This window comes from Chlamydotis macqueenii, chromosome 18 (genome assembly GCF_036417535.1).
Source record: "Chlamydotis macqueenii isolate bChlMac1 chromosome 18, bChlMac1.mat, whole genome shotgun sequence".
Taxonomy (NCBI): domain Eukaryota; kingdom Metazoa; phylum Chordata; class Aves; order Otidiformes; family Otididae; genus Chlamydotis; species Chlamydotis macqueenii.
The window spans coordinates 207,892-430,859 of NC_141573.1; the positions used below are offsets into that span (position 1 = coordinate 207,892).

At 43.8% G+C, this 222,968-nt stretch overlaps 11 protein-coding genes across 23 annotated transcripts; 7 read left to right on the forward strand and 4 right to left on the reverse strand.

The window, feature by feature from the left end:
• The first annotated feature begins 1,831 nt into the window (after window positions 1-1,831).
• On the forward strand, window positions 1,832-34,951 carry CCDC57 (coiled-coil domain containing 57). Its single transcript, XM_086762450.1, has 10 exons — window positions 1,832-1,855; window positions 2,452-2,874; window positions 4,958-5,066; window positions 12,778-12,964; window positions 15,753-15,844; window positions 19,671-19,899; window positions 20,561-20,697; window positions 26,800-26,922; window positions 27,290-27,488; window positions 34,255-34,951. Exons 2-10 carry the CDS (start codon window positions 2,483-2,485, stop codon window positions 34,479-34,481), a joined length of 1,695 nt encoding a protein of 564 aa, XP_086618576.1. The 5' UTR covers window positions 1,832-1,855; window positions 2,452-2,482; the 3' UTR covers window positions 34,482-34,951.
• A 3,416-nt stretch (window positions 34,952-38,367) lies between these two features.
• Window positions 38,368-86,254, forward strand: FASN (fatty acid synthase). Its single transcript, XM_086762086.1, has 43 exons — window positions 38,368-38,489; window positions 45,060-45,200; window positions 45,978-46,130; window positions 47,172-47,345; window positions 48,218-48,418; window positions 48,866-48,988; window positions 49,669-49,784; window positions 50,027-50,161; window positions 52,930-53,389; window positions 53,744-53,931; window positions 54,718-54,907; window positions 56,350-56,444; window positions 56,866-57,000; window positions 57,301-57,504; window positions 59,133-59,248; window positions 59,700-59,875; window positions 60,229-60,420; window positions 60,708-60,788; window positions 60,883-61,068; window positions 61,384-61,563; window positions 61,778-61,981; window positions 64,363-64,673; window positions 64,818-65,207; window positions 68,337-68,501; window positions 68,701-68,819; window positions 68,926-69,080; window positions 69,431-69,634; window positions 70,622-70,772; window positions 71,279-71,457; window positions 72,040-72,159; window positions 72,309-72,431; window positions 74,493-74,716; window positions 75,010-75,211; window positions 76,291-76,442; window positions 76,960-77,051; window positions 77,199-77,350; window positions 77,636-77,878; window positions 79,380-79,568; window positions 80,106-80,333; window positions 80,792-81,012; window positions 81,600-81,698; window positions 81,832-82,083; window positions 83,203-86,254. The coding sequence occupies exons 2-43, from the start codon at window positions 45,074-45,076 to the stop codon at window positions 83,338-83,340; spliced, it is 7,545 nt and encodes a 2,514-aa protein (XP_086618212.1). The 5' UTR covers window positions 38,368-38,489; window positions 45,060-45,073; the 3' UTR covers window positions 83,341-86,254.
• Window positions 86,255-88,060: 1,806 nt separating this feature from the next.
• On the forward strand, window positions 88,061-101,452 carry DUS1L (dihydrouridine synthase 1 like). Of its 4 annotated transcripts, XR_015260578.1 has the most exons (14): window positions 88,061-88,425; window positions 90,744-90,852; window positions 91,790-91,840; window positions 93,511-93,623; window positions 94,396-94,478; window positions 94,648-94,751; window positions 95,717-95,861; window positions 96,478-96,574; window positions 96,921-97,009; window positions 97,801-97,967; window positions 98,495-98,532; window positions 98,648-98,842; window positions 100,281-100,356; window positions 100,687-100,746. XR_015260578.1 is itself a non-coding variant. In XM_086762615.1 (13 exons), the coding sequence occupies exons 1-13, from the start codon at window positions 88,189-88,191 to the stop codon at window positions 100,836-100,838; spliced, it is 1,461 nt and encodes a 486-aa protein (XP_086618741.1). In that variant the 5' UTR covers window positions 88,061-88,188; the 3' UTR covers window positions 100,839-101,452. The 4 variants fall into 4 exon arrangements, 2 of the variants coding, with proteins under 2 accessions (XP_086618741.1, XP_086618742.1); XR_015260579.1 differs by lacking the exon at window positions 100,687-100,746 and having other exon boundaries at window positions 98,697-98,842; XM_086762615.1 differs by lacking the exon at window positions 98,648-98,842 and having other exon boundaries at window positions 100,687-101,452.
• A 4,175-nt stretch (window positions 101,453-105,627) lies between these two features.
• On the reverse strand, window positions 105,628-121,155 carry GPS1 (G protein pathway suppressor 1). Of its 4 annotated transcripts, none has more exons than XM_086762519.1 (14): window positions 121,093-121,155; window positions 118,428-118,520; window positions 116,307-116,488; window positions 114,948-115,112; window positions 114,631-114,766; window positions 114,389-114,466; window positions 113,924-113,984; window positions 113,439-113,524; window positions 112,866-112,960; window positions 111,666-111,771; window positions 111,235-111,315; window positions 110,969-111,106; window positions 110,603-110,737; window positions 105,628-109,838 (listed from the first exon to the last, which is right to left on the reverse strand). In XM_086762519.1, exons 1-14 carry the CDS (start codon window positions 121,123-121,125, stop codon window positions 109,764-109,766), a joined length of 1,464 nt encoding a protein of 487 aa, XP_086618645.1. In that variant the 5' UTR covers window positions 121,126-121,155; the 3' UTR covers window positions 105,628-109,763. The 4 variants fall into 4 exon arrangements, with proteins under 4 accessions (XP_086618645.1, XP_086618644.1, XP_010121403.1 ...); XM_086762518.1 differs by lacking the exon at window positions 121,093-121,155 and adding an exon at window positions 120,607-120,770; XM_010123101.2 differs by lacking the exon at window positions 121,093-121,155 and adding an exon at window positions 120,364-120,575.
• Window positions 121,156-121,258: 103 nt separating this feature from the next.
• Window positions 121,259-129,792, forward strand: RFNG (RFNG O-fucosylpeptide 3-beta-N-acetylglucosaminyltransferase). Of its 3 annotated transcripts, none has more exons than XR_015260567.1 (9): window positions 121,259-121,999; window positions 122,848-122,896; window positions 123,408-123,510; window positions 123,900-124,053; window positions 125,081-125,169; window positions 125,260-125,425; window positions 126,809-126,894; window positions 127,149-127,372; window positions 128,045-129,792. XR_015260567.1 is itself a non-coding variant. In XM_010124404.2 (8 exons), exons 1-8 carry the CDS (start codon window positions 121,580-121,582, stop codon window positions 127,213-127,215), a joined length of 1,134 nt encoding a protein of 377 aa, XP_010122706.2. In that variant the 5' UTR covers window positions 121,259-121,579; the 3' UTR covers window positions 127,216-129,792. The 3 variants fall into 3 exon arrangements, 1 of the variants encoding a protein (XP_010122706.2); XR_015260568.1 differs by having other exon boundaries at window positions 127,149-127,328; XM_010124404.2 differs by having other exon boundaries at window positions 127,149-129,792.
• Window positions 129,793-130,804: 1,012 nt separating this feature from the next.
• DCXR (dicarbonyl and L-xylulose reductase) lies at window positions 130,805-134,284 on the forward strand. Its single transcript, XM_086762618.1, has 8 exons — window positions 130,805-130,918; window positions 131,000-131,097; window positions 131,208-131,362; window positions 132,601-132,643; window positions 132,962-133,061; window positions 133,223-133,287; window positions 133,382-133,499; window positions 133,989-134,284. Exons 1-8 carry the CDS (start codon window positions 130,861-130,863, stop codon window positions 134,090-134,092), a joined length of 741 nt encoding a protein of 246 aa, XP_086618744.1. The 5' UTR covers window positions 130,805-130,860; the 3' UTR covers window positions 134,093-134,284.
• On the reverse strand, window positions 134,280-140,435 carry RAC3 (Rac family small GTPase 3). Of its 2 annotated transcripts, none has more exons than XM_086762619.1 (6): window positions 140,305-140,435; window positions 137,107-137,178; window positions 136,869-136,986; window positions 136,184-136,246; window positions 135,534-135,693; window positions 134,280-135,416 (listed from the first exon to the last, which is right to left on the reverse strand). In XM_086762619.1, the coding sequence occupies exons 1-6, from the start codon at window positions 140,337-140,339 to the stop codon at window positions 135,286-135,288; spliced, it is 579 nt and encodes a 192-aa protein (XP_086618745.1). In that variant the 5' UTR covers window positions 140,340-140,435; the 3' UTR covers window positions 134,280-135,285. The 2 variants fall into 2 exon arrangements, with proteins under 2 accessions (XP_086618745.1, XP_086618746.1); XM_086762620.1 differs by having other exon boundaries at window positions 140,326-140,354.
• Window positions 140,436-141,236: 801 nt separating this feature from the next.
• LRRC45 (leucine rich repeat containing 45) lies at window positions 141,237-153,448 on the reverse strand. 3 transcript variants are annotated; one of them, XR_015260577.1, is made up of 18 exons: window positions 153,117-153,448; window positions 152,304-152,365; window positions 151,384-151,454; window positions 150,898-151,076; window positions 150,039-150,167; window positions 149,365-149,513; window positions 148,742-148,800; window positions 148,544-148,621; window positions 147,453-147,588; window positions 147,077-147,154; window positions 146,793-146,904; window positions 146,548-146,618; window positions 144,997-145,089; window positions 144,423-144,515; window positions 143,308-143,481; window positions 143,078-143,225; window positions 142,417-142,669; window positions 141,237-142,326 (listed from the first exon to the last, which is right to left on the reverse strand). XR_015260577.1 is itself a non-coding variant. In XM_086762611.1 (17 exons), the coding sequence occupies exons 1-17, from the start codon at window positions 153,346-153,348 to the stop codon at window positions 142,473-142,475; spliced, it is 2,061 nt and encodes a 686-aa protein (XP_086618737.1). In that variant the 5' UTR covers window positions 153,349-153,448; the 3' UTR covers window positions 141,237-142,472. The 3 variants fall into 3 exon arrangements, 2 of the variants coding, with proteins under 2 accessions (XP_086618737.1, XP_086618738.1); XM_086762611.1 differs by having other exon boundaries at window positions 141,237-142,669; XM_086762612.1 differs by having other exon boundaries at window positions 141,237-142,669; window positions 149,365-149,477; window positions 153,117-153,447.
• On the forward strand, window positions 153,396-155,061 carry CENPX (centromere protein X). The gene is made up of 5 exons (XM_086762621.1): window positions 153,396-153,495; window positions 153,581-153,632; window positions 153,710-153,763; window positions 154,128-154,216; window positions 154,353-155,061. The coding sequence occupies exons 1-5, from the start codon at window positions 153,466-153,468 to the stop codon at window positions 154,365-154,367; spliced, it is 240 nt and encodes a 79-aa protein (XP_086618747.1). The 5' UTR covers window positions 153,396-153,465; the 3' UTR covers window positions 154,368-155,061.
• A 2,339-nt stretch (window positions 155,062-157,400) lies between these two features.
• On the reverse strand, window positions 157,401-205,893 carry ASPSCR1 (ASPSCR1 tether for SLC2A4, UBX domain containing). Its single transcript, XM_086762622.1, has 16 exons — window positions 205,789-205,893; window positions 205,655-205,710; window positions 204,706-204,817; window positions 200,018-200,118; window positions 193,186-193,243; window positions 192,300-192,373; window positions 191,072-191,510; window positions 184,159-184,298; window positions 181,610-181,691; window positions 180,684-180,750; window positions 179,631-179,693; window positions 179,271-179,323; window positions 161,336-161,387; window positions 160,542-160,611; window positions 160,028-160,215; window positions 157,401-158,545 (listed from the first exon to the last, which is right to left on the reverse strand). Exons 1-16 carry the CDS (start codon window positions 205,891-205,893, stop codon window positions 158,532-158,534), a joined length of 1,674 nt encoding a protein of 557 aa, XP_086618748.1. The 3' UTR covers window positions 157,401-158,531.
• A 6,555-nt stretch (window positions 205,894-212,448) lies between these two features.
• NOTUM (notum, palmitoleoyl-protein carboxylesterase) lies at window positions 212,449-220,868 on the forward strand. 2 transcript variants are annotated; one of them, XM_086762614.1, is made up of 11 exons: window positions 212,449-212,963; window positions 213,309-213,361; window positions 213,599-213,694; window positions 214,763-214,823; window positions 215,696-215,754; window positions 217,186-217,288; window positions 218,079-218,270; window positions 218,604-218,704; window positions 218,802-218,949; window positions 219,566-219,613; window positions 219,723-220,868. In XM_086762614.1, the coding sequence occupies exons 1-11, from the start codon at window positions 212,449-212,451 to the stop codon at window positions 220,027-220,029; spliced, it is 1,683 nt and encodes a 560-aa protein (XP_086618740.1). In that variant the 3' UTR covers window positions 220,030-220,868. The 2 variants fall into 2 exon arrangements, with proteins under 2 accessions (XP_086618740.1, XP_086618739.1); XM_086762613.1 differs by having other exon boundaries at window positions 213,309-213,694.
• The last annotated feature ends 2,100 nt before the right edge of the window (window positions 220,869-222,968 follow it).

A 222,968-nucleotide genomic window follows, 5' to 3' on the forward strand; every position in this document is an offset into this window, starting at 1 on the left:
CATTCAGTTGTGTGTGATTTACAGCCAAGCCATCATTTCCCTTTGGTAAAGAGGCTGATATGAGTCCCATTAGGCGCTTATGTGGGTGAACAGGAGTAACTATTAATCACATCTTTCTGGATATGCTTGAAATAAGTGCTCAGACTGTAATAGCTACCTTTGCTTTTCTGGTTCTATGGACAAGCTGTACTTGTCGTAAGATGTCTCTTACTATATGTATGCTGTTTCCTAAGTAATCTTTTAATGTCGTTATATATAGGTTTACTAGTCTTCTTTTGACTGTAAGACATTCAGGCAATTGGTGCAATTTATATTTAAAATTACGCTGTTATCTCCATCTTGGTCCTTATTGAAACTAACTTGCAATTAATAAACACTGCTGCTGTCAACGGCAAAATGCTCCCTTCTCTATTAAATAGCATTTGTAAGAAATACATGTCTTTGTGATGAAAAGCGATATTTTAAAATTACAGGAAGACTCATTCATTCATATTTTTATATTAAATGAATGATTCCTATGTTATATGTAGCCAAAACTCACCTAAGGCACCATTTCCAATTTACTAGTGCTGTTAAATTGAGATGTATGGAGATAGGGAGGAAGGTTGTTTTTATGAGAAACTGTGTGGTGCCTTTTAATTTTAAGATAAGTATAGAGAGAGATTATAGAAGAAGTATAATTTTTCTTAACCACATCTTTCCAAGAAAAATTGTTACTTCAGTTTGATGATTTCAAGGAAGTAATAGGCTGGAGCTGTGGTCGTGGTTTTGATTCCTTACACAAAGGTCTTGTCTAATAATATATTGCTAATTTTAGCTAATGAAGCATACGTCAGGTTTTTAAAAGGCACTTACAAAAGTATTTTGATACCTTAATGGGTATAGACTGAGCATAGTTTTATTTCAGTGCCTTGAATCCAGAAAACATCTCATAGGCATTTTTTATCTTTAATGTATTTATGATAGGGGTAGAGGGGGGAAGGAAGTCAGATTTAGTTAATCTTTTTAACTATGGTAGCCATCAGATGCGTTTGGAGCAACAGTATCTGAAAGGAAGATGTAGAAAGAACAAATCTTTTTTAGTGTTGCATGTTGTAGGCAGGGAGGCAGTACTGTGAATATCCGTGACAGTGACTTTTACAAAAAACATCTATTTCTGCTTACCCAAATGAAGAAGATACTACTTATACTATTTTCTACATGGTAGCACAACTTGAAGATTACCAACATGAAGCTGAATATGAAGAGAAAAAACAATTTTATTTTAATTGCCTTAGGGATAAATGTGAAATCTAGGCCAGCAGAATTGAAAGACCGCCAGATCATTGTGTCCTCTAGCAGTGTTTGTTACTCAGTGTACCTGGGAAGAGCAAGCTTGTATTTCTTTATATTTGTTGCATGCAATGGTGAGTGACTCATTTTTTGATCGCAGAGAATTAGAGTTGTCTAGCTTGTTTGTGAAGAAAAATATTATTCAAATTGTGGCATCCTTTAGCATGGAGATATTGCATCATGTTTGCTGATCTGGCAGTCGCTCTTTCATTTTAAGAGATTAAAGAGCCACTATTTGAAAGGCATGCTTGTCTGATTTGTTCTCTGCATCCCTGTGCTTACCAGATGGGATTATCTGTAACCACTGACACAGAATGATACTGTACAGTGACTGTATTGACTCCAGACATTTGGGAAAAAAATCTCTGGAGAGATCTGAGCAGAAATTACCTTTTTAAAAATTTTTATTTTTTTTTTAAGCAACCATGGTGCTTAGAAATAATGTTTTTCTTCTACAGAGTTTGTAATTAGATATGAGGAAAATATGGAGAATAAACAATAGGAAGAGATGGAAGTGGAGCAGGTAAAGGGTTTTGCCAGTAAAAGCACGAACTCTGTTGTTTATTTTCTTTCTAGTTTTAAAGATACAGTTATTATGTTACTGAAATACAGCTATTTCCTCATACTAGTTGGCCTTTCTGAAAAGTAACTTCAGGGTGGATTTAACTGTGAACAGAACAGTAGCTTTGTAGTCCCATGAGTAATTGTGGGAGGAAAAGACAAAAGTGACACAACAGTTAATATTGTTGATATAAGAGAAGGCTGGACTGTGTCTTGACTTGCCATAAATGTCTTCAAGAAAAGAGAAATGTGTGTGCAGTTTACAGTGACTAAATCTTTTTATATCTCTTATTTTCAATCTGTATAAAGAAAGGAGAAAATTATGTTTTCCCAACATAAAATTTAGTGGCATTTCATAACTAATTCGGAAAGTCTTATCTCTGGACAATGCAGGACTCAAAAGTAAATTCTGTTTCTAGAAGTGGCCAGTGCCTGATGGTCCAGGAAACGTTACAATTTAAATTTAAAATTTGCTGTTACTTGTCAGCTATGCAGTAGATTGGAAGTGACGAGATACTTGATTTGTATTAGTTATCAGTCTTAACTGTCTTCTGTCAGCTACTGTTTCAGATTTATAGCACTGTTACAAATGGAGAAAGAACTGAACTATCTCCTCCAGTGGAAAGAAAAAGAAGGAAAAGATCTACATGCTTGCCAGTTCCAATGTCAAAAGAAAATGCTGCAAGATGTCAAAAAGCAACTACAAGATATGCATGAAAAATTTAACAAATTGAAAGAAGATTTTGTCTATAACCTAAGAATTTTAGAAGAGAGAGATAAAGAGTTGGAACACTATGATGTCACAGTCACTCATCTGAAAACATCTGAAAATGCTGAACAGGCAGAGATGAGTCATCTTAGAGTACAACTGGGTAAAGCAGAGCAAATGCTTTTCAAGGAAAGAAGAAAAAGACACAAACTTCATTATCATTATCGACAACACATCAAGGAACATAAATTGGAGCTGGAAAGGTTTTGCAGGTGAGATGTGACTTTCTTCGAATAGTATGCAGAAAAAAGATAAATTTAGCTGCTCTAAGACATATATTTGGATTGGGATAAAGCAGTAACATCACTTATACTGTAGAGAGCACTTTGATCATGGAGATACGATTACCTGTTCCGACAGAGAAACACCTAGAATGTGAACAGAGTCAAGGCTAGCAGAAGTGACCTGGGCTATCTTTACACCTCCTATATCTTGGTTTCCACAGTGACTTGTCTGATTTCTGGCAGCATGTTAGAGAAAGGATAGCATTAAGTGAAAGTGAGGATGCTCTTAAATGTACAGCGTGTCCCTACATAATTTACATAGGTGTATGTTGAGGAGACAGTATGACTGGGTGAGGATGGTATGATTGTAAGGGAAATGTAGCGTGGGGAACAGAAAAGGAAATACTTTTTCCTTGGGCGCTGAAACACCTCCGGGAAATGAGATGAATCTGAAAGTATTATGATATGTTTCTCATCTGTTATATCAATATATTTTTGTCTTCTGTGTACACGAGGAGCCAAGTGATAATGGTATCAACCATTGTCAATAATATTATCTAAGTTTACTAGACATTAGTTGCTATATTGTGCTGTGGATTCAACACAAACGATTCAGCTTTTCAACTATATTAAGCCATTGCAAGCTAATCGTATAATAGGAGTTGGGTTTGTGCACTCTTAAATACATTTTATCCTACCTTCTCTGATAGGCCTGTGTGAAAGAAAGAAGTCTGTTGAGGCATATCCAGTCACAGGGCCAAGATTTATGACTGATACAACTAATTAAAAGATGAAGATAGCTAAAGCAATGCACTTGTTTAGTTTGGCCATTTTCACTAATTTTTATTATTCTCTATAGACTTCTAAACCTTGGGGGCTGGAGAGATAAATGCTTATTTCTCAATATCTGTCTCCACATTGTTCTCGTTTAATATAAATACTGTTTTCAGATACAAGAGTATTTTTGGGATTATTCTCTGTTTAAAATCATAACTTATGTGAAGTATTGTGAGTCGGACTGCATTTATAATGTGGAAATGGCTGGACAACTCTTAAATAACTTTTTTTTTTTTTAGTTGTTGAAAGTGGTCCGGACATGGATCTGTAATTCCTCAAAGGTCACAATTGATTGATGTTACAGTGCTTTTAGAGCACACGCACATTAATTTAAAGCCAGTTCAGGAGTTTTATATGGAGCATATCCTTTGGGAATGGAAGGAGAATTTTGAGTCTTTTATACCCAGCATTGCCTCTTTGCCAGGGTGAGCTGGATACTGATCACTGAACAGTACTGCAATTATTCTTCTGACCTGCCTTGTGCTGGAGAGCTGTGGAATGAACAAGGGAGGTATAAAAGTGTGCGTCTAGACTACACTGAGATGACACTTCGGTTAGACTTTATTTGTATGCGTAAGTGTTGGCTATAGAATTCAGATAAATTCAGGTAAAACGAATTGCAGAACCACACAATACCAATCCACAGGCCTGTTGAGTCTTGCAGGGATTAATCCAATGCTTGAAAAGGTTCAGTGTATCATTAGAGAACTTACTGGTCACAGTAGCAGTATCAGCTTTTTGAATTTGTTTAAAATGCTGGCCTTACTGGTATTCTTCCACTGTATGTCAGAGAAACTTTTTTTGTTGATAGCAAATAAAAATACTGGGAGGAGGAGAGGAAAATATATGGAGCTGTTTCTATTTTTAAATGTATATAAAAGCTCAGATTTCTACTGGGCAGCTCTTGTTCTGCAATTTCTTTTTATATAACTGAAATTCTTGAGTGGAAGAGGAACTCATACTTACGTGGAAGTCTTGCACTACTTTTCATCAGGTCCTTGATATTTCATATGCAACTAACTTTTGAGGTACAGTTTTGAGAAATGGCATATACTGTTATGATTGGTTTCAACTGACTTATGAGAAAAAGTTTTATGGTGGCTGTTTCTTTAGGAAATTACACCATCTTCTATCTATAGTTATGTGCTATTGTTAAAAAAATTTTGCATAGTATGCCTCATTAGGTCACCAGAGATGCTCTTTAATGTAGATTTGTTTTATTTTTTGTTTACAGCTCTAGGAACAGTCACCTAGATCATCAGCATGAGGAGTATGTGAACCTGAAACATCACATGGAGAGAAAAATCCAAGAACTGGAAGAAGAGCTTGCTTGTGAAAATCAGGTATAAGGGTATAGAGAAACAATGATGTGTTGCTGCGATGCCATCTAGCAATCCTTTCTTCTTTTTTTTTTTTTTTTTTTTTTAAATGAGAATGTTCTGGTTTAACATTGCTGTAGCTGTATAAGCTTTTTTTTTTTCCTTAAACTGATGAGATTTGCAATGACAGTTTAGAAAATTATGCATTACTTCTGTAGTAGTTGTTGCTTTGCTTGCCTGGCAGCGGCCCCTTGTAAGGAACTGTTAAGAATATGTTTAGTAATCTGAGATTGTGTAAGATGACTTTATGTAGACAGCACACTGCTAAATTTGTTAACCTTGAAACTGTGGGAAAGGTCAGCATCTAGAAAGCAGAGGCAGCCTTAGGCAAGATGGGTTCATGTACATTGTTTGTCATACTACTAATTACAAGATTTTTTTTTTCCCCCCTTCTGCTTCTTATATTGCTATCCTTTAATCGTAAAAGGATGATCTCTCTAACAGTGAAATCTGACCTTCAACTGTGATACCTTAAAAGGGCATTATACCATCTCTACATATAGTACAACCTTTAAAGAACAACAGAACTTTCCTTCTTTGTTTTTGTATAAAGATGGACCCAGGTCCTGCACCTGGGTCGTGACAATCCCAGGCACAAATACAGGCTGGGCGGAGAATGGATCAAGAGCAGTCCTGAGGAGAGGGACTTGGGAGTGCTGGTGGATGAGAAGCTCAACATGAGCCGGCAATGTGCTCGTGGCCCAGAAAGCCAACCGCATCCTGGGCTGCATCCAGAGGAGCATGGCCAGCAGGTCGAGGGAGGTGATTCTCCCCCTCTACTCTGCCCTGGTGAGACCCCACCTGCAGCACTGTGTCCAGTTCTGGAGCCCCCAACACAAGAAGGACATGGACCAGTTGGAGAAGGTCCAGAGGAGGGCCACGAAGATGATAAAAGGGCTGGAGCACCTCTCTTATGAGGACAGGCTGAGAGAGTTGGGGCTGTTCAGCCTGGAGAAGAGGAGGCTCCAGGGAGACTTCATAACAGTCTTCCAGTACCTTAAGGGGGCCTACGAGAAAGATGGGGAGAGGCTGTTCAGTAGAGCCTGTTGCAATAGGACGAGGGGTAATGGTTTTAAAATAGAGGGGGGTAGATTTAGATTGGATATTAGGAAAAAATTTTTTACGATGAGAGTTATAGAACACTGGAACAGGTTGCCCAGAGAGGTGGTGGGTGCCCCATCCCTGGAAACATTCAAGGCCAGGCTGGATGAGGCTCTGAGCAACCTGATCTAGTCGAGGATGTCCCTGTTCCTTGCAAGGGGGTTGGACTAGATGACCTTTGAAGGTCCCTTCCAACTCTAACCGTTCTGTGGTTCTATGGTTAAAATTACTTTTAATTATTTACACATAAATGCATTTAATAATTAGAATGGTTGAACTTTGGCCTGTCAACCAAACCAATATATAATATAGACGGAAGTGGTGAAAAGATTATTAAGCAATTACATCTTGCACCCAACACCTGCCAGTCCAAATATCACTGCCCTTAGTATAGTAGTCCTGCTAAAATAACCCATCTTCATCCAGGAGTCTTTTACCCATTGGGTTTATGAACCTATCCAAGGGAGTATGAGCACTTCTCACTTGAACAATACTTGATAACTGGCTTGATTTACAAGTTGTCTTTTGTGTGTTGTGTGGTTAAACTGTAATGATATAGCTGATTAACTGCTGTTCTGCAAGCATAAGGGCATGTTGTCTAATACACACTATTTCTCTTTCTTTTTCTCCTCAGTGTGATATCTCCATTGTTTATGATTTACAACTAAAGAAGCACATTTTACATGCTTGCCATTGGATCTCTTTGCAGTCATTCCCCTTAACTTAACACATAATATTGCATCAATTAGCCAAAGTCCCTTGTGACCTCATTCTTTTGTTTTCAAATTTTAATTGTGATTTATCAATTTAACTCCTGGAAGTAGTATCTCATAACCATTTTTTAAAACAGGCACCTGAATAGCCACTCACTGCAATACTTTGATTTCTGGAAAATTTGTGGGTCCTTTATAAAGTGTTTTTGATACACTTCTGAAACACAGATGTTGTGAAGAACGTATTTTACACTTCTTCAGTGGTGTCTTCATTGGTGTCTTTAATTTCCGTATGTTGGACTCTGAATAACTTGCAATATCTCTTTGGAAGAATTTTACACCAGAATGACCATTCTGTAGTACATGAGATTGAAATGTAGAGTCCTCGAACAACTCACTTTTGTTTTTCCAAGTATGACAAACATTATGACTGTTTTGATTATTTTCCTTTAAATTAAAATTCAGCAGCCATATGGTGGGGGGCGGGGGGAAGTCTTTTCTATAGGTTCCTGTCTCTGAGCAGTGCTCCTGTCACATTACCTCCAGTGTGGAAAACATAGTAGTATTTTTCTGACAACTTTTCAGTAAGGCTATAGTTTCTTAGCTTTTTAGCAGTTCTGCAAATATTCACTTTAAAAGTCTCTGGACTGCAGCCAAAACTTTCCCTTGGAATAGTAGTGAATTGTTTTGCTTAAACAAAAAGCTTAGACTAGTGATTACAAGTCTCTATGGTGTGCCTTTAAAGTATTTTTTGTCTGTGGTTTGTTAGTGAGCACTTTTTGTGCTTTAATACTGTTTCTATTGTTGTTCTGCAGAAATAGAGGGGAATGGTTAAATGTTTATCACCATTTATCACACTCCAGTACCTCAAGGGGGCCTACAGGAAAGACGAGGAGAGACTTCAGTAGGGCCTCTTGTGACAGGACTAGGGGTAATGGTTTCAAAATAGAGGGGGGTAGATTTAGATTAGATATTAGGGATAAATTTTTTATGCTGAGGGTTGTAGAACACTGGCCCAGGTTGCCCAGAGAGGTGGTGGGTGCCCCATCCCTGGAAACGTTCAAGGCTGGGTTGGATGAGGCTCTGAGCAACCTGATCTAGTCGAGGATGTCCCTGCTTCTTGCAGGGGGGTTGGACTAGATGACCTTTGAAGGTCCTTTCCAACCCAAAATATTCTATGATTCTATTAATTCCATATATATATATGTGTGTGTATGTATAAGAAGATGGATGTCCTAACTGTTTGCAGGAGATTGTACATAATAATCATAAGAATCAATAATCAAAATATTATTAATCTGTTTATAATATAAATTTAACTTTGTGAAAGTTGGTCTGCTTTTCCCAACACTATCAATTGGTTTAATGTGAGGGTTTTTTCTCCCTCTACCTATACATCTTGGTTTGTTGAATTGTTAACCTACCAGTTAAACCACTGCTGAAGCATGTGAACACAAGCACCAGAAAACCATCCAAGTAATCATAGAATTCTGGAATGGTTTGAGTTGGAAGGGACCTTAAAGATCATCCCGTTCCAACCTGCCTGCCACAGGCAGGGACATCTTTCACTAGACCAGATTACTCAGAGCCCCGTCCAACCTGGCCTTGAACACTTCCGTGGATGGGGCATCTACCACTTCTCTGGGCAACCTGTTCCAGTGCCTCACCACCCTCAGTGTAAAGAGTTTCTTCCTTATATCTAACCTAAATCTATTCTCTTCCAGTTTAAAACCATGACCCCTTATCCTGTCACTACATACCCTTGTAAAAAGTTCTTCCCTGGTTTTTTTCTATGCCCACTTTAGGTACTGGCGGGCCACAATAGGAGAGGTGCTTCAGCCCTCTGATCATCTGTGTGGCCCTCCTCAGGATTCTCCAACAGGTCCATGTCCTTCTAATGTTGAGGGCTCCAGAGCTGGATGCAGTACTGCAGATGAGGTCTCACGAGAGTGGAGTAGAGGGACAGAGTCATCTCCCTTGACCTGCTGGCCACGCTTCTTTTGATACGACCCAGGATGCGGTTGGCTTTCTGGGCTAGAAGTGCATGTTGCTGGCTCATGTTGAGTTTCTCATCCACCAGCGCACCCAAGTCCTTCTCCTCAGGGCTGCTCTCAATCCATTCTCTGCCCAGCCTGTTCATGTGCTTGAGATTGTCCTGCCCCATGTGCAGGACATGGCACTTGGCCTAGTTGAACTTCATGAGGTTTGCATGATATACAGAAAACAGACTACAGGTTGCATGAAGTGAAAACTCTTCTTTCTGCTTTGACCATTGAGCGAGAACAGAAAATACAAGCAACGTTTAATCACAGTAGTTTACATGAAGAGGAGAAGCAGGTTAGATAATACAATGTCTTGACTTAAATTAATTCATTCTGAGATGACAACTTTATAGGGCTTCTTTCCACTGGTCTTCTTGTAAGCACTTCCTCTATTTCATATGTTTAATTCAAAATATAGACATATCTAGCCTGGAATACACATAGATTAGATGTCAACAGGCTTCACTGTAGCTCTGATCCATTATTCACTGGCAAAAGGAGCAAGCTGGATGTAGACAGTTGCTCTAGAACAGGACAATGTACTGTACCATCATGAAGCATCAGAATGGGAAGAATTGATTTCTGGAACATTCCTGAGGCTCTGTTAGTTGCAATTCAGGGTAGATTTTAAAGTTGTAAAGTTAAAATTTTAAGGCAATGGTCCAAAATATTAATTTGCCAGCTGTTTAGAATAATGTCTTTTATTTTAGTATAACAAACTAGTTTTCCCTTCATCGCTCCTTATTAAAATACGTGCATTTTAAAAAAGCCATTCAAAATTGCAAACATAATGCTGGTTTGAAGGCATGCTGAAGGATAATTTATTACGGGTAGAAAATTGTCTTTTGTAAAAGAATGAGAGCGAAGAGTGCGCGGCAGTGCACCCTGCTGGGCAGCTACAGGTTCTCAGCAGTGAGCCGTTAAGGATGTGTTACCAGAGCTCGCTGATAAGAAAAAGCAGTGTTAAGCAACCCTAGCAGTTTCTGAATGCAGAAAGTGTTATCAGAAAATACTTTCTGAAAACAGTTTTTATAATAAATTAGACAAAAGTAGACTGCTAGCAAAAACTTGCTATGGAGCAAGTTGTTTTCCCAGTTTCATTTAAAATTGGACTGATTAGCAAATTGATCATTCAAATACCACAAGAATCAGAGTTGAGGAGGGATTCTTCTTTCGCTGTTCACATTCACTGTTGTCTTCCACTGTTAACTGACTGTTATTGTTGTTGGAAAGACTTTGTTTTCATTGTCATGCTTTTCTTTCTGTTGTTAATATACTGTCTCTGTTTTGCAGTTTTTAGCCTGTAGGATAAGCAGTACCCATTTCAGCAAAACTATTTTTGCTTCTGATTTTTGTGGAGTGCCATTGTTTAAAAAACAAATAAGCCAAAACCCTATTATTTTGAATTAGAACCTTTTCTCTTAATTTTTCTGTACAAAATGAATTTTAAACAAGGGGAGGGGGGGATTATTAAAAGTTTAAAACTGATAACATTTTCATTAAAATGTCCATTTAAAAGAAGGAATGTTAGCTAGCCTCTGGTTCAGATGACTAAGGCAAAAAAGATTAAAGTTTAAATACTCCCTAGTAAAGTATCTTAGCATACAGGTCCTTTCTTCAAATTGGTCTTCAAAGTAGTCGTTCTTGGCCTTTAATTAAGCAGCAGAGATGCGAAACACACCAGCCTGGAAAATCTTGCTTGTAACTGGTTTTGAGTATGACTTAGGTCATGTCTGCCTAATGGGAGCATGCTAATAATACCATATAAGTACACACATAAGAAAAGATTACTTACAGTAATTCTAGATTATTATGTGATCTTCTGTCTAGATTCTTTTCCACTGACAAAAATCTGGAACAGTTCTATTTCTGGTTCAAACTGTGATGGTTTATGTGTATGTTGCAGGTTGAGATGAAGTTCTGGGCCCCAAAATTCAGAACACACCTGGGTGATGTATTGGTACCTGCTGGTGCCTTTCCCTTCACGCCTTTTCAGTCTCCCTTACCCTGTCCTCACCCGAGCACCTTTGTAGAGATTGTAAAAGCAGAGTAGACATGTGTTTTATGTGCAAGGCCTCATGGATTGCCTTTCCCTCTCAAAAGGTGGAACTGCTGCTTTGCAACAATTTAAGGTTAGGGCTGAATACAAAGAAACACTTATTGTGCTCAGAAACTTAAATTAGCAGCATGGGATACAAATATTCTAAACTAATTAGATGGTCTTTTCAAAAACATCTGGTCTGGTTGATCTGCAAATTAGGATTCATTTAGTGGCTGTAGGAGTGTATATTCCACAGTTGCAGGACTTTCTAATACTCCTGTACCGAATAGTATCTGCATTTCTTAAATGGCTGATGACAAATGTTTCCATCAGCTAGAGAGGATTTTACAGGGGTGGAATCTAAAATCTGCATTCTTTGTTTGGATGAAACCACAGTTATAATACACTGACATTGATCTAATGTAACTTCTTTAAAAATATTTGCAGTTACACTTTGAGTGAAGAAACAGCAGAAGTAAATAATGTCAGGATCCTAGTATCCTGATTCTTATATCTCATTGGTCCTGCTAGAATTTTTCACTGAAGATTGTATTGGAATTTTAAGTGACCAAGAAATGTGTTTTGAAATCAATGTCTGTGGGTTTGGGTTTTTTGGTCACATCTGTTTTTTCCTTTCTCTTCCATCCCCCAAAGTTGCACATTTGGAAGTTGAGGAGACGCATGAGAGGAAGCATTTCTGTATTTGTCCGTTTTCCTATATTTTTCCTGTTGTCAAGAATTTGATTCTAGAGCTAGCAGTCTTTGGTGTAACAGAATAAAGCAGTTCTTAAAGTTTGTGATCTAGAACATTTCACGTACTTGTCCTGATTAGGCCATCACTTTATTCACACTAGCTTTCCAAACTAAATCCATAAGGGAATCTTTAAAGGCTGTATGCAGCCCATAAAGAAAACACTGAGCAATTCCCCTTCAAAAATTTAAGAAACAGAATGATTCTGGGATATATTACTCTATAAGCAAGCTGCTCATATTTTACTAATATAAATTAGGTTTTTTTACAGTAGTCAAAAGCAGCTTTAGCAACCTGGAATTTGTCAGCCTCTTCTGTTCCAGAAGTCTGTAACAATGGCATTTGCTCATCAGTTCATACTTCCACCAAGTATAATTCCAAAAGTCAGGCTTCAAGACCTTTGTGAAGGCAGACCTTTAATGATTTTCTGGCGGATGTTCTTGTTATGTTGTTCGCTGTTAGCTTATCTGTAACTAATGTGCAAAAGGAAGATATTGCTACTTATTTTAGAATTGAAGTGCTTAGATGTTTTCTAGATGTTGTCCACTGTTCAGGTTGTCTAGATGTAATCCATACATTCCTTCCCCTTTTCCAGTTTAGCAAACAGTGCCCAGCCTCTTCCTGTTCTTGTGATAATTTGTGAACAAATTATCTCCAATGGCACTTTAAAGACTTTGTCAAGTCAGAAAGGGGACTGCTATTGAGCCAGTAAGTTCCTTAAGGAAATGAGTTGCCCATGCATGGAAGAGATAGAGGTAGCACACTTCAAAGAACAACAGTGATCCACCTCTGTGGCCATCCGCGTCCCCATCTGTGCCTCCTCCCCCATCTCAGGTTCTCATCGTAGCACTTTTTTTCCCTGGCAAATCCCCAGAATAACCAGATCTCTTTCTTTTCTTCCTATGGTTCTTTTCTCCCAAGTCTGTTAGTGGATTGAAAGTACTAGGATCTCTGTGTGATGCTGTGGAGAGAATGTGTGTTGCTCATTAATGAAGGGTTGTTATTATGTTGTACTTTTATTTTACAGATATTTCAGTACAGTGATAAATATTCCCTGAGCAAAGATATTCCTACCTTGGAAATAAAAAAGCTGCAGGAGCAGAATGCCAACCTTCACGCTGCTATTGCACAAATGAGGAAAGAAATGGAGAGTCTTGATGAGCACATGGTGTCCTCTCTTCCTCGGATGGAAAACAGACAGCTTGCAGAGCAAGGTGACAACTCTTGCCACGGAACTCTAAATTCAGTTAAGGAAGTGTAGCTGTCATGCTTACAACCCATGGTTATGTAAAGATCGTGACCGTGGGGTTCTCAGGATGCCACAATACACAAGTACACAGAGGTCTGAGATTCTGAGAATTTATTTCAAATTACTACAAAACTATTAGTAGTAAAAACAAATACACAAACACACACATTATAAGTCCCTACAAATTTACCACTAGGAAAGCAAATGTATATTTATATTGCAAGAATAAAGCAAGTCTCTGTATATTACAAGTTATTACAGGATTTTAGCTAGTGAAGCGAGTATGTAGAATCACAGAATGGTTTGGGTTGGAAGGGACCTTTAAAGATCACCTAGTCCGCACCCCCTGCCATGGGCAGGGACATCTTGCACTAGATCAGAGCGCTTAAAGCTCTGTCTGACTTGACCTTGAACACTTCCAATGATGAGGCATGCACAACTTTCCTGGGCAACCCGTTGCAGTGTCTCACCACCCTCATCGTAAAAATTTTCTTCATAGGAGAGTTACTCTAGCTCTCTGATCATTTTCATGGAGCCACGCTTTAACAGATTCACGTCTTTCTTGCAAACCTTTACCTGTGCACCTGCCCATAAATATATTATGTGAGGTGTTACTGTTACCATTATTACAGTTACCAAACTGGGAGGCTAATCAACAAAGGAAAACCAAGTCTCAGTTCAAAGGTGATCCACATCATCAAGTCCAGAGTCAGCGAGGGGTCCCCAGTGGTGGTCCATACTGTCTGGGAGATGGCATGCAGGGAAGCTCTTGCAGAGAGGCTCATTTCGGGTAGGTTTTTATACCTTTTCGATGTAGATATGTAAGTGGGCATAGGGCATCAGTTCCAGGTATAGTTGTTGCCGATTCCTGTTTTCCTGGAAGGTCAGTTTGTTATCGCAGTTTCTTTGTCCTGCACCCATAAAGCTATCTTTGTCTTGCGTACTAAGGCTGAGTGCTATGGAGATACCCTTCTTTGTTAGTATGTTTACCTGGTGGCTCCCTCAGGAAGCTAAACATTTTTAAACATCTCAATATTAAAAATATATAATACTTTCAAATGTATCCCTTTACCAGATATTGTCATACATTAGTTGGGTTATTTTTAGCATGTCTTAGAAACATTTCAGTATATCATGTCTTACACTTTCATTTTTACTTTTTTTACATTATCCTTCATGGGAAAGTCAAAGCTGATAACATTTAAAAAAAAAAACCCAAAAACCTGCAGAAGGTATGTCCCTTACAAGTAGATACATTTTGTAGTAAATTTCTGAAAATTTGTTAAGTTTGGTTTTGATTGGCTCTCATACAGGCCTCTTTCAAAACAAAACAGGATTTTTTTCTTCATAAGCATTCTTGGGACTTTTGTATTCTTGAGAGAAGAGGAAAGGAAATCAACTGTAACTTGGTAATGGACTAAAGAGCTCTGATTTAGTTTTGGTTTTGTTTTTTTAAAGTAGACAAGGTATAACTTTTTCAAGGACATATTTTACTTCTTCTTTACAGGTATAAGTAGCCCTGTGTTTAGCACTTTTTGCCAGTTATATAAGCTCAGATAGCTGCTTTATACATCTCTGTGCCTCATCTATACAAACGTTTAATTTCTAGTTCCTTCAAACTATTCCAGGACCACCGTGCATTGTTTTCTGTATTTCAGAAAAAAAAAAAAAAAGATGGGTTTGATGAAAGGTATTTTCTTGTACCAGCTATTGTGCTGTCATTATGCTTCTCTGTTTTAATGTTGCGGTAAAACTGGATCTGTGTGTTACCAGTTTGCAGAGTTAGTTTTAAACTATCATTTACGCAGTAGCATGAAATAACAAGCTAATTAAGTGTGCAGGCATTTTTAATAAATATAAGCATATTCTAGCTTTGTTAATAATGAGACATTAATAACCAATTAAAGCAGAAACTCTGTTAATTTTAAATAAAAAAATAAATTCAAGCATAGGTTTTTTTGTCACAGGCAGCTAAATTTAGTCCGCTCTCTTTTGAAGATGTTGTAGTCCAATATGTAAAAGATTTACCGCTGTTAGAGTTTAGCAGTGTCCAGAGAAGCAGTAATCTTTGTCAGCTGATAAATGTAAGTTTTCAGAAATGTGTTATCCATTTTCTCTATGGCTGAAATACTTTATTCAACTAAAATAATCTTTCTTATGTCCCTTTTTAAAATGTATGGAGATTATATTCAATCACTAAAAGAGGTGATAATTTTAAATCTGAAATTTTTAAGGCAATGGGAGAGTAACTTGGAGGGATGCTTCTGGTTTCCAGAAAATCACCTATTCTTTCCCCTGACTTGTCCGTATGCATCAATATGTTCAGACTCATATTTTTACTGGAACTAAAAGAAGATTTTTTTTTTTTGAATTAACATCCATTTATTGGTTATTTTTTTTCAACTGTGATTGAAAGAAGCTACTGTGTCTTAATTACTCTTGTATACTCAGTATTGCCACTTTTCTCAAGAATTATTAAGTAGTGCAGTACTGGAAGAAATAAAAACTTCTCTATGCTCCTTACACATGAATTGACCTTTCTAATGTGTCATCTCTAGTCACTTTGTAGCTGACTGCTGTTTGTTGTATTGTTAGACCGTACTATTTTTTGTATTTCTTCAGCTCTGTTTACAATATATCTACTGGAGTGGTATACATGTATATTAATGAGACAGAGTTCTAAAGCAGCTGTTGTTATGAAAGCCTAAACTCTGTATCAATACATATACATTCATATTATACTCCTCTTTTAGATTCGTTGTGCACAAACAAAATTTTGACTGGAACCACTAAAGTCGGCTCAGCTACCTTGGATTGTATAGTAAACCCAGACGCAGAAGAAAAGGTATGAAGAAGTTTAAAATGCCTAAAATATCTGTATGCATATGTGTGTATAACTAAATACATAGCATATTATTCTTATTTGAGTAAATATTAAAAACTGAAGCAATATACATTATGTGGTCAGTTAGTAATGAGCGTAAGTTAGATGAGAGCCAGCAAAGATTGTTTTCAGCCAAACTTACGCTCATTCTTTCTAGGGAGTAAATTTTGACTAGTCATTCTCTGGTACAAGTCACTCCTAATCTTTCAAACCCTTCTTGATATTTTTTTTTTCCACTTGCAAATTCTTAAATTATTGTGTATCCCCTCTTCAAGTTTTCCATTGTAAATCCATATTTTAGCCTTTTTTTAAAATACCAAAAATCTTTCAATATGTTTTGTAATGAGGTGAATAGAGATGAAAAGGTAGATACTGTGTCGCTACTGGACTCTGATGAGAAGGTCGTGTGAGGCCTTGGTTGGAGACAGATGTGCAAATGGGATGGCATGCTTGGTTAGGGGAGTGGGTGGCTTTTCCTGGGAGAACCTCATAACTGCTGTCTCTTGGGGCTTGCCAGCCCCCGGGCCCCACCGACAGGCCATCTGACTGCGCTAGGCTTCCGTGCGTGCCCCGTAAGCCACTGGGAAATTACTCAGTATGACCAGGAGAAATAACTGAGCACCAATGTCAGTTTGGAGCTCTCGCCACCCAAGGAAAAAATTACTGGCTCTAGGAGCATCTTTACTCAGTTCTAGGATTTACAAATGTCATTCCCATTGTGTTATTTTGAAGATTAGGAACAATATCTACATTAAAGTGTGACAGAGGCATCTCTCAGAAAAATAAGGAATGGAATTACAATTAAATTAATTCCAATTAAAAGAGTTGAAAACTGGGACAACTATCTAATACTACATAAGGAGTAAGTCGTTATATGTTCTCCCCTTCCTGCCTCCTGGAGATTTCATGGTGTAGTAAACAGAGTTTAAAGTAAGAGAGATTAAAATCCAATTAAAAAATAAGAATTTCCTAATTTAAAAGTAATCTGTAAAATATACAAATATCTGTTTCATACTTTAATCTTACTGTTATGGCTCACCAGAAACCATCTAAGTTAAAAAAATTTAAGTAATAGCTAAGTAAAAAATAAGGATGAGAGGTGCTGATTACATTAAAAGCTAAGAGCTTTAAGAACTGAAACAATATAAATGTTTAAATAAAACATTTATAAGCTGTGGGAACCTTGTGTGAAAACACGCACAACACACCAGACACAGATCATGTTTAATCTTAGTTGTATCTTTTTACTGAATATAGAAGAAGATTTGTTTGTTCCTGCCATCAGATTATATTTAGGAAATCATTGTGTGCCAGTACAGACAATACAGATTTATTTTTTCCTCTTTGGCTACTTCCAGAAATAGGTGAAAACTGAATTTTTTACCAACTATTATTTTCTGTTGCAGAAAATGTTTCACAAGCTACTGTCCCAGATACGTTCTCATTTTCTTTGCATTTCTTTAAGTGGGGATAGAGCCTTTAAAGAAGAGAGTGGCTTTACCTTGGAAGACAGTAAGATAGGAGCTGAACATTCTCTGTGCCAGAGATTAATCCTTTGTTTCATGATACTGAAGTATGATTGAATGCTCAGGGCTGGATATGAGAACATTTTTCAGGCAGCGATGTGCATCCTCAGTGTAAACTGCTGGATTACTTGTGCTTTATATTTATAGGCATGTGAACAAAATGCTGGAATTGTAGTTAATGCTGTCTTCACTGATGTTGAGCTATCATTTCCTGTCTATTTCTGCTGTCTGCTTTATTTCTTCTTCCTTAGTTCATAACAAGCCTTCTTAGGCAGAGACTGGCAGCTGGAAACAGTCCTGAGAATATTTTACAAACCATGGGCAAAACTTCATTAGAGTTCCTTACTGGATTTTAGAAGTGCTTATCTTTTAACATTCTTCTACACTGTCTCTGTACTTCTTACATTTATTAATTGCATACTAAGGATGTACTTAAGGCCATGATGAATTACAGGCAAAAATATTTCTACCTCAGGGATTTTAGAATCTGTTGAGCCATAACGCTGTTGAGCAATATCTATCGAGGTACAGATGTGAAGTTAATACAGAGAGCCATAGTGGTAGTTTTCTTTTTCCATGTGATGTAACAGAGGTTCTGGGACCATCATCTCAAAATGATAGACTCCAGAGCTAAAACGTAGCTAAAGAAAAAGAGGAAAGTTTATTGTGGAAGCTAGTAAAATAGGCACGTAGATTTTTGCAAGTATGTACATTTTTCTTCTTTTGTCTTTGTATCAGCTCTGATAAAAGTTTTTCCTCCCACTTTTATTTAGTACCCATGTTTTCTCTCTTTTGTATTGTGGAGTTTTACTCTGGACATGGACCTAAAAGTAAAAAGATTTCTGAGTTCTACTCCTAACTCTACAGTTTACAATCTTGTCACCAGAAAAAAAAAAAATCTTCTGTATAATACTGTTGAATGTTCTTATGAAAAGTTCAGAAAAAAAATTGAAGTTTAAGTAAATGGTATTCCTTCCCCAGCCATGTGATGTGCTTTTGCCTCTTGGTACAGTGAAGGTGGTACGCAGAGTGATACCCAGTGGTACTATAATTTGTTATTGCCTTGACCTCTCTTTATGTTAAGCGTCAGTCTGCTAATTTCACTGTTCATATGATTAAGGTAGAATGTAATAATTTGTGGCTGCTGGTATTAATTGCTTTGATGCAAATTGCTATATGTACGCCAAAGTGGTGTTCCTTTTCTCTTTCACTTTGGTGTCTTCATATTTTTAGATTCTAGTCCTGCACTAATTTCTCCACCTTTCACCCGCATAGTGTTTGTGGACCTGTATGCTTTCCATGTATGTTCTCAAGGGCCTCCTCTTTTATGGTAAAACTATCCAAAGAAATAAGAGAATGGAAGTTGCATGACACACTAAGGCAAGGGTGGTTGTTTTTTTTTTTTTTTTGTCAGTGTGGATAACACTTTTCAATGTGTACTCCTTGAATCTCAGTGTTCAGGATGAGTTAGTTGAAAACTGATTGGGATTGCACAGCTATAGTGTCATACACTTGTAACTAGTTTATGTATAGAAAAGTAAACATATAGATGAGCAAGAGTTTTGTAAAATTATTTTAATGTATGTGACCTATTTAGATACTTGTGGCAATGTGTAGTATTTAAAAGGTCTATGGGGAGATGATTTGTTCAGTGAATGATGAGTATTTAAACTACTTCTCTGTAGTAAGGGGGCTGAAAGAGGGTAGTATATAGCTCTTGAAAAACAAGGATATGATCTTTTGGGTAAATACTTTACAATATTGTATATGTGCAAGTGGACTCAACTAGATTTGCAGAGACAAAACTGATTGTACAATCTTTACTTCTCACTCTGCAGCCTTTCTCTTTAAAACAATGTTTTAAGTCATATCTACCTCATATGTGTTTATGCATGTGATGATTACACAAAGAAGGGTTTGTGGTAGCTTGCTATCTGCTGTAAAGTAGGTGTTTTTCCACGTTTTATCTTTAAATTAACTGCTCTCTAGTTTACAGTTCTATGGTATTTATCCTACGTGTATCATTTTACACTTACAGTTAACAGGATTTGTGGAAACGTCTCAGGCTGTTATAGTCTTTTGTGGCTTAATTTGCCCTATATTGCTAACAAAATCTTGAAAGTGGACCCTCAAAAATTGGCTGTAGGCTTCAACTTTGCAATTTTTCTTCAACTAGTGTCTAATGCATGTTTGTACAAATCACTGAACCCTCAGATCATACTTTCAAAATATCCATTATAAGCATTATCTGTTGTTTTCAGGGGCCAAAACCCAAAGTTCTTGAAGAAAAGATGGTTGATCTTGGACAACAGTTATCTGCCATGGGTCCTGGTGTTGATCTTCGATGTGGTGTCAGGTGCACTCTACAAGGAATGCAAAATAAACTGGAGGAAGCAGCAAGAAAAATCTCAATTCTGAGCCAAGAGAAGCAGCAGCTGATTGAAATGGGAAACAGACTCAGGGCAGAACTCAGAATGGCATTAAAGGAAGGTAAATTTATTCTACAGAAGAATGCTAGCTTATATATTTATAATAAGCCCTAGGAATGAGATCATCTTTTGAGCTGGAGAGAGCTAGGCTTTAATATGAAAACAAAATGCTGGACCTGACTGATTCTTGATCTGCATCATTTGTGTGACAGTGTGGTGCTAATTGTTGCAAGTAGGATTATTCTGTGATAGGAGGTGCTAACATAGAACAATGAGAGGCTGTAGGCAGTAACTTGTTGATGAACACCTTAGATTAAGGACTCCCTGGTGCTTAGATGTCAGTGAGGGAACTGGGAGTTGAACTAAGACTTTAAGAAGAGGTACTTTAAAGAGGTACTTTACCTCTTGGAATAAAAACTAATGCTTTATGAAAGTGGAAGAGAAAGAAGAATAAGCTTACTGTAGAGTAAACTTGAATCAATATATCATGTAAGAAGATTTCAATGTGGACATTTAAGTTCCATGCAACAATTGCTCTGGCAATGAAGCAAAGGAAAAAAAACAGAAGGCCCGTTTCTGCATAGCGTTGAATCCATCTGCAAATGAGGAGGTTTGTGTTCTGTGGTTCATTTATATCTTCTGTAAACTCTTGCTGGGAATGTAATATCGATGACAAAGTAACAACAGAGAATGCCTTCCTCAGTATTTTCTCTCCTTTATAGGACTTCGGCATCCTGTTAGCTCTAAGCACTGCACAGTTTGTATTGCATCTGGTAGTCTTTTTCCAAGAGAGCTTGTCAAAAGAACACAGTGTCAGCTATCAGCTTTAAAGCATCTACAGCACAGACTTACAATACAGGTAATATGTTCTCTGAAATCTAGTGATAATGAGTGGTTAAGCCAGTTCTAATTCCATTAATATAACTTTCCTTAAAATTCTGTATTTAAATGTCTTTTACTGACTTTAGCTCATATCTTCCTTTAGTACCTTGGAAGATTTCATAGAATCATAGAATATCCTGACCTGGAAGGGACCCATGAGGATCTTTGAATCCTGACTCCACACAGGGCAACCTAGAAGTTAAACCATGTATCTAAGAGCGTTGTCCAAATGCTTCTTGAACACTGACAGGCTTGGGGCCATGACCACTCACTGGGGAGCTTGTTCCAGTGTTTGACCACCCTCTCAAGTTCTTCCTGATATCCAGTTTGAACTTCCCTTGGTGCAGCTTTAAGCCATTCCCTTGCATCCTATCACTGGACACCAGAAAGAAGAGATAGTACCTCCCTCTCTGCTACCCCTCGAGAGGAAATTGTAGACAGCAATGAGGTCATCCCTCAGTTTCCTCTTTTATAAGCTGAACAAGCCAAGCATCCTCAGTTGCTCCTCCTAAGTCTTGCCCTCTAGTCCTTTCACCATCTTTGTTGCCCTCCTTTGGGCACATTCTAATATTTCTATATCCTTCTTATATTGTGGAACACAAAACTGCACACAGTACTCAAGGTGAGGCCACAGCGATGCTGATTATAATGACAGTCACTCCCTTTGACTGGTTAGCCATACTATACCTAATGCACCTCAGGATACGGTTGACCCTTTTGGACACCCGGTCACATTGTTGACTCGTATTGAGCTTACCATCAACTAGAACCCCCCAATCCCTTTCTGTAGGGCTGCACTCCAGCCTCTTGTCCCCCAGTCTGTACAGATATCCAGGATTGCACTGTCCCAGGTGCAGGATCCAACATTTGCTTTTGTTAAATTTCATACCGTTGGTGATTGCTAAGCACTCCGATCTATCAAGATCTCTCTGTAAAGTCTCTCTACCCTCAAGGGGACCAACGAGACTTCCTAATTTCGTATCTGTGGCAAACTTACTTAGCATGCACTCAACTCCTGTGCCTAGGTCATTGCTAAAAAAATTGAAGAGAACTGACCCTAAAATTGAGCCCTGGGGAACGCCACTAGTGACTGGCCGCCAGCCAGATGTTACCTCATTTACTTAAAGGATTATATTTGGAACTTCAAAATGAAAACACTTGTGTTAACGTAGCATAAATGCAATCCTGAATTACAAGTAAGAGTTTCATAAAGCTTAATTTTAAATAAGCAAAGTAGGCCATTTAAAGGATTTGCTGTATGTTCTAAGATAAACTTGAAACTGATTAATTGGTGAGCTTATGTCCAAATATCCACAGTGGCGGGATTCTAAAGCACTCTTGTCCAAATTACTGTAATAGCACATTTTCCATATATGAAAGCAAGATACATAATTAACCTATTTCTTATCTTTTGTAATTAAAATACAAATTTTAATAGTTTAAATTGCAGCTTTCATCAGAGAGAGAAATGCATAAATCCTGGCTCCGCTAGTAGGTAGTGGCAGACCTCCCAGTGACTTTGATAGTCAGGATTTCACTATGTACTTTACTTAATTGATCAGCGGATCTGTTCCTGTGAGGATTGAGTCAGAGCAGCTGATTGTCGTTGTAGTTTTGAGGGCAGTAAACAATGTTCTTTCAGAAAGGGTGAGGTTGTTGCTCTGAGGTATAAAACTCCAGTAGAATTATTAACCAAGTTCAGTTGGGGAAATACTTCCTCTGGGAACCTGTCTGGGCAACTTGTTCCAGTGTTTGATCACCCAGTAAAGAAGGTTGAGGTTTGCATTTGTTTTTTTTTTTTTCTCCCATTATGCTTAAGCGGAATGTCCTGTACTTCACTTTCTGCCCATTGTCTCTCATTCTTCCAGTGTATACCTCTGAAAAGAGTCTGGCTTAGTCATCTTTACCTCCTCACATCATCTCCATGAGGTGCTTATACATATTGAAAAGATCACTCCTGATGTATCTCTTCTGGAGACTAAACAAGGCCAGCTTCCCCAACCTCTCCTCATATGTCAGATGCTCCACTTTGTTGATCATCTTTGTGGCTGTTTGTTGGATGTACTCCAGTATGTCCATGTCTGTCCTGTACTGGGAGCCCAAAAGTGGACGCAGTACTCTAAATGTGGTTGCACTAGTGCTTGGTAGGAAATTATCACCTCTCTTTACCTGCTGGCAGTGCTTTTCCTGATGCAGCCCAGGATGCTCTTGGCCAAAGGCCTCAAGAACTCATTACTGCCTTATGTTCAACTTGTAGTGCACTAAGTTTCCTGCTTCTTTTCTGCTGAGCTGCTTTTCAAGCAGTAAGCCTCCAGCCAATTAGATTGAAACTGCAATCTCTGCCTTTGGGGAAAAATCAACTGAATTAAAGCTGATCTCCTCTGGAGGATCCTGTTTATTCTTAATTCTCTCTTTATGCATTCTTATTTCTCTTAACTGAAATCAAGAATAGATTGAGAGCCTTTTTGTGGATTACTGAAGTTTATCTGGGAATACGTAGGAGATGGAAGTTTAATGTTTCTCTTTTAACATACTAAGTATCTCTGTGATAATATGAAATGACACAGGAGAGAACGCTATCGTGTTGTCACATTCCACTAAGAAATCACAACTGTCAGACATTTACTTGAAAATTTTACCATCTGAACACATTCTAAAACCATCTTAAACATTTTTACATCTAGACAGATTCTAAAAAGATGATATGGAATACACGTGTTTTAAGCATGCCATCCTGTGTTTTTTTGAGCGTGAAGATATTACTAATTTCTTCAGATGTTACTGGCTGGCCTAGGTATATATGAACCATCTGGTCAGACAGTTTGAATGACAAAGGTGAGTTTCTTCAAAGAGCCAGTGGAAGTGAATTCTAATGAATATTTCATTTTTCTTACAGTTAAGAATGGTGTTGAAGAAAAAGAAAACATATTAACCTCTGTAGTTGCTTAGAATAAGTGCTACAAATTAGGTAAATGAAGATTAAGTACTCAGCTGGTGCTAATTTAACCAGTTTTAAGTCTGGGGATGATGCACTTTCAATTTGCAACTTAGTTCTGCCACTTCTTTTTTTTCCTGTGAAGTAAAACAGCGCTGCACATTAGCCATATAATTATACCCATGAGGGATGTTAGCTGGACTAAACTTCTGGTCAGTGGACTTAAGAAAATAGTGTAAAAAGTTGTAGTGCAAAGATCATCCAGCAATTAAATTTGAGAACAAGTGTTGACAGGGTCAAGTTTAGTGTTTTGCTATTAGGTCTTTAGGCAGACAGTTATCCAGCTTCTGCACAGGATTGCTATTTTCTTGGATAAACAGGTTGTACTCTTTGGAGGGCTCAAACATTCGAATATGAAAGGAAAAGGCTCTCCAGGCATCCAAAGTATGCAGCAGTGTTTCAGCCAGGAAAGGCATATATTTGGTTAAGAAAATGGGTACACGTGTTTCTTGGCTAAGGTCAATCTATCAGATTAAATGTATGGCAACATTTTTGAATATGTTGTAAGGGAACTTGGCAGGGAAGAACTCTGTATTTGGCCATCCTGTCACAGATGCTTGAATTTCTCTTAGCTTTTTCCTAGTAGAAGATATCCAACAGGAGGGGCGCTCCTGTTTGATAGAAAAAGCTTGCCTGAAGTCCAAATTACTATGCTGTTAGAGTAAATTAGAGCCAAATTTGAACAGGTTGTTTGAGTGGAAATAAGCCCCTGCTCTTCTTTACTGCCCATTAGTCAATGAAGAAGCTTTAAAGGTTGCAATGTGAGCAAACATTGTAAACCATCCATCAGACAGTGATAAACTGAGAATGCCATCTGGTGTACCTTTACAGAGCTAATGGAGACTTACTCTTCCTTAGATATAGCAGATAGTCTAGAATAACATAAATAGAGAACTGTAATAGGGTAGGTAAGGGCAACGTGAGCTGGCGAGTCTGGTATATTTTACCAAATTTATCTAATCAAGTTCTTTTGACATCAAAAGTATTAGTGAGAGCATCAAAAATACTAGTTAGGACATACCATAGTGAAAGCCCTCTGGGTTCCAAGACTGGGAAGGCTCCCGTTGTTCGAACTCTGTGAGAACAGCTCTGGGAATGCAGCACTATTTTGCAGTTCTTCATTGACAGTCTGAGGACCTGATCAAGAGCTGTCACAGCAGTACTGTCACAAGAAGTAGTAGCATCTTGTCATAGGAAGGTCCTCAGAGGAAAGAATTGGGGAGCATTAAATAAATAGCATTGCTGGCATACCAGTGATCATCTTATGGGACAGTGGTATGAGCTACTTGTGGAGCAGGAGATCTTAAACTTCTTGTAAAACTCCAAGGTGAAAAGGTCAACTCTGGTCATAGATGATAGTCCTGAGCATATGATTCTAATCTCCTTCTTGTATGGTTTCAGAAGGAAATCGGTGAGGCAGCTGTTAAAGTGTGCGGGAAGCCTGAACAGTGGTCTGACAACAGGTGAACTTAGTGTGGAATGCCTCATCATGCTTGTGGATTTATAATTTGTTCAGAGTGCTCGTGAACATCTTATTAACTTGAAGTCACAAGCTTGGTATCCTTTGTTCACCTAAGCTTTCAGTTCAGTGAACTGTTTCTTAAGCTCTTAAACTCTTAACAGCAAGAATAATTTTTACAAAGGAGATTAGGGTCCAGCAAAGTATTTGAGTAGACCTTTTGTAGCCTTCTTGTTTAATCTGTGCACTGCTTGGATTGACGTCTGAAAAGAATTGGTTAAATGCTTATACTAAACATATGTAAATTGGATTTCCAGATTTGGGCAAAATTGCCACAATGAAACTCCACATTTTTTACTTTTTTTTTTCCCTGTAAACCTCTTTAATTTTTCTTTCTTTCACAACTCATCTTATAATTTAGCTAACTCTTAAATTGAGACCAGTGAATATTCATTGCCAATCCAAGTCTTCCCTTGCTTTATATTTAATGAGCTAGGTACTGTGTTGGCTATTTTTCTGACATCTCATATCTCCCATGTTCTTTTTAAAATCATTAAGGGTTGTTCTTGCTTTTGAAAGAAAAAATAGATTTTTAAAATACAATGTCTGAATGGCTCTTGGAGAGGTAGCATTTGAGTGTGAGTTTCCGGATGGTGTGCTGGACTGCAGGGTAGCAGTCCAACCTCTTCAGCGCATGGCTTGCTTAGAGGTCATGGCTGAAGTGGCTATCATTGAGGACCTCTCCAGCTCTGGAACCTTTGGGATCATCTATGATTCTATGTTACAGCTGGAATTTGTCCAGACTATAAAGGATAGCCCTTCTTATATCCAAGCTGTTCACCTTCAGTAATCTCATTCCAGACTGCTCTTTACCCAGAACATACTTGCTAAGGCTCCAGCTCGTGCACTGAAGCTGGGCTCCAGGTTGAGCTTCCAAACACTGCTGTTCTAGTTTCAGTGTTTTTCTTCTAGGTGGTCACTCTCACTAGCCACAGTACATCTGCTCCTATGTTCAAGATCATCATCCTCACTGAACACTGAGAGAATTTATCACTCTCATACCTACAGGAATTTCACTGTCTGCTACTTTATATGATGGGCTCATGTTTTGTTTCTTTAGTCTTAAATATATAGCAAAAGACTTTGATACTTATTTTCATCTCCTTTGACAGGGCTGAAGCAGTTAATTCTTTATCAAACTTGCTTTAATTGCTACATGTTGAAAGCTGTTGAAACTTTGTGAGGTAGCTAGGTTTTTTTAGTTGCTGACAAATTACTTTTCCATAGCTGCTTTATTTTATTTGGTTTTTTTAGAACTTCCTTGGGAGTCTTTCTTCTGTAATTTAATAGTAGGAAAAGAAAGTGAAGAATGACCCCAACAATATGAGCTTCAGTAACAAGCAGGATGATAGTAATGGCAGCAAGAAATTTAAATTTTGAACATATTCAGTAAGAGGTTTATTAAGAGGGTAGTTTGGCCCTTACATTCTGAAGGGAATGTAATTTCGTTTGATATTATTTATAACTGATTATTTTAAATCTAGCAGTGTAACAGCAAACTGAGCTATAAATGTATTTATTTAGAGACCATGAGTTATTTGTGGTGTTGTGATATTTCACATTAGGAGCTGCAGAATGCAAAGCACCAGCACCCCTCAAGGATCTCTCCTCTAATTGCTTGTCATAGCTTAAAGGAAGAAGCAACTCCAAGCCGCTGTAGGAAAGAAACAGAATTACCATCTGCTGAGGTACAGTGCAATTTTATCATCAATGTAATTTTCCTTCAGTGGTATTTTTCAAATGCAGTTCCTCAACAGTCATCTCTTGATAAACTTAAAAATATATGTATTTTTTTAAGTTACGCATTATCCTGTGCAAAATAGTATCTGTTAACATTTAAAGAACTAGGGTTTCTCAATCACTTTCATGATGTTGTAATGAATCTTCTTGTACAGTGTTTCAGAATTTAAAATAATTATTTTCTTTTGTATTGCCTCTTTCTGAAACCTTCTAGCTTTCCAAGACCAAGAAGCCACTCTGAGATTTAACCAATTTTCAGATGTCTTTTATGTGAAAAGTATGTACCTCTGTAAGATTGTGTTTGAATTTGAACAGGTTCAGCTAGATTTCTCTATTGAAAATCATGGGCCAGAGCATACATCCTCAAAGATCATTGAAAGGCAGAGTCCTAGTCAAGCCCAGCAGGTCCGGCTTTCTTCATCTAGAGTACATAATTTCTGCCAAGGTATTTGTCAGTCTTTAGAAATGGAATCAAGCCCTTCTGTTCTCAGTTCTCAAAGGAATGCTAACCAAGGTAAGCATGCTTTGTAAAGTAGTCACAGTATTTTACTCTTCTAGAAGAATGGAAGTATGGTAGTGGATTCTGCCCCCTTCCACTAATTTTTTTACATGACTGCTACTGTTGTTACAGTCCTGTAATCAGAATCTTCAGATTCTAACTAACAAGTTACTTGAAGGGAATTTCACAGTTGCCAGCAGAAGTAAGAATTAAGAGGAATGCCTGTATAGCTCTCTAGTTGTAATGCCATTGCTGAAAATCCTTGCCCCCTTTTATTATATGGGACAAAAAGTAATGGCCTTAAATTATAATACTGGAAAAACTTTAGGCATGGTTAATAGTGGAGTATGTTCCCCAGAAGGATTGTAGACTCTTCTTTATTAAAGGTCTTTATAAATAGACAGACAACCATTTCTCCAGAATGTTGCAAGTAAAGGGGATTTTTATTTTTTTTAATAAGACGCTTAGCATTCAATAAATTACTTCTTACAATGCTGTGGGGCTTGTGTAGGTTGTTTAGTTTTTATATTATTATTTTTATCATTATCATTATTCCTGAAATCTGATAGCAGCTGTGGAGTAATAGGGCACCCATTTAGCCTTTTCAAATGAGCTTTATACTAATAGTGACCTGTTACCATTACGTAGATACTTGTTTGCCATTAACCACATACCAGACTGCAGGAGCAAGAATGCAACCAGTGGGTTAAGGGAAGTGGTTTGTTGCCCCCTAGTTGGTACTTATGAGGCCACATCTGGAGTACTGTGTCCAATTTTGGACCCTCTGGTACAAAAGAGAGACAAACTGGAGTCCAGTGGAGAGCCACTAAAATGGCTAGGGCATTGGAAGACGTTTCACAAGATGAGGTTTAGAGAGTTGGGTTGTTCAGTGTTGAAAAGAAAGAGCCAATGTGCAATCTGATTGCTGCTTTTTAACTACCCGATGAGCAATTTTGGAGAAGACAGAGCCAGACTCTTGGAGGTGCACAGTGAAGAGAAAAGAGCCAAGGGACACAAGTTGTGTCAAGATACATTCTGAGCAGCAAGTGATAACCACTGTGACATTTCACCCAGAGGTCCTTTCCAATCTACGTTACATCTATTTTTAAACCAGTGTATAGGTGCAATGAACCATCTTTAGCAGCATACAAGGAAAAAAATATTTAAAAGGGCTTTCCAAATGAGGTATGGATTATAAGTGTATTTATTCATAACAGCAGTGCATTGCAGGGACAAAGTAATTTGCATTGACAGACTTGTAGGACTGTAATGGACAGTCATGATTCATGTGCTTTTTTTTTTTTTGTGGGGCTGGGACTGAAGTAGGAAGAGTATTTTAGGTCAGGCCTATATTGACAGGATAAGCAAAAGGATGTCTTTGAAACATTACTGATAGTGCCATGCAGTTTCATGCTGCTGTATGCATGATGCAACACCACTGGCAGCCTTACAAGGACATCAGTTTCTTAATGTCTAGAAATTTCCAGCCACAGTTGCAAAACTTACTGTAGAATTTTGGGGTCTAGAGAATTGTAAAAGATGATACTGCCAACATGAAATAAGAGAAACATCAATAAGGGGTGATATTTTTCTGAGAACAACCTTAATTTGATCTCTGCATCCAGATGTACCCTAAGAACTTTTGACTGGATCTTCTTACTCAAACATGCAGGCCCTGAAATACTGCATTGTAAGAACACGACTTTTAAAAACTCTTTTATGTTGCTGAGCTTTCTCCTCCAGGAAGCCAGCCAAATGGTATCCTTAATTCTACTAGACTGAATTCTTCATTTCAGGAAACAAGATTTTGAAAGAAAATATTTCTTTTTGGAAGAATATCACCTCAGAGCAGAATATACAGAATTTTCAAGGAGTTCTTGTCCGATTTTTAGCAGAGGCTTGCTTGCATTATTTTTCACACCTGAGCTATGGAAAATAAATTCAATCTTTCCTGTTTAAAACCACTCACATGAATTTAATACATTCGTCAAATGCATGGTTACAGTGAATAGAACCGTCATTAAGATGCAATAACTTGGTACTAGGCTTTCAGATACAAGTGACACACACATGGACTTGAAAGCTCAGTAACAAAAACTGATTTGCAACAAAGCAAGTTAGTTTGCTTGTTCAAACATTCTTTTTACAAGTTCAACTCAGTATAAATCTATCACACCAGTACCTGTGTTTTATGGGCATTTCTGGTGAAACAGAAACAATTGTAATGTGAGAATGATTTTCTGAACCTGTTGAATCAGCCTCATTTGTTTTTTTTCATGTACAAAACAGCCTATTGGGACTTTAAATGGTTGGCATGTGAAATAAGCCCTGCAATTTGCTGTATTCCAGCATATGACAGAATCCAGTGTGTTTTGGAATGTTTCTGCATGTTAACACTGAATTACCTAAGTGGACTGTTACATACTTTATTCCTTTCGCAGTCGAATTCAGAAGTTGTGGCAGCTTTCAAGCGAGTCAGAAGGCTATGAGATATTTTAATTTTCTCTCTTCTTACCCTGCCTGCTGATTTTTAGTTTGTACTGTAGAAATGAGATGGATTTAGTAATTTGTATGTTAGTTCTGTAGATAAGTAGAAAGAAAGGCTTTAGAAGAAATACAGGTTCCTTGTTCAGTTGTTTTTATTGCTCTGTATTATTGAAAGAAAAAGATCCTGCTACAGAGGTAGGCAGGTACAAGCCACAATGATACTAAAAGCATCAGTGTTACATACATAGACTGTACTAGTAAGAAATACACTTCTGTATTTCTTTCCTTTTTATGTGCTCTATCCCAGAGATTGAGAGCATGTGGGAGACTTTGCTTGGTGATTCATATCATATGTGTCTTGAACACTGATGACAGGCCATCCTCAAAGGAAAATTTTCCTCCAAAAATCGTTACACACCTGTACAACTGTGTGATTAGCTTCTGTACCTGCTGCAAGGTTTCTCTATTCACCTGTGGGCTATAGGCCTTTTTTGATTTTAGAATAAATGTTAGGCAGGAGGAGGGGAGGCTTTATAAAACATTTAGAAAACTGGAATTTATTTTTCTTCAAGTAGTTAGCTTAATAAAGTTTTTACTTGCTGCTGGAGACACTTAGTAGTTTTTCTCTAAAGAAAGGTAAACATTGCCTATTAAAGTTTGTTTGTAAGACTGCATTTAGAGTGAAGCCTATATTGTGAAGGGTGGTACGATGTGAAAAGCTCCTGATCAGTGGTGTCTCCTTGGGTCAACAGAGTCTTGGATCAGTGCGGAGGGAATAAGAGTGTAAGGCAAGCTCTATGTGCACTGAGAATGTCACCAACTACTCACTTGTTTTATACACTTTCAGGGTAGGTGAAACTTTGTGTTTTCCATGCTGGAGGAGGGCTCCAGTTGTGGTGGATGGTCCCACTGTACCTTTTGAGAAACTCCACCTCCACAGATACTCAGAACCATGTCCTGAGCATATTAATTTGAATTTACATTGTAGCCTAAGAAAGAACAAGATTGAACTGCTTTGAAGGAAAGTAACTTTTCTGGTTTATTACTTGAACTTGGATAGGGGAGTTTCTTTTACTATAATTCTCATTGTTACTGTTTCTTGCAAAACTTTGTGGTCTGAAATTCTACACTTTATGGATCAAAAGTTATCTTAAGTGTTTCCACACTAGGCAGAATTTCAACAGCTTTGACATCACTGACAGTTCTGAGAGCAATCCATGTGGGTAAAAAGCTGGCCAGAGAAAGAATCTGGTAAAATATTAACAAACAGAAAGAGCACTCTGGCTCTGGCTTCATTCCGGCTCCAATCAGAGAAAGACTCATGATTTCTTTTCTGTGTTACATAAAGCTTCATCTTTGAAGTGTTTCACAAATATTAACTAATCCCCTAGTTACATTTTCTTCACTTAAATGTTCTTCTCCTGAACAGGAACTTGTTTGAGTTGGTGTTCCTTCAGAAGTGCTGTTAGCCATAAGCAAATATCTAGTGACAAGTTTCTTAAATGAAATTTTCCATGTGGGGAAGTTTCACTTTGCTCGTACAACACATCTACCTGTATATCTTTAGTTCTGAAGAAAAAAAATCTGTGAATATTAATTTCTGACTGTAGTTAACACACATCAAATAGAAGATAAGTTATTTCTGAAAGTCATCCCCTTGTTTGTATTGGTTGAATACAAAAGACCCTTCAAAATTGAGGGAGTATTTAAAAAAAACTGACTGTCTATAAGCAGTGTTGACTGTGTGCTATTTATGGATCTGCTCATTGCTGTTATTTAGACCACAAACAAGAGGTAATCTCATTCTGCTGCGGCTCTTGTTCAAGCAAAATAATTTTGTAAGCTCTATCCAGTACCTTTAAGACAGTGCTGCCTGCACTATTCTAAACTGTTCATGTTGTGAAGTTGTGCTTTATTATCTGCCCGATGTGGTAGAGGTCTAGGGTAATGCACTATAATGATTGAAGTCCCTTTTCTAGGCAGGAAAATACACCCAAAGGTTTTCCGTGGGCTCAAGCATCCTCTTTCATGTCTTCTACGTCTGTAGGTAACCACTAGGTGGCAAGCTGAACAACCTGATTTCACCTCAATAGCGCCAGAGTCCACTGAGCTTTTGCCACCTGTAATAACAAATGCCGCCAAGCTGACTCAGTACAGAGACTGCAAACACATGAGTGAACAACTGGTTCAAGCTAAGCCTGAACATAAAATTTATTTTCAAAAGTGGCATGTTTTGACACTAGCCACAATGTCATGCTTTGCATAGAGCTATAAACCCTCAATAGAATAATTCATTCCATAATTAAACAACATTTTTAATTTCCTTCCATGTAGAATTTTGTTTGGACTTACTACCATGTTCTGTTGACTATGTTCTGTTGACTATGAAGATTTACGTTATCCTACTAATAACTTATCTTTGTCAATTTGTGCACCTCTTATTCTTGTTCTGTGATTTAATAGTACCTGAGACTGAAGCCTGTCGTGCTCAAAAAATTCAGCTCTTACAAAATATTGCTGTGTGTGTTAACACAAGTATATTATGACTGTTTCTGCTGTCTGCTTTGGCTCTCCTTAGAAAATGTAAAGTTAAAATCTCAGGGCCTTGAAAAATGAAGATTAAGTGGCTGGAGCCAAGCACCTGTAAGTACTACCTATAGCTTACAGTCAATACTGTGATTGACAAATTCCATTTATCTTACTTAATGAAATCTGTGATAAGACTAAAGTTCAGTTAGTTAGAGACAGTGGTTTTCAGAGAACTACACGAGAGGCTGCAGAGCGGAATCCAGTTGGTATTAAGACCAGTCTCCCTGCTTCCCAGCCAAAGATGTTACTTTTTGAGTTAGTCCTCCCTAGTACATATACATATTTTAGACAACAAAAATGAAGATTTCCGCAGTAAATTCCTTCCTCTGTGAGAGAAGATGAAAAAAAAAACCAAAAACCCAGAAGGTAATGGTAGTAGTACAGCTTTGTCAAGCACACAGAATTGCCTTTGATCCCTTTGGATTATGCATATCCAAACACATTTTGCTGCCGCTTTTATGCTACTGGTGATCTCTTGAAACAGACCAAACTATTGCAGCCAACTGCTTTTATCACCATTTCACAATATGGGAACAGGTAGGTCTAACTTTGTATCATGTCATCCAGTGTATTGATATTGCCTTGATTGATACAGATATTCTCTCACAATGGAGAGAAGGGTACACTTGTAAAATGCTGCTTAAAAACAGCTGAACAGGTAGGTAGTGCTTGACTTGAACAGTTACACCGACCTTCCAGCTGTCTTCCTTTCTCCTCTCTTAAGCAGTCTGATGCTAATGGAGAATTAACAGATACAGATGGAGGAGATACAGATGGAGGGATCCTGCTCAGGATTGAGCAGGAGCCACTGATCATAGAATCATAGAATAGTTTGGGTTGGAAGGGAGCTTAAAAATCATCTAGTTCAACCCCCCTGCCCTGGGCAAGGACACCTTCCACTAGACCAGGTCACTCAAAGCTGCATCCATCCTGGTCTTGAACACTTCCAGGGATGGGGCATCCACAACTTTTCTGGGCAACCTGTTCCAGTGCCTGACCACCCTCATAGTAAAGACATTCTTCCTTATAGCTAGTCTAAATGTACCTACTTCTAGTTTAAAACCGTTACCCCTTGTCCTATCACAACAGGCCCTGCTGAAGAGTTTCTCCCCGTCTTTCCTATCAGCCCCCTTTAGGCACTGGAAGGCCGCTATGAGGTCTCCCTACAGTCTTCTCTTCTCCAGGCTGAACAGCCCCAGCTCTCCCACCTCACAGGAGAGGTGCTTCAGCCCTGTGATCATCTGTGTGGCCTCCTCTGGACTTGCTCCAACAGGTTCATGTCCTTTTTGTGTCGGGGGATCCAGAGCTGGACGCAGCACTCCAGGTGGAGCCTCACCACAGTGGAGTAGAGGGGCAGAATCACCTCCCTCAACCTGCTGGCTGCACTTCTTTTGATGCAACCCGGGATGCAGTTGGCTTTCTGGGCTGTAAGCACACATATTGAGTTTCTCACCAACCAACACCCTTAAGTCCTTCTCCTCAGGGCTGCTCATGTATTATACCATCAGTGTAGCAAGCCTTAATGGACAGTGCTGTGACTTCTATGTACAGAAATCACTCTGTTTCTCACTCATAAGACTTTGACGATGTGGCAATATGGGGAGCGATGTATTTAGAGAAAAAGAATAAACCAGTTCTCTTCAACTATCCAGTCTTATAATTAAATACAAACATAACTACAGAGTATTTTTCTTTCTTTTTTTAGCAGTGGAGTTTGAAGTTATACGTTCAGCTGAGCAATCTGAAGAATCTCAGCAAAATATCAAAGCCAGGGTTAAACTTGAATTGCCAGCTGCAGATTTGACAGTCAGAGGAACCAGGCTGGAAGTTCAGCAGAAGTTCAAATCTGGGAATTTAGCTTGTGTTCATCCCATAAAACAAAAAGTCTTTTCTAATATGGCAAAAATCCGCAACTATAATATTAAAGACTGATTTATTTGTTGGCAGCAAGTTCCAGGTCTGCATTTGCTGTTAACTTGCTTTGAAATCTATAAATTGGGTCTAAATGTTGGCTTCATTTTCGTATGTTGAGTTGGGATGTTTGCAGCCAGAAGAGAAAGCAAATACCCTGTTTCATAATGTGGACCCTAAAATAAAGGGTTAATCTGTTGTGTACATTATGAGATTATAGTCTTCATTGTTAATATTGATTTATTTTAATTATGTATGTTAAATACTGCTTGCGTCATGGATTTAGAAGGGCCTAGTTAATACATAAAGCCTTGTGCCTTTAGGGAGAGCTTGCAGGATTTTAGCAAATATTTTGTTGAGAAACTTTAAATATGATTTAAGCTTAGAACTGGGATGCCTCAACCTAGTTGTTCTCTTATAATTAACAATGCAACTGTTAATCCTGTGCAGCTATCTTTCTACTTGAAATAAAAGGATCTGAAAAGATTTCACTTGAATTTGTATTATTTCTCATCTTCTGTAGCTCTTTCCACTTGTTTGGAGAGCATGAAAGAGTATAAAATTAAACTTCTATTGTCACGCCAGTAATTATTATTTTTATTTAACAGGAGATTGCATAGAGTTTAAAGCAGTGAAAAACATGTTCATTAGCAACATTTAGAATTGTACAGAAGCATTGTAAGACATGAGTCTTGCAACAGATGAAACTAAAAGAAAACTTGAATGAGTTGTGATGTAATGAGGGATATCTCTGTAGTTGTGAACACACCAGGACATTGAAACAGGTAACTGGTGTATTTGTCTAACATTTCTAGTAATGCTGAGCTGTCTTGGGATATTACAGAGATTAACTTTACTGTAAGTAAATGAAATACACATGAACAATGCAAAAAAACCTCCCCATTTTTTACTGTGAGGATGGTCAAACACTGGAACAGATTGCCCAGAGTGGTTATGGAGTCTCCATCTGTGCAGATACTCAAACCCCAAATAGACATGGTCCTGGGCAACGTGTTCCAGCTGACTCTCCTTGAGAAGAGGGATTGGAGTAGGTGATCTCAAGAGGTCCCTTCCAACCTAAGCAGTTCTGTGATTCTGTGAGTGATATCGCTGAAGTCAACAGCAGTTCTCAGTTGCTGCTAAAAACATATGAAATCTAAACAGGATTTATGAAGGAAGAGAGCTACTTATCCATGAGCGCTTTTTTTTTTGTTTTTTTCTGTAGTGCTTTTCTTTTTAGAAATGCTTTTCTGCTACTCTTTGCAAACAGCTGCTCTTTTTGGCATCTGACAATGTGGTAGTAATAATTTTGAGAATTTGAATAATTATTTTTCTACTCCCTGCTGAAAATGTTTGCTTTAGTGTGAAGGTGTTATGATATTATAATCAAATGCTAAATCAGCAATAAATTTCATTGAGATGTTACCAAGCCCATATGAGGCCTGAGAGACCTTGTGAGCTTCTTTCTAAATCATTTAGTTATTTGAAAATCCTGTCATTGGATTCAATATTTAACATTGTTCTTGAGCCGGAACAATATGATGCATTGCCTTGAACCAGGCCCTGAATGACCTCTTTCTGTAGCTCAAAGCATAGTGGTTTCTGACAACTACAGGACTTTTGGCCCAGATCACACCAGTTACAGCTCTCACTGGTTATTTATAGAACACAGTGTGTAAATTCCAAAATTTTCAATAGCTGTAGATATTCCTGAAAAATAGTTTTTCTTTTCCCAATTCCATGTTTAATATTGAACTGTGGAGATGCACAGTATTTCAGTGCTATGAGATTCTGTGCATTTACAGGTGTTAAAAGCAGTGTGCCCTTAGAAAAAGAGCAGTTTGTTCCATGATCTTTGTAACAATGCATCTGAGCCTGGAAAACACTACTCTCTACTCCTTACGTCATGGATGTGCAGCTCATGGGCTGCAGACTTCAGAAATGCCTTTGTGTAGCTTTCTTTGCAGGTTTTAAAGTTCTTTATTTGCTTGTTTGAGGGGTTTGGGGCTTGTTTTGTGGGGGTTTGGTGTGTTGTGTCCCCCACTATGTCCCCCCCACTATGTCACCTGGCATGCCTGGTCATGCAGACCTCGTGCCAGAATGCAACTTTAATTTATACAGTTTCCCTGAGAAACAGGTTTCCTTAAGGCAACTGTAGGTATGGGAAGATGATAGCTCTTGATTGTTTCCTTTTGTTTTTCTTGTGATAGAAAAGAAGTAGTTCAATCATTGTATGTTTGTTTCAGAGCAGCTCTAATAACATAGCATATAAGTATGCTGAAAATTAACAAAGTATGCACAACAAGAAGAAATAACACGAACTTACAATTGCTTGGATCCTGTGTGGGAGGTTGTGCTAAGTGTGTACTAAATACAGGGAGAAAATTCTCATATATTTCTCTTATGACCAAAATATTTAACAAATTGGGCATTGGTTCTTAAAAACCAGATGAGAAGGAGTGGTGACAAGGTAGCACTGTGGATGCTATTGAATTGTACAAAGAAAGGAGAGCCTATTAAAAAAAAAAAAAGATAATTCTGGCTAATCACAGAGTTTTGAGAAGGTAAAAGTAAATTGCTGATTGTTATCAAAGGGTTAAAAACTATTAAATATTGCAGAATATATAGATAAAGGCAAAAGTTAGAGAAGGTCATAATCGAGCTGTATTGCGTAGTAGCGGTGCTTAGCGCAGCTCTGGCAGCACTGAAAAGCACTAATGAAAACGGGACCTCTGACTGAGGCGTTTTCTACCCGCGGAGGTGGGGCCGGGGCTTTCTGCATCCCGGCATTCGGGCCCGCATGTGCCAAGCGAAAGGCAAGATGGCTTTTCGTGTGTGTGTGTGTTGGAGTAGCAGTCGTAGGTAATACAGGACAAAAAAACCAAATTTGTTTACTATTTTGCTTTAATTTAAGGAGTATAAGTTGCAGAGAAAGTGGATAAAAAGTGCCTGCCCGCAGAGCGATCTTCCCCTTTTCCGTCCTTCGGGAAAGTGGGCGTTACGAGAGGCACGGCGAGGAGCGCGGCGGCCCGCCTCCGGACCCGCTCCGCTGCTGCCAGTCACGGCGGCGCGACGGGCCCGGGCACGGGGCAGCGCATCCCTGGCCGGCGTGCCCGCTGCCCTGAGGTAACCCCGGGACCGCACTCCGCCGGGGTGAACGACCGCCGCCGCCGGAGAGCGGCTGGTGTTGCTCGCTCCGCCGGCTGCCCTGGCCGTCCCCTCAGCCGTCACCACATCGCCTTATCGCCTAGCAACACCCCACGGGCCCTGCGATTGGCGGGGCCGCGCCCCCGCCCACACGCTCCCGCCTCCAGATTGGGTGCCGGCCCGGGATTGCGCGTCCGGTCGAGAGTCCCGTCCCTTTGTGAGCCGCGGGCGCGCGCGGGCGTTGCACGCGCCAGCCTCGTCTGGCCCGGCGCCCGTCGAGCCTTCGCGTCTCTCGCCGAGCCACGGTGCCGGCGCGGCGCGGCAGTAGCCCCCCTCAGTGCGCACACCCGCGGGGAGGTGGGAGAGGGACACGAATTGGCCCGCGGCCGCGGTGGGTCAGCGCTGCCTCGCCCGCGGCTCGGCCGGCCAGAAGCCAGGCACCCCCCGCAGCGCCCGGCCTTCCACGGCCCCCCGTACGGGGCGGGGCGCGAGACCTTGGCCCAGTGCCGCGAGCAGGGGGGCGCGCCTGCCTCCGCCCCGGCGTGGCCAGGCCCCCCTCCTCCCGTGGAGCGGCTCCGGCGAGCAGGGCTCGGCATCACCCCGGGGCCGGCTCGGGGTGGCCCTGCCCCGGCTCTCATTGGACTGCAGCGAAGAGTAAACTGTCAGCCCATGTGGCGTGGCCGCCGGAGGTGGCGGCTGCTTAAATAGCGGTGGGAGCTAGAGGGAGACAGTGAGGAAAGCGCGGAGCATCACCCGTGTGTAGCTGGGCACCGGCCTCCGCAGCGACCGCGTCCCTCTGCAGAGCCCGCCCCGCAGCACTCCGGTCCGGCGCTGAGCTGAGGCCAGAGTCTTCGCAGCACGAAGCCCTCCGCCCCTGTGCAGGTACCGGCGCGCCAGCAGATGCGGCGCGGCCAGGAGAGCAGCAGCCTCGGCGCGCCGCTGCGCCTGGCGGCCGCGCCGAGGAGGCTCCATCTTGCCCTCTACGCCGTGCGGGGCTGCGCCCGCGCTTCTCTGGGCGGGGGGGGGGGAAGTCCGCGGACCCTTCTCTCACGACCAGAAGGTTCTGTGCCCCGCTGCCGTGGTCGCCGCGCCCTGCTTGTCGCGGACCCCTCTCCTGTGGCCCAGCGGAGCCGAGCCGAGGAGAGTCCCCCACAGTTCGGCGGCTGATTGTCGAGCCGCAGCCTCCCGCTTTTCCCGCCCGGCGAGGCGGCGCGGAGGGAGGCTGAGCGGCTGCATTGTGGTGCTGGCGCTCGGCCATCTTGGCGGCGGGCGGGGACCATGCCGCCGCGACCCCTCGCCGCCGGGCCGAGCGGGCTCGGGGTACGCAGGTGCGCGCTCGGGGACACGGCCAGGGGCACCGCTGCTTGCAGCCCTCGCGAGCGCCCTGCGGCGGGAGCCTTCCTGCCCGTCCCCAGCGGCGGCGGCGAGGGGCCGCGCCCGGCGCGGAGCGAGCAGCGCCTGCCGCGGGGCTGGGCGGCCTCGGCGGCCCCGCGCTGCTGCAGCTCGGGCGCCGAGCGAGCGGCGCGGAGCACCGGGCTGTCTCGGGCGGGTGCCGGGGCTGAATGGGCCGCTCTGTCCTGGCAGCGGGGCGACTGTGCTGCGCTCTCCCGCGGTGTCGGGGGTTGGTGTCAAGCAGTAGTGTGGCAGGCTCAGGAAGCTTGTAAGGGTGGAGATTCAACGTTCGCTATTGCGAAAGGTGACTCGTCAATAGGTACTGGGAAACCATCTCAAAAAAGGTGCCACATACGCTGCTAAACTTCTTTTTTTTTCCACTTCGATGTAAACCAACTGCCTGCATGAAATAACCCGTTGATCGTACACCGGTCTGGATTGGATGATGTGATTCTGCCAGAACACGATGATTGTTTTCTCTCTTCTGCTGTTTTTGCTCCTATTTGTTTTTTTTTTTTTTTATTCCACATTCCTTCCCTGGGATAGGACCCTTTGAGATACTGCATGTGTATTTCCCTAACTAAAAGCTTTATTTGGATGCTTAAATTGAAACAGGCTGTGTTAAAGCTGTGTGGTGTGTATTCCTTCAGACAGTGTTGGGGGCCTTTGGACTGTGTCTTGCTTTAAAAAAAAAAAAAAAAAAAGGAAGGAAAAGCCTCAAGCCGTACGAGCAAAGGGTTCACCTTTTCCTGCAGCTTCCATGCTTCTTGAAAGAAACTGAAAACAACAGTGCATTGTTGTGGACTGCATTTAGTGGATGAATTCAGAGGATGAGGGCCCTGTGTGGAGCACAGTTATGAACAGATACTTTACAAACATGATGTAGTGATACCAGCATCTCAAATTTTGTTCAAATAAATTCTGACCATTTGGGAATTGACAGAGCTGTGTTGATTCCATGAGTAAAATCTAATCTACTTTTCTCAAATAGCAGCTCTGAACCAGATTGTGCCAAGTAGTGCATTTTAAATATGAAAACACACTACCTTTTTTTTTTTTTTTTTTTTTTTAATTTGTCTTGTGGTCAGTGGGACAAATCCAGCCTTGAAAAAGAGACCGTTAAAAACTCTTTGTTAGATTGAAGCTATAGCACACAGATTGACAGTAGTCAAGTGCTTTCAAAAATGAGAAGCAGTCTGTGTTTGCCTCTGTTTTGTGAAGAGCTTTTTTTGGAGGCAGACATTATAGCTCTTTACAAGTGAAATTCCTACATAATGTCAGTTTTAATTACACATTTTAGAAATTTTAATCAGAGATTAGGAAACTTGGATTATGATGTAGTCATACTGAAAAACTAAGAAAACAATCCTTTTGTCATTATCTGTGCTGAAGGAAGCTATGGAGGAGTCGAGGATGTTTCATTTTACAATAATGGGGGCTCCAAAAAAGGTCAAGATTTGGACTGCCTAGAAACAGTAGCAGAGTTGACTTCCAGGACTCGGTCCCAACGTGATGACAGCCATCAAAATGACAAGGAAATAAATCTTGTCTTCCTGTCTATGAAAGAGAACTGTGCATCAGGCAAAACAAGATTTGGGTTTTATTTGTTGTTTCTTTACAAACAGTTTCTTTTTCCTTCCCCCTCCCTCTTCTTTCCTCATTGAACATTAGGTAGACATAGGTAAGGCAGAATAAGAAAAGTATTCTCTTCAGCAGCTGGCCAGTCGGGTATGAGTGGGAGAAGAAATCAAATTTTACTTTCACTTTTTTTAATTATTTCTTTTTCTTTCCCCTTCTAAAAGCTTACAAGCTTGATGGACAGAGAGATATTTTTGTAGGGAAACGGCAGATAAAATTATTGTAAAAAGAAAAAAAAGTTGTACAGCTGCGAGGGATGGTGGAAAATGATGATTAATACTTTTCTTCTTGATTCATTTTTGCTACTGGATTAGTGAGGTACTGAAAAACAAATGTTCTAAATGCAATGGAGAACAGTATTTCGACTAACTCTTAAGTTTTATAATAGCATTAAGCTGACATGATACCAATAGGTATAACATGATTTGAGAAAGGAACTGGCATCAATAAACAAGCCAGCCATGTCAAATGGCTAATGTGGGAGGTAGATAACCAGAGCACAGGTATAAAGTGATGAAAGTTGTTACTAGTCAGTAATACCAGAAGGGATTGTTAGTTATTACCAGTCACAAACTGAATGAGTCAGCAATGCAATATCATTGCCAAAAATATTGTGTAAATCCAGTGAGGTGGTAGTTTATGCTTAACTGAGGTGTCTGTCGAACTGATATATTGGGGGGGGCGGTGGGAGTGGGGATGTGTGCTTCTCTCCCCTCAGTTAAAAAGCCAAACTATCTGGGAAGAAGTAATGGAATTCAATTCAAGCAAAACCATGTGGTAAACAAAGGAAAAGGATGTTAGATGTCTGGTTGGATCCAGCAAAACAGAACTTTAAGAAATTAGACAATCCTGTTTGTCCCCCTTTATCTTTGTCTCCTTTTTTGACCTGTAGCCTTTGATCACCTTGTTCATCAAATGTAGTAGGAACAATCTCTTCTCTAGATTTGCTGTAGTCCAACTGTGAAAATAGTTTTCTTTCTTGATCTGTGCTATGTCCTATATTTCAAAAACTGTCAATGTACTCTCTATAGTCTAAAAATGCTCTACAGAAAAATGAATCTCTAATATAGTAAAATAATACAGTACACCATTTTGACATAAAGTCAGTTAACTTCAAAATTGTTTACCTGCTTATTATCTGTCAAGAAAGACCAAAGACGTTGTTGGTAGCCATAGCATTTATTTAAATAGCTGTTTAATCAGGGGTGACTTAATATTCATGGTTTTTCCTCTTCCCAGTCTTGTTTTCCACAGCAAATTGTCTCTACTGTCTGCTGCTAAATCCGTAATTTGCATGTTACCTTAGAGGTAGACATTTGGAGCTCTTTATGTCACGTATAAATCTTTCCAGTTCTTTGTGTATAAAAATCCTTAAGTTGTGGCTCTTCTTACCCATTCACCCAGGTAAAATTAATTTATTGGCTCTTGTTCTTCTACATTTTGATTACTGCAACATCTTTTTCTCCACCTTTGACACAGTCTTGCTCAACTACGTTCATAACATGGTGGCAAAAATTGCTTTGCTGATAAATTCCATTACTTCACGTCTCAGAAGAACATTTTGTCAAGTTTGGCTGTACCTGGATGGAGTTTTTCTGATACTCTGGGAAAAGAGATGTGGGGTGGGAAGGAAGAATCCTGTAAGTGATGTGACAGTCCCCTGAAATATTATATTTCTCTCCCTAGAGATCATCGCCCAAAGAGCTGAGGCATAAAATTGAATCATAATCACATTATTATCTTGTATGTCTCATGCTTAGATTGTAAGCTTCGTGCCCAAGATAGAACCATAGAATAGTTTGGGTGGGAAGGGACCTTCAAAGCCCATCCAGTCCAACCCCGCCTGCAAGGAGCAGGGACATCTCCAACCAGATCAGGTTGCTCAGAGCCCCGGCCAACCTGGCCTTGAACGTTTCCAGGGATGGGGCATCCACCACCTCTCTGGGCAATCTGGGCCAGTGTTCCACCACCTTCACAGTAAAAAATTTCTTCCTTATGTCTAGTCTAAATCTGCCTCCTTCTAGTTTAAAACCGTTACCCCTTGTCCTGTCACAACAGGCCTTGCTGAAGAATTTCTCCCCATCTTTCCTGTAGCCCCCTTTAGGCGCTGGAAGGCTGCTATGAGGTCTCCCCCGAGCCTTCTCTTCTCCAGGCTGAACAGCCACAGCTCTCTCAGCCTTCTTTCTCTGCCCTAGAGCAGAACTGCTGTAAGTATAGCAGAGTTGTGGCCCTCGATTGGGTTTTCCAAGTACAGTGTTGATGCCAATAATAAAACTGACTTAGTAGGTTTATGGGAGTGGAAAAATTAAGAGGCTTCTCTTCAGAGCAGAGTGGACTGGGCCTGTTACTACCAACTTCGGTTCTGGGGAGTAGTTTCTTAGTAAGGGTGTTGCGCATTTGGCCCTTATTGTTTTCCTTTTTAAATGAACAGCCAGAGTGGATTGGAACTTCTGTTGTCTGGGTGTTTAGCATAAAACTGAGAAATCCAAGATGGTCTTTTGGGAGCACTGTTGTTTCTGCTCCCAGAAGGGAAGGACTGGATGAGGTAATAGTCTCTTCTACTTCAGTGTTGCATGTTGCATAATTCCACAGTTACTTCGCAGATCTGAATCAAGATAACTACTGAAGGAAAGAAGAAGGGTAAAATAAATCAGGCAACCTTTGTGGTGGTGTGTTCTGGCTGGGGTACACCTCAGCTAACCAGAGGGCTTTGCTTTCCCTCTGCGCACCCCAGCTTCTTTCAGATACAGGAAGGTGTTCCACCTGAGAAATGTGTGGATGAAAGAGAGGCCTATTTCTTGCTCAGAAGCATCAGAAAATCCTGAAATAGGGTGCAAAACCATGCCTAAGTGAAATATCTTGGGTTGGAAAACTAGCAGTGAAGTGCTCATCTAAGAGTACCCATTAGTGCTGTTTTGTGGCGAAGATAATCAAGCACTGGCAGCATGTAAGCAAAGTGCCTGTGTGATGCTATGAAGTCAAGCTTTAGGTCTTCCATAGCAAAGTCTTTCCTTCAAAGTTATTAAGGCAGAATACCCAGTTTTCTCTGTGGTTTTCACTTGTTAAAATCCCACATGTTAACTCTAAAGAATATTTTGGCTCTGTTAACCAAAAGGATTATTTAAGGAAGTACTGTGAATGCTTACTACCTCTTCTGTTCTTGCAACTAAACTTTTATTTATTTTTATATATATAAAAAAATAACCCATATATACATTAGTTTCTCCCCCGTCCCCCCCCCTTGCCTACTTAGGATCTCCAAACTATAGTTTGAATGTAACTGAAACATCAGGTTAACTTGCTTTCTCTCTGCTTAGTTGTTAATATATTTTTACCGTAATAGAAAATAAATTAAATTAGTGTGGTGACTTTTGTATGTGAGCTATCATTTGGTGTTGTGATCTGTTTAGATGGCCTGCCATGCTGCATTATGCAGCATGATGTTCTCTTGTGGTGTTTGAAATTGGAGTCTTAGAATGCAAATTTATTTAGACAACAGTAAAGTTTTTCGATCCCAACTGGAATCCAGATCTGTTCCATCAACTCGTATTTTAAAGCAGCACTCTCTGTCACATGTACTCAGTTTCCCATTCCCCGTCCTCTAAACGTGTGGCAGTGCAGGGTCCAGCTGGGAAACACTTTGTATGTAAAACTTTCTCCTTTTTTTGGGTATTGAAAATGATTCAAAGTTATATTATAGTCTTTGTGATTTTGTGTGGATTTTCTTCTGTGTTTGTGTTTTGGCGTGTTTTTTGTGTGGTTTTTTTTTTTTTTTGTTTGGTTTTGTTGTGTGTTTTGTGAGGTTTTGTTGTGGGGGTTTTTGTGTTTGGTTGGGTTTGGGTTTTGCCGTTTGGCTTTTTTTTTTTTTTTGTGGTGGTGGGTTTTTTTTTTGTTTGTTTTTTTTGTTTTGTTTTGTTTTTTTGTTTTTTCCCACTCCAACAAACTTTCTGATTATTGATTCTTCTTAAGTTAGCATTTAACTTTGGAATGATCATAGAACTTGTTTTGCTACCTGTTAGGTTTGCCTTGTAATTATGTATTTTACTATAGGTATTTCATAACTTCTCCACCCACCTCTGCTCCAGCATGTTAATCTTTCTTCTCTGCTGACTTCATAGAGGCTCTGCATTTGGTAGCAGTAGATCTGTTCATTTTCTAGTTGTCATGTAGAAACTGGTAGCTCTCAGAGCTGACACTCCTTCAGGATCAGTTTTCTCATCCTCATTGTCCCCATGGATCTTGTGGTCTGTTTGATTAGTTGGGTTGTCTTTTTTTTTTCAGTAGAAACTCCATGGGTTGTTCCTGTATGGGTGTTTCTCCTGCAAATACGCTTGTTTGTCACAACATGTCAGGAAGAGACACACATACTCTCCTCTGTGTGAAATCTTACTAGTCTTACTACTTTGTGGATCTCGGCAACAGGGAGAAGTTAAGAGATGGAGGACGTGGTGATTGCAGGCATAGCAGGAAAGCTGCCAGAATCTGAGAACTTGCAAGAATTTTGGGAGAACCTGCTTAATGGAGTTGATATGGTCACAGAGGATGATCGGAGGTGGAAACCAGGTGAGTGCTTACTGTCTCTACTTCTGGACCCCTCAGTTCTGAGTGATTTACCAGATACAAAACCCTGCCAGAGCCTCTGAATTAACTTCTGATACATCGTCAAGAAATTTGGGAACAGAACACTTTTATGAAGGCCTCATGCAATCCATTTTATAATGTCATGTTGTATGCAATAGTAGCTTATAAATAACGTGTAGCTTACTTCCAAATAAAAGACCACTCTGACAGAGCAGCTAGGCAACATGAGTCCTGTACCTGCTCTTGATAGCTGTGGCAGTAAGATGGCTCTGTCAGTGTTCTGCATTCAGAAATAGCACAGGGACTCCAGTCCTGTGATGTATGGCTTTTTGCAGTGTTCTTTACTGTCTGATTGCCTTTCTGAAGTGTTTGGGATATGTCTATCCAATTCAAACTAGTGATTTACAGAGTTGAAAGTAGCTTTTGTTTTTCTCTTAACTGGTGACTGCCTGGAACCACGGATTTGGACTCTGTTTATGTGCTCTATGCAACTTGCCAAAGCAAAAATGCTCAAACTAGGTAGATGTATTTTGCTGTCATATCCAGGAGAGTCTTTACAATTATAATTGTTTTTGTTAATGCAGCGTTCTCATTTCCAAATTTAATTCAGAGAGATGGGTAGGTAGATATGCATGCAGCACTCTGGGAACTACATCAGGGAAGTGAGCTTTCGTGTGAAATTGAGAATCGACTGTGGTCATTCTGTACTTTGTCTCAGCTAATGTATTTTGCGACTCAATGTTGAATTTTTCTTCTCAGGAATTTATGGACTGCCCAAGAGAAATGGAAAGCTCAAGGACATAAGCAAATTTGATGCATCCTTTTTTGGGGTTCACCCCAAACAAGCTCATACAATGGATCCTCAACTTCGCTTGCTGTTGGAAGTTTCTTATGAAGCTATTTTGGATGGAGGTAAGCAGCTAAATGACTGAAGAGGGAGAATTGTGTGATGTTGTTTCTATGCAGCTGGTGCAGACATGCATCTGTGTGGTGAGATCTCTAACAAGAGAAAGACATCACATTGTAGAAGAGACCAAAGAACTTGTACGGGGATTAGAACAAAGCTGTTTTCTCTGGAACTCAAACTAGGAAATCTGTGCTTCCTGCCAGCGCATTTCTACCTGCGTTATATGGTACACCCAGTAGGACAGAAACGCTTAAACAGTTTATGGTTCTAGAGCTTTTGTATGTTCTGCTCTACCCTAATATTCCATAATAGATCCCTTTGTTAAAGGCACGTTTGTAGTGCAAAAGGAAGATGACTTGGTTAGAATTCTCATCCATGGTCTAAAAGAACAGCAGAGAGCCTGATGTATTTCTGTCTGTTGGTCAAGTTCATGGAAAATTTGAGGCATTTGCTCTGCTCCTATAGAAGGTTTACCCTGGAAGTGTGCTTTCGTAAATAGGAGCCTCTTTCCTACATCACTGCCAGTGTCCTGAGCTTTTGAGCGAGTTACCCACAGAGCCAAGAAGTTTTACTCTCCGTATGAGCTTTCCATTTTTCTTGGGCAGTCCAGATCTGGGCTTTGTGTGTGGCTAGAGATAGATATTCGTGTGCTCATGTGACATTACAAGTGCTGTGATTTTTCTACCCTTCAGTCTGCTCCTTTCTCTGCACTGGAAGTCAGCTGTTAGCTTGTCTTTCAGAGTCCATACAGTTTTTTACAGAAGTCTCTAGCAATGCCCAGATAAGCTGAAAAGCTGTCTCCAGGCACAATATATTCTGGCCAAAAGCCAGTATCAAAGTTCTGTTGAACTCTGCGGTAAGACTTGTAAAGTCTACAGTTGCAACAGATAAAAGGTAACTATAGGTAAGGGAGCGATGCTGCAGGCCTGCCAGAAAGGGACAGTAAGTAGTATTTCATGAACTGGTGCCAGTGTACCTGATGTTTCCTCAGTTTGCCCCTTATTGTAAGTTTGTCTACTATAATCTGTCTTCCAATATCACTGTAGGTATTAATCCGGCCACCCTCCGTGGGACAGACACAGGTGTATGGGTTGGTGCCAGTGGGTCCGAAGCTGCTGAAGCCCTTAGCCAAGATCCAGAAGAGCTTTTGGGATACAGTATGACTGGCTGCCAACGTGCTATGTTTGCCAACAGGATTTCCTACTTTTATGACTTAACAGGTGAATGCCTCCAAACCTGTCAATGCTGATCAGCAATTGCAATTTGAGCATGATTGTACCACAGTTTCTGTAGAGAAGTGGGATGGATATGATGACTTAGGTCCTTTTGGGATGAGAAAGTAGCATGCAGCTATTGTAAGGAGGCATATGAGAAGCAGAAAATGTAAGTGTGTGATAAGACTCGTTAGGCTTTGTAACTCAGTTGCTGCTGATGGGCATAGCTGCCATTCATCTGAAAGGTGGTGACGTCAGGAGGCCTTCATAAAAAGGCCTAGGTCCTTCCAGTCTTTAGATTGCTATTTGGTATCAAGCTATGTAGAAATCAGCTAGCCCACACTGGAACAGTTGGCTCTTTTTGAGTAAAGTGGAAAAAGTGGGAGAGCCACCAAAATGATGAGATTGAAGGCATAGACCTGCCCTGAACTGTGTGTGGCAGTGAAGAGAGGGAGAGATGGGAAGAGCAGCAGAAAACAGATAATGGCAAGGGTAGCACCAGGAAGGGGGAGGGATTTTTGTTGGTGAGAATGGGGAAGCAGATGAAACCTGCGTGTGAAGCTACAATATCTTTTTGATGAAGACAGAGATGGAATTTTTAAAAATAACCTTAAAGCCAAACTATTTGCAACATTTTTTTTGCACCTTTTTCAACCCTTATTACTTGGTAAGCAGGCAGAAGTGGTGATTCTTGTCTCCCATTGCATCAGGATTACCTGTTATGTTCATAGAATCATAGAAAGGCTTGTTTTGAAGTAACTTTTATTTAACATTTTCTGGAATGTGTTTCTCTTGTGATCCCATACTGTAGTCTTTGGGGAGCAATTCTAGGAAATAAAAGGGTAAAAACCAGTTGTTTTCCCTTTCTGTTCCCTAAGGACCAAGCATAACTATAGACACAGCCTGTTCCTCTAGTCTCGTCGCTCTGGAAAATGCTTATAAGGCAATTCGTCATGGGCAGTGCAATGCAGCCCTAGTAGGAGGGGTCAACCTTTTGCTGAAACCCAACACTTCTGTGCAGTTCATGAAACTGGGTATGCTTAGTCCTGATGGTGCCTGCAAGGCTTTCGATGTTTCAGGTAAGGCATTAGTACAAAAGGTTGTCATGTTATATATGAGGAACTTACTGTGGAGTCTGTGACCGGGTACTCTTGTAATACAGCAAAGAGCTGGCCTTGTAGTTGTTCCTAGGTGCACTGTTTGAGACATATCCTGGATCTGATCTGTGTTGCATGCTCCATTGAACCTGGAAAACTAAATGTGAGGAAGAAACTGTATGGTTCATTAGTCAGCTGTTGGGGAGCCGAAAATAGCTGCCTCTTGATAGAAACTTTGTGTTGTCATTTGTGATGAGCAGCAAGACTTCCTAGGATTTTTTTTTTTTTTAAGAAATGGATATGTCATTCTCTGAAAGCAGTCTGTTGTAAGCAGTAGCTCAGAATGAGATGACCTTATTACATAGTGTTTTGCAGGTTTTTTCAAAGCAGAGGAGAACTAGTGATTCATTCTTCTCTCTTTGATCTTAGGAAATGGATATTGTCGCTCTGAAGCTGTTGTTGTTGTTCTTTTGACCAAGCGATCTATGGCTAAGCGGATCTATGCCACAATAGTCAATGCTGGAAGTAACACTGATGGCTTTAAGGAGCAAGGTAAGCCTTGAGCCTCTGAAAAGTGAGGCTGTTCAGTGAGAACTGTTCAGTCTAGAATCTTTGTCAGCAAAGACAAACTGTTGTGGGGTTCTTCTTTAGATATGTGAAGGTTTGTTTTTTTATTTATTATTGTTTGGATTTTTTGCTGTTTTGGTAATGCAAAGTTCTGGACTCTGTTTTATAAAGACATTGAAGGAGACAAGTGGTTTTTTTTTGTTGTTTTTTTTTTCTACTGTACAAAGTAACAGGAATATCCTGTTGCTAGTTTAACCTTCCTCAGGACATCTCTGCAGTAACTTCTGCACTGATGGTAGAAATGTAGGTGGTGTTATGACTGTAATGCTTTTTTCCTACTGCTGTCCTTTTCTCCCGCTCTCCAGTTATTGAGACACCAAGTTTCACATGTTGTGCTTGATTTAGACATCTCTTAGTATTCTGTTAACCAATATCTTTCCACACTAATCTAACTCATTGTTTTAGGTCCGTTTCTGGTTCCTCTACTCTTCTACCAAAGAACCTGAGAGGCTTATTGTGTTTGGTGCTAAGGACATTGGTGTAAATCCTGAAAAAGTCTCTCTGGTTTTTTTTTGGACCTGGTAGCCTCAAACATTTGAAAGGGTGCTAAAATCATAACAGGAAGCATCTGATAGGAGAGGAACTGATGGCAATTTTGGTCCTAGGTGTGACATTCCCATCTGGAGAGATGCAGCAGCAGTTGGTCAGCTCTTTGTACAGAGAATGTGGAATCAAACCTGAAGAAGTGGAGTATGTTGAAGCTCATGGGACAGGCACCAAGGTCAGTATGGCCTCTTTGGGTTTGGAATGTTTTCTTCCTTTGCGTCACTTGCCACACTGTTTCATGAAATTATTCTTTGTTTTTCCAAAATGAACTATATTTCTCCCTTTTACCAGTTACTAGAATATATACTGCTTCACAAGTTTTGGATTTTGCCCAAACATCTTGATCTTTCAGATTTCTCTTTTGTGGTGTGTTGTGGAAGTACTAACTAATAGCCATTCTGATTCTCTTCCTACTAGATTGGAGATCCACAGGAAGTAAATGGCATTGTAAATGTCTTCTGTCACTGTGAGAGAGAGCCACTGTTGATTGGATCAACCAAGTCAAACATGGGTCATCCAGAGCCTGCCTCTGGGCTTGCTGCATTAGCCAAGGTAACAGGTGGCCGGAGAAGGAAAATTGATGGAGAGGGGGAACACAACAGTATGGGGGTTTTTAAATGTTCGTTTGTTTTAGGGAAAATTTGTACTGATCCAGGATAAGATGTTCACTGGTAATGAGAGACACTCAGGTGATTCTCATTAATTATCTACTTGCTTCACTGGCAAATAGTTTTAAAAGTTCAGGTGGCTATTCTGCAAGCTGGACACAAATGCCCAGGTGGCCCTCTGCTGTATGCACGCACACACACTTTAGTTCCCCCTTCCTGCTGAATTCTATAGGAGCATAACTCTGCTCAGAATAAAGGCTTTGGGATCACTTTATTGATTAGCCTTACACTGGACCTTCCAACAGAAGGTCATTTAGGTTTGAGGAGCATACAAGTAGTGATTTAAATGTTTGGAGTAGCTGGCAATGACCAAAGATAAGAGGCAGTGTTTGCTTTCAGTGCCAAAAGAGTAGCTGATCCTTCTGGCTGTTTGTCAGGGATGTATCATGTCTTCCTCTTCTCTCTTGTGTTGGCGAGAAGCTAGGTGAGTTCTCTGGGATTAGACTACCAGCTTGAGTAACTGGTTGTCTTAGCAACCAGGCTGGTAACTACTCCTGTAAGCAGACAATCGTCTGTTGGCCCCAGCTGCTAAACTGCTTAGCAGAGAGCTAGCTAATGTTCACGCTTGTTTGTAAGCCTATTACTGACAACCTTAGAGCCACGCAAATTGAAGTCACGTACACTGTCACTGCTAGAATTTTAGGCTCTTTTAAAGTGGTTATTGTGACCTGAATACATTCAACTTTCTGTAAATATCCTCATCTGCAAATAAATGGTGGAGACAACAGTGTCTATCTCTCCACAGAGGAAAGTTTACTTTTTTTAGCACCTCTGTCTCTCATGCTGACACCTTTTTCGTAGAAGGAATGGAGAAGCACATGTACAGGCTGGGCAGAGAACGGATTGAGAGCAGCCCTGAGGAGAAGGACTTGGGGGGGGGGTGTTGGTTGATGAGAAGCTCAACATGAGCTGGCAGCGTGCGCTTGCAGCCCAGAAGGCCAACCGCATCCCGGGTTGCATCAAAAGAATTGTGGCCAGCAGGTCGAGGGAGATGATTCTGCCCCTCTACTCCACTCTGGTGAGACTCCACCTGGAGTGCTGCGTCCAGCTCTGTAGCCCCCAACATAAGAAGGACATGGACCTGTTGGAGAGAGTCCAGAGGAGCGCCACACAGATCATCAGAAAGCTGGAGCACCTCTCCTGTGAGGGCAGGCTTGAGAGAGTTGGGGCTGTTCAGCCTGGAGAAGAGAAGGCTCCTGGGGGACCTTGTTGTGGCCTTTCAATACTTAAAGGGGGCTTATAAGAAAGATGAGGACAAACTTCTTACCAGGGCCTGTTGCAATAGGACAAGGGGTAGTGGTTTTAAACTAAAACAGGGCAGATTTAGATTAGACATAAGAAAGAAATTTTTATTTATTTTTTTTTTTTTTTACTGTGAAGGTGGTGAAACACACTGGACCAGGTTGCCCAGAGAGGTGGCAGATGCAGCATCTCTGGAAACATTCAAGGCCAGGTTGGATGGGGCTCTGAGCAACCTGATCTGGTTGGAGATGTCCATTGCAGGGGCATTGGACTAGATAGCCTTGAAATGTCTCTTCCAACCCAAGCTATTCTATGATTCTATAACTGAGTCATAAAATTAACCTCTCCGTCCATACTGTGTTGTACATTATAAACAGTTTGTTTAATGCAGTTCTGCTATGATCTGTCAGGACAGGATCATAACTTTGAGGTACTGTTTCCCTGTCTGTTTCTTAGAGGATGCAGAATTGCAAAATCAAGGGCCACAATTTGTTTTTGAAGACTTCTCTTCATAGTGCATAGTATTGTAGATGTAGGACAGCGTGCATGAAAATACTGCAACTTTAAACATGGTGACTGGAGTTGAAATCATGTGGTTAGGCTGGTTGTTCTCCCACATGGGCTGCCATGTCTGATAGTCAACTTGGAAGAACAGTTCCCAAACTGATATCCGTTTGTTTCTCTGACCATTTTGGGGAGATGAAGGAACTGCCAAACGTACAGAGCACACAGTGTTTGCAGCTGACCTTGTAGTCTCTGATTTGCTGGACTTGTGCCACAGAGGAGTATGGGCTTAGTGTCATGAGCTGTTTGTAGAGATGCTACTGAGAGAAGGGATCTCTTGCTTTTTTGGCACAGCTATTCTTACTCTCATGCTGTTTCTGTACTTACCTTTGGCTCTGCCAGTTCTGACCAGTCTTCTTGTTCCAAAAAAGCAGGAACAGCAGACAACAAACAGGTGCAAAGCAGCAAGCAGACACCTTTACCAGTGCTTCAGCTTGATCCTTCTGCAGCAAAGGCAGAAATGGAAGCATTCATTGTGATAAGGAAGAGCATGTGTGGCAGTGTGTGACTGGGGAGAGATGAAGCAGAGTGTGATGAAGGGACAGGATCTGAAGGGGGAGAAAGAATACATCATAATCTTAGTAGCCAGGCTGCTTTTCCAGCAAGACTGTGTGACTTTCCAGTTAGCTTGCAGACCCTTTCAAAGCTACCACCCTCACCTTCCCTGCTAACTTCCTTCATGAACTTAAAATTTGCCTAAGTGAAGTAGGTACTACTTCAGTAACATCAGTAATGCTATTCTCTGAAGTGTCCCTTTATCCAAACATAAAGAGAGCTGCTTTAGTGTATGCTATGTGGTCATTCATATTAAAAAAAAATAACAACAAAGGAATATTTTTCTTCCAGGTCATTCTCTCTCTGGAACATGGGCTGTGGGCTCCAAATCTTCATTTCAATACCCCAAATCCAGAAATTCCTGGCTTACAAGATGGCTCTTTGGAGGTAGTTTGTAAACCAACACCAGTGAAAGGTGGCCTTGTCAGTATCAACTCCTTTGGCTTTGGAGGTGCTAATGCTCATGTCATTCTGAGGCCAAATGAGAACAAATGCCAGCCTCTGGAGACTTGTAACGTGCCAAGACTGGTTCAAATTTGTGGCAGAACCCAGGAAGCTGTGGAAATACTAATTCAAGAGAGCAGAAAACATGGAGGATGCAGCCCATTTGTAAGCCTGCTCAGTGATATCTCTGCAGTTCCTGTATCCTCCATGCCCTACAGGGGCTACACACTAGTTGGTACTGAGAGTGACATAAAGGAGGTTCAGCAAGTTCAAGCATCTGGTAGACCGCTCTGGTACATCTGCTCAGGTAGGTGCGCAGCAGTGGGTCTGGGCTTCTGCATTCCTCTGTAGATCTGGGGCTTGAGCAATTGGATTCTGTGCTCTGATGTTTTTCACTCTAGCATGAGCAAATATCTTGCAGCCCTGTGGTCTGTCTAGGAGACTCATGTTTCCTGTGTTTTGTCTAATCCTTCCAACTTTGCTATGTTCTGATGATAGCAAAGTCCAGGAAAATAAAAAGCAGTGCCTAATTTAGAGGATGTTAAAAATTTATAATGTTTTACTCTTGGATAGAATTCTTTCACTGCCAGAGCAAGTGTGTAATGTCTACTCCTTTTATGGAGCGTTACTACAGCTCACTTTCTCCTTGCCTATCCTGCAGGCATGGGAACACAGTGGAAAGGTATGGGCCTGAGCCTCATGAAGTTGGATTTGTTTCGCCAGTCTATATTGCGCTCGGACGAGGCTTTGAAGAACACAGGCCTAAAGGTCTCCGACCTACTTCTGCAAGCAGATGAGAATACTTTTGATGACACTGTACATGCATTTGTTGGGCTAGCTGCTATTCAGGTAAGACTCAAACTACTGATGGAGGGGGTCATGAACTCAGTCCACATAAGCATGCTCTGCTACTGTGTCTGTTTGGCTGGTAACACTTTACACCAATTAATGGCAGCTTGTTTTGTGTAGTCAGCAAATGGCAGCTGTTAGAAATATCCCTCTGATGGGAGGGACTGTGTCATATCCTTGACAGTTTTGGGCTCTACCACTTGGAAGATGCTTGAATGAATATTCATTTAGACTGATATGCGTGTGTATCTTTGTGTGTACGTGGGGCAGTTTCTCCTTTTAAGAGGCTTAAGCCTTTAAGGTTTGTGTAAATATTTGTGCCAAGGAACAAAATTCCATATAATGTGTTCTAGAATTTGTTCTGCAAATGAACTAAATTATGCTATATGAGGTCTCTTTTAATTCTGAGCATCAAGGTGGGATTCATTATTTCTTAATAAACTAGAGGCAGAGGTTTTAAAGTGCTCAGGAAAGCTGGTCTTGTCCCTTACTTTGTATAGGCATGCTCTTGGCAACTTCCTTTTGTTGGAAGTAGCTTCTTAGTGGAAAGCTACATGGTGGAGAGGCCCAGACTATACTGGAGTCATATAACGATTCTTGGGATTGCTTTGAAATGAAGCTGGAGCTGCAGTTGTGGGGGGTGAGGGGAAGCAGTGAGGCCAAGAAGAATGTCTGTATCAAAAAGCCATTTTGTAATGTACTCTACTACTACTACTACTGTGTGCCTTTAAGGCTTGACACCTACTTCCTCTGGCATGGAATCACTAATCCTACTTTTCCTTGCAGATTGCCCAGATTAATATGCTGAAGGCTGCAGGTCTGCAGCCTGATGGGATTTTGGGCCACTCAGTGGGAGAACTAGCTTGTGGCTATGCAGATAACTCCTTAAGTCATGAAGAAGCCATTCTTGCCGCTTATTGGCGGGGACGATGCGTTAAAGAGGCCAAATTGCCCCCAGGAGGAATGGCTGCTGTTGGTAGGTATACCCGTTACCAAGAATGATACAGGAAAGTACATCTGATCTCTGTTGTATGGCATTGGGATAAAACTGGGCTCTGAAATGTGTTGGTGGAGACAATAATTTCTGCGAAATTTTGGCTACTGTTGCCTTTTATTTTTCTTCTGATGTAGAACAGATTATTAAATATTGAGATTGATATAATGGTAGTGATCTCTGACCTACAACACAGCAGAAGTTGGGTAATCCATCTGAAACTAAGTGGAAATTAAGAGATTTAGTGACAGGTACCAGTGACAGAGGCCTGATAAGTAATCTCCTTGAAAAGAGGAGTTGAAAATCTAAGGCCCTGTGCTTTTGGTAGATGGGGGGGGGGGGGGTGCGTACCCGTGTCTATTCACACACACATATGTATTTAAATTATTTTTTTTAAATATATGCAAGTGTAATGAGACATGAAACCAGCAAGTTGCTAGTATGTAGTAGGTAACTGGCTCGTGGAACTTTAATGCTGTTAGAATTTCCTTGAGCCTAATAGCACTTAGGAAGACGCTTTCTGCTGAACAAGCTTTGCTCAGTGTTTCTGGAAGTCCTATAGTTTTGCCCACTATTACTGGGTGAAATGTTGGGCTTTGAACCCAGCAGTTTTTTCTTCGTGATGTGGCTTCATGGTGATTTACATGTTTAAAAATAAAATTACTTTTGGTAGCGTTGTTATTCTTCTATTTCTTATTATTGGATGCAGTGGTCAATTAAAAACTGACACACTTAGGAGGGAATTGTTGCAGGTCTATTTCAGTATGTTTGACTACATCACTTGTGCTCTTGGACTTCTTACTTTAATGCTACAAAGGACTACCTGCCTAATTTAGCTTTTTTCCCCTTGATATTAAATACATTATAGTCTTTTCATAGAACTTATCTTGGAGTGCTGCATATATTACATTTTTTTGTAATCTGATGTGGACTTCAAGTTCTTCCTGTGACTTGTGTCTCTGTAATATATGACCAGATGCTGCATGTGTTAAGCTAGTTTAAGTCACTAGAGCCGTGATTTCTAACGATATCTTGTGTCTCTCAGTTTCTGTGAGTCAAGCTCACATATTCTCTCTCCTGTTCTATTTCAGATTGCTAAGGGCAAGATGAGACAAAACAACCAATTCTGTAGCTTCTTTGAAAGTGTATGGGTTCCACACCACCCCATCTCTTAATGGGATGGTACAAAGATTCAGTCCTCTGTTCTTGTGCTCAATATCACAGTCATAAGTCTCATGTTAAAGCCCCAAGATTTGCAGAGTCACTCTGGGGGGAAAGGCGAGATGTCCATCTTTCTCTTAAGAGTTCTTCCCAGTTTTGTAAAATGCTGACCTAAGCACAGTGATTGTGCAGTTAAGATTGCCTCCCCTCATGAGGCTCACTGCTAGAAACACTGTTGTTGTCCTGAGGTCTTCCTTCTGCAGGTCTGACATGGGAGGAATGTAAGCAACGCTGTCCTCCGAATGTGGTACCAGCCTGTCACAACTCTGAAGATACTGTCACTGTTTCGGGGCCTCTGGTAAGCAAGGAACTGATATGATGCGTACCAGAGTTGTGATTGGGACCCATGAAGTTGTGCTTTGAAGAAAGCACGAGGCTGAGTTAAAGCTCAGCTGCTTGCAAAGGAGAGCTGGATTAACGTGGTGGGGAGGGGACATGGTGCTTTGTGTAAACTTAAACACTCTTAATATTCTGTGAGAGGAAGTGATGTTAGTGCTTCAGTAAGCTAGTAATAAAAGATCTCTTATGCTGCATAGTCTTACAGTCATGGGCATAATGAGTGAGAAATTGTAAGACTGAGAAGGGCAATAAACTCATCCCAGATGTTACTCCCCTTAAGTGGCAAGTGATGAAGGGCATGGGGGGAGTACAGTGACTCATACGGACCCGAAATATGTTGTGAGCTTTTATTTTCAGTTCACTTATATTCCTCTTCTTAGGACTCTGTGAGCGAGTTTGTAGCCAAACTGAAAAAAGATGGTGTGTTTGCAAAGGAGGTGCGCAGTGCTGGAGTTGCGTTTCATTCCTATTACATGGCGTCTATTGCACCAGCATTGCTTAGTGCCCTGAAAAAGGTAATATTGCCAAACTGTTACTTGCATACCTTATGCTCGGTCACTTGGATTTGAGTGTTGGTGATGTTAAACTTGAGGGAGTTCTTTTCTTTAAGAGGAGAAGGAAGTCTCTTGAAGAGCATGTAGACCTCTGTGAGATCTAGGAATTGAAGTCCTATGGCCTCAAGCAGAAGGATGTCCTGAGCAGTCAAGCTGAGAAAAATGGCCTGTGAAGAGGAGGGGCTGCTTGCTTTTGTCTGTCTTATTGTTATCTGTGACATGTAACTCTTCCTCCTCTTCCTCTTTCTTGTCTGTCTGTAGGTCATTCCACACCCTAAAACTCGTTCAGCACGATGGATCAGTACATCTATCCCTGAATCTCAGTGGCAGAGTGATCTCGCTAGGAATTCCTCTGCAGAGTATCATGTGAACAACCTAGTGAATCCAGTGCTGTTCCATGAAGGTCTGAAGCATATTCCAGAGAACGCTGTAGTAGTAGAGATTGCTCCACATGCCCTTTTACAGGTATTGTGTTTGATTTTGCCAGTGTGATACTATATTGATATTCTGCTGCAGGAAGGACATTGAAGGTCCAAGGACTAGGGAATACTGTTTTTTTTTTGAGGGGTGTGGGGGTTTTTTTTGTTTGTTTGTTTGGTTTTTTTTCCCCAGCTAGTTCTAAGAACACTTTATCCTTCCAGTACTTTTGAGTCTCTCCCGGTTTTAACATTGTCCTGATGGATTTTTGTGTGGATTTTGGTGTGATTTTTTTTTTTTTTTTTTCTTTTTTTCTGGGGGGGGGAATGTATGTTAATATTTAAAAAATAAGAAAAATAAAATCCAAACATATTACCGCTTCCCCATCCAGACATTCACATTGTTGCCTTTATTCATTGCCGTGCATTTCAGATAGCTGATAGTCAGTTCTCCGAACTGTGCAATGAGTGAGAAAAGCATTTGATTGTATGTGTCTAATGGAGAGTGTGTGCAAAAATTGAGGTGGAGGGAGAAAGTCAAGACTAACAGACCTTTGTGAAAAATCTGTTATCACCATCTGTACACTGAATTTGGTTTGAGGTTCCTTTCTTAGAAGGGGGTGGCTGGGAGTAGTGTTTTCCTCTCTTCTCCTAGTCCGAGTAGTCTGAGACCACAGGAGCTTGCTTTCTTCATGAACTCCCTTTCCCTAATGATCAGATCATTATTTCTTTCTCCTCACCCTGTAAGAATTGATCTTTGTGGAATCAGCTCTATGGTAGAGGATGCAGAACACGAGGTACATTAGGATCCACTTGCTCCACAAGATCAGTGCTGTGGTCTTGTGCCTGTCCCTTAAGTCTCAAGGACTGGTCTTTTTTATTTGGTCTGTGGCATGCAAGAGGAGAAAAGTCTTAAGAAGAATCATAGGTTACTTGTGAATGAAGTTAATATATTAAGTGCTTCTGAGTTCCAATCCAGTGTACGTTTCTTATGTCATGTTAGCCTTATTTATGCTTTGAAAGTGACTTCAAGGGAGAATCAGAGCAGAGCTTTTAAATTAGACAGATATTTTTCTCTTTGAAAAGATTTTACACTTCATGTTAAAGTCATTGTACAATTCTGGACTCTAATGCAAGTAACTGGAGACTTCATCTGCTGGATTTGAGAGTGTTCTGGTTTTCTCTTTCCCGCCTGCCCCTTCCTTCTCCCATTTAAACTGAAGAGAAGATACAAGTTGGGTCAGATGTTCAAGGCTGTGTTTTTTTTATTTAATAGTTGTCATTCAAAAAATGCTCTAGAATACTTAAGGGCTGCTCCTGGGAGTAAGGGCTTAAGCTTTGTGTGGGATGTGTATGTGTGTGAGTGGGAGGCTGGAAGGGTGATCTTGCAGTTCTTGAAGTGCAGCTTTTGATTCCACTTGACAATCTGCTTGGGAAAGGGAGATTTCTGTTTTGGCAGAATTTCATGAACATTACATTACAGATGTGCAACTTCTTGGATGCTGGAAGGGTATTTTGTTGCTCTTCCTCTTCCCTGTTAAAACGGTATACATTCTAGCATCTAGCACATAATTCTTAGCACAGAAATAAAGTAATTTGAGATCTATAGAGAAAAGTTTGGAGATAAAGTTGTAAGAAATGCCTTCCACCAGTGATTTATGGACTCTACTTGACCAGGCTATCTTGAGGAGAAGTTTGAAACCAACTTGCACAATTCTACCTTTGATGAAGAAAGAGCACAAAAATAATTTGGAGTTCTTCCTGACACAGACTGGAAAGATTCATTTAACTGGGTAAGGAAGCTAAGGGAGGAGGGTGAGTGGGGTGTCAGTTAGGGAATTCAAGTATTTTCTGTAGTATGCATGTCTTCACAAGGATTGAAATACTTCTTCAGCAAACCTGGGAAAAATATGGTTTATATCTGTCCTTTATATATTTAACATGCTCACTTATGAAATGTTGCCTTGGGTTAGAGACTACTTTGACTGGGAAAGTGCCTTTTAAAGAGGAGTCCCATTTTAGAGGCATAGGAACCTGGAACTAGATTTTGGAAATAAACTTTGCATCTTGTAGACTGTTAGAATTACAGATTTGGCTGCAGTAGGTGTTTATGGTACTCCTGGAGAAATCTTAAACATGAGCACAAGACCAATTATTGTCAGACTTTTAAGTATTATGGTCAAATTTTTTTTTTCACTTTTTTTTTCTGTCTCCCCCGCCTCCGTTGTCTTTTTGTCTTCCTAGGTTAAATGTTCTTGGAAATAACTTGTTCCCACTTGTGGAATACCCTGTCCCAGTGGGAACACCCCTTATTTCTCCATACATCAAATGGGACCACAGCCAGGACTGGGATGTTCCAAAAGCTGATGACTTTCGAGCAGGTTCCAAAGGCTCTGCATCTGCTTCAGTCTACAATATTGGTGTGTTTGCCTGTTTGGGGTTTATTTGTTTATTAGTCTCTTTCCTACTTTAGCTCTGCATTTCTTCAGTAAAAGTAGGAAAATGATACTCAAAGGGGCATCCTTGAATCCATCTTCTGAAGCTTAACATTGGTTTGGATTGAAAAAGACTAGATCTGCTTCTGAAATGGGATGAAATAATATGAACAGAGCAGGAAACTGTCTTTATTCAGACTCACAGTAGTTTTAAGAGCTGCGTATTGCCAGGCAGGATAATTGGGGAAACCACTAGACCCTCTTACAGACATTGAGGGGAAAACCCTCTTTATTAGAGTATTTTTATTATTTTTATTCTGCTCTTTATTCTTTGACAGATGTGAGTCCTGACTCTCCTGATCACTACTTGGTGGGTCACTGCATTGACGGCAGAGTCCTGTACCCAGCAACTGGGTACCTAGTATTGGCTTGGCGAACTCTGGCACGGTCTCTTGGCAGGGCTATGGAGCAAATGGCTGTTATGTTTGAAGAAGTCACGATTCATCAGGCAACTATCCTTCCCAAAAAGGGTGAGTGAGGAGTGCTGGTACAACTGCAAAACTGTGTAATGAAGATGACTGGAGTAGGAGGAAAGAAATGCAAGGGGAAAGTGAGGAGGAACACAGGAGAAAGTACCTAAAGAAGAGGGCAACATGGCTGAACAAAGACTTGAATTAATATAGTCAAGTAGCACATGTTATGGTCATGCTTGCTACATGTTGTTCACAGTGAGTCTGGAGATGGTGAAAGAGAACTCTGCTCAAGGATGGTAGCAAGAATGATCTCGCAGTCCTGTCTTCTTCAATGTTTCTTGCAGGATCAGTACAGCTAGAAGTAAGACTCATGCCTGCTTCCCATTGCTTTGAGGTGTCAGGGAATGGAAATCTGGCTGTAAGTGGTAAGTGGAGGAAGCGTAAGTGGATGAACTGTCCTACTAAAATTCATTATTTATGGGCACTGATGATTCTTATTCTTGCCACTGTCCCCATCAGGGAAGATTTCCCTCCTAGAAAATACTGCTCTGAAGAACTTCCATAACCAGCCAGTTGGCTTTCAGACTCAAGTAGACATGAGCTCAAAGTCTGGCCTCTTGAAAGAAGATGTTTATCAAGAGCTGCATCTGCGTGGATATAATTATGGACCAACTTTCCAAGGCGTTCTGGAATGCAACAGTGAAGGTGAATTTACTTTCTGTAGAAGAATATTGAGCATGGTTATTGTAATGTTGAAAATTTGGTCTTCTAATTCCACTTCTATTAATAGTCCATCTGAATGTGCTTTGTGTGGTAATTTTACTTTGCGTGTTAATGGAGAACAACCAAGAGCTCTGCCAAGCATTGGGAAAGCTGTTATCGCCAATGTATAACTGATGATGGGAGTTTACAGGGGAAGCTGTGGACATACAGCAGACTTTGCATTTGATAGGGAGTGACTTCTGGCATCTGCTGAATGACAAAATCACAATGAAGCTTCCCCTTCCTGTTCTTCTGCAGCAAGCACAGGGAAAGTTCTGTGGAATGGGAACTGGGTGACCTTCCTTGACACCCTGCTACACGTGATAATCTTAGCTGAGCCTGGGCGCAGTCTACGCTTACCTACCAGGATTCGCTCAGTGTGTATTGATCCAGTGCTGCATCAAGAGCAGGTGTGCCGATACCAGGACGATGTAGAAGGTAATGTCTCTCATGCTTGGGCTTTTGCTAGTTGCTTTGACTGCTGTATAGATGAATGTATGACTTCTTCCTAAGAAGTAGGATGGAGTCTGGGGGCCCCTCTTAGTCTCCGAGCTATTCTGCAGCTCTGTGACAATTTGACATAGTGCTGATCACCTTGAATAAAGTACTTGCAGTGTTTGATGCAAACTTATGTTTCTTTCATGTCTTTCAGCTTTTGATGTTGTTGTGGATCGCTGTCTCGATAGCCTTAAAGCAGGAGGTGTTCACATCAGTGGTCTTCATGCTTCTGTGGCACCACGACGCCAACAGGAACGGATCCCTCCCACCCTGGAAAAATTCTGCTTTGTGCCCTATTTTGAGAGTAACTGTTTGTCTTCCAGTATCCATCTTCATGCCTATCTGGGGCACTGCAAAGGTAAAGTTGGATTCGTTTCTTGTCACACTAGGGGAATCTTCAGCCTGATGGAAGTGTCTGAGAGAAGCCGTTCATACTATGGCAGAACATCCAAGAAATAAAGTGTTGATCCCTGTAGAAGACTTAGGCAGGAGTCCTACATCTGTGTACTTGCTAGTAGCTAAAAGCTACTCTGCCTGAGGTATCCTAGAATGTGGATAGGAGTAAAGCCATGGAGAAGGGGTGTCTATGCTTCTGTAACAGTCAATACAGTGTCAGATGGCACAATCCACTCTGCAAGCAGAGAGGCACTGTCGTAGTTCAGCCCTGATCAGGACCAGACTACGCAGTCTGTCTCTCGCTCCCCCCACCCTCCGAGAGAATAGGAGGAGATGATATAAGAAAAAACAGCTCAAGGTTTGAGATAAGGACGGGGAGAAATCCTTAAAGTTACTGTCACGGGCAAAACAGACTCGACTTGGGGAAAACTATTCATTTATTTCTAAAAATTAGCAGGAGAATGAGACAGGGAACAAGATAACCTCCCCCCACCCCTCCCTCTTCCTGGGCTTAACATTATCTCTACTACCTTCCCCTCCCGAGCGGCACGGGGCGGGGAAAGGGAATGGGGGTCACGGTCAGTTCATCACGCGTTGTTTTATGCCGCTGTATCATCGTCAGGGGAAGAACTCCTCGCATTCCTCCTCTGCTCCAGCGTGGGGTCCCTCCCACGGGCCACAGTCCTTCGTGAAACTGCTCCGGCGTGGGTCATCTCTTCCACGGGGTGCAGTCCCTCTAGAACAGCTGCCCCAGCAGGCCCTCCACGGGCCGCAGCCTCCTTCAGGCCTCCACCTGCTCCGGCGTGGGGTCCTCCACGGGCTGCAGGTGGACCTCTGCCCCTCCGTGGACCTCCATGGGCTGCAGGGGGACAACCCGCTCCACCATGGTCTTCACCACGAGTTGCAGAGGAATCTTGGCCAGGAGCCGCATTACTCCTCCCCCTCCTCCTTCACTGACCTTGGCGTCTGCAGCCGTTCCTCACAACAGGCTGGCAGACGTCTCTCAGGATCCTTTTTACATCTTATTCACTTCTCATCTCCTCTCCACTTCTTGCAGCCGGGCCGGGCCGAGTTGGGCCCAGTCGGCTGCCCGGCGGGAGGCCAGAGGGTGAGGCCTGCAAGGCCCATGAGGCTCGCGCCTCCCCCTCTCTGCCCCCCGCTCAGCTGCTTCACATCTTCTCCTCCTCTTTTTCCTGTTTTCCCCTACTTAAATACGTTATCGCAGAGGCGTTATCACGGGACATTCTGCTACCAATTGGCTTGGCCTTGGCCAGCAGTGGGTCCGCCCTAGGCCCGGCCGAGTCCACTGAACAAAGGGGAGCGACTTCTAGCAGTTTCCTACAGAAGCTACCACCTTAGGCCCCCCCTCACTAACAAAACCAGAACAGGCACAAATCATCTTATTTAAGGAGAAATCCAGGCTAGTTGCCTCAGACACTGACAGGAGAGCCTACTTCCTCAATTCTTTAACTTTCTTGTTTAGTTTTTCCCTATGAGCTGCCAAGATGGGTAAGCTGACATGTCTGTTCGCATTTGGTTGTGGGCACGAGAGCATATCTGAGGAGAGAAGGTGGTTTAGTGAAGCATGCCAAAGAAAAGTTTGTGTTTGCTGCAAGAATAGAACAGAAGCAACTTAGTCTATTGTGAAACTAGTAGCGTAGTACAGTGTTCTTTGGGTGGGGAGACATCCACTCAGCTTGTTGCTTTAAGTGCCTTTTTTCATCAAAGTGGAAAAAAAAAAATTTTTTTTTTTTTACCCTAATGATGAATTTTGCTATATCTTGAGACAGCAGTTTTGTCATTCTGTATTGGTAGTGTCTTCACACTCATTCTTTGATTTGGCGATAGATTTTAAAGATTTCTCTTTTTTTTTTCCCTGCTGTGTCCAAATACTGTCCTCAGTGTTTTTTATGTATGTTTTAGTGGGATTTTTATTTTATTTTTCATTTCTGGTCTCAGTCAAGATGAGCTATTTTCCATCTGGTTATAAAGCAAAAAAAGCATTTTAGCATTTTTGTATCTGTGGAAATCTACAATTTTCCTCCACAACTCCCTAAATCAGTCAGAAGTCTTCTGTTAGTTACCCCCTTTCAGTCAGTCTTGCCATGGGCAATTTTGGTGTTTTAGACCGTCTTGCCACAAAGCCTACTTGTTTTGGGGCTGCAACTAATGCACAGTTCATGTAAATGTACAGGAGCATGCATATCTTCGTGGCTAGGCTAATGATACAAGATGCTGTAATTTGTGGTGCTGATCAGCTGGTATATCAAATGGAGGCAACGAGGAAAAGAAAAACCTTTGGAAAATCTGACTGTTCCTTTCATTTCCCTTTCTATTCCATAGATCTGATACAGAACTTGCAGGCTAAGGTGGCAATGCATGGGGTCAAATTAGTCATCCCTGGACTAGAAACTGCAGTGGCTGCTGAAGAGTCTTCACCCATACAGAAGGGCCTTCAGCATATCCTTGCTGAAATCTGCCATCTGGAACTGAATGGAAACCTCCATTCTGAGCTGGAACAGATTGTGACTCAAGAGAAAATACACTTCCAGGACGACCCTCTTCTCAATGGATTGCTAGATTCTTCAGAGTTGAAGACTTGCCTGGATGTGGCATTGGAGAACATGACCAGTCACAGGATGAAGATAGTGGAGGTTAGCTGGAAGCCCAGGATGGGACCGTAGTTAGTGTTTCTAGGACTTCAGTAACCTGATCACATACTTCTGTTGTTCCAGTTCTAATTCTGGATATCATTCATGTTTCAGCTTAGTTTTCTTTTCCTTCTCTGTTTCTCACAGGCTCTTGCAGGAAGTGGACATCTGTTCTCTCGTGTCAAAAGTGTTCTGAATACTCAGCCCCTGTTGCAGGTGGACTACATTGCCACTGACCCTGTCCTGGAAACTCTTTCAGCTAATGAAACAGAGCTACGAGATGCTGGAGTTCTCTTTAGCCAGTGGGATCCATCTAGCCTTCCCTCCGGAAATCTGACCAATGCTGACCTGGTGGTATACAACTGTTCAACAAGTGTTCTAGGGAACAGCACAGAAATTCTCTCTAATTTGGCAGCAGCAGTGAAAGAAGGAGGGTTTATTTTGGTACACACCCTTCTTAAAGGAGAAACTCTTGGAGAAATTGTCAGTTTCCTTACAAGTCCAGATCTACAGCAGAAACACAGCTTTCTGAGTGAGGTAAGCCTCTTGAAAGGACAAGTACTTTCTCGGTGGGTAATTTGGAGTCTGCTGCTTGCAGACGCTCTTGTGATAAATGTTGAGTAGACATTGCTTGCATCACTTTCCATTGAGGCCCTCTGCAGGAATACGTAATAAACACTTCAGAAGAGAAGAGTTGTGAATTTACACATAGTAGATTGGGAGAGTAAACTGTGAGTTCAGTCAGGAAAGCCTTTCTTAATGCATTGAAAATTGATTGTCATTTGTATATCTGTATAATCAGTATGAAAACACTGGCCAGGACGATTCCTTTATAGCTAAAACAATGTCCTGCATTGGGTGGGGTATAGCTTTATCCCTGTAGGATCCTGAAATGCTTCAGTTTCAGAATATCTCTCTTCCTTTTGCTATCGCTGCTGGGAGTGAGACTTTACAAACTAGTTAAGGTGTTCTAACATTGAAGTGCTTCCATAAAGGAAACCCTTTTCCCTTGTACTTTTCCTTTTTTCCTTTTCCTTCCTTCCCACTTTATCTGATCCCATAGTGAAATACAGCAAAGCAAGCCCTCGGAAGTGGAGGAGGGGGCAGGGTGTCTGCTTTATATCTGTGTTGTAGTTTAGCCCACTCCGGAGCAAACTACACAGTCTCTCTCACTCCCCCCACCCTCCAAGAGAACAGGGAGAGATAAAATAAGAAAGAAGGCTCGAGGTTTGTGATAAGAACAGGGAGAGATCCTTAAAGTTACCGTTACAGGCAAAACAGACTCGGCTTGGGGAAAACTATTTGTTTATTATTAAAACTAAAGCAGGATAATGAGAGAGAACAAGATAACTTCCCCCCACCCCTTCCCCTTCCACCCTGAGCAGCACAGAAGGGAAGAGGGAATGGGGGTTTTGGTCAGTTCATTACATGTCGCTTTATGATGCTCCTTCCTCCTCGGGGGACGAACTCCCTCACATTCCTTTCCTGCTCCAGCGTGGGGTCCCACCCACACACCACAGTCCTTCTTGAAACTGCTCCGGCGTGGGTCATCTCTTCCACGGGGTGCAGCCCCTCCAGAACAGCTGCCCCAGCGGGGCCTCCGCGGGCCACAGCCGTCTTCAGGCACCTGCCGGGGTCCTCCGTGGGCTGCAGGGGGATCTCTGGGCCTCCCCGGGCTGCAGGGGCACCGCCGGCCTCCCCATGGGCTGCACCACAGGCTGCAGGGGAATCTTGGCCAGGAGCAGCATTACTGCTCCCCCTCCTTCTTCTCTGACCTTGGCGTCTGCAGCCGTTCCTCGCACAAGAAATTCTTCACAACAGGCAGGCAGATGCCTCTCAGGTTCCCTTCCCATCTCATCTCCTCTCCAATTCTTGCAGCCAGGCTGAGTCGGGCCCAGTTGGCCGTGCAGTGGCAGGCCAGAGAGGGAGGGGTGCAAGGCCCGCAAAGCTCACGCCTCCCCCTCTCTGCCCCCGCTAAGCGTATTCACATCTTCTTTCCTTCCTTTTTTTTTTTTTTTTTTTTTTTTTTTTTTTTTTTTTTCTTTTCATTTTCCCCTGTTTTTCCCCTTCTTAACTACATTATTATAGAGGTGTTATCAGGGAACATTCTGCTACCAGCTGGCTCGGCCCTGGCCAGCAGCAGGTCCGCCCTAGACCTGGCTGAGTCCACTGGACAAAGGGGAGTGACTTCTAGAAGCTTCTTACAGAAGCTGCCACTATAACACCCCCGCGCGCCCCCCCCCCCCCCCCCCCCAATAAATAAAACCAGGACAATCTGCAAACCAGTATATCATGCAGATGAACTAATGCCAATGCTGGCACAAGAGGAGGAGAGTGAGTGGCTAGGGTACGGGTGGGAACTGGGACATCACCTTCTCTTGGCAGCTGTTAGACAAAGCAGTAATGGGAAATTGCCCCTCTACAGAACATACACATTCTTCCTGATTTGAGGATCTATAGCCTCTCAGCTCCTGCTTTAGAATAAGAGAGTAGCACTTTTAATAGTTTAACTTTTTTGTGTATAATTCTGGAGTGTGGTAGTTGGATTTTGGATTTTTGCAATGACATGGATTCTAGCCCTTCGCTTTCTGCAAAGATTTTTTTCAAGGAGATTTGAGAATAAAGGGTGAGTTCTTCAGCTTTGCGTCTTACCCAGTAAAGAGGGGGATACTCAGAAGACACTGAGATGCTACTGAAGCTGATAACTAAAAACCTAGATCTGTCGTAATTGTCAGTAGTGTGGTATTAGCAAATCCATTGGATAAGATCCATGCGAGTTGAATACACCTTCTCTAAAGAAAATTATACCATGCAGGCAAGAGTGGGCAGGACTTAACATAATTCTTAAAGTTTTCTAGATAGGGACTCTGTCCCTAGTCCTCAATGTAATGGATCGTGCTGTAAAAACCTTCTGATGTTTTGTGCCTGGCATATAAAAAGCAAATGTATGCTTTTCTAAGAGCCTGCAGTCATCTTTATTTCATTCAGATAGAAGAGCCTTAATGTTTCTGGATATGCTATACATGCATTTTCATTCTTTTGCTTTTCTGAAATGCTATTTCAATGTAACATACATGTATAGATGCTTCTTCCTTGCTAGTGGTTTGTTGCTTCTCCCCACCCCCCTGCAGCTGAAGGATTTGGATGACTTGCTTTTTAATGTTTCCTCTGTGCTGCTTTGCTTTTCCTGTTACAGACAGGGCTTATGTGACATAGACTGTTAACATCTGAACTCAGTGTTCCCACTTCCGTTGTTTTCTGTGTTGGAATCTGTGCATTGTGTTTGTCTGTGGAGGTGTGCCTTACTGCTGGAATTAAATTCTAGATGCATTCAAATAACCTGTGGGATTTGACGGCGTGGTCACTGCTCTGTTTTTTGCACACCTGGTAGTGTGGTAAGACTAGTTCCCTAACCAGGGCTTCAAGATATTTGTACTCCTGCTTTCTGAGTATCTTTTAGGGAAGAAGGAATAGTCTAGACTACAGTCAAATATATATTTGTACAAATGTCAAGATTTCAAGCAAAAGCAAGAAAGAGGTAGATGGTGCCTGCTGTTCCTGGTGAAGGAGTCTTTGAGGAGACTCAACATGAAGTATAGATGTGACTTGTATTTTTAGTTGATTTTTTTACTCTCCTGTTAATTGTTGTTTTACTTGATCTGACAGGCACAGTGGGAGGGCTTATTTAGCAAAGCCTCGCTCAATCTGGTTGCCATGAAGAAATCGTTCTTTGGCTCAGTTATTTTCCTGTGTCGCCAGCAAGCCCCTGCCAAAGCACCCATTTTTCTGCCAGTAGATGAGACCCATTATAAGTGGGTTGAATCCTTAAAGGTGAGAATTCCTGTATCCTGGATATCTGAATTTCCAAATATAACACTTTCTAAATGAGATATTCAGCAATGTTAAAAAAGTGTGTGTGTGTGTTCAGTTACTTTTCTTAAAATAGAAGTTATTAATCTCTGCCTTAAGGATACGTGGGCTATTTCCTTTCTGTGGTTCCTAGTAAAACAGTTCAGGGTTTGTCCTGTAGGAAGTCTTGGCTGACCCATCAGAGCAGCCTTTGTGGTTGACTGCGACCAGTTGTGGGAACTCGGGTATTTTGGGAATGGTGAACTGCCTCCGCCTTGAAGCAGAAGGCCACAGAATCAGGTATGTAAGCATGCCCTTGAGTCACAGTTGGAGATGAGATATTTTTGTGTTAGCTTCATTTCAGGCCTATAGCAAACGAAACAAAATGATAACTCTTGGCTTCTAGGTGTGTGTTCATTTCCAATTTGAACCCTGCATCAGTGGTCCCACCCACAAGTCTGTCTTGCCCGGAGATGCAGAAGATTGTTCAGAGGGACCTGGTGATGAATGTGTATCGTGATGGAAAGTGGGGCTCCTTCAGGCATCTTCCGTTGCAGCAAGGTAACTCCTTTGAGATCTGAGGATCATTTGCAGGGTGTTGAGTCTGGATGGACTTTGAATAGAAAATGAGTAGCTATTGTTCTTACAACTATTTTTTATTATTATTATTTAATGGATATTTTGGAATTCCTCTGTTCCAGCTCAGAGTGAACAGTAGAATGCTCTAGTGCCAGGAGGAGGGATGAGCTATTTAGGGTACAGGTAGTATTGCAGAGTAAGAAAGGGCTTTCTGGAGAGCAAATGGAGGAGGAGGAGGAGGTAGCAATTACACGAGGTATTTATGTACTCATTCTGGAAAGTTTGTGCCTATGTTAATGTGAGTAAGGTTCTTACTGGTCCTTCTTCTGCAGCACAACCTCAGGAGCTGACAGAATATGCCTATGTAAATGTGTTGACTCGTGGGGACCTCTCATCTCTTCATTGGATTGTCTCCCCACTTCGACACTTCCACACAACTAATCCCAGTGTTCAACTCTGCAAGGTCTATTATGCATCTCTCAACTTCCGGGACATTATGCTGGCCACAGGAAAGCTTTCTCCAGATGCTATCCCTGGTGAGTTAAAATCACACTAGGAGAAAATGTATTTATGTATTACTGTTCTAGAATTCATTCATGTAATCTCCTGAATGCTAGTTATGCAGTGGCTAAAGTGTTATATCAGTTTTTATTTAAAAAGAAAGAATACTTTTGAAAAGGAAGTATAGCCCTGGTGCAGGACTGTACACCAGAACCTCCTAAGTCCTACTTCCAGTTGCAGTTCTATTTTTCATATGGCAAAATTAATAAATCTTCCTGTGAGGAAACATTACAAGCCCCATTGCATAGATACCAAGCATAAGGTGAAACAACTTGATGGGGGTTCCAGAGATGGGCAAGTTACACACCAAGGTGAGAATGTTGAAGTTTCATGTTGCCATGATACTAGACACACTTTGCTTTTAGGGGAGGAAAATGCAAGATGAAGTAATCTCCTGTCTCCAAAAAGGAGACTATGCCTCAAAGTAAGCTAAGAATTAATGTAATGTCTATTAAATTATTTTAAAGCTCTATTTAAAGGAGAGGGCGCAGAACACGTAAAAAGTGCATTTGGAGGTTCTTATGCGTGACTTGACTAGGGCTGGCTTTCCCTTCATAACTGAGATTAGTCTCTACGTAAAACGAGTGTTTGCAAAAATCTGGGTTTCACAGTAAAGCTATTTTTGCTGTGATCATCCTTTCTGTTTTATGTATCATTCTTTTTCAAAGAGGAACAAAATAGCCTCTGAAACAGGACGTTTCCATGAAACGTCTCAGATGAAAACTGGAAGCTAAAGCCATATCAAGGATAAAGAGTAAGATTTAATGAGATCAAGTCCTTTTCCACTACTGTTGTAGCAAGAAATTAACTGTGGTGTCTTGTGAACTCTGTTTGCAGACAAACTCCAGCACTACTTTTGCTTCTGGGATTCCAACTTTCAGAGACTACTGTTGTAGTAAATTCCAGACTAAGGGATTTTAGAAGATAAGTTTACATTGTAAAAGATGTTAACATTCTTTCAGGTAACTGGGCTTTGCAGCAGTGCATGCTGGGCATGGAGTTCTCAGGACGGGACCTGGCTGGAAGAAGGGTGATGGGATTGTTGCCAGCAAAGGGGCTGGCCACAGTGGTAGACTGTGACAAGAGGTTTCTATGGGAGGTGCCTAAAAACTGGTAGGTCAACTTCTATTTTCTGATTTGTGTATGTGGTTAAGATTTGCCTTCCTGCCAGAAGCTGATGTCAGCCCTGATCAGACCAGAGGACTGCACAATGGGTAGATTTCCCTCTGGGAAATTATAACGGAGCTATAGTCTCCTGAACAGCTGTAGGATTTGGCTTAGATTTACTGCAGGAGTTGAGTGCTAGTTTTTGTACAGTGGCTTGCACAAGGTTCTCCTCTCTTTCTTGGGCTCTTAGCTCCATGTATTTTAGTATACACTGGGATTTTGGTGTTGCTTATGTTGCTGGTTAGTTACTGAAATATTTTTGCAGAAGGATGAAACTCTTGGCTGTGCTTGGCAGCTGTGGTAGTCTGCTATATGATTGAGAACCATTTATACTTTTTGGTCTATCTTGGCAGTTTAACCTTTCCATGGTAGAAAAGCAGACTTCATCGGGAGAATCTAGTAGTCTTTTTCCAAGGCTAAAGGTATCTTCTCTCTTTCACTTTGCTGCTTAGGACTCTGGAAGAAGCAGCTTCAGTGCCAGTGGTTTATGCCACTGCTTATTATGCTTTGGTGGTTCGAGGTGGTATGAAGAAGGGTGAGAGTATCCTTATTCACTCTGGCTCGGGAGGTGTGGGCCAAGCAGCCATTGCCATTGCCCTTAGCATGAGCTGCCGTGTCTTTGCTACTGTAGGTGAGTACTGAGGTCCCAGTGTTATGGGGAGAAAAAAAAAAGAATCATATTCATACCTATATAGAACAAAGAAATTGTGTGTGCATGCATGTGTATTTATACATAAAAATACATATTTATGTATGTACTTTCTCCCCCAGTGTGATCTACTGTAACTTTGATCTGGTTTCTGGACTGAGAACAGGATACATGATAAACACAGCTACTGACTATGCACTTGAAACTTCTACAGCACAGACAAATTTATCTACCTCTGTATGCTATATAAGCAAATGTACAGAAGAAGATCAAGGCTTCTTCATTTTAAATTCAGTAATGTGATCAAAGAATGTCTATCTATTGTAAGGCTTGGTCTGTTGCTGATCCTTGCCCTATCTCATAAACGAGCAGTAACAACTAGACAGCCTTTGTCCAAAGGTCTTACACCTTGAGAGCTTGAGAGCTTTGAAGCAAGTGCTTGATGGCTGCTCAGACTTACAGTCCTTGGGAAAAGATATGCAGATGAAAATGGACTGTTTCATCATAAAATATTTCATTTCATGTAAGAGTACTGGCATCATTCAGCCTGTCTTCTACTTCCAGGCTCCACTGAGAAACGTGAGTATCTCCAAGCAAGATTCCCACAGCTGGATGCTAATAGCTTTGCCAGCTCCCGAAATACTACCTTTGAGGAACATATACTGCGAGTTACCAATGGAAAAGGTAAGTTCAAGGAATGTTTTTCCTTCTCTTGTCAGCTACGTCACAGTATGTGGTTGCACTTTTTAAAGACAAAATGAGTCGCTGGAAAACAGGGTTAGGCTCTCGGAAGAGCTGAATTTATTAAATAGTTGCTTCTCCTTTCATTGCAGGTGTTGACCTTGTGTTAAATTCCTTGGCAGAAGAGAAGCTACAAGCCAGTTTACGTTGTCTTGCTCGACATGGGCGCTTTCTGGAAATAGGGAAATTTGATCTGTCTAACAACAGTCAGCTTGGTAAGATGGGGCATTGGGAAATACATCTCATTAGGTTTAAGCAAACATGACAGCACAACCTGTATACTATGTTAACACAGACTAATCTTCAAATTTAGAAAAGCTTTTAGCTGGAATACTTGTTTCACTTTTATCACTAACAGTTTATGTAGTCTTGTCAACAAATACCTTCTTGGAGAAGCATGGTAGTCAGCATTTTTCTGGAAGCCTGCATAAAACTTGAAAAACAATTAAGTTATCTTTGTCAAAGTCTTTCTTTAAAATCAGGATAGGACACGTTGCCCACAAAGTGTTTGGATAGGAAGGTAGTAAGAAGCAGCATTCATTTAACATGGCACTGTTTATTGCTGTGTAGATTGTACTGTATTGCTTGTAGATTTCATAGATCTGTTGAACTTGACTTAGAAACTTTTTGGGATGTAACATATCCATTTGTAATAGATGACTGCACTGTAAAACTTAGCAAATGAAGTTCATAGCTATACAAGCTGCAGTTTTGTCCTCTGTTCTGGGTCAACTTGGTCATGTGTAGAGTGAAAGTAATTGGAATTTTTCAGATAACTATTGAGAACCTGATCTTGAGACAACCTTAATTTGTTGTTTCACTAAAGAGCTGTGCCATTTTGAATAGAGTATCATAGTTCCAGTTGGAAGGGACCTGCAGTGATCATCTAGTCCAACTGCCTGACCACTTCAGGCCTGACGAAAAATGAAAGCATATTGTTTAAAGGCGTTTTTTGAATGGCTCTTAAACACTGCATCAACCACCTCTCTAGGAAGTCCGTTCCAGTGTCTGACCACTCTTTTGGTAAATAAGTGTTTCCTAATATCTAGTCTGAACCTCCTGACGCAGCTTTGAGCAATTTCCACACGTTCTATCACTGGATACTAGGGAGAAGAGATCAGCACCTCCCTCTCCATGTCTCTTCCTCAGGAAGCTGCAGAGAGCAGCTCCTTTTCTCCAAACTAGACAAACCCAAAGGCCTTAGCTGCTCCTCACAGGACATGCCTTCCAGCCCCTTCGCTAGTTTTGTTGCCTTCCTCTGGGTGCATTTGAGTACCTTCACATCCTTTTTAATGGAGGGGCCTGACACTGCACACAGTACTCAAGTTGAGGCTGCACCAGTGCTAAATACAGCAGGATAATCACCTCTTTTGACTAGCTGGTCATGTTGTGTTTGATGCACCCTTGTTCTGGTGCATCAGAAATCACAGAATGTGACTTGCCCTCTTGACTGCTAGGGCACACTGCTGGCTTCTGTTGAGCCTTCTGTCAACCAGCACCCAGATTCCTTTCTGCTGGGCTGCTCTCCAGGCACTCCTCTCACAATTTTTACTTGTGTCTGGCATTACTCGGTCTCTGGTGCAGAATCTGGCATTTGTTCTTGCTAAATATCATGTCGTTGATGATTGCCTGATGTTTCAGACTATCCAGACCCCTCTGCAAGACCTCTTGTCCCTCGAGAGAGTCAACAGGATGTCCTAGTTTTTGATGCCACAGGGGCAAGATTAACTTGGTTTCTTTTGGATGGGAAAACCAATTAAAATGTTATAATGTGATGTGTTCGCGAACAATGACAAGAATGTCTTCCTGTTGTAGAATGATAGCATATAAGAAGTGTTGACAGTCTCCTTTCTTACTCTAATTAAATTTCAAAAGATCCTAGCATCATGGAAAACTTCTATGAATAAGAGTTTCCTGTGGAGATGGACAGGATGTAAATGGGATTCTAGGTCCTCTGACTCTAACGTAGCTGTTACTAGACACAAAATATTCTCCTTAATATCAGACTGACCATGTTATAGCTTGTCCTCTTGACACACAATTTTTGTGAGTGGATTTTCTATTAAAATGATCTGCTTGTAAGAGGACAACCTAAGCAATACAGCATTTAGAGAGGATATGCAAGAATGAGTTTGGAAAATGTAGGATTCTAGCAACTAATGACTGCTTTACTCCTCAGTCTTACAGTGCTGACCTACACAGAAATGTTTCTGAAGCAGAAGAATGACTCTTGAAATGTCAGCAGCATCAAGTCATAACCAAGTTGCTTTTTCTAGGAATGGCTCTCTTCCTCAAGAATGTGGCGTTTCATGGGATCCTACTAGATGCAATCTTTGAGGAAGGAAACCAAGAGTGGGAAGTAGTATCAGAGTTGTTGAAGAAAGGCATAAAAGATGGTGTGGTAAAGCCTCTGAGGAGTACAGTCTTCAACAAAGAAGAGGTAGAAGCTGCCTTCAGGTTCATGGCACAAGGGAAACATATTGGCAAAGTTATGATCAAGGTAATGAGATAATGACTTTGATTCTCTGATGAATTTGTCATCCATTATAGGTGACTATATTGGACATGTTGATCCAGTTCAAGTTGAAGTTGTGTAACTAGGACAGCACAGGGTTATTGTTTTTATTGAAGACATTGTAATGAATGTAACTGTCAAGTCTGTCACTCTGATTCTAGAAGGTTCATTCCCATTGACTGGAGGAGCATAGTGTATCCGATCTTAACTAGTTTTTCTTTTTTTTTTTTTTTTTTTTTTTTTTTTTTTTTTTTTTTTTTGGCGGGGTGGTGGGGAAGGTGCAAGAAGAAGAAAAGGAATATCCTTTAAGAAGATCTGAACCAGTTAAAATTTCTGCCATCTCCCGAACCTCCTGTCCACCTACCAAGTCTTACATCATCACAGGGGGCCTAGGAGGATTTGGCCTTGAGTTGGCACAGTGGCTAGTTGAGAGAGGAGCACAGAAGCTTATACTGACTTCTCGTTCTGGCATACGAACTGGTAAGCAAAAACTGTAAAGGAACAGGGGACATGATTGCACTTCAAGAAACCTCAGTTTTTAGTTTATCTCCATTTTTAAGTGTCCTGTCAGCAAATAATAACATCTCGATCTCTTTCCTTTTTTCTGTATGTATTCTCTTATTTCAAACAAGCTGTTGTCCCCTTTATTCTAAAGGAGGAAGTATATTTTAACTTGGACTCTTTTCCAGCTACTTATTTCCTCTTTTTTTTCCTTCTTCCTAATTCTATCAACACATTTACTCCCTTACCCAGGATTTTTTTCTGCAGCCTTACTTTTACCTTCACCCTCTCTACAAAGTCTGTATCCAGCTGCCTCACTGACTTGTCCAGTGGCTATAGCATGGTGGGTCACATGCCACAGGGAAAGGCCTATAAACTCCTCACTACAGATACTCTGTCCCTCAAGTTGTATGTGTGGATGTTTACTCTTGCTCCTTCAGATAGCTCATCTGTAAAGATGTGCCCTACTATCTGATAACATCAGTAAGCATTTTTACTCAGTTTTAAGACAACAGTTTGATTAGAGTCACAACATTGAGATTTCTTATCAGTGGTAGTCTTCAGTGTCTCCTCATACAAATTCAGTCATAACAAAACTTCTCTCTGTCTCTACAGACGATTTCTTTCCATTGGCAAGTTCACAATTGCACCACTTGTGCAAGCACAAAGATCAAATACTTCTACTTCTCAAGTTCTGGCTGTGCTACTGTAATCTGTTGCTGTGCTCTAATCTAGCCATTCTGTCCTGTCTCAGCATCCAAATTCTTGTTCATTTCCCTTCACCGTTGTACTTTTTCTACCCTTTGCCTCCCCTTCCCCCCTCCTCCTTTTATGTGCTCCTGACTCTCTTCTCCACTTCCATCTATTTAAAATATTTCTGAAACTCAAGTGATTTCTATCTAGTATTCAAGTTCTGTCCAATTTTCTGCTTGTAGCTGAATCAGGAATTATTAACTAATCACTCCCTATCTAGTCAGAAAAGTCTAAGGAGTAGGTTAAGCAAAGCCTTATGGTTTGAATGCTTCATTCCAGGCACTGTTCACCTTTATTTTTTGTAGGCTACCAGGCTAAACGTGTTAGAGAGTGGAAGGCACTGGGAATCCAAGTGTTGGTATCTACTCATGATATTGGAACACTAGAAGGAACGCAGCTATTGATAGAAGAAGCTTTGCAGCTTGGCCCAGTTGGAGGCATCTTTAATTTGGCTGTGGTAAGTGACAAATTTGCTTAGGACTTGTAAGAGACAGTAGCTATTTAAGTGGCTTTTTTACTGAGGGCAGTCAGGCATCATACAGTTTTAGATTGCCTCTCTGTGTTTCAAAGGACGCTTTGCTTTGGCCTTACCTGGTGACTGAAGGCTTATGGGTCTGACCCCTTGACCTGGGAAGCAACAGTATTTGACCAGCAAGCTCAGTTCTGAGATAAGATGAAAGTTGCCCAAGACCCCTGGGGACATGAAAATTCCCATACAGAACTTGCCAGTTGAAGGCTGCAGTGGCAGTACTGAAAAAAAGCAGGCTTACCGAAAGTGATGTTGTTCCTGTCATACTTCAGGACATGTCTGTACTGTAAAGTTACAAAAAAGCATTGTATAGTCATACCCTCTCGTCTCGTATCACAAACCACCTGGCAAACTTAAATGGAGAAACTGGAGATACTGAAATGGCACTTTTTTTTTTTTTTTTTTTTTTCTTCTCTCTCCATCCACTCTCAACCCTTCCCAATAGGTCCTTAGAGATGGCATGATTGAAAATCAGACCCCGGAATTCTTCTGTGAGGTTAGCAAGCCCAAGTATTCAGGCACCTTTCATTTGGATTGGTAAGTGTCTGTAGAAGGGACAAATATGAACTGCTTTTATGGTCACAGAGCTGATCAAACTTAGTTGTTTTAGTCTTGCACTAGCTTTCCATAGTAATGCATAGCAGGTTTTTCTGATGGGATTTCTCTCTCCTGCTCTGCTCCAAGGGTGACTCGTAAGAAGTGTCCAGACCTGGACTATTTTGTTGTGTTCTCCTCTGTAAGCTGTGGAAGAGGAAATGCTGGGCAAAGTAATTATGGCTTTGCCAATTCTACCATGGAGCGTATCTGTGAGCAGCGACATTATGATGGACTCCCAGGTAAGATGCCGTTACTCATTGTGCGGAATAATCTATCCCACCAAGCATCTAGAGGAGAAGTAGCTCACCAGAAACTTGTGCATGTGTTTGGAACAATAATGAATGTTGAAGGCTACTTCCTCTCCTAGCTGTTACCCTAAGTCATTCATGTGTGAATGAACACTGATCACTTAACAGTACAAAGGAAATGCAGGTCTTCCTTAACTGTTTTTTAACTCCCTTTTGTTGCTTCCATGTGCTTTAGTTAGTTGTCTAGTGTGTTCTTTCTTCTGATTTCTCCTCCAGGCCTAGCAATCCAGTGGGGAGCCATTGGTGATGTGGGTATCCTTCTGAAGACAATGGGAAACAGAGAGGTTGTGGTTGGGGGAACCATTCCCCAGCAAATTAGCTCATGCCTGGAGGTGCTAGATATCTTCCTGAATCAACCTCATCCTGTCATGTCCAGTTTTGTCCTAGCAGAGAAGGTCTCTGTGAAAACTGAAGGAGGCAGTCAACGTGATGTTGTAGAAGCTGTTGCTCACATCCTGGGTAGGTGTTCTCAGACAAGCACTGCTTGAGCAGTGTCTGTCATCTCAATGGTTTTGGAAAGCAGTGGTGGTGCTGTAGGTGCTCAGTTCAGTATCTCCTCCTGATGTCCTGTGGTGTGGGTGTGGTGTTGTGGGACTGTTTGTGTATTCCTTTACCCTGCTCCTTCTCTCCACTAATCAATTTGTTTCTTCAGTGTGGGCTTTTCTTCCTTAGTGTGTTTACATAAATGCACACACATGCTTCAGTGTATTGGGTTTTGTTTAGAGTGGACCGATGTCTTTCTCCAAATGGAGAATCAACAGGAACAGCCCCCAGCAGCAAAATTCTGGGACAGCACATAATAAGGCAAATATATGACTAACTTTGAGTACTATTCTAGCTTTCAGGTGTTCACCTCAGGATGTCCCCATGCAGAAAAAGGTAGCTTTTATGTACTTAGTGACTGACTGGTAGTGTATTTTCCTACCAGCTTTGTCACCCCATGTGAACATGTAGTAACCATAGCTTAACTGTGCATTACAAGAAGTGCCATGTCCTCTTGTCTGTTTTCAACTTGCTTCCATTGTGTCGCCTGTTCCTGTGTGGAAAGTGAATAATCTCTGTCAACTCTACTATGTCCCACTTCAGTTGTCTCTTTAGCAGACAGAAGTATGTACTAATCCTTTGTTTTCTACCAAAAGAGATACTCCTAAATTAAAGACTGTCTCCTGAGTATTACTTAAGGAGTTTTGTGCAGTAACTGACAGCAAATCTTACCTCAGAGACAGACATGGCTTTTAGAAGTCATAGGAAAGTGTCTGGCAAATTGTACCAGCTGTAGGGTTAGTTTGGAAGGAGAGAATGTGTGAAGACAACAAAGAGAGAAGCTAGTATGAAGCCTAGTGGTGGGAAGGATGGCCACACAGGGCAGCACAAGGTGGAGGAGGGGAGAAGGAGCTGTAGATGCAAGTGTTAATATGATAAGCCTTTTACAGGTAAGGAAAGGGTGAGAGACTTGAGCAGTGTGAAAATTGAAGGGGAAGAGGCAATGAAGACTAGAGGAATCGCCGCCTCCTCCTCCATTGTGATAGACATAAATTGTTGTAAGCAGCCATCATTGACACTGATAACTGTTTCATCTCATGTTGTAGCTGAGGATTAGTTGCGTTAGGTCTAGGACCACAGTTTCAATTAGAGCCTCCAGTATGTGAAATTCCTCTAGCTGACTGTTCTGAACTTGGTCTAGAAGTGACAATGTTCACAGCTATTTAGCTGGGACTGATGTATCCTCTGTCATAAAGCTGTGCACATGTAACATGTACTCTAAAGACTAGATCCCATATGACCAGATGAGAGTTGTAGAAAAGGTGGCTTCTGAAAGCATTAGATGATCCTTAAAGTTAATTCTCCGTAGCTGCAGTTTATTCAGGTTTTAGGAAAAAGAAGGAAGCTGAGAAGACTGCTAGAGGCACCTAGACCTGAAAAGAAATAGGCCTTTTCTTAGTGTGCTGTTTTTTCTTAGGTGTCCGTGACGTGAGTAGTCTGAATGCTGAGAGTTCCTTGGCAGACTTGGGCTTGGATTCCTTGATGGGTGTGGAGGTGCGCCAGACACTGGAGAGAGACTATGACATCGTTATGACCATGAGAGAAATTCGACTCCTTACAATCAACAAACTGCGTGAACTTTCTTCCAAGTCTGGGACAGCAGAGGGTATAGTGTCTGGATTAGGGTTGCTACTAGTCACCTGAGTCCAAACAATTAAGCTCCCAATCCATTGCTTTAATCTCTAGTGATACAAGCCTCTATCAGATAACGAAACAAGATCATGAAACAGAGTTATAGCTGAAAGGCTTTTAAGTGACAGACATGTCACTGAAGTGCATTGACCATCAGGCCCATCAGTTCTGGGGGCAAGGTATAAGAAAGAACGAGAAAGCTGCTTTCTTGTCTGGCTAGTATTTGCCTGCCTGAGAACTCTTAAGCAGCTGTGTGCAGGATGTAATTTGAGACCTTTTTACCTGTCTGAGGAATAAACAATGTATCGTCATGCTTACTGTAATCTAAAAGCATATGCAGTTGCTGTAGAGCAACTGACAATAGGAAGATGCCTGTATCTGTGTTCTGATGATTTAGTGAGCCGATGGGCTATTCCAGAACAGCCCTGAGATTCTCTTTTAGGGCTGTGGCTACGTGACCAAGAATGATCCTGAATCTAATTGTGTTTGTCTGGTGTGCTTCTCTTCAAAGAGCTGAAGCCATCCCAACTCATGAAGACAGGCCTGGGCGAACCTCCAAAACTAGATTTGAACAACTTGTTGGTGAACCCAGAAGGGCCAACAATTACCCGTCTCAATGATATTCAGAGCACAGAGCGCCCTCTTTTCCTTGTTCACCCTATTGAAGGATCCATTGCAGTTTTCTACACTCTGGCCTCCAGACTTCATATGCCCTGCTATGGGCTCCAGTGCACAAAAGGTATCTCAGTTCTTCAGCATCTTCAAATTTGTAAACATAACATTCTGAATTTTAGTTGCCTTATAGAGAGAGTTTTGTTTCTAGACTCTTGAACTCGGGAGGATCAAGCATCAGTACCTATAGTCTACACAGGGTCATGTCAACCATCCCATAGGTAACAAGTACTAGGTTAGATTGAAGAGCTTATGTATGGGGAAATGGAACAATTGCATGTCACGAGTCCCTGCCAGCAGATAAGCATACAGTAGAAGAATAAGGCGTGCTGTTCTACCTGTCTTTGGAAAGCAGGAACACTACTAGCCCTTGTCCAAAATGTAAGTTGCTAACCATAATTTAGAAAACTACCTTCAAAATAACCTGGATGTTTCCAGCAGGGTTGTTTCTGAGCTCATGAAAACATAATTGTCTTTTCCAGTGTTTTTTCACCAGTCTATGTCTAACTCACTCCCATGTTCTAGCTGCTCCCTTGGACAGCATACAGAGCCTGGCAGCCTATTACATTGACTGTTTGAAGCAGATACAGCCTGAAGGACCTTACCGCATTGCTGGATATTCTTTCGGTGCCTGTGTAGCCTTTGAAATGTGCTCCCAGCTGCAAGCACAACAAAATGCTTCCCATACACTCAACAGTCTATTCCTATTTGATGGGTCTCATTCCTTTGTGGCAGCATACACTCAGGTAAGAGTCAGAAATAAAATCTCTCTGGGGACCATCTTGTGTCATCAGGGCTCATGTTCTGGGAGCTTACTATTGTAGATACAGGTGATCTGAAAAGCTGACAGACTTTTCTTCACAGAGGAGTTCGGAGTCTCAGCTGTAGACAGTGGCTGCTTAGGGATGGCTGAAGGATGGAAGCATATGGGCAGTGGTCTTCGTTAACTGGAGAGGGCTAAGACACAAATGTTGCTCTTGCTGTGGTAAACCATAATATTAGCATGTCTTCTGGAAGCTCCTGGAGCCTGCAAGACAAGATCCTTGTGTAGGGGTGCTAGTAAAGCTTGCTTAAGCCTTAATTTCCATTTTCACTGTACTTTCTAGAGGATACTAGGCTCTTGGCAATTGGCACCTGTGGATTTACTTTCTAATTTGTCGTCAAGGGAGCTTTCTCCCCTACTCCACCACAAGCTTCAGTCTATCTTTTTTCCTTTCTCTTTTCCCCTCCCTTTTTCTCAGTTCAAAGCTCTTTACTCTGTAATTGTTTTTATTTAACATTCAAGATCAGGCATATCCCTCTAATTTTTGCATTTTATTCTTCTGTTTTCCAGAGCTACAGAGCCAAGCTGACCCAAGGAAATGAGGCTGCATTGGAGACTGAAGCACTGTGTGCCTTTGTTCAGCAATTTACAGGCATTGAATACAATAAGGTAATGTTTGGCGTGTTTGTTTTTTTTTTTTTCACATCTCTATGTTGCACAAGAGGGGTGTGGTTTTTTGTTTAACAGGGATGGATTCTTGGATATTGAGACTAATGAGGAAAAAAAATGTTAATATTTCCAGCTGCTGGAGGTTCTTCTGCCCCTGAAAGATCTGGAAGCTCGTGTGAATGCTGCTGCAGACCTGATAACTCAGATTCATACAAACATCAATCGTGAAGTACTGAGCTTTGCTGCTGCTTCCTTTTACCATAAACTGAAGGCTGCCGACAAGTATATACCAGAGTCCAAATATCATGGGAATGTGACACTGATGCGGGCAAAGTCTCACAGTGAATATGAAGAAGGTCTGGGTGGAGACTACAGACTCTCAGAGGTCAGTCTGAGGACCACTGGTGTCTGTTGAGGTTCTGGTATTTGGGGGAGTAAAAGAAAAGCATGGAAAATAGTCCTTACTGGGGGAGAAGGCACAAAACCAACCTGAAAGAAATTATTTCTGTACCTACCACACTCTAACAGGAACTAAAAGTCCCCAGAAGCAAATGAGTTGATTGGTTCCAGGCATTTTCTCAGGGTAGTGAGGGCCAGAAGGTCTAGCCTCTATATTGGGTACGTAAGTATTCTTTGTAGCTAGTCCTTGCAGCTCTCTAAACAGACTTCAGATAAGAAAGATGTTAAAAGGGAGTGATGTGACAAAAGTAACTTTTAGTCTCCTCCTTTCACTTTAGACCCCTAAAGTTTGTCCACTGCACGAGGGCAGACTTTTGAAGAGAAGTGTCAGCCTTCTGACAATAGAGGCAGCTTTTTCTTAGTTACCTTTTGTGGACTACTTAGAAGTTAGTATATGGGTTTCTTGTGGGCCTAAAAAACTTAACATTTTTGGCCTGTAATCCAGATAAGGTAACTGTTCTTTAGTCCCTGTTCATGTAAAAGGGTTAAGTGTCTTACATTACGGTACAGATACCAGGGAAAAGGAATTTACTTTCAGAATTACCTTCCTGCTTTTAGCATCTCCTATCCTTTCAGACTTCTAACTTACATTCAGTATTGATTGCAGGCTAACTCGTGTGTTATTAAAGTTACGTAATGACCTTAAAGGAAGATTCATGGTGGTGAGAGAAAGATTAGATGGCGGGGAGGGTTATTTTGTTTCCTTAAGGGCTTGGAAGTAGCTACTTTATTATTCATTCTTTGATATTGTAAGTAAATTATTCTGCTAGTGTCAGGTTGGTTGGCTTCCTGCCCAGCTTATATTTGAGTGGATCACCTGTCAGGCTGTTAAACTATTGTGCTTCAGAACACTGATTCCAAACAATGCCCTGCAGCTGCTCTGTGACAACGTGTCAGAGTAAAACTGATGCTGTTTTCAACTGGGTTTGATAGAGACGGCAGTGTAAACTATGAGTAGCTTAGAAGACCGACAAACTCAAAGCAGCTAGATGACCAGCTGGTTTAAATTGTGCATGTAAAGTTTTTCTTTTTCATATCCATGCAGGTATGCGATGGGAAAGTTTCTGTCCATATTATTGAAGGGGATCACCGCACCTTATTGGAGGGAGATGGAGTTGAATCAATTATTGGGATCATCCACAGCTCACTGGTGGAGCCACGTGTTAGTGTCAGAGAGGGTTAACTTCTGCTTACTTACCTGGCAATGGTGAAGAAAATGCCAACAACATTCCTTGTTATGACAGACCCCAAGGAACTCTTCCTGTTGTTCAACATCTCATCTGCTCTGCTGCCAGAACTAGGAAGTCCAGCTCAACTTGATTGGTCTTTTTCCATTTCTTTCTTGCTCATTTTTTCCTTTCCCAACTTTTATGGGTTCTTTCTCCTCCCTCCCTTCCTGTGCTGTTTTCACCTGGTATCCCAGTCCATATTACTCCAGTGCTGTGACTCTTGTCACTGTGCACTGCTATGAGGGTTCCCCACCGATGGTTGCTTCCTACACCCTTGGCAGTATGAAAAACAAATTTAGGAGTAGATTTCTTGTGCTCTATGTTGTTTTGTCTTAACAGTATTCCAAAGGGTATGTGATAGCACTTGCTGACCAAGCCTAGTGAGCAGGGAGAGGAGCTGCAGCTGATTTCGGAGATACCTTTTGTCTGTGAAGAATCTGTCTGTAGTTAGGTCAGAAAGAGAATTCCATTGAGGCTTTTGTAACTATATTTTTTTAATTTGATATATTCTAAGTATTTATTGTGTCAAACCAGAGACTTCTTACTTGGTTTTAATTTATCGTGGGTTATAGCAGAAAAGAAACCTCCCTTTTTTGGAGGGGAAGGTTTATTCTACAAGGGGAAGTTGCCCATTTGTTAAACCAAAGTGCACCTTTGGAACAGCCTGGTTTCTTTTGTTTCGTGGTTGGTTTGGTGGTTGTGTTTTGGTTTTTTTTCCTTTTTCTCCCACTGCCCTGCCCTGTTCATAAAGGAAAAGGTAGAAGGGAGGGTTCATGCCATTATCTCGTCTTTTGAGGAGAGAGGGGAATGGGAGGGAAGGATAGATATAGTTTGACAGATGACGCTTTGTATTGAACAGCCTTAACTTGGGCGTGATAGCAGGCAAAGCTGTTCTTAGGCAGGTACTTCATTTGTATTTGTGCAAGGTTTTGTGCTCTGCTGCATCAGAACCTTAGTCAAGCATTAAGACTATTGCTTTAGCTTATTCCCTCCTGCCTCCAGTCTTGCCACTCAACCGACATTTGGAGTGGGGAGAGGAAATAGAATTCTTCAACAATAACTGAATAAATTCCCCTACCCCTGCTCTTCCATAATCAAAATTCAGGCAAATATACAAGCATCTACCCAAAGCCCCTGTATATTTTATTTAGCAAGGGGCTTTCTTAAGCCTTATGTATTCATTTTCCTCTCAGTAATGAGGTTGGAGATCCCACATAAGTTAGCTAAGTAATCTGATGGTATGATTTTAAGATATAGTACCTTTTTAAAGGAAACTTGCATAAAATTCAATTTAAAAAATTCTTGCCTTTGCTATGCTGGATCTGTCCTTTCCGAAATCAGTAAATCCTTGCTACAGTTATGATACAGAGGAGACTTGGGTGGCAACAGAGCACCAACTAGGAGGAGATATTGTGCCTCTCAGAACTGTTGTAAAAACCTCAGTTCTCTCTATCTTCATCCCCCCAGTGAAGTATCCTGTTAGTACAGGGGCATTCCAGTGACAGGAATGGGTGGCTCTTCAGTGCAGGTTCTGACCTAATGTCTTTTGCTTATACCACCCTCTGTTGATAGTGGCCGGGTTAACTGGTTTTAGTTTTATAACTTATTTCTTTTGTGAAATCTGAAATAAAACCAACATAATGTCAGCTTAAAGCATCTTGTTCTTTTTTCTTATTCTTTTTTTTTACTTCCCCCGCCTCGTACTTTTTGGTATGAAGAGTGTGGTTTTTTTCTTTGGCTTTCCTAGTATTAAACAGAATTGATCACTGGTCGGCTTTTTGTCTTATTCTCTACCACCATTTCTTAATCCTGTGTTTCATCTGGAATCTCTTATTTCTTGGGATAAAGCAAAAATTGCTGCTGACGTATCTGATTTGGAGTCTGTAGAAATAACAATAATAAAGAATACTTATTATTCTGGAGCATGGCTTCTTGTTGCCATGATTTTGGTACCTTAGATGCAACCAAACCACACACTCACAAGACTGAAGTGGAAACTCTCAAATTCTAATTCTGGCTCCATTGTTGCAGTTTTGGACAAGCTGTTACTGCCTCGGTTTCCCCATCTGTAAAATGGGACTAACAGCATCTACCTCAAGATCGTTGAGAGTGTTAGCTAGGCAATGGGTATAAATGCTGTTAAGTTGTTAGGTATGATCACTAGGTGTTAGGTGGTAACAGGAGCAGGGAAGTGAGCAGTGTGCGAGAGTGAGGTACCTAACAGCTGCGAAGAATCTAATACTGAAGAGTGTCTAGGTGAACTAGTCATATGTGCATACTATGGGACTTCATTATATCTACTGCATACTATCCATGCACATCCTAGCATAGGGTGGTACATAAAACAAAACAAATGTAGTCTTGTTTGTTGGTTTGTTTGTTTTAAATTTAACTACTGGCAGTTGTAGTGAGCCTGAAAAAAGAGTTGAAAGAATTCTACTTGCCTTGGTCGTATTGAAAACCTAGAAGGAAAAATAAAAGAATGACTAAGCAAACAGGTACAATAGTTCTGTGCTAAAGTGTTTAACAAGTCTGAATGAGTTATGTGGAGGGAACAAGGACTAAGGCTGTTCCAGCTGCTGAAGCAGGAGTTGGACAAAGTTCTCTGTATTAAACATAAATGTGCATGGTCTCATCTAAGTAAAGCTTGAAGATACTGGTTTAGTAATAGAAGTTCCTCAATAATTACTTATAGCCTATATGCTCTCAATGTTCTTGTGGTTGTTATTTGAAAAGCAGAAGGTTGTTTTGGTTTTGGGGGTGTTTTTCCCCATAACTGTCTAATTATGAGCTGCTGCCCTGTAACCCATTATGTAACTGGCTGCTGAATACAGTGTGCCAAAAATAAAAACCTTATTAGCACTGGTACTGCTTGTTGTTTCTGTAGACATAGGTAGAACAATAATACCTATTGCAAACTCAAATACTGCAGTTGCTTGTTTTGAGAAGACCAGGGCAGAAGCAAATTCCTTCACATCTACCCTTCTATATGAAATTGGAGTGTGAGTCTCTGTCAACTGCTACTCACTTTCCATCCTCTTTTTCAGCTAGCTTTTCACAGGCTTCTCTACACCATGCTAGTCTTAATCTTGAGACTGAAATGCATGGTCCCCTGTTGGGACTTAAGGCTCACAAAGTCACATCGCTATTCTGAAATGGTGGGCAGTATACCTTACATCTGCAAGATAGCCTTAATAGGAAGAGTCAGAACATACGGCACATAGCACATGTAGTCATCAGCATCAAAGCTCTTATTTTCCTTTTCTATTCTGCCACCTTCCAGAGACAGAAGGCTAAAAAAATGCAAGAAGTGTCAGTTTCACAGAAGTGGTGACTTTTAAACAGCAATACCAGACACCAGAAGTAGAGAAGCTTTCTGGTCCTGAAATGGAGGTAAAGTAAAACCCCAAAGGAGGCAGGTGTTTTTCTCGTGCAATTACTTAAGGTACCATAACTGAAATCCGACAACTTGCCAGCAAATCAGGGTAAAAAAGAAAAATAAACCCTGGGGCAGGTGCATAAGAGGAAATGGGGATGCTGAAGGAGAGTTGGAGAGGCTGTGTATTTAAAATAGCAGGATGGGTTGTTTAGGCCTCTGGAAGGTAGTGGAAGATGGTAGAAAAGAATCAGAAGTGCTTGAAGTTTAGATATTTCTTGCAGCAGGGTTCATCACAGCCAGGAGTGCTAGAAAGTTGGGGAGGGGGAAAGAAATGCAGGCTTTGACAGTGAACTTGAACTGTGAAGGCTGTCAATGCACAGGCTCTGACAGACTTACTGATGAACAATGCAACACATGCAACCCTGCTTAGGCTCTGATGCTTTGTTGTTGTATATAATGATTTTGAGCTTTTCCCTTTTGAAGAAAAAATGTTTGAAGCCCTATAGCTAAAGTTACATTGATGTTTTGATGGGAGTTGAGATGCAGCATTTTTTACATTCTGGAATGTACTGGCAGATGAGAAAAGGAAAGTAAATCCTCCACTCTGCTTATCCTGGTGGTGGTTTGTAGCTTTATAAAATGCTGCAGAATAAATGGGTTTGGCATGAATGTTGTTATTTTTGGTTCGGCCAGGTGGATCATTTCCGCCTCTCTGCCCTCATCATCCAACACCAAGCAGCGGTGAGACCACCTCACTTACTCCGAGTTTTGTAATAGTCAGTAACTGCTTCATCTTGGCAGCTGCTGGAGACCAAAAATACTTCTCAGGACTTCTGCACCCGAGTGGCAGAGGTGGGCGCTGCCTGCCACAGCGGGATGCGGGGGGAGGCAAGGGGGCCGCGCTCCAGAGGCCCCGCAGGGCTCAGCGGCAGGGGGAGGCCGGCTGCCGCTACACAGGCGGCGCTGCGCGAGGCACCCGACGGCCACGGCCGAGGGGGAGCCCCGCGCGCCGTGGTACCGGGCCCGTTCACTAGCGGGGAGACCGCCCGTGTCTGTCGTCACGGCAGCCGCCCCTCAAGGGGCGCCGCGGAAGGGACCTGTAGCGTCCCAGCCCGTGCTCGCCACCGCGACAGGAAACCGCGTGAGCGCGACCTCCCCGCTTCCCCCGCCGCCCCTGCCATTGCCCGGACTCCTCCGCGCACGGCTCCTGCTGGCAGCGCCGCGGTTTCCGGAGGGGACGGCGCGCAGCTGCACTGCTGAGCCGGCCGGAGCGAGATGGCGGTGGCACCGTCCGGCCGCCTCGGTACCCTGCCGGGGCCCGACGATCGCGCTCGCCTGCGGGCCTCAGGGGGCGGCTGCGAGCCACGGTGCGGCAGCACGAGGCGCCAGCTGCCGCAGCGCTGCACGGGCAGGCAGGCGGGAGATGCCGAAGCTGCGCGGGGAGGCCTTCTGGAGGGAGACGCTGCGGAGTGCCCACTACGTGGTGGCGCCCATGGTGGACCAGAGCGAGCTGGCCTGGAGGCTGCTGAGCCGCCGTCACGGCGCCCAGCTCTGCTACACGCCCATGCTGCACGCCCAGGTCTTCCTCAGGGACGCCAACTACCGCCGCGAGAACCTCTACGGCGAGGCCTGTCCCGAGGACCGCCCGCTCATCGTGCAGGTGAGCGTCGCGACCGCCCGCGGGCCGCCGGGAAACGCCACCGGTGCCCGGCCCGCCCCGCGCTGCGCTCGGTCAGCCCCAGCACCGGGAGCGGCGGCAGGGACAGCCAGGAGGAGCTTCCCCGCGGTTCACCTTGCGCTGCGCTCTTGGGTAACGCGAGAAAAGCAAGCCAGCATTGCCAAATGCACTCTCGCCCTCGTCACCTGCCTCATTTGTGTTAACAAAGCCAGACGATTTCCAAACGCACGAGTTCAAGCTAGTCTGTCTCACTCAGGTTTTAAAGTGGTTGTACAGAATGACGGAAATGTCATAGTATTCACCTAAATACTGTGAAGAGCATCATGAAGATAAGTGTGTTTTTCTGTTTATCCCTTGTCTATCAAAGAGGATTTGGTGTCTTAACCGCAGGGGCCTGGAGGATTAAACTCACAGGGTTTCAGTTCTCTACATGTCATCTTTAGAAACAGATTGCAGCTGGTCTTCTAGAGTCAAGGGTTGTTCCAGATCTGATACCACTCAGGAAAGATCACTGGTTTTTGAGTCGTTCTCTGAAAAGATGAGTTCTGTGCTTAGCTATAGAAAAAGGATGCAGGAAAGATAGGACACACTTTTCAGCTTCTGTTTCTTCTGCTTCTTGAGTGCTATGTGACGTTCAGGTACTTCCCTCCACTCCATCCCAAAGAACCAAAGAGGGAAAGGGGCCTGCAGAGCTGGAGAATAATGCAGGGAGAGACAGTTAGCATGAGCAGAGGAATGATGTGATTTCCACCTGTGGAGCAGTTAAATGGATGAGGACTCTTCACCCTGGAAGAGAAGTGTCTCCTCTGACTGACGGGAGAGATGAGAGACGTCTGGGACGTCTCCCATCTCTCCCATGACAAATGGGAAATGAGTGTTAAGTAAAGTCAGTGATAGTTGTAAACTGCAAAATTCATTACCGTAGGACATACTAGATGCTGAAAGGTTACATGAGTTTAGAAAGCAAAGGAAGGAAAACTATTGAGGGTAGTTAGGTGCAGGAAACACAACTGCTGCTGCCAAAGTCCTTGAGGATGCTTTCCAGCTTCTGCTGTTCCCTAGACATTACCAGAGCAGGAAGAGGTGGCCCTTCGTTCTGTCTTAGTACAGCTTTGTATGTTCGCGTTTTACCGTGGGAGGTAGTTTCTTTTGCCACAGAAAAATACAGGTGCAGAAATTTAAATAGTCTTAGAAAGCTGTAAGTCTTTTGAACGCAGATTTTCAGCTCAGTAAGCTCTGTGTTCTTGGCGAGCCTACCTTAAGAGTGTCAGTTATTGTGAGCATGCTATATTATCCTTCTTCCCACTGCCCACTGTTGGACAGAAGGCACAGAAAAAAATGAGTTAATCTTTGGATTGACCCAGTAGAATCACAGAATCATAGAATAGTTTAGGTTGGAAGGGACCTTTAAAGGCCATCTAGTCCAGCCCCCCTGCATCCTTGCAGGGACATCTCCAACCAGATCAGGTTGCACAGAGCCCTGTCCAGCCTGGCCCTGTGTTTCTCCCCATCTTTCCTGTAGCCCCCTTTAGGCGCTGGCAGGCCGCTCTCAGGTCTCCCCGGAGCCTTCTCTTCTCCAGGCTGAACAGCCCCAGCTCTCTCAGCCTGTCCTCATAGGAGAGGTGCTTCAGCCCTCTGGTCGTCTTTGTGGCCTCTGGACTTGCTCCAACTGGTCCTTACTGAGTTCTGCAATATTTCTGGGCAGGCTTGGGGTTCTGGTCACAGACTATTGGAAATAGATTAGGCAGAGACAGGGAGAAACTCTTTATCGGGGCCTGTTGCGATAGGACGAAGGGTAGCGGTTTTAAAACAGAAGGATGCAGATTCATACTTGAAATAAGGAAAAAATTTTTTATGATGAGAGTGGTGAAACACTGGCCCAGGTTGCCCAGAGAGGCGGTGGATGCCCCATCCCTGGAAACATTGAAGGCCAGGGTGGTCGGGGCTCTGAGCAACCTGATCTGGTTGGAGATGTCCCTGCTCCTTCCAGGGGGGTTGGACTGGATGGCCTTGAAAGGTCCCTTCCAACCAAAACCATTCTATGATTCTACGATTTTGTCGTTTGAAGGTTGAGGATCTTTAGCCTGGTAAGTGTCACATTTTTGGGGGGGGGTTTGTGTTGGTGGGGGTTTTTTTTGGTTGGTTGGTTGGTTGTTTTGAGAAATGCTGTTTGCCACTATTAACTGTGCATATTATGCCTGTTTTCTGTAGCAAGTAATTGCTTCATAACTATGTCTTAACGTGTTGTCGGTACTTGAAAGCTGTTGCCTGATTATTCCACTTTTCTTTGTCTTTCTCAGTTCTGTGCCAATGATCCTGAAGTGTTTGTCCAAGCAGCACTGTTGGCTCAGGATTATTGCGATGCCATAGACCTAAATTTGGGTTGCCCTCAAATGATTGCGAAGAGAGGTATGTGCAAATCTGAACCCTGGATAAACAGAGGAATGGTGTGTTTCAAATGTGAACGTTGGCAGTAAAAAACATCAGGAGGACCAAACTGAGCCTTGGTGGTGGCGGGGTGGTTGCAGTGCTGTTGAAGTCAGACTTAGTTACACCCACTTTAACAGGTAATGCTTTGTAGTACCTAAAGCAAAAATTCAATATACTAATAATGAATTCCAACTTCTCTTGAGTGACAGCTCTTATATCTAGAATGTCCTTCAGGAAAAGTCTTTTTAACAGAAGCTTGATTTTCTTTCTGATTTCAGTTGCACAATCAGCTTAATTTTGTAAAACTGCATTTAAAATTATATTATGCACTTAGCGTCTCCTATTTCCTTGATACTTGCACAGAGTTTATTCACATTAACAAGTAAGAGAATAACACCTGCTGAATCCCTTAAAGATATTGCAAAGATAGCTATGTTTGAAAACCAGAACCAGTGTTTGAAAATTTTCAGTGAGTTAGGATGTTGAGGAAAGATTTGTTCAGTAACTATCCATTTCTTTTCTGAAATACCTTTCAAGGACTTATAGGAAATGATCAGTAGTGTATAGGGCAGATAGATCTTTCAATCTGATCAGGTTTTTATCCTGAAGGGAATTTTTTAAAGACCCTAACATAAACCCCTGAAAGTTGGACTTTGAGCTGCCAATGTCAACATACCAGCCTTAGGGAGTAGAAGTGAAAGTAGGGTGTGGGGATTCATTGTTTATCCTCTAAATCTAGGGTGGCATGGGTAACAGAATGATCCAACTCTTGCAGTTTGTGCCAGGACAGAGCAACTCTGTTTCTGCCAGTGAGGCCTGTAACTGTCTGGATCTTTTTCTGTGAACGTTTATGAAAGCTGTACACTTCAGAATCTTACTCATCTGTGCAAGTTTGTCATATACTGTTTTGTTATAGGTCACTATGGAGCATTTCTGCAAGAGGAGTGGGATCTTCTTCAGAGAATGAGTAAGTCTTCAGAGAGGCCTCGCTCTAGAGAGGCTTCACTTTGGGAGGGAATGGGATGAACTCATCATTAAGAGGAGGTGTAGGGATTTTTGGGGAAAGGAGGTGCTGCGTGTTTCTTTGGGGGAGGATTGTTGGTTTGCTTTTTTGTTTCTTTCTTACTGTATTCCAGTGGCACCCTCAAGATACTTGGTGATATCCCACTACAAACTTGTGCTAGCATGCTAGATCTCCTAAAAGTACCTGAAGCAGACTATAGGTGAAAATGAGTCAATTAAGTCCCAGTCTAATGATAGCTTAGTGGCTCTCCAACTCTAGAAGGAGCAGAACTCCCAGTGCCTTACTTTTTCGCTTTGAAGTTCTTGAGTGCTAGGAGTTTTATTTTTGCTTGAAGCCACAGTTGTCCTTTTCTGATCAACTCAGTGTACTCTTTCTGTCCACACCATAGCACGTTATGGCGCTCTTTTCCAAATTTGTGTAGAATGTTTTCAGACTATCGGTAGCAGTTGTGAATAATATATTTTTTAAAGAAATACATTTGGGAGTGATTTAAAAAGCAAGATTTTGAACATTGTGTAGAGCTGAGAATGTGCCTTTACCCCACTTCAAAGCAAGTGTCTGAACTATGAAGCTAAAGAGTCTTCTGTTTGCATTCCCTGTGGTCCAGAGAATCTTGAATGATGTTTAGCACAGACACTACTGAGGACCTGGAAAGACAGACAGTGCTTCGCTGTCCGCTGTAATGTGGTTGTTAGGGCACTTTTCTTAGGAGTGAAAGATGCAAATCAGAACAACCTCAAGGTTAGAAGAGAATCCAGATCACCTGCTTGGGTAAGAACCTAGGCTGTCTAGTTAGGCTATGGTATAAAATGTGAGCAAAGCTTCCTCTTCCTCCTCCTCCTCCCCCCCAGCCTTCTTTAAAATGATGGGGTACTGTTTTCTGTTTGCACCCGTATGCACCTTGCTTGCTCCTTTGAAAGGGACATAGGAAGTACCTATCGTTAGATAAGAGAATTTCAGGCATGCCATTGCTCAGCGTTTTTGTGTTGACTGTCTTCATTAGCTCTATTTTTAGTAGTTTTCTGATTCCATGCACTGTGTAAAGACTATGGGAGTTTTAACATGTTCTAGATTTCACCCTGACTCTGTAACCTGCATTTACTACTTAACTGGGTACACAGCCTACCTCAGTTGAAAAGCCTCTGCCTGCCATGGACAAGACTCCACTTGTCATGCTTATTTGGGTGATAATTTGGAAAGAAGCAAAGGATCTCTTGTAGGAAAGGCAGACAAGCGAGTATTAATGTTGTTGGCAGAGTGGGAGGAGTACAATAGCCTGTTATGATAGTAAATGTAACAGTGATTAAGATTTGAGGGGGGTGATCCTTGAAAGCAAAGGTTTGATGCAGTGGAAACATTAGGACTATTAAATGCTGACTATTTTGTGCCTTCTTGTTAGAATGCAGATTTTGTGTTTCGTGTTTTATTATTACTTAATTAACCTATGCAATAAAGATTGCAGAGGACATTGCTGATTGTTAAAGCTGTGAGAACTGCATAGTATTAACTTTTCAGGCTTTTTCCATACCACACCCAGTATCAGATCTTGAGGAGAGCAGGCACTTTTCATAGCATTGTGCAGCACACTTACCTGTCTTTTCAATCTTTCCCAGTTTTACTGGCTAACGAGAAGCTCTCTGTTCCCATCACATGCAAAATCCGCGTTTTCCCAGAAATTGACAAGACAGTGAAGTATGCACAGATGCTGGAGAAAGCTGGCTGCCAGGTAAGGAGGCAGCTGCTCCCTGTACTGTTGCATTGGACACATGTCTCTGTGTAAAGCATCTGATGGCCAGATCTTGGTGTACTGTGGAGATGAATAGGCTACATTGTTCTACAGACAGAGAAAACAGGATGCAGAGAGCTTGTATGTATTTGCAGTCATAGGCAGCAGGTCAACAGTATGATATGAATTCATCATAACTTCAGAGTCTCTCCTGTGTGTGTGCAGTGTGATCACTGCACAGCGTGGCATCCTTCACTGTGGTTGAGCGTCTCAGTCTAACATAGTGCTGCAGGAGACAGTGTGATTGCATGAAATCCACAGGCTATAGAAAACCAGTGTCAAAGATGGTCACCACCAGTGAAGAAATAGGCAACCTTCTAGGGTTTAACTCCAGTTAAATTGGAAGATATGATCTGTAGTTAGAACCAGTACTGACAGCATTCAGACCTTCTGCTGAGGAGCAAGCCAGATCAATACATCACAAATTCCAGAGTGAATCACAAATGGGAGCTAATGCAATAGGAAATCTGTAGGTTCTCCCAAGATATGATCTTGTCACGCTGTGGAATAGCAAGCTGAAAGAAGCCCAAGACCATGCCATGGTAGGTGAGCTGCTACTATCTTTCTGTGATACCAAAGTCTCTGCACCGTTGAAATATCAGTGGGAGTTCAGTGGCATCCATGAAGTGTATGGGGTGAAAGGATTCTTTTGTCAGTGGATTTGTTCCACCGATTCATGCACATGAAAAGTAAATGTAACTTTGTGTTCTAGCTGCTGACTGTGCATGGCCGTACTAAAGAACAGAAAGGACCACTTGCTGGTGTGGCATCCTGGGAGCACATTCAAGCTGTCAGGTTAGTGAGCAGTATCAATCTTAGTGGATTTCTGCAAACATGCTGTGAAGGTAGATTTTAAGCAGAGCATGCAGTGGCACTGAAGAGCAAACAAATTTGTGTGACAGGAGTAGAATTTCTAAGCATTCTAATTCTCAGTTTTATGCATCTGTTTTATTCACTGGTGTAGAAAAGCTGTAAGCATTCCTGTATTTGCAAATGGAAACATCCAGTGTCTCAGTGATGTGGAAGAATGTATCCGTAAGACAGGAGTGCATGGTGTCATGAGTGCAGGTAAAGAAAATGAACTTTTACTCGTAACAGATGAGAATACAAACTGTTTCTTACTCTCCTAGTAGCCCCATATACATGTATGAAAAGCTTGTGTTAGACTGACTTGGTGGACAGCTTTGAAACTGAGTGGCCGTTCTCTGTCCTCTTATACTGGCCATCTCTTACCAGGACCTGGAATCACTTAATAAGAACTGTTATATTGGGCCTGTAGTACCATTCAGTGGACAACTCAAATCTAATTACTTGACAAAGGCATATGGGACTCCTGTTCTGAAATATTTTTATGACATCTGTTAATCAGTGGAATGTTTTTTGAATGGATCTTGATGCAGTAAGTGTGTCCACTGATTAATATTCCTGCAGATTGTTCATGTTGGGTTGGGACAAGAAATAATTGACATAACTTCCTACAGAAAGAGTGACGATAGACATCAGAAAAAGCTACCAATCACTCTCACACAGTTAAAGCAATAAAACATTTTCTGGGAGGCTGTAGAATCTTATTTTCAGAAAATACCGGTTAACGAAAGGCTTGTGAAGCTAGTAGAGAAGAGCATAGTGAGAGGCAGTATCTGTAAACTTAGGCTAGATAAACATGAATACAGGCATAAGGCAAGACACTCATTGTCCAAGTATTTAACCACTGAGCAGCCAAAAGCAGCGTTTTCTCTCTTTTTTTTTTTTTTTTTTTTTTTTTACTGACTTTGTGTCAAGATCGAATGCCTTTCTGGAAAATTTACTTCGATTAGATATAAGCTGTTTGGCTCAATTAAGAATTGTATAGTGAAATATAGTATCCTTAGGTCAGGCTAGAGTTTTATGGACCCTGTGTTCCTCTTTGTGAGTACATGGCTGATGGTCTGGTTGGTAGAATCACAGCAGAGCTGATCAAGCTCCAGAGCCTAGATTTTGTTTTCTTTTTCAATCCTGAAATGAAAGTTTGAGTATTTCTTTTCATTCCCTAGAAGGTAATCTTCATAACCCAGCTTTGTTTGAGGGCCGAAACCCATTGGTGTGGGAGATGGCTGAGGAGTATCTGGAGATAGTGCAGAAGTACCCTTGTCCATTGTCTTATGTTAGGGCTCATCTCTTCAAGCTTTGGCATCACACGTGAGTATTTCCAGAGAACTCTTAATGTTTTCAGGGCTCATCCTGCTTAGCAAGCGTCTGGCTTTTCTGGACAAGGATTTGTTTGGCCCGAATTAGTATGCTGCAAGGTTTTCTTTCCTGGACCTGACTGGAGAGAATGTGGGCTGAGGCCTTGATCCTTCACTGCATATCTGGGAAACGGGCCATGGGGAATGAACAAGTTACCACAAGATAAGCTAGGGTGTGAGCTCACAGCACATCAGCTACCATGTGGTAATTGCCCATATGCACACACGCACTTTATGGCAAACATGAGTTAACTAAGTCCTCGTTCATTGTGAGGCAAGCTGTCTTGCATTTATTATGGAGTAAGAACATGGCCATGGGCAGTTATTGAGGAGCAGCTGATGCACTGTACATTCATGCTAGCTTATCTCACATTACCTTGGTTGTGTGCCAAGTATTTATTTGGAAAAGAGGAGCAGGTATGTGTGCTTTTCTCTGGACTTAGAAGATAAGCTTCTACCAAAGGCAAGTGCACCAAGAAAAATCTATAAAAAGCTCTTATAAAGTCATTTTTAGTTGATCTCCCCAGTTTAGGATTAATGAATGACTTGATGTTTGGGATTTGCCTCAGGCTTCAAGTTTACCAGCAGCTGCGTGAAGAATTAGCAAAAGTGAAGACTCTGGAGGGCATTGTAGATGTCAACAGGGAGCTGAAACTACGATGCCAGGTACCGAGATGGGCCCTAATCTCTCAGTACAACACTGTCCGTTCTTGGTGGGAACTTACCACGTATGTCATGGAGTTGATGTCTTTTAGCCACTTCATTGGACCTTTGTGGCTTACTAGTCTTGGCATTGGTAGTTTACTACAGTAGCAGGCCCTTAAGCCTGAAAGTTGATTTAGGAGTTACAAATCTGCTTCATTTAATCTGTCTTAGTAGATGGTTTTTGCCTATGTTTAACTGTCAGTTACTGTTAGTTTAAATTCCACTTTGTGGTTTCTTAGAGTTAGAAGTATTATTTTGAGTATTTCCTGGGAACTCCAGGAAAACTAACTGTAACTCCATGCTGCAGGAAGAAATAGCTAATCAGAAAGAAGGAGAAAAGCCAAAAGAAGGGTTGCCTTTTTTCCACTGGATCTGTCAGCCATACATCAGGCCAGGGTGAGTTACCTATTCTAACATGGACAGGTACCCATAGGCCTTTCCCGCTCATACTATCAGTACAGAGCCATCCAGTTCTGTTCTAGGAGCTTACATTCATTTGAAAATAAGTTAAGACTTTGAATTATTTTTGTTCTGGTTTGGTTTTTTTCCTGGTTATTTCTTTGTTTGTGGGGATGTTGCTCATTGTATGCATCTTCTCCTTTAGATCCTCCTCAGATTTCTCTCTCTGGAAAGTAAAAAACAAGAATTCCAGAGCAGCTCAGAAGGAGAACCTAATGTGCAACAGATATGCTACCTTGAGAGTACTTTCTGGTTATATGTAACATGAATGTTGCTGGTAACTGCCAGGGTAGCAAAGATGGGAACTAAATTGTATTCTATAGAGGATGCTTGTGTTGTATGGACAAGCTTTTCACATAGCTTATTCCCTTTCTGTTGTGAAAATTTGGCTGAAGAAGAGAATGAGCATGTTGAGTAATACTTAGGTAAACACTTAAGTAAATAATACTTCAGTAAAACCTGGGAACAGGTACCTAACTAATTTAACGAGCTAACTTTCATTGACTTTCCAACCAATATATCTGGCTGTCTGTTATTATAGTAAGAGCCAATGTTAACAAAAAAGTTAGTTTTTTCTATTCCACTTCTAAGGGCAATGACACTTCTTTGTCATTTAGCCGTGATAGAAAGGCTTATAGTTTACCCACATTTCTGTAAACCAGATTAGTGGCCAGGGAACACCTACTTCTTCCCGTCAGCCAACTTAACGATGATATTTACTGTTTCAGGCCAAAGGAGAGATGCAAGGAGAATGGAGCCAGTGGGACTGAAAAAGGTGTGCGAGGGAAACGTGCTCTGGAAGAGGAGGAAGATGGAAATTCTGAGCTTCTGTCAAAGAATAAGCAAAAAAAGAAGTTAAGAAATCCAAATAAAAGCTTTGATCCATCTTTAAAACGTAAGTTCTGTTTATTGGCGTAAATGCATGTTATTGATATCACATTTGACATACATAAATTGCCACTACTTTATTTTCCTTGTTTATGTAGTCGTAGAAACTTCTTTAAAAAGATTGGGGATTATCAGGAAATGTTGGTAGTAGGCAATGTGATTCAAATGATGTTAATGAGTAGAGAAAACAAGGATCAACGTAGTAGGTCACTGATCCACTATAAGCACCTTTTTAAGATGAAAATACTTTACAAACAACTGAATTGTGCCCATCACTAGTTTTTGAAATGGAAATTTCGTATGCATTTCAAGCAGATGTCATCCTCTTTTACACTTGACTTGAAGATTAAAATTGTCTATGTTTGGATTTAGCTTAGAGACACTTAAAAAGTCAAAATATCTTTACCTTTGGGCTGTACTTTGAGAAACTCTATTTTTAATTCAAAAAGAGTCTGTCTCTTGCTAGAAAAGCGCCAAGCTTTGTCTGATCCTGATTTTTTACCATTGCTGAAATCAGATGTCTCTTTTTTCCAGCCAAATATGCAAAATGTGATCAATGTGGAAACCCTAAGGTAAGTCAGTGTCTGTGTCCATTAAAGCATTGCCATTAAATGGAAATTCAGTGACCATATAGTGGTCAGTGGCTCGATGTCTTTATGGAGATCCCTGACGAGTGGTGTCTCTCAGGGGTCCATACTAGGACCAGTTCTGTTTAATATCTTCATCATCGACACAGACAGTGGGATCGGGTGCACCTTCAGCAAGTTTGCAGATGACACCAAGCTGAGTGGTGCGGTTGACATGCCTGACCAGAGGGACCTGGACAAGCTCAAGAAGTGGGCCAGTGTGAACCTCATGAGATTCAACAAGGCCAAGTGAAAGGTCCTGCACATGGGTCGGGGCAGCCCTCAGTATCAATGCAGGCTGAGGGACGAAGGGATTGAGAGCAGCCCTGTGGAGAGGGAATTGGGGGTACTGGTGGATGAAAAGCTGACATGCGCCAGTAATGTGTGCTCCACCCAGAAAGCCAAGCGCATCCTGGTCTGCATCAAGGGGAGCGTGGCCAGCAGGTTGAGGGAGGGGATTTCATCCCTCTACTCTGCTCTCATTGAGCCCTCCCCCCCCCCCTGCCCGGAGCCCTCAGTACAGGAAAGACATGGCCCTGTTGGTGTGAGTCCAGAGGAGAAAGCTGGAGCACCTCTCCTGTGAGGACAGGCTGAGAGAGTTGGGGCTGTTCAGACCAGGGAAGATAAGGTGCCTGGGAGAGCTTATTGTAGCCTTCCAGTACTTAAAAGGGGCTTGTAAGGAAGGTGGGGACAGACTTTTTTAGTAGGGCCTGTTGCAGCGAGACAAGGGGTAATGGTTTTAAACTAAAAGAGGGTAGATTTAGATTAGATGATACAGGAAGAAATTTTTTTACAATGAGGGTGGAGGAACACTGGCCCAGGTTGCTCAGAGAGGTGGTGGATGCCCCATCCATGGAAATGGGATGTGCAGTCTTACTGCTGCTGAGGATGTTTATTGCTAAGACAGTTGCGTGTTGGATGAACTTCCCAAGATTGCTTGGAAACAAATATCCACACTTCTAGTAATTATATATGTGTATTCTACTGTGAAATTAAAACTATATAGTGCATGCGTATATTTGAAATGTCAACCTATCCAAGATTCAACTACTGCTGGTGCCTAAGCGTCATTCATGCATTATATTATTTTTATATGGGGAGACGTATTTTAAACTGCAAGTAAGGAAGTAATTGCTGTGGTAACATTTATTTTAGCCAGAGCTACAGATGGTAGCAAGCATGACAAGCACCAGGGTTCACGTAGTACTTTTACAGAGAAATATAGCAAGCTTACCTGCAATTAATGTCATAATGCTTATTCCAAAGTGCTTTTGGGGCTTGCCTGCTTGTAATGTTTAAGGTTCTATCTAATAGATTACTGATGTTGCAGAAGTTGAATGTTGAAATTTTGGGTTTGGTGAGGGGTAGGTTGGTGGAGGTTTTTTTTTTTTTTTGTTTAGTTGGGGGTGGTTTTTTTTGTTTGTTGTCGGGTTTTTGTTTTTTTTTTTTTGTTCTCTGGGTACAAACAGTTGATAACTGGGGCTGCCCTCCACATATGACATCATCTGTCATCTTCATTAGGCTGAGGTGTGACTGCCTAACATACGAGTTTATGGTTTTTAGCAAAGGTCTGAATGTTCAGAGTATATTGTTGTACATTATTAACGTAAACAATAATACTACTACTGTGTTCACTGATTCATACTTCTTTACACGCCTTCCTCTCCCCTCCCCCCCCGCCACTTCCAACCCAGGGCAATAAATGTGTGTTTAACATGTGCCGAGGATGCTGTAAGAAAAGAGCATTCAAAGAGACAGCAGACTGTCCAGGTAAGTGCAGCTGTCCCTACAAGTCTTTGAGCAAATGTTTCATCTCCCATGTAGATTCATTACTTTAATATTTGGTTTATGGGATGTAGGGGGCTGTGTGTGTGTGTTAAAATCTACATACATAGCTATCTAAAATTTTATCGTACAATTTTTAAAGCCTGCTCTTTGTTCTATATATCCAATTTCTTCTGCTTCCAGTGCCTTGGGACGCATAGTTTCCAGACAATGAGGACCCATTCTTTATAACTATAAGGAATGAGCAGTTCTGTTTACCAGTGCAGTTGTCTCATGTCAGTTTCTCTCCACCCCCCCCCCCCCTTGCTTCTTCAGGTCATGGATTACTTTTTAAGACCAAATATGAAAAATCTCTTTCATGGCAGAGCAGTCAAAGAGTAATTCAAAACCCAGAGATCAGTCGGAGAGGAGATGTAGATGTGGGGGAGAGTGCTGTACTGAAGGAGGCTGGTGACAGTACAGTGTGAAGCTTTGGAAATAAGTGGCTATGAGTTCCTGCCAGGCCTCTGCTTCCCTGGGCCAAAGAACATGCCGTCTCCAGGTCACCGTCAGCTGTGTGAACTTGTTCTACAGGTTTACTTTAAGTTCTGGAAAAGTTTTATTTAAGTAAAAAGCTGCTTTCTCAGGGAATTATCCTGCATTTGAAATAAAAAGGATGCAATTAAATTTCTCATGCTGTGTTTTAAAGACTGAAAATGCTGCATTTCTGAGTGGGGGCAACCTCTGTAAGCTGCCATCACAATCTGCCTCTTGTATGTTCATTAACCCTTCATGTCCTGTTTTTAATACTAGGAAATAAAGTTCTTGTATTGGAATGGCCTTCTGGCACACTAAAACTAACCATGTTGAGAACTTCTTCACTAATAGAAAATGTGTCACATTTGTCTGAATTTCAGCAGGTCATGTTTTCAAAGCAGAAAGGAATCTTGCTGTACTTTGAAAATGTCAATGTAAAACTGTAAGATATTGCAATAACCACACTGTGGATTAACAATTATTGGTGTTATACAATATGATACAGCTTAACAGTCTCTCATGAGCCAAAGGTTGGGGCAAAATTAAACCTCTATTTTAAAAGAGAGGGGGTGTCTCAAATTGTGTGCTAAGTTAGAACCATGTCCGTGCTCAAAGTCTTGTACATAGTTACATGATCATACTTTCTCCTTCCCACCCGATAAATTCTATGAGATCTGTGTCAAAAACCAGATGTGGGTCTATACATGCAAGACCCCCTATCTGTTTTTTACCCTTTTTTCCCCATGGGCACTGTGTCTCCTGCGTCAGTGTAACCTGCCAGTCTTCAGTATGCTGTAAAGAATGTGACCAGCCAAAAAAAAATAAAATTAAAAAAAAAATCAGCAATAGTACAAAAGTATACAGTTGTTTAAGAAATGGAAGTCAAATCATCTCATGCTTAAGCTAGAATAAATAAATAAATACAGCTTAGCTCGGCTTTGAAAATTTATCTCCCTGTGATCTGTCTTCTGAATGCAGTTTACTTCACTGCATGCTGAGTGACCCTGCTCCAGAGTATGCTGCCATTTCCTGCAGCTGCAGACTGAGCAGCTTTGCTGCAGAGCTGCTAGCACCTTCTTAGCACACTAAAAGCAGAGGCCTGTTAATGTTTGCTTTCTTGTCGTGTAGCCTACTGAAGGGAACAAAGCAATGATGCATTGTGGAGCCATGCTTGGTCTAGCAAAGCTGGCACATTACGACCCAGCCCTAGAGCCTTTAACTGTAAAGTTAGCAGGTCTCCAACTACTGTTCCTCCAAGGGAAGTGGAGGAAAGGTGGGTGGGGGGAGGAGGAGGGGACCCAGGGGCACGGGAAACAGGCAGGAGAAAGAGGGAAGCAGAGTGTGGGGCAGGACAGGAATGACAGTGATGTGCGCAGTTCCTGCCCATCTGAAATGGCCTGCCTGCAGCTGAGAGCACGTCAGGCTCTGCACTGCCCAAGGACCTGCTTCCAGCAAGTCAAACCTCTGCTTGACATAGCCAGACCATCAAGCGATTTCGCATATCTTTACTGGTACGCCCTGCTTGCTAGACTAAGTATGTCTGGTTTAAGCCAGTAATTTTGCCTCCATAGAGGCAGGTTTTAGTCATAACTAGGCTTAATTTTTTTCTGCTTGTTTTAATTTAGTCTAGGCTGGTTCTCTGACAGCCTACTGCAACGCCGTTCTGGCCAGTAACAAGAAATTAAGTTGTGGTCAAGCTGTCAGGTTCGTAAGCAAATTGCCAATGCAACATCTAGCAAGCGGCTGCCTTACGCCACTTTCTGGTCTATAGTTCTGAACAATTGATGGTGTGAGGGTTTGGCTGGGGAGGGCAGGGGCACTTCATTTCACAAACCGAACAGCTCATCCTGTTTTAGCAGGTGCTATGTGTTCTTATGCTCAGCTTGTGCAACAGAACATCCACAGACTGGAGCTGACTTAGGTTTGTACCTGACACAGACTTAAAATAAACCAGGTCATTTAGCATCAATGTAATGATTTAGCATCAAAGACATGGTACAGCTGTATTCAACACAACTGGCAGGACAGGAGCCAGGAGGGAGACTTTTATGCTTTCTTTCCTTGATGCATCATCTGGCTGACATTTACTTTTCTAGAATCCCAGCGTCAGAGATTCTTCCTCTGCTTGTTAGAATCTGTCAGATATTCCCTTCTGGAAGTTACGCTGGTTCTGAAAGGAGATGAAGAAACCCAGCACCCATAATAGTAGGTCTGCATAAAGCACTGGCAAAGCGTCTTCTCAGTGTGTAAGGGCCCTTGCCTTGGAAATGAAAGATTACTGAACAGTTATAAACGAAAAATCAAAAGTGCCTCCAAGGTCAGAAAACAAATGCAGCAGCATACATTTCTGAAAAATAGGGAATACCCTTCCCTGCCCCGCTCCAAATCAAAAGAGGGGCTCAAGCCTTCATTTTTATGACAGAAACATAGCACTTTCAGGAATGAGAGGATAACAGCATGCCCTGATTATTTTATAAACCATTTTAAACACATTTTTTGACTTAACAACCATTCCCTGCTTATGCATATGTGTGTGTGCTCATGCATGCATGTGTACACATGCCCCCTTGAGCTCCAGCAAGATCAGTTTGTATTTCCTAACCTGCATTACAAACTATGCTATAGTTTACAGTCATTAGTTCAAACATGGACTGGAACAGTATGCTGAAAAAACACCCTAAACTACTAGTAGCTGTAGACTTACTCAGTCCTTGGAAAGACATTCTCATTCAAAGCATTAATAACAAGAGAGACCACAAGCAAGATTAACAGATCACTAAGCAGAGCACCATATGTGAAGGAGAGGCCTTGGTCTACACTTATGTCAATCACCCTTATGCTCACTTTCTTCTAGTCTGAGTTCGAATTTTCCATGCTGCTTCTTCAGGTACATTCCCTATCACATGATCATGTGCACCTTAATCTCTCTGGACATTTGTCTGTATCTAGATAGCTTTTGTCTAGCTGTCCCCATTGATTCACACTAAGTCCTCTAGAGTAATCACAAGAGGTAAGAACTTCATATCCATTTGAAGGCTGGGCTTAAATGCTGCCTGACATTTAGTTTCAGCTTTCTACAGATTATGACAATAAAAGTAGTTTAAACTCCCCTGCTGAGTCTTCCCCTTTCATTTGCTCTTTACCCGAACAAAATATTTCCCATGATGTTCTGGGAATAGCATCTTCCAACCTTAATCAGCTTGTTAACCAAGACTTTCAGCAGCTTTCATAATTTCTGACTATCCTTGTATTCAAATCAAGTTTAGACACTACGCTGATAGGTGTTACTCTAGCTTGCCTTGTGAATTGGAACTAGCACAGAAACCGAGGGGGAGGGAAAGGGTGTGGCATTTACCAAATAGCCCAGTGATTAGTGTGGGAGAATGAAGTTTAAAAATGCTTCTTTACCTTATTTAAAGGTGGGAACTTGAAACCACGTCTCCCATCTCCTGTGGCCATAGTCCACTTCTTCCCTCGCACAGACATACACTTTACAGCTGTCAGGTATTCCAAGTTTGCGGGTCTGTTCAAGAAGTTTGTCTTCTAATAAGGAGCCAAGCATTCATTATCATGGAATTTCAAACTGCCTACCTGACCCCTTCCCATTTACACAGTTTCCCAAAAACATCAGAAAGCTCAAGTCATTCTCTTGCTCACTGTGCTAGGGGAAATTTACAAAGTCAGAAAAGGTGTCTGCACAAGAAACATCCACTGTTCCAACACAGTAGCAGAGATTTGGGTTATATTCTTAACCACACAGTGGGATTTTAGAACACATCTCTCATAGAATAGAATCATAGAATCATAGACTCTCATGAGTACAGTCTCATCACAGAATCACTTACCAGTGTGAAAAAAGGATCAAGCTGGCTTAGGCTTCTAAATTCAGGAAGTGTCTTATACTTGAGAATCCTAAATGGACACATTTCTATACAGAATTATTATTCAAGGCATATTTGTCCCGATCCCCTCTTCCAAGGCATTTCTTAGTAGGCAGCGCAGATAGATGCACACTTATCTTGCCAGCTCCTGTCCTGTGACATGGCAGAAGACTGCAGTGCTCCTAACACAGGACTGGAAAACTGTTCAGTTAGGCACTACAACACAAAACTCCCTTTGTGCATCTAACTGCAAATCACCACACTAATGGAAAAAAAAAAAGTTGCAACCTGAACTTTCAACAGACATTCAAGATGATAACTTTGCAATTAATAAGGTAAAGATGACCAGTGTATCAATTTCTTAACAAACAATGCTTGTGATTCTGGAGGCACTATTACAACATGAGCAAAGCCAAGCCATTTACCATCCACGCTGGGCACACCTGCACCTACACTAACCAGGGATTACTTTCAGGCTAGGCAATATTCTAATTATCCTGTTTTATCTCTAATCAAAAACTTGCAGCCTGCCAAGTCAGCAAGGTAATATCATATTCTGTTTCTGTTTCACAGGTCCTTGAGAAGATATACACTATTTAATTTTAATGGCAGTAGGGGGAGGAAAAGGCAATGCTCTGCATGTAGAATGAGGGAGAAAATTATCCTCAGTCTTCAGGTTTGAGGGAGATTGAATTCTTGTATCTAAATCCATTTTCAGAGGCACATAAGAAAAAGTAGTAGTTCACCTGACAAAAAGAAAGCCAACTGCCTTTATTTGGCAAACAGCTTATGAGATGTGATATCAGAGAATTAAAAAAAAAAAAAAAAAAGACAAAAAATAGCACATCAAAACAAAGACTGAAAACCCTGGATCTCAGCATGTATTTACAGAGTACAAACTTCATGTACACATAGACTTTTACAGTTACATAAACTACAGGCACATGGAGTATAAGTCAGAGCTACAGCTGCAGAAGTATTAGAGAACTGAAACAATAGTATCTGTGGGATCAAGGACAATGAGATTACCTAACCTGATCTACCATGTAAGACAGATTTTCAGGTCTTGCCACTTGAATTCCTGTTTGAATTAGACCATCTCTTGCTATTGCAGCTACCCTTCCGTCTGCAGCTCTTAATAAGTCTACTGAAGTCTAAGCTTAAATTATTTCTTTGCTGTCAAGAAACTGTCTTACTTCAATTATGAATTTACCAAACTTCTAACTACTGAATCTCATACATTGCTCACAGAGGCTGACATACGCTATTAGTCAGTTTCTGTTCCCTAACTAATTAATTTAGCCTGATCAAGTTATTCTATGATATAATCTAAAGCGAGGTTGTTCTATCAGACCCTATGAAAACACTGAATGGAATTCACAAATCCATAGGAACACAGAAGCCAAAATAATACCAGTAATTAATCTCCTATTCCCAACAGCATCAGAGATAAGCTGAAGTCAGTTCCATACCAGTTTGGCGTTTTTCACCCTATCGCAAATTCACAGGTGATGGGCTAATGAAAAATGAAATGCTGACTTGTGTTAGTCTCAGCTCTCACAAACGGCTGGCACAAGAAAATAGTAAAAACACTGTCCCGTAGATGACACTGCTCCCCCACTTTCATGTCCTTCCTATAAAAAGTAATGAGGAAGATGGCATAAGAACCTGAATAGTCAAATTCAGTCAGCTGAGATTTCACTTTAAAAAAAAAAATAAATGAATGCTTGACTAGCACTTTCTATCTACGCATGATGGTCAGAAGCATTGTTGCTATTATTAAAGTTTCCTCATTTTTTTTTTCTGAAAATATATGATATATGATATCATATATGATAAATAATACATTATTCAGTGGCAGTTTTGGGAGCTGTCCAGAGGATGGAACAATGCTGAAATTTCAACCAAGGTAGCAAGTAATGCTGAGACCATTACGGCAGAGTCCCAGAAACCAACGTACAGATCATACATGCATGGCATGGGGCAAAGACAGAATTCTATTACTTCCTCCCTCATCCACTGAAGTCCCTCAGATGACAGTGCCTTACAGATGATGCTGCACCCAGCCACAGTCCAAGCGGTAATACCATCTCCCCTCTCTCCCTCTACAAATCTTAGCAACACAGACCACTATGCTGGACAAATTCCGGTCAGATAATTACCAGTCATCCCCAAGTACTCCAAGACAAGTCTCATGATGGCAGTTTCTACACTACCACTAAAATAAGTTGTACTAATTAAAACTGCCTTCGTCAAAAGAACCAGGTTCTTTCCAACTCTTTTTCCTTTACCCCTAGCTCAGGCAGGTAAAGGAAGCAGGAGTTACACTGCATGAGGACACCATCAATTATGGCCTACCACTGGCATCTCCTTCCTCATCAAGAAAACGGTGCTGCACGAGTTCATGTAATCCACTTAAGTTCCTCTGAACATACCCTAGACATACGAACACGCTACAGATCCCACAAAACTTCATCCCCTGAATTACCTTGGTGGTCACAGGGAACCACTGGAAATTCTTTCTATGTGAGTCATCGTTTTCCCATTTATTACTTGGGAATTACTTTGAAATCTAAGGTAAGAATAATCTTTCACTGGGGGAAACTGCTTACAAATGCAAGTTATACAGAGCTACATCCATGCTGCGTTGTATTTCCTGATTTTTGGACTGGCAGGAAGTTAGGACTGAAGCAAGTTGAACAATGTCTGGAAGAAATATGCCTGGACAGCCCTGACTCACATCTACAAGATCCTAACGCAACAGCAGCTTCTTTCACAGGCTAAAGGAGAGTTACAAGCCAATAATTCTATACAAAAGCATACACCATGCTTGAACAGTGCTAATGAACTAAGCAATGAAAGATAAATGCTCTCTCTGTCCAAAACAGGTTGTAAGCATTTTTGTCTGGAGAGAAGAAACCGATCACCTCTGCCCCACAGCAAAAGCTGGAAACTGCTGTTGCCACCTCGTGGGCTCCATGCCGACTGCTAAAGGATATGTGCTTCCAGCCACTTCCTCAGAGTGGACAAGCACTAGCATCTGGAAGAGCAGAGACTCTCAGTGTGCTGAAGATGTCCATTTGCAATTGAGGACTCCCAGTAGAAAGCCTCCAGGAAGGCACAGAAGTAATCTAATAAAATCAAGAGAGTGAAGCTGTGCGTAAGGAAAGATAGCCAGCTGACATGATGCACTTAACTGGGTTGCAAAACCATCTTTTCAAGAGCAGAGCGTGAGATCTTTTCCTTAGAAATGATATCAGTGGCTCATTTTAGGAAGAAAGCAAGGTTTAAGTAGTATTATAGGGCTGAATGGCTTTCCTTCAGCATCAGCAGAAGTCATTAAAATTACTTTCCCAGCATTTCTACAAGGATATACAGCAATTTACGTGAGGACTCAACTTGTCTTTCTCACTGAACTGGCCATCGGTGATGCCTGACTCAACAGACGTTCTTGATTAACTAGGTCTCTCATTTCTCCCCTCAAAACCAGGAGAATTTTGCCATGCCAAATGGAAGACATTTAACCAAAGACCTCACAGGAACTATTGCTTCCATTTTCAGCACCTAAGTCTTAAAAAGCTGAAAAAGCCAGAAGGAGAGCACACTGTTGCAATTTAGGAGCTGTACAAATGCAGTCCAGGAATTTTGCTGTTAGAACATTCCCTCAAATCGCACTTTCTCCACAGTTAATGTAAACTACATCTCCAACCAGATCAGAAAGCAAAATGCAACGGCATACAAAACACCATCAGGCTTAGCAAAAAATCAATGGCTTGAGATCAAAATACCTAAACCCCAACTTTAACACAAAACTCCAAATACTCAGAAGCTTTTTAATCCTGCTGTTTAATGCACTAGATATAACAACTTATTAAAAAAAAAATTTTAAAAGCATTAACACATTAACAGTAACATCTGTAATCAGTTGCCAGACCAGTCAGGGCTGGATCAAAATTCTTAGCTTGTCTTACAGATTAGATGAATGCAAGGCTGCAGTGACTTCAGAAAATTCAGTGCATATCTCCTTTCATTAACACGGAAAACACACACACCTGAGCTGCCACCTTTAATCCCTTTATAAAGGGAAAAGCAGAATAAATGCACCTGGAGAGCGGGCACCTAGATTGACTGCTTTCAGCTCTTCCACAGGACTTGAGTGGTATTTTACGGCATTTACCCATGCTACCAGAAGCAATTGTTGCACATGTTGAGAAACCATCACACGCTATGGCAGTAAGACTGGACGAGCAGCAATATTTCCATGAAGTAGAGATTTACTGCTATGATAACACTGGACCTCAAAGCCAGGTCATGCACAAGTGAGAAACACATGAGGAAACAAGTCCTTGAAAACAGAGACCAGAGAGAAAGAACCTGGATCCAGGTAAACGTAACAACCTAAAATAAAGGCCTGTTACTGAATGCACAGAAGCAGTGCCATGTTTTCTGGTATAGGCGAAAAATCACTAAGGGTTTCTCAAAGGAAATCTCCTCTCCCATCAGAACTCTAGCTCCATAATTCAGAGCAATGCACTTGTAAGTTTATCTGGAATAAACAGACAGCTCAGCATTGCTCAGAATCAAGGCAATACTTTCAGGCCAGCAAAATTCATCTTAGATCACACCTGTCCATTCAACTTAACACTAACTATTTTTGCAGCTTTGAAACAAGAAAACTAATAGCAGCTGAAAAACTCTTAAATAAGCATCTGTATGAATAACCTGATAGCTCTTTACAGAGTGGTGGAAGAAGGAGAATGGAAGAAGATGTTCTACCAAAACCAAAATGATAACCCATTGCTGTTTTCAGAAAGAATTTCTTTTCAAGGAGAACTGAAGCTACTGGAACATTCATGTTATCCGCCATCAGCTCTGACCCTCTCAATCCGAGAAAGTGAGGGAGACAGGGACAGTTTGTAAAGCTCAGCAGTTAGTGGGTGAGACACTGGGTACAGTCCTGGAGGGACCATTTCTTTTGGTAGTGCACGAAGTTTTTCACATGTTGGTGCTCATCCTGGACTGGCTGTTAGCTGGAGTAAGCTCCCCTTGGCTACCTTCTCTCGGAGGAGACTGCAACAAGACCAAAACACGTCCCAGTTAGTGATGTGTAAATATCCTGCCAAGTGCTTCCTGACAGACCAAATGAAGCACAGGTGAAGCACAGCAGGGTAACAGCAGAGGAAGAGCATACCCCCAACTCATAAACAATGATGGTTTTGCAAAAGCTTTGTTTTTACAACTTCCATAGTTACAGTTCACAAGAACTGTTCTTAAAAAAGTCAAACCAGAACTTTCAAGCCACTCTTAGTTACTATGTACAAGGTGCTGTTGGCCCCAGAAGTGGAATCCTATCTGGCATTTAGTTATCATAGAGCTTAATATACTATAGAATTTAGCACGTGCTATGGCAGATGGCCAAACGTCCCTAAGAGCATTCTTTTGGAACTGCATCCTGGAAGGAATACACAAGCAATTCATGCATCTTTTACTTCCTCTACTAAAAAAAAAATTACTTCAAGCAATCTTTGTTTTGATAAGAAAAAAAGATGTTTATCAAGAATTAGTCGAATGAACTAGTTAGAATCAATTCAGGCATATAAACTTCAAGGGATATTTTGCATTGTACAAGCAGGTCAATATATTGGCTAGAAACACTTGTTCCTTATATATTTAATATTTACTATTGTAAGAATTTGTCCAATCAGGAGCACAATAAATCAATTCCCCTCCAGAACCTTCAATTCACCAACTTTCATAGTTTCTGCTAAATAAATAAATAAATATTTAAAAAAATCTTAACCCTGTCTCGAGGTCCACATGTAACATGCCCATACCTTGACATGTATCTGGTTGCGCAGGACTGCAGCTCGCAGGATCATTGCTTTGGCACGTCGCTGAAACTCTTTGCCCATTAGTAAAGATTTCTCAAAAGTTGTGCTGCGCTGATCTACATCTCGAGCATAAAGAATCTGTAAGCAATACAGAGAACTGTACACAGGAGCTGTGACAGGGTTCCACAGCAGGAGGCCCCTTCTGCGCAAGGGAACAAAGCTAAGGTATCATGGAGTCTGAGTTTACACACAGATCAGCCCTTCTGAAAATACCAGTCACAACAGATGAGTGCAACTTCAAAGTGTCCCAGGAATGGAGAGTTTCTAATCTTAGTACAGCTGTTCAGTCTGTATCTCAGAGGCACTCACCTTACTGTGCGAGTCTATTCTGGCATTGATCAGTCCTTCCAGGATTAGCTGAGTAAGTTCGTCTTCCAGAGCAGCCACTGTGGTATTAAAAGCAGTGGCCATCTTGCGCATATCTGCTGACACATAGGGACTGAAGTACTAGGAAGAAGAAAACATTCAGTTGCCAAGTTTACTCCCTGTCCTCTGAAAAACCTCGGGAAAAGCAATTACAAAGAGACGGCCTATCTCACTGTCCATGCACCTCTCAGCATTACAGGACCAATTACCTGGATAAGGGCACGATTTCGAATCTGGGTATAAAGTGTCCTAACATGAGGTGCAAGGTACATATCCAGCAGCAGGTTGTCCTGTGCAAAAAAAAACATATCAGAAGCTGAGAAGCGCCCTGGAAAAATACATTATTCTAATGTTCTGAAATATGTATGTGTATATACTTAAAACCTTAAGGATATTACACTACAGCAAGACAGTACCATAAAACAAAAATGAGTAAAAGAACTAGCAATATATTTAAAAAAAAAAAATCATCATTTCTCCTCACCCTCTACTGCTAAACTACTCCCAGTTCCCATTCAGCACATCAGGAGATGGAAGAGCTGAACACTTAGTAGCTACTTTTAGCAGTCACTGCTTCTCACAAAAGGCTAGCTGAAGGGATGTTTTAGGGTCTGTTCTGCACTGCTCCCCTGCAACTCACCTTCATCTCATCCAGCATCTTCAGGCATGAAGCATATTTAGATTCATAAAATTTGAAGATGATGTCACGAACCTGTGGCTCCAGCTCCAAAAACAATTTGAAGGAGCTACAGACAAAGATGGCAGCGATTAGACACTGGAACTCACCACTTAAATACCCCACAAACCCGTCACTCCAAGTTGCAAGGTTACAAACTCTCTCTATCATTTGAAGATTCCAAGAATTTACTCTCTAACAGACCAGAAAGCCCATTTTCAGCAGGGCTGGGAGCCTGGAACAAAGAGAAATGCAGCACGGCATCAGAGCTGTAGTGAAGGAAGGCAATACTTTTGACAAACCAAGCAGTAGAAGCATCTGTCCACACAAAACAAAAGATGAGTGGGAATACGTACAAATCAGGATACACCACCAGAAAACAAAGGCCACATCTGTGCATGCACTGTAGTCTGTGTTGGCCAGCTCTGTGTTCCCTTTCAAAGCACAGCCTTCACTAAGTACAGCATGCCATAGGTAAGTTAATCATGCCACTGTCTCAGGAAAATAACCTATTGTAAGGGTGGGAAATCTTTGGGATGCACACTCTTTCTCAGCGCTCTCCCTATTCTCCATCATAGATTTCCGAACCTCAGGATCTCACCCTATGAATCCGTCAATGAAAAGTCAAGGTAACAACCCTTATCTACATCAATTTAAAATTAGTGCTTCCATACACTTAGCTGACAGGAATTCAGTATCATAGTAATTCAGTCTATGACACACAAATATCCATTTTCTTCCAAAGACTGTAATTCTCTTAACTTTGTATACATGATAGATTATGTTGGAAGTTGTATTAACAGTTATTAAATTGTATTAATACAATCAACATACATCAGAACAAGTGGCAACATGAAGGCAAATTATCTTACAGCTGCCTTCTGCAGGGCTCTATCCCTCTGATTTAATATCTGGACCGCTGATGGAGATAGAAAATTGAGAGATGTAGATGTTGGATTTGACCTTGGTTGGAAACTTCCATTATACTACGAAAATTTCACCTGTGATTAACAGGTGAAACGTCACTTAATGCTAAAGCCAAACTAAGGGTCATTGATTCTTTCTCTCCTGTATGAGAAAGCTACTACTCCTGCCAGAATCCACTCTCAAAGCCCCAGGTCCCAAAAGATGTCCCATACATACAAACTCCTCTCAAGGCATCACCTGCTGGAGATAACATTTCGTTGCAGTTCTTGACGGTCAAAGGTAGCGAGGGCACAGAGACCACCATACACAGCCACATTACTAGGAGATAACAGCTAGAGAGAGAGAGACAGAGAGAGAGTCGTTACTGATGACTAAAATGGCAGAAGGTTGGAATTAAGTATTCTACCACAGGCCTTTCGTTCACGCAGTGACAAAATGAGACCTTGTCAAATGCAGTGGAATCACTCAGCGTGCTCTCAGGCATTCACCCAGAGCCTGAGGAGTGATTGACCACTACTAAGAGAGCAGAAACCAATTTCAATAGCCAGTCTTTTGACTGAGCTACACAGACAGACAAATCTCATAGGTAATTCCTATGTGATCTAGAGTAGATCATTTAGAGAACCCAAGAACAGAGACTGGAAAAAAAAAACAAACAAACAACAACAAAAAAATCCCCACAGCTCACAGCACCACCAAACTATATAGGAGTGCTATGAGAATAACTATAATATCTGAATTTTGCAACCTAATACTTAGAATTATTACATCCCCTCCAAGACCTGCACACAGCTCCCTCTTGGTCCTTACCTCAGGGAAATCACAGTGATCAAATGATGCCAACAAGAAGCACTTTGCTGCCTGTTTGTACTTCCGAGCAGCTAGTTCGGCCAAGCCTAGTAACGAGAAAAAGTTAGTCCCTTGTTTATGATAGCATACAAATTTGGAGAAATTGCAAAATCTAGGGAGTACGACAGGCCCCACATGGTTGCTGATGCCTTCACTACTAAAGTGAAATGAGATTCTCAGAGAGTATCTAGCATCCTTTCAATTACACTGACTCACACTGGAATCCTCTCTGAAGAAACTTAGAGAGAAGAAAGAAATGGCAAAAACGAGTCAGCAGTTCCATCTCATTAACTTTATTAAATTTTGCATTTCTGGTAAGAAAATACAAAGTCTGTCAAATCTGAGAGAAAAAAATAAACCAAACACACACTGTTGTCAAAGAGCCCTACAGACAGCTAACAGGCTGAGATGGGTAGACAATACAGGAAGCTGAAGGATTCACTCACCTGCTGCACATTTCAGTTTGGTGAGAATTGCTTGTGTCTGGCTGTCTCGTTCTCCTCTTTGCTAAAGGATAAAAAAAAGCAGCAGTGAGCAACCAGTATGAGAGCTACTTTGATTACAACTGTCCTTGGGATATTTCATCCTAATAATTAACTTGCAAATCTCAACAACAAGATAACTTCATCTTTATTTGTCTTGGGAAATATGGCAAGAACTGAGGATGGGAAGTCTCCCTGTTTTTACCATGACTCAGATTTCCCACACATATCACGGGAGAAAAGCAACAATAAATCTCAAAAACTGTAGTACAGCAGCCAAGAAGGCTGGATTAGAGGAAGAACAGACTGTAAGATGAAGGCAGTCTTATAGGGAGCAAGTCATAAAGGTGGAAAGGAAGAAATCGTTTTACAAATTTTGGAGACAGAAAACAAAGAGAAATTCATGCAAGTTAAAAAGCAGGACCTTACTTCTGCAATTTCTGGTGTAGACTCAGCCTTGCTTACATAGCTCAGAACATGAGACCAATTCTGGAGGTAGACACTGACCTGCAGAGAGCCAGAAACAGTGTACAACAGGCATGGATAAACAGTGTTACTTAGATAAGCAATATCGTTGCAGACACAAGAGCTCTAACCAGAGCAAAGCACAGCTGGATTTTACAGCAGGTATCAGAAAGACACCAAGTACCATTTCCTGCAAATCTTCCTACCTTGATGACATTGAGACACATGTTGATAACATGTTTAGCACTGGTGCAGTAATCACGGGCTCGTGAGTAACACTTGAGAGCGTTGCTGAGGTCCCCACAGTCAAGGTAATGATCACCTAAGTCATCATGGCCTCTCCTGGAGCACAGGAATTAAAATATCAATGAACTGTGTGCTCAGAAAGGGACATAGTCAGATTGTTCCAAACAAGTAACTCAACACACTGACCTAAGGTACTGAATGCAGTTGACATCCTCTGTTAGGTGCCTGGAGGAGCAAAATGCTCTTCCTTGCTCCAGCAGAGCCTTCCACATCTCACCTGATACTCTCCTTGATGGAGTTCCCTTTGTAATTTTTCAGATCTGTGTCGAGTTTCTCCAGCTTAAGAAGAGCTTTTTTGCGTGTAGCTTCAACCCAAGCGGTGTCAAGAGGAGGGGGTTCAATTCCACTATCAGGGACAGCATCAGGTGTATTCTGCAGTTCTCTGAAAGGAAAGAGTTTGAATGGGACTATTATGCTGCAAACTTTTCAAAACAGAGGTCTGCCAAGTACCTGGCTCTGTTACCCTAACAAACAGTACTGCATACACAAAATAGACCAAAGAGAAAATAAGGATGGTGAGGGGAAAAGGAAAAGGATTGCCAAGATTGCCAGTGAAAACAGTATTATAAGCATCACAGATGTTTACAAATTATTCTCAAAATTATCCTAATGATCTTTTGCAGGTATTTTATTAACAAGCAACTCATTGCTAATTTTAAAGAAACAACCTGCTCTACAAATCAACTGAAAGCAAGTTAGTAACAGTGCTGCAATGAATTATTACATTCTATGAAAGTACTTAATGAATCTAAAGAGTCACTGAATCCAATCAAACATCTCTATATGGGACACAGTGTACAGGTGTTTACGAGTTCTCTCCCCAGCTATATTGCAATGGCTTGACAGCAAAGCTATACTGTACACTATCCAGCTTCTTTTTCCATCGAGCTCAGATCAATTATCTACTTGCACTGAACTCATTTCCCAATATTTTAAACAGAAAAAACCACATTATGAGTTTTTGGGGGGTTCTGCTTGTTTGTTTGTTTTACCAGCAGTCCTTCTCACATATAAGAAAGCAATGAACATATTGTGACATATACATGATAAAGACTCCCAGGGCAAAACAGACAAGACATCAACAAACACGCATAGCAACAAAAATAATGCAAAGACAGGAAGAGCAGATGGGTAAGTGAAGTACCAGAGGCTACCCTTAACAGCAAACCTGCTCTTAGTGGGAAAAAACGAAAAGGAAGAAAACCAAACCAAAACAAGGCAAACAGTTAGATAAGGTTCTAATTTATGAGCATCTAGATGAGGCTTCATCTCCATAATCTACCTAAGGAAAGATAACTGTGTTCTTTAATATTTGAAGCAGTTGCAAGGGACAAACTCTCCTCAAAATCTACCTGTAGCATTTCAAAACACTAAGACTTCAGAATGAGATAATGTCCTCTGCGTTTAATCTTTTAAAAAGGCATGAGAACTTGGGCCTGAACACACACATTTCACTGCTACCAAATTCTAAGGGCACAGACAATTTGCATAAGGAACATGCCAGTATTACATGCAAAGTCCCCCACTGCGGCACATCAATCTTAACGCAGTCAAAACGGCTCCCCAGGTTCTGTACCTGGTGGCCTCAGACAACTTCCTGTGGATTTCTTCGTACACATCAACATTGAAAGTTCTCTGGACAAATGACAGTGCCATCTTGAGAGCTTCCACTCGCAGCTGTGGGCAGTGATCAGCAATAAATTGCAGCCGTTCAATTCGCATCAGACCACTGTAGCTGGAGGCATACTGCTCCAAATCCTGCAAACAAAACCCAGTCTCAGAAGGTGAAGACGGCAACATTAAATCAGGCTACTACACTGTGACTCGCACAGGTTTTCCTGCAGTCCTGACCCCTTCAGGGAGGGTAACACGATTCAGACAAATAAAAAAATCAGGTAAGATTATTCCATTTCTGCTTTCTTCAAACATTACTGAAATATGCAGTACATTACTATTTACCTTTTTTAATTTCAGTTATCAGTTGTCATGCTATTCATTAAAGATGATCAGCTCACCCACTTTAAGCATTGGTTATATCACCTGTTAATAGTTTTGTCAAGATTCCATCATTTGAGCTGAAGTTTCCTAAACCAGACAACCATTCCAGATGCAGTTTTTCCTTGAAAAATAGTTTCCATGCAGCAACCTGCATTCTTTTGATCATACTAATTTCTTAAAACATCTCCTTTGAGAACAAATAGGGTCTCTCAGTCTTGAGGAAGGATCTGAGGTTTAAATTCTGAACACTTAATAGATTTTAAACCTTTGGGGGGTGGGGAGAAGAGGAGCAGAAAATATCTAGTAAAGATACGATACGGCATTGCAGGGAGATTTCCTGAAGACAGAGGCACACATGCAAACAACCATAGCAAGTTCAGGGCAAAATCAAGCATCCAGGCTGCAGGAAACGCTAGATTCAGGCTGCCTGTCCACATTTAATATGCATCCTTTGTCATGTTTGACTGCCTCACCCCTGTACGTCTAAATTAAGATATTGCTATAGACATCACGGTAGCATTTTGTAACATGATTCTTGCCTGATTCAGTGCAAGAATGATCTTGCTCCGAGACTGAAACAGGACTGTGTGCACTGCGAATTTGTATTTAGAATTCCTCCTTTATTTGCTACAGAATCTGAAAAATACAAAGGCAAGAGCATGCTTTCTTCCACAGCTTCATGCTCGATGGTGCACAATACTCCTGAAATCACTGAGTAATTTCAGTTTCCTCCTCAACTCTGAATGTCAGCAGGGAATTACAGTCCTTCACATCAGTTATGCGACTAGAAAATCACTAATTTTTTGGGAACACTTGGATGCTGTAGTAATAACAAAGACATAAAGATCACAACATAATTGCTTCACCACTCTAGCTTCAGAATAGAATTGAAATGCAATGAAATTAAACAAGGTATCAAGTCAAAGGCTGAAAAAAACCCCAAAACAAACTAAAAAACCAAACAAAAAAAAAACCCAAAAAACCAACAACTGTGCAGTAAACGGTGAATAACCATGTGACAAGAGGGATAAACTAAAGCTTCAGAGGTTATGTGAGCTGCAAAGTTTCCTAACTGAACAATTTATTTTGCAATTTTAATGTTCCTTTAACTTTTCCCAATGAACATTTCTGTTCTCTTCTGCAACACCCATCTCTCACTGTTACAGAGCTGATACATAAAAATTGTCAAAAATCTTAAACCAGTAACTAAAAACTGAAGAAACTGATACAGGCAAATACAGCCTTTTATAACTCCACAGCTCTGTGGGTTCCAGCCAGTCCCCAGAGCATCAAATGATGAAAGAATTCTATCCTAATTCTATACTTACAGCACCTGAGCCTTGCTTCTCAGAGAACAAGCTCCGAAACACAAGAATTATGTCTGTGTACAGAGATGTACTAAGCCATTAGATGTACTAAACTATTTTGGAATGGACACTGTGTCAAACAGGCAGCACGCAGCAAGTCACAAAAGAACAATTCCTCCTTCATCTCAGAAGGTGTAGTAGAGGTCAATACACGATGAGCTACAGAAGACTGCAGAAGCCACTGCTATTCTTACCCCACCTTCCTTGGAACAGAATCTATTAACCTTTAAACAACAATTTGACAAGGAGTGAAGTGAGGGAGTTTTTAAAAAACCTTAAAGAAGAGGCCATACCCAAGAAATGTAACCCAGTAGCCCTCAACCAGCACATACCAGAGTGGGGTTCTCCACCACATAGTTGATGTCAGGTGCATTTTGCTGATCTTCTTGTGGATCTACATCAATCTGCATGGGTTCTACTGCACCCTAAAATAGCAAAATTAGGTCAAAAGTAGCTTATTACATTTCAGCAGGAAACAATTATGTGACTCAATCTATTAAGAATTTGCTTAGAAACAGATTAAATTTTAAAAATGAAAAAACATCCCTCAGCCTTTAGACATATTTGGGATTTTTCTTTAGCAGCACCAGTACTCAGCATGACACTTTGACTAAAACAAGCAGCACTAAGGTTCAGCATTTGCACAGAGTGTTTTATTTTGTTGGGCAGCTTATCAAGCAAGAAAGTGAAGGGGTCAATAAATCTGATTCTACAAAGTATCTCAGGCACGCATGCTAAATTCCAAATGACACTCCATTTCTCTTCCTTGAGCAAGACCAAGCATTAATACTCAAGATGCTCCAAAAGTCAAAAAGTACCCAAAAAACTCACCAGAACCTTTCAAAGCTGCTTTAATGCTTAAAAGTATTTTTTAATATATATATATAAATAAACCAAAAGCCCACAACTGTTACACTCTTTTAAAGTATTAAAAAATATAAAGAATAGAACGCAGAATGGCAATTCCATAGTTTCTAACAAACACTGGGGGAAAAAAATTTCTCTGCATTGCAAAAATTTACCATCAGTTGAACTTTCCTACTATAGTTATCCAAGTCCAACTGTTTAGGTAGATTCTCTTTTGCGGGAACAACAGAATTCTATTCTCCTAGAATATCTTGCACGGCTTTGAACCACGCGAGGAATCATACGAGTACAGTGACCTCAGTACAGCTGCATCAATACAGCACCTGTGCACGTTCCCCCTTGAGACCAATTTACAATGCAGTCCCACAAACAAAAACTGGTATGCTATCGCAAAATTGTTCTCCTGCTAGTCAAAAGTGTGCTGAACACTCCCCCTGGGTATTACCAATTTAAACTCGGGAAAACCATGTTGAATGTCTTCTTATAAAACACTGAATATGTGCAGATGTTACCATAAGCAACACTTGATTTGGGACAAATTGCACGAGTGCACCTTAGAAAGGACAAAAATGCCAACCACCTCGCCCCCACCAACACTCATGTTTTTATTGATTTTGCTGTCTGTTAAGAAAGCAAAGATAGAGAGGCTTCAGGGTTGGGTTGGCGGTTTTGCTCGGGTATTTTTGTGAGGAGAAACAGGGTAGATCCAGATTTCCTAACTTTAAAAATTGATGCATCCTATATTCACCCACAGTCTGTTTATTCTTTCACACACCGGTACATGCCAAATAAGTACATATCTCAATGCTGATGTGAAACCTCCCAAAATCTTAAGCAAAACAAGTAATGCATATAAAAGCTTGTTTCCTACTTTGTTATTCTCAGTGTGAAAGAAAGGAAGGGAGGGTACAAAGAAGAGTTTGATTGTCCAGATCCACCACTCAAGAAAACTGTGTATGAAACAATTTAGGTCACCAAATATTGAGACCTTTACTTTTTCCATTTTTATCTACCATATCTATTTTCTTATATCATAAACACTAAGCATGAGGGTTGCTTTTTTTTCAGGCTGTGTCTGCCTACCTTAGTGAAAACCTGACAGACTCCTCAGAAATCAGCATTATAAAAACTAACAGTAACTCCAGCTGGTGGAACAGAATGATTTGTGTCCTCCTATGCTGGTAGGGAGTGAAATGCAGAGTACAGCCAACTTCCAGACAAAGAAAAACTCAAGAAGTGGGCTGGAAGTCTCAGTAGGACACAAGAACTCAGAGGTTTCAAGCTAACTCTTTATTTTGGAAGGAAGATGCAAGGTTTACTTATGAACTACTCACAAAGCAAATAAAATAATGCTCACTCCCCAAGATTTTGAGCCCAGAAGGGCACCCTGCTGGAAGGTACCTCATGAGGCCTCATACAAGCTGACAAGCTGGCACTCAAGCTGAAGTTTCCTGCTGTACTCGGGAGGAAGAGGTGTGACCCACTGCTGGAGAGGCTGCAGCACAGGTCTGTCACTGATGAAGACGCTGAGCTGGACACCGAACTATCCCTCATCCTGTCCTGACTTTCTGCACCCCTGTGCCCTGACAGAGAACTTGCTGATTGCTAAAGGCAAGAAAGACAGTTAACTCGCAAAGGAATCACCGGTGTGGTTACTGAAGATCCAGACTCAAGGCACCGACCCTCCTCAGGCTCCTGCGGCTTTCCCCCTGCACGGCAGACGCTCAGTTCCTCTTCCTCCGCCACCCCACCGCACCCTCTGCTGCCCGCGCCCTACCCACGGCACGTACGACGCGAAGGCCCAGCACGGGCACCGCTGCAGCGGCGAGGGGCGCCGCAACACGCCCGGCTGGGCGCTGCTCCTCGCGAACGGCGGCCGAGCGACACAGACGGGCCCGGCGGCACGGCGAGCGAGGGCCCAGGGCCGGCGAGAGCGGCTCCCCTTCCAGCGAGGAAGCCGCGCCGCGCAGCCGAAGGGGAAGGCCGCGCCGCGCCGCTCGGAGGCCGCGGCAGGGCCGGGGCGGAGGAGGGGGCGGGGCGGGCCGCGCGTCGGACACCGCGGGGGAGGGAGGCGACCGCGGCGGCCCCCGGCGGGATGGCGCGGGCGAGGCGGGGGCGGCAGCCCCGTACCTGCAAGTTAAACACCTGGACGGGCAGCGGCATCCTTCCCCTCGCGGCCGCCGCTTCCGGCTGACCCCGCCGCTCCCTCCGGCTCGGCTTCCACTTCCGGGTCGCGCGGCGCCGCCAGATCGCATCCAACAGGTGAAGCCCTTAAAGGGGCCGCGGCCCGTTTCGCCTCTCCCGCCGGTGCACCGGGCGGGGCGGGGCTGCGCGGGGCTCTCGTCGCGCGCGGGGCCCGGCCACGCTCGCCGGGCCGCGCCCGCCGCTCCGCGGCGGCCGTCTCCTGCGGGTCAGCGCGGCCCGGGCTGTCCGGGCGCTTCCCCTCTCCGCCGGCCGCGGGGGCTGCCGCCTCCTCCTGGAGCGCGGCGCCCGCCTGGGCCGGGGCCGGCCGCTGCCGTGCGGGGAGGGGAGGGGCGGCCGGCGGCTCCCTGCGCCGGCCCGCCTGCCGGGCCATGAGTCGGCCGCGCAGCGCGGCGGGGGCCCGCGGGGCTGCAGCATGAGCGGCTCCTGCCTGGGGCTTCGCAAGGCCGGCTTCCTGCTGTCCCTCAGCGCCGCCGCCCTCCTCCTCCTGCTGCTGCCGCGGGGCCAGCCCCCCGCCGCGCCCCGCCGTCGCCCGCCGCCCGCCGCCGGCCCCAGCGGGCCCCCGCCGCAGCGGGCGGGCCCCGGGGGGAGCAGCGCGCCCGGCAGGCGGGCGGGCTCTCGCGGGGAGCCGGGGGCCGGGGCGGGCGGCCGCGGCGGGGGCCTCGGCGGCAGCCCGCAGCCTGCGCGGAAGGGTCGCCTGGGGCCTGCCGGGAGCTCGGCCAGGGAGAGCCTGGAGCTGAAGGACATCTTCATTGCGGTGAAGACCACGAGGAAGTACCACAGGAGCCGGCTGGACTTGCTCCTCCAAACCTGGATCTCCCAGGCCAGGGGACAGGTGAGGCTTCGCCAGCCGGCTGGGACGGGCGGCCGGGAGCCTCGCCCATCTGTTTTCCCGGGCAGCCGCTGCGCCTTCTCACTGAGCTTTCCCTTGCATGTGTTGAGAACACCTTTCCTTGTAAGACCGAGGAAGGTCGTGTTACCTAAATAGTTCGTCTGAACCTTCCTCTGAAAGAGTTTGTTGTTGATTAAGCTAGTTACTTGCAATCTGGGACCGCAGGCCCAAGCAGAAACAGTTCGCTGACTTTTGTATGACTGTGGAAAATACCACACGATGGCGAAGTCCCTGGTGCTGATGCATCTAAGCTTATATTTTGGACTAAGTACTTCAGCGACCTAGATTTTCCCACAGAACAGCATAGAATTTGTTCCCTTGTTTGGGATTTTTGGTCCGTTCAAGCATGTTAGCACAATTTTGTCCAGCAGTTGGGACAAGACAGTGCTATAACCTGGAACTTTCCACCCTAACTTCATTCTTTCCTTTTAGCTTGCTTAACAGCTGTGGATGACTCCTAGCCAGAGAGAGGAGGTGAAGTTGCAGAAGGACATACTACTAAACAAGACAATCGTTCCTATCTGGAAACTGCTTGTCTGTACCCTGAGATGAGGAGAGTAAAATCTAGGATGCTTTACTGAAATGAGGCTCTTCTGGTTTGCAGTGCAAAAGCTTATCAGATAGCTAAGGCAAGGGCTGAAGTTGCTGGGGTTCTCCCCACCCCGCTCACAATGGCTACTGTGAAATAAACTAACAAGACAAAACATTCAGAATTCTGACTGCAACTGAGCAAAGTTGAAATTAGTTTCTGAAGTTCTCAAATGTGGACGCACTGTTTTTGTCTCCCGCAGACATTTATATTCACGGACTGGGAGGATCGGGAGCTACGCCTGAAAGCAGGTAAGCTGTGTAGCATAGGTGCATGCTGTCTTTTACAACTGAGTTTTGTTTCTGTCATACTTTCCCTAGAAGTCCTTATTTCATGCTGTACAAGCAATTAGGGAAGTTATGATGGAGAAAATGGAGAAAAGATCTCCTTTCACAGGAGAATATGCTGTTCCTACTTACCACCTGGACAAGATGCCTGGAACTTCCTGAATACTTTGCACCCACTTCCTTCCTGTTAGTAAGCTTAAGTCTATCTGGTCCAAAGTTATATTGGGTATTTCCTTTGCTTACAGTCTCATGGCACTATTTATATACCCTGCACTCACACATTTTTATGTACTTTACAGCTTGCATGCCATATGCATAACCCATGAGCCCTGCCTGTCCTGCAGTCTACTCTCCATGTGTGTGCCATATGCACTTCAGATGTACAATGTTAGTGGCAAATGTGAACGTCTTTTGTAGTCTTTTTTGGACTACACATGCTTCTCAAACCTGAAAGGGCTGGTCTTTATTTTTCTAGGGGATCATATGATCAACACCAACTGTTCTGCTGTCCATACCCGGCAAGCTCTCTGTTGCAAGATGTCTGTGGAATATGATAAATTCCTGGAATCTGGGCAAAAGTAGGTGAAACCCGTTGTTCTGATTGACTATGTTTCTTCCAGTTCTGTGTTCCCAGGAGACTTGAGTAACCTTCTCTGCTCCAGTAAGGAGTGCAGTATCAGCTAAAATGTGGTTATGAGCATAGAGAAGGGAGCACAGCATGAAGCACTGTTTATAAATAAGCATCATCTGAAAGGTGGAAAGGATGATAATCTAAAGGGGGTTATTAATTTCAGCCTCTTCCCAGAATTAGGATCTGCGGGTGCTTTCAGCTTCCAAGTTCTGTATTTCAGGACAATGGGAAATGCTTTCTGCTCCAAGCCCAAAAGACTAAGACTCAGCTCTAAACCTGTAACTCACTTCTCTGTTACTGCTCTGCAGTAACTTTCTTATTTTGCTTTGTTTGAAGATGGTTTTGCCATGTGGACGACGACAACTATGTGAACCCTCGAACTCTCCTGCGTCTCTTATCTGCCTTTTCACACAGCCAGGATGTCTATGTGGGGCGACCGAGTCTGGACCATCCCATTGAAGCAGCTGACCATGTCCAAAGTGATGGATCGGTAAGCAAACTTTGCAGTTAAGTCTGAGAGACATCCTGACCTTCTAAGCTTCTAAAACCTTGAGAGTTCATAGGATTCCCCGATTAAAAAAAAAAAAAAAGTTATTTAATCTGCAAGCAGTGAACCTGTCACGGGTAATTTTCAGAGACTGGGTGCTGGGTTAAATGAACCTTCGCTCTGACCTCATATGCATGTGTACAATAGAGTTTGTCTCCTTAGTGGATGCCTGTTTCTTTCTTTACTCACATATGATGATCATCTCCCTCACACTGAGGTGAGTAGGGCCTCCTTGCTTTGACTGTTTCTTTTCTTTTAGTGGTTTTGGGGGCAGTGTTCCTTGTTTTAGGGTTTTGGGGTTTGGATTTGTTTGTTTTGAAAGCAGTATCACATTGTCATCATCTTGAACCAACCTCAGATGGGTGACAAAGGCTCTCTGGGTATATAAGGCATTTCCAATACTGAGCGGTTACTAGGTTTCCAAGAAGCAGAAGCAAATGTGTCTCAGTCACAAGATACATGTGGCAAAGGACAAGTCCTCACCAGGTTGCCTGTACTGACAGGCCTAAAGATAAAACAATCCACTGGCCAGAAAGTCAGTTACAAAGCAGCTTGGTAGAGAAGAGTCTGCACAACAAAATAGTCTCCTTGGGCATGGAGCTAAGTGACTAATGGACCACTTTTGATTTCCTCAGGAACACTGAGCTGGCTGTGACCCTTGGCTAGAATGACCAGGGGACAGATGGAATGGGGTAGGAGCTGGGACTCTAGTTTCCTATTTCATCTGTGCTACCTCAGTTGTGCTAACTTGATGGTTCACCTGCTGTCAGTTCCAGGATAGACTTTGATTTAAGAGAACGGCTAGCTGGGCTTTCAGCAGCCTAAAGAAGTAGGAATTAATCTGTAGTATTGTTCTGACTCAAGTGCAGTATGTGATATCCAGTGGAACCTCAAGTTCCCCTCCCTGCGCAGCCAAATGGAAAAAGTTGATTATCAGTAACTACTGTGTGTTTTTCTTGTTGCTCTTCAGAAGACAACCGTGAAATTCTGGTTTGCCACAGGTGGAGCAGGGTTCTGTATCAGCAGAGGTCTTGCCCTGAAGATGAGTCCCTGGGCCAGGTAAACGCTGTTCTTCGTTGAGCTCCATCAATACGTGTTTGGTACGCTTTAAAGCATGTTTCATCTTGTCTCCTGTGCTCTGTCTCACAGCCTGGGTAATTTCATCAGTACTGCAGAAAGAGTGCGTCTTCCCGATGACTGCACTATTGGCTACATCATTGAAGGGCTCCTGGAGGTAAAGCTGCTCCACAGCCCATTGTTCCATTCCCATCTGGAAAATCTGCAGAGACTACAAGGCGAGTCTGTGCTGCAGCAGGTAGGGCTAAGGCTCATATCGTGTTCTTGTAATTACACCTCAATCTAATCAGAAAGAATACTCTCCATAGACTTAGCACTCTCCAGCAAAGAAGGGTGTCTACAGACGCGCTCAGAGCTGTTTCCTATCGAATTCCTTCGTTTAGGTAAAAAGCATACTTTCACCCTAGCCAATTAGATCATATAGCTGTCCCCTCCTTTGGAGACGTATTCTGCTACGTTCAGCTAAATGTGGTGTTCCCCATCTCCTTCTAAACTCTGACTTTCCATGAGTCACAGCAGCAGTGAGTCTAGAAGGAGGCGGTATTTAGTTTGCCTGCCATGTAAGAAAGTATATCTGTCTTTGTCTAACAAAATCTCAGTCTTAATTCATGCTGTTCAGAAAGATCAGTGTCGCAGCTATAGCAAGTACCTCTTCAATAACTAATAGATAGTTAAATGTTTTATCAGTTTTAAGAATAACTTGTCTGAATCTCAAGAAACGTAATCGATGTTTCTTCAGAAAAATGAAGTCGTTTTTCAGTTTCTGGGATGCCTTTTTACTCGTGAGCAGTAGATGGAGCTAAAAGGCTATCCGGAAGCTTTGTCTGTCTCTTACTGTTTGGCACCAGGAAAAAACGAGAGTGCGGTTTTGCCCCTGCAAACTGCTTGGTTATATTTTCCTGGCAATTGTATTAGGCAGCAGAAATGTACACTTGGGGCCAAATTCCAGCATGATGTAATCTCCTTCATGTTAGTGAATTTAACTGTAGGCTGAATACAGCCTTTCGTTGGTGATTCTTGTTTCCCTGAGACTGTAACAGCTAACCCAAAATCCAGGAAATCTACACTTAGAAAGAAAATATAAATTGTTTTCTACCTAGCACCTGAAAATTTCTTAATACAGTGTTTGTGTGAAAAAATAGCACTGAATTGGAATTCCAGAGATCTAAATCTTGTTGCCAGGTTTGTCACAAGGCAGTCCTTTGCACACCATTTAACATCCAGATGTTCCTATTTTCCCTCTGTGCTAAGACATTGCTATTGCAGACTTCAGGCAATGTCTGGTGAGGATGAACACGTGTTTATTTGGTGAAGGTACAGACATTACCTGGATTGAGCTTACAATTGTAACTCATCTCATCCTTCAGGGCAAGGCAACTTTCAGCTCCTTTGTTTATTCTCCCAGATTGCACTTAGATGAGCAGCGGTCCATTTGATAGCTACCATTCAGTGCCAGCATTGCTTATGTCAAAACTAAGCACTGTTTTTCAAATGTAGTCCACTGTTCAGATCATACAGGGTCCTTGGAGGCTTTGTTCACACCTCCTTAATAATCCTGGTATCCCCACTCTGGTTTTCTGCATTAATGTTATAATTTCTGAATATTTATTTACTTTTTCAGGTAACCCTAAGTTATGGGGACCCTGAGAACAAACACAATGTTGTGAGTGTGGGAGGAGTGTTTGGCCTTCAGCAAGATCCAACCCGGTGAGTCCACTTCCAAAAGAAGATGTCCCTGTCTTGTTCATGTTTATCAACTGTAAGATGATCAAACCCACTAAACAGGGTTATTTTCTCATGTCAGCTCTTGTCACTGAGCCAAAGGTGGGTAGACCCACCCTCTCTGCTCTGTTAGACTGCCGCACATTCAATGCGTGTATGTTCCTTGTATGGAGAATTATCATAGAATCATAGATTCCAATCTAATTTTTCTTTTTTTCTTTTTTTTTTTTTCTTCATAGTTTTAAATCTGTCCATTGTCTGCTCTATCCTGACACTATTTGGTGCCCTGCGAAGAATATGTCGTAATTCTTGACCCGTCTTTGACACCTGTATCTTACCTAGTCTGCATAAGACAGGAGTTGTGGTGGACTTTTTTTTTTTTTTTTTTTCCTTCTTCTTCTTCTGGGAGACAACCAGAGGTAATTACAAAGGAGGTAGACATTCTATTTACAAAAGCAAGAAGGTGTGGTTTGTTTAGCTGCAGCCTGGGACATTCCAAGAAGAATCCTTGTTCTTTTGTCCAGTGGCACTTCATATAATGACTACAGTCATATGTGTACGAGTCACTTTACACTTCATCTGATGTCATGTGAATCTGAGCTTGGACACATCCTAGGCAAATGCAGTAGGACTGACAGCATTCTTACTGCTGTTAAGGGCTTTTAGAGGCCGTTGTCTTGAAGCTGGAGTGCTATAGCAGACTGTAGTCCCCATGGTGACAAGAGAGGGGAATTTCTCACTCGTCTTTCTTGGGAATGGAATTATTTAAGAGCTTCTGTGGCCTGCCACATTAAAATTCCACCTGTGGGTCGGAACAGGGTCTGTTCGTAAACACTAGCAGTCCTGGAATCACTAGAGTAAACAAGGCTGAAAGCCTTTGTCGTGGGAAAACCCTGTGTAAGGCTAAGCTTACTCAAGACTGGATAAGAGTTGCCTACAGTGCACGTTCTCCCCTGTAGTTCGTGTGTACCTCCCATGGAGGTGATTGTCAGACTTGGCTCTCTTACCAGCTGAATTGCAGTGGTTGTTGATTTTGATGGTGGTCTGCCAGGTCTAAGACTATTCCCTTGATATCTGATACTGAAAAAATATTTGCCAGACTAGATGGTAATCATTTCTCCTGCTTTGCCCACAGCAGGTTGTATGAGCTAGAGCATGCTCACTGGCTGATGAAACACGCCCTGTTTCTGAAGTTGTGCTGTATCTTCTGCTGTCTGCCGGGGGGCGGGGGGGGGGGGGGGGGGGGGGAGGAACGCTTGATAGCTTAATACCCTGAGGGAGTTTTTGATGGTATCATTTGAGGACCTTTAATTGTATGGCTGTGGTTACTCCACTTCAGCTTCTTCAGATGATTTTTTGATTACCTTAAGGTCTAGATCAGTGTTTATTCTTATTCTACTTCTTAATGTTTCAATAAATAGTTGATGCAATCACTGAAAGGTGACTGCACCCTCGCACAAAGGGAGAAGTTCAGTAATGTAGCAGTATCACCTGCTGCTTTTCAAATAAAGAAAGCTTAGTTTTCAATGTGGAAGAAATGAGGGTCCATATGTTTACTCTTCTATTAGCCCAAACTTTGGCCATGTGCAATCCCAACCTAACATGAAGAACAGCATAAAAAAATTACTTTGCAAAACCACTGTTCACTCTCACAGACTTTTCAGACAATACCTGCTGGTTTCGTGCTAGAGTCTGAGACTGAATTAAGGGAAGAATAATAGAATGACACTGTGTAACCTGGAATACGACCTAGCAAAAGTTTCAGATTTCCAGACAGCTGTGCTGAGCTGTACTGTGGACTTCAGCTACCTGCTTAACTTCCTGCCATTTGAAAAGTGGTATCACGTAGGCAGATGCTTGCTGTATGTTCAAGTATGAAACTTAGCAGAGGTGTCAGCCTCCTGAAATACACTCTTTCCTGCACTCTATTTTTAACACAAACCTTTCAGCATTTATCTGGGTATATTGTCCTTTGTGTGTGATTCTAATTAATTCCACTGAGGAGCAAACAAGCTGACTGCTACTTGCTACAGTCCTGCAGCTCATCCTTTCCTTCATGTCTACTAAGGTGATTGTGAGGTATGGGAACAAGAATGCTGCAGGGAATCGGATCAAAGTCCGGCTAGCACAGTGGCCGTTCCGTAACGGGTACATCTGGAACACTGACAGCCTGTTACAGAAAACAGGAGGATTTTTTTGAATAGTAGGTTGTGGTGTGTTCTACCTCTTTATTAGGCCTTCTGCTCACTAGAACTGAGGCATCGTATGGTTTAATGATTTGTCATTAATAGCTCTGGAAATTCCTGGTATCTATATAAATACTTTTTTAAACACTTGTGAGGTTCTTGTTTTCAACCTCCTGGAGCAGAAAGGTATGAAACGTTGTGAGCTCTTGATGAGATTTTGTCTTCAGACACTGATTCTGAACTCTTATGTTGGAGCTTCCTCTCCCAGAGTGTCCCTGTAAGACATCACAGACAGCATGGACTGGTAGTGATTATGTGGCAAACTGCAGTTCAAAAATGACAACTCTTCATATGGATGGCAGCAAAACTGAGTAGTAGAAGTTTCACACTATAGTCACTGGTCACCCTAAGCTAGGTGTGCCAAAGACGGCAGCATCCTCTAAGCTGGTAAGGTGTTTTTGGTTTGGTTTGGTTTTTTTTTTTTTTTTTTGTTTTTTTTTTTTTTTTTTAAAACTGCAAAAGGACCACATTCTCCTGCATGGCAATACAGAACTGTTCCATATGTTCAAGCTTCTTTTAAGGTTTCTTTTGTTGACAATACAGTAGGCTGTGTAAATATATCAGGATGCAGCTTTTTAATCAAACTACTGTTTCATACATAAAGTGATTTTACAAAATAAATATTTAAATATGTCAAAGGCTGTGTTTTGTCATATTTCTTGACACATTCCCTACACCAAAAATAGACCATAAACCCTGTAATCCAGAAAACTGCAGCCTCCTGTCAGTCTGTTGTGATGCTGAGTGGCCAAAAAAGCAGGTGAGTGCATGACTTGGATGTGCAGAGGAAGAAATATGGATGAGAATAATCCTGGCAGATGAAGAATTCAAATAAAGAAAAAGTTAATTGCTGTAAACTTGTCTCAGCAGTTTCCTATTCTGTTTCTGCACTTACTAAATATGCCACAGGAGCTCTTAAATTTAAAAGTCCTCAGAAAGCAACATCTGAATTGGCTAATATTACAGACAGACTTGTTAATAGAGTGTGTAATTGTCTGTGCTACTCTGCTGTTACACAATGCCCACTCTACGAATCAATAATTGGAACTGCCATTCTGTCACTGGGAGTGACCTGTGGTGCAGTTGCTTATCTATGAGTCTTAATCATCTCAAGCCTGTTCTGTTGTACTTTCCAGCACACGGTGCTTGTCACGCAGGTGCTGTATGAGAAAGCCCATATGCCTAGGTCCTCAGGCAAGCAGAGCCCGTGTACTTGCAGCTGATTTCCAAGCAATGAGTACTGGACTAAGGCTGCCTACAAACTTCAGCAACTTCAAGTGGCCCGAGAAGGCAGGCTTTTGTATGACCTGGTAAAAAGCCAGTTTTCCTGTGTCATAGTGAGAACTATGACACTTTAGTGAGAATCAGAGCCAAGAAACCTCATCTCTGCGTGCCCCTCTCTTGCTGGCCGAGCCCGGAAACAGCCTGCTGCCGGGTCGTCTCGGGGGAGCCGGGGGCGGCAGCAGGGCGGGCCTGCCGTCTGCCCCCCTTGCAGGTGCCTTGGTTGAGACGCGGCCCGCCGCTGCGCAGCGCCCGCGGCCTGTGCCCCACGCACCCAGACCTCCGGCCGGCGAAGCGCGGCTCGTGCGGCGCCAGCGCGGGGCAGAGCCCGCCGCCCGCCCCGGCCCTATCAGGCCGCCCCGCTGCTGGGCCCCGCCCGGCCCCCGGGCTGGCGGGCCCGCCCAGGCCGCAGTCCGGCCGCAGCATGGAGCCGGATCTCAGCTTCCGCGGCCGCCGGGCCCTGGTGACTGGGGCCGGCAAAGGTGGCCGGGGGCTGGGGTCCCGGGGCCGGGCGGGGGCGGAAGCGGCGGCGCGGGGCCGGGCCTGACGCCGTCTCCCCGCAGGGATCGGGCGCGCCGTGGCCGTGGCGCTGAGCGAGGCCGGGGCCCGCGTGACCGCGCTGAGCCGCACCGCGGCGGACCTGGAGAGCCTCGCGCGAGAGGTAGGGCCGCCCCCCGCCGTGCGGGGCCCCCTCCGGAACGGGCCCCGGCCCCCCGCCCGGGACAGCCCCGCGCCGGGCCCCCCGACCCACGGCGGCCGCCCTCGCCGCAGTGCCCCGGTATCGAGCCCCTGTGCCTGGACCTGGCTGACTGGGACGCCACGGAGGCGGCGGTGGGCGCGGCGGGACCCTTCGAGCTGCTGGTGAACAACGCGGCGGTGGCGGTGCTGCAGCCCTTCCTGGAGGTAACGCGGGTGGCCCTGCAGCGGTGAGTGCCTCGGCTTGGCCGCCCCGCACGGCCGCCGGCCGCCGCGCCTGCCCCGCGCCCGCGCCGGGGCCTGCCAGGCCTCAGCAGAACCGCCAACGGCAAAAACCGCGGCAAAGCCCGCCGGCACTCGGCGTCTCTTAGGAAAGGAAGCAGCTGGTGTGTAGGCACCAGACCGCCTCGCACACGCCGCTAGAAATGCCTAACGCTCGCTTGCTCAGTGGCTTGTTGATTGTTACTGCTTATGTCTGGTTTCTTTTCTTTACTGTGTTTTAATGCTCCATATAATCACCTTTCACCTTGTAAACATCAGAAGGAAACCAAGTAAAGCACTGGCGCTATGCCACGCTGTTACCGGAGCAGCCAGAACCTGCAATTGCGTCTCTTGGATGGCGGTGTGCGCACACCATCCAGCCTGTGCAGGACAGAGGAGCGCGTTTTGCTGCTTCCAATCCAGCTCTGACTCAGTCTCTGATAAACTGAAAGGCGGTTGTTGGTATGACAATTCAGATCTAGCGAAGACAAAGGTAAGGGAGTATAAAACTGTCACAGTGGGAAATTAGATTTGCTTACTACAATAACATGACATCTTTTTCTCTCAAAAGATCCATAGTTCCAGTTGGGGGTAAGCTTTAGGATACAGGATATGGCGAGTCTGCTTCCTTCTGAGAAGATGGGTCATGCTTTGTCCCTACATTAAAAATGGCGGTTGTGGGTCTATAATGGAATACTTATTTGTGACTAGAATATAAAATGTATGAATTCCACTAAGACCATTCTGCAGAAGTAGCAGGTAAAAACGTGACCAACAACTGTGTGGCAAACAGAAGAAAAGTTGCTTCTACCCATCTTACAGCAGATTTATTTGCTGTTTTAAAGCCTTGTGAAGGGTTTGATTGACCTAAGAAGAGTCACTGGCTGAGGTCCAGGGCTCACTGTTTAAACTTCAATAGAGGAACAACATTAGTCTGCTAAAGGTCAGAGTGCTGCTAGTAATGCAACAATGCACAACTGCACCTCCCCCCTGCACACTAAATAGCTTGTGTCCAGTGAAGGGTTCATTGCTGAAAGCATGCCTAATGGTTCTCGCTGGCCGGTCAGCTTGGCGTTTCAGTCCGTGTTCTAGAGTACCACCAGTGTTTCCAGGATACCAGCAGCACTTGTTCTCTGCTGCTTCCCAAAACAACTCTCTGGCCTGGGCTGCAACGACTCTGTAACTTTTAAATTTGATTTATTTGTAGGTCTCTTGATGTGAATCTTCAGGCTGTGCTTCATGTTTCCCAGGTGAGGAAGTATTGTCACTGCAGTTGTCTCCACGAACAGCAGTGACCAAGTTGTTCTGCACAGATAAGTGTCCACTGTGGGGGCTAGCTAAAGGTACTGTAATCCAAAGTTAACCTGACAATTTGCACATACAGACTCTTCACTCTCTTGCTTTGACTCTATCCTGTGTAAGTGGCAGTGTGGACTTACGTCCTGCAGATGTTTTTGCTCTTTTGACTACTGTAATAGCGCAGCAAGATTCCTACTGAATGAAATAATGACTTCTCCTGTTACAATTCTGGCACACCCCCCCCCTTTTTTTTTCCTTGCCTCCTCCAGATTGTTGCTCGGCAGATGATTGCGCAGGGTGTGCCAGGTGCTATTGTAAATGTCTCTAGCCAGGCATCTCAGCGTGCTCTGCGGGATCACGCTGTTTACTGTAAGTATGTCTAGCTTTAGCAGTGCCCCTCTCATGTTTGACTAGCTGGAGACCTACAGCCACCAAGCTGCTGGCTGCCAATTCTGGGCAGTGAAATATTTCTGCGTTCCAGACCAAGTGCCGTGCACTTAAATGCCTCCTGTTCTTCCCTACTCTTGAAGGTTCTACAAAAAGTGCTTTGGATATGCTGAGCAAGGTAATGGCAATGGAACTGGGACCCCACAAGGTAGGATTCTTTCTGAAAGAAAAGTGTGAAAGCTGAACCAGAGCATTTCCTCTCAGAGCAGTCTGATTACATTGTTTGTTGCGGTTTGTCCCAGATCAGGGTGAACACTGTGAACCCCACAGTGGTTATGACTGACATGGGGAGAATTAACTGGAGTGACCCTCAGAAATCTGCTGCCATGATTAGTCGTATTCCGCTGGGAAGGTTTGCAGGTCAGTGGTGTAGATATGTTGCCAGGCTGGGCTCTTTTGTTGTATCCAGACCTTCCCTCTAATTGACATCACAGCCATAGGTACCTTGCTTCTTTTGTGGGCAAAGTCACAACTCTGCTGAATGGCTGTAGTTGAATTCCTGAAGGATTTGATGAGGACAGGGTGAGAATCAACCTTATCTCCCCTCTTCTACAGCCTTCTCATCTTAGGACAAGTGAAATGCACTTACTCTGTTGTTCATAAATACGACTGACTGGGAGAGGAGCATAGGTACTTACTGTGAACTCAGGATTATTTCATCACAACAAGGACTTTTTGATGTCCAGCTCTCAGCCACTCTGTCCTATATACTGCATCAAGCACAGTTAGGGGGCAGAGGTATTTCCCTGCTCCAATTACACGTAGAGGTCAAAGACATACCTCTTGGGATGCTTGTTTTTCTAGTACAATTTGAGGGGTGCATTGGATGTTCTCTGTGTTTGATTCCAGAGGTGGATGATGTGGTGAACAGCATTCTCTTCCTGCTGAGTGATAAGAGTGCTATGACAACTGGCAGCTCACTGATGGTTGATGGGGGATTTCTTGTCTCCTAAGGTGACACCTGCATTTCACACCTGGCCTTAATTTTCACACTAGTATTGCACAGATGTAAACTGGGTGGAAAACAATGAACAGACCCAGTCTTGCTGGAGAAGAGGGGCAGCAGGGCTGGAACCTGTATGAGAAGTGAGGCAGAAAATTACCTTTAGAAGGCTGCTATGTAATAAAGCTCACATACGCTGTCATGGAGAATGTTTATTGCACCAAATAAGGTTTTATCTTGTCACTCTACATGATGATTAGAAATTAGACCTGTCTTTCTTCCAACCCTATTTCCCCCCCCAACCCTTCAGAAGCTCTCCCTGTTCCATCCAGATCCATTGAGCCCACCTGCACTTTCAGTGGGAAGGGAAAGAAGAAGTAAGCAGACTCCTCATTGCTTCCTTTGCTGTCTTTAGTAGGAAAAAAAAAAACTAAAAAAAAAAAAACCAAAACAGAGGCAACAACCACAGTCCTGCTCTGCAGAGACTGGATTTGGGGAGGGGGGGGAGGCTCTGCTAAAGACTGATGGGGGGAAGCAGCACCACGCTGTCCTAGGGTGTGCACACAAAAAGGCAAATACATCGATTGCACAGAGCTGTTTCACTCACTGAGTTTGGCTGGTACCCAATAAAGCACCTAATGATTAGTTCTTCAGCTTCACATTTTTACTTTGACCCCTTCTGGGGCTGGTAATGATTTCTTTAACAGTCTCAGGCACGTATCTACTAGAGCACCAGTTTGTTAACTATTAGCCACAGTAGGCGGCTGGTCAAGGAGACCCTACCACTCTCCCAGCTGCTCTTGTCATTCAGCACCGTTCATAGCAGCTCCCTCCCCACTCCCACAAGGATCTTCAGCACCTGCTTCACCTGCAGGTTGAAACCAGGTGTCTCCAGGACAGGATGGATGTCTCAGCCCTTTCAGCTTGGAGGTGCAGGAGAACCAAAACAGCCTGTTGCCCCAAGGAGCTACCTTGCCTTCCCCTTTGTACCTCCCCTGGGGGCTGTACAGTCCCCAGCTAGTCTCCTGCCCCCACTGCCCCTTCACATCAACACTGACGTTAAATCAAAGAGACATTTAAAAAACACTGACTTCGTACATGATGAAGGGCCCTACGCATCCCAGCCCCCTCCCGAAACACCCAGCTAATACGCAATCTGTCAGAGGATGACAACATGCTGAGCCAGCACCTAGGCCACAGCCCTCAAAACACGGTACACTTTTTGCCAGGCTTCTTCACAGGCGGTGGGCAGAGCACAGCCCGGATGGCTTCGTCAAACACCGTCTTCAAGCCCCGCTGCGTCAGGGCAGAGCACTCGAGGTACTTTACCGACCCTAGGGGAAAGAGAGCTCCAGCTCAACCACTCCAGTCCTACCAGGACATACTGTCCCTCACCCACTCCAAAATAAAAAGCTCATTGCCATGAAGATCTGCCAGCACATGAGACTCACCAATCTCCCGAGCCATGGCCAAACCTTGGGGGTAGGTGATGGGAGCCAGTTTCTTATCACGTAACCTTTCAATGGTGTCTTTATCATCCCTCAAGTCCAGCTTGGTGCCCACCAGGATGATGGGTGTATTTGGGCAATGGTGTCGGACCTCAGGGTACCACTGAAACAGAGAGGCATGGTAAGAAAAGTAGCTATAGCAGGAGATGCAACCATGAGGATGCATTTGCTATTAGGAAGGTGGTTTTTACTACTGTCTGACACGGTGGCAACAACTGAGCAGGGTACTTCTGCCTACAGTTCTGAATATGCTCCGAGAAAGACATTAGTGCAGATGTAATAATGAAGGTGCTCAGATATGGAACCTTAACAGACAGGGCCAGCCAACTCTGCACACAACGCTTCCCTTAACTGCATTTTAGCTTCTAGGACATGCCTTATCTTCTTCGAGATGCAGACTCAAAAAGGCAAAAACTTTGCCAAAGAAGTAATGAATAAAAAGTAGGCCTCTCTTAAAACCTGCAGACTATGAGATTCCCTTATCAAAACGTGACTGCTAGAAATTTTGGGCCTGGAGGTGTGGTGCTGGGTGGGGCAGTGGACTTCACTGGTTCCTCCCTTCCACTGTTTCACTCAAAAGGAGAACACTTTACCTTGGCTCTGACATTCTCAAAGGAGGCAGGACTCACAAGGGAGAAGCAGATCAAGAAAACATCCTGTGTGGAAACAAGAGGGTCAGCTGCATAGAAAGAAACAGCTGGAGATAATGAAGAGAGGGTGGAGAAGGAGCCTTATCAAGGACAGCCTCCTCCCACAAGCACGGACTATGGCTGTAAGAAATTCTTCCCCATTAGGGTGCTAAGCTAATTCAGAGAATGAAGGAATGGACTTTGAGTATGACTTAACCTTCCTTTACAATACTGGGCTCTGCATGTTAAGAGCCTGTGGCCACAAATACCTTAACAATGCTATGGGCTTCACCCCTGGCAGGGGGCCACGTAGGAACTGCTACAGCCAGGGAAACACTACTAGCGCAGCCCACCAGCGAGCTGTGCCACCGAGGCAGAACAGGAATATGGAATGTGGCTTGGCTGCACAGCAGCCCCTTTCACTTGAGCCTCCCTCTGGCAAGCTTAATTGTTCAAACACCATTACAAAGCAGGGACTAGAACTGGACAATCTCCTAGGAGAAATTCAGCTGTGATACTTCTTATAAAACCAGAATTATGGCTGCAGCAACTTAAGAATTTCCTGAGAGGGAAGAAGCCTGGCTGTCCTTGGGAGCCTCCCTGTCCCCAAAAGGGAGCAGTTACAAGCTAGTCCAAGCCCAGCACTCACCGTCTGTGGATAGGAAAGAGGCCGCAGTCGGTCATAATCCTCTTGCCCTGCTGTATCCCAGAGGCCTAGGTTCACTGGCTTTCCATCTACCATGACATTGGCAGAATAGTTATCAAACCTGCCAAAGAAGAGTCCCCATCAGTGATAATCTTGTCACCCACACGCCTCTTTGTACAAAATCCAAGGGGACACAGGCATACAGAGCAAAAAGCAACCGAAGCCCAAGGCCATTACTCACACAGTGGGGATGTATTCTCCAGGAAAGGCATTCGTGGTGTAACTGATCAGCAAGCAGGTCTTCCCTACAGCTCTGCAGAGGGTAAGAGTGACAAGCATAAAGAAGGGTACAGGAGGAAGCACTGTAAAACTCACCCTTCCCCCACCCCCACCCAAAAAAGAGGCTAGGCAAAAAGTTATCATGTGAGAAAACAAACCTGTAGCAGGCTGGAATTCTCTAGCTGTCAGGGACCAGGCTTGAATTCACAAAGTGCACCTTGCCTGAGCACATACCAGACCCTGCTCTCTCTGACTCCTTTTCCCCACCCATTCTGCCTCAGCAGAACACCAGGCAAAATATATTTGTTCCAGGAAGCAAAAGAGAGGGAATAAATTAGAGTTTTGTGCTGGACTCAACACATCCATAATAATCTAGCAAAATGGGTAAACAGTGAGGTGAACAAAATGTGCAACAACACAGAATTACTCAAACTCCTCAGATGGAGAAATTAACTGTCAATAAATACAAAGGGAAAAAAAAAGCATCCATAAACAAAAAAAAAGAACTTTAAAATAGACCACTGCCAGTTTGGAAAGAGATTTTGGCATATGTGTAGACCACTGAAAATATCAGCTGAGGGCTTTGCTGAAGGCAGGTTGGACTGGTCAACCCAGTGGTGGCAGCTGGCAGGGGCTGGGCCTGGTTGGCAAGCGTAAGCCTGTGAACTTCAGTTAGCCCTGCAGCATAAGGGAAAAGTTTAGTTATAAGAACAGAGGAGTACTAGTGGTGTATTCAACCTATTTATCACTGTGGAAGTTGTGAACTGCAGAGAACCTTCCAGAGAAACAGACCATGAGTGCCAGGGACAGGGAAAGCTCTCTGTTAGGTGCCTGAATGTAGCTGAATGGCCAAGAGAGGTGGGTGGATATCCTCTACCAATTCTATAACTGGAGCGACAAAAGGAAAGACTTCAGGAGGACGTGAGAAACCCCAGGGGACCCCACAGGATGACACAAAGCACAGCGAGAACCGCTACAGTAAACCACTCAGCTTTTCCCCTGGATCAGGTCCCCTCTCTCAGAGAACAGGAGGTTGTGTAAGGAACCACGACACTGACCAGCCCCTACTTCCCTCCTGAACCTCTCTCCCAGCCAACAGGGAAGTTAGGTAATCAACAAAAAACACACAGATCTATGATTAAAGTGTTTGGTATCCGAGCTCATTTAGTATCTGCACTGTCAATTTGGTCTTAAAGCAAAATGCCGGTCTGCAAACTTCAGCCGAAGTCCATTTCCAACATGCCATGCTCCCAGTTGTCACTCTCTGCCCCACAATAAGGCCATGCTGTTTTGGTGGGTGGCTCTTTCTCCTACTCCCCTCTTTAGACCCCACAGGCTAGAACCTGGAAGGCCTTGCTCCAAATGTGTATATGAGGGGGTGGCACACGTGGGAAGCTGGAAAGACCAGTCCCTGCCTAAGACCAGTTCACATTTAGTTCTCTGTATCTCAGCTCTGTGCTAGCTGTGGTGATCAGAAAAGCACACAGGAATTACGAGGAAAAACATGCAAGACAAGCTCAGAAAAGTTACAAAGCACCATAAATCTACTGCATGCATCTTGTATACAGACGTGTTCTCAGAAAAAGGGCATATAGGAAAAGCCTACAGCCTACATGGGTCAGGGCAGTCCCAGGCACAAATCCAGGCTGGGCGGAGAATGGATTGAGAGCAGCCCTGAGGAGAAGGGCTTTGGCATGCTGGTGGACAAGAAGCTCAACATGAGCCAGCAATGTGCTCTTGCGGCCCAGAAAGCCAGCCGCATCCTGGGCTGCATCAAGAGGAGCATGGCCAGCAGGTCGAGGGAGACGATTCTCCCGCTCTGCTCCGCTCTGGTGAGATGGTGAGACCCCCTTGTGTCCAGCTCTGGAGCCCTCAACGTACGAAGGACATGGACCAGTTGGAGCGAGTCCAGAGGAGGCCACGCAGATGCTGAGAGGGCTGGAGCACCTCTGCTGTGAGGCCAGGCTGGGAGAGCTGGGGCTGTTCAGCCTGGAGAAGAGGAGGCTCCGGGGAGACCTGAGAGCGGCTCCCAGTGCCCAAAGGGGGCTGCAGGAAAGGTGGGGAGAGACTCTTCAGCAGGGCCTGGTGTGACAGGACAAGGGGTGATGGTTTTAAAATAGAGGGAGGTAGACTCAGATTAGATATTGGGAAAAAATATTTTACATTGAGTGTGGTAGAACACTGGCCCAGGTTGCCCAGAGAGGCGGTGGATGCCCCATCCCTGGAAACACTGAAGGCCAGGTTGGACGGGGCTCTGAGCGACCTGATCTGGCAGATGTCCCTGCTCCTTGCAGCGGGGTTGGACCGGATAGCCTGGAAAGGTCCCTTCCAACCCAAACTATTCTATGATTCTATGAAAAGAGCAAGAAGGATGGCAAGAGGCACACGGTGAAATCAGAAACAGCAACATATTCCACCTTGGAACACAAACAACAAAAGGAGATATGACAGAAACCTGTGAACATCAAGATTTTTAGGGAAGGCTTTGTGATGAATTACGCTTGTATGACAAACAGCGAAATACAGGCACCTAATAAAATACTGAGAAGGCAGATTTAAACCTCAAGAGAATACGGCATTTGTTACCCAGGCAGTACACCACTAAATGCGAAACGGAACAGCGTCAAGCGACGAAGACCCAAGTTTATGAACTAAAGGAGCGCGACCGTAACGGCCGCCGCTGCAGCGAGGCCCCGGCCTCCCGCCGGGAGACGGCGGCGCCCTCTCGGTCCGGGCTCGCCGCTGGGACGCCCAGGCCGGCGGACGGGTGCGGGGCAGGGCCCGCGGGGCAGGGGCAGGGCCCGCGGCCCGGGCGCCCCGGCTCCTCACTCGGCGACTGCCGCCGCCCGCCGGGTCGCTCTCCAGCAGACGAGGGGCCACGGCCCGGCGGGCCGCCTCGGCCACGCGGGCGCAGCCCAGCCGAGCGCCCGCCCCACCCGGGCCCCGCAGCGCGGCCTCACCAGGCTGGGCCGCGCCTCGCCGCCCGGCGCCGCACCCCCCGCCGGCGGAGCCGGCTCTCCCGCGCCGCGGGGCGGGGCCGCGCCGGGCCCCCCCGCCCTCCCTGCCTTCCCTTGGCGCCGCCGGGCCCAGGCCCGCTTTGTGCGGGGCTGCGGGGGGCAGAGGCGCGGCCGGGACGGCCCCGCGGCCGCCGCGCACTCACCCGTCACCCACCACCACACACTTGATCGCCTGCATCTGCCCGCGATGGCGGCGCCGCCGCGACTCCGCCGCAGTGACAGCCCGCGCGGGCGGGGCGGGGCCGAGCCGAGCCGAGCCCAGCCGAGCGCGGCCGAGCCCAGCCGAGCCCTGCGGCGGGGGCGGGGCGCGGGCCTCCCGCCGGCCCCGCCCCGCTGCCGCGCGGCAGCGCCCGTAGCCCCTGCCGCGGGCGCCGGGGGCGCGCCGGGGCTCTCCGCACCGGGCTGGGGCGAGAGGGCAGCGCCGTCCTCCGCCGGACCCAGACCCCGCGTTCCCCCTCTCCCGGCAGCCATGGGCCGGCTCCCCGTCCGCACGGCTGCTGCAGCGTACCACCCCTGAAAGGAAGCGCCCCTTCCCTCCAAACCGCGCGGCAGGGCGTGCTCAGAAACTCGCGGAGGACCGTTTCCACACCGCGTGGCCACCTGCTCAAAGATGAAGCTTTAAAACCTGGTTGCATTGTAGCTGCAGATTCCACGGTCATGTGCTCAGAGCTGCTGAGGAACAAAGCATGCAGCAGCAAAAATCCTGCATGAAGAGGACTTTGGGATTCCTCCACCTCCCCACGTACTCTGCTAAGCACGGAGATGACTCTCAGGGCTGCTGCCTCAGAACAGCAGGCTTTGCTGCTTTTCCTTTACCTGCTGGTCTACAGTGCTGCCCAGCATCCACAAACTACCTAGCTCTCAACACTGGCTCTCTCCTCTCCTTGTGACTGGGGTACAGGGTCCCCAATTCTTTGCTTTTGCCTCCGTTCAGAACCAAAATCTTAGACATATTTAACACACCCACCAACAGCCTTTTAGCTCCAGGGCAGACTAGCAGGATCTTCGTGAGAGGAACACAGCAGCAGGCCCCTCCCTCCGTGTCAGCCAAACAGCCAGCTTGTCACCATTCAGCTTACAGCAAAACGCAAACGCTCTTTATTAAAAAAAGCGGAGCAAAACCCACTGTGAAAAATCACAAACCAACCACACTAGAAGTTTCATTTTCCAGTTGCCTCTTAGAATATGTACCCCAAGTTCATTTCTCCCACCACAGACTCACTAGAGAAACTAAGAGGCGGCTATTGTAGTGCTGTCCTGACAGAGGTCTCCACTTCCTCTGATTCAGACCCTCACATCTCTTCTCTTTTTCCATGCAACATGAGGACTCGTGTCGCCAGGAAAAGGAAGCGCCTTCTCCCCTTTGTGGTCTGAGAAGAAACTCCCCAGCAGCGAGTCAGAAGCACTGCTCCTCTCCAGGGCAAAGCCCAGAAAACAGCACTCAGCTCCAGGACTCCAAGAAGCCAGGACAGTTTTGCCATTTGTCACTGCAGAATGAAATCCTGTTGCATTTTGGCCACAAGAACTCCAGCCAAGGGCTGCGGTTCACAGTGAGAAAGCACAGACGCTGACCCCTGACACCCAACACTTTCCATGCCAGTTGGTGTTGCAGGGGCTTGAACCACAGCCAAAGCCCAGCTGTCCCGCAAGGATACGGACAGCCACTCCACAGCAGTCCCCCTCTGCACAGCTGTTTCTATACATAATGAATGCATATCCACTGCCCATCACTACAGCCAGAGCCACGAGGGGCAGAGTAAAAGAGCCAAAGTGAGCCCTGTCAGCCGCTGCTTCCCTCTGTGAGCACCGGGTATAAAAGCACAGGTGGGTAAGATCTGGTGTTTCCAGCAGCTTTAGAACCCCCTGAGCAAAGTAAATTGCTCCCACCTACAGGGAACTCTAAACACTGCTGCCTGTCATTTCACTGTGAACAGCCCTGGCATCCAAATGCTACAGAATGACCGCTGCCTGGGGAACATACAACCCCCTGGTAACAACAGGGTGTGCTGACAGACTGGTGCTGTATAAAAGGACACAGAAATTACTTCAAATGTTGTAGCAGTGCAGGGCAAGGGCTCCACATCTTGAACTCAGACCCATGAGCCTCTATCCCAGCCCTGGATGGTTGTTTCCTCCTCTCCTTCATGCAGTCGGGAGCAAGATTTCTGAAGAGCAAGAACGATTTTCTGTGTTTGCAAGCCTTCGTGTTACCCCACTGTGACAAAACTGTCCCACTTAGAAAGAAGGGGCTGTACCTGAGTTGCTCACCCTCTTCTTGACAGCAGGTATCTGGACTCTTTAAGCCACACTCTCATTTCCTAGAACTGTGGGTTCCCAGGGGAGAGCCCTGCACATAGGCCATGACGGCATTCTGCAAGAAACTTGCTCGCTGGGCCTCTTCTTCCCTCATCCTGGAGATGTCAGCTTCTTTCATTCTCAGCTTCTCCAGCAGCATAGAGATTTCACCTTCTTTGTCTAATAGTGCCTCGCGGTGATTACTTGATAGGACTGTGAAAGAAGAGCAGTATTAGTAAAGAAAAACAGGGGTCACTAGAATAAACAGGAACAATATGTTATAGGCACAGCTGAAGGCAATGGAAGCAGAAGAAGATCAACAGGCACATGAGAGAAGCTGCATGAGACAATGTGAGAGGCTTTGCACAGACAACATGTTATACTTCACTGTGCACGAAATCCAAATATTTTGCTTGTTGTACAGCTTTGGGTAGTTACCTGAGTCTTCGTCTGTATAAAATGAGGACAAGAATCCCTGCAAATACATCAGGATGGAGGGTACAATTCATGGCTGTATGCACAGGCAGGAAGCATTGCTGTCGCTATCTGTGTCACTCATTTCTAGGCCCGCTGTAGGTTAACCCAGCACTACCATCTGAGAAGCATGAAAAGATCCATCACCTTTCAGCTGTCTCTCCAGGGCTGCAATCTTCTCTCTCAGCCCTTCCTGTGCTATACGTTCAGCCTGCAGGTGTCCAATCTGCTCTTTTAACTCCACTTTCACTTTATTCACCTCTGTCACTTTCTCCTCTTCTTTACTGTTCAAATCCTGACACATAAAGAAATCTATGAATAACCAACCTCAGCAACTTGTTCTGTGGTGACCATATCTCTACTCCAGTCCAAATTACCTGCTGAAGTTCCTCTAACCGCCTTCTGAGTCCATCAGCATGTAGACTCAACTGATTGGCTCTGGCTTGAGCATCAGCAACCACTTGTTTTTGCTTAAGGCAGCAGCTCTGAGCTTCATCCCGTGACTCAGTCATCAGCTGCAGCTTCTCTTCTAGGTGTTCTAGTCGTTGTTGCTGTAAGACACAAAGGAAAATGAAAATACATCAGGTTCATTCCATTCCTGCAAAGGGATTCTCCCCTTTTTTGTTCCAAACACACTGAACCCTTGTTTGAGTCAATTGGCACTGAAGAACAAGCACAGGACTTAGCCGTAATAGATATGGCACTTCTCCCTTGCGTTCAGGAGTGAATCTAAGCTGCTTTCTGTTGTCAGGGAAAACATTCTGATGGAGACACCGCAAGGCTCAGCTCAGTCGCTGAGAAACAGAGGCATGTCCTTGGTAGAAGCACCAATGCCACTGCCAGTGTTTACAACTAATGCTCTTATCTTCACTTCCTCCATATCCCAAATGGCTCTGCAACACTGCTGTATACAGCTAAGCAACTGCTGTGTTTCACCACAGACACACCTGGCAGTTTTTATAGGTTCAAAACTCAGTAAAGCATTTTATTTTGTGATGTTACATGTAAGTAAACATTCTAATAGTTTTGGTGTATTTTCCTCATCCCTTGTTCTCTTTCCTTGGGTGCTGACTTCATTGCCATTTTCACAAAGTTCATTCTTTTTTCATCCAGCAGCAGTAGCCACCTGCGGAAGTTCCTCTGAGTCCAGAGAAACAGGAGCAGCCCATAAAAGCTGCAGTTAAACAGAAGGACTGACATCCAGCTGTTAGCTTCCAAAGTTGTCAGCTTACAAGAAATCTGCCATCACAGTATCCACATCAATTCTCTTACTACACGAAAGCACACAGCAGGTGGGGACAATGGTTACATTCTGGAGACAATTCAAAGCAGACTTTTCCAGACTCCTTCCTCAGAGATCACACTATTCGCAGGCCAGTGAAACCCAGAGCGAGGAGTTACTCAGCAGTTCCTCAAGACAAAAACATAGGCTAAGCAGCCAAATCTACTCCTTCCCGCAGAGGCAGAACCCACAGACAGCTCTTGTCCTTACCTCCTCCAGCCGTGCCTGATTCCGGACTTTTATTAACTCCTCCTCTGCCTGGCCTCGCTCCGTGAGTGCAGCTGCTTTGACTTGGCTCAGCTCCTGCCACAGAAACATGAAAGATTATTCCAGATAGAGAAGCCGCATCACTGCAACACTGACCAAAACCCACGAGCAGCTTCCAGTCGCAGGCTACAATGTGACACAGCTGCCTCTTACCCAGGGGCAGGAAAACAAACCCAGCCTACAAACCTTTTCTCACCCCAAGATTGCCATCTAAATTCAGTGAGAATTTCGGTTATACGAGGGCAAGTAATGGATGAAGCTTTCCAAAGACAGGGGAATAGGAGACGGCAGGGCTGGGTCTAGCTGGGGGAACAGATCTTCTTGGAATCTTCTCCTTCTTTAGTCCAAAGCAGTAAAAATAATTTTAGCTGGTAAACTGCTCTTTTCTGTTCCTCCCTACAGCACATGACAATCTTTACATCAGTCAGCAATGGAAGACTCCATAAAGCTCCCCTGACAGCCTTCTCCTGCCACTGCTACCTGAGCATTCCAATGTGCCTGAAGCATCCATTCTCACCTCCTCCAGAGCTATCCTGACAGCCTCCAGCCTCTGGATCCTCTCCTGCATGGACCGTTCACTGGCCTCAATGTGCTGTGTCATATGATCCACCTGCAAAGCAGTAGAAGCCATTTAAGCAAGTGCCAAAAGACCACACCTATCTCCAGGCATAGTAGCATGGCCACTCAGCATGAGAAAGAGCATCCTCCCATTGACTCACCTACCACCAAAGAAAAACTCTTACCTCCCAGAGCTCCACTAGGAAACTGTAATACAGACAGACTCTGCCCTCAAGAAACTGGGATCTTTAGACAGAGATCCCTTCCAGGCCAAGATGAAAGATACTGTGCCTGAGCTCTCCTGTTCAAGTGGTACAAAACACCACTTCATTTTCTAGTTGTAATGTGGCTAAAATCTTCCTAGCCTCCATATTTTCTTACAACATTTCAAAATCTTCAGAGAAATCTATTGGTGTGATTTTATTTTTGAGAGATTTCACACCTCAAACACTTGTTGTGGTTTAGCCCTAGTCACCACACACGTTGCTCACTCTCCCTCCCCCTCCCCAGCAGGATGGGGAGAGAATTGCCAAGAAAGGAAAACTCGGTTGAGATGAAGACAGTTTACTAGAAGAGTAAAGGAAAATGACAACAATAACAAAATACAAGGGCACTAAAATACACAAAATGAGCAATATACACTTTCTCACAACCCAATATCCCAATGACCGCTACAGCCTGTCCCCAGCAGTGTTCATGGAAACAAAACCGAGCAGCAGGCAAAAGAGTGAGAGGGAGAGATGCCCCGTCCCGGCCAGTTTCCACTTGTATCCTGAGCGTGATGTTTCTGGCATGGAATACTCTCTTTGGCCAGTTTGGGTCAGCTGTTCTGCCTATACCCCTCCCAGCTTCCTGCATCTGCACTTTAGCCACATCTGGAAAGCCAGTATCCTTGGTCTCTTTAGCAACAACTCATAACATCAGTGTGTTTATCAACATTCTTCACATCTGAAATCCAAAACACATCAGCTACTGAGAGGAAAATCAACCCCATCGCTTCCAAAACCAGGACAGCACTCCAAAGAGAGTTGATCACAGCCTGTTGTCCAGTCCACACTCAGACAGAATCCCTCTGAAACATAGCAGAGAAGAAACTAGCAAGCTGAGCCCCGCTAAAAGATTCTTTGTATAAAGCACGTATGTCTTGATTTCCTCCATGGATGCATCTTTATTTCAGTGAGCATGACAAGACTGCTTATTCATAATTACCTCCACGCATAGCAAGACTGACACAAGGGCCAGCCTCCAAGCCTCTTTTGTAGAATCACGTACCACTCTGGCCCATACTCTTGCAAGCTACAAAATCTTACTAGCTGGCAGAATGTCTTGTGATCTCTTCAGCTAGACTCTGCTTGTAGAAATGGCCCATTATTCCCACAGTAAGTCTCAGTCCGCTAATTTAAAAACTTGTTTAAGAGCAGCTGACAGCAAGCAATGACCTCCAGTGGCACCTATATGTCAGGACCAAAGACAGAATAACCTCAGAATGCTGCAGAAACTCCATTCTTACCTCTTTCACCCGAAGGGATTCCATGTCTTCAAGGCTTTGTTTAAATCTTCTCTTCTCCACTTCCAGGCGTTCTGCAGATTAAAAGGAGGTGTATCAGAATTACGGCATTCCTGCCACGCAGGCTCTATTTATACTCTCATTACAAACTCTGACACCCTTTCTCCTTGGCTGTCTTGCACCACCAGCTCACGGACAGTAATCCCAACCCACAGCTGTCTGTGAGCTGTTTCTGCTCCTCCACTCACCCTCAGCCTGCACAGCCCGCAGCTTCAGCTCTGCTGTTGTGTTGGTCAAGTCTTGTTTTACTTGGAATAGCTGATCCTGCTGGACTCTGCACTTCTTCTCCAACTCATCTACCTACAAGGAAATTACCACGACAAAGGATTTTCTTTTCCTACTAGCAGAGCAAGTTGGCTGTACAGAACAATCAGCAGAGACACAAACAAGGATCAAAGTAGAGGACACATATAGAGACCAGAAGCGAATAATGCCCAAGTTCCACTTCTCAGCCTCAGACTTGTTTTCCTACCTGGTTTCTTAGAAGCAGATTTTTCTCACTGGCAGCAGACAAGTCACGCAAAAGCTTGCCTTCCCGATCAACACCTTCCTGCAAACAGAATAAAAATTAAGAACCTGTACTCACCTTAGTTCTTGTGCTGCCAGCCTACTCCAACCAACACCACACCCAGCTAAATCCAACCTACCCCTTAAATACCATTGCTCCTCTCCACACCTAACACTCACCTATCTAATTTACACAAGAATTTTTGTCATGGCAGCTCTGGTTAACCCACTAGTGGTAAAAATCATGCTTGCCTATCCCATCCAGGATCCCCCAAATCTACACAAACCAGGTATGACCTGGAGCTCTGCCCTCAAACCTAACTAGGACTAATCCAGCTCACCTGTTTTTGCTGCTGGAGCTCCACAAAGTGGCGCTCAACCATGCTAGTTTGTTCCTGTTTTGTAGCATTCAGTAGCTCTCCCAAGTTGTGCACCTTCTGCTCAGACAGAGCCAGGGCAGCTTCAGTCATCTGCAGCCTATACAGAGAAACACTTTCCAGAGTCCTTCCTAAGGGAGACACTTCCAGTGACCTCTCTGCGTGACGTGGTACAAGATGTTAACACATATTTGGCAGTGGATGAAATCAGGCTAGCTAAATGAGGCATTTTTTTTTGCCCCTGGGAAAAAGATGCCATTTTTCTCTGCATCCAGCAGCCTCTGCAAGCAGTGAGTGACCTGGGACTTCTCAGAGCCTGGTGTTCTAGTGCTCCATCGCATTTTCCCTCTGTGGTCCTCCATGAGGACCCTCCTTTCCTCGCCTGAACCCCTGCAGAATTTGCTCACTTGCCCAGAAGAACAAAGCTGGCTATTTTATACCAGTGCAACGTTATTTAAAATTAGTGACAGAATTTTAAATACAGGTAGCAGATTCTCTGTACATGAGGGACATGTCCACACTGAGGCACGGCATAATGAAACTGCCATTACATGACAGAATTGAACAAGCCAGGCTCACCAGTGTTTGAAGTCTAATCACTGTCACGTGCATATGGCTCTACACAATCTAACACTGCTTTGGGGCAGCTCCACCTCATTGTTCCTAAGCATACAATCTTGCTGGTCAGGTTCCTCCGTATCTGCAGTGGTTCTCAGAGGATACTGCCAACTGCCAGGGGAAGCAGGTATAGACTGTACCTGTAAAATGTGCAAGGAACACACTTCTATCCCCACAATGCCTTTTTTGCCTTTTCACCCTTTGTAATTAATTTGCTCTTAAATCAATGCACTGTCATTTTACTTAAAAGCAGGCTAAATATCTAGCATGGCAAGCCCAAAGGCCTGATCTGACTGTAATTTCTGGGTATTACTGCAGAACTAAGTGAAACAGTAAGCCAGATACTCTACAAAATTATTCCCCTTCTTAACAGCTCTGCTCTGCACCGCCTATACAGCACAGAACAGTGAGAAGGCTAAAGTTTTCCTCCTCCGTACTTGGCTTTTAGTGAATTCATAATAGAGTGCTGCTCATCCAATGCTTCCTGCAGCTGGCGGACTCGTGCTGCAGACATTCTGCATTTGTGGGGGAAAAAAAAAGAAAGGGGAAAAAAAAAGGGTGAGTAATTTCTGCCAGGAAATTAAAAGGGCCTAATTCTGCTATCAGAGCAGAAAGCACTCAGAAATTCAACTCACCTGCCACTCTTGGCTATTTCTTCTCTCTGTTTGTCTATAGTGTCCATCAAATCCAAGAACTGTGAACAAGGCAAGCATCAGTGAGAAAATGAACTGCATCAGCTTGAAGCATTTACATTTCTCATCTTTCTCTTCCTACTGACAGGTGAAGACAGGTCAAGCCACTCTAAGGAAAGCAAGCAAACTGGAGGTTTGACAGGTTCATTAGCACATCTGACTGAGGTCATCAAGTATAGGGACTCTGCACCATTAGGCGTCAGAAAGAAAACAGACTTGTATGTCTAGGTTTTCACCACTTGGAAAATATCAAACCAGCTGCAAAAGAAGAACTGAAAGCACAAATATGGGTGAAAAAAAATCACCAAAACTCCTCCAGAATCCAGAGTAAATATGTTCAGGAGGCTATGTGTCCATACCCATACTGTCATGGACTTTCTTCCTGGGCAACCTAGCTCAGAGGAAGGACTCAGTTCACCAAACCATGCTGTGTGACTGCCCACAAAGATGCACAGGCAACTTCAGGCACACAATAATCCTGTCACTGAGTGTTTCACGGGGACACTGGGGAAAAGCATAGGATTCCAGCTGCCTCATTTGAACTGCCAACATGTAAGATTGCTGACCTGCTTAGTCTTCTCATCCTTCAGACTCAAAATCTCCTTGCTGAGTACATATGCTCGGTTCTGGGTCTCACTTAGGATAGCCTGACGGTCTTGATTGTGATCCAGGGTTTGTTCTGATGCAGAGAGAGCAGGAGAGCATGTACATGTTTCTAAAGCAACAGAACAATAAGCACCGCTGGAAGAGATGGCACTCAGGGTGACACCTGGCTATCAGAAACACCAGGACAGTAAGTAGCCTTTCTCAGGTTGGCCCACACAGAGAGACCGCTCTCACCTTACAGACACAAGGTGGGCCAGAATCAGAGAGCAGTGTATAGGGGGTAATCAACACCTCAGCTGCAGGAGAGCCATTCAACCTCACTGTGAGTAGCACAATGACAAAGGATGTGCTGCATTAGCCATATCCAAACTTGGCTACTCAGAGGCAAACTAGAGACCCAAGTTCTTCTGCATTCACATGGCACAGTAATTTCCAATGCAATCCTTTTTTTTTTTTTTTTTTTTAACCTCTTGCTGGTAAAACTGACACCTCCAACCTGGCCAGCCCTCATTAAAACATAAGAGGAAGCAACACATACACTGTGTAAACGCTGTTGAGAAAGGGAGGATACGTCTCAAGTGCTGAAATGGGAGAGGAGTTACTGATTCTTTCCCATGCAACAGGTAATACTTACCCACTGCTTTCAGGATGTCACTAGGAATGTTGTTCCCAGCCAGCTCCAGCCTCTTCAGGGTCCTGTTGCTGTGCAGGCAGTTCAGCAAAGCTCGACCACCCAGAAGTCCGATATTATTCCAACGCAAATCTATACAGAAAGCAAGCTTTCACCCCAGTAGTCACATATCTGCTGAAAAACACATGGCTCAAGAGAAACCATGCTCCTTATACATCTACAAGCATGGCTAACTAATCCCAGCTGGTCACAGCACACAGATCAACAGTCTCCCTTTTCAAGAACGACTGAGAGGGAGAGAAAATGACAGACGAAGCAGGAAAGGCAAGGATGAAACTTAAGTGCAGTAAAATGCAGGAAGCCATTACAGTTCAAAAGGTACACAAGTCTCCCCCTCACATTTTCATCTCATGAGCCTTCCTTCCACAACCACAGTCTGCAGATGAGAAAGAACCAGCATCAGAGCCACATTCTCCTGAAGGAAATTCTGGCAAAATTCCTTACCAAGGACAAAGCAAGTGCAAATTAAGTTTCAGAGTCTGGCGTGAGGCATGCCAACAGCATCCACAAATGGGAATGGACCCATTCCCTCCTCCACTTAGAACTGTTCTGCTCCGAGCACACAACCTTCATCTGCAGGTTTCGTTTCAGAGATTCCAATTACTGCTCCCACTCTCCAAAGGCCATGGGGATGTGACCTCTACTCCCTGCACAAAGCCTGCAAAGTGCTCCAGACTGATAGGAAACGGGAATGACACTGATCAGTCAGCAGAGATAAGGGCAGGCTGCAACGAACCTGAAGATATATGTGTGTGTGCATGCGTGCGTATACGTAGGCGGGTAAAGAACCAGTCACTCTTACCCAGCTCCTGAAGGCTGGCATTTTGTTTCAGTGCCATGGCCAGCTCTCCGGCCCCTTGATGGTTGATCTGGTTATTGCGCAGATCTAGCCGCTGGAGAAAGTTGTTTGCTGCCAGTCCTTGGCAGAAAAAGGAGAAGCCCTCCTCCCACACACCAAGGCTGTTCCATTCCAAGATTAGACTAGGGAAAAATCAGACAGGATTGGAGTTCATTGAGTAAACAGACAGTCACAAGAGCTTGAATGATACCTGGATTATGGTACCTATTCAACATCCAGTTCCCCTAACAGAGACCAGGATACTGCTAGGGCTCTGCATCCTCAGAAAGGGCACCTTCAGTTCACACTCCTTCATCTGTCCCATCCCTCACAAGAAATTGCACTATTTGACTTTCCTCCTATCCCAAGAAAAAAAACCCTCAACCCTTTTCTAATGTTGTGCTCCCTCTGGCAGGAATAACAGAAAGAGAGGTAGATACAATTTTTTACCTCCTGATGGATTTGTTCTGCCTAAGAAGTTTTCCCAAAGCCTCAGCTCCCATGGTTCGCAGGTTATTTCCCTGAAACAAAAGTCCCAGGTGATCAGTAGGCTATGCCCTGTCCCAATTCAGCTATCCCAAACACCACCAGATGCACCTCAACTATAATGTTGATTTCAGTCTGTCAATGATTGTCTGAGTAACATTTGTTCCACCTGTCAGTCAGCTTTTCAGAAAACGAAAGACCCCAGGAGGAACAGTGGATATGTACACTGCTAAACTTGTGAGGCATCATGACTGAGAACTCACAAAAGTCCCAGGATAGCACAGGATCAGCATGGCCCACGATGGGATGGAGAATGCTGATTCTAGATAAGGAGAACCGTTTCAACACAGTTCATTAAAATGGTCTCAGCTAGCACCAGCCCAGATGAGAAAGAAAGGTGTGATGCAGTTTAGGACTGTAGCTACGCACTGGAGGAATACAGACAGAAAGTCATTCTCACAGCAGAGTGACCATCACATCTAAAAGTACGTGCTTAGTTCCAAGCCCCAGGCTAGCTGAAAGTCACTAGCAAACTGGATAAACTCTACAGAAGTGCAAGTCAAACAACTAGTAACTTACTGATTAATACAGAAACCCAAAGAAAAGCCAACATATGCCTCATTTGGCAGCAACTGACAACAGATATACAGCAATAACTTCCTATCAAAACAGAGTAACTGAATAAAAACAAAGATGAGCTGCAAAGTAACTTCAGAAAGTCATGATATGGTGTTAGGGAGGTAAGGATCGAGTCCAAGAACTTTACAGAAGTACAGATCTTGTAGAACAATCCTGCACCAGCACTGTCTATTTCTAACTGATTAAGCTTCTGCTCCTATTTCCTTCCCAACCTCTTTGTCTTAATTTTATTCAAACAGACTCACCTTCAAATCCAAAAATTTGACTGTGGTGTTGGGACAAAGACCACGTAAAAGAAGTTTTACACCTGAGTAGAAGGGGGGGAAAAAAAAGAAAAAAAAGACAACAGTTGTTGATTTCATACGTCTAACCCTGTGCCTGAGCTGGTAAAGAAAGCATCCTTTCAAACAGCCAGCTCAGAAGACATGGCTAGGACAAAACATATGACTTTGCAAGCAGCCACTGCTGCTGGAAAGCGTGTCTGAACTTTCAGGGCAGCAGATGTTTTTCTACATCCTCAATGAAAGAGCTGCCTGGGTACAGAACTGCATGCCACCCTATGTACTTTCCTAACGCAGCTGTGAAAACCGCCCGTGTCCGGACAGGCCACACAGACAAACCGCTTGCTGGCTCAGGCAGCAGGGCCCGAGTGAGACTCGCTCGCCGTCCCCAGGCCGGCGGGATGCAAGGACGCAGCGACCAGATGCAGCAGACTGCCCGCGCACCCTCCCGTACCCGCAGCCGACAGCAGCCGCGCCTCGGCGAGGCCAAGAATCGCAGACGCGCCCTCGAAAGCGCAGGGGCAACACCTCTGGCCACCGAGCGCCTCCCGGCCGGCTCCAGAGCGCGCTGCCGCCGAGCAGGCGGGCTCACCTGCCGGGACCCCGCACGGCTGCCCGCCCGCCACGGCTGCCAGGCCCCCGCTCTCCCTGCGGCCAGCGCCGCCGCGCGCCCCCGCCGCTCCGCCTCGCCTCCCGCCGCCCGCCCGGCGCCAGGGGGCAACCGGGGCACGGCCCCGCAGCCGCGCCCCCGACAGCCGCCGCGGGCCCCGCGCCCACCTTCCTCGCTCAGGCCGCAGTCGCCGAGGGCCACCTCGGCGAAGGGCGCGGCGCCGGGCAGCAGCCGGCCCAGCGCGTCGCACGTCTCCAGCGAGAGGCTCTGCGCCGCCAGGTCCAGGCGGGCGCGGCCCGGCACCCCGCCGAGCTCCCGCAGCCGCCGCAGCACGGCCTCCTGCGGCGCCGCGCCGCCCGCCGCGCACAGCCGAGCGTAGGCCCGCCGGAACTCCTCCATGGCCGCCGCCGCGGCACGCCGTCCCGGTCGCGGCGCTGACGCCAGCCTGGCGGCGGAAGCGCCACCGCCCCGCCCCCGCGCGCTTCCGAGAGGCGGTGGCCGGCAGCGCGCGGCGCCATGGAGGAGCGGGACGGCGGCTTCAGGAAGGTGCGGCGGGCCCGGGCGGGGGCTCGGCCCCGGGCGGGGGCTCGGCTCAGCCCGGCCCCGCTCATCCGCTCTCCTCTCCGCGCAGGAGACGGTGGACCGGCTGCTCCGCCTCCACTTCCGGGACGGGCGGACCCGAGGTAGCGGGGCGGCGGCGGGCGGGCTCGGCCGGCGGCGGGACGGGCCCCCGCCTTCCGTAAGCGCTTTGTCGTTGCAGTTAACGGCGACGCGCAGCTGCTGATGGCGGAGATGCTGAAGGTCTTCGTCCGAGGTGAGCGCGCTGCCCTTGCGCCCGGTGCTAGGCCCAGGGCCGGCCGGCCTGCACCGTGGTGGGGGCCCGTTCCCAGCTCGAGGGGACCACCCCCCAGCCTCCCCGCGGAAGAGCACCCCCGTCTCCTTTCCGAGCACCCAGCCAGCCTTCGGCACGTCCCGTCCTGTTCCAGCTCTGCTGCCCCATCCGTGGCCCCGCTCCCTGCATCCTTGCAGGGCCGGTGAACAGCCTCTTCCTGGGCGCTGGGCCACCTCAGGCCGTGCAACTCCATCTTCGAAAACCAGCCCCCAACACCCCGTGGGGACCGCACAGGTAACTTCTCTAAGCCCGCTCTAACAACTCTTGCCTTACGCTTGTACTGCAGAAGCAGCGGCACGAGCAGCACGGCAGGCTCAGGCAGAGGACCTGGAGAAAGTGGATATTGAGCATGTGGAGAAAGTGCTGCCGCAGCTGGTATGTAACTGTAGAAGCTGAACGGGACTTGAACAGGATAAAGATGTGGGCTGAAGCAGCTTAATCCTCTTCCTTCTGGGAGATGTTTCAGGGACCCAGCAGCTGTGCTCACTGGCTTGCTGCTCTCTCCTTACAGCTTCTAGACTTCTAGAAGTGTCATGAAGCACATCTGGCCTGCCAGCAGAAGATCCTGACCTGACAGAGAACATCTGGCTCATCCTTAGAGTCTACATTTAGGAAGAACAGTCTCAACTTTTTCTTTCTCTGCTATTTTGCTTCTGTTTCCTCTGTCCTTTACCAAGCATGACAAAGCCCGAGGCAACTTTGCTGTCAGATGCTATTTTTGAAAAGAGGCTGCCACACGCTTGTTTTGGTTGGCTAAGCGTGTAACCCGTTTCCATCTTGCTGCCTTACTCCTTTAACAGAAGTCTGTACTTCACAGTTCTGTAAGATGCTGTTGCTTTCTCGGCTAATGTGAGAAACAGGTGCTGCTTCACAGAGATGCATGGAAAAACTTAATGGCTGGAAACATCATCCAAACTTCAGGCTCTCATCACCTCAGTAGCCAGCTGTGGCAGAAACTTTAGGTCCAGCTCCAAGCCTGTCTAATGAATAGGTTGTTAACAGGAGCTCAGTCACAGGCTCTTGCCAAAAGCAGGTAACCGATCTTTATTTTATAAATAAACAGTGTCTGTCTCTCACTACCTTGCAGTATTTCTCCAGGGCTGTGACATCAAAGAATGCTTGGAACCTTTCAACCATCTGATATTCTCCTCAGAAGCCGCTTCCCCTCTGCTATAAATTTGTTCTCACAAGGAAACATCAATAAATTAAAACAGAGTCTCCCTCCCTTGTGTAGGCTCTTTGCTGCAATTAATCATCGAAAGTCAAGTTGCTTCAAAGACTTGCAAAGTTTCCCCCTCACCCACCCTCTTCTCTAAATCTTTGTAGGACGAAAGGAAAAAAAAGAATAACAAACAGCATGTGTGAGAATCCCACATCACGGGATAGCGTGGCCCCTCGGCCAGCAAGGGGGCCGGGAAGGAAGCTGTGAAATAAGAAACCTTACACATGTAGGCAGGGCCCACACAACTGAACTGGCTTTGTTGGGAAATATATAGCCAGCTGCAAGAAAAGCGGCTGACACCATCGTGTCTTAAGGACTGCACACTCTGTTGTTGGCTATCTGTAGTCTTTATGATTAGTAATAGCGAGCAATTTTTTTTCCCATTGACAGCTGTAGCAGGCAGAGGCTCGGTAGGTCACTGTACTCTTTCAGCCAAGAGCTATCAAGGTCATCATCACTCAGGACACTAGCCACTTGGAAACTTCAGCTAAAACCACAATTTAATACACATTTTTTTCTGATGACAGTACCAACTCAAGCAGTGCCCCATCCCTCTGCACTGCAGCCCCTTTGCCAAGACAACTGTTTGTGCAGCTGTACAACAAAAACCAATGAAGGAGTTGACCTAGTTTAGCCTTCAGCCCCACAACCATATGGTAAAAAACAGCAATAGCAAAAAAATGCAAGTAATACTACCTTTTAATGCCCGAAGTCCCCAGGGATGAGCTCAGCTACTATAGCAGAAGTGATATTGAAACACATCCAGCTCATCAGGTATCTGCATGTATTGTGGCAGGGCAGGAATCCTTGTGGCAACTACCTTAGTGAAAAGCCTGCCGTTTAAAATACTGGGGCATCTTCTCCATCTTAAATAATTCACTCCTACTTTCTTGCCTTTTCCAGATCTCAAGTCCTCATCTCCCCCCCCGCCCCGTTCTGACTCCTACTGACACACAGGTCTCTCAAAGGTGCTGCCCTAAAAATGCTTAAGTTCACTTTCCAGATATACCTGGTCCATACACAGGCATTCTTGACTGAAGAGGACCACTGATGTGAATATTAGTAGTAAAGCACTTATTTTAATAGTAGCAGCAGCTAAAACTAACTCTTCTTTGCACAAGGAAAGGGGAGTAAGACCTCTGGTCTAGCTGCTGAAGGTACCAATTTGCCATTCTCCTGAAAGAGAAGTAGATTAAACTGGGTTTGATGCATGGCTGAGTTGCACAAGGGACAAGCATGGGCAGAACTGAGGTAACGCACATAGCCGGCAATATGAAGTCTCCTAATCCTCACCCCTGTACTTAACCCATGAAACTGCCCCAGTAATAATTACATTGCTGCTTGTGTCCCTAAGTTTTTTCTTCTCTTTTCTGATATCGGGTACTTGCAGGTGATAGTTATGGTGCTAGCTCTTTGTGAAACTGGTGGAATCAAAATAGTTATTTAATGTTGCCTGTGCTCTTAAAAAAATAAGACTAACACATCTGACAGCACACTACAACTTCCTACCAACCAGACTGCTTCTGTTCATTCTAACCCTGTGAATCAAAAACACCAGCTCAAGTGTATCATCACCTATCATTAGCTATGGCTATTAGTTGCCCCCAATATATCCTGCATAAATTCAGCAAAGCAGCTGGAGCTAGTCTACCTCTGACTTTTGAGAAATGAGTAAGCCTGACATAGGACCTGAACCAAGATACAGATAGTCCCATGGAATGTAGGCTCAGCCCACACTTAATCCACTAGAGTAATAAACTTTAACATTATTTTTATGTTTTTTGTTTTGCTGTAGTATGACTTTTATAGCCTGTCAAGTGCCAGAAGGGCTTGCTTTCCACAATAAGAATTTAGAGCAGCAGCTGTACCTAGTGCCCTTGCATTGCCCGCTGCCCGCGGCCGCACACATTCCCCGTTTATGTTTTGGTGTCAGATAAGAAATCAACCAACATTTTTGCTAAAGCATTCTGCTCCCTCCACTTTTGAGTCTCCTTTTTCCTCTTCCACCTTTCTTTCATGCCTCCCCCTCCCTCTGAGTTTCTTCAAAGCATCTGGGAACATTTGGAAGTAATTAGACCTGAAGGGAAATGTTGGCCAGGCTGGGAGACAATGACAAGTGCCAGGAACCCTGGGTGCCCTTTCTAGCCACTTTGAAGTTCATTCAGATGGTACAAAGCTCTGTTTTGCTTTGCTGGGGGGGAAAAAAAAAAAAAAAGGGGGGAGGAAGGGAATGAGGCATGACAGGCCCATTGAAAAGGGAGCAGGTTCCTGTGAGCTGACAGAGAAACTGAGTACTGGAGGAAGAAACATATTATCAAAGAGACCGACAAAAAGGCCTCCTATGGCCACTCTGCTTTATTACATCTACAAATTGTGCAGATGCACACATAGTTCAGGGAACAATTGTCTATACATGGAAAATGGAAAACAAGTTATTACCATAATATGGAACCCCAGCTGTCCAATATGAATCACTGATCCACAGAGAAGACTTCAAATAAAACACAGCACCATGGCTACTGTGGCACTATAGAGCTCATCTCCAGTATAAGCGCAATTCTAGCCAACAATATTCATCTCCATACAACATCTGCAGGAGGCAAAGATCTGGACTAGTGCTTCCCTCTGTACACTAACTGCACTGCAGAGAACAGCTACTCTGCTGTGGAAACATTCAGACCAGAGAAATCCATAGATCGAAGATCAGATGAAGAGACCCTTTTACTGCTTTTTTTTTCCTCACCCTAACTGTAATTACTGATGTTAATTATCTGTAGTGAAAATAAAACCCAGAGCTTGGGGCAGAAACAAACTCCACATGCATTCCATTAACAGATATCTGTATTCTTTGTCAACAAGATTCTGGCAACTGAAAAGAATACAAATGCAGCAGACCAAGATGTTCACAGCAAAAGCCTACCCGAACAGTTTTAAGTGACCTACGTGCATCCTCTTCACTCACCTGCCAGCCATCTATGCCCAGAATTAGCAACAGCAGTGACCTCAGCCAGCAAGAAGCAGATAAAAGTCTTGTTCTAGGCAGCACTTAACTATAGGTAAAACTGTATCAGTCTGTATCTTGCTGTAGAATTCAGGCAGCTAGGCTCAAGTTATCTCTGATAGTAGAACTGGGAAGATCTGAATTTAAAAATACAGATAGAAACAAAGTCCTTTGCAGAAATTATATAGGAATTACTTCCCCCTTAATTCTCTATTCATATTATTTGCAGGCAAGAAACCTTAAGTTTAACCTCTAACCTTGCTTCTGTAGTCACAAAGACCACAAACAGGCCTTCCACTCCTCCAAAAGGTGAAACTGGCATCTGAAATAGCAATTTTCTATTTGTAAGTAATGTTCATACAGATTAGCTCTCTCCAGGGCCACCAACAATTTCTCACACATTCTGAGTAAGTTCATCAGGAAAGAGGCACAGCTGACTGCTCGCTGATCCAGCAGCCCAGAATGTTTCATCTCTTCCCACCTACAAAATAAACATAAGAGCATTAAAACATTTAACCATGCAATTTGTACTGTTTTGTTTCTCAGTAACACAGTCTGGTTGCTGAGGGTTCTATATACTGCTGTGCTCAGGCGACAGTTGGGTAGCACGTAGGAGCACTTCTCAGGGGAGATGGAATGGTGAATACATCATAACTTCCGGAGCAGGGAACTTCATTCTACATGGTGGTGGATGCCTTGTCCTTGGAAACATTCCAGGCCAGGCTGGATGAGGCTCTGAGCAACCTGATCTGGTTGGAGATGTCCCTGCTCCTGGCAGGGTGGTTGGACCTTAAAGGGTCCCCTCCAACCCAAACTGTTTTATGGTTCTATGTTATTAACATGCATGTTAGAGCATGTTATTAACCTTTCATACCAGCTGTTAATGGGTTACCTGCACAGGTTAGCAAGATGTTATTTCATACCTTATCCAGATGATCTTTACTTGGGAAAGAAAGAAAGTTCTACTTTTAAGTGGAATGCTTCAAGCATACTGGAAATGGGAAACAGTAAACATACTGTTTCCCACATGATCTGCATCAGTATCCCAGTACTAGTCTAAAACAGACCAGCTACAGCAGGGAAACACACCAACCCACTGTTTGCAGCCTTCCAGCAACCATTTCACACCTTATGCTACGCTTGCTGGAGCTGATGGCCCCATAGTATCTTCCGGAATCAAATACTAAAATTCTCATTCAAGAAGTTAACATTTGGCACTATTAGCCAGGGAATTCCATATAATTCTTCCTAGTTTTATTGCCATTAAGGGAGTTGATTGAATGTCTGTCTGGTTTTTTTTTTTTTCCTCCTCTCCTCCTCTTCTCTGCCAGTGCATCAAAAAGCTAATATTGCCAATTGTTTAATTCAGGAATCCTTCTTCTAGTTACCTAATATTTTGTAAAAATTCTCATATAAAATCACACATAATCTATTGCTTCTGGGACTAAAAACAAGGCTGGAGTTTTCTGACAGGATAAACCAAGAAAAAATTCATAATGGAAACTTGGTTGCAATCTTAACTATGAAAAACCACTACTGTTTTGCAGTGAACATCAAAAACAGAAAGACCAACAACAACAACAACAAAAAAAATCAAGAGAAAGGAAAGTACTAAACCAGACTATACCAGCAATGGAAAAATAATGATAGAGATTTAACAGATGACATAGGCCCTTGGTACATAGAATTTCATGCCTATTAGTATTTGAACTACACTAGCATAGTTAAGAACTCAACACATTACGCCCAGAACTTAGTTAAGAATGCTGAAAGCGTATGGATTAGACATCAGACTCCACACTGCACAGAGCCCGCACTCAGACACTTCCCCAGTAAAAGCTGAGGTTTAAGTCACAAACTGATTTGTGATTTACAAGCATTGAACCTGCAAGCCTTATGTTGACATCTTCAAGAACACTGTCAACATCCAACACGTTTGGCACAGAGGATGATTTCATGATACCTGGCAGCTTCAGCCATTTGGGTATTTTCCCAGGGGCCCTTCTCAACACCTGTGTAGCTTCACGCACACTTGCTGGTTCTGGCTGCTCACTGGTCTTTTTGTCACTTTCCACTTCTGGTTCAGATAAGGATGGAACTGTTGATTCTAAAGATGACGAAGCAGAAGGAACTAATGATTTGGACAAATATCTGAGGAAGAAAAGAAGTACGTAGAAGTAAGTCTCATTTTTTCATAATAGCCCCCTGTACCACCACCACCTTTACAGTTAGATTGAAAAGGCTCCTCTTTTTCTTGCTAAAAGCCCTAGGATTTACTTGAATGAGTCACTGAAATCTTACTTTGGAAAGGAGGACTTACAAAGCTATGATGTCAAGAATGACAGTATGACTGTTTCAGGAGAAAATGCAGTCCTAGTATCTTCAAAGCACATTTCTTTGTAGTAAGATGGGTTCGTTTCATGCTTCCTATCCCTGAAATACTCACCCATTTGCAACTCCATTCAGTCCCAACGTACCTGGCTACTAATAAATCAGCTTCAGAAGGGGAAACTGCAGAGCTGAGCAGGTCCGATTTCAGGTAACAATCTGCTTAAAAATGAAACCCAAACACTTGTTTGGTAATATAGAGACATCAAGCACCACAGAATCATGTAGCTCTCGGCTCAGCAAATACCTGCTGTACACTATAGTAAATCTTCATCACCTTCCCCCAACTGACAGAAGACACAAATTATGACAGTTTCTTTCACAACTCAAGGTGCCCTATTTCATCATTCGAACCTCAAGATCTTGATATTTTCTGTCTGTGCTCACTGCATCTCACAAACTTTTCTGCAAAGCCAGAGTGTGCTTTAATCTCTGGGAGAAATAGAGATTCTAAGCCTAAACCAGAGGTGTCAATCAAAGATTCAGATCTGTTCTCCCATCTCCAGCCAGTCCTCTACAATAAGGAAGTCTGTAAAACTGTTTTTCATAGTCACTTGTCTAGTTAACATTTTGAACAATGGAATTTCCTTCTACAGAGTCGTCGTTCAATCATTCTTGTCCCCACAGCAGATAATGCCTACTACAGGCATTACAAATAGGCTAACAAATCTCGTAAGAAAGGTACTACATTTCCATTTGTGCTCGAGCTAACTGACCAAGCTAGCTCTGAGGAGCTTCAGCCATTCGGAATGGGAACATTCACCACCATTCTCGAGGACTGCATTGCCTTTTGTCAGAACAACTCTGAACGTAAGGATGTCATTCTTCTGGATCTACTATAGGAGCTACACAGCCAGCTGAAGAAGAGAGGAAATTCACTCACCTCTGTGCTCCTCAGATCCAAAATGAATGACAGCAGTTGGAAACAGTTTAGCCTGCAGCAAAAGGGGAAACAAAGAGATCACTGATCGTAGATGCTTTCACAGTCCACTGTGAACACCAGAGACAGGTTAGACAGCGATGGACATATTCACAGAGTTTAAGCTGAGGTCACTGAACCATCTATAATTCAGAAAAGGCTAAAAATTGTGTAGAGCACAGGGACTCAGAGTAAGACATGAAGCAAAATTCTATGATCTATTCTACTACACAGATGATGAGACCCGTACAGCAAGTGCTCATTTCGCCGATGAGCTGTCATTTGTTTTCCTCTGTCCCTGTATCTCAGGCCATTATATTTCACCCACATTCTCCAATGCTGAGCAGGTAACATGAGCATGATTAAGAATCTTCCGAGACCTGAGTGGCTGATGGTAAGAGAAGGAAAATCCAGCTATGCCTTCATAAACCTATTCTAGATTATTCTATAATGCTTATATGCTGTCTCTAGTTGGAATTTGTATAGTTTCAACAGCTTTCCAGGATGCAGTATATCCTTTTATAAATCCAGCCTGAATCCCTAGTTCCTACTTGTCAGAATAACTGCCATATTCAAACTTTTAATCTATTTAGCTCATTATGTGACCTAGATAACTCGAGGACTGCCTTTTTCATGTCTGCATTTATCAGTGTGATGATCTTTATTTCATCTTCAAATGTTAAGGATTATTTTGTATTTATGTATCTACCTCCAAACCAGACAAAAATAATGAACAGCATGGCCAGAACTAATTCCAGCAACACACCAGCATAAGCGATCTGTGTTTTTCAACAATTCCTCTCCAACTATTATTTGAGATGTCAGTCAGCCAATTCATAATTCATTTAGCGTGTCCTTTAATTACACTGTGTGGCATACCTTAAAAAAAAAACTCCCACATATAAGTCATGAAGAAGTGACTCAAGTGAAAGTAAATTAAAGTATGTAAATTTATTGAGTCTGTGATCTCCTAAGTACTGTCTCCATATAGAAAGACCAATGATAAGAGGACAGTGCCACAGTGCCCTGGCTGACGACATCAGAGGAAAGCTGGGAGACACTGCCAGTCTTGCTGGGAATGGCACCAGAAAAGTATGCACCACATTACCTTGAATCTTATCTTTTCGCCTACCTCTTCAGTACTCCGCAATAAGAAGCAATTTCTGGTCAAATGCACTCACAAAACACACATTAAACAGAGTTCCCATTAGCTCATAATCTAAGATAACAAACTCCTCCTCCTGCAACCCAGAAGTGCAAGAAAGCCAGAGTCAACTTCTGCCACTCTACCATTAACTACCACTCCACAGGGAAGAGACACTCTCTGCAGGTTAGGGGGGAGCAGCGGGGGGAAGAAGGAAAAAAGAAAAGAAGAGAAATGAAAGACTGGAAATGTCTACAATTCTAGTCAGCAGGCCTGGTTCCTAATTTAACCTGTTCAGAAATTTACCACACTGCTTTATACTTCAGTTTCCCCCATTTTCAGGTATATACCTTATCAAGAGCATATACACATGAAGAACGAGATGGCAACTGATGTCTCTCAGGTTACTCAAATGTAATGCACCAGATAGTATCCAGCCTGCTGCAGTTCACCTGCTTCTCTCTAATTCTAAATAGCAGCAAATCAAAACGATGAAGATTCTGACAAGTTACTGAATAAAATTCAATACAAAATACGAATGAATTTCAACCTACTAACATATTAAATGACATTATACGATTGAGAAGTAATTTGTCAATAGTTCAAATGATAACCCACTGAATGAGTAATTGTAAACATACAAGATAATAAATTCTTTTCAATTAGCCCTAAGTAATATATAGAACCAGATTCAGGCTAATAAGAAACAGTGATCACAATGTAATAAAATTTAACACCATAAGAAATGAAAACATAGGAACAATTAACACAAACACTGTATTTTGCAAGACCGAGTTACCAAAATTAAGCATGCTGACTCAAGACGTGGAAGTCAAAGGAAATGGAAGTAAAACCTTTAGCTGTTGAATAAACATTACTTGGAAAAAATGGAGTTTCAGAAATGCTGTGCAGCCCTAACTAAAAAACACAAGCAGGAAAGTAAGCATTAAAGCAAACTAGCAAATGTTGTCATCTACCCATAATTAAAACAACAAAGATCTTTCAACTCTGGTAGCTAATACTTCTGAGGTCAATAACAAGGAATGAACCAGCAGAATGGGGGCAGGGAAGAAAATTCAGAGAACTAAAATACAATTCAAGGATTAAAACAACAAAAAGTTACAACAAGAGTTTCAGATAAAGGAACTTCCTAAAATAATTGACTGGGCCACCAACTATTAAGATTAAGGAATCCAATTAAAGAAGAGAATTTCAATGCCTTCTTTGGATCGGTTTCATCATCAGGGAGACCTGGAGAAGCGTAACTTTGTTCTCGATCTGTAACAAAGTACAACCTGGGTAAGGCTGAGCAGCTAAAATGGGCAGAAATACCTTGCAATGTCATTGCCACCACAGAACCACTCAATAGTTAAGGATAGGTTGGAAAGAGCGTCTGAAGATTGGCTCGTCCAAATCCCCCTGCCCTGAGAGGGGTCAGCTAGAGCAGGTTTCTCAGGACCATGATGTTCAGTTGGGTTCTGAGTATCAACAAGGACAGAGACTCTACTGACAAGACCCGCGCGGAGCCTTCTCTTTTCCAGGCTTAACAACCGCAGCTCTCTCTGCCTCTCCCCATATGTCAGATGCATTGGTCCCTTAATTATCTCTTGATCCTTCGCTGGGCACCAGAGAAACTGTAAAACAGGACTCAAGTCCCACTGGTTCAAGCAAGGAATCACAAAAGCAACTGCAGGTAAGTCAGGAGGGTACCTACCTATGAAGCTTGCTCTGCCACGTACAGTGATTACAGTACGACACCACAACCTCAAAGAACTGAACCAGTAGAAAAACAGGTACTGGAACTAAGTACTGGTACTGGAACTAAGAGATGCATTAAAAAGCATTACATCACCATGTCCAGGTGGCACATCCAAGTGTTCTCAAGGGACTGCAGAGTAAGAGATTTAAAAATATTTACCACAGCCTGTTGTGATAGGGCGAGGGGTAATGGTTTTACACAAGGAGGAAGATTTAGACTAGACAGAAGCAAGGAATTTTTTACACTGAGGGTGGTAGAACACTGGCCCAGGTTGCCCAATGAGGCGGTGGATGCCCCATCCCTGGAAACATTCCAGGCCAGGTTGGACGGGGCTCTGAGCAACCTGATCTGGTTGGAGATGTCCTTGCTTCTTGCAGGAGGGTTGGAACAGATGGGCTTTGAAGGGCTGTTAAAGGTCCCTTCCAACCCAAACTGCTACATGATTCTATGATTACATTAAGCTTCGTGCTAAACACAGACACAGCTGCAAGCACAGGCTTGTATTTTTAAAAGGGTTTGAAGGTGATATGCAGAAGATTAATACGCTATGCAACCAGCTGTACCAGTAAGGATTCTGAAAGAAAAATATTATGAGAATTAACATGTCATTGTAATACTACATAAAGAAAAACGAGACAAAACAATTATTTTAAGCTTTCAGAAGGCCTTATAGTAAGAGACAGGTAAAGAAACCAAATAATCGTACTTTAAAAGAGGTAAATACTGTCATAGCCAGAAACCATACACAAAGTGTTGATGAATGGTCTACATTTACCCTGCCAAACAATAACACTAAATTCCTCACCTTGATCCAATAAATAAATAAATAAATAAATAAATAAATAAATAAATAAATAAAAGCAACTGCCCCTCTTCCTATCATTAATGCATACTGAGGAATTGCGCAGGGCAGGCTGCCTGCTCTTGAGTTTTCTTGAAACTCTGTTGCTACCATCAGCCCAGTCAGAATGCTGGAATGATGGTCCTCGGACCCGACCCAGCACAGCGATTACCAGCGCTCAAAGGAACCCTCATCTTCATGGAGGAGTCCGTGGATTGCCACCTGAGACTAATAAAACTGCATTAACTGGAGGCAAAGTGAAACCACTTCACCTATCCTCCTGATTACAAACTTCAAACGAGTATGTGAAATTGCACATTTCTGGACAGTACTCCAAAGGCTGCAGGAAACTTTCACATACAGTACGGCCTACATCACGTTAGACTGAAGCAGGAGACATTCATCAGTCTACTCCAAGTCTCAGCTCCTGCTGAAGTGGCCAGGCATCTTCACATCCTTGAACAAACATTTTAGCAGAAATCATTATTTATTAGGTCTTTAACATTTAATTCCTCAATCAACAAGGCCTAAGGTTGCCTGCTTCAGTCACAAAGACAGCTCTCCATAAACTTTTTTAATTAAGAAGTACCAGACACAGTTTAGAAACCCCAGAGAAAACTCTTGCAAGAGCTTTGATGTTTCCGCTGCATTCGTCTGAAGGGATCCCTCTATTTAGGAAACGGGTGCCTTAAAAAGGGCCCCCTCCCAACACACATACACTCAAGCCCTTTTACACACAACATCCTTTTCATGCCAGCTGCAAGTTGGAAAATGAGGTTTTTGTAGTGTGTTAGTGTTGGAATTTTTTAATAACCTCCCCTCTCTTTTTTTCCCCTCCCGACCAATTATCTTGGTAAATAATTAACATTCTGAAGGAGATAAGTAAGCACAGCATCTCAGAGCTCAAAGCCCTTTAGTTCAAAGCCCTGCCCTTTTCTCTTCGTTTCCCCGCTGCCGCCACCGAAACTTCCTTGTCAATCAAGCTCTGGGCACACACATCAAAGCTTCATGTGGGAATGGCCCCAAGGGGTCAGAGAAAATTCATGGCAGGGCCTGCATGAGGCACAAAGAGAAAAAGAGAGTGAGAAACATAGACCAAGAGCTAGATAGACACACTCAACCACACAAACACACAGACTGAATACGCCCCAGTATAAACCTCTACTCTATTTACTCACAGGTTGACAAATAACCATAGTTCTAAGTTTCAGGATCCACCTCGACAACCCATTTCCCACTGCTGGCAAAACATCAGTCCAAACATTTCAGTTCAAAATCTTTTAACTGAAAGAAACTTCAAGGAACTAGATAGCAGCTCGCAAGTATACAGAACACAGCCTCCTTCCCATGGCTCACTTCCCCGCATCCCTAACCTCTCCTAGGGGTCAGCCAACACAGAGTCCTCTCTTGCCAAATTTACATCCAATAAGTTCTTTTTCTTCAATGCAAATAGACTACTGGCTCATTCATGCAACCCTTTGTCTAGCTTCCGTTGTGCAGAATTCTCAGGTACCATCCCAGTTTCAGCACTGCTGAGGGTTCAGTACAGAAGGCAGGTAGCTACATCTCACCAATCACCCCAGGAATTCTCCAGCCAGTCACTGGCAGGACATAACCCTGAGATTTTTTTGTAACACAAAAGTATTTAAATCAGCACCAATTTCACATAAAAAAAAAAAAAAATCAAAACAAAACAAAAAAAAACCACCCCAGCCAGTGGAATGATCCCACTGGCCAAGGAATGTCTTGGCATAAAGATGAGAAGGCTTCAGTAGCTGCAGTCCAGGAAAACTGTACAAACCCAAAGTTGGAGCCTTCAGTATTCTCTAACACTGCTAAGAACGCAAGGATCAAACACTGGGCAGACTATTACCTGAAAACTATATTCTCGAGTCAGCTGGTATTTCCTCATCTGCAGTTGTTCTAATGCATATATCAACATCTCTAAAAGAACTCTGCTGTTGTTAACCTCGCTGCATAGGATTCTTACCAGAATATCTGTGAATCAAACAGATTTAGAACCTCTTAGAATCAAACTGAGTCTGTCAGATTGACCAAAAGAATGATAGGCTGTTTGAAACAAATATTCAAAAAAGGGCATTCAGTTATCCGCAATACGAATGAGTCAACAGCTAGTCACTGTACTCAGCTACCCAGCATTTCTCAGCCTTGCTGCTTTGATTTCCAGTCAAAGACACAACGCCATTCTGACAGGGGAAAATAGATGCTATTAATCTATCAAATTATAATGTTCAAATCACAGTGTGCAAGGCATATTTACAAGACACAGTTAGGTTATTATTTTTACTGCAACAGCAACCAGAAATCCAATTGAAAATGGTGTCCCATTGTGCCGTTACATGTACGTAATGAATGGCAATATGCAATATAAATAAAAATGCAAGAAAGTATGAGACTTTGGGGTTTTTATTTATTTTTTTTTTTATACTGATGAAAAAGTAAACCCTAAAGAGGTTAAAAAACTTAGTCAAGGTCACACAGGATGGCGGTAGCAGAAATTGGAACTAAGTATGAAAGTCTCCAGAGTCCCATCCAAGGCCTCAATCACATGATAGCCTTCTTCTGAAGGGATCAGAAAGTAACTGGTGAGGGAAGAGGAGGAAGCCAATGTCCTGCTTACTGTTCTCCCCATTTAAGGACTATCATTCCAGATGACCAACTTCTCAGATTTTACAAAGATCTAAATAACACAGCTTCATCAATTTACTTAGTTACAGTTGCAGAAGTTTAAGTGAACACTTTCCATTTCTGAAACCTGAAGACCAGCCTGTTACTCACAAAGCCGCTTTTGGTCTGAAACTGTGTAGCTAAGTAACTGGAAAGTTTTATTTCAGACAAGCAGAGTGCAGCTTCTCAGATACCATAGTGGTGTGCATGGTTTATTACAACAGGGTATCACGGCTGCAGAGTGCTATACTGGGGCTACTGAATCTTGCATTCCATTATAAAAATATCTACACTAGAACAACATTCCCCTGTGAATCCAGCCGCGATACACAAGAGGAAGATTTCTGCTTTGTTTTATCACGTTTTAGTAATTACTTCTCTAGAGTACACACAAGATTTCACGCAGAACCCTCTCCAACTAACGTCTCAATACTTCCTTCTTCACTAGGTATCTCCAGACACATTCAAAAAATCCTAGAACAGCTTATTGCAAAAAACATACGTTACTACTATGCAGTTATTCTGTTCACTGACAGAGTGATGCCTTCAGACCAGGCAGAGACTGCTGCCTAAGAGGAACTTGCAGCTGCCAGAATGAGAAGCATTCTTTCCGTTACACGATCTGAAAAGATTAGAGTGCCACAGGTCTGCTGTTAGTTTGATGTTAAAAGATGAATAAGAAAATAAGCACTTCAAAGGAACACGCGCATGGAAGGAGAAACCCAAGCTACCAACATGAAATACTGCATAGTACACACACCCCAAACACATAAACTTGCTCTTGGAAAACTTCAACCGGAAAGCCAGTGGATCAAAAGCTTCTCCAGCAAGACTGCAAAGCATCGCTGAAACAGAAATAAACACTACAGTCATGGTGAAAGGGGCAAACTGGCTAAGTGGTTTGTGTTTATAACCTGAGAACAAAGCTGCTCAATGTGGACTGCAACTGCCAAAGGAGATGGATATTCTGCACCCAGTACGGAGGAGGTCTGATCCAGCTAGAGCAGCGGGCCTTTAAAATTCATAAGGCAAAGATAAGATTTTTAAAGCACTATTTTGAGAAGGCTACTTAAGAAGGAATCCAGGTATAAAGAGCATTCATTGAGCCTTTGAACTGAGATCAGAAAGACCTGGCCTCTGAAATTAACAGTAGAAGAGAGAACATTTTTGGCAGAATTTCCACCCTAAACTCCATCATACAAGGCAGGCCCTCATTTGGATTGAAGCGCCTAGCCTTACCCAAAGTCAGCGTAAGAAGCAAGCACGGACAGTCTTTGCAAGCACGGTTAACAGACCTCACAAGACAAACAAGAGGTAAGATTGCTACCAAAATCTAGTCAGATGAGAAAATCCTGAATGAATAAGTAAAGAGCTAAGACTTCCTATATGAAGGTGAATGGCATCCTCTGGGCTGGATGAATTTCACTGTTAATTCCAATTTTCTTTGCTAGTGAGTGGAATAGCTGTGAGGCCTGCCACTGGAAATACCTCCGACAGACTGACTCTGATGAAGTAATTTTTTCTGAAATTGCATTCAGACTCTTGCCAAAAGCAGAGAAGACTTCACACTGCTCAATTCGTAGTTGGCTTCACTGAATAAGCATGCCAGACGTACTACCCAAACTGGCATTAACAAATAGGATATGGAAACAGAACCAAAGGCAAAGAAAGGAACAAACAGCTCCTCTGGATTTCTGCCCCACGGTACATGCCAGAGGAAACGCTCAGTGTACTCCAAGATCTGATTAGAAGATCTAAATATTTATGTGGAAGCCTGTGGATTCCTTTAGCTCCTCTGAAGACAGACGATGGCCTCCTGTCCTCTTTGCTGCCTTGACTTTTCCAGTGGCTGATATGCTTACCTTCTGCTAACTCTTCCTATTATCAACTCAGCAATCAATGACTTTTTCCACTAACGCACCTCAGATATGCACTACACAAGTGCCTGTTTCTGGGAGGAGAAAGAAGGGAAAAAGCAACTCTGAAAAGCTCAGCTAGCCTAGAAAAATACAAACAAGCAACTAGAGCTGTAAGGAACTCAAAGCCAAGTGCTACAGCAGGGAAGCCTGCAGTTGCCCAGTTCTGGAGAGTAGAACATTATAAAACACTTCAAGGGACACGAGGATAAGGCAGCCAGCAAAAACAGCAATAACAAAAAATGAAAGCAATGCCTTGAAGTCTTTACGGGTTCCAAAATCTCCACGTTGGTGCCAATCTGTGTGCTCACTAGACTGCAAATGCACACATATTTTGGGAGAATTCACTTCAGACAGTTACTTCAGCCCAAGTATCTTAGCAAACAAGTTGACAATATTTGTCTTTTTTTTCCCTGGTTTTGCTTGCAGTGTAAAGGTTCCCCCTCCATTGTAAGTGATCAGATTTAAAGAATGTGGTTCCAATCTCACCAGCGTGAGCAGAGCGAGAGGGTGGGGAGAGAGCAGAAGTGTTGATAATACGGAACTCCAATATCTGCAGTGACTCCTCTTACTGTCTTCAGCACAAATTTCAGTAATTTATAAATATTTGAATATTCAAATATGCTCACATTACTGCCTCAGACATCATCCACTTTTTCTTACAGACAGCACTAAGGAGTGGTGGATAGAGTGGAGGATAACCCACTGCTGACCTAACACCTGGGAAAGCTAGGTGCAACTCCACGATTCACGTCCAACACTGGATAAGTAAACCCAACCAACCAACTCCCAGTCGTATCACAGAAGCAGCAACTCTACCCTCTACGCTAGTAGAGCGTGGGGTTGTGATACCATCAGAAATCATGCAGTGTCCATGACAGTAAGTTCCTAAAAATCCAGGCTGGCAGTGGTTAATGTCCAGAACACTCTGCAGGCTGTCTCTGACAGTCTCAGCAGAGACCATAAGTTTCTAGAAAATCCTTTTGAAGTACATCAAGAGAATTCCCATATCCTTGGAGGATGCTGCTAGAACTCCCTATGTAACAAGGCGTTTCTCACAGAAAGGAGACAACAGAAGGCAATTAAGTAGCCTATGACTAAACTGAAGGGAATAAATAATTGGATGCCTCTCTGCCACAGTCCTACTTAAAAATAATAACAGTCCACCTAGGTTTAGACATAGCACTGTTATGTATTTTGAGAAGACATGAGGCAACCTAGAAAACCACGAACAGACTGTGCAGAAGCCTTAAGCTAACCTCTATTCCTTTACTCGTCATATTTAGGGAACAAGAATCTAAGAAGTCCCAAAGAGCAAAAGGAAAATAAACCACATTAAAAAAAAAAAAAAAAAAAAAAAGCATTTATTAAACTGGGTAATTAGACAAAACCTCATGTTTGCAAGTTAGGAATTTTAAGGCTCACACAATTTCAACTATAGCTCACAGTTATCACTGAGATCATCTTCCTTATGACTGCCTTTGCTTCCTCTGAAAGTCACTTTATTCCTGAAACAAATACACACTACAGAGGTGTTCTAGGAAGCACCTACAGTCTACCTCTATTTTGGTATGTTATCTTCTGCTCAGATAAGATGCGTATGAACGAGTGAACAGCCTAATAATATGAAAGTTAAGTGTTGAAAAAAAATCCAGGAAGGCTAGACACAACACAGTAGTACCTGTTTTGGAAGACCTGTTTTGAACAGAAACATAGGTTTCTAGTCATCTGAGATATATCCCACCAAAATCAAGTGCCAGGTTATGTGTAGGCATCCTTGCAAGGGAGCTACATCAGATGCAAAGCACGCCAGCGGGCTACTGCCAACACTGCTGACACAGAGCACTTGGAGCAAAAGGTGTGGATCTTGGCGGTTACACAATACAACCTGACATCCTTAAAGAGCTGTACTGCTGATAAAGACAATATCCCTCCTCAACCTTTCACATATCCTCCAAAAAAAAAAAAAAAAAAAAACACCACAAAAAAGCTTGGAAAATTAGCTGTCCCCTTACTTTACCTGTGCTCCCTGTGCCCTACAACATCCAAAGGAACCGCATATGCTCCACAGCCCTTCATTCACATTTGCATCCTATGTACCAAAACACAGCATTTTTCCACAACAAGGTCTCACACTACAGGGATGCTGAGTACTGCAAGGTCACCCCAGCATAAAAGCTCTTCTTTCCCTAGCCCAAAAGCCACATATTTTACAAAATATCTTAGTCATATGCCTTCTATCTTTACAGAGCAGCTGTCTTTTAATCTCTTTCCTTCCAGATAATGGGAACAGACAGGGAGCTTTGGCTAAAGTACAAAAGGTTTCCCTTCCACAGACCACATCATGCCTGGAAGGGGAAAAGTCTTCACCTAACCCACCCATACAGAGCCTAACCCCATCCAGCGCAGGACCAAGCACTGCAGCCTGCTCTGCAGCCCTCAGCCCCACGGCAAGTGTGAATACTGACCCGCACAAACTTCTTCCCAGACTGAGGATCTCATAGTTTGGAAGGCAATACTAGAGAGCAAGTAAGAAGTGGTGAGCAAATCCTGTCCCCCGCACTGTCCCACCTGGCCCAACACCAGAAATATCACCTCTCTTGCTCCTGGTCTGAGCCAGTATCATTTCTACTGAGAGCACTGAGGCTCAGGCAAAGCAGCCGGATTAGTAACAGCCGCCTATAAGAAGGGCATCCAACAATAACACAGTTGCCAGGGACACGAAAGCCAGAGCAACTTCCGCACCCATTTCTTCCGAGAGAAGAAAGCCCTCTTCAGCCGCTGCCAAGCACTCAGATCTGCAGCAGAAAAAGGGAAAGCCTATCCAAGCAGAAGACATTATGGCATGAGGCCTTCACTGACTCAAGGCGAAAGTTAAAGATGAAAAAGGATCTACAGCGGTAATGAGGCGCAAAGCTTCACCCAGAAGCAGCCGACCTACGCCAAGATAGAGGACCATCCTCGTCAGTCAGAGCACTGTGGTCTCTGACAAGCAGTATGGGTAACCAGAATGGTATGACAAGTTCTCGGCAGGAATTGTTTTTTCCTGTTTGATGCTTCATCCAAATAAAATGTTTATAAACACAGAGAACCACTCCTGCCATAACAGACCATGACCTGAAAGGGCTGAAGGGTCCCAGGCAAGGGACACGGGCTATGTGGCCACTGGCATTAAACACAGCTCTTCCAGTCTGCAAACTCATTTTAGGTAACAGCCATTTTACACTCAACTGCATCTAACAACTTCAAGGCTTTAGTGTACAAGCTCACGTGACCTTCCCTTGGCGCACATTCCTGGCAGCGCAGAAGCCACTGCCTCAAAATCTAAAACTCTAAATGGACAGTGGAACCAAAATCCATCTAGGCACACATCTCTTTCTGCTCCCTCTCTTCACCCCGTTTTATCCTTCCAAGCTACCTCAGCCCCTTGCTGCCTTCTCCCTTCTCACACGTCACCCTGAACACACATGACTTTCTTTGCTCCTCAAACAAACCAACTCTCCTGCTGCTTCTTGCCAATCCAGTAACACACGTCTTCCCTTATTGCTAAACCTCTGCTCTGGTGCCAGCCTCAAGCACTTGAGTCAAACCGTGCACTCATTTCCAATGCCCTAGGGCCCAACAGTCAAAGCTAAAGCTTCCCTGAATATAATGTGATTTTTTTTAAACTTTTTTTTTTTAAAGGGAAAAAAAAACCCATGTGATTACAAAAATGCTTGGGCCTGCTCCTTTCACCATCAACTGATTTTTGCAAGTCATATGTGATGAACTGGATGTGTTTTCCCAATTCTGGGAATAAACTTTTGAAAACAATAACATTTTGAAATGTCACAGTGAATGTGCATGGTGAAAAAAATCTAGAAAGTTAAATACCTATAGCTGCATACACATTTCCAACCACCTGAGGTTTCCGCACCAGACTGGCTAAGGGGACAAGCTGCACTACAAGTACAAACTTTGCAAAGTTTATATACTCAATTGCAGAAGGTTTAAAAATGCAGAACTCAAAAGTGAGTTCTTTAAACTCACCATGGACTTTAGTAAGGTCTCCTGCAGAAGAAGTTCGCTTGGACCCAGCAGCACAGCTGCATCAGCAAACCCTTCTAAGTGGGAGTGACACAAGATATTAACAACCACTTGGATTTGCAGCTTATGAGACTCTAATACACTTCAGTCGAGAGACCCGAGCCTGCAAATGTCCATTATCCATCTCAAGTGGAATGAAATAAACAGCAGCCCAGGTGACAGATGGGAGAACCGAGGCAGCAGCCTCTTCAGCTGACTCAGCTGTAACCAGCAGCTACACATCCCCTGTCTACGTTACTCAGATAAAAGTGCCTTTAAAACAACAAACATCTTGAGAAATAATAAAAATTAGTATGCAAAAAAAAGCTTCTACAGGACACCTGGTTAGACTGAGTTTGCAGAGCCCTTACTGTTTCACACATTCATTCTCCATTACCTGTACGTGTCACATCATCACCCGCACTGTAGAGAAGAACACACCACCTCACCAACGAGTTGCTTATACTTTGCATCTTTTTTTCATAGACATGAAACGCTACAGAGGATGTCACACAGCAAAGGAAAATCTAACAAATTCCACTGATACTATCAGCTGTTTTCCCTGGAATACTAAGGCTCATACAGCTTGTTTTTTTTTTTTCTTTTTCTCCTTAAAACGGGGAGAATTATATACGAAACAGTTCTACTAACGAAATCATAAAGCTGAAAAAGACTTAAACACTTAACAAGCAGTAAATTCACAAAGGCTTAATTACTCCAGAATATTAAAAAACAAGGAATATACGCCAGTTTAAATCCTCTGCTATGAAATTCTGAGCACTGTTTCATGTGTATTATCCCATCAGTATTCAAACTGTAGCGTAGTTGAGTCAATACAGGAATCGCTGTTGGGTCAGTTAAGCTGCCACGGTCGCCTAGCCAGGCCACCCCCAGCAATACACAGGGACGCAGGGACAGCAGTACGCAGGCCGAGAGCCCGCTCCGTCCAGCCAGTACCTGTCCCTAGCAGTGGGGAACACCCACCCACCGGTGCACAGAGCATCCTTGCTCTTTGCTTGTATCTCATACTTTCCCCTAATACCATTAGCTAGCAATGATTTTCAGTTCAGACGCTTCCTGAGACGGCGCCTACGGATTAAGAGAGACTCTCGGTAGATATCTTCCTTGAACTTGTCTACGTTTCCTTTGAATCAATATGTACTTTTAGTACACAGCACCCTGTCACAAGGAATTTCACACTTCAGTTTTCTGTTGCATGAATAGTTATCTTCTTCCATCTATTCTAGCTTCTGCTCGCCTCACTTGATGCCACTCACTCTTGTACTGGAGAGAATAAGAAAGCAACCCCTCCCAGCTTCTCCTTGATATGTTATTTCTTTCCCAGTCACTTATTTTGCAGACTGACATGTCCTAGCCTATTAGTCTTTCTTTACGCAGGAGCCATTCCAGATCTCTGATGATCCTCATTCCACTTCTCTGCACCTTCATCATTATCATCTGCACCTACACACAACTCAAGATGCAAGCAAACCCTGGTTTCATATAATGACACAGTGATGTTCTTTATTTTGTTATCTATTCCGTTCTGAATGCTTTGGATTTTGGGAAGGAGGTCGTTTCCGTTCTGACTGCTATTCAGTAATGAGCTGATGATTTCATCTCCTTAAGAGTTTGCTCCAGAGCAGTAACAATCAACCCAAGAGCTCACTGAGACGCATGTGAAGTTCAAAGTCTTTTTTCCCACACATGCATCACTGCATTTACCTACAACTGAGCCAGCTGGTTAAGAAAACGCCAAGTCATCACATTAAGTAATGTGATGATAATCTTTTCATAACATCATGTTTCAATCCCTAAAAATATTTTAAGTATTATTTTACTTGCTTTCCACATTTGAAAAATAACTGTAATGATTCTGTATACTTAGATTATGCTTTAAAAATTGATTTTTCTTTTATTACGGCCAAATTCTCAACAAAACCACTTTGCAATTACAGTTTAAATAGAGTACACTGTGATTACATGTTGCATGGAAAAAAATTCTTAAATCAACTTTGGATTTGCCACCCCTTTATCTTAACAAGATGTTATTCTTATTTTGTGTTTACACAGAGAAAGTGAGAAATGAGAAATAACATTCCTTAAATTTTCAGCTTTCCAGAACCATATCTTGAACAGTCACAGTTCTGTACCAACATGAAGGCTTTGCACCTTTGTCCTGTGACACAGCAAGCACTCCAGTCTCAGGAAAGCCACTACCAACTGAAGATGCTTGACATTAAAACTGACCAGGTTCTGCATCACGTTGTGATTTCTAAAGGAGTCTACGAGACTGGGCTGTAAGGCACCTTGAAGTCTTTACAGACCACTAATTTAACACATTTTTATGTGTTTTAGGAGGTGCCGCAAGCAATGAATTCCACTGTAAATATCACAACTAGGAAACTGGGAAATTGCCATCCACGTAACAAGCACAAGTAATGGTGCCAGGTACAGAACAAAGGCTTTAATACAGCAAATTAAACAGAACTCCTGCCATAAAGTTTCTGATTCAAAGATGAGGAGATCTAATTATTTCTGCGGTGCTTCACTGAACAAGTTACGTTTCAGAAGACGTCCAGAGAAACATGAGATGTATGCTGAAAAAGAGAAAATAAAGGGGTATTGCAGGGGGCAGGGACACGGGCAAGGGGCATCATAGGTAAGCAGAGGATTTCGAGCTTTGTTTAAAAGACAGACCAAAGCTAACAACAGAAACCAGAGACAGCACCTTTGCCATGTGACACAGCAAGCACTTCAGTCTCAGGAAAGCCACTACAAACTGAAGATGCTTGACACTAAACTTGACCAGCTTCTTCATCATCAAGTTGTGATTTCTAAAGGAGTCTACAAGATCGGGCTGTAAGGCACCTCAAAGTCTTTTACAGAGCACTAATTTAACACATTTTCATAAGTTCCGGGGAGCCGCTGTGAGGAATTAACTCCACAGCAAACGTCACGACTAGGAACAACAGACATAAATGTCACAACAACAGAGACCAGAGACAGCATCGGAGGTTGGATGAAAAAGAGGCAGACACAGGCCAGCAAAGAGGGTGCTGCATTCAGGTTTACTGAAAGGACTTAGAAGCTAACTAAAAAAAGAGGAAGAGAATGGTCACGGGAGATTCCAACGTGGCAAGGACTGGCACATCAGCAGACAAGGTGTTTTCCCAATAGTGACAGAAAACAACAGACTAAGGCAGCATCAGAAAGGTAAGCACCTAGAATTTGAAGGAGCAACAAAACATCCAATAGAAAATTAACTGAGCATAGGAAAAAGGTTCATTACAGAGGCAGATTTTGAGTCTTCAGCATCTAGGATGTACGTAACAAAACAAAAAAAAAAAGCTTATCTTAAAGAAAATATAAATAGTGCCCAAACTGGAAGTCCATGAGATTCTAGAGGAAAATGTGGCATACAAGATGGGGGGTGGAGAGAACATCACTTCCTACAGAAACACTGAAAAGAAAGCAGTATATTTTGTAGGGACACAAGTCTGAAGGCTGAGAGAGGAAATCTGGGAACACACCCCAGCCCAATCTTAGAAAAAGACAGGAAAACATCTACTTTATGCAGATCTCTGTTGGTGAGAGCTGCAGAGAGACTACGCTTTTGAATGATGAAAAAAGCTTCCCAAAAAGCATGTTAGAAAATGGGGGTAAAGGAACTCTAGGTGAGGGACGTGCTCAGACATAACAGCTTAGGATCAAAAAAAAAGAGAGAGAAACAGAGAAAGGCAGAGAGCAGTGTGCACTGCCATGTCAGACCAGTCAGTACCAGTCACAGCTCTAAGGCTGCTTCCCTTGCCTCAGAACTGCTAACAAATGCAGAACATTTTTTATTATCTGCTGTTCCTCTACATGTTTTCCAAATATATCATTAGCAATGCAACTACAGCTGGTTTCCCAATGTTGTGGTTTTGTTTAGTGAGGGGGGGCCTAAGGTGGCCGCCACCCTTTGTGGGGTTTCTCAGAAATCTGAAGACAAGATTTGTCCTTTGCTTTTCCCATCGTGGTTACCGCGTGTGCCTTGAGACAGTGTTTTGGGTGGCAGACGAAGGTGAGATGGTGCAAGCCAGGGGAAGCTGGGAGAACTGTCTTCATGCCCAAATGGCAAAATCTCTTGGCTCAAAGACACAAAGCACTTTCCACTGGTATTTTCATTATTAATTAAAAAACACAAAATGGCTTCGAAAAGAAAAATCACTGTTCTCCCCACCCACAATGACATTATGTCTTACCAACACACATGCTCTCCCGTTCTTGTCAGAGGGAGAAGCACAGCCATGCACACTGCACATTCGAACAGAGGCCATGGTCAAGCACAGAGCAGGAAGGCTGACCGAAAGAGAACTCTCCTCAGGCTGGGTGGAGGCCAGGAGCCACTGCATAGCAATTCCTGAACCACAGGACCAAACAGGGCTGTGATCCTCGAGAGGCTCAGGACCCCCTACGAAGCTAAACCTGTCACAAGCATGGTGACAATACAAGGAACTTCAACATAAACAAAACCACTCCCAAAATTTCAAATTTCAGCAGGTAATTCTTAACAGGGTATTAAGAAGGGGAGAGGACTTCCCCCTCTGAACACAGAGATCCACTTTGCTTCCCTGAACATTCAATAGTCTAAAAGCAGCTGCACATGTATCTCTTCCACATGGCCTGGACAGGAAGCTGTGGAATTTGGAAAGCTCCGTTACAAACAACTTCAGAGGCATGCTAATCCCTACCTAATACATCATGCTGCCTGAAAGGTCCCTTTCTCTATCCCTCTACCTGAATGACAGCACCTTTTTAAACATGGTCAGTTTGGGGCACAGTCATTGGCAAAATCACTCAATCAGTCTCTTAACACGTGTGCGGTTTACACAGCCAAGAGTCTCCGGCCAGAGACTTCAAGACTACCTTGTCTGACATTTGCAAAAAAACCTCCAGGACTCTGGATTTGAAAAATTAAATTTCAGCCTTTGAGAAAAGTTACACAGAGAGCACATATTCCTCAATGTACAAGCTGGCTTAAAATAATTTCTCACATAGTGATTGTCAAAAAGGTCAGATTTTTGTCTACTATGGCCTCTAGTTCCTGCTGTGGAAATTGAAAAGTTACCTACCCAAATCCAGTGTCACACCTCCTGCTATACTAGTCCAACTACAGACACAGCAAACTTGCATTAGCTCAGCTCTTGCAAGGATGTTTCAAGGTTAAATACAGTTCAGACTCCACAAGGCGCCGTGTACCTATGCAACAATGTGACCCCCCCAGCCCTGCCACAATATGCCAGCGCATATTGTTGCACAAGGTGGACCTCTTCTGGTGAACAGCTTGTGCTCCAGAACACCTGGTTCCATTTGTCTTGGCTAAACAGAAGTCTACAGGGATCACAACACTATAAAGCTTCTTTTAAAAGTAACTAAAGCATATGGCAAGGTGAAGGGGAGCAGCAAGTCAGAGAGAATCACAGAGCACACATGCGAGTCCTTACCTCAAAGAGTGTCAAACTTTCATCGTTCAAGATGATTCTGGGAGGTGCAATAACTGAAGTTAAAAAACAAGTTACAAAACAGGACCATCCAGCAACCAAAACAACAAATACAGCAGGTATGGGAGGGACTACTGCTCTTTAAAGGAGTGACATATTCACACAGCCCACACAGGCTTCTTATTAGGCAGAAGCATAATGCGGCTAAGTCAGCAGGTTACACCTTCTTTGCACTCTGAGGCTGTATTTAGGGAAGGAATTCCTCCCCAAGTCATACCTCATAGCATCTCAAGATCTCATACGCACCATAGCTAGGAACAGGCTTTGTAAAGTAAGGCCAAATATTACCAGCAGCTCACTCACACAAGTAAAATTGCAAGTCTGCATCTGCAAGGTGGCTTCTTACAAAGTCCCTCAAAACGCCAACTGCGAAAAAAGGAGAGAAAGGTTTGCTGAATTACACGTGTTTCTTCACATGCTGGGTAAAAAAGCTAACCTGTACCAGCAGAACTGCCCTCTGCAATGCCTGTAGATTGCCTTTTCCTCAAAAGAACACTGCTACTATTACAAATATATCTTGCAGAAAAAGAAAAAAAAAAAAAACAAATCAACCAAGCAACCAACCAACAAAACCAAACCAAACAAACAAAAAAACCCACAAAAAGTTACCACAAAAAAAAATCCAAAATCACACAGACAGACTGGTCCCTTAGCAAAATCTAAGGATGACAGGAAATCCAATAGCAGCTGCAAGATTTGCAGAGACTGGTCAGGTGAGCCTCTGGTAACTAGTTACTGGTTCTTGTTCCATATAAAAGCAGCAAAAAAATTGTGAGGGTAGCCGTCACTGCCGGCTTAGAATAAGAGGATCTTAATAACAGTAAAAGCTTCTTCATGTATGCTCTGACCACCTTTTGTGAACTGATGGAGGCAGAAAGGTTCTTCCCCTTTACTCTTAATTACAGCTATTTTGCTTCTTCCTGTTTTTTTTTTTGTTTGTTTCATTTTGGATTGGGAGGGGGTGTTGTTTTTTCCACAAAACTTTTTAAGCTTTAACGTAAAAGAAGTGATCAAACTCATCTCAGTAACATACCATTTGGACACAAACAATGGGATATCAAGTAGGACAGTTTCCCAAGCAGAAATATTTTGCCAGCAAGTACCCTGACACTCTCCATCAAGTAGTCCTGGAAATAAATACCCCTCAGCTAAGTTAATTACCCTGGACCCTTTCCTCATCCAGTTCAGGGGCCCTATAAGGACAGGGTAACTAGCTACTGCTGTTTTTTCAGAGCAGTATTATTTCCCTGGACAGCAGAAAGATCTGTCCAGAGCCACTCTCTTTTGTCATGCAAGCAATCAATGATGAGAGAGGTTAGCTGCAGCTACACAGACTGAAGTGGAGATTGCTCTTACCAGTTTCACGAGGACGAAAAAACCCCTGTAGAACATGACGGTCTGGAAAACGGACTCTCAGCACCACCTAAGGCAGAGGCAAAGCACATGCGGTCAATTGCTTATGGCTGTTCTGTAACACCTGTCCTTGGCTTAGAATTTGTGAGCAAGTTTGTTGTGGGGTTTTTTTGGTTGTTTTTTTGTTTGTTTGTTTTTGTTTGTTTTAAATGGGGAGATTCGAGATATTTACTCTACAGGAGTAGGATAGCATATGGGCTAAGAAATACTGCTCACGTCCTCAGAAAACATGGGCTACCTGGCTTTCAAAGGCTGTAAGAGAGCTAATCTCCAGAAACAGTACAATGTACAATGCAGCAGCACTTATTCAGAGAGTAGAAGCTCTCTGTGCTAAGTAGCGCACAAACAAAGTACAGAGTCACCCATGGACAGGTACAAACAGCGTTATCAGTATCTTGAAGCACCCATAGCAGCTGGAATCTTCTCGCCATACATATGAAACAACTTGTACCACTCTATATCCAGCATTGGTCAGAAAGCACTTAACTTGGGAACGTAATCTCTTTTTTAAATTATTTTTGCAATAAATCAAAGACAAAAACCGCATTAGGATGTAAGAGCCTACAGAGAAGAGGCAGATAGGAAAGCTCAGTCACATAGACCGATATGTGCACAACATAAGGGTTTTGAAATGTCTGGAACAAAATACAAGGAGCTATATTGCCCACCACTTAACCATATCATTACAGGCCAGACGCTTTTACATGGTACAACTGTCATGTAAGTCTCACAAACAATTAACAGGGACAGGAATTGGAAAAGCCTTCCTATAAGTAGCTCAAGATCCTGCTGATCGCAATTGATTGCCAAAGTTACTCAATCCCAAAGTATGGACTAGCCAGAGGGACTGGAAAAAGAACAAAGGCTACCTTTTGGTAACGCTCTAACTTTTCCTTCAGCTGAGCCTCTCTGAGAGATTTTGTCATCAGTGGACCTTCTTCCAGGCGTTTCCTAGATACATGGGAAGAAGACGATTTTGTAATTTTGTAATTTTAAGAAGTGTTTTTATTTTATTACGAAAGCGAAAGGTCCAAGCAGGGCTGATGAGAATTGCTCAACTGTTCCATGTATCCCTCACAGCATTTTCCTCACCTCCTGTGGTTCCTACCCCAAAAATCTCATCTATGGAACTACTGAGTATCAGCAACAACACTGTATAAAATTAATTTTCTTGTACAAGTTAAAAAATAAGTTCTCTACAGCAGATGCCAGAAAAGATACTAAGAAGAGCAGAGGAATGTTTGCTTAGACTACTCGAGAAGAGATGGACTTGTTAAGCCAATAAAAGAGAGACTAAAGTTGGACGTGATTCCTCCAGGGAGGGAGAAGAGCTACCGAAGCTGAAAAACAATGCTGGCACAAGAAATTAATGGGTATTAATTAGCAACAGGGAAACAAAACAAAAATAAGTTTCAAGAACTGACATTGCAGACTAGTGTTTTGAAAGGAGTCATGGGTGCAAAAAGAATCTACCTGTATTTAAGAGGAAACAATAAATTCAAGAAAACAATTATACATTTTCCTGTAAGTAAAGAAATAAGATTACATCCAACAGATACCATGTTCAGCTTTAGTCCTTCTTCCTTGTTTGCAGTTAATTCTGAATAATCGACTTAGTAGGCTAGATTTTGGTGAAACATTTGATCATATAATTCTGCACAACTATTTGCAAGTTAGTCTCTTATACCTACACAGTTTGAAGGACCTCTTCTAACTTTTAGGAACCATCAAGGTGTCCCAGGAACAGCTGCCAAACAAAACAACTACAGGCTTACTTCACCAACTGTATCCAGAACTGTCAGCTGATACACCACATTCCAAGATGCTCTGAAAGTGCCAACTCACAATCTGAAAAGCAAACATGAAACTAACCTGCTTCATTCCTTCTTTGTGTACCAGTTGCCAATTCACACCACTTCTCAGCTCTTAACGAAGTCAGAATTAAATTTGAATTGCATTTACAATATTGCATTGTATGCAGCTAGATTTTGTTAAGATTCACCAGCTGAGGTAAGAAGCCAACTGGTATCATTTCATGTGTAACTTGCCTTTATTTTTATCCTTGTCTGTGAGAGGAAAGGGGATTACAAGCATCAGCAAATTTGGAAATTAGGTTTTTTTTTTTTGAGGGGGCTGTATTCCAGTAACCCCCAACCAAATGATCCTACATTTGTACCACTAAATAATCCAGACCCACAAGTGGTAGAGCAATTTTCAGGCCAATCTGTGTATTCATGTGGATTTCAGCAGCCTGTGGGGGAAAAAAAATCAGCTCTAAATAAAAAGTTCAACTCAGATCTGGTTACAGTGTAAAGTAGGCTGCCTCATGGTCTCAGAGAATGCCTGTAATGTATAAAAGAATGTTATGATCCACTTGAAACTAAATACATTCATGAAATTAATTTCTTTAAGGAACATATAGACAACAAAATTCTGTTGTGATAAGGAGGCTAGTTGATCTTAATCTGAGTTTTTAGTTCAGAATTGGAATAAAAGTACAGTAAAATCGTGAATATTTGGCAGCAAGCTCCTTGAACAGTGAGATGCATGGTAAGTCCAGCTTCCTATACTTCTGCCTCTTTGTGCATGTTCCAGATATTCTCATGCTTTGATTTGCGGCTAAGTTTGATTTTGCTTTATTTCCATTTGGGTAATGTCTCAAAGTTGGTCTTTTCTGATGAAGTCCAATAAAAAGTTAGTTCTCTTACTTAAAATACAAGGTGTTTCTTCCTGGCTGAAAACGCTACTAGCTACTACTGAAGTCAGCGGGAGTTATTCTTATGAAGCTGGATCGCTGTGTTCATATATTTGTCCATCACAAGTCACTAATTCCATACATTTAACTTCCAATACTTAACGTGAAGTCAGATCAAAACAGCAGAAGCTCACCACTGCTTTTGGGCCTCTAGCAAATAAGAGCACATCTTATTAAAAAGGTAGCAGCTTCTCTTTCAGAAGAAGGTAGAAGGAAAGAAAGAAAAAGAGGTGGGGTGTTAAATGGCTTTGAATAACTCAATGAAGTGCAGAATACGGGAAGGAATCTTTCTCTTAGTCTTTTCTTACTGAGGAGCCATCTCTGATTAGCTTGAGGTCCTCAGATAAGCTTATCAGCACGTAGGCATCACAAATGCTTCATGATGAAATTTTCAACATCTGTGTGAAATCATTATTCCATGCACAAATGCTCAATCGATTCACACAAAAACATAGGTTCTGTCACTGAAACATGACATAGCCCTTGAACTCAACTGACATAAAGTGTAGAGACTTCCAGTGGCGATCATCAATTCATTACACAACCAGTACCTTATCTATAACCCTCTACCCAGAGATCATAGCCAGCTGTAGGTGCATAGTGTCACTCTGCTCAACAAAACGATTCGGAGCAATCTCAGTCACCACCAGAAAGGAAACTTGCCTCTCACTCCGCAGCTGTGCCAAACGTTTGCGAACATCATCCACTGTTACTTCAAAAAACTCATCAGGAAGCTCTTCTGGGCCAGCAGGAAGTGGTTCTAGTAGGTCTAGGTGACACACAAGCGGCTCTCGCTCCACAAGCTACAGAATAAAAATGAGCTTCGATTAGTCTTAAATGCATTGCTTTGCTTACGCTGTAAGGCTCCTGAAAAAAAATAAAGGGACAGCATTGCAAACTGAAATACAATCACTGGCGTAGAATTCATCTCACTAAGATCAGACTAACGATACAGAGGTTGTCCGTCAGTGTTGTCATTTTTTAGAGTTGACAGAGCTTCCTCCCAACAAGCAGCAGGAATCTATATTGCCAGATGAGTCACACGCCAGCAGTCAGCTGCTCTCCACTGTCAGTATAGGAAGCACAGGGTAATCACCTCAGCCCTCAGGGTAGTGCCTGCGGAATCTTTTCACTTACAATACAACGATGTTTTGCAGCTGAACCATACTTCTAGTCCATTACAAGCTTGTTACAAGCACTCAGAAATTACTCCTATCCCAAAACCATAACCTACCTCTCTCTGCTCTACGTCAAACTTCTCTCAGTATGTAATCACGTCCCTAACATTCTACAGGCAGCACACAACTTCTGCAGGTGCTGTTCTTCATACTACAGACAATAAACTGCCCTTTAAGTTTTCCATCTGCCATGCACTCTTGGCTCACATCGTATCTTCTGTTCTCTTTGCTTCACATTCTCTTGCCGCCTACAGCATCAGCTCCCAAACAGGGGTCACTAAACTTCTTACTCTGGAGAGCAATCCTTTGGTCTGCAGTAAGGTAGTTTTTGACCTGTCGAGTTCTCTGAAGCCACTGAAGGCTTCATTGTACACACTTCAAATTCTTAACCTGACTTCTGGTGTGCAGAAAGCTCCCTTACACAGTAAAAACCCCTTTGATTTGCACTTACAAAGTACTTAGCACTGAAATCAGCCTTTGTCGCAGGCAAAGCAGACAGATGCAATGGTTCGCTGTATGCATTAGCTGCAATAAAGGTACTTAATACACTGGCATTTATTGGCAACTTTTCCTACGCTCTGGCTGCTGAGGACAGGCCAGCACACAGATCTCGAACAGCCAAGATACCCTCCCACCTGCACAGCAGGGCACAGGCAGCCTGGCCACTCTGCTCGCCTTGCCTCCAGAGCCCACAACGGGAGCTGGATATCACGATGGCATAACTGTGCCCTGGCCTATAACTGTGGTTGCCCTTATTAAAAAACAAACAAACAAACCAACAACAAAACCCCCAATCCCCAAAAAACCCAAACCAAACCCAAACCCCAACGAACCCTCCAACCTATTAGGCAAACAGCACTGGCCGTCTCTGAAGGGAGAATGACATTATGCACCCCTCCCAATTCAGAAAAGGTTAGATTACTGGCTACTGTCCCTTGCATCAACAGCAGCAGCCCTGTCAGTGTGTGAATACAAATCACTACCAGAATCAAACACACAAGAGGCAGTTACACCTATTGGCTCTTCAACAACTCTAACTTTTTACATCATAGAAATGCTGAAACGCACAAAGCCTGAAAGCAAACAGAAGAGCATACCACAGGCTACAGGTGATGCAGGGTGGAAAGCTGTCCATGACTGAAGAACCTCACGAGAACAAAAACTTTGAGAGTTAATACAGCATTTCTTCACAGTCAGCTGCCAGCCTAACACAGCTCTATGCTCTGTGAACAAACCCGATGCCTGTTTCTTCTCCCCTTACTGCCTCACACACTCTTTCCAATCCTAATTAATATCCATATGTCCTCCCACCATCTGTTCCATCCACTCTCCCTTCCCCCAGGCACAGGCCCCTGGGGAACAGAAGGAGTCTCCCTCAATTGTCAAAAGCGACAACACAAATTACAAGGCAACGCTCACTCTGCCTGTGGGCACCAAAGGGTAATTTGAGAAATTAAAAGAGCGACGTTGTGTGGGTGGGACCCTTGGCTACTTTTAGAAAGTTGAGCAGGGTCAGCTGTAACTAGCGGGTGAAGGAGCCTGATTGCAGCTTTCCTGGGGCTCAGCAGGGAGAAATGCCCAGTGCTACAGGAGTGATCCCGAGTGCACAGAGCCACCCTCTGGGAAAGGGCCTGCTGCACAATGGTCCTAACTGCTGCCAGCAGCTGGTCTGGTCAGGTCGATGTCAGAGGCCAGAGGATAATTAATCAGGCCTCCCCAATAACCAGGTACACTTCAATCTCCTCAAATACACACCTACTGAAAATAGACGTCTCCTTTCAAAAAAAGAAAAAAAACAAAAAAACAAAACACAAAACCAAAAAGACTGAGCAGGCATATCCTACGGCATGTTGTGAAGGGTGCCGGGATACAATGGAGAGAATTCTAACGTCTACATTAGCAAATTCTAAACTTACCATTTAGTGTTGGCTCCAGCAAGCACTTCAGCTAACAGTAGCAAGATTCCATAGGGAAAGTGTCAGCCAGTGCCCAAACCATGGTAGTAGCTAAAGACTTCAGCCAAGACATCAGAAATCAAGAGACAGCAGCAGACAGACATATATCCCAGTCCTAAGTGTTCACCCTTCTTCCTTGCTGTGTGTTCACTGCTCCAGACCACTCTATGTCAGAACTGTAATTCAAGTGTCACTTTCCAGACATCTTCGTTCAAAGGGTCTCCATTGCCAAGGAGGTACTCCAAACGGGCAGTCGGGAATTTCCCCTCTAGAGCCATTCCCCAGCCTACCAGAACTATCTACGTGCTGTAATACAAAATCCACTACTTCCCAGACATAAATGCCCTATTCTTGACCTCCAACTCGCATCCAGCCAAGACGTCCTAATTTAATTCTCTGCAGGATACCCGTACTGGCCCTGCACAGACACACAGCTACCTTTTAGCTCCTAAGTCTATAATTTTATCTGTTTCCCCAGCCAGTGCTGAATATCTCAACTTCTAAACCAAGACACGTTACTCACCTACTACTTCATATGAAGGAACATTGTTTTTCTGTACAGAAGGAGCAGATCTGTGCATATCTAACCAGACTGCAAAAATACACAATTAAAATAAGAATTTCCTAATATTAAATTTTCAGCTAGCCCCCAATAACAGAGTAAGACCTCTCGGGAAAGCAGTAACGAGTTTTTGTGAAACATAATTCAAGTGGTTTGATTCAGAGTTTCCGCAACTCAATTCCAGAATTGCACAACAGGGTCTGATCAGAGAAGGGCAGCACAAGGTGTCTATTAAGCACTGCTTAGCAACCAAAAGACATCACCATTTTGCCTCTTAAGATGCAAAGACTGCCACATCGTAGTATCTCTTCTGCCATGTATTTAACATCCCATGGAATCAACCATACATCTCGCCTCCTCACAAACGTAAGAAACACACTTCAGAGAGAAAGAGGTATCCCACTGCTGTGGCTCTACCAATTCTCTCTTTCCCCAGCGTTCAGCCATCATCCTGTTCCTCTTTCTTCATCCATCGTCATTTGCACACTTAGGGATTCCAACTAGGCATCTCTCAATCTGAGTACACTCAATACAGCCTTACTGTAATGTGTCACCAACAACTCTGAAGCGCAGGCAGAATCCAACAGCTACCCTCCTGCAGCAGTTTCCAAAAAGGAGACTACCAGGTACACCAACTCACTTCCCAGTCCACGACACATAGGTTTTTCTGCAACTGCGACAAAAGGCAACCACCTCCTGCAGTAACGAATGGCCACCATGCGGCAGTTTCTACCTCCCATTATGTAACTCTGGAGGAAAGCAAGCTGTGCATTTTGCTGTCATATTTCTGTCAGTGACACCTTTCAGGAGCCAAAGATGCTGTGTTATGGTTTGTCACCTTCATTCTTCAAAGTCTCTACTTCTACTACCAAAGTTGGGATGTCAGGCACTTTGCACCGATCGGCTGAAGCCATCTATTCACAGCAGTGTCTACCAGGCAGTCTATGTGATAAAGCCAGGCGTCAGGAAGAAAGCAGTTCACTCTACAGTCACCACCGCAGACCTAAGTAAGCAGATAAGCTGAGAAAAACATATTTAATTCGAAGTGAAGTAGTGGCTATTGTGCTTTCCACAGCACCAAGCTCTCCTTGGAGACCCACCTCTTCCCCGCCACCTCAGGGAGCTTAATCTCATGGGGAATCTGGTGTAAAGTTACCTTCTAATAATTAATGTTCTGACATCAAAGTCAGCATGCAGCTGTCTGTAAACCATCTTTAGCCAAAGAAACGAAGGGACGCCGGCACAGATTTTATCCAGCCTCTCTCTTCAGCTTCAAAAACCACACACAGGCAAAGCATTAATGGGAAGATTCTTTCACAAAAACGGACCTTTGATGTTTAAAAATAATTTGCTTTGTTTTGGGTTTTTTCCTCAGGACTGAAAAGGGACAAAAAGCAGATGCCATGTGGCTAGCCCTGCTCTGCTGTTGCTGCTGAGAGCAAGGAGAGTGGAGGATGGCAGGAATGGAGGAGGGAACAAAATGTAATCAATCAGCAGCAAAAGCACGAGAGATCAAAGGGCTTGAAAGCAGCAGTCAAAATCACATGCTGTTTAACACAAGGGCAAAACCCCCCCAACAGAATCTGCAGCTGCTTCCAAAGCTGCTCTCAAACTGGAAGGAAGGCTGGCTCCAGAAGTGCCTCTGAGTGGTCTGAACTGGACCGCAATTCTGAGAAAGACATCGGATCATGAGAGTCCTTAGGCCACCGCTGTTCAGCTCTGAGCCTAACAGCACAACTTCACATTAAGCTCTAGCCAGTAAAATGATAAAATAAGTTCTGTCCCTCCAGCCAGCATACAGAGAAGTGCGTACCAGTGAAGAACACCACCACAAACCCTTGCCCTTCTTCCTTCCTCCCTTTTCAGACACAGTTGAAACTCCTTCTTTCCAAATCCCTCATAGGTGAGAGTGTGACTGAAGCAAGCAACACAGACTGGACAAATCACCCAACCTACTGTTTAGTTCTCTGAGTCTGTTCCAAAAAGTTAAATAACACTGATTAGATGGACCCAAACATGTTTCTAATAGACTGAAATATTCACCACTGGGTTGGCAAGGCCTCTTTCTGCTACATTTGTAACTGCTCCAGAGTCCTTCCAGGGTATGGCTTCTGCTCCTAAAGAATCCAAAAACTCATCAAGAACGGACTGCAACCAGAAAGAAGTCATCCAAGGCAGGATCTCTACATCAACGTGAGAGCATACACACAGTCTTGCTAAATCCCTCTGGGACTGAGCTCCCTTTGAACCTCATCAGGCACCCTTTCCTTCTACTTATGGCTTTGTTTAATCTCACGGCTGGATCAGAATCAGAAATAAACACAGAACTCCAACTCTATGAGGTACTAACGAGTGTGAAATCATGAGGGGGATCTCTGAACACTAAAGCCAGCCCTAGCAATGATGTGTGCAGTGAAGGGGCAAGGGAAAGAGCCGCTGACAGAGAATCCAGGATGTGAATCTTCCAATGCACAATAACACGGAGTAAGTTATGAATTTAATGCCCCCTGTACTTCATTTTACGCTGCTTGGCAGACATGTCTAGTCTTGCTGAAGGCATTCAATTCCATACAGCTGCCCTACAGAAAGCATACTTAACATCATTCAAAGGCATCAGAGCACTCTTGAGCCACCAGTTCTAGCATCTCTACATGAGCTAAAGCATTTTTTATTTTAATCAATACAGTTTTTCTTCAGAGATACCAAAAATGATGATGGATGTACAATTTGTCTTTCTGGGAAAACGGCTAGAGAGAGGTAGACTTTATTTAAGAAGTGGGATATTTCAGAGTCAGACAGGAGACACTTTTATATGCAAGTAAAAATAGAGAAGGAAAAGGATGGAAGGTTTCTGTTTCATCTGCCATAATAAGAAAATTAAGACGAAAGGGATGGGACTAGACTGAAAAGAAGACGTCCAAACCCTTCTTTTTTTTTTTCTCAGTATCGAACTCTTGCCAAGTAAGATGCAATTGTAGCCGAAAAATTCCTTTCCTAGATCTATACTCTTTATATTCCACCACATATGTCATCAAAAGAGTTAAACTGTAAGTCAGAGTGACCACAGGCAGAAGAAACTGAGGAAGCAGACGTTAACAACTACAAGCATGGGATACTGCTTTTACAATAGCTTTTACTACAGAGTTTCACATTCCACAAAACGCTTGGGTGAAAAATCTGAGCACACCTTACAACCTAAGAGTTAGAAATTCTGACCATCTTCTCAGATCTTGGAATTCATGGGATTAAGTTGCAACAAACCATTAAGAGCACTTCTGCTCCTAGGACAATCCTGTCACAAGCTAGAAAAGTTATTCCTTTCTATATGTAAAATTCCACCAAGCTTATACCTTCCGCATGATCTGGGAGGTAAGTCAGTCACAACAAGCAGTAAGCACCTTCAGGGTATTATAAAACGCAAGTCTGAGAAATTCTTCTCATCTTTAGCAAAACTACGCAGCAGACAGCAATTTTTAAAGGAAGAACAAGTACCCAGGGCTCAAGTGACAAAGTGGGCATTTGCGGGCACAGAGATTGAGGCTGTTCTGGACTGCGCTTTTAATGCAGTTGTGTTGCCTCCATTAGAACCATTCATCAAGGACACATCAAGGTTCAAAGCTTCACTTGCCTCTGCACAGCAAATTCTTAAATTTCCATCTTTCTTGTTCTTAAATCCCCACTCTTCATATTTCCTATAGTACACTGTCCATAATGCAATACTTCCTTACTGAACTCTTGGCAGAACTGTATGTCACCAAGGCACCTAACCTATATTATGGGGAAAAAGTCTTAAATATGGAAACACGTTTTTCCTTACAGGAGCTCAGCCTCGGGCAAGGCAGGAGAGAAAAAGCCCTCATTGCAAACAAGTTTTCGCTTACCTGTTCTTGCTCCTTTTGCAGTTCTTGGCTGTTCTTAGACTTCTTTGGCTTTGAAGGGCCTCCAGGGCTGGAAAAAGTTGTTGGCAGCTCTGAAGATCGCGTATCTAACCCAAGAGATGGTACAGCTACAGAAGAATCCCCTAGACGCTGTCCATCTCCAAAAAAAGGGACAAATGGGGTAGACTCAGGCTCTGAGGAAGGCCACAGCTTCTCCAAGCTGGCATGAGATTCTCTAATTGAGTCTTGCTTGTCTGTGCAGCTGTTTAAAGACACGCTCACATCCCTGTGGTCCAACTCCTTTGCGAATGTGTTTGCTTGAGGTAGGGGCACATCTACTGCTCCTTCAATAGAGCCTGGCCTCACTGTCAGCTCATTACACCGCACCATGGCACCCACAGCTTCCTCCCGACCAGCTGAACTGCATTCCTTCATGACAACTCTTAAAGACACCAAAAGGAACAAAATCAAAATCATTTATACTAACAGTACTGCCCTCCCCATTCTCAACATGGCCAAGACTCAAATACACCCCTAATTTTATGATCTGCTTCCTCCAGACACTCACAAAGAACATGCTCCAGTTGCTCTGAAGTTAGGGGCAAGGGGTCGGGAGTTTGTGCAAAAAAAAAAAAAAACACACACCACAGAACAGGAACTACCCACTCCACAGGAAAAAAAGTGCCTTCCAGGAAAAAACAGCAGTTAGTTGTAAAGAACAGCTTCTAATCACTCCTGTCCTCTGTATAAACTGCAAAGAACTGGCTAGAAGATCATAGAAATTGTCATTGTCCCCCATCTTACCCTCCCAGTTGTCCCCCATCTTACCCTCCCTGCCAGGGAGGCACTGCAGGGATTGGGAGTTTAATGCTTGAAATACAAAGCAGGGCAGAATGAAGTGGTAGATGATTGTCCTCTCAGAGAGACTTTTAACTTTGAAATGTCTGTTTCACTCATAGGGAAAGGAAAAAAAAAGAAAAGAAAAGAAAAAGAAAGACACAAACAAGCCCCTTTAATCTGCACATGACTGGTCAGTGCCAGCATCTGCAGCTGTGGGAAGAACATCTGGGCAGCAGTTTCAGATAAACAGGCAAATGCAATAATTACTGAGTGCCACAATGATTGTCTTTTTGAACTTTTTTTCATGTTGTTTTTTTTTTAAAAAAAAAAAACAAAACAAAATAAATTCACCACCAGAGTGGAAAAGAAAAATAACTTTGCTCCTCCCAACCTGATGATGGCATTGCCTCCAGTCAGGCCAAGTGACATCAGTGTTGTCTTCTCTAGGGCATCTTTTCCCGATATCTGCAACAAAAAACAGAGGAAAGTATGGCAACTGCCTAAACGGGAGAGCATTTAAAGTGCTCTTTTTAGAAAGAAGCCTGTATCAAAACACACCACACAGCACCAGAAACAACTCAAAACACACTCTTTCTGCACTTGGAAACGAGACCTGAATCCATCTGTATTCACCTGTACTGCTTTACCAAATTCACCGCTTATTAAATTATCTCAAGGGGAGATGACCTACATATATTTCCATCCCATACAAATATACAAATTGGATCTGACCTCAGCAAAGCACTATTTTTATGTCAGAACTTAAATCACAGGTAACATCTCTGAGCTGAAAGACAGTCAATTTCATTACATACAACTCCCATCTGCTTGTAATGACCTGTTCCAGAATAAAGATGTTCACAAAGGTCAATGGGAAGTGAAGGGGACAGCTAGGGATAGCAAATTCCATAATACACACATACAAAATATTAAACAAAACATTAATAGCCAAAGATCAAAACACAGAGAAAAGCAAATATTTATTATAATGAAACCACTGTTTTGACTCGAGCTTTAAAAGAAGTTGGAAAGAAAAACACAAACAGGTCATTGAGCTCATTTTATGGGCTCAGAGGTCTAAACGGCCCACAGTTACGTTCCAAGAGAGCTTTTTTCCATACAGACGCGTCATGCTTTGAAAAGACCAACATTTTTCTACTTCCTCTCTCAATAAAGTTCAAAAGAAACACTTTCCAGGTTGGAAAGCAGAGCTGAGTTTTTCTTATTTTTTAGGGCCAGAAGGACAAGAGACAGTTAAGAAGACTTTGCTGACTTACCTCATCCCGCATGTAAATACAGACTGGAGAGAATTCACCATGTTGTTCCATAAACTCCCTGCAATAAAGAGCAAAATTCTGCAGTAGCTGTAGAACAGTCTACCCCAAACCAATGCAGAGCAATAACAAGAGGTGAAATTAGCTAGCAACACTCTCCATGTTCCTCCAGCAACAACCATTACACAGTTCACAGAGTCAGTATTAGACATATATAAAGAATTTGCTCCAATGCATTCACTGTTCCTTAAACACAGCCCTGAAAGTTTAAAAACAAAGGGGAAATGATTAAAGTTAATTCTAAAATTACTTGATCTTAATAGATAAATTTGAGCAAATCATTCTTAACGTGCCTCAGCACCCGATCTGGAACATGACTTAGTAATACTTGCTCTTTTTAATCCCTTATCTAAGATAAATAGTTTGTTACAGTTTAGACTGTACTCTCCTTGGGGACAGGTCAGTTTCCTTCCAGTTTTCTTTTTAGCAACAAACAGAATGAAATACTGCTCTAAAGCAAATAATCTGAGGACAAAGAATTTGCCTGACTTAGTTTCAGACAGATTAAAAAAAAAAAAGGGAAAAAAAAAAAAAAAAAAAAAAAAAAGAAACAGTAGAAGCTTCCGGATTCTGGAGACCAGGGACAACAAAGTCAAAGGAAAGGCTGCCGCAGTAGACGAAGTGAATATCAGGCCACATTTAAGTATTTCTGTCAGGCAGGACACACATTTGCAACAATGCACACTGCTGACAGGCCATCTGCAGAGGAAGATGTAAGTGAAGGACTCTTAGCATAGAGAAGGGGAAAAAACCAGTAAGACGCTACTCTTGACAAGATGCTACTCTTCCCATTTTCCTCTAGATAAGCAATTCTGAGGCATTCAAGTAGAAGAGAAGTTCTATTAAATATTAACTTGATCAAACACGGAAGATGGACAGGGAAAATACAATCACTGCCTGTCACAGCAAATCTCAGTTCTCATCCATCCAAGATCATGCAATTTCAAAAGAGTACATGTGGAAAACCCTACAACAGTGTTCTTAATGGGGAAAAAAAAAAAAAAGGACTAACACTTTTAGCAAGGAAATCTCAGATGTTTGTAGAAAAGTAAAAAGTCTTAAAAGAGTTAACTAGTACATTACACTGAAGCACTGAAATCAGTGAGAGAATTAGATTCACCAGCAGAAGAAACCCTCATGCTGGTCTCCCCTTCAGCTGCCGAAGTGAAACTCAAACTGAAATCAGCTGAGAATGTGGTAAAACATGAAATTAAGGAAGAATAGTTTGCTTCTCCCCTTCAATTACGTCAATGGCAACAGGTGAGCAGGAGAACCCTGTCCATGCTGAGACAGCAGTGGTTTGGAAAGATTACTGGCTGAATTCTCAGCATATTTTTTTTCAGAAGTTTTAGATTCAAAAGTTTCAGCCTAACTTAGCAGGGGAATCTACAAAACAAAAGGTGAGAAAGCTGCCCCAGAATATTCCCCATCAATGCAATGAGACCTGATGAGAGTCACCCTTCTCCATAAAACTCCAGTAGCTCTTGTTAGCACATTCTGTCCTCAGCTCTGTCATTGCAGTTGGACCAGGACATACCTCCATAAGGAGCAGGTATATACCATCTGCACTGCAACAGCTGTTTTATCATCAAAAGCAAACCAGATTAAATTCTTCCTCGTGGTAAACTCCCTTGATCTTAATGCTCTCTGGAGTCCAGTCTCTGGTGGGGGGAGAGGGGGGGGATGACTTTCCCCCATGCCTCACCTCACCAGGAAACAATCACCCATCACCTCATCTTGATCTAAAGGTTAAAACTTAAGCCTTTCTAAACAAAGCATGCAACAGCATGGTGATATGAGGTGAGTCACAATGAAACTGAGAAGCTCCACTCACTAGAGTTAGCAAATCCAGAGTAACTTGTAAAACCAGTCCTGAGGATCAGGTCTGATTTAGGGAAGTTAGGGGCTGAGAACGACTTCCAGACCAGCTTCCAGATCACAAGGGGTTTATAATCCTGACACACCATTCTTTTGGAACACTTCTCCCAGCCACTGCACCAGATCTCATTGTGCAGAAAGCGACAGACACACCCAGAGCATCCAAACTATTACATTCAAGCTTCAGATTATGAAACACAGTTAACTTTCTAACTCAAGATGAACAACCAAAACAACACTAGAATAGGTCTGCCACCATTTGCGGTTCTACAATTAGTTATTCTCTGTCAAGGACAGAAAGCTGCATACAATGCACTGCAGGAATCAAAAGATTAAGTTCCTCGTATGGAATGAGCACAATCTTGCGATTCGAGACCCAGGCTCCAACCTCCCTCACTCTTTTCACAGCAATAACTGAGTTAAGTTCCAAAGGCCAATGCTTGATGAGGAAAGGCAGAAAAAAAAAATCTTGTCTCTTGATTGGAAGATTGGAACAAAATAGCACCTAAGAGACTACCCTTGTCAGACCATAACAGACCATGCGCACCCAGACTCTTCCAGACAATCCAGGAGAGCTAGTCATCCCTACCTTATTTTCAATGGATTTTGCTTCCAATCAGGATCAGCTGTATCCCTGCACAAATCCTCGATAGAAGTGCCCAAAAGAGACACAGAAGAAACAGTACAGAATCACAGAAAAGGCAAACAAAACAGCCTAGAGGAATAAAAGCTTGAGCCTCAGGTTTCCCGTCTATCGGGAAAGGTGGATGATCACCACTTCGGATGAGAGAAGTCAAGGCACAGGTGAACACACATCCTCACACACAGATCCAGAAGAGAGTAAACCAACTTGACTTACACAACCTAGTTTCATTCACCTTTCCAAAACTGCTTTCCACTTCAATCCAAGCAATTCTTTGGATTGAAGAGCCTTCTAAAAATGCATGGAAAATATCTGAACTTAATGAGTGATACCACAAAGTAGCAAAGAGTCACAGTCATTGTCAAAACTGCCTTCAAGTGCCCAGACTGCAATTGTTTCTACGTAAAACAGTCTACAAAGCTGTTGAAGCTGCCAGACAGGCAAGAGTGGGAGACAGAAAAGCAACAGTTCTCCCGGGCCTAATGCTAAAAGGGTATACAACACTTGTGCCCTCAACCAGTCTCTGCAGAACAGACTCCAAGAAAAGATCCCCCAGAGACTTATTTTTGTATAACTCTTGGAAACCAGCAGGCTCCTCCTCCAGCTGCTGTTAATCCATTACATGCATTCACTGAGGCAAGCACACACATCAAACACACTGTCATTTCTTTGATGTGCTGTTCTTCAGAAGGGGAACGGCAAGCAGATTAGATTCCTTCATGTAGTGATCTGACAGGGCCTGTAAACATCTTGTGCAAGGACTGCCGCATGCTGAGAGGAGGAGCAGCCTTACAATAGCTTCCAGACCTTCTTCAGACCCAATTAGCCAAGATGGACGCTGGAAACCCAGGGGAAATGCCAGTGGATTTAGAATACTTCCCCTCACGCACTTACAGCAGCTGAGCATTCCAGGAAAACATCTCCAGTTGGAAAGTCAAAGGATTCAGCAAAAGTCAGTAACTAGCTGACTAGCTAGTCAACTGAGTCAATACACACTGGAAAGCAGCACAGACCGTGAAATCTGTATGCATGGCTGTAGATCCAGCTTGTTTTGTGATTAAGTCACACACAGCACCTTTGCTGCTTGTTGAACTTAATAAAAAGTTTGCGAAGTCCATCCAAACATTTGAGCTCAGCTTCCAGAGGGCAGAAAAGAACAGCTGTGTCTTATGAACTGAAGTTAATAACGCTTAGCACACTGTAGCAGTCAGAATCTTAAAAAGAGCAGCATATACATTAACTGTTAATATTACAGCAACCTGTAACAAATAAAACCACTCAAAAGGAGCAAAATTACATTAAAAGCTCAAAATTTAAACCAAAGAAAGAACCAACTAATGTGCAAGAAAGGCACGCAAAGGCTATTTGTCACTGTCCATAATTAGCACCCCCACCAAGCCACCAGTTCCCAAACTGCAACAGGCACTCTGCTGCTCCCAGAGGGTACAAAGTACGTAGTAAGGTACAAGAGGGGCCTTAAAACACTCGGGAAAATTATACCTGGCTTTCCTTGCCTATCTTTTTCCTCGATCAAAAGAAAAATAGTTATTTCCTCTTGAGTATTTACATGAAGACTGTCCCTTTTGACCTAAGAGTAAATGCCACAGTGTGGATCTGGTCCTTCACCATTAAAGACAAAAAGATAATTATAAGTAAGAATGATTTATATCACTTTAGAGTCGCTAGACTACCTTAAGTATTTCCTCAATCTATGGTCTGATGATGCAAAATGTTAAGTAGAAAAACCGATGTACACCATTCCTACCCATCTGCCGCTTCCTCCTTTTAGATCTTCATTTCCTTCATTACGCTTCTTGTCATAAGTGCCTATGAGAGACAACTCTTAACTATGTTAGGAAACAACAATCCCAAGCAGAAATCCAGGCTGGGCGGAGAATGGATTGAGAGCAGCCCTGAGGAGAAGGACTTGTGCTGGTGGACAAGAAGCTCAACATGAGCCGGCAATGGGCACCTGCAGCCCAGAAAGCCAACCGCATCCTGGGCTGCATCACAAGCAGCGTGGCCAGCAGGTCAAGGGAGATGATTCTCCCTCTCCACTCCGCTCTGGTGAGACCTCCCCTGCAGTACTGTGTCCAGTTCTGGAGCCCCCAACATAAGAAGGACGTGGACTTGTTGGAGAGAGTCCAGAGGAGGCCATGAAGATGATCAGAAGGCCGGAGCACCTCTCCTGTGAGGCCAGGCTGAGAGAGTTGGGGCTGTTCAGCCTGGAGAAGAGGAGGCTGCAGGAAGGCTGCTATAAAGTCTCCCAATACCTAAAGGGGGCTACAGGAAAGACAAGGAGAAACTCTTCAGCAGGGCCTGTTGCGATAGGACAAGGGGTAATGGTTTTAAAATTGAAGGAAGCAGATACAGGCTTGATATAAGGAAATGTTTTACAATGAGGGTGGTGGAGCACTGGCCCAGATTGCCCAGAGAGGCGGTGGATGCCCCATCCCTGGAAACATTGAAGGCCAGGGTGGCCGGGGCTCTGAGCAACCTGATCTGGTTGGAGATGTCCCTGCTCCTTGCACGGGGGTTGGACTAGATGGCCTTGAAAGGTCCCTTCCAACCAAAACCATTCTATGATTCTATGAAACTTATCTACCTGAAGGATAACATAGGGAAAATAGTATTTTTCAGCTGATCAGCTACTTGAGCTACTTCCCCATAAAGCTGCACAAACAGTATGAGGGGAGCTCGATAGGAGGGCAGGAAGTGAGCACTAACTGTCCAACTCCCTACTGCTACACAGAAGATGCCCCTCCAGTCCAAACTCCCTCCCTTGGGCTAGCACTAGTCACTCCTTTGGTCTTGTCATGGGCCAGTCAAGGAGCTAGCTAGCAGAAAACTAACAGCACATCATCAGGAGGCTGGAAGAATTAATTCCTTACACTGGAAACAGCTCCAGAGCCACCCCGGTCACACAATTCAGCTGTGCAACCCTGAGTTAATGAGGTAACATCAACCAATTCAACCCCAGAGCCATGCTGCTTAGGCTATTTCAATTGCAGTGTAGAAGCAACAACTTTAAACTTCAGTTGAAGTAATCTGTGCTAGTACATGTTAATCTAGTACTAAGATATACCTCTAACCAGTCAATTACTACGGCTCAGCTAACAGGTGACAATCCATCACCTTGCATCCTGTAACTGTAGCCTAAAAGGTTGAGCTTATCTGAATGCTACTGGACCATCACCCTTCCTACTCACTACTAATTTCACAGCTTTTCTAGCACAACAGTCTTGAAAACTTCCAAAGTTTTGACACAGAAAGCTACTATCTCTTTAGGTGAGTATTTAATTGGTTTGAGAAGTTAAGAAAAATTGTTCCAATTTGCACAATACTACAGCATGGCATCTGTACAGAACAGCAAGAGATTCAAATGCAACAGAGCAAATAGCAGAAGGTGAGGAGTATAAAAGAAAGAACAAGCTAGAAATACAGATCTGAAAAGAAAAAACATTTTATCAAGAGAAAGGTAAAGCCAACTGCAGTAGAAAAAAAATGAAATTTGTAAATTCTGTTTAGAATAGAATGGCTGTCACAGGTTCAAGGCTTCATCTTCCAAGCCATGACAAAAATAAAGGAACTGTCTTTGGAGAAAAATTTATTAGCTTGGCATTTCATTTGCAAAACAGTACTGTATTTTTAAGTCAAAACTAAAGACAAAAGAAAGTACTTAACGTACACTGCACTCTAATAAGATTTCTAATCCATGTATATATTCAATAAATGTACGACCATACATTCTTCCATTTAAATGGGATCTAATCAGTCTTTTGAAGGTTCCACATTATCTTGCGGAGAGCTCCAGATTTCCCTGAAGAACTTGCACAACAGCAAGCCTCAAAAGCAAGAGCAACTCGCTTAAGGAAAGAACCCACTCTACCACACGGAACCGTAGCACAGAAATAGCAGCGTTCAAGATAACCTAGGCTACCATCTCAGCTCCGGCAGTAACTTGATTTCAAACAAGTCTGTGTAAGAGACAGGTGCGGTAATATATATCCAGTTACAGTTTCTTCACAGCCTTACCAGTTTTTTACCAGTTTATGCTCTGAACCAGGAGTGCTACTCCAGCATTAAAAAATAATAATGCAACTATGGAGTGTCAAATTTGAAAGAGCAAGGAAAAAGCAAACAACTGTGTGGTAAAGGAAAAATCACAGTCAAATAAATCCAAATTCTACAAATCAGCAGGATTTAGCTGGATCACCATAACAACTAACTACTGTCACACACAGCATTGCTCACCTGATCTTCGGAAAATGGTTGAGAAGTTCCCACAAAGTCTGTTGACAGGGAAAGGTGTCTTGTAAACGGGAGCCATCATCTAACTGTAATGCAATCCGAACCTACAGGGAAAATACACTGAATTAATTTGAAAATTGAATAAAAACTTCTTTTTCTTCACAGATTTTTTTCAATATTTCAATGAACTTCCTATCCAAAAAACTATTACTTCCTTCTAAACACTTGCTGCAAAGGATTATATCAGTGAAAAATGCAGAGGAGTATCCAAATTGTTATTTTAGAAGTTAATATTTCCAATAGTCCTATTCTGCTATGAATATGAGTACCATACAGGAGGATCTTACAAGAGACTGTGTGAAAGGCCTTACTGACAACATCCACTGCTCTCCCCTCACCTACCAGGCCAGTCACTTTATCATAGACGCTTACCGAATTGGTCAAGCACGACTCTCCCTTGTGGAGTCCACACTGACTACTCCTGTGAGGGTGACACCCTGTGTTCTCATTCTTGCCCTTCTTAAAAAAACGTGAGTGACGTGAGCTTTCCTCCAGTCTTCAGGCACTTCTCCCAATCATCATGATCGATTAAAGACTATCAGAGTAGCCTTTCAGTGACATCTGCCAGCTCCCTCATCACTCAGGTGTGCGTGCCATCAGGGCCCATGGACCTACATATGTTCAGTTTGCTCAAGTATTGCCTGACCTGATCCTCTTCCACCAAGGGTACATCTTCCTCACTACAGCCTTTCCCCCGGTCCCTGGGATTCCTGAAGGACGGTTTTGCTGCTAAAGACCGAGGCAAAGAAGGCATTCAGCCTTTTCCATGTCCTGTGTAACCAAGTCCCCTGCCTTGTCAAGCAACAGGTCTGCATTTTCCATAGCCCTCCTTTTGCACCTATGTACTTAAAGAAGCCCTTCTTGTTGCCTTTGATGTCCCTGGCCAGATTCAATTCCAGTCAGGCTTAAGCTTTCCTAACTTCATCCCTGGACACTTGGACAAGGTCTCTCTGTTCTTTCCAGGTTACCCATCCTTGCTTTCACTCTCTCTACGCTTCCTTTTTGGTGTTTGAGTTTGGCTAGGAGCTCCTTGTTCATCCATGCAGGCATTCTGGCATTTTTGCCCGACTTCCTATTTGTTGGAATGGACTGCTCTTGAGCACGGAGGGGGCAATCCTTGAATACTAATCAGCTTTCTTGGGACTCTGTTCCCTGTCATATCCTGAACTGAAACATAGTCAGAGAAAGGCCAATGCAAGCGTCCCAGACCACTTGTCAACACAGGCAATTAAGATGTTCTGTTTTATACTAGCTGAAACTTTACAGCAAGAGTCTTTGCAGCTATATAAAATGCATTCCAACAACCCAGACAGGATTGATGCAGCTGCATAAACTAAAACACCGACCCAGAGCTCTGACGACTTAAGCATCAATTTGCAGAATTCCCTGAGGCAGAACAAAGAGTATACTTGCACATTCACATAGAGAAACAACGAACACAGTCCAACTCTATCTTTGAATTACTGAAGATCTAACCAACTATTATCAGTCCACAGAGACCACATGTGTAACTTGCAACTCACTAATGCTTCCTAACCACAAAATTTCGACATACAATTTAGGAGTGAACTAATCAAAAATAATTCAGGATGTTCAGTTATAAAGTTCTTAAACACCTGCACAAAAAGACAAAGGACAGCTAGCTGCCTATTCTAACAGGCCTGTTACAACGTGGAATGTGAACATTCACATTCATTAGCAGGTGCTCATGCAGACCTTACATATTCTTCAGATAATTGCTACCAAAAAAAAAAAAAAAAATTAAAAATCCAAGACATTTCTAAAATGAACATACTGAGGACAGTCCCAAAGAACTTCAAATTCCTGATGGTCTCAAGGGAAAAATCCACCAGCTGACCAAAAGATGGAGAATGGCAGAGCACTTCAGGTGTTATCTTTACCTTTTAGAGAATACTCAGCCTTCTTTTTCAAAATGTGTAACTCCAAGTTTTCCCAATTAGCTCACCTATCTAAAGAAAAGTGGAAAAAAAAAAAAAAAAGTCCCTATCAGATAGCACCTAGTGTCTCTAGTCAAATACAGCTTCCTGAAGTCCACGGAAATCAGCCTTATTCAAAAGTCTGAGAAGAATACAAGCCTAGGACATCAACAGCAGCTTGCTTTCGCTTGTTTTCAGGTGTCCCTACCAACAATCTCAGTGCATCCTCTCCCTCTCTCCCTGACAGCGCGTGTGTGTGCAAGCAGGAGAGGGAAAGAGAGCAAGCGAGATGGGAAAAAACAGACACCACACACTCTGGCAATCTACTGTGATTTCCTTGGAGGAATATGTTTGGCATTGGCCTTGGCTCCTACCAGTCCTTGCAGGATTGCAAATTGTGATCTGCTGGAGACAGGAGTTTTTCTGCATACAGGAAACAGTGGCATCATAAACAACTAGCCAACAGAACCACGTTGTTTCATCCCACCACTAACACAACCTCCTGGTTTCCCCTATGCTGGAGACAAGGCTTAGATTATTCTCAGCTACAGCAAAGTGATGACAGCTGACATCACCATTCTGTAAGAATCCAGACCAGGAATTCAGACTACCAGTTGCATCAGGTTCTGGGCAACAGTTCAAAGCTAAGCATGTCACGAAAGTCATATTCAGTCAATTAGAAAAGTATTTTTAAAAATCCCAGGCTCCACATAAAATAATACAGAGATGAGTACCAATTATCTTCTAAGTTTACAAACACATAAAGAAAAGGCTAACACCTTTAACTCTAGAACTGTACTCATAGTACCCCTAGAACACCTGCCATTACAAGGCGAATTAATTCAATTTCTCACTAAAGAACTGTCTTATAGGAAGGAATGATTTTCGCATGCGAAGGCAAATACGAAAGCATTCTATTTTAAAAACATCAGACTTGCTGAACAAACTCATGATTTATCAAAACCTGTATTCTGTTTCCAGGGGTAACTGCTGCCCATGCACCACAGGAAAGCATACCTACTTCCATCCACGTTATTTCAACATGAGAGGCAATAACAAAAGGCACGGAAGCAAATGCATCCCAACATTACCGCAGCCGGCCTGCATGATTGAGTCTGCATCTCAGCTCCCACTGTATTAGGGCATAACGCCAGTGTCAGTTCTGGTCACGGAGTTATCCAGCTCTTTTAAACTCCCCACAGTATTGGACAGTAGTTCCCTGTGGCAGGGAATTCTTTTGGTCAACTGTATTTTCTACAAAGTATTTTCTTACACTGCCTGTAAAATTATTGTAAGTTAAATCTCTGTTCTTAGTTTATGGGACAGCAACTCTGTTTAGACTGCACCCTTCACAAGCTGTATCTTCTCAACTTCATAAAATAGCAACGAGCACTCCAAGGGAAGCCTCACTTCTGTAGATTCCTCTGTTGAAATACAACTAAACAGTAACAACTTAAACTTTCATTAGCTCTTCTCTTTTGTGATCTAAAGTAATGATTCCATGTTATAACCCCTCTCCTACAGTACGCAGTCCTTCTCATGCTTTCTGTATGCTGCATATATAGAAACACTTTCCTCTGGAAGACTAACTCCATGCCATCACAACTCTTTTTAACTGAAAATTTTAAGCAGATGCTACCAGCTTGTGGTATTTTTTAACTAAACACGTCATCTGGAGCACAAACTTCTTTCTACCACGAAGTCAGGAAGAAAACATTAGTACCAAAACAAAGCACATGGAGGGTTTACAGATAAAAACATGGACATCAGTGACCCTCAAACTACATCGCATACCCACAGTGAACTAGAGATTCCAAAAACTTCTCACGCTATAAAGTTCACTTTTCAATGTATGTATCAGTTTATCTTTGTGACAGCTAAAACAACTGCCTGTAACAAACTACTACTAACACAATTTGGCAGACAGACATTAAGAGATTAGCACTAATGGACCTGAAATTTTCACAAAAATTAAGAAACTTCATATGAGGAAGTCAGTAAGAAGAGAGATGACCATTAGGGATAGACAAATTTTCATTCCCAAGCGACTTGATCACACATAATTTTTACCTTATAAAATGTTTATGCTCATTAACACCTATGCAACATTTTAAAAATTATGCTTCCAGCTGTTATAATGACACACATAAAAGATTTTTAAATCTCCTAACCGTGACAGTAATTCCTGCAGAACAGGGCATCCATACTAAATAGGGACATTTGGAAACTGCTAAACACAGAACATGTCACAGAAACTCCTAAATCTGTGTGAACACACCCTGAACAGCTGTGCTGGGGAAGAAGCAAAAGAGAATCCTGTAAAAATCTGAGATTTTAGTCAAAATCTAGAGGCAACAACAGCAACTGAAATAGAAATTAGGAAAGGGAACTGAATCAGTAGCTCAACTAAAGTCATTAGTGATGTTTAACTTCCTGTATATTCATGACCACTAGTTTTTAAGCTCCCCAAAAGATCTCCCTATCCTCCAGCACATATCTGGAACTCCATCATCACAGAGACTGCAAGCAAAGACTTTCAGCTACTAAATTACCCTTTTCCACCACACCTCAACTAGTTTTTGGGTGGCCTTCCGCTCAAGCATTGGCTGAGCCTAACGATACACTTGCTTATTAGATCTGACGAGACCATATCCAGCATGACTGATAACTGAACCAATCCGGAAATGAACATACCGTGTTTCCAACTCCCAGTCTATTAGAGACTGGCACCATCTCCAGCTTGGCATTGTTGGGCAGTCTGGCAAATCTCCACTGTAAAGAGAGATCCAACACACTCCTCTGAAACCTAAAGAAGAACACAGCCCATGAAAACACCAGGAACCATCCTATGCCACCTTCAGATCACTTCAGGGACTAGCAACACCAGAAAGTCCAGGTACTGAGCAAGAAAATGTTCACTGTTAAATAAAGAGGTACTTTTTTTTTTTTTTTTTACTGCCACTGAGACAAATAAACCTCTTGGCTATGATACCGTATAAGTACACGGTCAAACCACCAGGTAAGAGGGGAGAAGAGTCCCACCAGTCTGCAAGCTAGAAGTGCATATGTGGGGAGGGACATCTTTGTGACAGTTACACAGGATCTCGGTGCTGATCCTAAAAGCGAAGGGAACTTGTCACGCGGAAACCAGAAGAGGTTAGTTTGAACACAGTAACTTTGCTGGAGAACAATCTGAACTGCAGCCCGTGAATCCCTCTCCACAGGGACGCCCGCAAGCAGTCTCCTGGTGCACGGCCACACAGGGCCCGCACCGCTGCAGCAAGGACTCGAAGGCAGGCCGGCCCCGGGGAACAGCCGAGGGTCCCCGGACCCCTGCCGGGCCCCCCACCCGCTCGAGCCAAAGCCCGGCCTCACTCGCCGCGGAGCGGGACTGCCTTCGGCAGCGCGCCGGGGCACGGGCGGGCCGCGGGCAGCTGGCCTGCACCTCGCCAACAAGGCGGCGGGCGGCTCGGCGGCGGCGGGCGGCTCGGCAGCGCCGGGCCCCGCCCGGCCCGGGAGATCGGCCGCGGGCGGGCCAGGCGGGGCCTCTCCCACCGGCGACGCAGGCTCCAGCCGGGCTCGGGCCCGGGCCGGGCCGCCCGCCGGCCCAGCAGGGCAGAGGCGGCCCCGCGATGAGACTCACTTCAGGCCGTACTCGCCGGGGCTGCCGCCCTGCTTCCTGCAGACCTCCTCGAGGATCTGCGGAGAGAACAGAGGCGTTAGGGGCCGGCCCGCAGCCCTGCCGCCGCGCCTCGCCCGCCGCCGCCCCAGACCCACCTGGAGCAGCACCGTGCCGGGCCCCACCCGCACCGTGACCCGCCGCCCGCTGGGAGCCAGCACCGACACCACGCCGCCCCCCCCGCCCACCGCCGGCGCCGCCATCTTCCCTCCCGCCGCGCCGCCGGCCCCGCGCGGCTGGGGCGGAGCTGGGCCCCGGGCCGCCCCTGCCTGCGGACCGTGCCCCGCCCCGCCGCGGAGCCGAGCGGCCAGGGCCGGCCTAGGGGAGCCGGCGCGACCAGGCGGCAGTGCGGGGCTGGGCGGCTGCGGCGTTTGTATTTCCCTGGGCGCGGGCGGCACTTACAGTGCCACCGGCCCTTGGAGCGAGGGCGGGGAAGTCGGGTGAAGGGTGCCGGGCGGCCGGAGGAGCAGGTGCGGCGCCCAGGCCAGCTGGTTCCTTGGCCGAGGGAGCGCGCGGGCCGGCGGAGGAGGGCCCCGGGCCTGCCCGCTCGGTCCAGGCGGGCGGAGGTGGTGGCGGGGCCGTCCCGCGGCTCTGCGGGGAGCAGCTGTCAGATGAGCGCCTAGACAGTGTCACAGTCAGGACACCGGTCGGAAGACAAATTAGCGCATCCCACTGCCTTCAAAATCCATTTCTTCTGGCCAAATAAATAAATAAATGAAAATGTTGATTGGGCACCTCATGATTAGTGTTGCAAACTCAGCCGTTCAGATGAGATGACTGCAGCTAGGGAACAAAGATTATCCTACGTTTCAAGATAACACTTCTCAGAGACTTTATTTCATTTATGGGCTTTCCTTTCACTCTCAGCACCGCCTTCTCAGTGTTGAAGGCATTCTCAGAGATTCAACTACAGTCTGTTTTGTTTGCTATCATAAAAAAAAACCCTAGTTTGGGTAACCACTGGAATTTATTTAGCCTAAGTTGTTACCACACACCAAATATTTTCTCTACTTCTTCTATATTTATCATATATGTTAAGCTTAAGTCCCCACTGCCATCCCCAGTGCCCACAAAAATGTCTGCTTTGCTTGGCTTATAAAGAAAAAAGATCCTTTTAATGAAAGACACGTTTGTAAAAGATAACACTTGTTCATTTTTACCATATCAGCAGTGTGAGAGAAGGGAGAAAAAGAGAGGGTGGGAATTGTAATTATGGAGAGACATCCCCTTGCTTCTGCATGTGGATTCCTGACTCCACCCAACACCACAACTGCTCAATAAGATGTAGTAATAGTAACAAAGGATGTACTGATGCATATATAATGCATTGTTTAAAAAGAATACTTTAAAATGTCTTTACATTAGTTCTTTCCATTCGGTTGAGAAGTGTCATTGTTCTATCACACAGCTACAGCGTTCAGGATAGTGGCATCTCAGTCTGTACTTCTGAAACATTAAAATGGCTTAAGTCAATGTCTTTTCCTTTCAGAGATGGGGTGGACATATATATGGCCAGTTACCACAGAACAGCTGGCCTTCAGCAACTTCTCAGTCCACATCAGCTGAATGATTTTCAATCATATGTCGATACCTTCTTGTCTGTGTGCACTTGGTTGTTTGGGTTTGGTTTTGGGGGTTTGGTTTGTTGGTTTTTTTTGGTTTTTTTTGCTATTTTAGCTAAGCAGCTTTGGAACTTTGAATATAATCATGACAACTGGAGGTATTACCACCATCCTCCTTTTACTTGTCAGTTCTCAGCTTATGTAGCGAAGAACTTTGTTCATACTCTGAAATTCAGCATTGCATAAGGTTATGAATCACTGTCCTCTCAAGGATGCTCTTTTCTTACAAGAGCTTCTTAATGAGAATAGCTACACTGGCTCACACCAACATTTTCGGAACACCGCCTCTGACAGCAACTGGGAACGGCAGCAGAGCAGAGGACATGATTATATTTTCCTCAGTATTAACTTCCAGTTTTCAACAATGCGGATCTTTCAGACTTCCCAAGTCAGAAGTTGTGTCTTTACATCTAACAATATCTGACTGATTTTTTCTTGCATGAATTTGCGCAGCTGTGTTTTGAGCCCATCTGAGCATTTGAGATCCACAGGATCATGGGGCAACGGATGCCACAGTCAAATTGCGTTGTATGACAGAAGTACTTAATTTTGTTTGGTTTAGAACTTCTTCCTTGAAGTTTCCAAGCTCTTATTAAGAAACAATCACTAATCATTCTCTGCTACCATCTCTGTAACAGTTACAAGTCTAGAGACATATTTCTTATAATTCCCTACCTTTTCAATTGCCTTTTGCTGTAAAATATGTCAAGAGGCATGAGGACTTAAGGGCAAGATTGTTCTGACAGTTTTCACACTTTTGCCTACAAAGGGTGTAACAAATACCTATGGTGTGCAAGTTCTTAAGTCTTTAAAACAGGCTAGAGATCCAAAGCTCTGCCGGCATCTAACACAGTATGAAGATATCCTGTCCTTCCATTAATTAACACCTTCACAGAAGGTATGAAGAAGAAACTATTAAAATGGCTATGTTAGCACCAGTGCTTATTCAGCTTCTGAGGTGGAGCAGCCATTCAGTTTTAAAAGATGCATTTTGGGTTTCATGAAGCCCCAAAAACTGGTCTCGTTTCTGCATGGGGAGTTGCTCCTATCTGATGTCTGAGGCAGGCAGCTGTTTCCTATTTTGCATTTGAAAGTGACACATCCCTTAAAGAAACTGCTGCTCCTGTTAAAAAGACACCGATGTAATTTGAGCTGAACATTTCCAAGTTGTGGGATTAGAGAGATGAATTTAGTTTTTAATGGCATGTCATAATCAGAAAACTGCGTGAAGGTTAAGGGTCACATTTCATACCCAGAGCCATTTCTGATCTCGAATATTTATCTGAAATTAGAAGCATCAGGAGAGAAAAAAAGAGGAGGTAACTACAACCTGGAGTTCATTAAAGTGCTACAAAGAAAGAGGAACTCATTAGGGAACAGCTGAAAATGCCCTTAACAATTCGGATTTCTGCCACTGTCAGGATCAAGAGAATGCCTGCAGATCTACCAGGTGAGCCTCAGTAAAACAGCATCCAGCGTGCTAAAAACTCTTCAGAAATTGCATTTCATTAGTGATTACAGTGAACAAACTGTAGAATGACCTTTCCTTAAAATCACCTTTTAGGCAGCTAGTGCATTGCCCGCATTGTGCACGTTTGCATTCTGTCACACACCCACATGGAGAATAATGCAGAAATTCGTTTCTCAATACAGCATGGAAACCTCCCCCCCCTTCTTTTTTTTTTCTTTCAAATGCATAGGAAATTAACTGTGAACATCTAGAAATACGTTGTCACTAGTTCCAAAATATGATACCGAACAACAGTTACTTATGACAGTAATAATGATTCTGAAAAGTATTTCCTCTTGTCTGTCTTCGGGGCACATGTTACTGATCACGCTGAGTCCTGGGGACGTTCAAGAGGATGGTTCCCACCAGGGCGTCACACAGCACATTACGTTTGCACAAAGGGTACGAACGAGCTCTCTGGCCTTACCAGAGTTCCTTTACTCCCACGCACCAGTGATGTTAGAAGAGATGGAGGTAGTGTGACTATGTGAAAGCAGGATTTTATCTGATGGTGAGTCGTCTTCTATGGGGTAACTTACACTACACACACACGCTTTTGATCAACACAAGACCCAAGAAACAAGCCAGGAAACTTCAGCTGAGCCAGGGCTGCTTAGCTCAGGCGTGAGAGCTGGCTATGAAGGGGAAACACACCTGTGGCACAAGTCTAGCACAGGACTCCAGGGGTAATCCTCTTGGTTTCTGACAGGAAACCATCAAAAGGGCAAGTCCTGGAGCTGCCTTGCTCCTGGCAGAGTACTAGGGAATTTCAGAACTGTCTCATTTGCTATTGTATAGCAGAGTCCAATATACGTCAACATACAGAAATACATTAGGACACACTGGGACATATTATGCAGGATATTTCCTTTTGAAAGGTATTAAATGAAAACAGCATCTCCCTTAACATTATTCCTAATGATTAAAAATCTCTTGCTGGCCTCCTCGGTGCCTTACTCCTATCAATAAAAATGCCCCATCTTCAGTGCCTGGAGCAGAAGTCCTCTTCTTTCACAGTTTTCCCTGAGCTTCCTTCCATACTGAGCCCAATCTATTCAATGTAGGGTGGCTCTTACCAAAAGATTAAAACTTAGTGAACTCCTCATGCTGCAGGACAGTATTATAAAATTCTCTAAGATGTGCGTGCACTTCGATGTTCTCTCAAGTTCATTATGTCAAAGAGTGAAACTGTACCAGATTTAAATGTCTAGAAGCAAGAAAGCAGTCTGCCATGCCATAACCTCACACAGCCTTGCACTCCTCTCAACAGCCCCCTTGCTCCTTCATGACAGAGGTAATACCAACACTTCACTGGGCTTTGGAAGGATGACTAGTAAGAGTGCTCTTGAGTTACCTGCACTGGGAGAGGCAAGAAAGCTGAAGGGGGCTCAGTAAAGCCAAGACAGGCAAAACACAAGATTTCTTTCGCTTCACCTCTTTGGACAAAGGCTCTTTGCCGTGAGGTTCTTCATTGGTGTATCACACTCAAGTCACCCCTTAATGCACCAGCTGGTACAACGTTACAGAGCCCAGGAACTGCAGACCTCCCCAAAGAGGAGCACGGAAACCAGGAAGAACGCAAGCCTGTCAGTGAGGTGAACGGCAGTCTTTTCTCTAAAGAAGTAGGATGGAGTTCAGCAATCTTATCCATCCTGTTTTCTCGCTGTAGCTAGTGGAATCCGAGCTCCTGGAGTTGTTTATGCCGACTGTTCCAGTGATCCTGAAGCACTCTAGAGGACCTACTGATTCATCTGTTCAGACTTTGCACAAACTAACCAGTTTCCAGCTGCACCTCTGCCCAGGCAGCCGGACAAGCTCTCTAACTTGCTATAACTAGTCCTAGTGCTCAATCGGTCAGACCTGTCGTGGCCAGTGAGGAAGGGGTGTTAAGGGCAGTGTAGAAAAAGAGGTGATGGTGCAGAAATATGCTGGGACCAAAACTAGATCAAGAGGCAAATGCAGTGCGTGCGTGGAGGGGTATGTTAAATTTAGTGTTTTTTCCTGGCTTAAAGATACTGTTAGTCCTATCAGCACTTAAATAAAATAAAACTTTTGGAGGTAAAAATCTGACTGAGGACAGAGCTAAGACCAAGACTATGTAAATGAAATATTAAAAAAATAAACAAACCAAACACTAAACATGGTAACCAAACTGCAAAACCATGTGCTATGTATGTAGGAAATCTAGAGTTGAGGATACACTTAGAAAGTCCAAATGTGCTAAGGTAAAAAAATGTAGCTACAGCAGCTGGACAGCCTTAACTCTTGCTCTACAAGAAAGCCCTCCACGTACTATTTTAAGACTATACTATTTTCACCTTTTCTGATCCCCAATAGATTACATTTCCCGGTATACTGTCTCCTTGCTCCTCTCTGGAGGGCTGTCGAGGGGTGTGAGCTGTCCATTTTGATATCCAAATGAAGATGGAATGATTCAAAGCGTAGCATTTTCTCTGCCTTTCCTCGGCTTCTAATACTGAGGTCTGCGATGAGGACAGCCTTTCTGTGCCATTCCTGGCTCTCACAGACGACAGGCACCCTGGTAACTGGGACCTGGCGCGGCTCTTTCTCCAGGAGCCCTTTGGCAGTCCCCGGAAAGGGCCCAGCGCCAGGGAATGGCCAACGCGACCTGCCGGGGAGAAAACCCCCCCGAGCTGCGAAGAGCACCAAGGCGGAGACCCCCGCGGGGCGTAGGCTTGCGGCCGGCCCCGGGCCGCAGGCGGGGCGAGTGGCGGCTGGGACCCAGGTGGGGGCGGCGCGGCCGGCGCCAGGGACCCGCCGCGCCCCCCGCCCCGTCCGGCCGCCCGTAGGCTTCCCCCCGCCGCAGGAAAGCCGCCCCCTCCCCGCGTCCCTCTGCACGCACCCGGGGCCACCGCGTCCCCTCCCGTTCCAGGGCAGCAGCCGCCCCCGGCCGGGAACGACCTGCTGCCCGCCCCGGCCACCCGCGGGCGCCTACGCGGACCAGACGCCGAGGTTTTGGGCCAAGCGGTCCCCTGCCGGCTTTCCGCCGCTCCCTGCAGGCCGGGGCCAGGCTGGAGCCCGGCACCGCGGGGCAGCCGCCCTCCTCCAGCGACTCCGCGGCCGGCCCAGGGGACCCGCACCGCCGGCGGCCCAGGGGCGCGGGGCAGTGGCACGTCCTGCGGGGTGGGGCGGGCGGCATCGCCCACGTGGAATCTGGAGCGGAGCCGCCGCCGTCGGGGCCGCGGGGGTGGGGGGAGGGGGCGCAAGGGGGGCGGTGGCGCGGCAGGGGGCGCCGCCGCGGGGGCTGCCACGCGAGGGTCCTCGCGCCCGCACGGCCCGGTCTCGCCCACCCCCACCCCCGCCCCCGCACAGCCGGCCCCGGCCCGAGGCCGCCCCACGCCCCCGCGGGCGAGGCTGGCGGGCGCCGCCGGCCGCGGCCCCGGCGCCGGCAGGGGCGGCGATGGCGGCGCCGGCGGCGGGGGGCGCGCCCCGACGGAGCGGCCCGCCGTGCCGGTGCGGCGCGGCGCAGACCCCCCGCTCCCTCCGCCTCGCGCCGAGGGGGCGGAGGGCAGGGCAGGGCGGGGGCTGGCCGGCTGCTGCCCCACGCGGCGCCCGGGCTGGCGGCGCCCCCGGCGCGCTCCCCGCGCACTCCGTGCCCCTCTGTCATGCTCGCCGCCTGGGAGCGGGCGGCGGGCTCCTGCGCCGGCTGCCGCGCCGCCGAGCCCGCGTCGCCGGCGCCGTCCTCGCCGCCCGCCGCCGACCCCAGTCCCCGCGGGCGGCGCAGCGGGGCGCGGCGGAGCGCGGGCGGCGTTGCCCGCCGCCGGGGGCTGGCTGCTGCTGCTGCCGCCGCGGCGAGCGGCGGGTGGCGGCGGGCGGCGATGGGCACGGCGGCCGTGCACCTCCTGCTGCTGCTGGGGCTGCTGCACGCCGGGCCCGGCGGCGAGGGCAGGAAGGGCTGGCGGCGGCGGGGCCCGGCGGCCCGCGAGCGCGGCGAGGCGGCGGCGGAGAGCTTCCCGCTGGACTTCACCGCCGTAGAGGGCAACATGGACAGCTTCATGGCGCAGGTCAAGAGCCTGGCGCAGTCGCTGTACCCCTGCTCGGCCCAGGCGCTGCCGCACGACCTGCGCCTGCACCTCCTGCACAACGCCTCCGTCACCTGCAACGACGGCAGCCCGGCCGGGTGAGTCCCCGCGCCGCGCCCCGGACTGCCCCGCCGCCGCCCCTGGCGCTCCCCGCGGCCCCGGCCCCGCCGCGCGCTGCCCCGGCCCCGAGGGCTGTGGCGCCACCGCGCGGCTGCGCGCGGCCCGCCGGCGACAGGTGCAGCGAGCGCCTCCCGGGCGGCGGCGGCCGGCGAGGGGCCGCTCCTTTTGCCGGGCGCGAACGCCGGCGCCCGCTCCGCCGCCGCCCCTGCGCGCTGCCCAAAGGCGGGCACGGCCCCGGCGCCCCGGCCCGGCGGGCATCAAGGCGCTGCGGTCGGGCCCGACTCCCGCGAACGCCGCGCCGACTCCTGTTTGTGTGTCCGCAGCTACTACCTCAAGGAGTCCAAGGGCAGCCGGCGGTGGCTGCTGTTCCTGGAAGGTGAGCGCCGCCGCCTCGTCCCGCGCCGGGAGGGCGGGGGGAGCGGCGGGCGGCCCGCGGCTGTGCTGGGCGCCCCAGCCCCCGCGGGCCGCCTTCCCTCGGCCGCCGCCCGCCCGCTCCCGCCGCCCCCCGGCCCCATCTGCCCCTGCCCCCCACCCACCCCCCCGGCGCTGCCCGCCGCGGCCCGGCGCGCGGCCTCCCGCCCGCGGGCCCGGCTCACCCCTCTCTCCTCTCCAGGAGGGTGGTACTGCTTCAACAGGGAGAACTGCGACAGCCGCTACGACACCATGCGGAGGCTGATGAGCTCCAGCGAGTGGCCCGCCACGCGAGTGGGTGAGTCGCCCCTCGCCGCCCCGCGGGGCCAGGCCGGGGCAGCCGCCCGCGCCGTCGGCTCCCTGGCAGCCGGTGGTCGCTGCCGTGCGGGCGGGCTCCGGCGGCGGCGCCAGGCGCCCGAGCGCGCGCGCCGTTCTCCGCTCGTTGCGGGCGCTGCGGCGGCACGGGCGTGCACGTGCGCCGGAGGGGCCGGTCCCGCCGGCGGGAAGCCCCGCTGTCCGGACTGTGGCCGGTACGCGCTCGTTATTTTAAACGCGTGCCTGGACTCCGAGACCTGCTGAGGCCTTCGCAGAGCTGTGGTTTAGGGCTTGGTTTTTAAAGAGACTTTGTGTTTCTCTCGGTCCCGTCAGAACTGCTCCCTGGCCTCGCAGTCCGTTCGTCGGGACGGATGCACTTCCTTGCACGCTGCGCTGGGTGCGTGTTCGCCCGCAGCAGGGCTGGCCCCTCGCGCACGGGGAGAAATCAGATGAGCTGTCTCGGCTTCCAGCTGGAACTGTGTGGTTCCACACCCCCGCCCCCCTCACCTTTTACAGTTGTGTAATGGCACTTAACTGACTGCAGTGATTCTCTGCACATTTGGTGCATAAATGAAGTATTTGTAGCGTCTTTCAGTGTCATGCGTAAAATGGAATTAGCACCCCGGGTACCCACGCTCTGACCACTGGGCTCCCGAGTCAGCACAGAAATGCTGAGCTTCTCTCTTCATTGTCACTGCTTATACTCCGGCTTTCTGAATACCTACATCTTTGTCATTCACACGGATCCTACAATCACATATATTGGGATTCACCTGCTAGGATTTATTTTCTGGGGAAGTGCTTAATTTTAAGTATGTGTCACAGGTTCTTTTCTCTACTACCAGAGGCTTCTAGACAGGCTTCATCTCTAGCATGAATCAAATTCCGAAAGTCACACCTGTCTAAGGGCAAATTCAGAATTTTTCCTTCCACTTCCCTTACTGATATTTGTTTTCTCTGTGGTCAGAGATTGTGCGTGAGGCTCATCCGCCTTCTCTGAAGTCATAGACTATTATCTGTACATTTCTTGTTTCTTTGTGCCTCTCTGCAGGAACTGGGATCCTGTCATCACAGCCAGAAGAAAATCCCCACTGGTGGAATGCAAACATGGTGTAAGGAGGGCCAACGAGGGGAAATGGGTTTATACTTAAACAGCATCTCCTGCCTTGTAGGCTAGCAAGAATGCTACCAAGACGGATGAAGACTAACACGTGCAAGAGGAAATTGTTTCCTCATTTGTTCTAGTTCAACTCTCTAGCAAGTAGCTCTGACGAGTTCTGGAGAAACTTAAGTCCAGTCTCCTTGGAGTTGTGGGGTAATCTAGTGAAGAAAAACTGGGGATAGCTTAGAGACCCAGCGAAATACCGTGGTGAGTGGTGGGCTGATAATATGTTACACATTGGCCAATTTGAGAGGGATCAAGAGCAGCTCTTCTAATTCAAAGAAAAGAAATGAGAAAGACGTCGGTTTATGTCTGCATCTATATAGGAGGGAAAAGCAGAAGAGAGGGATGTTAATTTGCATTTTGCAAACCAGATACAAAAATGGGAAGATAACTTCATTCCTGCAAAAACCTCCAGTCGCTGCAGTCAGCATTTACGCTGCATGGACAAGGTCTTCTCATTTTTCATCTGAAAAACTGAAGCACAGAGAGTTTCCCTGTGGCAGGCCACCCACCATGTCAGTGGGACAGCTGAGGGCAAAATCTTGGCCCAGCGTTCTGTCCACTGAACTCAGTGCTTCAATTAGATTGATAAAAGACACATTATTGATTTAACTCCATAGAACTACCAATGTTCAGGAGAAAATTCACAACAGTTATAATTATCACTTGGTGTGCAAGAAAGTATGTTGTCTAACAGGAGGAGAAACTCTTCTCTTTTCCCCTCCCCAGGGATTAATTTTCTTCCAGTTACTTGACCCTATCCTCACCCCTCCCTGCATGTCAAAGGAACATCAGTGCTCACACAGCTCTCTCTTACAGATTCATCCCGTATTGCTCAAGTGATGTTTGGAGTGGTGCCTCTTCCAAGTCTGAGAAAAGTGAGTGTTGCTGATGGGCTGTTGCTGCCCCAGCCATTGCACATTAAAGGATATGGCCAGACTTCTGTGAAATTACACGAATTAAGAACAGGCTTTTTCTTGATGAAGGGCAGGAAAGAATATCAAGCTACTTCCAGATAAAACATCCTGATCTCTTTAGCTCGGGCTGTTTTGACATAGTTCAGAGCCACTGCTTGCGGAGATGTTACACTGATGCGGTATGCAGGGATTAGAGGAACAAAATTCCTTTTAGATTAATCTCCAGGTTCCAGCACACAGCAAATTAAATGGTGTCACTGAGGTACCATGGTTTGTTGCATGCAACTTTGGTTTTGCGATCTGAGGGGCAAGTGAAGTGAATTTAGTTTCAGACTTCTGTCAGGAGGATATTTGGCCTTTGAAAGGAGCCTTTGTGTCAGGCAAAACCTGTCTGCAGGTTTATTTGGGAAACAAAGAATAGTTCGTCTTAATGCATGCGTTGCCATCAGCTGTTGTTTTGGTGCTGGAACTCTGGGAGACTGCTTAAACGGGTCCTTTTGCAGATTAAGCTGCATTTCATGCAACTGAATTGTTCTAAATCATGTATCTGTCTGTGTTTCCCAGTTAAGCAGGATTGGAGTTTGGGTGCGGTGGTGTCTGTAGAAACAGGCTTAGTTCTCTGGTTTGTTCACAAACAGTTTTCTTTGACTGTAATGGAATTACTGTGAACAAAAGAATTGGGCTAAGATGCTCCATGGTGTGGCACTGAAAAAGCAGAAAGGTAATGCTTTTCTTTGAGTTGGTCTGTGAGTTCTCGCCTTAAACGAGACATTGTGTCACTCGATGTCTCTCTTTTCACTAACTCTTACATTGAGAAACTGACCACTCGTGGATACCACAGATAGGCTTTTGTCACAGTAAGAGACCTTTGTACTTCATCGCAGCTTCTTATGATTGTTCCTATGAAGCAGTTACACTTCAGCAACCGTGGCAACTTTTGGTGGTGCCAAGGGAGTAGCAGTCTGTAGGTGGAACATTTTTTGAAGCATTGCTTGTCTGAATTGGCTTTATGAATTGGGAGAAAGGGATGCAGTAAGTTGGAACCGAGGCTCCAGGTGGTAGGAGGGTGTGCGTATTCCTCGCCTATAGAGAAAGGGTCACAGCCCCTTCGCGTTTGCTCTTGCTTTCCTTCTCTAAGTTTACCAGTTCCTAAGCACTGTTGTAGGAAAGTGTGCTTGTATTACTACATATTCTGTCTACTTTCTTTCAGGGAAGCAAGTTTTGTATGGGGAGGAGTATCTCTTGTTAGATGTGCTTGATACAGGTGGAGAAAATGGGCCTGTTTTTACATTTGTGATCTCTTCCTAAGGTTCTTAAGAATTTGTGGAGAGGAAGCAAAAGTCTTAGCCTGGACAGGAAACAGTTTTGTTGACACTGAGCTATCTCTTCCAGATGAATATGCCTTCATGGGAGCACTGATCATTCAGGAGGTTGTAAAGGAGCTGGTGGGAAAAGGTCTTAGCACTGCAAAAGTGTTGCTGCTAGCAGGGAGCAGGTAGGTATCTACAAGATTTCCTGTGGTGAAGACAGATTTCCACAGTACAAAGCTGTTAGGAAGGAGGTCTCAGCAGCTCCTGAAAACTTTCTTCTAGGAGTATAGTAACACTAACACAGCAAACGCTGTATCTCCTCCCAGTTTTCTCCTTTGAGTGCTACAATAGGGGATGATATAATATTATTTCCTCAGCTTTTGGTCCAGGTAGGCTTATGAGAAAATGGAGAAAATAACAAGGTAAAAGCTTTGCAGGAGGGAGGGAATGCGCTCGTTCTTCCCTGTATCAAGAATGCTGGCTCCTTTTGGCCCACACCGCGAGATGCATGCCTCTCGTGAATAGATTTGGGACATGCAAATTCAAAACTCAGGCTTGCTTGACGCAGGCACTCTGAATCGTGCTGTGTTGCAGAAAGCTGTGGTGCACTCAGCATTTGTTGCACAGGGCTGTAATACAGAAGTTGCAAAGGATGAATTTGTCTCACTTCAGATTCTTTCAGGTTTTGAGCAGCCAAACCCCTTGCAAGTGATACAAAGCATATATATTGCCTGGAAGAAAGAATAAGAACAGGGTTTAGTACCTGAGATCCCAGATTGTTCCTCAGCACTGGCTGTATTTCTCAGTGTTTTGTAAAGCAAGGAAATAACTTGGTGACTACCAGTTTGCAGTGGATTGTTCTGTGGATAGGTGAAGTTGTTTATAGAGCATCACTGCTGTGAGAGGATATGTCCTAGCCAGCCATCTAACAGCTGTGTGTGCTCCATGACTGCAGTATTAACGTTGCTGTTGCAGTGCTGGCGGGACTGGAGTGCTCCTGAATGTGGACCGGGTGGCAGAGCAGCTGGAGGAGATGGGTTACCAAGGGATTCAGGTTCGAGGCTTGGCAGACTCTGGATGGTTCCTGGATAATAAACAGTATCGCAGAACTGACTGTATTGATACCATAACGTGTGCTCCAACAGAAGCCATCAGAAGAGGAATAAGGTACAATCAAATGCTCTAAAGTACAGTATTATAAGAGATTAGAGTGTGGAGATGATGTCCTCCTCCTCTGTCTTCCTTCATTTTGATACCTAAAGAGTATCTACCGTCCATGGCAGTCTTTTTGAGTTATTTTATTGGAAAAGATAATAATTTAAAAGCTAGACATGCATGCAATTGTAGATGCTCTAAAATGTGTTGATGCTCCAATGTAGCCAAGAAAGAACTCTCCTGTCAGTAAGTTGGAACTATAACCACAACAGAAATAGACCGGGATATAGAAAGGCTACTGTTAAGACTGCGCTGTGACTTTCCTTCTATTGCTTTGTCTTCTAGATATTGGAATGGCATTGTTCCTGAACGCTGTAAGCTGCAGTTTAAAGAGGGAGAGGAATGGAATTGTTTTTTTGGATATAAGATTTACCCCACTCTTCGCTGTAAGTATCAGGGAAAGATACAAAATCTGTTCTAGGGTTTCCTCTCTATCTGCAGCTAACTTAGAGCAATTACTTTTCAAATTTTTTGTCTTCCTAGGTCCGGTCTTTGTTGTCCAATGGCTCTTTGATGAGGCCCAGCTTACCGTAGACAATGTACACCTCACTGGCCAGCCTGTTCAGGAAGGGCAGTGGCTCTACATCCAGAATCTGGGTAGGGAGCTGAGAAACACCTTGAAGGACGTGACGTAAGTGTAGCATTGAGGAAAACCTGGCACATTTATTTTTAAGAGACATTCTTATCCAGTATCCTTGCAGCATTTCTCAGATCTCTGCAGAAACAAGTGTTGTAAATTTGGTAACTATTAGTCTACATCAAAAATCCTGCCTTTTTCATTACTGGATAAGTGCAAAGTAATTTCCAGCTTCACAGTTATCAACTACCCTTTGTTATCGGCAGGAACGTGTTTTTTTCTTTCCTACCTGCAAGATGAGGTCTGAGATTCCTTGCCATTGCACAGCCATTAACCTCACAGGGATGCTTTGTAAAGTACTGTCCATAAAACATCCAGAGAGCTAAGGAGACAACAGAGGAGGAACCGTTAATGTGCCTCACTTGCTTCATGCAAGAGCAAGTATTCAGGAGTCTCTCGTTGGGAATGTGCCCATTAGGCAGGATGGAACCACTTTTATTCTTGATACTTTAGAGTCCAGTCGGGTTTTACGTCGTTACAGTCATTGCTGTTTGTAAAAGTCTTGCTGGGGCAGCAAAAATTCCACCCTCTACCTAGTCTAGAAGGTTCTATTTAGCAGGAGCTACTTTGTCCTTCCAAGACCTAATCCATGTTTTCTTTTTTCCTTTAGCGCTAGCTTTGCTCCTGCCTGTTTGTCTCACGAGATCATTACACGCAAGTGAGTGCTCTTGCAGATTCTATGAAAGGTCAACAGGGAAGCGGTAGGGAATTACCCGGTTCTGACAGCCCGACCCCTCTGATACAATCTGTACGGTTTGTCTTTTCAGTCACTGGACAGACATCCAGGTGAAGGGGACATCCTTACCCCGTGCCCTGCACTGTTGGGATCGGAGCCTACATGAGAGCAACAAAAATGGGAAGGCCCCTCTGAAAGGCTGCCCAATTCATCTGATTGACAGCTGTCCATGGCCTCACTGCAACCCCTCGTGCCCCACTATCAGGGACCAGTTCACAGGGCAGGAGATGAATGTGATCCAGTTCCTCATGCACATGGGTTTTGATGTTCAGAAGATGGCACAGCAACAGGGCCTGGAGCCCAGTAAACTTCTGGGGATGCTCAGCAGTGGTAACTAGGAAGGGGTCTTCAGAGGGGCAGAGATTAGATCAGGAGGAGACTCGAAGCCCTTCTCCCACACTTCCTTCTTCCTTACGCTCATGCAGGCAGACGCACGCTCACACCCATGCATGCTCAAACCTGTACACACCCACATGCTCCCACACTCTTGCACACTTAGGATGTGTCAAGAAAAAAAAAAAAAAGCAATTTCGAGTGGAACTCGTTACCTCCAAACTCCAGGGCTCAGTTTTGGCCATTCGCTTCCTCTTCCTGTGTTACACAAGACAATCTGATACAGGGAGTAGCAAAGCCATAAATAGCAGCAATGAGAACCTTCCCCAGATCTAGGACTTCTTTCCTTGCCATGAATTTTACATCATAGACTTGATACAATTGGTGAAAAAAGCAAGCACTGGATTTCTTTTGTCCAACTAGAAGTGAAGGAACGAACATGACTTCTTGGAGGTCAGCATCTCGTGATGAGTCATAACGTACAAACCCAGGACACGTGCTAGGGATGGACACTCTTGTACTCAATTTACTTTCGTATTATTTTATAAAATGACTTTTTTATTACTTTTTTAAACTAAGCAAGAAATATAAATGATATTGTTTTGTAACATATTTTTTTTAAATAACGAAGAAACCTCTTGCTACTTTGGCAATGTGGACATATTTATTTTAATATGTAAAACGCTATTTATAAGGGCTGACCAGAGAACCATACATATGTCTTTGTAAAGTTGTATATGCTGCTCATTCGGATGGGTTATCCTTGTGATCACTTGTGCCTGGGAGAGAGCTGAGGGTGGTATTGACATTTTGTAATAATTAGACGTCTGTGTTCCCCTTGCAGCACGCTTTGTCATTGTCGCTCTGATTGAGAGGTTGTAATATGAGGATTTTCACCCAGCATCTGGCATTTGCATACGTGCACGGTATTTTCAGCTTGACTGTGATTTGCCAGGTGTTCCAGAGCATTGCATTTTAAGAGGGAGATCTGTTTTTGCAGCAGAGGCCTCTGTTCTAGTGAGAGAAATGTTTGATGAGACCATCTGCCCTGTCTTAAAATGAGGAGCATTTGGAATATAAAAGGCAAGCACCAACATATTTCTATTATTGTAGTCATTGGCGAACACACCCACCCCAGGATATAGAGCATCCCCTTTGGTGGTAATGGGAGGAGAGCGAGGGAGGGATCAGGAATGCGTGACGGAAGCTGGAGAGGGCGAGAGACCATTCCTGAACGGGGGACAGCAGAAGAGCTTTGTGCTGCGGCGTACTGCAGCTGGTGTAGACAAGCCTGCGCAAGGAGCATAATTTACATCCATTCTGCAGGAGTTCCTGACACCAACCCTGCATTTGCTTGCACTTGTAAATAGTTACACAATGTGTAGGCCACAAAAAATTAGGGCCTCGTTTTAGAAAAATGCCATGCACTTTCAAGTTAGGTCTTGCCAGGTGGAAATGGTACTGCTATTTGTGAGATCCATCTGCTAAGATGAGTAGGCTCCAAAATGAACAAAACCGCAGCCATTCGATTACTTTTCATGGACTCTGCCAAACAGCTGGGCAGTACCACACAGCACATTAGCCGTCCTGCTGTGCAAACTGGGTTCATTACACATTTAAGATTAAAAAGTAGCTGAAGAGAAACTGAATGGTGCTTCCAACAGAGCTGAAAGGCAGGAAAAATATCGGTGGAGTTTCCTTATGATCAGTCTAGGGATTACTGACATCCTTTATGTTTTAGTGCCTTAAGTACAAAAGTAAAATTGTTCTGATTATATTTTTCATGCCACTAAGTTAAGAGGCTTCTTCAGTAGACAACATTCAGAAAGGCATACAGGAGGATGGCATTTCTTCAAGGGCTGCGTCACGTGGAGCCAAAGTGCTGGTACTCAAGCAGCAGCCAGAACTTCCCCGGTGCTGCGGTTCGTCAGCCGGGAGCAGGCAGTTTGCAGGATGGCTACACACAGGACGATGCACCTGTGGACAGGGCGAGCGCCCTAGGCTGCGTCCAGCTAGGTATTTCTACTTGGAAACAGTGAAGTATAAACACCACTGTTGAAGGTCAGAATACTTTTTGCAGAGCTGGTTTCCTATATATCTAAAACATTAATTCAAAGGTTAATTTCTGAAAGGCCAACAATGTTCAGAGGGGATATGTGACATCTGCTTTCCTTGCAAGCACAGGAAAAAATCCCTGGGTGTCAAGGGTCGCTGTTTTAGCTTAGTGGGCCTCTGCCACAGTCTTTTAAAATGTGAAACAGGGAGAAGTCTCAGAAATATTTTTAAAGCGGAACTTGGCTAATTTTTTAGAAAAATTGTACAATGTGGTTGCAAGTCGTACCTGGGAACTGGAACCTGGAACCCAGGAAGTTATTTCCAGCTCTATACTTCCTGTACTTTTGCAATAAATATAATTTTCCCAAGCCTTTGTAAAGCTGGCAGTTCTAAGTTCATCCCCAGTGACATCTGTTGTGTGGAAGCCAATGGCAAAAAGGGCAAGACTGGAAGAATTCAGTACCACATGCATTCTCAGATGTTATGACTAGATGAGATGCTTTCCCTCTGAGAGAGGAAAATTGTCTCCAAAAGCCTGGCTCATGACTGAGCCAGAATTAAAATGCAACCAAGAAGTCAAAAGCTGATAGCAGAATGCGTGAATTTGCACTGCATGACTACAGGTCCAGCCCTGCGCCTCGGGCAGGTGATCAGTTTCAGTCACGAGTGGAGGGCAGACCCTGTGCCTCTGTTCCCTGCAGGAGTCGCTGCTCATACACAGGGCTGAGAGAAACCAGCTCGTACACGCAGAACCTACTCTTTAGCCCTCACCGAGGAGGTCCGTGGGTCCAATCAAGTGATGCACACCAAACCCCGCTGTGACACAGTGAAGACCACGGTCAGGTACGTTCTGCCGGTCATACCGGCTGGAGCTGCACGCGGGACTGGG

What these genes read in the sequence shown, in the direction of transcription:
- DUS1L (XM_086762615.1), top strand. Translation starts at nt 88,189, where the DNA reads ATGCCGAAGCTGCGCGGGGAGGCCTTCTGGAGGGAGACGCTGCGGAGT. An exon ending in ACCGCCCGCTCATCGTGCAG is followed by an intron (nt 88,426 to 90,743) that starts GTGAGCGTCGCG and finishes TGTCTTTCTCAG; the next exon opens with TTCTGTGCCAATGATCCTGA. An exon ending in CTTTGATCCATCTTTAAAAC is followed by an intron (nt 97,968 to 98,494) that starts GTAAGTTCTGTT and finishes TCTTTTTTCCAG; the next exon opens with CCAAATATGCAAAATGTGAT.
- CCDC57 (XM_086762450.1), top strand. Translation starts at nt 2,483, where the DNA reads ATGGAGAAAGAACTGAACTATCTCCTCCAGTGGAAAGAAAAAGAAGGA. An exon ending in CAGAATGGCATTAAAGGAAG is followed by an intron (nt 19,900 to 20,560) that starts GTAAATTTATTC and finishes TCTCCTTTATAG; the next exon opens with GACTTCGGCATCCTGTTAGC. An exon ending in AGCACAGACTTACAATACAG is followed by an intron (nt 20,698 to 26,799) that starts GTAATATGTTCT and finishes ATTTCACATTAG; the next exon opens with GAGCTGCAGAATGCAAAGCA.
- GPS1 (XM_010123101.2), bottom strand. Translation starts at nt 120,516, where the DNA reads ATGAGGGATAGTTCGGTGTCCAGCTCAGCGTCTTCATCAGTGACAGAC. An exon ending in TGTGTCTCAATGTCATCAAG is followed by an intron (nt 114,467 to 114,630) that starts GTAGGAAGATTT and finishes GGCTCTCTGCAG; the next exon opens with GTCAGTGTCTACCTCCAGAA. An exon ending in GAAATCGTGCCCTTATCCAG is followed by an intron (nt 111,107 to 111,234) that starts GTAATTGGTCCT and finishes TCTTCTTCCTAG; the next exon opens with TACTTCAGTCCCTATGTGTC.
- LRRC45 (XM_086762611.1), bottom strand. Translation starts at nt 153,348, where the DNA reads ATGGAGGAGTTCCGGCGGGCCTACGCTCGGCTGTGCGCGGCGGGCGGC. An exon ending in CAGAACAAATCCATCAGGAG is followed by an intron (nt 151,077 to 151,383) that starts GTAAAAAATTGT and finishes ATTTTTCCCTAG; the next exon opens with TCTAATCTTGGAATGGAACA. An exon ending in TGACATCCTGAAAGCAGTGG is followed by an intron (nt 149,514 to 150,038) that starts GTAAGTATTACC and finishes CTGTTGCTTTAG; the next exon opens with AAACATGTACATGCTCTCCT.
- FASN (XM_086762086.1), top strand. Translation starts at nt 45,074, where the DNA reads ATGGAGGACGTGGTGATTGCAGGCATAGCAGGAAAGCTGCCAGAATCT. An exon ending in TCGTTCTGGCATACGAACTG is followed by an intron (nt 75,212 to 76,290) that starts GTAAGCAAAAAC and finishes TATTTTTTGTAG; the next exon opens with GCTACCAGGCTAAACGTGTT. An exon ending in AGCTGTTGCTCACATCCTGG is followed by an intron (nt 77,879 to 79,379) that starts GTAGGTGTTCTC and finishes GTTTTTTCTTAG; the next exon opens with GTGTCCGTGACGTGAGTAGT.
- DCXR (XM_086762618.1), top strand. Translation starts at nt 130,861, where the DNA reads ATGGAGCCGGATCTCAGCTTCCGCGGCCGCCGGGCCCTGGTGACTGGG. An exon ending in ACGCGGGTGGCCCTGCAGCG is followed by an intron (nt 131,363 to 132,600) that starts GTGAGTGCCTCG and finishes ATTTATTTGTAG; the next exon opens with GTCTCTTGATGTGAATCTTC. An exon ending in TGGAACTGGGACCCCACAAG is followed by an intron (nt 133,288 to 133,381) that starts GTAGGATTCTTT and finishes GGTTTGTCCCAG; the next exon opens with ATCAGGGTGAACACTGTGAA.
- NOTUM (XM_086762613.1), top strand. Translation starts at nt 212,449, where the DNA reads ATGCTCGCCGCCTGGGAGCGGGCGGCGGGCTCCTGCGCCGGCTGCCGC. An exon ending in AACACCTTGAAGGACGTGAC is followed by an intron (nt 218,950 to 219,565) that starts GTAAGTGTAGCA and finishes TTTTTCCTTTAG; the next exon opens with CGCTAGCTTTGCTCCTGCCT. An exon ending in CACGAGATCATTACACGCAA is followed by an intron (nt 219,614 to 219,722) that starts GTGAGTGCTCTT and finishes TTGTCTTTTCAG; the next exon opens with TCACTGGACAGACATCCAGG.
- ASPSCR1 (XM_086762622.1), bottom strand. Translation starts at nt 205,893, where the DNA reads ATGGCGGCGCCGGCGGTGGGCGGGGGGGGCGGCGTGGTGTCGGTGCTG. An exon ending in GACTGGGAGTTGGAAACACG is followed by an intron (nt 200,119 to 204,705) that starts GTATGTTCATTT and finishes TTTTCCCTGTAG; the next exon opens with GTTCGGATTGCATTACAGTT. An exon ending in GCTGATTTATTAGTAGCCAG is followed by an intron (nt 160,216 to 160,541) that starts GTACGTTGGGAC and finishes TTTCTTCCTCAG; the next exon opens with ATATTTGTCCAAATCATTAG.
- CENPX (XM_086762621.1), top strand. Translation starts at nt 153,466, where the DNA reads ATGGAGGAGCGGGACGGCGGCTTCAGGAAG. An exon ending in GGGACGGCGGCTTCAGGAAG is followed by an intron (nt 153,496 to 153,580) that starts GTGCGGCGGGCC and finishes CTCTCCGCGCAG; the next exon opens with GAGACGGTGGACCGGCTGCT. An exon ending in CCGGGACGGGCGGACCCGAG is followed by an intron (nt 153,633 to 153,709) that starts GTAGCGGGGCGG and finishes TTGTCGTTGCAG; the next exon opens with TTAACGGCGACGCGCAGCTG.
- RAC3 (XM_086762619.1), bottom strand. Translation starts at nt 140,339, where the DNA reads ATGCAGGCGATCAAGTGTGTGGTGGTGGGTGACGG. An exon ending in CTCTTTCCTATCCACAGACG is followed by an intron (nt 136,247 to 136,868) that starts GTGAGTGCTGGG and finishes GTTTCCACACAG; the next exon opens with GATGTTTTCTTGATCTGCTT. An exon ending in GGCCATGGCTCGGGAGATTG is followed by an intron (nt 135,417 to 135,533) that starts GTGAGTCTCATG and finishes TCTTTCCCCTAG; the next exon opens with GGTCGGTAAAGTACCTCGAG.
- RFNG (XM_010124404.2), top strand. Translation starts at nt 121,580, where the DNA reads ATGAGCGGCTCCTGCCTGGGGCTTCGCAAGGCCGGCTTCCTGCTGTCC. An exon ending in TTCCTGGAATCTGGGCAAAA is followed by an intron (nt 123,511 to 123,899) that starts GTAGGTGAAACC and finishes CTTTGTTTGAAG; the next exon opens with ATGGTTTTGCCATGTGGACG. An exon ending in ATGTCCAAAGTGATGGATCG is followed by an intron (nt 124,054 to 125,080) that starts GTAAGCAAACTT and finishes GTTGCTCTTCAG; the next exon opens with AAGACAACCGTGAAATTCTG.